The sequence below is a fragment of the Amphibalanus amphitrite genome, unplaced genomic scaffold (assembly GCF_019059575.1).
Source record: "Amphibalanus amphitrite isolate SeventyFive unplaced genomic scaffold, NRLGWU_Aamphi_draft 000033F_arrow, whole genome shotgun sequence".
Classification (NCBI taxonomy): Eukaryota; Metazoa; Arthropoda; class Thecostraca; order Balanomorpha; family Balanidae; genus Amphibalanus; species Amphibalanus amphitrite.
Genome location: NW_024881529.1, coordinates 260,933 through 549,290, shown reverse-complemented (window position 1 = coordinate 549,290; position 288,358 = coordinate 260,933). Strand labels below are relative to the sequence as shown.

Here is a 288,358-nt window from a genome sequence, read left to right as displayed (position 1 = left end):
TCCGGGCTCGGGAAAATCGTCCCGTACCTCCGGAGACGCCAGCCCATGAGGGCCGGGCACCGGAAGAAGAGGTGCCGGGGCGTGGCGGCCTCCTCCCGGCACACGGTGCACCGGGGTATGGTCATGCTGCATACCAAACGACGCGCCTTGACCAGGCGAGCAGTTTGGTACCACTTGCAAGTCTTTAGCACCATCATGTCGTGATTTATTGACAGAAAAACGATTTATGACGTCACATGACCTCAGATGACCTTTGCCGGTGCCCCTGTCAATTAGCGGCACCAGGATCATCACCGATGAGATAATCTTCCATAATACTGAAAGAATTGGGTGGTTTTGACTCGTTTACACGAAGCAGGAGGCGTTTCAATATTTTCCCATAGGCTTGCAATGTAAAGGTCACGAGTCTGGCCTGACCTCAGGTCACAGATATGAAAATTCTGAGATATACAAATTGCACATACTGGTACTCAAACTAAAACCTGAAGAGAAGAAATTGATCGGTCAAAAACTCTAGCTCTGGCGTGATTGCAAACTTTTCTGAGGTGGGGTCACCAAACCGCTTCTGGTGACCTGACCTGACCTGACCCGGCAACTTTTTTTGTCAAAATGTGCGCAATGAATGTTTTAAAAAGTCACCGAGTATGAGCTTTCAGTCTTGCGGCGTTTGGCAATGGCACAAGAAAAACCTGAATGGGGGGCCTTAAAGCCCCCCCCCCCCCCGCCAGGAATAGGGTTAAAGAAAATAATGTATTTTACTTGACGAGAACGGTGTAAAAAATCCTCCAATAATAGTAACCAGTAATTACTTCTATGATATACGTATGAAGGTACCTATTTTGCAACTGTGTCAAAGCACAAAAGAACAGCATTCTGACAGCTCACTGTGTTATGTTGAAATGGCAAGTTTGGTCAAACTTGGTCAGTGCTGAACTTTGATTGTTGTGACTTGTTTTGATTTAGTTGCGGCGATCGGACGAGTATCTCACAAAAATAGGCGTTTGCGGCGAACCCCGATGCGGTGATTGTATCGGGTGACATTCATAAGTACCAGAGTACAATTGTACCCAGGTTACACCGGGACCAAGGTTACACAGGGGCCCAGGTTACGTTCGGCCCCAGGATTTGAAGGGACCTTGAAGACGCAAGTACCATACTGTGATTGGTCGTTGGCAGACGGGAATGACGTAATGCATCCCTGTGGCGGCCGTGACGTTGACCAATAGGAGGGGCGGATACAAATTTGGACCACCTTGGTACACTACTTGGCAGTGTGCTTGTGATTGATTTTCTCGAGATTGAATTGAGGTAGCGCCGTCCATCGCCCGCCGCGGCGGCGCCCAGGCCCGATGGTCATCCGGGACCGGTGTGGCGGGAGGTAGCGTCCCTCGGCCCCCCGCGCGGCGGTATAGCGTACTGCCGCGTCCGAAGGAGAAGTGAAAATGACCCCTTGCACGAATTAGTGTTCGCAGCGGCTACTTAAATTGCAGGAGGGGGAGGAGGCAGGGGCGTCGCCACGGATTTTTGAGTGGGGTGGGGTCGGGTTTCCGGTCTTCGTCTTGATGGGTAGAGGTGTTATTAGCCACACTCCCGGTTTTTTCATGTGTTGAGAAAAATCTCGGCGCGCAGCGCCACGAAAGCAGCGGTGTATCTTATTGTACATAGTTACTACATACATCACTTTTGCATCGTGCATAAAAATCCAGCACAGGCCACCTGAGGTCAGGTCACAATGTCATGTTCAGTTCAGTTTTAATGCCTCTAAAAGCTGCAATCTTGTCATTCCTATAGATTTGCCTGTCCCGTAGCTCAGTTGGTAGAGCATTGGACTCCCGGTAGTGAGAGCCCGGGTTCGAGACGCCCCGGCGCTCGATTTGAGACTCCTGACGGCGACGGTCTGCGGTTGGTGGGAGCAGCCGCAGCAAGTTGAAGTCAGTTGAGTGGGGCAGGCCGTGTCCGGCTTTGAAGGGCACGTTAAACTTTGGCATCTAAATTCTCCCGATACCCGGAATTGCGCGATCGGACGGTAGGGGTCGGGGTCTACGCAACAAGCTCTGCTTAGCGTGGGCTCCGGCTCTGTCAATCCGTCCATTCAAACATTCGAGCTAAATTTATAAAAAAAAAGATTATCTCCTATAAGTCTGAAATTTGTTGTAATGAATGGGATTATAAGTGCCAACAGTTCATGAATCTGGGATTTTACATCTGAAAAGTGAAGTATGTGACCTCACCAATCAATCATGATAAGATATGGGAAAATGCACGAGATGCCCTCTGCTTTGAACGAATATGCTAAAAACGCTATAAGATACTTTTGTAACCATGGCACCTCTGCTCATTTTAGAGACAAGGCGCAGCTAATGACCAGTGGTGACTCGAATGGTCAGTCATTACTATTAGTTAGGTCATCAAAGGTCTCTAACACATTTTCGACAACAACTTTTGATGGAGACGCTGTAGAGCAATAACAGCACCTGGAGTGTGTTCAGTGTGTGTTCAATGTTCAGTGCTGGAGTGTCAAGTGTGTTCAGCTCAGCAACACAGATCGATCGCACATTTTTGCAGCGGGTTCTTTTCCGGTCAGGACATGACCATTGATTAACCTTTACTTGATGTCAAGTTTTCTAGTTAAGTTCTTAAGTTCAAATTGTAAGCCATGCGACGTGTTTCGACGAAACAAACACGATGGTGATACCTAACATGAATATCATACACATTCACTGAATCATATAGGTTGTTACAGAACAAATGTTTCGGCAAAATCCGTCCGTTTAACTGTTTGGCCTCTGTGGTACACAAGCCATCCCGAAGTCATACCTATCTGAGGCGAAGCTGGCGAAAGAGCTTTAAAAAAGCTATCGAGTACGCTTTCTGTGTCACTATAGCTCTTATTCGTGTTTTACGGGTCGCTAAGGTAAAATGTTTACCAACGCAACGCTGAAGGTATGCTTTCGGCCCCTGATCGAGGTAGAGCTTCGCGGAAAAGCGAGGATGCTGCCCGTGATGAGAGAAAGCCGATGATGCCCAATTTCAAGGTCTTGGCCGGGTCATCTTAGGTTAACTCCCAAAAGTAGAAAAAGCTGGCCTGCTAGAACTTAGTGAGCCGTAGCTGTTATCGGGGTTCCGGGTACGAGTTCGATGTTAAAGTTTTGGACAAAGATGATGACTCCATGCATTTGGGGTATAGATCGGGTCGGGTCAGGTCAGGTCGACCAGCAGGCTTCCTGCCGGCCATCTACAAAGAGTGGGTGACAACCACCAACGATAGCTTCGTAACATGTTACTACATAACCACCATTTATCAAAACTACTTCTTTAAGTTCAAACGGGCGCTAAACTCGAAATCAGTTCCAAAACTTCACTTGTAAGTGGAAGCAAATAAAACTCAAAAAAGTGAACCAAGGTCATCTATATTCGAATCATGGCCAATAAATTTTTAGAGTAGGTGTAAAATTGATTAACTCGAGGTCACAGGAAGTTTCGTTGCAATAGGCTCCTTTTTGCGCGTCTTATTGGGAAAGCCCGAGAGGGGTCCACCATCTGACCCCATTTCCCGGCTACCTCAGGCAGGTCCGAGGGTAGTCAGGGCTGAGGCTAGTTAGGTACCTACCTCGTAGTTACTGATATGTCATCCGACGAATCGACTGCAACCATTATTTTGACAATCAGACGAACGCTTGGGTCAGTTTTGGCGCGCTCATTCGTTTGAGGGATAAAAAGGGACTAGAATACTGGCTATAGTGGCATCAACCCCCCTCGCCCGGCGAGGGGGGTTGATGCAACCCCCCTAAGGTTTTTCGCAAAAAACGGCGGCGGGTAGCGCCGCCAAAGGTGGCATACCTTCTGGGGCAACCTTTTCGCACCTATCCTGAAAATTTGAAGTCCCAGTCTTTTCAGGTCAGGTCACCAGGTCACAAAAGCCGGTACAAGGTCAGGGGAAAATTGGACTAGCTTAGCGGCAACTGAATTCCAGAGTTCACTTAAATGGGTAACAAAGTATATCATTCGATGCGCACGGACGTCCTGAGTTCACTGGTGCTTTTATTTTTGCACTATCTTTACTAGGTAAAAAGTTATAACCGAAAAACGTTTGATATGCTTCAGCAAAATTTTTGCACTCATACCCCCCAACACCCCCCTAAATATTGACTTAGAGTCACCAAACTTTTACAGGGGCGAGATCTCCTATGGACCCACCTACCCTGTAAATTTAGTGTTTCTAAGTGCCATAGAAGCCAATCGCGAGGGGGGTCGTACCAACCCCCCCTCGCCGTCCGTGTTATGGAAAAGGCCCTCGCCTGGCGAGGGTTAAAATATTGTTATGCTGATGTTCCACGCCCACCGCTTATTGACCTATAAGCAATAGGGCTACGGAGCTCTTGAAGCGATTCTGAATCTGACGTTGTATTTGTTGAGGTTGCTTACGCCAACTTCACTGACATAATAGCTTAAAAAAGAAAACTCAGCATCGCCAAAAGTGGGGGGTCGACACCCCGGTTCTCGCGAGTGGGGGGTGGGTCACGACCCCCGCGACCCCCCCCGTCGGCGACGCCCCTGGAAGGAGGGGTCAAAAGAACCAACCAGCGATTCGTCCCCTGATTGAGCTACAGGGAAAGTGGGCGTGGCGTGTGGAAGCCGATGGTATCCATTTTCATTGTCCTTGGAAGGACTTAAACAGCCTTGACTTTTCACGTGGCACGCATCACAACGGTCATTTTAGATGCATCAAGAGAAGTGCAAGGTGTGGTAGGTACTTGTAACATATTTTTACGCCCTACTCAATACTCTGTCACACAAAATTCCAGTTCAACCCTGGAGAAAGAAAAACTGTTTCAGTAGCGCAAATATTACTTCCTTTCACCATGCAAGCCTTATTTTTGAACAAGCTTTGTTTTATATTATGACTTCATCCATCATTGGGTGTGTGCCTATGGATGATTGATTGAATGAACTAATTTAAACTGAGCTGAGCATACCTGGAAAAGTAGGTCATAACCTCACTCTTCCACCAAGTCACGGTGTTACCCCCGACCGTGCGGTAATTAGAACAGTCTACATATCGTTGCACGCAATAAAACGATAACCTCGCTATCACTGATGTTGTTTGGTGCCTAAACAAATAGCCACCACAGCTCTAAACATACCTATATTAAAAAATCAAAACAACAAAAATAACCATTGCCGAGTATCAATACCTATCTGCTCGTTGCACACCGGTCAGTTGATAGCCAAATTCTAGCATAAATTACACGGGATATAGTTTCGTTCTTGTCGATGAGACCAAGCCCAGTTACGGTATGTGCGATTTTGTCAAAAACGGTCGGAGGTTGTAACTATGTATTATGACGTCGCAGCTCGGTGGCCTGATAGGTATGACCCGATTTTTTTTTACCAAAAGTTGCGCGAAGGATGCCCCAGAGGCCATTTAAAATTTAAGCACAATCCGACTAATAGTTCGGTTTGCATCGCAAAAAAAGCTCGGGCGCCCTACCAGGGCGAGGGTTAATTATAATCTTCGCCATCAAATTATAATCTAATAATTATAATCTTCGCTCATCAAAAATTATGACAAAATGCAAAAACGATATCAATGTAAATGCACAAGTCAGTTTGGAGGCCGCATGCAAAATTTTAATAAAATCCGTTCATACATTTTTCAGTCATGGACTGAAAACAAACAGGTAAATCTTTCTGCCTCACCCTGTACATAGGTCATTAGTCTGACCTGGAAGCCGAAGGTCAGGTCAACGACCAAATATCGGGAAAATCGAGATCTTGTAGAGCTTCTAAAAGTGATGCTTTATGTTTCTGGAGTCCTGATTTCGAACTTAAGAATTATTACGATCAAAGATGATGTGTTCATCCATTTGAGTAGATCAAACGAGGTCAGGTCAGGTCAACCGGCGTCCCGACGGCTATCCATTAGGTATAAACTATAAACCATCGCTGTCAGTTTTGTAACATATTGCCAGAACTAGTTCCGGAATGTTTATATCTGTGCTTAATTTGTAATCAGCTCATAAAAACTACGCTGAGACGTTTTGAAACGCCAAACGAGGTCATCTAAGGAAAATAACTTTGACCTGAGTCCCAGGGCTGCGGAGTCGGAGTCGGAGTCGGAAGTTTTGCCCTGAGTCGGAGTTGGAGTCGCTAAAATCTTACCGACTCCGACTCCGAATTGTTAACACTGCATTGCTCAAAGTCATGCCCGACACCTGGTTGCTTCATGATATTTTGCTTGTTGACCTTTCAAAATCTGATTTTGTTGAAGCTAAGAACATACCCCCGTTTTGGACCAGCGTTTTCATTGAAAAAAAAAACTGAAGAAGGCTGCTGCGTCAACACCTGTTTTTATTTATGCATGCTATTTAAAAAGTAGGCACTTATTTGCAACATTTGCCTTGGAACGCGCAAAAGTTCGCTTCAGGCAAGATAAAAAGATATCCGACAATAAATTTTATTTCATTATAAAGACTTGCTGGGCAATGTCCGGAGTCGGAGTTGGAGTCGATTTTGAAGCCGGATAATTTTTGCCGTAGTCGGAGTCTGAGCCTGAGTCGGAGTCACCTTAAAATCCATCGTCTCCGCAGCTTCATGTGACCTTGACACCCACCCTATCAACAAGTAAACACAGGTAGTTAGTTTATCCTAAAGAAGTGTGTAGATGACAAGATAATACCCGTTTTTAGAACGGTTATCTGGAACACATTTTGTGACATTCGGTGCAATCTGGTTAAAATAGGTTTATAGCTGATTTTTAGTAGCTTTCATCTTGGACTGCACCAGTTGCTCAATTCATGGATGACTGAGTGTCGCCACAGGAGGTCCCCCGGTGGGCCGGGGCAGCGCAAGGGACGGGCCCCGCCACTGAGCCGACCATCGGATGCGCCCATTGTAAGAGCGTACCGGGCAGCGGAGCAAATCTCGGACCCACCTCAAGGGTATCCTCATCAATCAGCTTCCCACCCATGCTTTCTCATGACAGGGGGAGTATGTGAACGGTAAGTGGCAGCGGTGACCGTTAGGCGAGCCGGGCCTGCGCTGGCTCGGCTCGCATAGGCGCATAGGGGTGCGCGCCACCTCCCAGACGGTCTGGCGCTCCTGCACCCCGCCCTCCCGGCTGCGGCCGGGCTCCCGGTGCTGGACCGCAAAGCGCTGGCCGTACATGTGTCCACTGACCACTGTTGACATAATCAAGTCGCTTTACATGACTTTGTTTATAGCGTGTACCTATAGTTTGTGCCCACAAATCCTGAAACCTGATGAACTTTTTTAACACTAAATAAGTAAAAAGTAGACCATCCAACCCATGCCTTTGCATTAGTTTATAACCCCCTCACATTGCCCCACCAGACAGTAATAAGCATGCAAAGAATGAAACCGTAGTTTTGGACCCGCTACACCTTTTTTAAGTCGGTCATTCGTAAACGATTTCAGCCTCTCATGGATGCTTTATTGTTCGTCGGAGTTCAAATTTAACGACTTATTTCCGTTTATCTAAGAATCGTACTCCCGTTATGGCTATAAGGGAGCCATCACTTATTTGTATGCGCTTCTGCTCCTCTGTTCGTGCAAGGTAAAGTTAAAACGTTGAAATCAAATGTTTTTTAAAATAACTAGGTGTCCAGCATTACGCGCAGCGTAATAAATCAAGTTTCATTAAAATCGGCCCAGTAGCGGCCGAGTTATGGCCAGAATAAATTTGGCGTCTCCCGGCGGTGCTCTGTTCCGGTATTCATTGCCAAAGGTCAGTGACCTGCCGGCTCTGATTTCGCTCAGTTTGGCAAGCGAAGAAACTGAGCCTACGGCGCGTGCTCTCTGATCGGCGCCGGCCGCGGCTAAAATTCCGCAAAGATGCGCCCGCCACGTGCAAACCGGCGAGCGCACCCCCACCAAAATTTAATACGACAAACAGATGCACGCGTCCGACTTGAGCCCAAAATTCCACCCCCGTAGCCCGCACCGTTCCGGAGCAATAGCCCGCCAAGCGTGACTGACGCGTTACATACATACATACGTACAGACATTTTGATTTTTATATATGTAACTAGAGGGACAGCATTACGCGCAGCGTAAAGAGGGACAGCATTATGCGCAACGTAATAAATCAAGTTTCATTAAAATCGGCCTGGTAGCGGCCGACTTATGGCCAGAATAAATTTGGCGTCTCCTCTTGGCCGGCGGTGCCCTGTTCCGGTATTCATTGCCAAAGGTCAACGACCTCCGACTCTGTTTTCCCTCATTTTCGCAGCGAACAATCTGAGCCTAGGGCGCGTGCCGTCTGCTCGGCGCCGGCCGCGGCCCAAAATCCCGCAAAGATGCGCCCGCCACGTGCAAACCGCCGAGCGCACCTCTTCCAAAATTTAATACAACAAACAGATGCACGCGTCCGACTTGCGCCCAAAATTTCACCCCCGTAGCCCGCACCGTTCCGGAGCAATAGCCCGCCAAGCGTGACGGACGCGTTACATACGTACATACGTACAGACATTTTGATTTTTATATATGTAACTAGAGGGACAGCATTACGCGCAGCGTAAAGAGGGACAGCATTACGTGCAGCGTAATAGATCAATTTTCATTAAAATCGGCCCAGTAGCGGCCGAGTTATTGCCAGAATAAATTTGGCGTCTCCTCCTGGCCGGCGGTGCTCTGTTCCGGTATTCATTGCCAAAGGTCAGTGACCTTCCGGCTCTGATTTCGCTCAGCTTTGCAAGCGAAGAAACTGAGCCTAAGGCGCGTGCTCTCTGATCGGCGCCGGTCGCGGCCCAAAATGCTGCAAAAATGCGCCCGCCACGTGCACACCGCCGAACCCACTCCCTCGAAAATTTAACACGACAAACAGATGCACGCGTCCGACTTACGTCGAAAATTTCACCCCCGTAGCCCGCACCGTTCCGGAGCAATAGCCCGCCAAGCGTGACTGACGCGTTACGTACAGACATTTTGATTTTTATATATGTAATCGAGCCAAATGGACAATGGATGCCCTCGAATGACCTGAACATTGACCTCATCTTAGCAATTTATTACGAACGCATATATTTTATTGCGAACCACATCGGTTCCTACAGGGTGTCCCAGAATTACCCGAACATTTATTTTCTGGCTAAAAGTACGACTGCGCTCGCTTCTAATGATATACAAGCATCATACTTTTATAAGATATCCCTTAGCTATCTAGCTTGGGGACTGTGTGCTTTTGGTGGCCGGTAACGACTCGAATCAATTATTATCCAGAGTCAAAAGAGTAGTCCTTTTCCGTTTTCAGCTTAAGCCACTAACAGGCAACCATGGTGAATCAACTCCCGTTCTCAACTTTGTAAACGGACTTTCGGCATGGTTTTTGCTGGAGAGCTTCAGCAGCTCATCTGCAAGCAGTTAGGATTGAGCAAAGCGCAATTATATCAGCTAACGAAGCGAGAGAGAGCAAGAGATAAACCTTATTGACAAGCTTGGGCTCGGCCAAAAAGGGCCATGCACCAGTTGTCAAACAGGTGGTTGCTTGTCATAGACAACAAACGTCACCGATCTAGCTAAAAACTAGTTAAGCAATAGATCAGGATTATCTACAAAACATGAGTCTACCTTGCACCACTATCTTCGACAAAATTTTGGAAGTTGGGGTCCTTCGCCAGAAAAATATGCGAAAACTACGGGAAAAGCAGCGCAAATCACTACAATTCATCCCAAAAACATATCATATACAACACAACAGTATATTGAACCACACTTTGTGGTCTAACGAAGGTATTATGTCATTCGAACCGCCCGAAAAAGGCGTGTGTGAACGTCAGATGACTACAACGCCCCAACAGCAGAGACGGCCAGGCACCCGTCGAAAATCATATTGTGAGACATTTTGAGCCACCGTGCACTCATTGGGCTTGATATGATGGCCCAAAGACAACCGTTAGCACAGAGTACGAAGCGTATCTATTGCACCGTATCTATTGCGGTAATACTCTACCAGTACAAAAACTGGATGCCGTGAACCAAGTGGCCATGAACGGGTTTGTTTTGGAAACCAAATCTGTTGGAAGCCAAAGGTCGCGCCATGTTCAGACATGGAGCTTCTCCACTCCAGATGTAAAAAACGCAGCAAAAGTGGTGTAGGCAGAAATTTTTGTTTTGGGGGATAATACCTTATGGCCTGGGAACACTTTGATGTCAAGTTTATCTTTATATGATCGTAATATCCTCCGGCAAGAGGTCAAAGAAAACAGGCCTACACCCAGTTTCGGGAGACCCGTAAAACAACTGAGACCAGCAATGGCTGGCATTTTCCATCATTGTCGGCTGATCTTGTAACAAGCGTATCTATTGCATGTGCTATTTGACAGCCACCCTAGTTGACTATATAGGACGGTAAAAAGAAAAAAGCGCAATCATGTTTGCCTTATTCTATACACTAATTAACAATGTTCGGGTAATTCTGGGACACCCTGTATATATGGCCTTGATCGGTTCTAATGGGCCCCGCTGGCTTATGAGCGTCAGGTGCCGAGCTCTGATGGCCAATGCCAGCTTCTGGACCCACGTTGACCTCTGGTAGCCCGCACTAGTCTTTCCTGTCCCCAGAGACAGACCACCAAGCTGAACTTACGATCACCCAGAATGGGAGCCTGCTTCATTACGATTAGGAGCTACTCTTGCCGCACACCGGTGACCGTTCAGCTAGAAGTTCGACGTCGCGTAGTGAGGCCGACGATGGGTAGAAGCAACAGATTGACGCCCCGAGGACAGAAACAACAGTAGAATACGTGAAAGATAATATGCGGGACACGGAGTTAGGTCGCCTGAAAACCCGAAATGTAACGTATTGGTGAGCAGTGAGCCAAGAAAAAAAAAACAATGCTATTAGGCAGGGATGCGGAGCCGTGGAAATTTCAGACGGCTCCGGCTCCGGCTCCGGCTCCGGAGAAAAAAATCGGCTCCGGCTCCGGCTCCGGCTCCGGGTGAAATGTTATGGCGGCTCCGGCTCCGGCTCCGGCTCCGAGTAAAATGGTCCGGCTCCGGCGGCTCCGGCTCCGGCGGCTCCGGCTCCGACTCAGTACATCCCCTACGCAATCAATTAAATACGGGTGGAAGAAAAATTGGATTGGTTATACGCGTTACTCTTTGCCATGACCGGCTCACCGCGTCCCCGCGCAAACGCACCTCGGAGAGAACTGGCAGAACAAAGGGCTAGGAAGCGATGGCATTGGAAACGCAGTCGCCGCGAATCGGAGTTCAGTGAACCATCGTAAGCTGACACCCGTCTCGGCTGCATTGGGGGGTGAGGGGTGGGGGGTGTGTGGGATGAGACGGTGCTGGGAGTCGCAGTCCACTGCACTGGTTTGAAAACAATGGCCGTCACCTGATGACTGGTCCTCATGTTCTGGGGATGCAGTAGACGTGGGGGGGGGGGGAAGAGCAAACAGGAAGTTGTTTGCGTACTGTGGAATACTGGGGATATTCGGATTTTTTCATTCACTTGATGGCCCATGACGTAAGTACCATATGTTTTACTGCCTTGTACTGTCAAACCGAACTAGGTTAATTATTTTTTTTCCTCTTCAAAAAATAAAAAGGAGCCGGAGTCGCCCCCTTTTTTGGCGGCTCCGGCTCCGGCTCCGGCTCCGGGCTATATTGTTTCACGGCTCCGGCTCCGGCTCCGGCTCCCGGCAAAATATGCCGGCTCCGGCGGCTCCGGCTCCGACTCCGGCTCCGGCTCCGCATCCCTGCTATTAGGTAAACAAGATACCTAAACACGTGAAAACAGTGAGAGGTACTAATCGGGTATATCAATATGCTCACATTGCATCCATGTTTCGTTTATGCATTTGTTTTTATGCGCATCGACGCCTTGGAGTAAAAATTCGTTTGCCTTTTCGCTTTTGCCGCCCCCCCCCCCCAGTACCTAGTGACATTTTTACCCTGACTGGGGGGGGGGGGGGCAGGCCAGTGACTGCAGGGGTTTGCCCCCCCCCCACACCCCCAGTTAACATGTTAGACGAGGCCCTGCTACGATGTAGGGGTTGACGGTAGGTAGCCGTACCAAGGTCAAACCAATTAAGGTATTGACATGAATAGCATCAGTCTCTATTAATTTATGTTTAAATCAAAGCGTCAACGTGTAGTCATCATCATTGCCTCAATGCTTTAATGTATCACCGACCGACCGATCTCCCTGATGCCATTTTCCCCTCCAAAACTGAGTCCATAGTGGCGGTTCGAGTTAAGCTGGAAAGTAGAGACTTCTCTTAGATCATGATAATAATATAAAAATAACCAGTAACCTCATAATATAAACCAGTATAACGCCTTTTGTGGACTAACGGAGCGAGCGAGAGGGTGGGCCTTGCACGTGCGAAATTGCGAGGGGTACCTCCAACTGACTTGTGCACGGCACCTTACTAACCGGTCTCTAGCGATGTGCCAAATTTGAGCACAATCGGCCCAGCCGTTCTCGAGATTTGGAAGCGGCACCCTGCACGTGCGCACGTGCAAAATGGGTCCCAACTGACTTGTGCATGGCACCCTACTAACTGCTCCGTAACCGTGTACCAAATTTGAGCGCAATCGGTCCAGCCGTTCTCGAGATCTGGAAACGACCCCTGCACGTGCGCACGTGCAGCAGCACCCCAACTCTGGCACCTGGATACGCATTGCCTAGTGGATGCCTACCTAAATGCCAACTCTCAGCGCAATCGGCCCAGTAGTTACCGAGATATTGCAACAATTACAAAAGTGACACCTCTTCGTTTTGCACGTGGCACGTGCATAAGGGGTCACCCACATGCATCGGGAATAGTGCAATACTTGGTAGAAGGAATGAAGCTACCCTACAAAAATTACCGCATGTAAATCGGTCAAGTGGTTGCTGAGATATAAGCCTCGCAAAAGCGTGACCACGGCCGGCCGGCCGGCCGGCCGTGGTCACGCCGTGGCCGCTCACGTGGGCACGCCGTGGCCGCCGTGGCCGCTCATACTCAGAAATTTCCGTTAATCTAAGGAAAGACGCATAGTCATACCTATCTCTCGCTTCGCTCGCTCCGTAATCAGAAATAGGATCCAAAAAGTTATATCTAAAGTTATCGAATATTTCGCTCCTGAAGCTTCGTCAGCGATAATTATAGAAAAACATATGAGCTTTTTAAGAAGCTTCTCTTAGATCCCTAGATCTTCTGGTGAACCAGTCTCCGTAAAAAACTGGTTTTAGGGTACCTCGTGCAACTTTAGTTAGCACCTGGGCGCCTATAACCCCACAATACCGTGGCCCTGGCCTTTTGAACAGGAACCAAGAGGGGCGAAAAGGAGGCACTGTCTTTCGCGCTTATGAGACCGTTTTGGGATTTAGGCGAGTGTTTCATCTCGATCATGAATTAGTCCACATGACCTTACTGGTGTCCTCAGCGCTCCGTTTTTTGAGCCTCAAGCATAGAGTAGGAAAGTCATAAGCATGTATTCCGTTTTTTATATCATATGTATTCCGTTTTTTTTTTTCGAAAAGTCAAAAAGTTTTTGAAAAAGATAAAAATACAAATTTTGAATTTAAATATAAACATTTTTTTCAAAATTTCCAAAATTTTGAAAATTCGAGATGGCAGTTTGATAGCGCAGTCCATTCGGAGTCCTCTCATGCAAAGAAATTGGATTTAGCTCAAAAACTGAGCTCTTGGGACGGAGCGATTCCCGTGGTTCAGTGTTTTGCGTCGAAATCGGCCGAACATGACGTCACTCTGACGTCATCTCCGGCCGACCTATGATGGATACGAAGTTCAAATTTTGACACAAGATGTCAAATTGATGCAGCCGAAGGTACTGAAAGTGTGGCGGCGATACATCAAGCGGTTTAGAAGTTATTGCTGCATTGCAGTAGAAAAACGGCAGGGGGCTATGAATATTGAATAGCCCCTCCCCCCCCCCCCCCAGTGGGGCGCGGGTTAAGTTGCGAGTTACGCTGAACGTGTTGTAAAACAAGAGTACGCCTAAAAGTAAAATTTAGGTGAGAACGATCTTATGGGACACCCTGTACATGCCAACTTTCAGCGCAATCGGCCCGATATTGCAATTGTTACAAAACTGACACCTCTTCGTTTTGCAAGTAGCACGTGCATAAGGGGTCACCCACATTCATCAGGAATAATCCAATACTTGATAGAAGGAATGAAGCTTCTTTACTAATTACCGCATGTAAATCGGTCAAGTGGTTGCTGAGATATAAGCCTCGCAAAAGCGTGACCATCGATCTTTCAAAGTTTAAAAATCAAGCGTTGGCATCGTGAGAAGCGTTAGGGTGGCCGCTTTGCCCCACTCTCCCCTACAACAAATCTTTTAAACGTCGAGCCGATAGGCGAGACGTTTAAAAGATTTTTCTACCTACGAGCGGTTTAATAATTTTATCCCGTGCCGCCGACATATTTCATGTAATGTCTACTAGACGTTTAACAGTTTGTTAATCGTCACAGTAGACGTTTAACAACTGTTACACGTCTAGAACCTGTTAAACAAATCATTTACTCAACATCTGATAATTTTCTCTCTTAGCACGTGAAGCAATTGTAAATACTGACTACGACGCGGGATAAATGACAGATATAAGACATACCGCTACAAACAAGCATTGTAAAATTCACAAAACGCACCGGCATAGTTTCTAATAACTGCTGAAACAGACTCTTTCCGCAGTCAGGAAATCGCATGCGAGAGCCTATTCAAATTGATTAAATAACGCTCGCATCAATCGTACGCACCTCCCGCATGCGTTTGATGCGGGAAGGATTGTAATGTATTTGAATAGGCTCTCGCATGCGATTTCCTGACTGCGGAAAGCCTGTTTCAGCCTTGACTATTTTATTTGCTTATAAGCAAATAAAATAGTCAAGGCTGAAACAGACTTTGTAAAAAATGTGAAACAGAATGCCACAATCCAGAAATGGCTATATTAAGATGCATTGTTGCTGATTGGGGTAAATAGATGACGAAGACATTGAAAACAGTATTTTTTGCAATGGGTGAATTTATTGAGCTGGGTAGCTTTGCTTGCAAATGCTGAAGGATTGTTTTTTTTTTTAACGGTTCTCCATCCAATCATATACTCCCAAAGCACGTTACTGACGTTAATACGTTTCTGCTTACCTAAATAATAGAGTAGTACCGCCGAAACTGGAATATTAAATGCATTATCTATACAAACGGAACTCATACTCATAACCAGGTGACAACCAAAGTTGGGACGTTTTACCATACCTGTAATTTCACGATCACGAATATCGTGTTAGTTTTGATCAGAGATGATGTCTTTAAGCATTTAGACCAGGTCGGGTCAGGTCAGGTCAGGTCAACCGGTAGGGGTTGTGACGGGTATTCGTAATACGTGTCAACCGCCTCTGACAGCTTCGTAACATGTTACGAAGGCACCAAAACTACTTCGTAAATGTTAAAATGATTGCTAAATTCGAATTCAGCTCCAAAAACTAGGCTAGAAACATGTAAAACTCGAAAAGGTGAACCGAGGTCACCCGAGGTCACCAAAGGTCAATAACCTGACCTGACCTTCAGGTGACCTTGACACCCACCCTAATGTATGGGAGCAACATCAAATCACATGTTTGAACGTTTGAAACCACGAAAAGCTTGCAAACGCGCGGCTAATGCGAGCCGACATACGCCGAATCGCGATTCCGGCCAAACATGGTCTCGGAAAAGAGGTCTCAGGTCAAAGGTCATTGGGGTCAGGGTCATGAAATTTTCAGGGTAGGTGTAAAATTGATCATTGCGAGGGTACTGAAAGTTTCGTCGCGATCAGCCGCTTTTTACGCGAGTTATTCGCGAAAAACCTCATCAACCCCCCACCCCTGTGCCGGCGAAAGATCCGCAATCATAAAATATGGCTCACAGCAGGGCTGAAGCATGGAATACGCAAGCATGACCGGTTATTCACTATTCAGGCTTGCTCAGCGCCACGACTCAGAAAGACATGCAGTTCAGTTCGCCGCCGATGATGACAGCATGGTCGGGTGGTTCGTTCCGCGACAGGGTCCGGCTGCTTTGTGCGGCTCGGCGGGGCGGGAGGGGGGAGGCAGGCGACGCGTCTGACAGGCGACACTTGAGCGTCCCGGGAATCAGCTGTCACCGTGCGGCGCGGCGGGCCGTCCCTCCGACCCTTCCCATTGTTACTTGACTGGGCGCCGGCCGCCGGTCCTCCGGAAGGGTCACTTTGGTATGCGAACTCTTCACCGCACTTGCCCACTGTCAGAGAGTGTACTGAGGTACAGTAGTTTCTAACAGCTCGTTCGATTGGTCTGCCTGCTCAGCCAATCATATTCTGGCAACCTTGGACCTTGGGACCCAACGTCGCTATGGTACTTCCGTATAGCCTGAGGCACCTGGGTACTTATGAATCTTGGGTCCCGTTGGATTCTGGGTCCGACTGTACTTGGGTACATTTGATACACACCCATTGTATCAGCGACATTTTGCCACGAGGGAGTTGCCGAGAATGAGCAGGCACTGATCTATTTGTGTGAAATGAAAGGTGAAAGGTCAGTATTTTTGATTATTGTGCCACTGACAATGATGAGCAGTTGGCCGTGCATATTAAACTGATAAACTGTGGCTAGAAAACTGATATATCGTAGACATTATGTTCGTTGCGGCAATAGTGGCGCGAGTTCCACGTGCCATTGGGGCTGATATTGCTAATTTAGATTATTTACTTTGTATTTCAGCCTTAGATCTAGCACATTGTAAAAACTGGTACATTTCCTCGTGCATTTGGGCAGTGGCAGGAGTAATAGGTTGTACTGTTGTGTGTCACCAGCTGAGCGTGATCCAGCTGAGGCACCAGACGGGAGCCAGTCGAGTGTGAGCCGACTGGCCACTTGTCTCACCGCTGCGCCAGAACACATCTGGTCAGTAATTACTATCTTTATTTGTAACAGAACAAATGCCAGTTGTAACTTGTCATTTCTGCTGATTGAATTTACGTGCATCTGGCAAATGTGCATTTGTATCCGCATTTCATACAATGTGTGAACTGTCCGCATCAATGTCCGCATTTGACCCTTGGTTATGTTGTATGTGTGATTATTGGTTGTTCTTTTGCAGAAAACCACTCTTTGGACTCTTTCTGCACACATATGCTCTGGCTTGCTATCATGTTCCACAATACCATGTCTTTCCTATGTACCTTTTTGTTTCTTTTATTTAGTTGTGCAGGCAAGAGTGCGTTGACAGAGTTTTGGCACGGCAGAGGTGGGCACAGTTTTCAGATGTGTTTTGGCGCAGCGTCAGAAGTTCTCTGAAGTTGTTTGGTCTGATGACGTCAAGTTGAGTTGTACACTACTCAAGTAAGAAACATGTCTGCTCTCAAGAACGAACGTGCCATGAAGAAGGGTGCACTGACACGAACAAGAAGAAGAGCGTTTGTACTGATCGACACTCGTGGTAGCAAAAGAGAGCTGCATGCAGTGTTGAAGGAGCTGGACAATGCTCTACAAGATGTTCTGGAGAAGAACATGGAATACAAGATGAGCTCTGAAGATGATGATCACCAGAAGAAGTGTGATGAATATGAGCAAGAGGCCACTGAGGAGCACAGGATTGCCCAGGAACGAGTGGCAAGTCACCTGCAAGAGCGAGCGGGAGAAACTCCATCAGCAACAACTGACAGGTCATCTGCTGCTTCAAGGGCTCGGGTGCAGCATACCACCAGAATGGCAGAAGTTGAGGATAAGGTACGTGAGCTGGAGTTACAGCAGCTGCAACGTCGCCTCGAGAGAGAGGAGGAAGAACAGAAGATGCAGCGAGCAAGACAACTGCAAGAGAAACAAGATGCCCTGCAGGCTGCTCGTCTTAAGACAGAGTTAACCAAGGCAGCTGAAAGTGAGCTGACATGGGACAGGAAAGAAGACTTCAATGAAGAGAATGAGAGACGTCCAGAAGGAAATCAGAAGAGAGATGAAGAACACAGAACAGACCTTCCTGTACCTAATCCCAACCCTGATCCTGCCAGCCAACTGTTCCGACAGAGCCTGCCTCGTCTCAGGCTTCCCACTTTCAGCGGAGCAGTGGAGGAGTTTCCAAGATGGTACTCGATCTTCTCAACACTGGTGGAGCAGCAGAATCTGAGTGCCAATGAGAAGATGGCACATCTGCAGAATGCAGTCACTGGAGCAGCAAGAGCCATCATAGTTCCCTGAGCGCGGCGCCGGCGGCCGCACGTGCTCGGGTGCTCTCCTGTCTTCCGCGCCCACCCGCGTGCCTTATCCAGTGTGAAAGGCTAAGTGCGATTGCGAGTGATTGTGTGATTGAGTGATTAGTGACTGCAGTGCGAGTGAAACCCGTTTGCATTACACTGCAAACATCATGCACCGAGATCTGCTACGGTCGTTGGTGGTGTTAGCTGTCGCCCACACGCTAGTTAGCGTAACCGCTCCTGCGCCGGCTCCGTGGCGGCCGGCCCGGCGTCTGCCCTTGGGCGACACATTCCATCGGCGAGCTGACCCCGTCCCCTATGACGTCAGTGACCAGCTGATAACACGTCACCAGCGTGCTGCGCGCGCAGGCGGGGTCACCCCGCTAAGCGGAGCGGCCGCCCCTCCCCACCGGCCGGCTGGCCCGGCGCCGCGGCGCACGCGCCGTGGGAAGAGGTCAAGGGCGCGCGGCTGCAGGGGCGGCGTGAGGTGGCGACAACCGGGGATCCAGCCATCGGGCCAACTCCTGATAGGACATCTGAACATACAATCGATTAAGCCCAAACTACCCGAACTTAGACAAGAACTACACGGAGTGTACGGCTTTGACATTTTTGTCGTGTGTGAAACTTGGCTACGGCCGAGCATTCCAGACCGGCTAATGACAGTAACCGGATACAGACTTTATCGTCAAGACAGACCTTCTTCTTCGCGGCAGCCCAGCGGATTCGGCGGCGTTGCTGTGCTTGTGCGTGAGAGCATCAGCTGTGAGGTGGTACCGACGCCGGACACCGGTATACCCACTTCAAATCTGGAAATATTGTGGGTTCTAATACGAACCAGCAAGCATTACCAATTGTTGATTGCATCCGTCTACCGTGTCCCCTCGAGCGCTGCCGCGCAGGTGATTGCCGATCTTGATGATTTTGAGCAACAACTGCAGCACATGATGGTTAACTACCCGAACGCGACAGTCCTTATTGCTGGCGACTTTAATATGTGCCTTCTCAAAACCGGAGGGCGCGGCGGCGAACATCAGCTTCTGTCGCTGCTGAATACGTACGGTATTCATGTCACCAACCGGACTATTCCTACCTACCGACCCGCCTCAAGCCTGCTTGATGTTGTCGGCATCAGTAAACCGGCACAGCTGCAGCGAGTGGGCGTAACGCGCTGTCATTATGGCGGTCCCCATGATATTACCCGTGTCATGGTTGATTGTCGAATGGGGAATGTGCATACTGGCAGTAAATACGTGCTGCGACGTTCACTGGGGAGGGTCGACTCTGCCTCATTCAGTGAAACCTTACGACACACCGACTGGTCTCCTGTGTGGTTCAGTTACGGCCCTGAGCGCAAGTGGTACGAGTTTAAGCGCATCTTCCTAGCTGCACTAGATAGAATAGCACCGCTCCGGCGCTCTCGGTTGCGAACGAACCGGGGGCCGCCCACGTCGGCTGGCACTGCGCGCCTGCTGAAACAGCGCCGCGCCGCACTAGATGGAGGAGACCGCGGCTTGTACCGAGAGATCAACAGACAGTGCCGTGCCGCTGTCCGCAAAGATTCTCGCGAGTATTACCAGCGCGAGATCGACAAAGGTAGTCGCGCTAGCCTGTGGCGCATCTTAACGCCTGTCATTGGAAGGAAGAAAACTCCGACCGAACCACCCAACATGACGCCTGATGCCCTAAACAGATATTATGTCACAGTAGGACCAACCACCGCTGCCAGCGTTCCTGCTGCACCTGAACCAGTACATACGCGGCTGCCACGTGTGACGACCGCCTCGTTTAGGGTTCGACCAGTCGATCTCGACACCTTGATTGCAACTCTGCTCTCCATGAAACCGTCTGCCACAACCACAGATGATGGAATTAGCATTGTCATGCTGCAGAAATATTTCACGGGTTTCAGCGAAGTCCTACTAGATGTTGTCAATTCATGCCTGCACACCGCCCAGTTTCCTACGTCATGGAAACACGCTCATGTTATCCCGATTCCTAAAGTGAAAGCCCCCAAGACTCCTTCTGACACCCGCCCGATCTCTATCCTGCCCGCTATATCGAAATTGGTCGAAAAACTCGTACAAAGGCAACTGGTTGAGTACCTAGAGATCCATCACTTATTGTCAGAGCAACAACACGGTTACCGTAGACACCATTCGACAGAGACAGCTCTCAGTGTCATTACAGACAGGGTATTAAGGGCCATGGATCACGGAGAAGTATCGGTTCTCACCCTCCTAGATCAGTCGAAATGCTTCGACATTGTACCTCACCAGATTCTTTTGGACAAAATGAACACATACGGGATTGATACAGAATGGTTTCAGAACTACCTAGAGGGGCACACGCAGCAGGTAGTGATACGTCGCACTGACGGCGCAGTTCTCACATCGGCGTCCAAACCAAACAGACTTGGAGTCTATCAGGGCGGTTCACTAAGCTGTTTGCTCTACACGCTTTTCTCAAACGACCTGGGCCTGCATGTGCCGGATGATGTTACCATTGTACAATACGCCGATGACGTGCAGATTTTGACGAGTGGCAAGAAGAAGGACATGGACGTGTTAAAGGCTCGCATGGAACAATCTCTTGGAACACTATACCACTGGTTTTGTCAACATAGGATGAAACTTAACGAGGCGAAAACACAAATGATAGTGATGGGAACTCCTGCAATGCTAAGAGGAATGGAGTCTTTCGTGTTGGAATTCAACGGAGCTCAGATCCAGGCGACAAGTGTTGTAAAAAATCTAGGTGTCACATTTGATTCGCATTTAAAATTCACTGAACACATTGGCTCGGTGGCAAAAAGATGCACGGGCATGTTGATGGCACTGAATCACGCGAAACACGCAATACCTAAGAGCGTACTGCCTTGTCTAGTGCAGGCTCTCGTCATTTCTGTCGTGCGCTACTGTATGTCTGTGTATGGTACGTGTAACGGCACGCAGCTCCACCGGATTCAGAAGCTTCTAAACTTCTGTGCTCGTGTGGTCAGCGGAAGGACAAGGCGAGAACATGTCTCGGATGTATTTCAACGCTTAGGGTGGATGGATGCCAAGCAGCTTGTCATGTACCACACTGCCTGTACTGTTCAGTCGACGATTACCACTGGACAACCAGAGGCTCTGCTCAGCACCATCGGGCGTCCATCAAACATGCACCATGACCATGCCACCAGAAATGCTGGTCGAATAACGTTACCACGTATCCGTACAGAAACCGGTAAACGTCGCCTGTGTTACCGCGGTGTGACTATCATCAATGAACTGGGGCTCGATCCCGGTATCACAAATTTTAAAAGACACCTAAAAAGTGTGATCATGTCTCAACCGCCTTGAAACGCTCGTTTTACGCGTCATTGTCTGGATGTCTATATGATAGTCTGTATATGAATGCATGTGATGTGCTTGTCCCTGCTATATCCCTTGTCAATTGACGTGCAATGGTGAAAAGCCACCGTGCTGTGGACTTATTGCTAATAAACGAATCTGAATCTGAATCTGAATCTGAATCGGAGGGATGGTGTGTGATGGAAGCTCCTTTGAAGATGCTCTCCAAGCACTCAAAGAAAGGTATGGCAGAGACATTGATGTAGTTCAGATGACCCTCAAGACTGTGTTTTCGTGTCCAGCTCCCAAGCCGTTCGATGCCAGATCTCTGGAGAGATATTATGGAGCAGTTCATGGTGCTACAACTACATTGAAGAGACTGGGATATGAGGGTGACCTGCAGTCTTGTGAGAACCTGCGTCGTCTCCTGAGCAAACTGCCAGCTGACATGCGGAAAGCGTGGGCTGAACACTCCCTGAGACTGGTGCGACCTACCCTGCTGGAGTTCGACCAGTGGCTCCGTCTGCAGCTGCGCATCCAGCTGAGCTGTGAGGCAGCTGCGCCTGCACCCAGTCAGCAGAAGAGGACAGCTGGGATGTTCCTCACCACGAAGACGGCAAGCACCTCAGGTGAGAAGAGATGTGTCCTCTGTGGTGAAAGTCATGGGCTGTGGGCTTGCGAGCAGTTCAAGGCACTGACTGCTGATGAGCGTGCACGAGTTGTGGCTGAGGCTATGTTTCTCCGGGCTATGTTTTGCAAGTCTGGCAGCGAATTGGGGCAACTTGGTAGGGGCCTAGACGAAATGTACAATCTTCGTAAAAAGTTCAGTGTATGGGCTCCCGGAGGCGATCTACCTTATGGCACCGGTCGCTACTCGCTAAGAAGTCTTTTGCGCGTGGCACGTGCGATTCCATTTTCCCCATGTTAAGTCAACGGGGTTTTGGACACTTTTTGCGCGATCGCGAATGGCGGGAAAACGAGCCAAGAAAGGGGTGGTTTTCATCCCAGCATTTTATGGCAAACACGTTTGGGTACACGCTAGTGTGCGCTGTATACCCCTCAGAATCTCGGAACGTGTCTTTGCACGAGGTCAAAGTTGGAATTTTGCTGTGTCCCATGTTAAGTCAATGGACGGCGATGTCGAGACTTTGCAGAGACATTTTCATTCGATCTTTGTACAAAATTTTAGAGATAGATTTCGCCCAAACTCTTATATCTTGTAGAGGAAAGAGCATAGTACTTGCCGTTATGCTTCGTTAAGGTGGCAAAACTCATTTTTTCTTTTAAAGTTAATTTGAAATTTAAAATAAAGCTCTAGCTCCATCAGGGGCCAAACGCGAGGCGGGGGGTCGTACCCCCTTGTGCCGTCGAAAAACTCAAAATGGCCTGTGCCGGCGAGGGTTAAGGGTCAGGTCGCCAGGTCACTTGAAGTGACCTCACCTCATAAAAAGTTTCAATGTCTGCCATAGCTACTTAGAGTGACCGATCGCTTTGAAACTTTCAGCGATTGCTAAGAGCAATAGCATGTACAAAATGTTTATCTCAGAATTTTGATATCGATGACCTAAGGTCAGGTCCATTTTGCGACCTCCCCATATTATAAGTCAATGGGAGAAAATTGAAATGCGCCTCTTTTGGACGAAAGACATTATAAACACTCCCAAGCACTGAATACCAAGTGGTTAAGACACAATGAACATGAAAATGGTGTCCGTGACCCCTGTTTATGCCCCTGAGGTCATCTCAGGTCACGAATGGTATCTAACAGTCTTTCGCAAATAACTTTTGATAGAGGCATGCTAGAGCGATGAAAACGCCTTAGATGTGTTCAGCTCGACGATACGAATCGACTGATATGCAACATGACCTTTTCCGGTCAGGTCATGACCTTGACCTGAGGTCATATTTTCAAGTTGACCTTTCAAGCTCAAGTTATAGTTCATTCGATGCGTCTTGGCGAGAGGAACACGATGCCGGTAAAAGTAAGCTCGTACAAGGCTTGGGTCAAAAGTTATTGCAGAAAAACTGTTCAAGAAAAAATAGGCTATTTTTGCAGTTTTCGCCCCCTGCAGGCAAAACCGTTGACGTTAGGTCAAATCTGAGGGAATTACTCAGAAAGGGCGTTAATAGGGCTATCGAATGCGCTTTTCCGCGGCGCTGTAGCTCTATTGATTCCCGAGTTATGCGCTGGCTTCTTGGAAATTTTCGACTTTCGACCCGGAAATCGGCGAAATTTTGCCTTCAATGACCTCTGGTGACCTGACCTTTGACCTGACCAAAAAAGTGACCGAAGTGATTTCGTCATTATTTTTGGCGCTCTTTCGAACGCCGCCTTCCGCGTATCGCTAAGTGGCCCAAGAGCCGAGTTAGAAGGGGGTGTTCAAACACCCCCTCCCCAGCAGGGCGTGGAAATCCAGGACCCCCAGGCGAGCGCGGGTTAAATCTTACCTTTCCCCATTCGTTACTCATCGTTTTACACATCATTCGACGCGCAATGGTGCAAGGAATCCGATGGTGACAATGTTTTCCTTCTAGCTATGACATGTACCTAATTTTTTACGTAAAAATTTGAATTTTGAAATTTCTGGGCAAAAGCGACCGGCAGAATTACAGTGGCTGCGGTCGCCGACGCAAGGGCCCCTGTGCAGACGCTCGTCGCTCATGATCATCACCCAGAAAAAAAATGGTGAAAAAGGCTCCATTTAATCGGAGCACCCTGCTTAAAGGGACTATCCCACCTTCTAAAATGTTGTTAAAACCGTTATATTGTGCCCGACTTTATAGATTGGATGACCAGGAACACGGTTCTGGCATTTATTTTTCATTAAACATCTTAGGCTTCCCATATTCCAAACACAAACTTTCAAATATGTGACGTCACAAGCCCAAAATTACCTCCTTCCCCAGGCCACATTACTGTCCTAAAGCTGATTCTTTTTACTCTGTAGGCACCACAACAAAGTTCAGACCAAGTTTTAAGCGATTTTTCAACGAACAAACCCATTTAAATCAGAATGACTAAACGAGGTGACGTCACACTAACGGTCGCTCCATGTTGAAGATAGGGCCTTGTACAAGGCCCATTTTCAAATGAAGGGAACGAATTTCTTCAACACCAAGAGGCCGCGGGGGTTGCAACTTGCAACCTAGATAGATAGTGGTTTCTGAACCTCGCCGCAAACTTGGCTATCTCAACTCAAACCCCATGTTAAAGGTGGGATAGTCCCTTTAAACCTCCATTCACGCATGGATACAGAGGTTTTACGTGAAATGCATACTCATAGGGCTTATCTCAGCCGCCGATTGTAGCCAAGCTGGGCATTCGGCAATCGGCGGAGAGTGAATGTCGGAAGTGTGAATCGGAAGTAATTCATCTTTGCTCAGTAAGAGGAAGTATTTTGTTCACTCGAGTGCAGGGGCGGCGGATTCGGGGGGCAGGGGGGCAGCTGCCCCCCCCTGGCAAACTCGTGGGGGGGGGCAAAAGTATCTTTTTGCCCCCCCATAATTTGAGACAAAACTTAGACAAGAAACATATACCTGATTATTCTGTTCGATCATCTGAAGATGTAACCAGATGCCCATATACTTTATCATACGTTGCCTTTCTTAAATGACAAGTGTTCGCGTTCAATTCAAGTTTTCCTCTCTCCAACCTAGTTTTGGAGACATTATAAGCGTCAACGTGACGCAGCGGCAACCCAGGCCCTCAGTGACCGCTTACAGGGGCGATGGATACGGGGTGGCAGAGGAGGCATCGTTCCCTAAGAAACTTCTGGAGGAGGGACAAACGACAAACGCCCCTCCATAATTTGTGCCCTAAACATGAGGAAAATTTCCATAGCCTGATATTGCAGCTATGCGCTCCTACAGTTTGTCCAACGGTGCCTTTTGAATATGTGTAAATGCTAACAATTTCCGCTTTATAGCATTTTTTGTCTTTTCAGATTCGATTTAGAGATATTTTAAGTGTGCAAGAGACGCAACTCACACCCTCAGTGGTCGCTTGCCGCTATTTTGTACCTATGAATGCCAAATCGCAAGCGAGCGGAGACGGAAGGGCTAGCCATTCGCTTGCGGGTAGTTAGGACTGATGAGCGCTCGTAATAAGCCACTCCCCTGATTTTTTTCGAGCGCAACAGTTTCCAGTGCAAGTGAAATGGTAAACGCTGAGGTCGTACACATTGACCACATTGACAAATGCATGGTATGACACCCTAAGGCCAGTCATCAGAGATCTGCTTTGGGCATTCGGAGGCTTGTGTGGGGCCAGTGTAAAAACTGGATGTTCACAGTTCAGTATCCGCTTTATTTCAGTATTCACTACCCTCGCCCGCACATGCCATTTTCCCATCCTAGAACGCACATGGGGGGGGGGGGTGGTTGCCACCCCCCCCCCCGCGCCATTTCGTTCCTGTTGGAGATAGAGCTTAGCGGTAAAGACCAAAAAGATTCTTTGGGAAGAGACGAATTTTTTTTTTTTTTTTTTTTTTTTTATTCGTCACCCTTCCAACGGGCCGGTTTTGCCCATTTACAGGAAGGTACCCCTCCCCCCTAGGCTACGGCTAATGTGGGAGCCCACCCCACTCCTGATGACACAGCTGGGGACGACGCCCGCGGAACGGGCGGCACCGGGGATCGAACCCGGAACCTCCCGCACCGCGGGCTGACGCCTTACCAACTGCGCCACCAGGGCCGAATCCAATGATACCCAGTTTTACCTTCTCAGGTCAGTCATTGACCTTCCAGGTCAGGTCAAACTAAAAAATGTTGCTGTTTTGGGTCACCGTTTGATATCAAGTGCGCTGATTATCATATACCGGTGACGATGCCATTTTCTGGTGCCAAGCCAGCTAGAGCCTCTTTCTCACACTACCCGACCAGATTTTTGCTGCTGAGGTCATTTCAGGTCAAGTTAGGTCAAGGTCAATTATATGTGTTTGTATGTCTGTGTGTGTCTGTGTGTATACTGATGTGTGCACCGATTGTTTATGTGTCCATATTACATGAAATCATGATCTGAGAAGCTTTTACCAAAAATGCAGTCAAAAAACTTCACAAAAAGTAAAGTCCGCTTGCCTAAAACGCAATTATCTTAGATGACCTAGGTTGACCTTGACCTTGACCTTGACATCTGTACATCGTCGAACAACATGTTCCATGATAGGTGGGAGGTAAGACTGGTAAAAAGGGCCGAAATCAAGGTGTCAAAAGCTCACAACCCAGTAAACATGCCGACGTCGGCCCGACGTCGGCCGACGTCGGGGTGACGTCGGCAACTCGGCATCGGCATGCCGACGTCGGCCCGACGTCGGTCCAACCTCGGCACGACGTCGGCTGGATGTCGGATATGCCCGCATGTTCCGACGTCCAGCCGAGGTCCAGCCGACGTCGGGCCGACGTCGGACCGAGATCAATTGCTGAGGTCCAGCCGACGTCGGGCCGACGTCGGGGCGACGTCGGACCGACATCGGCCGCTGTTTTGACCGTTAAAATAATATAAAAAATACATGTTTCATGTTTCATAAAAGCTTACGTAATCTGTATTTAAAATATCCTCAGGAAAAAAATCTTCCTCCACGCCGCAACCCCCTGATCCGGACTGGACGTTATCCCATTTGGGATTGCCCGTAAGCCGAGCTCGCCCGTAGCCGGGTTCGGTGAGTGCTTGGGGGCTGCTCGGCCTATCCTTTGGTCAGGCTCAGCCCCGGCAACTCACCAGGACCGGGCCCAGTTCATATAGAAAGGCCAGTCGGCAGGTGTCACTTTGCCAAAGTGCCACTTATCAAAGGGACACTTTGGGAAACGTTGGTGCAGGTGTGTAAGAGTGGCTATATGAATCCATTGTGGGGTCGCCCTTTCCAATAAGTGTCACGTAACAGCAATGGGACCAGGGACTCTATATGAACTGGACCCAGGGTGCTCGCCAAGAAGACCAATGTCTCCATCCTATGATCCTTCCGGCTCTGAAATGGTCTTGTCAGACCGAAAGGGCATAAAGCAACAAAACAAACCGAATTCGTTAGCTGGTTGCGTGGTGTAGTGGTTAGCGCACTAACCTCGCGTTCGAATGACACGGGGTTCGAATCCCATCACCGGCTGATGCTTTTGGCGTGTTGTCCCAGTAAACATGCCGACGTCGGCGACTGGGGGGCTCGAATCCCGCCGCCGGTTGATATTTTTGGCGCGTTGTCCCAATCAACATGCCGACGTCGGCTCCGTCGGTCCAACGACAAACTATCTCGTCAACCTCGGCAAACGATCTCGGCCCGACGTCGGCTCGACGTCGGCTGGACTTCGGCTGTACGTCGGAACATGCGGGCATATCCGACGTCCAGCCGATGTCGGGCCGAGGTTGAACCGACGTTGGGCCGACGTCGGGCCGAGCCTCGGCCCGACGTCGGGCCGACGTCGTCATGTTTACTGGGAAGGCCCATAGCCAACGCAAGATGTCGAGAATTGGCCATTTGGGTCATGACATGACCTGAAAAACAAGGTCATATCTCCGAAACCAAAAGTCACAGAAACTTGAAATTTTCAGTGGACATCAAGAAAGGATAGAGGAGCAGCTATACGAAAAATCAGCCGTCTAGCTCTAAAAATGTTGAGTGCAGAGCAGAAAGACTACCTGGGGGGGTGGCAACCACCCCCCCCCCATGTGCGGGCGAGGGTTAAATAAGTAAAAATTAACGTTGGAAACTTTTGAGGGTTAGGGCACTGATCATTAGTGGGGCCCCCTCTGGCTTAGAGATGTCAATCGGATACCAACTTTTTGGTATACCGATACCAAACCGATACCAACTTGGTGTTTGGTATTTCAAGGCGAACGCATTTGGTATTTTGTTGGTTTTATGAATCCTCTCTAATGTTAGAGAGGCTGAGAATTTGGTAAAAGTTGGTATTTCCATCATATTCCCAAGTCGGTTCGGTTTCGGTATTTTTCCATGAGGTTTGTTGGTATTTGGTTTGGTATCGGTATCACGATTTTCCGCAATTGACATCACTACTCTGGCTAAAGGCTGGCTATAAAATACAGAGCATCGAACACGAAAGCAAAATCTAAGGCATTTTGGAAAAATGAGTATGCCCCGCAGCGTCCGATAACTACCACCTTCCAGTGGGTCAAGCCAACGGGGTCCAAGTCTATAATGGCACTTAGCGATAGCACTAACCTTGTCTCACTTTTCGTTGAAGTCTGTTCCGAATGGTTTCGGCGACAGACTGGCTGCACTGAGGTCGTTTGGTATGTGCAACTGTAATTAAAGCCACCTAAGGCGCCCACACTAGGCTGAAGCTGGGTTGGAAATGCTTCGTCTTTGCAGATGTTACTGGCCGCTGATTCTCGAGTGCCTGAACCGGTAGATGTCGTGGTAAAATTTGGTGTGATAATTTGGACCTTACCGCAGTCAGCGCACCCTAAAGTCCTAATAAAGAAACGCCCCCCCCCCCCCCCGAGCTTCTGCATCCAGGCCACCGAATTCCTTCACCCTAGTCCGCCGCTCGACTCCCTCACCTCAGCCCTCCGTTCCCAGCTTGACGAGCGTTTGGGCAGGATAAACCTGTCGTATCGTTATCCGTAACTGGCAGCGTTTTAGTGTGACCAGCATTACGGGTAGTCAGCTGTTTGTGGTGTTGTTTACATCAGTCAGTGCCCGGCCCCGGCCAAGGTCGGATGTACTCGGATGTACTGTTCAGTGTTTACGTTTGATCGCTGAGAAGAATACAGCGTCAGCCAGAACTGCCAGTCTGTCACGAGACCACGATGTAACAACGTGGCGACGAAGATGAGATTTATTTGCTTTAAGTCGTGGTAAATGTGAGGCGGCCGGAAGAGGCCAAAAAGATGGCGCCGACAGAACAGACGCCAGTGAAGTTCGCGGTGAGTCGGTGGCGCTCGGGGCCGGAACCGATGGCGGACAGGGAGGCCGGCCAGGGACAGTGACAGAGCCGATGACCGGGGCGTGTCAGTCGCGGCGGAAGACCGGTTGCCTGTTGGGGTGGTCGCCGGGCGGTGGCCCAGAGTTTTGGCGGCGCTGGGCGGTGACAGCCATTACGGCGGTGTAAAAACCGGGCGGTGGTCGGCGCAGGATTAGAAAAGTTTCTTTGTTTTGTTGGTGTGTGATTTTTTTATTGATGCTGCTTGTCGGGTATACTGTTTGGTGATGTTTCTTGAAATATTGGCCGTTTTGTTATTGTTGGTGCAGCGAATGCCGCACAGGGACGTGAACGCGGAAGCGGCGGCCGGCGGCGGCGGCCTGTGATTGGTCGGCTCAGGTCGGCTGGCTGTGTCGAGCCCCGTGATTGGCTGGCCGGCGGGGGCCGGCGCGGGAAGCCAACTCGGTTTGGGGGGCCTGGTCCGGGTGCCGCGGCGGTGATCAGCTGGTCGGGTGCGGCGTGGGGGCGGCGCGGGTGCAGCGAGGGGGCGGCGGCCCGGCTCTACAGCGGCGATCAGCTGTTCGGGTCCGATGACGTCATGGAGCTGGGAGCGGGACTGCAGGCGATGGCGGTGGCACCATACCGACAGGGCAGTGATTTTGAGAGATGGCTCAGGTCACTGGAGCGGTATATGGTGGCGATGGGGGTCGAGAGCACGGCCCGAAAGTGCGCCCTACTGTTACACCTGGTTGGTCCCGATATCGCGGACCTCTCCGACTCGCTGCCGGAGGAGCCGGACGGCCAGGCGGCGGACGACGACTTCGTTCGACTGAAAACGAAACTGACGAAATACCTCGTACCCGCAAGAAACGTCGTCGCGGAGCGCGGCAAATTCCAAGCGATGGCAATGGAAGAAAATGAAGACCTGGAGGTGTTCCTTGGTCGTCTCCGCGCGCAGGTGCAGCGCTGCGGGTACACGGCAGCGGAGGTGGAGCGGGAATTGCGCGACCGCTGCGTGCTGGCCAGCCGCGGAGAGCTACAGCAGAAGCTGGTGCGTGAGGCGGCGGTGAAGGGAGCTGGCCTCACCCTGGAGGACGTCCGGAGGACGGCGCGTGCGTTCCGAGACGTCAAGGATCTTGCAGCTCAGTTGGCGGGGGCGCCGGAGCCGGCGGCGGCGGGTGAGGACACAGTCCAGGCGCTGCGACGCCCGCAGCGGCCCGAGGCCGGCCGGTCAGCCGTGCCCCCGGGCACGTGTTTCCGCTGCGGCGGCCGGGGGCACTGGCGGCGGGACTGCCCGACGGGCCGGACGGGCTCGGAGCCGGACGGAGCCCGGCCAACCAGGTCAGCCGACGGCGGCGGCGGGAGAGACGGTGGCCGAGGCAGCTACCGTTACGGCGACGGCGCCGCGGCAAGAGCGGGACCGGAGCCGGGCGGCTCCCGAGCGTCCGGACGGCCGGACGGCGGTCGGCGGGTCGACATCGGACGCGGCAGCCCGCCCGGTGGCAGGAGCGGCGGCAGGCGCTGCTTCAAGTGCGGCGACACGGGACACCTGAAGCGGGACTGTCCTCAGCGCGGACAGGTGGCATCCGTGGAAGAAATCGTGATGGCGGTGGACCAGACAGCCACACGGCGCCGGGACCGTCTGCCGCTGGTCACGGTGTCCGTCAACGGCAGGCAGATGGAGATGCTGGTGGACACGGGGTCCCCGGTGTCGATCGTGGCGGTCGGCAGCATCCCGGGACTGGAGGTGAGACCGTCCGTGATGCAGCTCCGGTCATTCACAGGGCAGCCGGTGCCCGTGCGCGGCGAGGCCACGGTGGATGTGCTGTACGGCGGCCAGCGGAGGCGACTGGACGTGGTGTTGAGCAGCCAGCTGGGACACCGTCCGCTGCTGGGGCGGGACTGGCTGCAGGTGATCCGGCTGGACTGGCGGTCACTGTTCCAGGTCAGCGAGGTCGGCGGGGCAAGTGGCCGGCGGACGCTGGAGTCGGTGAAGGCGGCGCACGCGCAGGTGTTCGCGGACGGGCTCGGTGTCATGAGTCACCAGACGCTCCTGACGCTAAAGCCGGACGCGGTGCCGCGGCGGCTACCACCGCGACCCGTACCGTGTGCGCTGCTGCCGCTAGTGGAGAACGATGGAGCCGGTGGGCGCCTGGACGCCAGCGGAGTGAGCAGCGGGCGCCAGGACGCCGGTGATGAGGGCGGGCGCCGGAGCCCGGAGGCAGACGGGCGCCGGGACGCCGACAAGCGCCGGAACGATGAAGTCTGTGGGCGCCGGGATGTGGCTGGGCGCGGGCGCCGGGACACCAACGGAGGAGGCGGACGCCGGGTCGCTGGCGAGAACCGGGACGCTGGCGGGAGCAGCGGACGCCGGGACACGGCAGTCTGCGGGTACCGAGTCGCTGGCGAGCGCTGGGACGCTGGTGGGCGCCGGCGCGCTTGTAGGCGGCGGGACGCCAGCGGTGCCGGGAGATCAGGCCGGCGGGACACCAGCGGCGCCGGGAGGTCAGGCCGGCGGGACGCCAGCGGCGCCGGGAGGTCAGGCCGGCGGGACGCCAGCGGCGCCAGGTCAGGCCGGCGAGACGCCAGCGGCGCCGGAAGGTCAGGCCGGCGGGACGCCATCGGCGCCGGGAGACCAGTCCGGCGGGACACCAGCGGTGCCGGGAGACCAGTCCGGTGGGACTGCGGCGGCGCCGGGAGCCGGGTCCGTCGGGACCGCGGCGGCGCTGGGAGCCGGGTCCGTCGGGACTGCGGCGGCGCCGGGAGCCGGGTCCGGCGGGACACCAGCGGCGCCGGGAGACCAGTCCGGTGGGACTGCGGCGGCGCCGGGAGCCGGGTCCGTCGGGACTGCGGCGGCGGCGGGAGCAGAGACCAGCAGCAGCGCCAGTGGTCGGCAGCCGGTGGACAGCCGAGAAAATTCAACGTCGGAGACGCGGTGTGGGCGCGGAACTACGGCGGACCACACAAGTGGAGGCGAGGCGCGGTAGCGGCGCAGACAGGCCCCGTCTCCTACGAGATTGACGTCGGGAGCGCGCTGTGGTCGCGGCACGCAGACCAGCTGCTGGCGGCTGGACTGACCGGACCGGCGGGAACGACCGGAACGGAGGCATCGGACGGGAGCCGAGCGGCAAACGGGAGCGCGGCGGACGCCCACTGGGACCGGAGCGCAGCGGACGCCCGTTGGCACCGGAGCGCAGCAGTCGCCGAAGGAGGAGCAGGAGAGGAAGCGAGAGACGCGGCGAGAGGCGGCGGCGGTAGCCCGGACGAGCGCGGAGAAGCGGGAGCCGTCCCCGGAACTGCCCAGGATGGCAGTGCCGACGAGCCGAAGCAGGCGAGCGGCGCGATGGGGGGCGGGGTCGGCCAGCAGCTCTGAAGGTGCTCCCCTCTCGTAGAAAATCGATGACATCTCCCCTGTGACGTACGCCGCGCTCTCACATCGCAGCTGGCGCCAAATCGCGAACCTTGATGGTCCGCAGTCTACCATCGTCAGATAGAGGCGCCCCTGGAAGTGCGTGACATCAACTGCGACGCGCTCCCAGACAATGTCTACCGACAGCTGTCCGCCAGTCCACTTCTCCGGTGCCGGGTCGATCGACCGGCACGTCTGACAAGCTGATACAACGGATCGTGCCATACGCTTGGTGACCCGCAAGTTTGCCCTCTTGGAAAAGTACAAAGTTCTTCTGACACCTGGGTGTCCAGCGGCATGATGCACCCGCTCCACCTCCTTCACTAGCCCGGCTTCATCTTCGTCTCCTTCTGCACCCGCCATGATGCAAGCCGGACCGCTGCCTGCACGCGTGTCTCGCCACCGCTCCGGCACTCTGGTGAGCTTATCAGCTCTGTTGTCAGCAGAGGCCACGCTGTGAACGCTGATCTCCAGGCTGTACTCGTCGGCCAGCATCTTCAGTGTACTCAGCCTTCGCCTGATAAGCATTTCCGAGACGGCCTTCGTCTTTAACCGTGCTTTGCCGCTCAGGAGGTCAGTGATCCAATGGTACACAGTACGCGAATCCGTCATCAGTCGAACTCTCTTAGCACCCCAGAGGATGGCCATGTTGACGCCCTTCAGCGCGGCATCAAGTTCTGCCATGTTGATATGTGTTCCGTCGGTTGGTCGCAGCCAGCATCCGTCCTCCACCACCTCGCCCTCGATCTCGAGGACCACTCCCAAGGCCAACATGCTGGCGTCCGCCCAGACCGTCACCTCGTTCCCTTTGACGTCCCACTGACCTCTCGCTGGGTCATCTGTGTTAATTTGCGTCATTATCTCTTCGATCAGCCCATTCACTAAACTGTCCTCGATGACGTCGTCCCAAGCGTCCGCCGCTTCATTAGCCTTTCGCTTCAAGAACGACACCGCTGGCCGCAGCCAGCCACACACCGGAAGGTGTCCAGTCAAACGGCCGCAAAGCGAGAACACCTTGCGTTTCGTCACCGGCCCGTCGATCTCTCGGACGTCGTTGTCCCTCTTCCATTTGAGGTTGCCATGCTCTTCCTGAACTCGGAGACCGAGAATCCGAGCGCCTTCTTTTGGTCGTACTGGTTCCTTGCACTGGAGCCCAAAGGCTCGAAGATGTTTGCTCACATTTTCCGCGGACATCACATCCTCATTGACCAAGACATCGTCGACATATGATGACACTGCCTTTGCCACGTCCTCGTCTTGATTCACCACTGCCTCGAGGACTGTCTTCATCACCCTTGGTGCGATGTTCAGGCCAAATCCAAGTCGACTCAGACAGTATCTTGTTCCTTTGTACTCGACAGTCTGGTAAGGCCACAGAGATTCGTCTACATGTATCTGAAGGTATGCTTTCTGGAGGTCCAGAAGCGCTACGTTCGCTCCCATCTGACGCCATTCGCGGAGCTTCTCGTCACACACATCAACATCTGCCGTGTACGTGTCGACAAATGTGTTGATCTCGCGGAAGTCAAGCACGGGTCGCACCTTCCCTTTATTCTCTTGGACCACTGCCATGAGTGGAATCAGGCCTTTCGGGGGACCGTGTTCTTCTTCATCGTATTCTAGTAGCCATCCGTTCTTGATCCAGGTCTCAATCTCCTCTTCATAGTCCTTTCTGACCTCATCCGGCACAGTATACTCGCTCACTCCATTCTTGAGGCGAACTGGTGGCTCCTCACCGGACCACTTCCATTCCACTGTCCAGCGCTGCAGCTCCGCAGCGAAAACGACACGGAAGTCTTCTTTATCAACAGTCAGATCTTGCAGGTCCCCCACACAGCCACATGCTTCGTTCTCGCCGGCGAACTTTACCTCAGAGGGCGATCGTACCGCTACTCCCCCGAGAGCCCTCACTCCATCCATGCCGAGAATCGCACTGAATCCCAGCGGCTTCTTAGCAACCACAAGTGCATCAACAACTACTGGTGCCATCCCCGGAACCTGCACACGAACACCAGCCGTACCCGCACATTCCAGCCTCTCCCCGTTGGCCGTCAGCACGTACATGTCCCGCTTCTCCCAAACAGCGCAGAGTGACGAATGAATCACAGTGCGAGTACATCCCGTGTCAATTAAGACATCACAGTCAACTCCGTTCATCGATAGCTCCCTCACCGGCAGCGCGCCGTTCCATCTCAGTCCCGAGAGGAGGCCGGCGCATGGACCGCCTCTCGCTCCTCGTTTTCCGGGCACTGAGCCGCGATATGCCCACGCTTGTTGCACCGGAAACATCTCACCATGCTTGGACCGTTTCCTTCACGCGCCTGACATTCACGCGCGATATGTCCCAGACGACCGCACGCGTAACACGGCCCTCGTTCCTTCCTCCCTCCATTGAAGCGCTGGTCTTGGCCGTCTCTTTCCCGTCGCACCACCATAGCCGTTATATCGGGTACCTTGCAGTCTTCCCGTAGGATGGCTCTGGCCCTATCCACGACTTCAGATAGAGTCAATGACTCCATGCGAGCGCCGGCCCGTAGCATTTGCTTCACAGATTCGGGTAGGCCGGCAACGAAAGCGCATCCCATCCCCTCTTCGGAGAGCCCTCCAAAGAGGGTTGACAGCCGTTGCAAGTCTGCCAAATACACATCTACCGATTCTCCCGTGCCCAGCCGACGTGCGCTGAACATTTCATACGCAGTGTATTTATCAGCGGCAAAGGCGCGTCGCAGAGCCGCCTTTACTTTAACCGCCTCTCTCCTGTCCACTTCAGGCAGCTGCCGATAAACAGCAGAAGCGCCACCCTTCAATCGCAGTGGTATGACTACCACTTGATCTGCAGCCGGTTGCTGAAGATTGCATACCATTTCCACCTTTTCGATCCAGTCGACAACATCCCCAGTACCGTCGAATTCTGGGATCAATCTCACATCGAAACTTGCCATGGTTGAATTGAAATAATGTCTAAAACGAAAAGGAATGCTGAAATAGCTTGTAGGAATTTGATTAGATTTATCGTCCTTTGATCTCTTCGACACCAAAACTGTCCGCAGTCCGATAAGTTATCTTTCGTATTAATGAACAAACATAATCAGTAATCGCAATTGACACTAAGAATCACCGGATCACCAATGCCGGCCTACGCCTTTTCCACACGAGTCTTCCACACAATCACTTTACTCATAAGTCATACTCCTCCCAGATGCTCCTAAGCCCCAAGCAATCTTCACTTCTTGCCAGGGCCTCACCCCACCTGACCCAAAAAGCAGAACATTCAATTCACTTAACAAATAAATGACCAGTTCACGTGCACTTTTGAAACAACGCCCTTTCAAGCGGTAACATTAAATCACATCAAACATTTAAAAATCGTTAGATATTTGCGCTGACGTCACACATTCAGAGGGGTATTCCTAAGCATTAGCCCCTCTGAATCAAAATGCTGCAATTTTGAAATTCAATATTTCCGATTTAAGGCATTTCTCGATGTTGTGAGTGCCGAAACCGGTAATTGTGAGCCAGGGACCCCATTTTGGCTATCTCAACTCAAATCTAATGTTAAGGTGGGAGGGTCCCTTTAACCAGATAGGCTATCAACGAGTCCGAGAACTGACACAGCCCGGTGGGACCGCTACCCACCGCGTGGTTCAAAAGGCGCAGCTCCCACTGGAATCAGAACCGATCGATTGTTGCGCACTGCACTGGGTGGCAGACGGTGCGGCACACACTGTTATTAGAGTTGCAGGCGTGTCTTAGACATTAGCCTCGTTTAGCAGCAATGTAGTATGGTAGGAACCAACATTTCGTGTTTTTACAATGTGTCAGTGTTGCTGGATAAATGAAGAACTAATATTAACGAGGATGTCTACTTGATATGAACGGGTGTCGGATAATGACCCATCATATTCCTGATTAAATATTCTAAATGTGCACATTTAGGGTCACACTCACCCGAACACACCGGCCAGCATATGTGCACAATCTGGCTACACCACATCTTTGGTTTGCCCTCTACGAATTAGGACATGCTAGATCGGGAAAATCCCCACTGTGCATTGGCCGACAGAAGAAAGCCAAGGCTTCACTCCGCCAACCCAGCGGACCAAGTCGGCACGGATCACCTTGGGATCACCTACTCAATGCTGTTGGTTTTCGCCTACGTACGGTTCAGCACACCCCTACATCGGTTTAACCCTCGCCGGACCTATTGGTTTTCTACATACGCGACGGCCGAGGGGGGGGGGGGTACGACCCCCTCGCCGTTTCGCCCCTGGTGGAGCTAGCACGTCGCGGAAAAAACGAGCGTGTGGGCCGTTACGAGACGCAGAGATTGGTACCCGATTTTAAGGTCCTAGGTCAACCGGTGACCTCTGAGGTCAGGTCAAGTGCCCCAAGGTACGGTTCAGTTTTTGGTGAATAACTTCCCAAAAAAACGGCCGCAGAGCCGCGATTTTGGCAGCATCGTGTTCGTCTCGCTCAGGCGCGTCGAATGATATATTTTTTGTTCGGGTCAGGTCAACTTAGGGTGTTGACCTAAGGTCAAGGTCAGGTCAGCACCCCCAGGTAACGAAGTTGGTCGAAATAGGTCATGTCGCATATCATTCGATTCGGCAGGTCTTCCTGAGTCCATTGGTGGCTTTCTCGACTCGCCAGCTCAATTTGATCAAGAGTTATTGACGAAAAACTAATATGACCTTGATGACGTCATAAATGACGTCACGCAAGGTCAACATTGCAAAAATGGCGCATCTAACCTTGCAAGGAGTGCATCAAATCACGATTCTGTGTGCTTGAGATAGTTGGAGATCGTTCCCGGCGCCAGAATAGCAGTTTTCATTTTTCTTCATTTACTTATAATGGTGAGGTCACGAAAATGACCTGACCTCATATGACCTTTAGGAAAAATCCGAGATATACAAGTTGTGAGACTCATAATGGATACTAGATCCTGCAAGTTTCATTTCCCTGTGACATCTCATCTGGCAGTGAGGGCGTTGCGAAGTTGCGACATCTGAAGACCGTGCAGAGGTTCACTTATGACGTCATAGGTCAGTGACCTGACCTGACCCAAAAATGCGGTTGGTGTCAAAAGATCCGGCTTGGATCAAAGGTCAGGTACGCCAAGTTTCAGCTCTCTATCGCCAGCGTGTTCGGAGCTATCGCGAAAAAAAAAACCTATGGGGGGGGCGGCACCCGCCCCCCCCCCCTCGGCCGGCGAGGGTTAATTTAGCCCACGACAGAAAGCCAAGGCTTCACTCCGCCAACTCAACGGACCGAGTCGGCAGGGGTCACCAGCTGCTAAATGCTGTTGGTTTTCGCCTACGTACGGTTCAGCACACCCCTACATCAGTTTAATTTAGCCCACTACAGAAAGCCAAGGCTTCACTCCGCCAACTAAGCGGACCGAGTCGGCAGGGGTCACCAGCTGCTGAATGCTGTTGGTTTTTCGCCTACCTCCGATTCAGCACCCGAAGAAATTTTCGAAGGGGGAAACCTCCCCTTTCCCCCTTAAAAGTTACATTGGTTGCAATATATTGCAGTGTATTGATTTGTACTACTCGTTGCAAGCCGATCCATCCGAAAATGGCTATTATTGGCTGCCGAGTCAGGTGAAACGAGTAAGGCGGGCAAAACATAACACACAAGCACAACATACAAACATAACATACGTCACATTTGCACACATACCTACATTCGCGCCACCGCACCGCTAAACTTTACACTGGCCAGGTCACCGTGCTGCTCACACAATAGGAGCTTACTTAGATAGGAGCCCCGCCGGCTCAGCGGACCGAGTCGGTAGGTATCACCTGCTCAGTGGCTTTTTTTGCCTTCCTACACCTACTCGAGCTCTCGCACTCATTGACTCTCCTCATTCTCGCCCTGTGTCACGCAGTGCACACTTCGCGGGGCGAACCTAAGGGACGCGATAGAAACGAAGTATTGCGCCATGCGGGCCAGGATGGTCCGTGTTCCCGGCGACGTCAAATGGACCCCATCTGAAGAGAAAAGGTCGGGATTTGACCGCAGAGTTCGCCCAACTTCCTCGAATGTCACCCTTCGCCCGGACGCTTTTGCAACCGCCGCCACCCTTCTTCGCATGCAGTAATTAACCCTTCTCAGGAAGCTGAAATGCTCGCGGAGAGCCGGACGAGGAAAAACACCAAACACAAGCGCACACAGATTGGAATTTTGGGCAAGGAGCTCCCGCAAAAGATTTTCGTGGGCATCCAGCTCCGTCTGTGTCTCTTCGTCGGACTTACGCCCTGTTCGACTGAACACCCCGTTTCCGCCCATCGAAAAGAAAAGCAAAAAGAGTTGAGTCCTATCCTTGCCACACAGCAACCCCACCCTCCCCAGGATATCTGCAGTTACAAGTGCGTTCGTGCAGGATTCTCCATAATAGGACAGAACGGGAGGTGTGTGCTCGAAGTTGATGAACTCGGTCTTAAGGGATGTGCGACGAATTTTTCTGTTGATGACATCGAGGTGAGGCCCAACCCTAAAATCACTAAACTTTTCATCCCCAACCATCAAAACTTTAACCGTCACCACCCTCCCCGCTGCCCACCGCCTAGCCTGGATCTTCCTCCTCCTTCTCTTGCTGACAGCAGGTGCCATGTTGAACTGGAAAGCAAAGAAAATCTATAAGACGGTTGAATGACAAGACATACGAATGTCATCCCTTCTAACTCTGTCTCTGTCTCTGTCTCTCTTTCCTACAGATACCAAATTTAAAAGCAGTAACCCGAAAAACACAATCTCTCTTCTTTCTTTGAGAAGTTCTAGCAGGTCGCGATTTTCCTTTTTATACTATAACTGACCTGACTCGGAAAGCAAACACTGAACTTTAACCCTCGCCCTGGCAGGGCATTTTTTATAACACGGCCTGGCAGGGAGGGGGTCGATGCGACCCCCCTCTCGCGATTGGCTCCTATGGCACCTAGAAACACCAAATTTGGTAGGTAGGTGGGCCCCCTGGAGTTCTCGCCCCTTTGCAAATTTGGTTGCTGGTCAATATTTAGGGGGGTTTCGGGAGTATAAATGTAAAAATTTCGCTAAAAACAGGTCAAAAGTTTTTCGCTTATAGCTTTTGATCTAATTAAGATAGAGCAAAAAGAAAAGCACCAGTGAACTCAGCACGTCAAGGCGCGTCGAATGATAAACGTTTTAGCTTGCTTAAGTGTACTTAAAGTTTTTCTTTATTTTTGAGTAAACTTTAATTAATTAATTAAGTTGAAGTTAACCAAATTGCATCATATCGCATATCATTCAATTCGGCTGATCACCAGGAACACAATGACACCATTTTTAAGCTCTAGCGTTATTATGTGCCAAGTTATTGGCAAAAACGTCATTTGACCTCAGTTGACCTCATTTGACCTGACCCATGGATAAGTACACCAAACAAAGGAGCACCAAGTGACCTGCTGTTAAGTACTGTGGTTTCAAAGCACAAAAGTGATAGCACGAAGCGGATATCTCCAGTATTTTCCGAATTTAGTATTTGCCCATACCCCATACTCTATAGGCTTAACCCGCGCCCCGTAGGGCTACCGGCGGACCCTACCACCCGCAGGGGGGGGGGCGTTTCGGCCCCCCCCCCTAAGATCTCGGAAAGTTACCGGCCGATTTTCAAAATTCAAACGGCGTTCGATAGCCCCACCCGTGAACTACCTTGTGACCAAGTTTCATTGACCTAGGTCAAACCGATGACGTCACAGGTCAGGTCAAAGGTCAGATTTTCACCGTTCACAGGCATTTCAAGAAATGTGTTGTGAAATCGAGTAAATTGGTAATTCATCGAAAACCATCGATGGTACATTGTTCGTTAAACACATACTTTGCTATCTGAGGTCACTGATACCAGGTCATGTCACAGCGAGGTCAGGTCACCGGGGGGTCACAATATGAAAGTGTCGTGTGATACATGTTTTATGGTCCATTTTACATGACAAATGCGATTATGTGGGTTAGGCAGCCTTTGGGGCCAGCCTAGGTCACGTTTTGGTGAAGGTCAGGCCAAATTAGGTCAAATTTCAAAGTTGATATTTTTGCATAAAATGGGTATTGATTCGATGCAGCTCGTCACGGGGAGTCTAATGGTGGTCTTTGTTTTGCCCTAAAAGGTCTAGAATTGCCAAAAATTGAGTTTGAAAATTTGAAGTCATCATTTTTGAACAGTTTTTTTTTTTTCGCTATAACTTGGCCAAAAAACGAGATATCGATCTGAAATTTGGTATGTAGATAGCAGACGGGAGGTACTATCACATATATTCCGTTTTTTTCGAAACTCAAAAAACTTTTTTGATTTTTTTGGCTAATATATCCAAAAAAATGCTTTTTCATTTTGGGGTGTCAAAACTCAAAAATTTCAAAAATCCGAGATAGCAGTTTTGTAGCCCTGTCAATTCTACACCTTTTATGTCTTGATCATTTTTCTGTATCTTCAAAGCTGTAGGCCTGACAGGTCTTCTCGCGAAGGTCTTTTTTCGGTCGAAAATGACAGAACATGACGTCATTCTGACGTCATTTGTGGCCAACCTATGCCTCTGGAAAATTTTTTGGTCACAATGTGTAAAATTGATGCCCGGAGGTGTCCTGAAAGTTTGGTGGCGATATCTCTAGTCGTTTAGGAGATATCGACCGAAAAGGACACGGGGGGGGGGGGGGCCGTTTCGGCCCCCTACGGGGCGCGGATTAACCCGCGCCCTGATGGAAGGGCCATTTTGGCCCCCCCCCTGTGGTTTTTCTTGAATAGCGAGAAAACGGCGGCGCACAGCGCCGCCAAATTTTGGGTACCTTACCGGGCATCAATTTGACACCTTTACACAAAATTTCAAGTCACAGGTCACCTCAGGTCAGGAGTTATTGAGGTCAAACTGAGGTCATGTTCGAGTAAAAATGAGCAAAAAACATGACATCTTAAATGCTCATCAATTCTACAGTTAACAAGCAATTTTAAATTTCTTTATGTGGTTGTGTAGAGAAAAGTCGGCGCTACAAAATTGCTATCTCAGATTTTCAAAATTTTGGGATTTTGACCACCAAAATGATTTTTTTTTTAGAAAAACTCAAAAAATTTCCTTTTTTGAATTTTGAAAAAAAAAACGGAATATATGTGATAGTCCCTGCGCTCTTCGATATACATACCAAATTTTAGATCGATACCTCTTTTTTGGCCAAGTTATAGCGAAAAAAAACTGTTAAAAATTGATGACGTCAAATTTTTGAACTCAATTTTTAGCAGTTCTAGACCTCGTAGCGCAAAACGGAGACCACCATTGAACTCCCCGTGACAAGCTGCATCGAATCGGTAACCATTTTATGCAAAAATATCAACTTTGAAATTTGATTTAATTTGACCTGACCTTGACCAAAACGTGACCTAAGCTGACCCAAATGTCTGCCTGACCCACATAATCGCATTTGTCATGTAAAATGGACCATAAAACATGTATCATTCGACACTTTCATATTGTGACCTCCCCCCCCCCCCCCCCAGTGACCTGACCTCTGTGACCTGACCTGGTATCAGTGACCTCAAATAGCAAAATATGTGTTTGAAGAATATTTCCCCATCGATGATTTTCAATGAATAGCATTTTACTCGATTTTACAACGCTTTTCTTGACATGCCTGTAAACGGTGAAAATTTGACTTTTGACCTGACCTGTGACGTCATCGGTTTGACCGAGGTCAATGAAATTGGGTCACAAGGTTGTTCCCCATTGGGGCTATCCAGCGCCGATTACCGCTTGTCGCTATGTTGCGTGGTTCTCGAGATCTTAGGGGGGCCAAAATGGCCCCCTCCCCCCTCAGACCGCGTTGCTCGGCAGACCCCATCAGGGCGCGGGTTAACATTACGACGTAATGACCTCTAACTGACCTCAGGTCAGTGACCTAAAAAAACGAGCTACATGTTATACAACCAGGGGCGTAGGCAGGGGGGGGGCCACTGGGCCATGGCCCCCCCCCCCCCCCTTGGGCGCCGAAGGCGCCCTCCAATCGCAAATGCAATTGTGATATAATCGAATCGAAAAACAATCGCGACTGGAGGGCGCCCTCCAATCGCGAATGTGTTTACAGGGAAAATACGGATGGAGGGCGCCCTCGGAGGACGCCCATTCCAAATACGCCCTCCAAATACGGTTGGAGGGCTCCCTCGGGCGCCCTCCAACCACATTTGTAGGCTGTAGCTCTCTAAGCGTAACGGTGGTCGCCTATGTAAGCCGCTGTCCTGTAAATAAGCGCCCTCTCACCCGAAGGCGCCCTCCTGTAGGTCGCCACCCTGCTACACATTGCCGCCCTTCTGCTGATCGGCGTCCTCATAATTATTGGCGCTCTCCTACCTATTGAGCCTTCATGTGAAATTTTGAAGGCCGCCTTTCTCCCTTTTGGCACCCTCTTGTTCAGTGCCGCCCTCCTACCTATTGGTTCCCTAGTCCTTCCTGTTGAATGTTAATCGGGGCCCTTCTCCTATTGGCGCCCTCGTGTAGATCGTCGCCCTCCTAACCACTGGCACCCTCCTGTTGATCACCGCCCTCCTATCCACTGGCACCTTCCTGTTGACCAGCGCCCTCCGCACAGACGCCCTCCTGTTCGTGTCATCCTCTTGAGCAAAGGCGCCCTCCTCACCATTGCCACCCCCATTTTAATCGTCACCCTTCCGCTCATTGGCGACTTCCAGTTGATGACCGCCTTCCCACCTATTGGCGACCTCTTGTTGATCGCCACCCTCCTATTGGTGCTCTCTTGTTCCTCGCCACCCTCTTACCTGGTGGCGCCCTCCTGTTGATTGTTGATCGGCGCCCTCCTACCTATTGGTGCCCTCCTGTTGATCGCTGCCCTTCTATCCATTGGCGCCCTCCTGCTGCTCGCCAACTTCCTACCTATCGGTGCCCTACTGTCGAAACTCGGGATGTTGATCGGGGCTCTTCTACCTATTAGTGCCCTCCTGTGGATCGCAGCTCTTCTACCTATTGGCAACATCCGTTGATCGCTGCCCTCCTATCATTTATTTACTCCTTTGGCATGTTTTTCAACTTAGTCGTTCTATTGCACATAGTTGATGTCTTGCCTGTGAAAACTGCCACAAATGAACGTGCATTCAGCACAATGAATGAAGTATCTATACCTACCAAAACTATCTACGCTCTACGATGCATAAAACACGTCTTTGGTCTTAACGGATTGATCCTACTTTACGTGCATCATGGCATCTATATGGATTACGATTAAGTATTGTCAACAGGTTCGGGCGCAACAGCAGGCATCTGAAGTTTCGGTGATTGAAACTGGTTATGTGGGTACACTGTATGCATCTGTGAGAAGGCTATGAAGGCTGGTCTGAGGTAATTTGGATGATGTTTACGCATCTCGCGCTCCGGTATCAATCCGAATCGGTGATCTGGTGCGTAGATATGCCACCGCCAATAAACTTTTATACATCGACACCCATGAGCCAAGCTTTCTGTACAGTTTGTGTGGCAGCGGCCCGACCAAACCTTAGGTAGTTTTTACACCTTCAAATTTGGTAAAAGAGCGAGAGGAGCTTTGAACAGTGATCGTATAAAAGGCGTGCCTAAAAAGCGGAGGAAAAGGTTGTTTTCAAAAATTTCGCGCGCCTTCGGCGCAGCATTTCAAGAACACTTGACCTTTTGTGACCTGGAGTATAAAGAATACACACGATGCAAAATCAATGCAGCACGACCTATACGAGGTTACGCAAAAAAAAAAACTGGTGGCATGGTAAAAAACGCCTCCCAACCCCCCAACCCCCACTGAGCGATTTTTTATCTCGCGACCGTATGGCGCCCTCCTTGGGTGAGGTGGCGCCCTCCAAACCCTTGGCCCCCCCCTTCGCGATTTTCTAAATACGCCGCTGTATACAACTCGGTGAACGTAGCACACCCTGAAAGTTTGAAGGAAATCAGTCCAAAACTGTGAGTTGGACAGGTGCAAAAAGAAAATTGAAATTTGACCATGAACTTGTACCGGTTTTGCTGACCTGGTGACCTGACCCAAGGTCACCCGGACCTGAAATTTTCAGGTCATACGTAAAAAGGTTGCCCCATAGGCTGTGCCAAATTTGGCGCCGCTGCGCGCCGCCGTTTTTACGCTATCTTCGAAAAACCTTAGGGGGGGGTCGCATCGACCCCCCCCCCCCCCGCCAGGGCGAGAGTGCGTATCATCGGCTTCCTCTCGTGACGGGCTTTCTTCCCCCATTTCAATCAATTGTCAACTAGAAAAAAGTTTTGACCACTTGAGTTTAGCCAACTTTTGCCACCATGGTTTCTGCCAGCCGGTAGTGTGCCAGCTTTCTTGGACCATATGGAGTTAATGACCCGGATAAGGAGAACCGGATTTTTAGAACTTACCCATACCTTCAAAACTCATGGAAACGTCTTAAATTCTTCAAATTTTGAGTACCCCAGTGCGAAATTCGCCCCGACGGGTTGTCGGTCGTACCCCAACCACATTTCACACCACTATGAACAATAAATGCACACACTAAAATCGCTATTACCGATAGGCTCATCCAATAAAGTTTCGATAAACCCGTTCATCATCATCTCCTGCGGTTTCGAACACGCCTGTTAGGTGGCTTCTGATGCTCGTCGAGGTCGGAATTTCCAAATACGCGTGGTGCGTCGGGCCGCGCGCTCTGACTTCAGCCAAGAAAAATGCGTCAGCTGATCATTGTCATTTCTGCCACTTGCGTGTGGTGAAATGGGGTCATAACTTAAGAGACGGCTGTTTCATATCAATTATTTTACATAAAATAATATTTCAAAACATAAATTAATGTTCGACAGCCAAATTAAAGAAACAATACCAATACAGGCTTACAGTTGAAGTTCGACATTGTGTTGTCTACCTACGATTAGACAGCTGATACAGTGTGGCTAAATTCATTTTACGTTAGGGGGAAGATGTAGAAAAAAGGCCGGAAAGGATGTCGTTATCTTCGTAAAACTTGACTTCGACCCGTTTTAAGCACTTTTTGATGTGTCTCGAGAAAATGATGTAGAAATGTTAGATACTGATTTTGATATTTGGGATGATACATAAGGTTTTTAAGTCGTGTCATATATTTGAACATTTTGGTTATTCGAATGGTTGTCTTGGCACGTTGTGAAAGTTTGCGAGGTTTGTGTTTCTCTTGCTCCTAGGCGTTTGGGTTCGAGATTGTTATTATAAGTCATCCCACTGCCGTATGGATGCTTTTATTTATATTTTTAGGATGTGATTATACTTTTCATTATGGGTGGATTTCCCCGCATCATTACAATTTTGGACACACTGAGCTGATATCTCATTCCCGTACGTCGTAGCTCTATAATGACCTTTGCTTATTGTCACATGTACGCCGCATTCGCGATTGTTGCCGACGCCTGATTGCAGGTCAGCCCACTACAGTTGTTATACATATCGAAAAAGCGTTAAGCTTTTAGGCGAAAAAAGCATTATTTCAGGCCAATTTTTGATTTTTTTTTGCGATATTTGTTAAAACAGAAGCTTCTTATCCTAGGAAAAATAAAATGGGAAATCATTGGAAGGTGGCACACTACCTTTAACCCTCGCTGGCCGAGGGGGGGGGGGTGCCGCCCCGGCCATAGGTTTTTTACACTATAGCTCCGAACACGCTGGCGATAGAGAGCTGAAACTTGGCATACCTGACCTTTGATTCAAGCCAGATCTTTTGACACCAACCGCATTTTTGGGTCAGGTCAGGTCACTGACCTATGACGTCATAAGTGAACCTCTGCCCGGTCTTTAGATGTCGCAACTTCGCAACGCCTTACTGCCAGAGGAGATGTCACAGGGAAATGAAACTTGCAGGATCTAGTATCCATTATGAGTCTCACAACTTGTATATCTCGAATTTTTCCTAAAGGTCATATGAGGTCAGGTCACTTTCGTGACCTCACCATTATGTCAATGGGGAAAAATGAAAACTGCTATTCTGGCGCCGGGAACGATCTCCAACTATCTCAAGCACACATAATCGTGATTTGATGCACTCCTTGCAAGGTTAGATGCGTCACTTTTGCAATGTTGACCTTGCGTGACGTCATTTATGACATCATCAAGGTCATATTAGTTTTTCGTCAATAACTCCCGATCAAATTGAGCTAGCGAGTCGGGATAGCCACCAATGGACTCAGGAAGACCTGCCGAATCGAATGATATGCGACATGACCTCTTTCGACCAACTTCGTGACCTCGGGTGCTGACCTGACCTTGACCTGAGGTCAACACCCTAAGTTGACCTGACCCGAACAAAAATTATATCATTCGACGCGCCTGAGCGAGGCGAACACGATGCTGCCAAAATCGCGGCTCTGCGGTAGTTTTTTGCTAAGTTATTCACCAAAAACTGAACAGTACCTTGGGGCACTTGACCTGACCTCAGAGGTCACCGGTTGACCTAGGACCATAAATCGGGTACCAATCTCTGCGTCTCGTAACGGCGCACACGCTCGTTTTTTCCGCGACGTGCTAGCTCCACCAGGGACGAAACGGCGAGGGGGGTCGTACCCGCCTCCCCCCCCCCCCCTCGGCCGGCGCGTATGTAGAAAACCAATAGGTCCGCGAGGGTTAAACCAGCTAAAACCACTGACAAAAAGCAGTCTATGCCACCCCCTGCCAACCCTGCTGACAAGTCGCTTCCCCATAAAATGAGCAGAGTAATTGTCATTGACGCCGACACCTACCTCCTTTTCGTTGAGCTTGTCCCTGGACTGCTTCATGGGGATCTCGGATCTCGCCTCAATGGCCGCTTCCTTCCCGAGATCGATCTCCTCGGGCGCCTCCTCCTTCACTTCTGCGGGCCACACAGGATCACGATGAAGGTCATGGGGGAACGGACCGGGTCGAGCGACATTCGACACGGCAAAGATGAAGAAATACTCTTTTTTTGTACATTAAGAGATAACACTTCAAATAACTCATAAAATACTGCTATAAAAATAGCAGTAGGGGAGACCCGGGAGGTATGGGCCCCCGGGAGGTATGGGCCATCGCAGTTTTGAAGAAGTGTTGCGTATTTTTACACATTTGACCGCGTTAACTGATAGCAGCCATTCCGTTATACAACCCATGTGATTTCCAAAATCTTCCCCAGTCTTCTTTGGCAATGAGCGGCGATAAAGCGTTTTTGCCTCCTCGAGTAAAAAAAAAAAAAAAAAATACCTCCCGGTGTATTTTGATGGATTGAAAAAGCGCATGGTTTATTAAAAGTTATCTGGAGACAAAATAGTTGATCCCAGATGCCTGATGTCAGGCACACATTGAAGGCGAAAGGCAATCTCACGTACACAGAGTGAAAACCGGGTCTAGCCGATGCCCACTGGAAGAAAATTGCCTTTTCACAAAACCGGCCCATACCTCCCGGGTCTCCCAGGTAATAACCCTCGCCCGCACATGGGGGGGGGGTTGCCACCCTCCTCCACCAGGTAGTCTTTCTGCTCTGCACTCAAACTTTTAGAGCTAGAAGCCTGATGTTTCGTATAGCTGCTCCTCTATCCTTTCTTGATGTCCTCTGAAAATTTCAAGTTTCTGTGGTTTTTGGTTTCGGAGATATGACCTTGTTTTTCAGGTCATGTCATGACCCAAATGACCAATTCTCAACATCTTGCGTTGGGTATGTGCCTTGTGAGCTTTTGACACCTTGATTTCGGCCTTTTTTGCCAGTCTTACCTCCCACCTATCATGGAACATGTTGTTCGACGATGTACAGATGTCAAGGTATGGGTGAAGGTCAACCTAGGTCATCTAAAATAAGTGCGTTCTAGGCAAGCTGAATTTACTTTTCGTGAAGTTTTTTTGACTGCATTTTTGGTAAAAGCTTCTCAGATCATGATTTCATGTAATATGGACATTGGACACATAAACAATCGGTGCACACATCAGTATACACACAGAAACACACAGACATACAAACACATATCATTGACCTTGACCTAACTTGACCTGAAATGACCTCAGCAGCAAAAGCCTGGTCGGGTAGAGTGACAAAGAGGTTCTAGCTGGCTTGGCACCAGAAAACGGCATCGTCATTGGTATATGACAAGCAGCGCACTTGATATCCAACGGTGACCCAAAACAGCAACATTTTTTACTTTGACCTGACCTGGAAGGTCAATGACTGACCTGAGAAGGTAAAACTGGGTAGCATTGGATTCGTCTCTTCCCAAAGAATCTTTTTGGTCTTTACCGCGAAGCTCTATCTCCAAAGGAACGAAATGGCGCGGGGGGGGGGTGGCAACCACCCCATGTGCGTTCTAGGATGGGAAAATGGCATGTGCGGGCGAGGGTTAATAACCCCTTTACTCCAACCTATCACAAACAGTACCTTTTTTGGTCTCTTCGACCTTGACCTTTTTGGCGGGCGGCTCGTCGTCCTTGCTCTCCGCGGGCTCCTGTTTGGGCGGCTGCAGCATCTTGTCGACGTCAGTGCGGCCGTTCAGTTCCTCGGGACGCTCCCAGACGGATGTGCGCGTCGACGGGTTGTAGAAGAACACCCGGCCGTCCCCGGTCCACACCACGCACCTAACGGATGGAAAGAGAGAGCGGGAGGGGCGGGGGCGGGGGATCATAGATGACCACGCGGGAGTCCCCGGTCGCAGTCCACACCACGCACCAACTGGAGACAAAAGACGTGTGGTGGGTTATATAAAACACTCAGTTCTGTAGCCTATGTTGTCTCGAAACCATTGACACACAGACTCTCGTTCGTCCCGTTTGCCTACCATGCTGCACATACCGCCGCCATCCAATGCTGGCGGTGCACTCACCAGGGCGAGCCGGGCACGGGCGTGGAGCTGACCGGACGGCTCTCGTCCTCCTGTTTGGCCGGCGCCGGTTCCTCCACCTCCTCCACCTCGAGCGGCTCAGACTTCACCTCGACCGGCTCAGGCGTCACCTCGAGCGGCTCAGAATTCACCTCGAGCGGCTCAGACTTCACCTCGAGCGGCTCAGACTTCACCTCGAGCGGCTCAGACTCCACCTCGAGCGGCTCAGACTCCACCTCGAGCAGCTCGGTGGGGTTGATCTCGCCGGCAGCTACGGCGGCGGCGGCCAGCCGGGCGGCTGGCGGCACTGGGCGGTGGCCGGTCAGACACGACCCAAGGCAACGACTGGCTTGTCAGACGCGGCACCACTTAGGTACCAGCTGCGTCAGTACAGACACAAGGGAAGAACCCGATCTACAGCCGTCACCGGACCTCTGAGCAATTCACCCCACCTCAAGTATAAGGATAAACACTGAGGCCCAGTCGTCCCCGGACACATTAACATTTTCGCGAGTACAATAGTCTCACTGACATTGTCCGTAATGCAACAAACTAGGTCGTCTAATCAGCTGCCGCCGGAATATTTACACGACCCTCCCTTCTGACTCCGCCCCCTATTAAAACGCACATCCACTCAGTCATGCACGCGGCGCGCGGCCGCTGCTGCGGCAGACTCACCCTCCAGGTCTGCGATCTGGGGCGGCGGCGCCGAGTGGTGGCTCGGCCGCGGGCCCGAGAACGGCGGCGGCCCGGACGGAGGGCTCATCGGGTCGCTCCAATGCCCCGGCGGCGGGCCCATGCCCGGGCCGCCCATACCCGGTGGGCCTGGCGGGTGCGGCTCCTGCGGCGGCGGCACACGGGGCAGGGTCAGTTGGGGCAGAGCAGTGCTGCGAGGAACATGTGCGCAGCACAGCAGCAAGCACACGAAATTCGGCGATCGAGCAGCCTAAGAAAGCTGCGAGCTGGCATTTAGTGCTGCTGTAATCAGCCCACATAGTATGTGCAAGATGTAGAAAACCAGCGTGTAAGCGCGACATGAACGACTACTTTACAAACGCCATCACTGCGCTGGCCGCTGTGTCGAACAATATGTACCGGCAGCCTAGAATACATGCACCAACTAAAACAGACTCATATAGTCCCTGACCACCAGAACGGTACCATGCGGCATGCGTCACTCACCATCGGCCCACCGGGACCCATCATGCCCGGGTGCGGGTCCCAGTTAGGGTCGAACGGCGGCGGACCCCGGAACGGCGGCCGCGGACCGCGGAAGAACGGTGGCGGAGGCGGGCCCCGCCACGGACCGCGCGGGCCCGGCGGACCGTTCCATGGCGGGCCGGGCGGACCGCCGCGGCCACGGAATCGGGGCGGCGGCGGCCCGCGCCATGGGGGTCCGGGCGGGTCACCAGGGGGGTCAGGCCACCTGTAGGGAGAGGGGCTGTCAGAGTTTGTTATGTTTTGTCCTGCTAGACTATTCTATTAGACCTTTGTTGTATATTTTTTTGGCAAAATTTATACAAAAATCTCAAGAACTGGAAAGTCTAGCGACTTTACACAAACAGGTCACAGCATGTGAGAGGCGAGACACCTGCTAAAAGAATACCAAAAGTTGCACTAATCTAGCAACCAGGTCCAGCTCTAACATGAGTTGTAAAAAAATGATAAAAAGATGCAATGTGTAATAAGGCCATGTACCCTACTCCTGCTGAGCTGTTCGCCTATGCACCAATTCTCGATTGCCTTGTACCTGGACAGTTTGCTTACCAAATATCTATGCCCGGAGCCGGGATGGTTCTAAGGCTCGATGGGGCACGGGCACTGGGCAGTAAGCCATATATGTTGGGTTAGCCTAAGGGCTGTTCACGGGCCCTGCGTGCGGGAGGACCGTACAGAGGCTTCAAGCTCTGCCCACTGCGTCCCTACGCCAGCCTTGCGTCACCGCACACAGCGACCGCCGAGGCCGGTCGGGATCGCACAGCGTTGGCTGTGTGCGGTTCACTGCACGCAGCCGTGTGGCGTCATACAGACTACCCCTTCCCTACCCCCACGCCTGCTGCACACACCGCACACACCGCACTCAGCAGTGTGCGGTGCCCGTGAACAGCCCTCTGCACCGCGCAGAAACGCTTGTGTCGAGGAGTATGTTGAGGTAAACGGCTTCATACAAGAGAACGTGCAATATTAAAACGAATGCTGTTGTTGATCGTAGTTTTTGTTTTTACTCTGGTTGTCGAGTTCGACCTTGTTGAAACTTAACACCGAGTAATATCGATGTTATCTGTCACAATCTGTTTATTTTTAACCTTCGCCCCAGTGGGGGGGGGGGGCATATGTTACCACCCTGTCGCGTTTTTTGCGTGTGAATAAAAAACCGCGGCGCATAGCGCCGCGCCGCTTGGGGTAGCTTTTGGTATATCAATTTTGGGCAATGTGTGAAATTTTTGACCCCAGGTCATGTCAGGTCAGGTCACCAGGTCAAGTTAACTGACCAAGCCTCAAAAAAAGTTTGCAATCATGTCCAGCCTGCAGTGTTTGTCAGAAAGGTTTTGAACTTGGTGGATTGCATGCTGTTATGAGCGCCTACAATTTGTATATCTCGGATTTTTTATATCCGTGACCTAAGGTCAGGTCAGTGGCGTGACCTTTCCATTACAAGTCAATGGAGAAAAATGAAATGCCTCTAGATCCGTGTGTACGCATAGGAACAGTCCAAATATTTCAGAATCACAATGATTTAGTCCACTCGTGATTACCTAGGTGTCATTTTTGCTGATAGCCTCTAGAAAGGTCATCCGAGGTCAGTTGAGGCTACAAAAAGTGTTTTGCCAATAACTCGCGATTGGAAAGAGTAGAACGCTGGGGATGGTCTCATTGTGTTTGTCTTGTTGAGACGCATCGACTGATATGCAACATGACCTTTTCCGGTCAGGTCATGACCTTGACCTGAGGTCAAATTTTCAAGTTGACCTTTCAAGGTCAAATTATAGTTCATTCGACGCGTCTCGGCAAGGGGAACACGATTCTGGCAATAAAAATGTCGTGGCTTTTTGTAGTCGAAAGTAATTGTCGAAAAACACTTTTCGTAAAAGCAGCTATTTTTGGAGTTTTTGCCCTCTGGAGGCTAAACCGTTGACCTGAGGTCAATATTGATAATGACCTTTTCAAAAGAAGAGCTCAAAAGCTATCGATTGCTCTCTCCTGCGTTTTTCTTGCTAACGTAGTTCCTGAGATAGCGGCATGTTTTCTGAAAAATATAATGACAAAAGGCAAATTTTGACCTTTGATGACCTCTGGTGACCCCAATTCTGCTCTAAGGTGAAAATGACCGAAATACTTTCAAACGTACGCATTAAGAGCTATCGACTGCTTTTTACCGCGTCTTTCTAGCCCTCTTAGTTTTTGAGTTAGAGGTGGGTGGTAACATATGCCCCCCCCCCCCCCCCCACTAGGGCGAAGTTGGCTGAGACCGCCACTGGGGCGCGGGTTAATAGCTCTATTTTCTTACCGTACTTTTATTATATCGCGTTTTAATCATGATATCGGGCATGTCTCAGTCTGTGTCGTCCCAGGACGTAGTTGATCACTTTGATCCACATAATATTGAGGTCACTTTTGCCGAGACAGACGATGAGCCGGCGACCTCACCAGTCCCCAGCGGGTCAGGTGACGGCCCGCCTCAGCCGACCGCGGGGCCGCGCCCCAGCGTGTCAGGTCACATTGCTCCAACAGACGGTAAATAACTTTTGAAAATACCCATCTCCAATTTTAATGTTTTCTGAACCAAAATTTTGCGAGGAATCCGATGGTGTGGTCCCCGAAATCTGAAAAATTTCCATTTTGGAGATAGCACCTATTTTTTGAAAAGCAAATATTCGTCATGCACAAAAGTCAAATAAATTGAAAATATAATGAGTGAATATTTATATTAACACTAGAATGTATCGAACATGAATTAGTGATATATTTTAGCTGAGATAATACTATATCTGTGCATACATGTACATAAACTAGTACATTAACCCTCGCCGGCCGAGAAGGGGTGAGGCGGATGCCGCCTCATAGGTTTTTTTTTCGCGATAGCTCAAAACATGCTGAGGGAAAACAGCTGAAACTTGGCATACCTAATATTTTATTCAAGCTGGATCTTTTGACACCAACTGTGTTTTCAGGTCAGGTCAGGTCACTGACCTATGACGTCATAAATGAACCTCTGCACGGTCCTCAGAAGTTGCAACTTTGCAACGCCCTCAGTGCCAGAGGAACTTTCACAGGAAGATGAAACTTACAGGACGTAGTATCCTTTAGAGGTCTCACAAATTGTATATCTCAGATTTTTCCCTAATGTCACATGAGGTCAGTTCGGTCACGTGACCTCACATAATAAGTCAATGGAAGGAAATATGAAAACTGTTATTTTGGCGCCGGAAATTGTTAAAAACTGTCCCAAGCACATGAAATCGTGGTTTCATGCACTCTTTGTAAGGTCCGATCATGAAACCACGATTTCATGTGCTTGGGATAGTTTTAGATCATTTCCGGCGCCAAAATAACAGTTTCAATATTTCCCCCATTGACTTATAATGGTGAGGTCACGTGACCGACCTGACCTCATGTGACATTCAGGTTAAATCCGAGATAAACAAGTTGTGAGACCTCAGAAGGATACTACGTCCTGTGACTTTCATCTTTCTGTGAAAGTTCCTCTGGCACTGAGGGCGTTGCAAAGTTGCAACATCTGAGGACCTCGCAGAGGTTTATTTATGACGTCATAGGTCAGTGACCTGACCTGACATGAAAACGCAGTTGTGGTCAAAAGATCCAGTTTGAATAAAAGATTAGGTAGGTATACCAAGTTTCAGCCGTCTACTCTAAGCGAGTTTTAAAGGTAGTGTGCCAGCTTTCTTGGACCGTATGGAGTTAATGGCCCACATAAGGAGAACCGGATTTTTAGAACTTATCCATACCTTCAAAACTCATGGAAACGTCTTAAATTCTTCAAATTTTGAGTACCCCAGTGCGAAATTCGCCCCGACGGGTTGTCGGTCGTACCCCAACCACATTTCACACCACTATGAACAATAAATGCACACACTGAAATCGCTATTACCGATATGCTCATCCAATCAAGTTTCGATAAACCCGTTCATCATCATCTCCTGCGGTTTCGAACACGCCTGTTAGGTGGCTTCTGATGCTCGTCGAGGTCGGAATTTCCAAATACGCGTGGTGCGTCGGGCCGCGCGCTCTGACTTCGGCCAAGAAAAATGCGTCAGCTGATCATTGTCATTTCTGCCACTTGCGTGTGGTGAAATGGGGTCATAACTTATAAGACGGCTTTTTCATATCAATTATTTTACATAAAATCATATTTCAAACCATAAATAATGTTCGACAGCCAAATAAAAGAAACAATACCAATACGGGCTTACAGTTTAAGGCTCGACATTGTGTTGTCTACGATTAGACAGCTGATAACTCATTCCCGTACAGTATATCTAAAAAGTATGTCCCCTGGTTTGGCTCTCCCACAGGAGGCGAATCGGTAACTTGGCTGAATCCCAGTTGCGGCACAAGGCCGCCAGGGTCGCTGTCGCGCGAGCGGCCTTGACCGCTCGCATGTCATTGGCAGTTCGGTCCCTCCCCATCTATATCGAGGTGGGGAGGGGAAAAGAGGGGAAGAGAGGGGAGGGAGCGGCATCCGCTCGGCACTGGGCGATACCTGGCTGACCCCGCCCTCCCTCGCTGACCTTTGTCCTGCCCTCAGGCGAAGCCCGACTTCCTGGCCTGTAGTGGCCGAGCGGAAAACCGAGCTCGCGGGGCGCGACTCCATTGGCCCAATCTTATAAATGGAATGCTGCCGTATTCACGGCATTAGATAATATTAATAGTGATACCAGCAGTGGATGTGGTAAAATACAGTCCAAAATAAACGAAAGCACACGATTCGTGCATAATGCGCCCTCCCATTCAAATAAGCCCGCCCACTTCGATAGATGGTGTAGTTTCTTAGGGCGTAAAAGATGCAAAACACTACCGATTTTTTTTTTAGCTCGGCCACTGGGACCGACAATATACAATTGACTGAAATGCATGAAAACCATTTTGCATTTAGGTAATAGCCGTTTTTTGCACCCAAACTTTAGCCAATGACGCCCTGTCCATTCTAAAGCGTTTATAAGATTGGTCCCAGCACCCGATTTTATATGAGGAAGTCGTTTAAAAAGCATCTTATTTCGAACGAATTTATTATTATGGCCACTTTTACAGGACGTCTATAGAGCTTTGTCTTTTACATTTCTTCCTCGTTCAGGAGAAACGTTTAAACCCCCACCGGACCTTCAGGTTTTCTGAATACCGAGGGGACGTTGGGGGTTGGAAGTGAGGAAACAACCCCCTTCGCCGATTCGCCCCTAATTGAGCTAGAGCCTCGCGAAAGAAACGATCGTGTGCGTCGTTACGAAATGCAGCGATTGGTCTCCGATTTAAGGACCAGGGTCAGCCGATGACTTCGGAGGTCAGGTCAAGTGGCCCAAGGCACAGGTTCGGTTTTTGGTAAATAACTTCGCTAAAAATGATCGCAGATCCGCGATTTTAGCAGCATCGTGTTTGTCTAGCTCAGGCGTGTCGAATGGTATACTTTTTCTTCGGGTGAGATCAACTTAACCCGTGACCGCCGGAGGGGGGGGGGTCGGATCCGACCGATTTTAGGACTAAAGTACGTATCGCTAAAGTACGTAGGACAAAAGTACGTATTAGAGATGCACCAAGTTTGCAATTTCATTACCCGCCCCGCCCCGCAGCTACCCCTTGCCCAACCACAACTACCCGCAAGCTGATTTTGGCTGAGCCGAACCCGCAAAAAACCCGCAATTTTAAAAACCTGCCTTTGCAAGGAAAAAATACAGCTGGGTCAATGCTAGAGCTATATAAACCTTACTTGCTTCATTGTTGTGCAGAAAAAGACAGCCAAACAAATAGTAAGGACTTGAAATTGCTATGCTAAGTCCTCAGGAAGTGCACACTGGATAATGGAAAACGAATAATGCATCAATACATTTGAAATTCCTTTCTGAAAAGAATTCAGTAAAATCTTTCTCTCACCTTACCCTTCAGCATTGGCTGAGGATCAAATTTCACTCTGGTTCCTCTCAATGTTAGGCTTCTGGAATGATACTGTTATCAAAATGAATGTTGATATAAAAAGATATGCGATTTCCAGTTAAAAATAAATAGTGACACGGTGAATAATGCGTATCCAGTCGATTTACACATAAAACAAATCATGCAAAAGCCCAGCAAAAACCAACTAACCAATGAACCACGCATTTTTGGAAACATGCGTCAGAAGCGTCAGCAACAGCTGATTGCAAGGAATGTTACAGCGACTAAATTATTGCAGCCGTAGTTAGTGCGAACTTGTTGCGAAAACACCGTTGTATAATGCATATTAATGTGCCATTCTGATATTATTTTACACAACAGCTAAAGTTTTACAATTCAGAGGTTAATCACCGGTTAGGAAATAAAGGGACAGTAAATACTAAATAAAATGTAATAATTTTATAGTTGGTCTTGGTAATGCTCTCCGGCCGGTCCTCTCTCGGCAATCGGCATACAAATGATAAGGACGTAAAAAGACAAAAGAAATAAATGCGACCAGCTACGTGGTTTTGTAACATGTATAACTGCTATTTTGAGGTATTCAAAAACCAAGACAGAAAAATTGATTGTAAAATTATTATTGCGTCATCAATGACAGTTTTCCTTCGCCTCAGAGACCAAAATTGACGCAGTCAAATGCCAATCCTTGTCAGAATGTCGAAAGTGCGCCAGTATTGTATTGCGTTATGTTTGGGCCGCATGCCAGTCAATATTTTGATTTTTTGTAAGGGTAATTGCAGGTAATTGGTGTGTTATTTTCGTAATATAGGATGGGACAGAACCAGACAGAACATAGAGTAGGATAGGTAATCAATGAATTTGCATCAAATTTTGTTTAGCTCTTTTTTATGCCGACCAGACGCAAATAAAGTAACATGTGGCATTTGCTCTGATTTTCAACATCAACATCTCATTTTAGTCTGGGTTCTTCCATACTGTATATCTAGTGCACACTGCACATAGACTTCAGTTCAGCTTCCTATAAGTTTGCTTTCAGGTTCTTTTATGTTTTATGGAATGCTTTCATCAGCATTTATGTATGCTTTGTAGTTTGTTGTTTGTACCCTGGTTTGGTCATTGCTAGACTGTGGATGCTATTGCTGGTTGTTTTCAGTTTTGCATTTGAAATGTGCTTCCTTGATATATTTTTTATATTTGGTTCTGTTTTAAAAGTTGTTTTGATGAATATTGTATTGTTAACCTGAGCAAATGCACTTGGCATTGTGTTTTGCATCTAAAAAAAAAAAAAAATATAGGTTCTAAAGTCTGACCGCCAAATACCCGCTACACGACAAGTTTTGCTTCTCGAACCCGCCAAAAACCCTGCGGGTTTTGAAAACCCGCAGAAAGCGGGTTTGCGGGTTCAAAAAGGGCATCTCTAGTACGTATGCAAATGTTCGTACGCAAATATACGTAGGCGCTAAAGTTCGTATGCCAAAAGTACGTACGCAAATGTTCGTACGTAAAAGTACGTATGCAAAAGTACGTAGTGCATAAAGTACGTATGTCAAAAGTACGTACGCAAATGTTCGTACGCAAAAGTACGTATGAAAAAGTACGTAGTGCATAAAGTACGTATGCCAAAAGTACGTACGCAAATGTTCGTACGCAAAAGTACGTATGCAAAAGTACGTAGTGTAAAAAGTACGTATGCCAAAAGTACGTACGCAAATGTTCGTACGCGAAAGTTCGTATGCAAAAGTACGTAGTGTATAAAGTACGCATGCCAAAAGTACGTATGCAAATGTTCGTACGCAAAAGTTCGTTTGCAAAAGTACGTAGTGTATAAAGTACGTATGCCAAAAGTACATACGCAAAAGTTCGTATGAAAAAGTACGTAGTGTAAAAAGTACGTATGCCAAAAGTACGTACGGTTCGTATGCCAAAGTACGTAGTGTATAAGTACGTATGCTAGAAGTAGGGTATAGTAGTGTAAGTTGAGCCACTTTTTCTTTATTGCTGCCCTGTTGCCATACTATAGGGAACTCATGATAAATTCATATAGGTACCAAATAATATAGCTTTGTTCCTTTCGCCCATTTACTCATAGAGAAATTTTGCTATGCCTTGTAACAAATGCTCATTAAATAAAGAATAAGATAGGTATTACACATTGATCAACTTACCCCATGGGTGGGGTACGTACTTTATACCCTACGTACATTTGTTATACGTACTTTTGTCCGTGACGTACTTGGTCCACACGTAGGGTAGACCGGGGCAAGTCGCCCCGCCGAGGTAAAACGCCTGGCGGCCTCACCGATATCTCTCGGAACTGACAGGGTTCTGGGGAAAGGTCCTCTCTTCTGTTAAACGTGCACTATGTGATCATTATATGAGCTGGAAAGAAATTGTGATAACTCTCTAGGGAGATATAGCCAAAAATGTGTTGTTTTTTTAGTGATTTTTATGTTTGGTCATCTGATTATGCATCCTCGCGTCCTTTTGTAGATCACATCAGGTTAAGGACTTTTATGTATTTTGAACATCTATTGTCTAACGCTTATAATGCCGGGTTGGTTCGTGTTAAATTATGTCTTGCTGGAGCGCAAGGCGTTGTTCGCTGACCGAACTACATGATGGGGTAAAACGCCCCAGTAGGCCGCGGGGCAAAAAGCACCATGGGGCGTTTTACCTCATGTGTTGTTCGGACTACCCACTTCCTAATGTTCGGTAGCTGGCGAACAGCAAGTTTCTATACATTTATATGTATTTTTCTCAGCAACTGTATGGCAAAGGAAGTGTATTGTTAACTGATTTGCATTGCAATAATTCATTATTTGGCCTTATGAGGCACGTGAAAAACCTGCTCATACAATAGTGTCATAGCTGAACACCTGATAGGATGGAAGGTGCTAACTTTAGTGCCGTGCCTCCAGCGGTCTAACGGATCTCTCACATAAGATTTAGCCAACTACCATGTTTAATCTTTAAGCTAGACTCTAGAGCATGGGGCTTCTTGCCTCAGGCCGTGGGGCGTTTTGCCCTGGGGTTGGGGCAAAATGTCCCATTTGCAGTTGCTTCACAAATCACTTCCTAGCAAGGGTGGAGCTTCCTATTCACTTGGTGGGGCGCCTGCCCCACCAACTTGCCATTTTGCCCCACCAATAAGCGTTTTGCCCCACCAACTTAAGCCGATTTGCAGGACTTTCCTGCGTGGCAAACCTATGTTTTTCGCATTGAGAAGCTTTGAAATGTCTGTGTAATGCAAAATATTATCTCTGTAATGAAAAGAATTGATTCATTGTTGAATTTTATCTAACTTAACAATCGGACATTGTAGGTTTGACAACTTTTTGCCCCACCAACTTTCCTGGAAAAGCTCCACCCATGCTTCCTAGCTGGGAGTCCGATCATAAGTGAATGAATTTGAGGGGTGGAATTTAAAGTAAAATGTCCAAAGAACACATTGAGCACAAATTTGGCCTTCCAGGTGATGTAGCACAAAATTTAGGTCGGCCTGGTAGGCCTATGTAGCAAAATAGATTATCTGGGGCGTCTTGCCCAAGGTCTTTACCTTGCGTCTTTATCCTTCATTATACCCTACGTACATTTGCTATATGTACTTTTGTACGTGACGTACTTTTGTCCATACGTTTACGTACTTTATACCCTTACGTACTTCTGCCATACGTACTTTTGTCCGTGACGTACTTTTGTCCATACGTACTTTTTACCCTACGTACATTAGCTATACGTACTTTTGTCCGTGACGTACTTTTGTCCATACGTACTTTATACCCTACGTACATTAGCTATACGTACTTTTGTCCCTGACGTACTTTTGTCCATACGTACTTTATACTGTACGTACTTCTGCGATACGTACTTTTGTCCCTGACGTACTTTTGTCCATACGTACTTTATACTGTACGTACTTCTGCGATACGTACTTTTGTCCCTGACGTACTTTTGTCCATACGTACTTTATACTGTACGTACTTCTGCGATACGTACTTTAATCCTACGTACTTTTGCTTACGTACTTTTGTCCTACGTACTTTAGCGATACGTACTTTTGTCCGTAACCCGATCCGACCCCCCTCCGTTTTTCTTGAATAACTCATGAATCACTTTCGCTATCTACTTGAGACTTTGCATACCTTCTCCCCCATCAATTTGACGTCTCCTGTGCAATTTTAAAGGAAAAATTTCCAATTTTTTTAGATATATCGATTTTAGTGATGTAACTACATGGCGTTTTTAGTCAAAAAGTGGTAAATGTTTAAAAAAATCGCCAAAAATCAGGGTTAAAAGCAAATTGCAAATTAAGGACATGAAAAGATGCAGCTCAAAGAGTTCTTTAAAATGGCTATCTCGAATTTTCCATAAAATGCGTTTTTCACCCCTAAAAATTCAAAAAACTATATTTTTTTGGAAAACAGCTATAAAATCCAAAATTTTGAGAATTTCCAAAAACCGGAAAATATGTTGTAGAGCTCCATTAGAACATTAGATGCCCCAAATTTCAACTTTCTATCTTGATTTTTGACCCCCAAATTGTAAAAAAATAGCTCCAGCATGCATAGGCCATGGTGACGTCATAAGCATTTTCGTGAATTAGAGGAACTTCTGAACATCGCATGCGAAAACAAATGGCACCACTAGATTCCTGGGACAAAGCTCGTCTAAAAAAGTGCATTTTTATGTCAAAAATAAAAAGTTGAAAAATTGACTTTTTTTCTTAGCCCTCGTTTAGTTATGTATGGTATAAACGATTTTTTATGCTTTCAATGCACACTTATCATCAGCACAGTGACTTGGGCTCACATATAACCATAACCATCGGATTCGGCGTGAAAAATAAGCCATAAAACATGTGTCGCACGCACATGTAGCAGAAAGTGAAAACCGTGACCTTTCGTGACCTGATCTGACCTTGACCCGTACTTAGTATGACCCCTATACGCACATGGTACCTTCACTAGGCCTTTGAGGTCATTTCTGGTGAGTTTCGAGCAGCAGCTATCGATTCCGCTGTCTGTAAGCCTAATCATGCAAAACCCCTGAATTTGACCTTTGACCTGACCTTGACCCGAAAGTTGGCCTCAATCTTAAAATCTTAAGAGTGATTTGGGAAGGTCTCGTAGAGACCTTTCGAACGCCGGCTCGCGGGGCTCGATACGACCATTGGTTTTCGAGATGACAGGGGGGGGGGGTCGGATCCGACCCCCCCCCCCAGGCTGTCGTGGGTACGGAAATAGCCCAGGCGGTGCCGGGTTAAAGGAAGACTGCCACCTTCAAAAAGTTTTCTCAGATCGGCCTATGATTTATTCCCTGGATAAAACAAAATTTTAGAATTCCCCTGACAAAGTATCATCACGTGAATCGCGAAAAAATTATCGATTATCATACAATTATCAATCGGTTAATGTCTAGCGACAATGTTTACACATCACTAGACTTCAAGGTCATAAGATTATTACATTTTATTTGAAAAAGTAAGGTATTTTATGATTAACTAATATATGATTTCATAAGAAATTGGCCATGTTTAATTTATTTTGCATTTAACTTCGTAAAACATTTAAAAATCATGGCTCATTTGGAATGGGTCTGGCCCATGTTAAACCCCATTTCCCACACTTTTTTGGAAAAAATGAACTACTGAATATATAAGTTTAACTTTTATTTTGACACTCCAAAATTCTTCTCTGATCTCGAAACAATCAAAGTTTTGACATATATTTGCTAAAAGATAAGAAAATTCATGTTTCAAAGTTATCGATAAACAGTAGAGATGTCGGTTTTCTTGGACTAAAAAAATGGCATCAAACTGAACTTTGGTCTCCGATTTCTCGCAAACGGGTTCGAATTTCGGAAAACCGAATTCAGTCTGGGACATAGGTGGCTCAGCTCTAGTGAAAACCGTTTTGTGAAAAAAAGGTGGCAGTCTACCTGAACCCCTGACCCCTGAAAACCCCTGAATTTGACCTTTGACCTGACCTTGACCCGAAAGTTGGCCTCAATCTTAAAATCTTAAGAGTGCTTTGACCCTGACCTTAATGACCTTTGATTGACCTGCGACCTACTTTTCGAGACCATGTTTGGCCGGAATCGCGATTCGGCGTATGTCGGCTCGCATTAGCGGCGCGTTTGCAGTCTTTTCGTGGTTTTAAGCGTTCAAACATGGGATATGATGTTGCTTCCATGCATTAGGGTGGGTGTCAAGGTCACCGGAAAGTCAGGTCAGGTCATTGACCTTTGATGACCTCGGTTCACTTTTCCGAGTTTTACATGTTTCTAGGCCAGTTTTAGGGGCTGTATTCGAATTTAGCAGCCATATGAACATTTACGTAGTAGTTTTGGTGCCCTCGTAACATGTTGCGAAGCTGTCAGAGGCGGTTGCCACCTACTACGAATACCCTTACTGGTTGACCTGACCTGACCTGACCCGACCTGGCCTAAATGCATGAAGACATCATCTGTGATCAAAACTAACATGATATTCGTGATCAGCACCCCGAAAACCCCATAGCAACCACGCTTTACGACTTTCTAACAGGTCCCGATTTTCCCGACTTTTGGGTCATTGACCTGACCTGGAAAGTCAAAGTCAAGCATCAGACCTTGCAAGGAGCGCATGAAATCACGATTCCGTGTGCTTGAGAATTTGAAATAGTTGTATATCATTTCCGGACCAAACTAGCAATTTCCATATTCCCCTGACTTTTAATGGTGAGAGACTGACCTGATCTCAGGCGACCCTTCAGAAAATCCGAGATATACATTTATACAAGTTGTGAGACCTCTCGATCATACTATAAGATCCTGTAAGTTTCATCTCCCTATGAAAGCTCTGCACTGAGGGTGTTGCGAAGTTGGAACATTTTAGGACTGTGCACACAGTCCTAAAATGTTGAGGACAGTTTAGGACAGTTTCACACAGTTCATTTTAGGACTGCTCATTTATGACGTCATAGATCAGTGACCTGACTTGACTTAAAAATGCGGTTGGCGTAAAAAAATCCGACTTATCAAATCCCGACTAAAAAAAATCGACTTTTAATTCGGTTAATCAAATCCCGACCATGTTTTTACCTGGCCATTAATGTTCTAGCCTTACAGGTGATTGTTTGAACGTGGAAGATGCTGAATCTTGGTTAACCCCATACTTATCGTATGATAAAGAACGTCAGTGTTAGAAAGTTAATTAACAATTTTATTTAGGATAGTTTAATTCAAGTGGGTGTAATCCGACTCGACAATTTACTAGGAGGGTTTTGCAGTGCTATTAGTTCGGCATTTAATTATAAATCATTGCTAATTTCGATCCGGATATCGTTATTCAATGCTGGCCTTTGCGTCCTCAGAAAGTTGTTTATAGTCATGAAGGCTTGCATTGACCCATACTTTCCATTTTTCAGCACTATTATTCGCCGTAGTTGACCAGGTGTTTTTCTTCAGCTCTCCCCTGAATCCTTTGGCTTAGACCTGGCGTATCACCCGTGCATCGCAAGACGCACCTACCACACACAAGTTCATGATCCCCACGAACCCACATCAGCGTCCGTTCGCTTGGTGTGTGACCCCTTGACCTTTGGCCGCGACAACTGCCAGCTTGCTGGAGCACCCCTCCCTACACGCGCTGCCCCGCCCGCTCCCCTCCCTCCCCCCCCCCCCCCCCGGGGTCGTGTCACGAAGGTTCGGGCTTACGCTACTACCGGCCGCTGCGCAGCTGTCACCTAGCGCTTGGGAATGTGTGGTCTGGTGCGGATTCAGCCAACTACCGGCTCGCGACACCAGCGCCACGTAGTGGCGACGGTACATTCTTTTTAGACACACTGTACGTCGTATGGTCGTAACACTATAATGACCTTTGCTTATTGTCACAAGTGCGCCGCATTCGCGATTGTTGCCCGACGCCTGTTTGCAGGTGAGCCCACTACAGTTGTTATACATATCTAAAAACCGAAAAACTTTTAGGCGAAAAAGGCACTATTCCAGGCCCATTTTTGATTTTTTTTGCGATATTAGGTAAAAACAGAAGCTTCTTATCCTAGGAAAAATAAAATGGGAAATCTTTCAAAGGTGGCACACTACCTTTAAGCTATCGCGAAAAGCCCTATGAGGCGGCACCCGCCCCACCCCTTCTCGGCCGGCGAGGGTTAATGTACTAGTTCTGGGGTATTTTCAAAAGTTATTTACCGTCTTTTGGGGCAATGTGAGGTGACGGTCCGCCTCAGCCGGCGGCAGGGCCGCACCTCAGACGGGCCTGGTGCCGGGTACCAAACCCGGCCCCTACAAATGGAGCAGATCACTCCAGTGATGTGCCTTGGCTTCTATAATCATGTGCAGCGCGACTATGCAGGGCGTATGACCCTGATCTTGCCATGGGTGGTAAACGGTGAACGGCACACCACGGCGGACAATGAGCGCTGCCGGTGATAGGTAGGGGAGACCCGGGAGGTATGGGCAAGATTACTTTACTACTCGGTATGGGCCAGTCGGGAGGTATGGGCCATCGCAGTTTTGAAGAAGTGTTCCGTATTTTTACACATTTGACCGCGTAAACTGGTAGCAGTCATTCCGTTAAACAAACCAAGTGATTTTCAAAATCTTCCTCAGTCTTCTTTGGCAATGAGCGATGATAAAGCGTTTTTGCCCTCTTCGAGTAAAATATGGTACATACAGAAAATTCGTGATAAATTTGAAACAGGCTCCTTCTATGATGTCAGACCATCGCTAACATAAAGTGTAAAGCATGCAAATTAAGACTGGATAGACAATTTGAAGCAATCTTGCAAGATTATTAGCTGAGATGCTACGCACATTCTGGCGTCCTAACCGGGAGGTTCGGGCCACCCACCCCCGGTGATCCTAAATCAATAAACTGATGCTTTCATTGAATGTCCTCTTCAATAAGTTTTAGTTTTGTCGCGCAAGGTCGAAAATTTAACTACAAATTCATTCCATTCGAACAGAAATATTATTTATCTTATTTCATGGAACATGATTGAGTTTACCAAAATAGATGTGTGCCCAAGTGACCTCCATGAAGTAAGCTGTTGGCCGCTTATGCGGTTTCTGGGCTCTAAGAGAGATCAAGGTAGATACCAGCTGCGAGTATTGTTTTCCTTGTCGAGAAAAGAATATGAAACATGGCACCGGCCCATACCTCCCGGGCCATGGCTCATACCTCCCGGTGTATTTTGATGGATCGAAAAAGCGCATGATTTATTGAAAGTTATCTTGAGACAAAATAGTTGAGCCCAGATGCCTAATATCAGGCACACTTTGCAGGCGAAAGGCAATTTCACGTACACAGAGTGAAAACCGGGGTCTAGCCACTGCACACTGGAAGAAAGTTGCCTTTTCACAAAACCGGCCCATACCTCCCGGGCCTCCCCTATTAGGTTCCTACAACGATCGTGTGAATATCTGTGGCTTTTGAGCACCCATAGATTGTAGTAAGCGTACCTACAAGTGTGCAATCATGCTCGCACTGACTACCATACTGCGCAGTGCACATTTCTCCTGCACCTGGCACATGCGTGGGTTCTCTTGTGTTTGTTTTATCTCGTAACAAATGTGTTACATGCTCCTTTTATTTAAAAACCAATGTCGTAGCGATATACCTATATAGGCCAGAATAGTCAGAATCATAGTACCTGTAATTCTGAGAAGTCAACATGCACACAAATGAAGCAAAGTTTCATCTCTCTTCTTTGTGTACAATTTAATGCGCCAACATATCAAATAATATATGCACGTAACAAAATATTAATGACAAAATAAGCAGGCCGTGAAAGGCGTCGGTGAAATTGTTCTCAATTTTGGGTACGCCGTTCCCATAATGAGGACCGCTGGCAGCGCCAGTGTACGAAAGCGTTCCCGAATTTGGGCACGCGGCACGGGCGGTGGACTGCTTTAGGAAAAGGGGAACAATTTGAAACCACGCTGGGCTTTACAGTTTACAATATCAAACTCCTTCCCAACAATATTGAGACAAATATCAGGCGGTTCACGATCGTTTTATATTTCCCAGGGATGCGGAGCCGGAGCCGGAGTCGGAGCCGGAGCCGCCGGAGCCGGCATATTTTGCCCGGAGCCGGAGCCGGAGCCGGAGCCGTGAAACAATATAGCCCGGAGCCGGAGCCGGAGCCGGAGCCGCCAAAAAAGGGGGCGACTCCGGCTCCTTTTTATTTTTTGAAGAGGAAAAAAAAATAATTGACCTAGTTCGGTTTGACAGTACAAGGTAGTAAAACATATGGTACTTTACTTACGTCATGGGCCATCAAGTGAATGAAAAAAGCCGAATATCCCCAGTATCCCACAGTACGCATTACGCAATCAACTTCTTGTCTGCTCCTCCCCCCCCCCCCCCCACGTCTACTGCATGCCCAGAACATGAGGACCGGTCATCAGGTGACGGCCATTGTTTTCAAGCCAGTGCAGTGGACTGCGACTCCCAGCACCGTCTCTTCCCCTCCCCCCCCCCCCCCCCACCACCCCCCACCCCCACTCCCACCCCCCAATGCAGCCGAGACTGGTGTCAGCTTACGATGGTTCAGTGAACTCCAATTCGCGGCGACTGCGTTTCCAATGCCATCGCTTCCTAGTCCTTTGTTCTGCCAGTTCTCTCCGAGGTGCGTTTGCGCGGGGTTGCGGTGAGCCGGTCATGGCAAAGAGTAACGCGTATAACCAATCCCATTTTTCTTCCACCCGTATCTAACTGATTGCATAGAGGATGTACTGAGTCGGAGCCGGAGCCGCCGGAGCCGGAGCCGCCGGAGCCGTACCATTTTACTCGGAGCCGGAGCCGGAGCCGGAGCCGCCACAACATTTCACCCGGAGCCGGAGCCGGAGCCGGAGCCGATTTTTTTCTCCGGAGCCGGAGCCGGAGCCGGAGCCGTCTGAAATTTCCACGGCTCCGCATCCCTGGACTTGGACGTCATTTAATGGTTCTTATTTTAACCCGCGCCTCAGTGGTTATTTTAACCCGCGCCTCAGTGACGGTCTCGGCCAACTTCGCAATAGTACGGGGGGGGGGGGGCATATGTTATCACTCACCTCTAACTCAAAAACTAAGAGGGCTAAAAAGACGTACCTAGTAAAAAGCAGTCGATAGCTCTCAATGCGTATGTTTGAAAGTATTTCAGCTTTTTCATCTTAGTTAGAGCAATATGGGGTCACCAGAGGTCATTAAAGTTCAAAATTTGCCAAATGTCATTATATTTTTCAGAAAGCATGCCGTTATCTCAGGAACTATGATAGCTAGAAAAACGTATGGAAAAGCCATAGGCGCGGGAGCCGGGGGGGGGGGGGCAGTGGGGGCAGCTTGCCCCCCCCCCCCCCCAACTTTGGGGCTGTGGGGGCGGTGCCCCCACAGCTTTGAGACGGAATACCACACTTTTTTGCAAATGTTTTCTTTTTTTGTTGAAAAAGCCGAGGGGTGAAAAATAAGTGGCCTAAAACCGGTGAGAAAACTAGATTTTGGGGGTACCCTGGGTTAATCTCTATTATGGTGTGCCCCCCCCCCCCCCAGTCGGAAAGTAGTTCCCGCCCCCTGGGAAAAGCAATCGATAGGTAGCTTTTGAACTCTTCTTTTGATAAGGTCCTTATCAAAATAACCTCAGGTCAAGGGTTAAGCCTCTATAGGTCAAACATTCTGAAGATAGCCGTTTTTGGATAAAGCTTTTTTTCATGAATAATTTTTCAACCAGCAAAGATGAAGAATTGGCAATGGCACTATCGTGTTTCTCTCCTTCAGCCACTTCGGAAAATATATTTTTTACCTGGAAAGGTCAAGGTCAAACTCTGACCACAGGTCAAGGTCACGTGGTGACACACATAGGTCATGTTCAATGTTGCATATCATTTGATGCATCTCGACAAGACAAACACAATGAAGCCATCCCCAGCATTAGGTATATCTCTTCCCAATCTAGAGTGTTTGGCAAAAATCTGTTTGTAGCCTCAAATGACCTTGGATGACCTTTCTAGAGGCTATCAGCAAAAAAAGACACCTTTGTTGTCACGGGTGGTCCAAATCATTGTGATTCTGAAATATTTGGACTGTTCCTATGCCTACACACAGATCTAGAGGCATTTTCATTTTTCTCCATTGACTTATAATGGAAAGGTCACACCACTGGCACTGGCCTGACCTTAGGTCACGGATATAAAAAATCTGAGATATACAAATTATAGGTGCCCATAACATCATGCAATAGCAGTCCACCAAGTTTAAAACCTCTGACAAACACTGCAGGCTGGACATCATTGCAAACTTTTGTAGGCTTATCAGTTAACTTGATCTGGTGACCTGACCTGACATGACCTGGGGTCAAAAATTTCACATTGTCCAAAATTGAAGTACAGAAAGCTACTTGAAGCGGCACAGCGACAGCGCTACACGCATTTTTTATTCACACATGAAAAAACGTGACAGGGTGATAACATATACCAGCCCCCCACTGGGCGAAGGTTAAATGCTGCCTACATAGCATTCCCACATTTAGGTTTTTCATTCCCAAATATGGGAACGAAAATGTGTTCCCAAAAAGGGGCACACTTGAACATACATACCTAGTTCAGTTGGGGAAACTAGGAAGCGAAGATCGAAAAATTGATCGGTCAATAAATAGACTTTAGTATTAGTATATATTAGGACCGAGTGAAGTTAATATATACTTTTACCTAGACTTTAGCTGACCATATATAGGCATAAATACAGCCCTCGCTACTACAGGTGAAAGCGGTAAAATGTAAATGTACTGTACTGTAAAATGTAAAATGTACTTGCAGTACCGCGTCCACTTTGAGTCTCTGACTCATTGGAGAGAAAAGGCTTCCATTTTCCACTAGCCAGTCTGCAAAGAATGGCAATTTCACCATTTCGTCGGTGCGGGCTTGTTCGGGTAGTGCGGATTAGGTGTGGTGTGGTGCGGTATTGGCATGGCATGGTGCGGTGCAGATTTAGTAAAGTGTGGTGCGGAATTGGCCTAGCGACGGACATGACAGACCAGACGAGATAGATGAGGAAATTCGAAAAAAAACATTGTAGGAGCTTCGACATCACGTAATTCAGTGTGCTCTAGGGTCTGAATATTTCTACTCACGGTCCTCTCCAAAATCCCGCTCTAGTTGGGTTGCCAAAGTCAGATCCTCCGAAGCCAGGGCGAGCACCATGCATATCTTCCATTTTATCCAAGGCCTTATAACATCCCACAATTTATTTTATCATACGATTCTCCAATACAGCTCCAACATTCTCCACTTCCACACGGATATCAAGCGGCGGCAACGGCAAAAATGGCGCCAAATGGCGCCATTGGCGCGGATGGCATCAAACTTGGTGCGAACGCGCATGCGCAGCAGTATTGGAGGCCAGTAAATTAAAATACATGCATTCTGACCTCAGACCGAATCAATTTTTTATGTTATGGTTGGTGAAAGCAATCAAGTAAATCCAGTGCAGTGCAAATAAATAAGATCAGCATAAGTTCTGAATATTTCGAATATTTGGACGGGCACGGCCAGGTCAATGCAGTGGCTCTGTCACCGGCGCGGTGGTCGCGGGGCACGAATCGTCGCCGTCGGAGAGTCAAAGTCGGTGGCGGACGTCTATGTCAGTGGCGCGGGCACGTACGTGTGGAGAACTAGGGGTTTTGGGGGTGCTCGAGCACCCCCTGAAATTCAAAGGTCACCATATGATAGTGCTCCAGTGGTTGTTTAAATTACGCCTGAGACCAGGGTTACTTTTACAGGAAAAGTTGAGAGGGGGAATAAAGTTCGGGGCAAAGGCGGATCCAGGGGCATCTGAAAGGGGGGTGGGCGGCAATACCATTAGGTTTTTCGTTAGGATGGAGCCCGCAGAACCTTACCTACCCCCAAATCCTATTCTTTCCTCGGTTTTCAGCCACTTTATTTTGGAAGGTTGCCAAAAAATAATTTTGCTAAAAAATATACGCACCTACCTTGGCTGTAAGGGGCGGGGGAGGTCCCAACTTGACTGCGCCCTTGCAAATGCCAATCAGTAGTATCAACCTATCAGTGGTATCAATAACTAGTAGGTATACCCCGGCCAAACATTAGGTAACGCCTTTCTAAAGAGAGAGGTTAATCCGCGCCCTGATTGGAGGTCATTTAGGCCCCCATGTAGGTTTTCTTGAAAAGCGAAAAACGGCGGCGCGCAGCGCCGCCAAATTTTTAGTACCTTACCGGGCATCAATTTGAAACCTTCGCACAAAAGTTCAAGTCTTAGGTCACCTTAGGTCAGGAGTAATTGATGTCAAACTGTTCGAGCAAAAATGAGCAAAAAACATGAAATTCTTAAACGCTCACAAAAGCTACAGTTAACGAGCAATTCCAAAGTTCTTTGTGTGGTCGTGTATGTAGAGAAACGACGGCGCTACAAAACTGCAACCTCTACAACTACAAGGTGGGCAGTGATATCCGAACAAAAACTAATGAAGCACAAAACTTGAATTATTACTATTAGTATTAGTGAGCAGTGAAAGTTCCATTGGGAAAGCCGGCTGTGATGAGGTACATTTTTTTTGCGCCCTGCTCGGGCTGCTCTGCATGCAAAGCAGATGAACGTGAATGCTGCATAAAGAGAAAAGTCATTTATTACTCAAAGCTTTGATGCCTATGGGACAAAAATAACGTTGTTTTTCCTTCAATGATTCCGGTTTGGAGGATGGTTAAACACGGCCATTGTCATATTGGGACAAAAATTTTAGATGTCTGGCCTTGGCGTCGATGAAAAAGTGAAAATAATCGTGAATAAATGGGTCGTTTCTGAGAAAGAACACAGAATATAAAAGGGGGTCCAAAAGGGGGTCACCTTCTTTTTGCGTCAAAGGAGGGGCCATGGCCCATTGCCCCCCTCCCCCTGTATCCACCCTTGGTTTGGAGAGGTAATCCCGTCCCCCGCCGGTTTCTACGCCGACGCCTGTACCGATATGTCAGTGATTGCGAAAAGACGGAAGAGACAAGACAAGAGACGGTCCCACCGACTATCCGATCGGTATCGGGTCAAATCTGGAGTTCCTGCTGCACTGAACGTAAAATGGTTGGATGGAACCGAAAATTGAAAATTAATAATTATCTTAACGCCAGCAACGTTGATTGATGACGAGAATCTGATTAACGATGACTATACAGGGTGATTTTTTTTACTTGTTAAAAAGTAATGAGGTTTAGTGGCGTCAAAATGCAAATATACCTATACTGTAAAATTATATACCAGCATGACGAGCATTCTGGGACATTTTGATTTCATGCAGACACGATGTGAAGGAACGTCCATCGTGTATTTTACTTGTGCTTGAAGTTACCCCCTCTCTCACCGACACGAATCAGCCCGCCTGAGCACGTGTTGAACAGCACCATGGACTCCCATGCTCATTAGGCGGACTGAAAAGGTTCCTATCACCCATTTTCAGCTCTGCCAGATATTTCCAATGTTTTCTTGTTATATCTGCCATACCTGGGTCCAAAAACTAGAAGTCTAGAAAGGGCAGGTCGAGGATTTTGCTACTGGCGGCCCTGGTGGTGTCTGATTCGCTGTTTTTGTTTCTCCCTGAAGACTGATTCTTCAGAGGATGCACATACGCCAGATGGACCGTTTGAAGGTTATTTATGACTACAAGCTTGTTCGTGCATTATTTAACGTCTTTCTGAGGTATCCCCTTGATGATCGTATGCTTCGAACTGCCTCAATGCTTCAAAATCATCGTTTTGTGTCGTTCCTTACTGAACGGCGGTGGACCATGCGTGCCCGATTGGTAGGACATTTTCAGGCTCCACTGGGGCCGAGGCCTTCGGTTAAAAGGGACAAATCATGACACCATACAAAATGTCCTAGATTTATCTATCACGTGCATTGCTTTTTTGCACAAGATTTTTCGATTTAGGGACCACCATTGACGTTTACTTTTTAACAGTTAAAAAAAATCACCCTGTAGAATCTGAATAGCGAATTGATTGAAAATGGGCTCCAAAATAAATTTGAAAGGGGGAAATTCCCCCTTCCCTCCCTAGCCGTTCAGACACGATTTGAAAGGGGGAGCGGAATTTTCGAAGGGGGGAAATTCCCCTCTTCCCCCTTTAAAAGTAACCCTGCCTGAGACACAAACTGCTTTGGGTGAGTCGCGAGAAGAGTGATGCTGTTGGGAAAGCGTGCTTATTTTGCGTTTCTACGCAAAAGTTTGACGCTTAGGGTCGCGACGCTTTCATTCGCTGCAGGTGCTGAAAAGCACCCCCTGGGATTATGACAATTCTCCGCCCCTGGGCCGGGCGCGGGAACTTTTTCCAGACGGGGGGGGGGGGGGGGGGCTGCACCATAATAGAGATCAACCTAGGATACCCCTAAAATCTAGTTTTCTCACCGGTTTTAGGCCACTTATGTTTCCACACCTTGGCCTTTTCAACGGAAAAACGAAAACATTTGCAAAAAGGGGAGGTACCTATTCCGTCCCAGCTAACTGCTAAGTGAAGAAAGTCAGAACTTACCACGGTCAGTAACCAAATGCCCGTGGCTGTTATTGGCCGTACTCACCCATTTTTCGGTTGCGCTCCTCATCCGCCACCGCCGTGGGTGAGATGACGTCGGTAGTGGGACGAGAGAAGGAGAGAAGTAAAAAAAAAACGAGAAAGAGACGGAGGAGACAATAGTTGAGGACAGTGGCGCCGTTGGGGATGGGGGTGGGAGACGCGCCACTCGCGGCCCGCCTCTGTTGTCACCGTCGTCCCCTCTCGCTGACTGACGTCTGTCCTCTCATCTCCTCCCTCGCCCTCCCCGCCCTCGCCCCCTCCCCACGGACTGGCGCTCCCCCAACCCACCTCCGACCCAGCTGGTCTTCACACTCCAGAGGGGCCACTAAAGTTTATTAAGGGACCCTAATACCGATTAGTGTTTCCTCTCTGTCGCTACTGTGTCCCGTGCTGCGACCCATTCCAGTTTGGCTGTTATTGGCCGTACTCACCCATTTTTCGGTTGCGCTCCTCATCCGCCACCAAAAGCCCCAACTGGAACCGATAGGTAATGGTAGGAGATTGGCACACTCAGGATCTCCTCGTTAAGCTACCAGAAGGTAGTTCTCGAGAGCAAAGAATATGCTATTTGAATGCCCGGTAGCCCATCACACAAGGCGCAGTGCTCACCCAGCGAGCGTCACCGGTCGCAAACACTAGGGCAGTGAGAATCGACGCCCTTCCAACACCAGGGCAGTGTGAATCGACACCCTTCAAACACCAGTGCAGTGTGAATCGACACCCTTCGCAAACACCAAGGAATGGTGTGAATCGACACCCTTCAAAAACCAAGGCAGTGTGAATCGACACCCTTCGCAAACACCAGGGCGGTGTGAATCGACGCCCTTCAACACCAGGGCAGTGTGAATCGACACCCTTCAGACACCAGGGCAGTGTGAATCGACGCCTTTCAACACCAGGGCAGTGTGAATCGACACCCTTCAGATACCAGGACAGTGTGAAACGACACCCTTCATACACTAGGGCAGCGTAAATCGACACCCTTCAAACACCAGGGCAGTGTGAATCGACACCCTTCAAACACCAGGGAAGTGTGAACGACACCCTTCTGACAGGCCAGGGTAGTGTGAATCGATACCCTTCGCAAACACCAGGGAATTGTGTGAATCGACACCCTTCAAACACCAGGGTAGTGTGAATCGACACCCTTTAACCCGCGCACCGACGGGGGGGGCGGATATCCGCCCCCCCCCCTGAGGTTTTTCGCGAATAGCGGGAAAACCGCGGCGCGTAGCGCCGCGAAATTTGGTATGACTAAAACCTCATCAATTTTACACATGGTGTGCAAGTTTAAACCTCCTACCTTTTAAGGTCAGGTCACCAGGTCACTTTGAATGACCCAACCTCAAGGCACTTTTTTGCAACTTTGTCACCGTGCCAGAGCTACAGTAGATGTCGGAGGCCTTTGAAAGTCGCAGGATATTATTAGGTCATTAGTAGCTACAATTTGTTTATCTCGGAATTTTGATATCAGTGACCTAAAGTCAGGTCAATTTCGCGACCTCCCCATTATAAGTCAATGGGGGAAAAATCAACTCCCTGTTTTTACCACTAAAACGGGTCGGAATGGCCCCATATACCATACATGACTTCATATACGATCAACCTTCACTACCTTGAGGTCTGTTTTGCTGTTGGGCAGCTGTGAGGTCATGTGACGTCATCAAAGGTCACCAAAGGGTTTTGGCCAATAACTCCGTACAGGAACAAGCTACAGACGCGTGGATGGTCTCATTGTGTTCAGCTCGTCAAGACGCATCGAATGATATACATGATGACCTCGAGGTCACGTGACCTGAGGTCAACCTTTGACCTTGACCTTTCGAGGTCAACATATATATCATTCGATGCGGATTGATGAGAGGATCACGATGATGCCCTTAGTTTGTTCCTATCTTGACTAATTCGAAAATTATTCGAGAAAAACTTTAAACTCTCTCCATATCTAGCGCCGCCATTTTGACTTTTTCGACCCCTGTGACGTCATCTTTCACCTGACCTGAAAATGACCTTAGTAAAAATTGTAGATTTTGGCCGTGCGTATCCGATGCCGTTTACCGCTTGTCACTATCTTGCTTCGTTCTCGAGATCTCAGGGGGGCGGTCATCCGCCCCCCCCCCCCGTCGGTGCGAAGTTGGCGCAGACCCCCGTCGGTGCGCGGGTTAAACACCCGGGCAGTATGAAACGACACCCTTCATACACCAGAGCAGTGGGAATCGACACCCTTCAGACACCAGGGCAGTGTGAATCGACACCCTTCGCAAACGCCAGTGCAGTGTGAATCGACACCCTTCAAACACCAGGGCAGTGTGAACCGACACCCTTCAAAAACCAGGGCAGTGTCAATCGACACCTCGCAAACACCAGGGCGGCGTGAATCGATGGATCTTATTCTTGTGCTCAACGTGAAATCGCAAGAATCTTTCGATATGACTAAAAGCAAATGGCACATATTTCAAATGACACATCAAATGACACATCTATGTATACCTATATATTATAATTAATGGTGATAATAACTAGCATGGGAGATGCTAAAGCATATACTCTAAGCGCAGAATGCCCAATAAGCATGAACATTACGGTCACTTGGGCGAAACATCAATAAACCAAATCGTTCAAACACCATCAGCACGTGCCAACGTTTAACCATCTCGGTATATCCAGTGACACGCCATACCTAATTCACGGGATAATGAACATTCCGCTACTTGGTACGTTATACGACGAAGCGGCTCGTCGAGGGACACGATTACACAGGGAAGGCCTCGCCATCGACCTGACCTAACGTCCCAGGGCATTGTCGAGCGGACCCCTGCTAGGTCACGTCACTGCACTGACCTAACATTCCAGGCCCTTGCCGCCCGGACCTCTGTCAGGTCACGCCACTCACCGAACCCGACCTAACTTCCCAGGTCGGTCACCGTCCGGGCCTCTGCCAGGGCACGGCACCGAACTAACCTTACTTCCCAGTTAATGGCGAACGGGCAAGGTCATATCACCGAACGGACCCAAATTCCCACGTCATTGCCGTCCGGGCCCCTGCCAGGCCACGCCACTCACCGAACGAACTGACCTAACTTTCCAGGTCATGTCGAGCGGACAAGGTCATGTCACCGAACCGACCCAGATTCCAAGTTATTTCCGTCCGGACCCCTGCCAGGCCACGTCACTCACCGAACTCTACCAGGTTACGTCACCGAACTGACCTAACTTTCCAGTCGGATGCTGTTCGGACCTCTACCAGGCACGTCTCCGAACTGACCTAACTTCCCAGGTCATGTCGGACGGACCTCGCAAGGTCACATCACCGACTTAACACCCTCAGCGTGGCGGCTGGTGAGCGCGTCTGCCAGGCCATTGCACCGGCGCGGACTCTAACCAACAGACACGGGATGCTCACCACAGATATTGAGACTCTTACGTTGCGCCGGAGCCCACTTGTGTCGGCAGCCGAAGCCGAACCACATAGCACGGCTGTTCGGGTACCGTCTCAACAACCGTAACAGGCGCCGTATTCGTCCCGCTGTCCCATCCCCTCTCCAGGTAGGGACACCCTCCCCCCCCCCCCCCGGCCGGCCGAGCCCAGTGAAGGCGCGCCGCGTTTATGGCCGCGGTATCAAAAAAGTGAGCACGAAGTTTTCAAAGCGCAGAAGTTTCCAAGACAACTGAAATGCTGGCAACAACATTATAGTTATACACGAACTGGCAACCTCTCCCTATATTACATGCACGACGGTGACGACTCCATCAATAGTTCCTCACCTAAGCATTGAATGCTACATCGCAGACTATCAATCATTAGACCAACCACTTTGTATCAACATAAACGTGGGGATATTTTGGCCTGGAATGTTGAGTTAGTATCAGTAAATAATCAAATAAATATGTAGATATTTATACAAAAGACCATCGTCGTGCGTAAAACGGTGCTTTCATCATTGAGACAGATGGAGCTATTTGGAATGTTTGAATATTCACCCTGACTAGCTTTTACCTACACCGCATCTGCTGAGCTATGAGTATGCCGCACCTTCGGCATACCACAGCTGTTGCTGGGAAGGACGTTCTTGGGCGCAGGTGATCACCGATCATGGAAAGGTAACACACAATACAAAAACATTCGACTCAAACAAAATGCTGCCAACGATACACATTACATACACACAATAAGGTACACCAAAACTAAGGTTGACGTACCTCACCACAAATAAATAAGTTAGCAATAAATATATAAATAGATTGAAAGATAAATAAAAATACCACAACAAATGCACAGCACACGTTACCCCAGCGTTTCATGACTAGAAAACGGAATGTTCAGGAACACCAATGACTAGAACCGTCTGCTGTTACGCTCGTACGCATCTTAGGCTGTACAGAGCCTTCTCTGTCTCATAATCATTTAGCCCAGAGTTCTTCTCTTTGGGATTCGATTTCTGTCCTTCCCCTAGCTGACATTTTCATTGGCGTCTGTCCGCACAAATTTTACAGTCTGACCTTTACTCATCTAGAAGACATCTGATTATCTTTCCAAAGCAAAATCAATACGTATGCCCTCAAGCTTTACTCAGCATAATTTCCGTCTTCTTTGATGTTCTTTTTCACCCTTTTAACGTTCAAACTTGACTGATCACCTTCCCTTTCTTTCTCATGAGTCCTTCAATTCCGTCAGATTTTCACAGTTCTCCAAATCCCGTGGAGATCCTGACGCCACTGAGCTGCGCCGTCTCATCCAATCCGTCTTCCTCTGTCGAGAAGTTGAGCTCGTGCTGAATCCAGCGGCGTCGCGGCACGCGCGGCGTTGCGCTTGGGTCGCTCTTTCGTCCCCGAAGAAACTCCTTCGGGGGCCGTCCGCGGCGCCGGAATCCCAGGCCCACCGACGGTGGCAGTCGCCGGGACCGTCCCAGGGCCAGTTTCGAATCCGGGCTGTTCAAATCAGTTGCCGTCGATGTGCCAGCAATGTTGTCACTGTTCAATGTAACAGAGTCGTCAGCATCTTCCGGCTCAGTTTTGATCTTTTTGCGTGGTGACACTGATTCGATCTTCACCTGCCGTTTTTCAGTTTCTTGTGAGGAGAGCAATGCCTGGATGCGTTTGCCTTCTTCGAGTTTTGCGCGCAAAATTGAGCGCATATTAGCGATGCTCGGCTCGCGGTCGCGCACATAGGAACGCGCCTTTTGTGTCACAGCGTCCTCAAACTTATGGGCATTCTCGGCGATCTTGCGACGGATAGTGGAACGCATCCGCTCAATGTCGATAAAAAGTTCGGTGAGATTGACCTCGGGCTCTAGCAGGCTCACGTTTGCTTCATCAAGCTCAGAGCTGGAGTCGGCGTCCCAGGGTGCGGCAGCGGCTGGACTGGCCGCTCGCGCTGTCGGCTCCTCGTCCGAGTCCCTGGGCTCCTCCTTGATGACCATCACGGGCTGGATGACAGGCTCAGGGAGGTGCTCGGGCCCTAGTCCGCCGATAGCGATGGGGTCCTTCTGCGGCTGCTCGTCGCCGGGAACCGCCAGGGGATCCGTCTCCTCCATGCTACCTTCCTCCTCCTCTCTAGCGTCAGCCGGCGAGGGTACGGATTGGGTGCTTCTCCCGGGAGCTCGGTTACGACGCCCACCATATCCTGAGACGCCACTTCCAGAGTCAGAGTCGGGCTGGTAGGATGGGTCGTCAGGGTCATCATCTACATCGTCGTCGTCTTCACCACCATCAGCACCCGCATCATAATCAGCTGCTCCTTCGCTGGCGTCAATACCTTCAGCATTGGCTTCGACGCTGGCATCAGCACCGTGTTCTTCAAGCGAGAAATTATCCATCTCGACCTTGACTGTAACATTATCGTCTAGGTCCGCAAAGCTGTCCGCTGCCTTGTCCGCGTCGGCTCCAGACGGCTCTGGCTCTTCACGCCTCTCCTCCGTCGCCTCCGCTGAATCCTGAGTCTCACCCTCGATCGACGGCCTCCTCTTCCCGTGATGCAGCTCCTGGTGACGCATCAGCGCAATCTGAGTGCCGCAGCCGACTCCACAGTCGACGCAGTGGAACGCCTTCTGGCCGACGTGCGTGCGCATGTGCCGCTTGCACTCGTCATTGCGAGGAAAGCCCCATCCACAGACATCACAGCGGTACGGCCGCTCGCCCGTGTGGATCCGCACGTGCACGCGGTGCTTGTGCCAGTGACGGAACGTCTTATGACAGTACTGGCACGTGTACGGCCGTACTCCGCTGTGGTTGCGCTTGTGCACGTACAGGCTCTTGGCATGCACAAACGACTTGTCGCACTGGTCGCACTTGAAGCTAGAGTTTTTCTCCATGTGCGTCTCGAGGTGCTCGACCAGCGCCTGGCCGTCGGGCAGCCGCCGATGGCACACTCCGCAGAGGCGGGACATGATGTGCTGCCGGCAGTGCGCCACCAGCGAGTACTTATGCTTGAAGCGGCGCCGGCACACGCAGCACTCGATCCAGTCCGGGTCGATGGGTGGCTGCTGACCCGCCGGCTCGGACTGCGCTGGCGGCTCCGAGGGCTCCAGGACCTCCACGTCCAGAGCACCGTCGGAAGCGGCGGGTTTCGGCGGTCGCGGCCGGATCGGCCTCCGCGCCACGGTCGCCGCTCCCCTGCCGCGCTGCGTCACGATGGTCACCACGCCGCGGCCGGCACCCTGCTGCAGCAGCGGCTTCAGGCGCAGGAAGGCCGTGCGGCTGAGCACGATCTGGCGTGTGCTGGCCGGCTGACCGGAGGCAGTGGCGGCGGCCGGCGGAGGCGCGCTGGACGCTGCGTGTCCGGTGGCCATGTGCTGCAGCAGAGAGTCCAGGTCCTCGAACTTCACCGAGCACACGGCGCACGCCAGCGGCGCCGACGACGTCATGGTGGTGTCTGCAACGAACCGCAGAGGGAAGGGTCACCGGACTGTCGGATTCGGCCTGGGAGCAACACTTCAGTACCTATTATAAATGACATCGGGATATTTTAGAAAAAAATCTATTGGTTATATAGTGGAAAGGAGAAAATAAATATTCTATACCCACGCCTGGCCGGAACTGCGGGACAGGGGCACTGAACACCCACTTGCAGTTTCCCGGAAACATCTTAGAATCGACGGCGCTCTGCGCCGCTTTTTTGGCACACATTTTCATGATTTTTTTCTGCACGTGTTATTGAAATTTCAGACCCACATTTTGTAAGGTCAGATCACCAGGTCACATCAAATAACCTTACCTCCCTTAGCCCAGCCGGGCCCGGGGTAATCCCAACCAACGCAGCCCGGGAGACGTTTTTTCGCCACCCCCGTCTAACTCCGTAAGTAAGGGAGCTACGGAAACAAAAGCGGTACCAAACGAAAGGACTTTACGAGACGATTCTAAAGCACCTACAACTTCTGCCCTCAGAAGTTGTAGGTGCTCTTCATTCTCAAGCTCAGAGGTCAAGGTCAGAGGCAAGAACTGGCACATGTGTAGTGATCTCAAAGTAAGTGTTCTAGAGGACGACAGGATTCATAAAAAGGGCTGAAATGGGCGTTAAACGAAAGAAAAGAATCTGAAGATACCGATTTTGTGTTCAACATTCAAGGTCAAGGTCAAGGGCATGCATAAATTGACCTCAAACTTTGCACTTTTTCGTATATTTTACACACTAAATTCCATGATGTTTTGAAATGTTTTGAGGATTATCAGGCTATTAGTGCGGTCCATCTTACGATACCTGGCTGCTCCAATTGGCCAAGGTCAGGGAAGAGTATCCTTGTTAGAGGCTATTTCACTGATTGAAGTCAGTCATAATAATTAGGACAATTTTGACATATTGTGGCTCTAAATGAGCGCTTAGAGCTAAATGGATGCCAGATTCGTGATCAGCGGCTATGATTTCATTATATACGCACGGCCTTTCAAATGTCAAGGTCAACCAAAGGTCATTCGAGGTCATATGAGGTCAACACCTTTTCCAAACAAAATATATGTCATTCGACGCGGCTTGGCAAGACGAATGCGTTGGTGCCACTGCCGTAGCTCCAGGACCATTTTTATTAAAGTTATTTGCGAAAAACCAAAACCCAGCTCGGGGTCGTTGGTCTGACCTCTACCTCAGGTCACCAAAACTCTTTTTCTATTTTCTATTTTTCCTTGGCTCAAACGCTCACACCCGTGCTCGTAATTTGTCTTTATCTCTAAAACTACCTATTTTTGGCAGCTATTTGCAGTTCACGTTTGTGACGCCGAAGTTTTCAGTGCAGAGATCTAGAAAAGTCGAAAAGGGCTAGGTCCATTTATTACTTCAGAAGATGTCAAATTGATGGGGGAAAAGGTACTGAACGTTTTGCTTTCCTACCCCTAATCGTTGGGAAGCTATCGCCAATATCTATTCGCCAGGGGGGGGGGGGCGAATAGATATTGGGCGAAAAGCGCCTCCCGGGCCCACGAGGGTTAAAGTTTTGCTGCATTTTATAAATACACAAGAGTAACTGATCGCTTTAACCTTTCTGTTCTTGAATCAAAATTTGACCTCACTTGACCTGACTTTGACCTGACCTCGACCTGAACTTAATTCAGTAAGATTTACATCACTAATTGAGTGTGCCTATTGGACTTAATGCGTAAAATGACCCATAAAACATGTGTCCCACACATCCTATTAAATAGTCATTTTTGTTGATCTGACTTGACACTGACCTTTACCTTACATGCCATTTTATATAATGGATTGTGTCTTGGTAGCCTTAAACGCGTTCTGGGTTATCAGTCTGAATCCCTTCTTTGCCAACTGTGCTCCAAAGCCAATAATGCGGAAACTTGTAGTTTTTATCCTTGACCTGACTTCGACCTGACCTGTCCTGTTTGCTACTTATGAGGCAAACAAAAATTGGGCATCGCCGCGGGCATCGCTCGTGACGTTTCTAATTCATGCATCACTCAGACCCCGTATACCAAGTAAGACTTTCGGACCCTGCCTACATAGTACTCATTTAGGCAGGGTTACTTTTACAGGAAAAGTCGAGAGGGGGAATAAAGTTCTGGGCAAGGGCGGATCCAGGGGCATCTGAAAGGGGGACCCAATGCCATTAGGTTTTTGTTAGGATGGCGCCTGCAGAGCCTTACCTATCCCCAAATCCTACTCTATCTCCGGATTCTGGCCACTTTATATTGTTAGGTTGCTAAAAAAATAAATTAGCTAAAAAATATCCGTAGGTACCTACCTTGGCGGTAAGGGGCGGGGGAGGTCCTAACTTGACTGCGCCCTTGCAAATGTCAATCAGTAGTATCAACCTATTACCCTGGCCAAACATCAAGTACCTAGCGCCTTTCTAAATAGAGAGAGGTTAACACGTGACTATTTTTGCTAGGCCAAGACCGATTGAAGGACCCTGGTTCGAAGGAAGACCCTTGGTTCGGAGAGGTCATGACCCCCGTCCCCGCCGGTTTCTACGCCGACGCCTGTAGCGATATGTCAGTGATTGCGAAGAGACGGAAGAGACAAGACAAGAGACGGTCCCACCGACCATCCGATCGGTATCGGGTCAAATCTGGAGTTCCCGCTGCACTGAACGTAAAATGGTTGGATGGAATCTCAAATTGAAAATTATCTAAGCGCCAGCAACGTTGATTGATGACTAGAGTCTGATCAACGATGATTATAGAATCAGAGTAGCGAATTGATTGAAAATGGGCTCAAAAATAAATCTGAATGGGGGAAATTCACCCTTCCCTCCCTAGCCGTTCACGCACAATTTGAAAGGGGGAGCGGAATTTTCGAAGGGGGGAGATTCCCCCTTTCCCCCTTTAAAAGTTACCCTGCATTTAGGTATATCGTAAACGGAGACGCTTTACTCCTTGCTATCTTGTACTGAGCATGTTTTCAGTATTCAAACGACTGTCAATAGCCCTTTGGAAGATCTATCAGGTAATCCAGTTTTAAATGACCCAAATGTTCCCGATACGTCACATGTCAAGACAACGTGATTTTTAGGTTCACAGAGCGACACAGTGCGGCATGGCGCAGTCGGCGCGGTCGATAGACCGGCTGCTGGTTCGCCATCGGTCGGTTGGTCGGCGCGGGTCCACCCCTGAGCCGGCCGGCGATCGATACAGGAGCAGCGGCGGCACTGTATTCCGCACAACCGGGATTCCACTGTACAACGGACAACCGGGGGTCGCACCGGACAACCAGGGATCGCACTGTATACCGGGCAACCGAGATAGCACCGGGCAACCAGGGATCGCACACGACAACCGGGGGTCGCACCGGGCAACCGGAATCACACAGGAAAGCAGCGCTGTCACCCATCAGACAACGAGATCTAACCGTGTCATAGAACAACTGCGATCTGAGGTGGTATTATTGGACAACTGGAGCCTCAGTTGGACAGAGCAGCATAACAGGGTAGAGCAATGTCATCGGTTAAATAACATCACAGCGCAGAGAAGAATACCATCGTACAGTGGACTAAAACATGACTGAGCACTATCAAAGGACAGAGCAACAACAAAGGACACAACACTTATGTAGAAAATAACAGGGTAGAGCACTGCCACCGCTACCGACTGACCTACCGGGACATCACCAGACATAGCACTGTCACCCACACCACCGGATTACGCTGGGATGGGACGGGGAGGCAGCGTCTGCCAGGTCACCGCCGAATCCCCGTAAGGTAGTGACCGATGGTTACTCACCGTTTGACGTGGCGTCGGTGCGTCGTCTGCGACGGTACCGCCGGCACCCGCACGGTCGGCCGCCGCCGATCAATGACTGCCCGGCGGCCGCCCGAGGGTTGTGCGCGTCACCGATAGGTGGCAGGGCAGTCGCCAGTCGCCCGGGCTGCGAGTCAATGCAGCATTGAAGTCACGGGTCGGACTGGATCTGTCATTATTAGTTCCGACGGGTCGTATAGTATGAAAATGTGATTTTCATCTTGTACTTTTCCCAGGCGAAGGAGTATGCGTTTTGCAGTCGTTCCGAGTGGGCACGCGGTCGCTAGATTAGGCGGCTCCGGGCCCCAGCTCGCTGTGATATCGATCCAACATGGGGACGGGAGGGACCGACTGAATGGACGGGCTAACACCTGCCGCCGCCCGGCCGGGGACAGACAGAGGCCACAACCCAGTTCTGTCGGAGAGCAGGGATGGTATATAGCAGGGTGGTAACTGCTAGCATACGAACTGCATCGGCTACTTGAAGGCAGATTTTGGGGTTTCTACTGATGACCTCAGAGACATAAGAAGGGGTCACGATTACGAGTGCAATTTTCTGATTCAGTGTGTCATGTTTAACCCGTGCATGACTGGGGGGCTCTACAGAGCCTCCTTCTTGTTTTTCTGCAATATCTTCTAAACCGCTTGACGTATCAATACAAAACTTGCAGTACCTTCCGCGGCATCAATTTGACACCTTGTGCGCAATTTATAACTTTCTAGATACCATAGGTTGGCCGGAAATGACGTCAGAGTGACGTCATGCTGGCCGATTTTGATGCAAAATATTGAGTTACGGTAATCGCTCTCAAAAGCTCAGTTTTTAGGCTAGATCCAATTTTATTGCATGAGTTGACTGAGAATACACGTGGCTATCAAAATGCTATCTCGAATTTCCAAAAATTTGAAAATTAATAAAAATATTTTGAAACAATTACAAAATATACCTACTTTAAAGTTTTCAAAACTTTTTGACTTTTCGAAAACAAAAATAATATATATGATAGTATGCACCTACCGATGAACTACTCTAGAAAATTTCAGTCCAATATCTTAAATGGCTGAGTTATAGGCATTATAGTCAAATTTCACAACTTTTGACTTTTGAAACCCATTTTACAGTAGGCATGTTTATGACATCGTACAGTAGGGGATAGTGGGGTAAGATGCCCAGGGTGGGAAAGACGCCCCACCCCCTCTAGCGGCGAAACAAAGAATCGAACCTGGAAATTAATGTTCTTAGCGTAAAGCGGAAGCCTGCCTTGTTAACTGCACAAAAATTTGCGAAGCTCAGTTGGGCAACGGCTGGCTGGTGATTGCATGTTTTTTATTTGCTGCTTTCAAAAAATATTTTGGTGTCAAAACATTGTAAATATCAAAGGAGGTAGATCATTTTTGCGTCCCTTGCTATAGTCGTGATACATTAATATGCGTGTACTGTGTCCCAAACAGTTTATTTCAGGGTGTAGTTTTATGGCTAACAAATTGTACTGATTTAATGTTACTTCGGTACCTTGGGGTAAGATTCCCCCTGTCCTGATGGGGAAAGACGCCCCCCTAAATTCGTAGGCTGTCCTTCAAGCATCCCGTCAAATCATTTATTACATACTTGTGGTTAGAGACAAAAGCCGATCTGGGACTATTGAGAGTCCAGTACGGTCGGGTGCTCCCCATGCCGGTCTCTAGGCCCATACAACGACTTTTTGGGCGTCATCTGACTCTGAGAGCCCTCACGACGGCCTCTGTGGGCCCCTCACGACATCCTTTGAGGGCTCCCACGTTGGCTCCACGGGCCGCGCTGGCATCTGGGGTCCACACGATGGGCTCAAGGGCCCTCAAGCATCATGAAGACCTACAAGGGCCCCACAGTGGTCTCCGAATGCCACCATTGGCCGCGCTGGACTATGATGGCCCTAAAGATGACCTCTGAAGCCCCTTACGACTACTTTTGAGGGCCCTTACGATGACGTTTGGTGTCTAGGGGAGAGTGGGGCAAAGCGGCCACCCTAACGCTTCTCACGATGCCAACGCTTGATTTTTAAACTTGGAAAGATTCTTTCTATACCAATGCGATCCCTATTAAGTTGCCTTTTATTTCAACTGCGTTTTATTTCCAAAGGCGTTCACATATGAAAGATATTGACAAAACTTTAAACCTATGCATATTGGCCACTTTGCCCCATACCCTGGGGCAAAGCGGCCACCGGCGTCTTCTCAAGTCCCGATATGAGAAACAAAATAGTTGCCTCGTGTACGACTAGGGTATTTGATAGTGACAAGATTAAGCGAGGATGGATGGTTACTTTATCATCTTCCACCTGTAGGTAAACAAAGAAAGAATTTTCATGAAAATAAACATTTAATTGCATTATTTGGTAACTCATGCAACTGAAAAGTGTCCAAGATGAATGCATGACGAAACATTTGAATATGAATAATGTTTTTTATCCAGATGGAAGCAACTTATGGCCAATTGGGGGGTGGCCACTTTGCCCCGGCCACTTTGCCCCGCGCATACCGTCCGAGACAAAAATATTCCAGCTTAGCTATTAGTGGGGTAAAAGACATTAAAATTGGTAGAATACATGTACGATAACCATGCAATGCATGGACAAGACCGCTTATAAAAATTCCAAACGGTTATGGAATAACATAACATTTAAAAATTGTAAACATAGTTGGTAACCTGGCAAGAAATGCTTTTCCGTGTTTCACAGAACAATGGTGATGGGCCTGAAACCCCGGTCTGGCTCATTCGAACGACCGTGAAGAGAAGTATAATTGGAAACCATAAATTGGAACTGACGCCAGCTATGAAGGGCTAAAACGATGGGTGGCCGCTTTGCCCCGGGTGGCCGCTTTGCCCCACTCTCCCCTACTGCAGGCTCGAAGGGACTGCTGAGTGCTGATTCGTTCAGGCGATTCACGTGCCCATTTATGTCACTTAAAGTCCAGGGGGCATCTTACCCAACGCCAGGGGGCGTCTTTCCCACCCTGTGGGGTAAGATGCCCCCTTTCACTTCTTCAGGGAAATGCTTAATAGCAAAAAAAGTTATCATATTTCAGGCACGAAAGTGTGATATTTTTGAAGCAAAATGATGTCGGCTTCCGTTGAAACTCCAAGTTTTTGCTTTCCGATCGTCATTTTCGGATAAAGATTCAGATTCAGATTCAGATGTATTCGAATGAGGTCCACACAAAGCGGTGGCTTTTCGCTCAGTCACGTCATACGGTAAAACAAAATGGAAAGTATGACACACGCACACAATCACATATTCATCACCACAATTATACAAACACATCGAAACTGACCATCAGCGACTCGGACACATCTGTGCTACATTCAGCAGCCTATAGCGACATAGTAGCCCGCCTCAACGTAGCCTTAACCCATTTACGCCCTTCGTTGCGTTTTCGCAACGCAAGCAAGCGTCGACGTGATCGAAGCTTGAGAAGTGTGTAAAAGAGACTAACCGATGAGACAAGTTTCAGCGTGTGTAGCATGGTTGCGCGCATGATGCTACGCAGTTACAAGTCTGTGCGGCCGGTAAGTTACTGCCTAGAGCTCCCAGAGGGAAGTCGAAGGTTTTGTGAGTGATGACGTCACGAAAACCAAGATAAGTAGGCTAAGTGCTTAACAATATCGTAATGAAAATTGTGTAAACATATTCTGCAGAGTCCTTACAATAGCGTAGATATGCATTTTGTTAAGAAATAATGCTACAAAAAGGGTTTGTGACTATTTTCAAATATGACTACGGTCGCGTTGCGGGAACGCAACGAAGGGCACATCGGAAAGACAGCGGTGTTGCGAAAACGCAACGATGGGCACATTTGCAGGGTAGCGGAAGTATGAATATCAACAATAGACTTCACTCGTGATACGCTGTGGGTTCTCTCTTTCTCTCCCCCATCTTCCTCCCTCTCCTCCTCGTTCCCCAACTCTCTCCCTCCCTCCCTCTCTCTCTCTCTCTCTCTCTCTCTCTCTCTCTCTCTCTCTCTCTCTCTCTCTCTCTCTCTCTCTTTCTTTCTCTCTCTCTCATTTTGTAACCATGAGGCTGTAGCGGCGGAACATCTTCAATTAAGGGCGGGGGGGGGGGCACTGCCGACTTTTGGTCCCATTCTTTCCATTTCCATTTCCATGCAACGCCTATAGGGATAATGTTAAAATGGCAAAATCAAGGGGGGCACGGTGCCCCGGTGCCCCCTCCCCCCGCACTTCGCCGCCTATGCCATGAGGGTCGAGGGACGTGTATAGGTATGTTTATTGCAAGGTGCGTTCGCACGTAAAATGTTGCGACACATTTCATATTTGCTGGCTCAAACAGCCACAAACACTCCTTTCTTATTCTCTCGCAGATTTCGGCCTCGGGCTGTTACTAAGCAATGTGTCCCCATGCATCTGAAAATCGCATGGTAGGAAAGGGACCCATGCATCAAACGGTCGGCGATGCTAACTTTGGAAATAGTAGATATGCACATTTTGCATATATAATGAATAAGGGGGATGTATTCTGGTATCAGGCGACCGATAGGCATCGCCATTCTCTGGATAGAATCTGCTGACTACCAACATTTACGTTAGAAAAGATAACTGAGGGTCGGCAAATAGTGGGATAGGCCCCCTCTGGGGGTAGCTGAGCCCTTCGGCAGAGGTAATGAGGGCGGACCTGGGAAAATAATGATTTTTAGGATTCATAACTCGCATAGATTCATAAGCTGCTTAATGTAGAGTATACGCTTGTTTTCTTGCTTTGATAGGCTTTTTATCTAATCAGACCATTTTTAGAGCTAGCAGGATTATTGGAATTAGGGGAGACATTTGTCTGACCGCCGACCGGACACGGTTAATCGTAGACTGGAGACTGAGCCCAGCCAGTGGGCAGGCCACCCAAGAACCACCCCCTTCCCCCCTCCCAAGCACTCACTGCACCCGGCTACAGGCGCGCTCCTATGTGAGCTGCCCGATTACGATATACGTTGCCGGTCCAGCCCGGGTTGAGGCGTGGAGGAGGATTCAACTATCCTGAAGATGGAAAGGGCGGATTGACGTCGAATCACCATTCTGTCCTGGCATTGTCTCGAGAAAGAGGTTACACGTGAAGGTCGCTGAGAGTGGGGCCATGAAAATTTTGGATTAGGTGTAAACATGATAAACTGGGAGTCGATTTGTTGTGATGCGCTACGCCTTACGCGGGTTATTTGTTAGAGCCGGATCGGTCCTTTTTTTTTCTTTTTGCTGAGAGTGGGTACGACTAACCTGCAATGGAATTTAACTTTACTCCTAGGAGGGTGGTTAACAATGATTGCGGATATACGCGCATACGTGAGGCACTGGTTTACTCCCAATCCTCCGTTTAATTGTATTAGTGTGGGGTCTGATAGGTGGGGGTAATGGCTCTGTCTAGCTTCCAAAAAGAAAACATCACCCTGGATACGTGTCGACCACAACTTTAATTTAAATGAACAGCAATGGACAACGTAAATGGTTGATAATGACCGTGTTGCCATCTCCCCGTTCGCGAATCATGAAGTTATGCTTCCTCACTGAGGCTCTTAGGCGGGTTATAGAGCATGACGGATGGGGGTTCCGCATTTTCAAGCAATAGTTGTCAACAGTTGATTGATGTTTTGTCAAAACAAATTAGCATATACGGCAGTTCAGTGTATACTTTATGTCCGTCTGGTGTGCCCGTCGTTGCGTTTTCGCAACGCTGATGGCGCCCGGTGTGCACTTCGTTGCGATTTCGCAACGCATGTTTTTTACGTTTTTCTCGAAAAACTTTTGCTGCAGGCAAAAATTATTTTCGATTCCATGCAAGGCCCTGGTAGGAGCATAACATATTTTGATTTCGTCGATTTTCATGATGGTCAATATTCCTGGGCATAAATGGGTTAAGTGCCGGCATGCCGGGCTCTATATGCGCATGTCATTCATCAGCGACACACCTCGGTAACAAAGACGGCGTCTCCCAGACTCTGTGCGAATAGCGGGGAGGGTGAACGAATCGGCTGATCTTGTTTGGTGCTGGTGCCGCTGGCAGGCTCTGGGTCCGATGGTCTGTCTTAAATACTCGGGCTGACCGGACACAATCACACGCTCGACGGCATATACTGCGTGGTACGATGCCAGCTGTTTAGCTGTGAACCACCCCAGCTGCCGTATAGCTCCGGACACATGGTCGTACTTCCTTTTACCGGTCACGACCCGTGTGCAAAAGTTCACAATCTTCTGCACACGGTGGAGCCGCGTATCAGTACAGGAGCCGTACACTGACATACAGTAGCGCACAATCGATAGAACAAGTGCTTGAACGATACATTTTAGTGCAGTCCTAGGTATCACATGGCGTGCGTGGTTCAGGGCGATTAGAATTCCGGTGCATTTGCGTGACATGTCATCAATATGCGACTCGAAAGTAAGATGGCGATCGATTGACACTCCGAGGTTCTTGACTACCTTGGCATCAGGCACTACCGTCCCACAGAAACTGAGCGTGACCGGCGGCAGCCCACGAAGCATCGCCTGTGTCCCCATCACGAGCATCTGTGTCTTTTTAGCATTCAGCCTCATCCCATTTTGACAAAACCAACTATACACATCAGCCAGTGCACCCTCCAATTGCGAGACAAGCTGCTGCATCTGACCCTTCTTCCCCGTTACCATCAGTTGCGTATCGTCCGCATATTGGACGACAGTCACATTGTCTGACACGCACAAGCTCAGATCGTTTGCAAAAAGCATGTAGAGGATACAGCTCAAGGCACCGCCCTGATACACACCAATGACGTAAAATCTGACATAGTCAAACCCTGGGCATCTTTCCCCACTCTCCCCTAATAAAAGTGGCACCATCGTGTGCCTGAACTCAAATTGCATCTGATAGGCATATTTTTTTTTTCTTTAACCCGCGCCGGGCCGGTGCTCTGAGATTCCGCGCCGGGCCGCGGGGGTGTTTGAACACCCCCCTTCTAACTCGGCTCCTGGGCCACGTAGCGACACGCGGTAAGCGGCAATCGAAAGAACGTCAAAAATAAGGACGAAAACACTTCGGTCATTTTTTGGGTCAGGTCAAAGGTCAGGTCACCAGAGGTCACCAAATGTAAAATGTTGCCTATTTCAACATTTTGGAAACTGCCAACGGCTATCTCGGGAACCGATAGAGCTACAGCGCCGCAAAAGAGCGCATTCGATAGCCCTTTTACAGACCTTTCTGAGTAATGCTCTCAGATTTGACCTCAGGTCAACGGTTTAGCCTCCAGAGGGCAAAAACTCCAAAAATAGCCGTTTTTACGAAAAATGTTTTTTCGGCAATAACTTTTGACTCAAAAGAGCTATGACATTATTTTGCCAGCATCGTGTTCCTCTCGTCGAGACGCGTCGAATGAACTATAATTTGACCTTGAAAGGTCAACTTGAAAATTTGACCTCAGGTCAAGGTCATGACTTGACCGGAAAAGGTCATGTTGCATATCAGTCGATCCGCAACGTCGAGCCGAACACATCTAAGGCGTTTTCAGCGCTCTAGCACGCCTCTATCAGAAGTTATCATCGAAAAACTGTTAGATTCTGTTCGTGACCTGAGATGACCTCGGGGACATAACGAGGGGTCACAGTTGCCATTTTCTGGTTCATTGTGTCTATTTTACCTACATCTCGATGTTTGAGAGTGTCTAGAATAGCGTTCGTGCAAAACAGACGCTTTTCAATTTTCTCCCATTGCTTTATAATGGAGAGGCCGCAAAATTGACCTGACCTTAGGTCACCGATATCAAAATTCCGAGATATACATTTTATAGATAGTGTTGCTCTAATTAATCGCTGAAAGTTTCAAGGCAATCGTTCTGTCGGTGTAGCTATGACGAGCATTCTTATTTTTTCTGAGGTGAGGTCACTTGGCGTGACTTGGTGACCTGACCTAAGGTGACCTGGGTCTGAAAATTTCACAACATGTGCGGAAAAGATGCACGAACAGGTGTGCCAAAAACGACGGCGCTCCGCGCCGCCGTTTTTGAGATATCTGCGAAAAACCGCAAGGGGGGGGGGTGTTCAAACACCCCCCCGGCCCGGCGCGGGTTAAAAAAATCATTTTCAAACTTGACCTTTTTTGACCCAGAAGTGACCTGACGTCAGCTAAATGCAGCTGAAAATGACCTCAAATAATTCAGGCGATACTGTTTTCAAAATCTTTGAGTGAAATGAGCCATAAAACATGCGCCACGTGACCGATGAATGAAATAAAACTTTCGTGACCTAGGATGACCTGCGCCTTGACCTTAAGAATTTAAAGTACAAGTTCGGTACCCTCAGCGTATCTAAAGCATATATCAAGGAGTGCGTAAACCAAGAATGAGCCTGATCGGACTTGTGCGTGCAGGGCGGCCGGAGCCTGAATTGTGAACAAGTCAAAATGCTGATAACTTTTACTTTGACCCGGTCTGTGACGTCATCGGTGACCTAGGGTCAATGAAATTAGGTTTTGCTCGTCAGTTTTCCAGGGTTATCAGATGCCGTTTGAATTTTAATGATCAGCCCAGTAGTTTCGGAGATAGGAGGGAGGGAAGCTCTGTACATAGAGCCCCCCACCCCCTCCCCCAGTCACCTGCGTTATGGAAAATACCCCAGTGCAGTCATGCAGGGTTAACCCATGCTTGAGCATGCTTATAATGACATTCGTCCAAAAGAGGCGCCTTTCAATTTTCCCCCATTGGCTTATAATGAAAATGAAGTGGTCGCAAAAATGGCCTGACCTTAGTTAGGGCAGTGGGCACAGATCAAAATCCCAAGATATAGAGCTCACACACTGTTACTCCTCACCTGCCCGTGCTTCTATCCTCAGGATACTGAAATCCTTCTCCTCCACGCCACAACCTCCCTCCGGGCTGGGCAGGCAACTTTATCTCATGCGGGCTGCTCCCTTGGAGCGGCACCGCTGCTCCCGAGGGAGCGCACCCCGTAGCCGGGTGCAGTGAGTGCCTTGGGGCTGGGTGGCCTGTCCTCTGGACGGGCTCAGCCCCGGCGACTCGCTAGGGTGCCTGCCCAGACCAATGTCTCCCCCTAATTCCTATCATCCTTCCGGCTCTGCAATGATCTTGTCAGACCGAAAGGGCCTAACCCAACAAAACAAACAAACAAACAAACTGTTACTCTTATCAATCGCCGAAAGTTTCAAAATGATCGTTCATAATCATTTGGTGTAGCCATAGTGAGCTATGCTAACTTTCTTTGTAAGGTAAGGTCAATTTTAAGCTTATGAACGGCGGAATCAATAAGTAGTAGCTTCTCTTCGAAACTAAGCTCACCAAAAAACCATCGACTCCGCAGTAGGGGTACCCATTTTTCCCGATTTTGGAAATTTGTGGGTGGGGGTGGTTTTTCCCATTATTTCGCGGCTTGTGATTCCAATGATGCCAAAAATATTAAAATCAAAGGTGATTTAGGGGTCGCGAATTGAGATTGAAATTTGCGTATTTACCTAGAAATATGCCTATTTGACGCTGATAATAAATCGCACTAAAGGCAAAGTTTTTGTTTTGAAAGTCGGGTAGAGGGGTCATTGAGCGCTCATTTCCTCATCCAGATCGATGTGCTCCATCACGTGGTTCCGGTTAAATGCTTTACTAGCGATCATTACGATGTCGATATTGTAACATTTGGTGAAAAGCGCCGGGAATCCCGGCGACCAACAACAGGAACAAAACATCCCGGCCCGGGATGTTTTGCCCCTGTTCTTGGTATCATTCTGGTCAGCGTGTAATCATTTTTGAAATCTTCTGCCTCTTGAAGGTCATGAGTTGTAATGGTGACCTTTGATGACCTGTGAGGTCAAATTAAAATGTGACCTTTCAGTTGCCACGTCTCTGTTCATGACAGGCTCTTTGTGTCCATACAATTAAAGTTTGTGCAAATGAGCTCAGGATACATCTCACAGATCATTGCTTCGAATGGATTTCAAATCATGTAATTAAAAAACGATCGAAGCATTTTGACCGTATGCTTCCACAAGAAACTCCGTCCTGATCGCTCACGGCTACGATGTAATACACCTATGAGACAGGGTAGGATAAATCTGGGTGTTCTACCCAAAAATATCAACTTCTAATCCGAAAACAAACTCGAAAGCGTCGATTCTTTCCATGCCCACCAATCATGTACTATTCCATTTCTTCAGTGGGGGCAGATACACACCGTTCTTGTGTAAGAGTTTCCGATACAACTGCAGATCATTTACGAGTTCATATTCGACCACAGGCGACTAGCCATGCGCTGATACGTGCATGGTTGATATGTGACGAAGACCTTTCACAGCTTCTTGCACAGATCACTTGTGATCTCAGGTACCTAGTTGGCGTCTGAGTTTGAAGAAACTAATGTAGCAGGAGATTTTCATCCTGCATGGGCCGTATGGTGGTACCAGGACGCATCATATGAGGGAGTGTGCGTGCAGAGACTAAAGACGAGGAGAACCAGGTCCGCCACCTAAGGTCAATGGCCCACCCACTGTGTCGGCCCCCAGGCAATGCCAGGAGTCAGTAAACGGTTCTACCTCGGAGTTGGCTGAGCCGTCTAGACTTTGGCACCTTCCTAATTTCCAGCTTTAGGCAATGACATCTTCATCTTCATCTTCATCTTCGTTTTGCTTCTGTATATCTATACCGAGATAAAAACAGCACTAAGCTATGCCGGTATGCATGAATGATGACCTTTGCCAATTTGCTAGCCGACCTCCCCGAGTCCCGGAGTTGCAGAGACGGTTGACGGATGAGGGAGACGGATGGCATTCGTCGACTTCAGTTCAGCATCAGCTGAGGGTTTGGACTGAGCCTGTGTAGTGCAGTGTGCAGTGTAAGGTCCGTTATATTGCAAGGATATACTGCTGGCAGCGGCCGTCACCAGGCACTGGTTCCATAACATGATAGGTATATCTGCACCCGTCTCAAGTCATCAGCTGGTATAGGAGTGGCACATGCCCAGAACTGGAGTCACGAGCAGTCGTGCACGCGTTCGGCCAGGCCAGTGCTGTCCGTCAAAAGCAAAATTGCAAACATATTTCTTTCATAATGGGGTGAGGATGGAGTTTCGGTGTTACTGTCCTGTGATGTTCTTGGCCAGCTTCCTTTCCATATGCTCACACGCACATGCTGTGTGCGGGTTTGGGTGTTTGTGGGGGAGGGGCAAAGCTAAACTCATACAGCAGCCACCCGACGGTGGTGTAAAGCTTGCGCCCCTGCCTCATCCGTCTCTGCAACTCCGGGACTCGGGGAGGTCGGCTAGCAAATTGGCAAAGGTCATCATTCATGCATACCGGCATAGCTTAGTGCTGTTTTTATCTCGGTATAGATATACAGAAGCAATTGATAACTTCTTTATCTACTTCATGCCATATTTCCGTTAAAATACGGCATGCGAGTTATATGGTTATACCGTAACGGTTTTTAATGCCCCTTCCACCCAAATTGTATCGATAGGTCAATGTTCATGTCCTGGGGATTGGTCATTTCCTTTGCTGAATGAGACGACTCATTGAAAATTAGGTGATTCCGATGAGAAAGCCTCGATCGCTGATTTTAGCCCCCTGACTACATAGCCATTCGTTCTAAGAGTTGCGGTCTTGTGTAGGTGCTAATGACGGTCTAAGCCAGAGTGAGTGTAAATGAGCATATGCTGTTCATTGACCAAAATGATATTTTTGGTGCTCTCTTTTACCGCTGCACGTCGAATATACCTACAGGCTACAACTAAAGCAATGTTGCACGGTGTCTAACAGCCATTAATACCACTGGAACACGTTGGCTTTGCATATTTATAGTCGTTCAAATGAAGTCATTTTTCCACTAAAATTAAAACTCCAATGCAAGCTTGCGACCCATAAAAGTGATCTAATATCGTTACTTCTGTCACTGCTATAGATCCAGAACAGAGCAAATAATGATAGAATCGACCCCGACCTGTTGGCATGGTAACCTTGTCTCAACATAAAATAATGGTAATTTGGTCGATTTTCTGCTAAAATTGACATGTTCATTTTGAATTCGTGACCCCCCAAAATCGTTTGCCTTCGTTATTTTTGGCACAGATGGAATCAGAATAGACAAAATAATGGGAAAATTGACCCCAACTTGTTGGCATGATAACCTTGTTCCAAAATTAAATAGTACTAATTTGGCCGATTTTTCGCTAAAATTAGCATTTTCAATTTGAATTCGCGACCCCTAGAAATGGTTTGATTTCGGTATTTTTGGCACAGATGGAATCAGAATAGACCAAATAATGGGAAAATCCACCCCCACCTAAAATTTGAAAAATTGACCCAAAAATGGGTACCCCTACTCCGCAGCCCTTCTAGGTCTGTTGGGTCGGAGTCGGAGTCGGAGTCGGCCAGAGTCGACAGCCATGACCGGAGTCTGAGTCCGAGTCTGAGTTTGTTTTTGAAAGCCGGAGTCGGAGTCGGAGTCGCCGAAAATCTATCGACTCCGCAGCCCTGCCCAGAGCGAAAGGCGACACCACGGGGTGCTGCTGTCGCACGCGAGCGACGGCGCTGCTATAGGTGTCGCCTCACTCTCCCGTCACCCACTCGTTGATCGTCAAAAGCTTCTCGTGGCACACGAACTCATGATCGTCGAATACAGCAAAATTACGAACTCCAACGGCTCAGGTTTCGATGTCCGGGAATTAACTTTTTTTCACAGAATGAGGATAGCTACCCAGTATGTATTTCATCGGCAAGGATGTCGGCGAAAACTGAAATGGAAAGAGTCGATTTCACCACCAAAGTGGACACTGTTAGGTGTAGGTAATGCAATGCAGTGGAATCAGTGCAGGCTGCAGTGTGTGGTTGAAGGGGGAGGTTATTTCAAACTCGTGACCACCTATTGAGCACTGTCGAGCGGGATAGAATTTGGGATTTGGAAGAACAACACAATGTACCTACATAGTACATATGTCGATTCATTTTTTTGCGTTGGGCAACCGTAGGTACAGTCACCAGCACTTGCTACTAATCACCTCGTTTTTGTTCAGTAGTTTGATGACCGATCAATTCTCAGTCGCGCAAGATACGTCAAACGATCCGTTTGGTCCTCCGATTTTCGAATATCTAACTTGTTTTTGTATATTCGAAGCATTTTGGGATGAGGAGCCAAAAAACCTCTTTTCTGCCCTAAAGTGTGCCCCAAGAAGTCGTAGAACCTAGCCCCGCCTCTGATCCACAGACCACTAGTGCCATCTCTTGTCAGCCGAACAAGCCGCAGAAGTAAATAATGTCACGTGACCTTTGCACACGCTACAATTACTACGCAGCTGTAGTGGGGGAAGCGGGGCGGAGGCGTGGAGAGGGACGCGATCGGTCGGCTGGGGTCAGGTCGCCGAGATCAGAGGTCATCCGCCGGAGGGTGTTAGAGCGGTTGGGCCGTGTGGGCTGGGGCCTCCGGAGTGGGGAGCATCTGGACCTGTCTGGAAACAAGCCCTACAACGCTGTGACAGTCGAGAATATTGTGAGGAAAGAGAGAGAGAGAGGGAGAGAGAGAAGAGAGAGAGAGAGAGAAAGAGAAAGAGAGGAGAGAGAGAAAGAGAGAGAAAGAGGGAGAGAGGGAGAGAGAGAAAGAGAGAAAGAGAGAGGGAGAGAGAGAGAAAGAGAGAGAAAGAGAGAGAAAGAGCGAGAGAGAGCGAGAGAGAGAACGAGAGAGCGAGAGAGAGCGAGAGAGCGAGAGAGAGAGCGCGAGAGAGCGAGAGAGAGAGAGAGAGAGAGAGAGGAGAGAGAAGAGAGAGAGAGAGAGAGAGGGAGAGAGAGAGAGCTAAGAAAGACTGGAGGGAAGGGATAAGGGCGGGAGGAGAGAAAAGAGAGAAAAGGAAAACCAGAGAGGGTAAAATGAGAAAGTGATGGGGAAATGGGGAAATCAGTGAGAGGGAGCGAGAGAGGAAATATTTAGTTGTGTCAACTTGTTTCGCATATAAAATGTAAATTTGCTTTCCATCATTACAGCATCGGATTGGAAATTAAATCTTAGCATCCTTATGATAAACCCACGTTGACGGGATGAAGTAGCGGCGGAACACCTTCAAGCACTGCCGACTTTTGGTCCTATTATTTCCATGCAACGCTCATAGGGCTAATGTTAAAATGCCAAAATCAAAGGGGGCACGGTGCCCCGGTGCCCTCCCCGTTCCACCGCCTATGACAGGATGGGGACGCTTTTATGGTCGTCGTTGGGAGCTCGGCACTAATGGGGTCTGGGGATGATGTTGAAGGTTTTGCAAATGTTTCATAAAAGAGATGCTATTTTTTGCACAACCTACTAAACATTTTTTACGTTTGCTATGAAAATGTTAGCCCCAATTCCTTCAAGATCAGGTCCACGACTCCACAGCTTACAACAGGAGCTAGCTAACAGTAACATACCTAACAATTAACCCGCGCCGTGTTGGTGGCATGAATTTTCCGTCGAGTGCTGGGGGGGGGGGGGGGGGGGGCGTTTCACGCCCCTCCGTCTGACTCAGCTCCTGGGCCACGTAGCGACACGCGGTAAGCGGCAATCGAAAGAGCGTCAAAAATAAGGAGAAAAACAATCGGTCATTTTAAGGTCAGGGCAAAGGTAAGGTCATCAGGGTTCATCAAAGGTCAAATTTTGTTGATTTCAACGATTTTGAACACCCGACGGCTAACTCGGGAACCAATAGAGCTACAGCGCCGCGGAAAAGCGCATTCGATAGCTCTTTTAAACGCTCTTTCGCCGCCATGTTCTCAAATTTGACCTCAGATCAACGGATTAGCACCCAGAGGGCACCGCTCTGATTGACCTCAAATTTGACCTCACATCAACGGTGTTTTCACCGCTCTAGCACGTCTCTGTCAAAAGTAAAAAAAAAACTGTTGAAGGCCTTTTATGTCCTAAAATGACATCAGGGGCACACACAGGGGTCACAGGTGCAATTTTCCGATTCAGTGTGTCATGTTTAACTATGGACTGATGTTTGAGAGGGTGTAGAACGAAATTCGTTCAAAAGAGGCGCATTTCAATTTTCTCCCATTGACTTAATGCCTAATGGAGCAGTCGCAAAATTGACCTGACCTTAGGCCACAGACATAAAAAATCCGAGGCATCCATTTTATACATACTGTTACCCTAAGCAATTACTGAGAGTTTTAAAGTGATCGCTCAGTCGGTGTAGCTACAGCGAGCTTTCGATTTTTTTTTCTGAGGTAAGATCACTTGACGTTACCTGGTGACCTGACCTTGAATGACGCTACGCGTCGCGTCGCCGTTTTTGAGATATTCGCGAAAAACCTGAGGGGGAAGGGCGTAAAAACGCCCCTCCCCCCAGCACGGCGCGGGTGGTCGACATAGCGACTCGGACTGAATTAATGCCTTTAACGTTTCAACGGTTGAATAAGGTGAGAGGATTGAGGTAGGCTTGTATCGGATTTTCTTCTGCTTGTCGTAGTTTAGGTTGAAGTTAATTTCGCGAGCTGTTCATAATCATTCAAGAGGGAAAATTCAGCTGCACATCGTTCGGGTCAAAGTAATACCAAACATTCTCAAATGTTGTAGTAAAGAGCCGGTAGTCTACGAATATATTCAAAAAACAATTAGAAAAAGAATAAGCGGACCGGTTTCGTCTATCAAAGACTTCAGCGCTTTTTCAAAAACGTATAAGAAGAAAACTAGCGCAGTGACAATCGTTTGAAATAAAATTGGATTCAGTAAGGACTAAGAAAGAACTTCATTGTCCGAAAACCGCTGACAGTTGATAGCTCAATGACACTTAGAGCCGTGCATAAGGAGGCGTGAAAACACTCTCCTCATCTCGTTCTATTACGAGAGGAGCCTGTCATGGCGTGAGAAAGGTGTTCTCAAAATAAATGACACTGTATGAGTGAATAAATAATCCGCGCCCCCTTGGGCTATTAATAGGCGGACCCTACCACCTGATCGGGTGGTGCAGCCGTTTCACCTTCCACTTGAGATCTCGGAAAGTTACCGACCGATTTTGAACATTCAAAGAGCGTTCGATAGCCCCACCACTGAACTACCTTGTTACCAGGTTTCGTTGACCTAGGTGCAACCCATGACGCCACAAGTCAGGTCAAAGGTCGCATTTTTTCACCGATTTAGTCTAAGGAATGCGTTACAGTCAGTTAACCCTCGCCCGTATAGGGGGGGGGGGGGTTGAACGGACCCCCCCATGGTTTTTCGCGAATAACTCGCGTAAATAGCGGCCGATCGCGACGAAACTTTCAATACCCTCGCGTTCATCAATTTCACACCTACCCTGAAAATTTCATGACCCTGACCCAAATGACCTTTGACCTGTGACCTACTTTTCGAGACCATGTTTGGCTGGAATCGCGATTCGGCGTATGTCGGCTCGCATTAGCCGCGCGTTTGCAGTCTTTTCGTGGTTTCAAGCGTTCAAACATGTGATATGATGTTGCTCCCATGCATTAGGGTGGGTGTCAAGGTCACCTGAAGGTCAGGTCAGGTCATTGACCTTTGATGACCTCGGTTCACTTTTTCGAGTTTTACATGTTTCTAGGCCAGTTTTTGGAGCTGAATTCGAATTTAGCAACCATATGAACATTTACGAAGTAGTTTTGGTGCCTTCGTAACATGTTACGAAGCTGTCAGAGGCGGTTGCCACCTACTACGAATACCCTTATTGGTTGACCTGACCTGACCTGACCCGACCTGGCCTAAATACATGAAGACATCATCTGTGATCAAAACTAACATGATATTCGTGATCAGCACCCCGGAAACCCCCATTGCAGCCACACTTTACGACGTTCTAACAGGGTCCGATTTTCCCGCCTTTGGGGTCATTGACCTGACCTGCAAGGTCAACCAATGACCTAGGACCTTAAAATTGGGTATCATCGGCTTCTTCTCGTCACGGGCAACACGCTCGTTTTTTTCCGCGAAGCTCTAGCTCGATCAGGGGCGAAACGGCAAGGGGAGGGGTCCAACGGACCCCCCCCCCCCTTATACGTTCGCGGCTGGAAAAACACCAATACGGGCGAGGGTTAACACATCAAACAAAAAGCATGTTATCGAAAAACATCGATGTAGCGTTGGTTGTCTAAAACATATGTTGCCTTAAGAGGTCATTGATGCCAGGTCAGTTCACAGAGGTCAAGTCACTAAGGGTCACAATATGAACCCAACTATGCTATAGGGTCGTGTGATACATGTTTTATGGCTAATTTTACATTTAAAATTCAATGGTGTGGGCTAGACGGCCATTGGGGCCAGTTTAGATTACATTCTGGTGGAGGTCAGGTCAAGGTCAGGTCAAAGAAGGTCAGATTTCAAAGTTGATATTTTGCATAAAAGGGGTATCTTTTCGATGATGCAGCTCATCACAGGAAATCCATTGGTGGTCTTTGACTTGCTCTGTGTGTTCTGTGACGGCTGAAATTTGAATTTGAAAATTTTACGGAATAAATTTTGAGTAGTTTTTTTGCCATAACTTTGCTAAAAATGGAGCTATCGAGTTTAAGTTTGGAATATCTAGAGCAGATAGTTCTATAACATATATTTCAGTTTTAATTTTGAAAGTTGTTGGTATTTTGGGGGCGTTATACTTCTATAGTTTTGATGGTCAAAATCAGTTTTTGTTTGGAAATAAGAGTTTGGTAGCACTGTTTATTTTACGCCTTTTTGATCTTGAATATTTTTCGTTATCTTCAAAACTGTAAGCGTGACAGCTCTTCCCGCTAAACCTTTTATTGGGTCGAAAATGACAGAACATGACATCCCTCTGACGTCATTTGTGACTAACCTTTCATAAGAGCTCTGGAAAAATTTGGTCACAAGGTGTAAAAATGATGCCCGCAGGGGTCTTGAAAGTTTAGTGGCGACATTTGCTATACTTTAGGAGATATCGACTGAAAAGGAGAGAGGGGACCGTTTCGCGCCGCCCTCCCCCCTCAACGGGGCTTTCAGTTGCTGCTCTCACAGCACTCTTGGTTATATTACAACGTAGTGGAATTGCAAGTGGCAGTATAAGCTTCCTGCCAGCGCCGGCCCAGAGTTTTAACATGCAGGCTGAATTTTAACATTTAACTTTTGAATTTTTAAACCGTTGAGCTTTTTAGAAGTTGTATGAACTGTTCAGCTCCTTTTTTGGTCCATCACAGCGGGCTTGTATGTCATTTGTCAACCAAAATCGAATTAAAAACTTTTTATTTGGTCTGGCTACCTCGCCAACTTCTTAACTGGATCGTTTAGTAGCTTTTGACTGGACACTGCCCACGTTGTCTGTCTAGCTTTTCGTTTCATAGACACGAGAAGAGGCTGCTGACATCGTTTGTCGCGGTTGGATAATACCAATCCACGTCCCAGTGGCTGCTCGATCGCACTTTCCCTGGCCCACCTCTCCCACCAGGCTAGACTTTGCCCGGCACAGCCGTCGCCTCAGTGCCTCGGGCGGTGACCCGTTCAAAGGGGCTCACAATTCGTATGGTGCCGTGGCTCTCAAACCAATACAGAACAGTGAAACGCAAAGGCTCACTTTCCATATAAGGCGAACGGCTGATTCTGGCGCCGGGGCTTCATTCATGCTAAGGCGCCCAATCACAGCGCCGCATTTCAGTTAGTGTCGGGCGCAAAAGCTACTATGCTCCGCCCCTCCATCACGTGACCCTGCCCTCACGTGGCCTCAGTCACGTGGTGTTTCCACTTCTTGGCGCATGGCGGCGCTAGTCTCGCAGGGGCGGTGGTAGCTTGCTCCCCCGCCGTCCGAGGGTGATGGGTAGCAACTGCTGGTGACTGTACCTACCTATTCCTTTTGATGTTATTGGACAACAGAAAATTCTGGATCAGCCAATAAAATTGCTAAGTAAATGTTAAGCAGTGGCTGATTTTGGACCTATTTTCTTGGGTTGCCAGGCAAAAAGTAACGAGCAATCACAATGCTTCTAACTATCGCCGGCCGGGGAGAGGGGAGAGAGAGAGAGAGAGAGAGAGAGAGAGAGAGAGAGAGAGAGAGAGAGAGAGAGAGAGAGAGAGAGAGAGAGAGAGAGAGAGAGAGAGAGAGAGAGAGAGAGAGAGAGAGAGAGAGAGAGAGAGAGAGAGAGAGAGAGAGAGAGAGAGAGAGAGAGAGAGAGAGAGAGAGAGAGAGAGAGAGAGAGAGAGAGAGAGAGAGAGAGAGAGAGAGAGAGAGAGAGAGAGAGAGAGAGAGAGAGAGAGAGAGAGAGAGAGAGAGAGAGAGAGAGAGAGAGAGAGAGAGAGAGAGAGAGAGAGAGAGAGAGAGAGAGAGAGAGAGAGAGAGAGAGAGAGAGAGAGAGAGAGAGAGAGAGAGAGAGAGAGAGAGAGAGAGAGAGAGAGAGAGAGAGAGAGAGAGAGAGAGAGAGAGAGAGAGAGAGAAGAGACCATCAGTGCTGACCAGCTCGGTGGTCAATGAACCTACCTGGTAGGATATGGCTTCAGCCAGGAATACTCGTAGACATTTCCGCCGGTTTTGGCTTCATTCCCTAGGTAATTAGCAAGAACAAAGTTAGCTGACGACAGAGTGATGCTCCATTTCTCACAGGCAGTCAGTCGCTTTGAATGGTAGGCTCAAGGCTGTGACGTATCACATGGGAATTGGGAAGTGACAGCCTGACCCCCTACGCTCACAAAAAAAAACATAGGTTGATTTTACGTTCTGGTAAATACCTATCTAAAGATTCTTCCAATCGAGCATACGTCCGATAAGAAAAGTACCGCTACCAGCTAACGAGTAAGCGTGCACTTGATATGTGCTCATGGCATCGAATCTCATTCTCATCAATAGAATCACTTGTCTGTCTGTGTGATGTGTGTCTCTGTCTGTATCTCTGTCTCTGTACTGTCGCTGTCTCTGTCTCTGTCTGGCTGTCTGGCTGTCTGGTTGTCTGCCTCTCTCTCTCTCTCTCGCTCTCTCTCTCTCTCTCTCTCTCTCTCTCTCTCTCCCTCTCTCTCTCTATCTCTCTCCGTCCCTCTATCTCCATGTCATCATTCAGTTCCACCTTTACCTTTTTCTCTTTATCATATTATTGTCTAGTTTTATGATTCTTCAGCCACGTAGGATTCAAATCACTGTTCATATGTCTCGAACTCGACCGGCCACGTGTCATCCAGTGATGATATGCCCGCGGGGCTCAATCTCTGGCCGCCGGGTCACAGGGAGCCCCCGCTCTCGACAGCAGCAGTGGCCACAATATCGGCCCAACTTGGACAGCACCCGGGCAGCCCCGGAGACGCCTTCTGCAGCGTCCGGACGAGATATTTGGTGACACGGACCCGGGCGACCAGCAATAGGCATCCAGGCAGCGCCTCATATGACGTCATATGATTCCTATGCGATTAGCAGACATTCGATGCTCGGCTAAAATAGCATTGATCGAGATTTGGTAGCACTTCTGCGCAGACTGCTGAGTGCTGGTAGCTCCATCAGCAAGATTCTTCGTGATTTCTAGCTACAAGGAAAGAAAATTTGAGTTTCTCCTAGGACCAGGGTATCTGGTACTCGTGCAAAGGTTTATAGAGATGTGAAAAGAGGTAACGACCAGGACCGCGCCCCCGTTGGTTTATCCGGGCTGCTACCCGCAGGAGGGCGAGTTTCGGCCCACCATGGCATTAACCCGCGCACCGACGGGGGTCTGCGCCAACTTAGTTCCGACGGGGGGGGGGGGCGGATAACCGCCCCCCCTGAGATCTCGAGAACGAAGCAAGATAGCGACAAGCGGTAAACGGCATCGGATACGCACGGTCAAGATCTACAATTTTTACTAAGGTCATTTTCAGGTCAGGTCAAAGATGACGTCACAGGGGTCGAAAAATGCAAAATGGCGGCGCTAGATATGGAGAGAGTTTTTCTCGAATAACTTTCGAATTAGTCAAGATAGGAGCAAACTAAGGGCATCATCGTGATCCTCTCGTCAATCCGCATCGAATGATATATATGTTGACCTCGAAAGGTCAAGGTCAAAGGTTGACCTCAGGTCACGTGACCTCGAGGTCATCATGTATATCATTCGATGCGTCTTGACGAGCTGAACACAATGAGACCATCCACGCGGCTGTATCTTGTTCCTGTACGGAGTTATTGGCCAAAAACCTTTCGTGACCTTTGATGACGTCACATGACCTCACAGCTGCTCAACAGCAAAACAGACCTCAAGGTAGTGAAGGTTGATCGTATATGAAGTCATGTATGGTATATGGGGCCATTCCGACCCGTTTTAGTGGTAAAAATAGGGAGTTGATTTTTCCCCCATTGACTTATAATGGGGAGGTCGCGAAATTGACCTGACCTTAGGTCACCGATATCAAAATTCCGAGATATACAAATTGTAGTTACTAATGACCTTATAACATCCTGCGACTTTCAAAGGCCTCCGACATCTACTGTAGCTCTGGCACGGTGACAAAGTTGCAAAAAAGTGACTTGAGGTTGGGTCATTCAAAGTGACCTGGTGACAGGGGCGGCGCCACGGGTTTTCGATAGGGGGGGACGGGGACCGAAAATCGAAAATCCCAAAAGTAGATACTGATCGTGTATGCAAAAAAAAAAAACGAGGCACGTAACGCCGCGAAACTTGGCAAGGCCCAAAACACATCGAATGGTGCATCCCGTTTCCAAACTTATCCTAGGACACCTAAGATCGATCACCTTTTCAAGCATCCTTGCCTCTAAATCAAAATTTGCAGTATTGCCAACTTAAAGCTGGTTTCTTACAAGCTGCGAATTGCTTAGGTATGAGTAGCAGTGCCAGCTATTCTTACGTTTCGTACTTTCAAATTTTCGATCTTACGTCTGGTCAGCTTCAGGGCTTCACCATCATATAGTCATGGAGGAAAAGTGGGAATGTCTTTTGCTCTGATAAGTGCGCCAAAACTGCAATATAATTTCAGAATCATGACATCACCACCTGATCCATATGCAACATTGCAACGGGCAGGGTGCAGCTAATGGCTAGCCGTCAGTGGTCATGTCATCGGTGGTCACTCAAAAGGCCATGCTAGGTCATGGAAGGTCGCCAGCCGTTATTTGATCACACTTTCTGATGGATTTTACTTGCCAAGAGCTTCGCGGGAAAAACGAGCGCATGCACCGTTGAAAAAATTGAGTGAAAGGGTCTCAGGTCCGGCGACCTCTGCAGGTGAAATGCCCCAGGGTAGGATTCCGGTCCTTGTTGATTAACTTCGTCAAAAATGGCAGTAGAGCTGTGATGTCGGCACCATTGTGTTCGTCATGATCGAGCTGGCACGACCTGCATCGTTCTCATATTCACCCTCCAATCGTAACAACTACAGCAGGGATTGGCAAATTGCGGGGCACCCCCTTTGGGAGGTAATGAAGGTCTCTGGAAACCTCATCCCACATCTCTTTAGCATTAGTGGCTCTCCTTATGGAACAGGTTTCTTGACTGGTCTGTTTCACCCCAGAATTCAAAGACTAGTCAAGGTAAAACCGAGCGCACCACAGTGAGCACAATTTGATAAGCTGGTGTATCTCAATTTTCATGTAGAACCTTTCACGTATCACAGACCTAAAACCCTTTCGTGCACTCATGCAAAAGCAACTGCCATGTTTCAACAGCTGGTAATGGCATTTTCACAGCCGCTGACGTAAGAAGGGGAGGGATGGGGGGCTCGATTAGACCCCCAGCCGTTCGGCCGCCGACCAAACTTAGTTTTGCAGAAAAAAAAACGAGTGCTATCGAACCCCTTGACGAGAGGGAGCCGATGCTATATCCAATTATAAGGTCTTGGGCTACTGCGTGCTTTTTTGGTCCTGCCTGTGATCTATCCGAACACTTCTCCCCACAAGTGCTGGGGCTAAATGGCATAGATTTCAAATGTTTCCTGTGGTAGAATAAGAACTGCCATGCTTAAATTTGACTAATTAGGAATGGAAAATTTTCATATAGTAACGGAAATCTATGGAATTTCAGTGAACTTGGTTTTATATGGGGTCTGGCAGTGGGGTGGGGAGGTGATAAGTAATAACCCTGCCTGGCGCCCCAAAAAGGGGGCACGATCCCCGAGGCCCTGCCGATCACCTTATAACTACAGGCATCACAGCTCCACACCTTTTGCAGATGGCCAGGACCCCCTGCGATGCATCCCAACAGCAATCTTTATTCAGAACCTGCCTTGATTAACCAACGATGCATTAAATGCGACGGATAGCTCTATAATGCATTATTATCAACTATTGAACGGGCCTCGCCGATAGGGGGGTACTGTACCCCCCTAACTTTCGATAGCGGGGGACCTGTCCCCCCCGTCCCCCCCGGTGGCGCCGCCCATGCCTGGTGACCTGACCTTAAAAGGTAGGAGGTTCAAACTTGCACACCATGTGTAAAATTGATGAGGGAATAGTCATACCAAATTTCGCGGCGCTACGCGCCGCGGTTTTCCCGCTATCCGCGAAAAACCTCAGGGGGGGGGCGGATATCCGCCCCCCCCCGTCGGTGCGCGGGTTAATCTCCGAAAGTTACCGACTGATTTTCAAAATTTAAAGGGTGTTCGATAGACCCATTGGGAGCTACCATGTGACCGAATTTCATTTACCTAGTTGCGACCGCTGACGTCACAGGTCTGGCTAAAGCCCAAAGGTTGTATTGTTGACCATGCTCACTGCTCAGGCCTTCTAATATAACATCGTTATAACTTATAACATCGAGTCAAAGGCATATTACCAAAAATCTTCGATAGAGCATTGTTTTTCTAATGCAGTGCATGTTTCTAAATAAGCTCTTTTATACCGGTTAGGTCAGAGAAGTCAAATCACTAAGGGTCACAATAGATTAAGGTTGTGTGATACATATTTTATTTTCATTTTCCATTTCAAGTTCAATGATGTGGGTTGGGGGCGACCGCGTTGGGACCAGTTTAGGACACCAGGTTACGTTCTGGTGATGTACAGGTCAAGATCAGGCAGGTAAAAGGTCACTAAGTTCAAAACCTTTGACCTTAAACCGCGCCCCACTGCACTGGGGTCTGTGTATAACGCGCCCTACTGGGGGGGGGGGGGGGCTCTTCATATCCCCCTCCTAACTCCGAAACTACTGGGCCGATCGTCGAAATTCAAACAGCGTCTGATAGCCCCGGAAAAACTGTCGAGCAAAACCTAATTTCATTGACGTCGAGGTCACCGATGACGTCACAGGTTAGGTCAAAGTAAAAATTATTAGCATTCTGGCTTGTTCACATTTTGGGCTCTGGCCGCCGTCTTGCAAGTCAGATCAGGCTCATTTTTGGTTTACACACTCGTGAACAGATGCTTTAGATACCCTGAGGGTACCAAATTTGTACTTTGATTTTCAGGTCAGGGCCAGGTCATCACAGGTCACGGAAATATTATATCATGCGTCGGTCACGTGACACATGTTTTATGGTCCATTTAGGCCATATATTTCAGAATTTGATGTCGTTTGTGTCATTCGAGGTCATTTTGAGTTAAATTTAGCATAGGTCAGGTCACTTTCAAGTAAAAAAGGTCAAATTTTAAAGGTAAAATCATTCAAAACAAAAGGTGTCTATTTGATGCAGTTTGAGCTCAGGAACACAATGGTGCTATTTATATTGGTGTCTACGATGTCAAAAACGTACTGAAAATTGATTTGAAAAAATTATAATTGTGAATTTTTTTGCAATAATGCGTATAGCTTGGCCATTTTTAAAGATATTTAGCTTAGCTTGCTAGAGTAAGTCATAAGCATGTTTTCTATCACATTATCACATGTATTCCGGTTTTGTCGAAAAGTCAAAAAGTTTTTGAAAAAAATATAAAATATTACTTTTGAATTTTATTATACATAATTTTCAAAATTTTCATAATTTTCAAAATCTGAGATAGCAGTTTGATAGCGCAGTTTATTCTGAGTCTCTCATGCAAAGAAATTGGATCTAGCTTGAAAACTTTTTTTTTTGTATATGTTTATTACATATCATATAGCTTACATATAGCTTAAAAACTGAGCTCTTGGGAGTGATTGCCGTGCTTCAATGTTTTGCGTCGAAATCGGCCGAACATGACGTCACTCTGACGTCATTTTCGGCCGACCTATGGTAGCTATGAAGTTTATATTTTGACACAAGGTGTCAAATTGATGCCGCCGAAGGTACTACAAGTTTGGCGTCGATACGTCTAGCGGTTTGGAAGTTAATGCAGAAAACGGGAGGGGTCTATGAATGGCCCCCCACTGGGGCGCGGGTTTACCTTATTTTTTTTTAAATAAAACTGTGATAACGTTTTTGTAGCCCTGATAGTTGTACACCGTTTTTGAGTGAGGGATTTTTCTTTATCTTCAAAACTGTAGGCTTGTCAGCTCTTAGCGCCTAACCCCTTTGGGTCAAAATAGCAGAACATGACGCCTCCTTCTCAAGCCATTTGTGGCCAGCCTTTCAGAGCCTCTGGAAATTTGGTCACGAAGTGTAAATTGATGCCCGGAGGTGCACTGACAGTTTGGTGACGATATCTGCAATACTTTAGGAGATATCGACAAAAAAAGGAGAGGGGAGAGAGAGAGAGAGAGAGAGAGAGAGAGAGAGAGAGAGAGAGAGAGAGAGAGAGAGAGAGAGAGAGAGAGAGAGAGAGAGAGGGAGGGAGGAAGGGGCCGTTTCGCACCCCCCCCCCCCATGTCAACGGAGCGCGAGCTATCTATCAACCTTTTCCAACATTTTTGAGTTATTTAACGACATCAAAATTTGTATAAAAGAGTTGCTACGGTCCTAATCCAAAGTCATTCATCCCAAAGCTGTACCTATAATTTTCTCATGAAAACCGTCAAAGGCTGGCCCATTTGCCACCAAAAGTTAGGACAGGTCTTCAAACGATCATTTCCTAAATTTTGCTTATGAAAATTCGTCCACGCGTTCAAAAAAAAGTCACGAAAAAGCAAGGGGCTCAAGCGGTTTTGCGTCAATTTTTGCGATTTGCGTCTTGCGTCGGTATAACTTAGTGTAAACAAAACGATATGGCGATACCTATATTGTTGATAAAAAGCTATTCGTAGCTGCAGTATAATACCTGCATATTTGCTCTGTGGAAATCTCATAATGCTGTGATTGCAGTGGTGTCGGTTGGGCAGGGAATCTCCGGTCCCGATCACACTGTGATGAAACCCTCTCTGGTCAGGAGCTGCGGGAACTATTCCGATGGCTCAGTGGTAGGTAGATCGATCGGTCTGTCCGGGACATGAGCGACAACATCTCCTTACCAACGAGAGGACCAGCGGTAAGTACCTGGGACCAGGAACAGCGGCACCTGAGCCATAGTGGCACGCGGTGGTAACTACTAACTACATACACTGTTTGGTACTCCCCGAACCACTCGTCTCGGCGCGGCGGTGCGGTGGTTACTCTCACTTCTCAGTATTAATCGGTAATAGCTTGACGCTCACCAGCCGTGGTAGTATGATTTGGCACTCCACGGATGGTGGGGAATACGCACTGCTAACAGACAGTCCGGCGTTTCCAGACTGCTGGTGACTCTCCCCGGACCCGCGTCGTCTTCCCCGGACCGTCCGGTGACTCCCCGGACCGTCCGGTGACCCTCCCCGGACCGTCCGGCGTCTCTTCCCAGACCGTCCAGCGTCTCTCCCGGACCGTGCTCAGGGTGGCTCCACCCACACCTCTAACCGGGCCCGTATGCCGTGCAGCCCCGATGGTAAATCGCCTGCCGCCCGAGCCGGCCCGGTGCTCGGTGGCTCGGACTCGGCACCCTCGTCGCCGGGCTGATAGTCGGCATTTCATTTCCGAGGCGGCGACTGGCCGATGCTCGGGTGACGATTCTGTTTGCACCGTCCCAAGATGGGCGAGCTCGCTGACGGCGCTTAGCGACCGCGGCAGGTCAACCTCACCACGGCCGGGTTAAAGGTAGTGTGCCAGCTTTCTTGGACCGTATGGAGTTAATGGCCCAGATAAGGAGAACCGGATTTTTAGAACTTATCCATACCTTCAAAACTCATGGAAACGTCTTAAATTCTTCAAATTTTGAGTACCCCAGTGCGAAATTCGCCCCGACGGGTTGTCGGTCGTACCCCAACCACATTTCACACCACTATGAACAATAAATGCACACACTGCAATCGCTATTACCGATATGCTCATCCAATCAAGTTTCGATAAACCCGTTCATCATCATCTCCTGCGGTTTCGAACACGCCTGTTAGGTGGCTTATGATGCTCGTCAAGGTCGGAATTTCCAAATACGCGTGGTGCGTCGGGCCGCGCGCTCTGACTTCGGCCAAGAAAAATGCGTCAGCTGATCATTGTCATTTCTGCCACTTGCGTGTGGTGAAATGGGGTCATAACTTATAAGACGGCTTTTTCATATCAATTATTTTACATAAAATCATATTTCAAACCATAAATAATGTTCGACAGCCAAATAAAAGAAACAATACCAATACGGGCTTACAGTTTAAGGCTCGACATTGTGTTGTCTACGATTAGACAGCTGATAACTCATTCCCGTACGTCGTATGGTCGTAACACTATAATGACCTTTGCTTATTGTCACAAGTGCGCCGCATTCGCGATTGTTGCCCGACGCCTGTTTGCAGGTGAGCCCACTACAGTTGTTATACATATCTAAAAACCGAAAAACTTTTAGGCGAAAAAGGCACTATTCCAGGCCCATTTTTGATTTTTTTTTGCGATATTAGGTAAAAACAGAAGCTTCTTATCCTAGGAAAAATAAAATGGGAAATCTTTCAAAGGTGGCACACTACCTTTAAAGGTCAGGTAAAGCTCTGAATCCAAGCGTTAGCCCCTGTTACATGCTAGGCTGTGATCTAGGATGAAGACTTTGGCAAGAAGGCCCGCATAACTACCAATTTAGTGCAGCTATTTTAGTGTCCAGATTATTTAAGTAAATATTTCGTAACTTAAGTTCACGAGTAATACCTACGCCAAAAAAAAACTTCTAAATAACTATGATCAGCCTTCAGCACACCCTTAGCCATCACTTGCACTGATATTCTATTCCAATCGAAAGCAGAACGGTATATCGCCGCTTAACCCTTGGCCCCCCTGTGGTTTTTCCTAAATAGCAAGAAAACGGCGGCGCTGCGCGCCGCCAAATTTTCAGTATCTTATCGGGCATCAATTTGACACCTTCACCAAAATTAAGTCTTAGGTCACCTTAGGTCAGGAGTTATTGAGGTCAAACTGAGGTCATGTTCGGGCAAAAATGAGCAGAAAACATGAAATTTTGAAACGCTCACCAAAGCTACAGTTAGGTACTTAGCAATTTCAAAGTTCTTTATATGGCTATGTAGAGATAAAACGGTTCTACAAAACTGCTATCTCGGATTTTCAAAAATGTTGGATTTTGACCCTCAAAAATTCAAAAAACTGATTTTTTTTAAAAGAAAAACGTGGAAAAAACAATTTTTTTTTTTAATTTCAAAAAACGGAATATATGTGATATTTCCTCCGCTCTTCTATCTACATACCAATTTTTAGACGACACCTCTATTTTTGGCCAAGTTATAGCGAAAAAACCGTTTAAAATTGTTGACGTCAAATTTTTGAACTCAATTTTTGGCAATTCTAGAGCACGTAGCGCAAAACCAAGACCACCATTGAACTCCCCGTGACGAGCTGCATCGAATCGATACCCATTTTATGCAAAAATATCAACTTTGAAATTTGACCTAATTTGACCTGACCTTGACCTGACCTTGACCTGACCTTCACCAAAACATAATCTAAACTGACCCCAAGGGACGCCTATCCCACATAATCGCATTTATCATTTAAAATGGACCATAAAACATGTATCACATGATATTTTCATATTGTGACCCCCAGTGACCTGACATCTGTGACCTGACCTGGTATCAGTGACCTCAAATAGCAAAATATGTGTTTGACGATCAATACCCCATCGATGATTTTTAATGAAATGCATTTTACTCGATTTTACAACGCATTTCTTGAAATGCCTGTAAACGGTGAAAATTCGACCTTTGACCTGACCTGTGACGTCATCGGTTTGACCTAGGTCAATAAAATTTGGTCACAAGGTAGTTCCCAGTTGGGGCTATCCAACGCCGTTTGCCGCTTGTCGCTATGTTGCGTGGTTCTCGAGATCTTAAGGGGGGTCAAATTGCCCCCCCCCCAACCGGGCGCGTTACTCGGCAGACCCCAACGGGGCGCGGGTTAAAACTTCGCTATTACACGGCAGAATGTAGATATTTGGTTTCTTGTGCGAGTACTTACATACCTCTGTGTCTTCTGTGGTTGTTGCTGTATACGTTTGATTTGGTTTTGGTCGAAATTAACTTGCAACTCTCTTGTTTGCAATAAAAAATGACTGCCTAGTTAGACGAGGTAGCAATTGTCTCGTGTCAATTGTTGAAAGTTCCTTGTCAATTTAGCGCGATGGCTATGTGCCTATTTATTGTGTAGCTCATGATCATTATCACGTATCTCTAGCCAGCTTGCAGCAATATATGACAAACATGAAGTGCTGGCTTTCTTATCAGTATTTCCATATAACGATATGGTACCTAAATGTTTTGAAAAACATGCTGAAAATTAAGGGTATAATTATGTAGATCTGCCTGTACGCATACCTAGCCACTTGCTAAAAATACGAGACATTTCCATAAGCGAAAAATGCTCTTCTAGGCTCCCATTACGATGCAATCTAATGTATAAAAGATAGCCTGCCGATCTGTGACCTCGGAGGATAATCGAGCCGCCGGTCACTGAGGTAGCCGACCGGTCATCGAGCCGTCTTGAGCTCACATTGTGGGGCGCAGGATGGCAGTGCACATTACAGAAAATGAGGCAGACCGGGGCCGACATTGATCTTGTGTTGTTCCGGCGGCGATCGGTGGGCATGGAGACGACTCGGCGTGGTACGCCGCCACGGCGACTCGCCGCGGTCTGCGTGGGACGCCCGACCGGCGCGACGGCGGCGTCTGCGTGCGACAGCGGCACGCGTGGGCGGCGTGGGGGGGGGGGGGCACTTAGCAGCCGGCTCCGTCCGCCAATCTCGTGGTTGTTGTGTGCGGATCGGATGAAAGATTTCGACTCTGGCCTTCTTTCTGTCCTCGGCTTTCTTTCCGTGCAACCGTTCAACAGGTGTACTTTCAAGGTTGCTGGTTTTTTTTCTTTTAGATCACCAAACCGTGATCTTCCTGATGGCTCTGAAATGCTACTCGTGACCGTTTTAATCCATTCGTGTTGTACCTCCCTAAACAGCTTTATGAATCAAACATAAGTTTACCTGTAACATAAGCTAAAAGGGCATCCGAGCTTTTCAGAACCTTCGAAACGTTTATGGCTGTTCGTCTGTGCATCAGACTGGAACGTTGAGGCTGGTCTGGTGACTTGCTTTTCGCTTTCCCGGTCACCGAATCTATTCGGCTGGCCCCGCGTCCTCATTGCAAATAGTGCTTTTTTACTTTTTCCTCGGTTTGACAATATGCTAAAACCGACACCGTTCGTAACCTTCACAAGTTCCTGGATAATTTACGTAGATTCCAAGAGAGCTGATTGCTGAAGACGTTGCAACTTCCTACCTTATCTTAATTAAAGTATGGCCCTCGGAGTAAAAGCAGCTAAAATAAACTTCCCGTCTGACCTTGACCTGTCCTCCGTCCTTAGCCTTAACCCGTGCTGTGAGCAGTGGAAGAGAATTCTGGTTACGGAGCGAGCGAAGCGAGCGTAGTCTCCTTAGATTAAAGGTAGTGTGCCAGCTTTCTTGGACCGTATGGAGTTAATGGCCCAGATAAGGAGAACCGGATTTTTAGAACTTATCCATACCTTCAAAACTCATGGAAACGTCTTAAATTCTTCAAATTTTGAGTACCCCAGTGCGAAATTCGCCCCGACGGGTTGTCGGTCGTACCCCAACCACATTTCACACCACTATGAACAATAAATGCACACACTGAAATCGCTATTACCGATATGCTCATCCAATCAAGTTTCGATAAACCCGTTCATCATCATCTCCTGCGGTTTCGAACACGCCTGTTAGGTGGCTTCTGATGCTCGTCGAGGTCGGAATTTCCAAATACGCGTGGTGCGTCGGGCCGCGCGCTCTGACTTCGGCCAAGAAAAATGCGTCAGCTGATCATTGTCATTTCTGCCACTTGCGTGTGGTGAAATGGGGTCATAACTTATAAGACAGCTTTTCAATACCAATTATTTTACATAAAATCATATTTCAAACCATAAATAATGTTCGACAGCCAAATAAAAGAAACAATACCAATACGGGCTTACAGTTTAAGGCTCGACATTGTGTTGTCTACGATTAGACAGCTGATAACTCATTCCCGTACGTCGTATGGTCAAAACACTATAATGACCTTTGCTTATTGTCACAAGTGCGCCGCATTCGCGATTGTTGCCCGACGCCTGTTTGCAGGTGAGCCCACTACAGTTGTTATACATATCTAAAAACCGAAAAACTTTAAGGCGAAAAAGGCACTATTCCAGGCCCATTTTTGATTTTTTTTTGCGATATTAGGTAAAAACAGAAGCTTCTTATCCTAGGAAAAATAAAATGGGAAATCTTTCAAAGGTGGCACACTACCTTTAACGGAAATTTCTGAGTATGAGCGGCCGGCCGGCCGGCCGGCCGTGGTCACGCTTTTGCGAGGCTTATATCTCAGCAACCACTTGACCGATTTACACGCGGTAATTTTTGTAGGGTAGTTTCATTCCTTCTACCAAGTATTGGACTATTCCCGATGCATGTGGGTGACCCCTTATGCACGTGCCACGTGCAAAACGAAGAGGTGTCACTTTTGTAATTGTTGCAATATCTCGGTAACTACTTGGCCGATTGCGCTGAAAGTTGGCATGCAGGTAGGCACCCACTAGGCAAGGCATATCCATGTGCCAGAGTTGGGGTGCTGCTGCACGTGCGCACGTGCAGGGGTCGATTCCAGATCTCGAGAACGGCTGGACCGATGGCGCTCAAATTTGGTACATGGCTAGGGACCGGTTAGTAGGGTGCCGTGCAAAAGTCAGTTGGGACCCATTTTGCACGTGCGCACGTGCAGGGTGCCGCTTCCAGATCTCGAGAACGGCTGGGCCGATTGTGCTCAAATTTGGCACATCGCTAGAGACCGGTTAGTAGGGTGCCGTGCACAAGTCAATTGGAGGTACCCCCTCGCAATTTCGCACGTGCAAGGCTCACCCTCTCGCTCGCTCCGTTAGTCGCCCCAAAAGGCGTTATACTGGTGTTATTATCGCCACCGTTTTGAGTGTTCACATTCAATACGATTGTTACGGAGCGAGCGAAGCGAGCGTAGTCTTTACTTAGATTAACGGAAATTTCTGAGTATGAGCGGCCGGCCGGCCGGCCGGCCGTGGTCACGCTTTTGCGAGGCTTATATCTCAGCAACCACTTGACCGATTTACACGCGGTAATTTTTGTAGGGTAGCTTCATTCCTTCTACCAAGTATTGGACTATTCCTGATGCATGTGGGTGACCCCTTACGCACGTGCCACGTGCAAAACGAAGAGGTGTCCGTTTTGTAATTGTTGCAATATCTCGGTAACTACTTGGCCGATTGCGCTGAAAGTTGGCATGTAGGTAGGCACCCACTAGGCACTGCATATCCATATGCCAGAGTTGGGGCGCTGCTGCACGTGCGCACGTGCAGGCGTCGTTTCCAGATCTCGAGAACGGCTCGACCGATTGCGCTCAAATTTGGTACACAGTTAGGGACCGGTTAGTAGGGTGCGGTGCACAAGTCAGTTGGGACCCATTTTGCACGTGCGCACGTGCAGGGTGCCGCTTCCAAATCTCGAGAACGGCTGGGCCAATTGTGCCCAAATTTGGCACATCGCATAGAGACCGGTTAGTAGGGTGCCGTGCACAAGTCAGTTGGAGGTACCCCCTCGCAATTTCGCACGTGCAAGGCCCACCCTCTCGCTCGCTCCGTTAGTCGCCCCAAAAGGCGTTATACTGGTATATAAAATTGTATTGCATTGTATATTTTATTGTATTGTAGGGGAGAGCGGGGCCAGTTGAAACGCGGGGTCAGATGAAACATGGCTTTATTTTCAACAGTATGCAACATATGGCGTTGCCGACACCACTGCGCATCCGCGCTCGACCACTTCCTTTGTCAACGGCGTTTGGGCGGCAAACGGACGGTAATTTTGACTTGACACTTGTTTTTGTGTTTTTGAGGGGCGTTTGGGAGAAATCGTTTTATGAATATTTTGTGATATCTCATATACCTTTGTTTGCTGAAAGAAGAACTCCTGGCTCCGGAAAAACACCTTATTTGGCCCTTCATTCAGCATGATGCCGTCCCTCCAGCTCGTTTGACATGTGCTTTACGGCGCGTGCAAGATGGCGGGAACGGATGGGGTCAATTGAAACGCTTCTCTGAGGGTCAGTTGAAACAGGGCCACAGGCCGTTTCAATGGACCCCGGTGACCTTTGCAATGGATATTGTTCAGGGGCTGTAAACATTAAAGGAAATAGTCCACCTTTGAAATGAGCTTTTAAACTGAAATAGTAGTTTAATAGAGCTCAATTTTTGACCCCTTTTTCTCCAGCCTTTTGCTTGAAAGCACACTATAGCCTGAGATATTTCTCATTTTCCTCATCCGCCCATTTTACCATAGTCTATGTACTTTATGTCACCTATTATGAGGAACTTTGCACTTTTAGCTTTCCAACGACCTATTGAATGTAGCATTTGGAAAAGTAAACCGGACAACATATCTCCTTAAGAAAGTGGCCTTAAAGAGGAAAACATCCCATTGTTAAGGATAGGTGCAATTGACCCCATGGGCTGGTTCAATTGACCCTCGCATCGGGGTCATTTGAAACGGGCGTAGAGCTGTTTTATAAGCATGCGTTTGGCAGCAAAATATGTTTGAAACATAATTTTACATATCTTAAAATAAAGCCAAAAGAGCATATTTTTTCATGGCATTGTGCATTTTTCGATATGACAACTAGATCTCGCTGTGCATGTCAATATATAAAAAGTGGTTCAACTGGCCCCGCTCTCCCCTATTGTATTGTATAAATTGTATTGTATTGCGTGTATAACAGTTGAATCAACTCCTAGACTGAAACAATTCCTATCATTGCAGAGATAATCTTTCGCATTTAACAGAGATTCTAAAACTCTTCAACTGATTTGTAACATCGCATAGTCCTGCAAATGAGCTCAGGTTGGTGGGGCACAGCGCTTATTGGTGGGGCGAAATATCAAGTTGGTGGGGCGGCCACCCCAATCAACTGTAAAGGAATTGCTCCGCCCCTGAACAAGAAGTCGATTGAAAACTTTTAAGTAAGTAAATCAAGCATGAAAGTCGCATTGCGAACTGATAATACGTCACCTCAGCTCTCCTAGACTCTTTAGGATCATTGTTGGTCAAAACGCCCGTTTGAAACCATATAAGCCGTACTCTACCACTTCTGCTGAAATCGACCTATCCAACCCATCGCTCTCACAAAACCAGAACCAAGTACACAACAGAAATACGTGTATTCGCCTTCCGAGCACTGCTGTGAGCGTGGCAAACTCTGCCACCGCCATGTTAGCCTGCCACATCGAGCGACACATGGCCCGAGGGTATCCATGGAACATGGAGCGGGTTCCGGAGAGGGAACAGCGAGACGGGGATGCCGCACCGGCAGCGGCGCCGACTGACGGCTTGCCTCGGACGCGCCGGCGAGGTGACGGCGACAGGTTCAGCGCCGGCTCGTCACACGCCCGGGCACGTTGCCGACAGCTCGCGGACACAGAACGCAGAGCCAAGCACACATGGGTCACAGAAAAGCGTCGAATGGTCAACGGAGGTGCCGTCGACACAGATGCCGAGACAAGCGTCGAACACTCATCGAACACTCATCGGACATTCATCGAACACGCACCGAGCACGTGGAGCACAGGGAACACAGAGCAGCGCGCATGGAGCGACCGATCGGGACCGGCTGGGGAGGAGAAAGGGTGGGCGGAGGGTGGGGTACACTGCCACATTGTGGCAACACATAGCGCTACATGGAGACACCAACCGCGGCGCGAACAACGCGCAACGAACCGTCTCACGGCGATGGACATTTTGTGACATGGATATACGGGTTCATGACACGGAACCCGGTGTTACATGGGCGCACAGCGGTGGCGGTTACCTGTGTGATAACATGACGATTGAAGGGGGGGGGGGAACAGGATCGGGTATTCGAAATTGCGATGTGACGGAGTGTGAATGCTGGTGAGTGTGTAGATTTTTAATCATTGACTGGTGAAATATCTGTCGCGTAGTACGAACTTCTATTCAGCACATCACGCATCGTAGTCGTTACCGTTCTGGCAAGAACTTTGTAGTTCGAGATGAGTTTTGTAATTTGATTTGATAATGAAATAACTGGTTCGGGCGGAGGGTGAACATCACGGACGGCAATAAGGTAGCCACTAGCCATGGAGTTCGTAGTCGATGAAACATCGACCTCATTGTTCACATATGCAGAACATACCAACATTCCATACGACGGACGTTTAACAATTAACATAACACGTAAAGCAAGACTATTCACAGAAGTCAGTATATCGCAGCGACATTATGATTTCAGCTCGCTCGAGTCCCGTTCTTCCAGCAGTCTCCCCAAGTTGGAGGCCATGCTGCCTCAGCTCAGTTTTAACTACATCTTTCCATCGACATTGAAGACGTGGAGCACGGATCTTTCCACATGTGATATGTGTTTGACACCTACATCGACACCAATAACAAAACAAATTATCTTCTGTAGCCGCCAATGTACGTACGCTGTACAGACGGAATCGCAATAATCTTCCTTGACAGACAGCTTCAAAAGGACTGCGTTGGTTGGTATTTCGTAGGAGGCGAAATAAACTCGCCTCTTTGTCTCGCAACAAGGTTCTCCCCTGACCTAGCGAGCAAATCTGATTTATGACATTCACCAATCTTGTTGAGGCAAATGCGTTGAAGCTGTCTACGGGGAAGAATATTGCAATCGTGGCAACTGTACATCACACCTAATTATTACACCGATTAACATATTTCAGACACATAAAAGCTGAATCAGTTGTGTGCCATATTCACGGGATTCGAACTGAGCCTGAGACCAGCCATGGGATTCGATGCGCAAGGGCCATAGTTGGTCTCAGTAGTTCTCACGGGGCTCGGAATGTCGACACTGGGATGGATGCTACGACACACACACATACGCGCGCACGGGAGAGAGTGAGAAAGAGAGGGGGTGAGAGCGGGAGAGAGGGAGAGAGAGGGAGAGAGAGGGGGAGAGAGTGTGAGGGAGGGAGAGGGAGAGAGAGAGAGAGAGAGAGAGAGAGAGAGAGAGAGAGAGAGAGAGAGAGAGAGAGAGAGAGAGAGAGAGAGAGAGAGAGAGAGAGAGAGAGAGAGAGAGAGAGAGAGAGAGAGAGAGAGAGAGAGAGAGATGAAAGGGAAGAATAAGAGGGAGAGAGAGACAGTGTGTTTGATCGATATTCGATCACCGACCCACCCGATGTCACCCGTGAACAGTGCATTGTACCAGCGACAAGTAAACACAGATGTATGTGCACCACGAAAATATCTACCTCATGACATTTTTGAAATGTTTCATAGTAGAGCGACATAGCCGCTAAGTATTAGATACAATACATGCATACACGTTTGCTGCTTGGCAACATGAGCACGCACACATCCTTCGGTGCGTGTAAAATAATTCGGTATGACTCTTATTACATTTCAGGCACTCACATAACGACTACACGCTCTGTGACACTGTATACAAGACGGACTTTCACACCATAAAGAGACAGAAGATCATGAGCTTCCCTTTCGGACAGATCCCACATCAGCGCGGCATATACAACGAACAAAAGTACTACGCTCTCATCTATACATAGGCCAGGTGATTAATCGGCTATGCCCTGTTGTCTGGGAAGGCTCCCATCGATCGAGACGGCGGTCGGCGGTGGCCACATTTCCCCACATCTGTACAGCCGTGCCTGCTGCAGGGCACTGAGGTGGCCGCCCCGGGGAGCGCCGGTGGATTCCCGTCAGAGCCCACCGTGCGGCGTCATCGACACGGAGAAAACGTGCCTCGGCTACACGGAGAAAACTTACCAGCCATGCGGACATGGATGACACGTGCACCTGGCCTGCTCTGTTTGAGCCATGAGTGACCATAATTACTTACGACTACACAGAAAGGAACATGTTTGCAAGCTTCAAGCGCACATTGGCTGCCCATTTACTTTTATCCGACTCTCACTCAAGCGATTTTACTTCATTGAAGTGATTTCACTCCATTAAACATCTGTAATCTCGCTGAGCAGACTCGCTCACAGCCCCAAAACACCTGTTTGTCTCGCGCCGTCCACATACACAGCAGTAAAAGCAGCAGCAGCAGCAGCCATAGCAGAACATAAACCTCGACAACAGCAGCCACCGACAGCAGCAGCAGCAACAGCAGCTGTAGCATCCACTTCCACAGCAGCCAAGTAGCAGGAGCAGCAGCGTGAGGTAGCCATGTCCATTGTCCATCATCTGCCGTCACATCATCACACTAAACAATAATACTCTGCTTGTCTGTTTATACCTAACCTAACACATAACTATACAGCCAGTCGAGGGATTCAGTCACCCGATGCAGCCTCAGGCGACCTCCGTCGTCCTGAATCCGGCACGAGCGATGGGGTTGGAGGGGGGGGGGGGGGCTCGATACACCACAGCCAGTTCATAACCATGCAACATATCACAAGGTCATCAAACCTCAAAGTGGTCACGCCCTGTGACCCCGTGACCGCCGGGTCACGCTAAAAAGGTGCCAGTCACTGAGCATAGCTCTCGGGTCTGCACGTGGTGCACAGGTCCCGTTTAGCGCGTGAGCTGCGACTGATAGTTGATGGAGAACGAGACTGCTCCTGGCGAACTGCTCCTGCTCCTGTGCCGGCCGTCTCTTCCGAGTCTCTCTGATGATGTTCGCAGAGAATTTCAGCCCAGCAGCTGCAGTTTCATCGGTGACTTCTCGGCCAGAGAGTCTCATTTCGTTTCGCCTCAGGCCATTGCTCCAGCACTGCAGGAAGAATAAACAGCGTCAGTCTGATAGCAGTTAATCGTGGCCCGGCGACGACGACAGAACGGGCCTGTCTTCAGCAGTTGTCGGCCAGAGCCTCACTATCGTCCTATCCGAACAGCGCTGGGACAGATGTGACAGCGACAAACTGGTGATACGGCTCTCATCTCAGTCCTTAATTAAAATTATCAGCACGCTCCTTTTGTAATGAACTGAAATGAATGATTGTGCTTATAACGCATGATAATGTTTTTTTTCGTTTCTTAGTTAATTGAAGGAGTACCTAAAAGAGCTGTCAAAAATAACTAAAAGCCTTGCTTTTATCGGACGTTTCGTTACGCATTTGATTAAATCACCTATCATGTATGCGTATGCCGTCTTTACGATACTGTTAGCGACCCTCGCCGACTGAGGGAAGATTGGCGAATGCCATCCCTCTGGCGGTTTTGTCGCGATTGCTCGGAATGCGTTAGCGATTGAGCTGAAAGCTCAAAGCTGGTATACCTGACCTTTGACAGTACACAGAACGGATCTTGTGACGCCAACCGCATTTTCTGTTCAGATCTGATCATTGACCCATGCCGTCATACCTCTGCGCGGTCCTAAACTGTCGGAAACTCGCAACGCCCTCAGTAACTACCAGGTAATCTTTTGCAGATAAATGAAACGTACGCAGGATATGGTAAGCTCTCGAGTATTCACAACGTAAAAATCTCAGTGCTTTCAGTTCAGGTCGGTTACGTGACCTCATGTTACAAGTCCATGATGGAAATATGGAAGCTGCTAGTTTCGCGCCAAAAAATTATGCAAGGCTATTCTAAGCAAAAGAAATCGTGATTTCATAACCACCATGAAAGGTCCGATGCCTAAATTGTGGCGAAACAAAAAGTATAAGATTCAACGTGCCCGCGCATGCCGAACACGATGATAGTTACCAAAATCTTGGCGCTGGGATCCGAAGCTGTTTACCGAAAAGCGGACCCTTACCTTGAGACCTTTAACCTGACCACAATAGTCACTGGTCGATATAATGCCTTCAAATTGCGTACGTAACGGGCGCTGTCTCGTAATGGCGCACACGCTCATTTTTTTCCGCAAAGGATGGCTCAATCAGGGGCAAAACGGCGAGGAGGTCCACCAGCTTCCGTGGGGCCTATGTAGAGAGCCGATAGGTAATGAGATTTAAAGCGAACATTTAGGTACATAAGGTACCGTAAACCGGGGTGAGTTGATATGGGGTGGTGAGTTGATATAAATTGCTCGAAAAATGTTAAAATGTGTGCTGCTCATTCATTTGTAAACCAATTTTCAGTTTTATTTTTCTGTGAAGTGAAGCAACCAATGAGTGATGCATATAGCTGAGAAAGGCATGCATGTGGTGCAGTGCCTTCTTAACACATTACTTTTTTTAAAGTCCTTTTTTTCTTCTGATTTTGAAACTAAGGAAAAGTCCCCACCCTACAGCAAAGACGGTGGATATTCATGGAACAACATGCACTGGGAAAGAAACTTCCATCAATTTACTGTTGATCCCAGGTAGTTTTGGGTTTCACCTATAACAACGCTTTTTTATAATTTTAAGAAAAGTGGCAGGTGGTGAGTTGATATGCCATCAAGTGGTGAGTTGATATGCATGATAAAAGCTGATACCAGGCTGGTATGCATGCAAATTAGCATGAAATATGGGTCTGCAGGTAAGACAAAGTCAATTAGACCAACTCTTCTCCTTTTCTTTCCCCACATTATTACATCAACCCCCAAAAGCTTTAGTTTTTTTTTTCTGAATGCTTGAGACGAGGCCTGTTAGTAGGTATCACTGATGTTAGTTGTCGGACTTTCGTCCCCGTCTTGAGTTGAGATGTTAGTTTCACAACGTTTCAGCCAGTAACTTCTCCGGCCATAGTCCAATCTGCCCCGATAGTGGGGTGGTTAGAACCGTGGACCATCACGGGGGGAAACCGGAGCTCGATTCCCGCTGACTACAGGAGCTTTCGAACTGTTTGACGCGTACGGCGCAACGCCACCAACATCCAGGTCCTTCTGAGGGTCAAAGAACACCTGACGAGTGACGACGGCCGGAGAGTAACTGGCCGAAACGTTGTGAAACTAACATCTCAACTCAAGACGGGGACGAAGGTCCGACAACTAACATCAGTGACCCCAATTTTTTTTCTGTGGACATACCTAACATGCAAAAGGCACAGTACAACTCCCTGTGAAGTCTCAAGGTGGCTCCCTATGTACAAGCTACAAAGGAATACTATAGAACACCTATATTCATACAGATCTAAAAAATTGTTATATTTATTCGTAGTTTCCAAAATGACAGAACTGTCGTTTCTGTATGGCTAACAGCGCGGGAATTCTGATCTCGTGAAACTGATTAGTTTTCCTACTTGGCAGTTGCCAACCGAGAATGAGTGACAAAATGAAATGGAACAAACAATATAAAGAAATTGACTGGTGTTTTAGCCCTCGCCGCCCTCGCCTGTATTCGTGTTTTGCCAGCGTTTAACGTATAAAGGGGGGGGGGGGGTCCGTTGCAATCCCATCGTCGTTTGGCCCCTGGTGGAGCTAGAGCTTCGCGGAAAAAAATGAGCGTGTTGCCCAAGACGCGAGGAAGCCGATGATAGCCAACTTTAAGGTCCTAGGTCATTGGTTAACCTTCCAGGCCAGGTCAATTACCCAGAAGTCGGGAAAATAGGAGGTTATTTGAAGTTCGTAAAGCGAGTTTATTATTTTTTAGCTGTTGCTGATCACGAATGTCATGTTAGTTTTGATCACAGATGTCTTCGTACATTTAGGCCAGGTCAGGTCAGGTCAACCAGTAGGTGTCCTGCCGGCTATCCATAGGGAGTGTCAAGTGTCAACTACCACTGACGGTGTCGTAACATGTTACGAAGGCACTAAAACTACTTCGTAAATGATCAAATGCATGTTAAATTCGAAATCGGCCCGAAAAAAACTACCCTAGAAACATGTAAACCTCCAAAAAGTGAACCGAGTTCACCAAAGGTCAATGACCTGACCTGACCTTCAGGTGACCTTGACAGTTGACACCCACAATACTGCGTGGGACCAACATCATTTACATGTTTGGACGTTACAATCACAAAAAGACTGGAAATGCGCGGATAATGTGAGCCGACTACGCCAAATCGCGATTCCGGCCAAGCATGGTCTCGAGAATCAGGTCACAAGTCAACAACCATTTGAGTCAGGGTCATGAAATCTTTAGAACATGTGTAAAATTGATAAACTCGAGAGGTACTGAAAGTTTCGTCGCGATCGGCCGCTTTTTGCGCGAGTTATGTGCGAAAAGCCGAGGTGGTCCGTTCGACCGCCTATAATTGCGAGGGTTAATTTTGGCTTTTGATGCCGAATTCTGTCTTATGTCGCTTATTTCACCTTATAGAATACAGTCCGAATTAGATTCGCTTCACTTCACTTCATTAATGTTTTGTTGACTACCAGTCAACAAAAGCTCAGAAGTATATGTCTTCTTTCATTTCAATCCATTATCTCTGTCAGAGGCATATCAACCTTGACCCGCAACTGACAATGTGTTTTTACTACAAGAAAATACACTTGTAATTCCAAAATAAATTGTCAGTTTTGATACCGTTGGTTTGAGGACACGTGACTAGCCAAGTTCAGAATGTTCTAAATAAAACTAAGTATCATAAAGCGAAAAAATGATGCTGCTAAAATCAAGCCATTTTGATAGCGCTGTGTTGGACATGATTGCGTTTTCATGAATGTGAGGTCTGCTGCCAAACTACTACCATTTTTCTGATGGTTTCTTTCAGGATATGTTCTCTCATCCTTTTTAAAACACTGGCATTTTATCAATTCACCTCTGAGCTTCTTTAGCCGAGAAATTTTGAAAAATCCAAAACCATATCAACTCACCACCCCCCAGGGGGTGAGTTGATATGAACTTTGGCGTTTTAAAAAAGGGGCTTAATATATACATTTTCTATTCATTTTTGCTGATTGCCTCCCCAAGGCATGTGCCATGAAACTGGCGCAGAAAGAATTCCGTAAATGAATGTGGCTTTTAATGAAATCTAGAAAAACCTCAAAATCCATATCAACTCACCCCGGTTTACGGTATTATATATCATACAAATCATATTGCAAGCAAAATACGCATATAACTATACCACAGTTTTTTTTTCTAAGAGGCAGAAAACATTGTTATCAATTGTCTTCAGTTTTCTGACACCATAATGATCTATTAAGGTACTGAGCTGATCGGTATAAATAGCCGTTGAGCTGGTCGTTAGCGTGTATAACAGGGGCCGAGGGGCAGGGGAGGAGTCTTCATACGCGGGATTTCGCGGCGAGGGGGCGTTAGACCGAGACCTTTGGCAGGCACAGGGCGAGCCTAATTCGGGCTGTGGCCATCGGAAGGTTCTTGGAAGGCAGATTCTCTGCAAGCCCAGGAAGCTCGGAAGCCTTACGCAGGCTAGTGCATTGAGGCGAGGGATGCTATATTGAGGTTCTTCGCAGGCACGGGCGGGGGGGGGGGGGGGAGGGGGATTCAGCGGGCTGTCGCAATGAGGAGAGTTCTCTGCATGCGCAGGGAGTGCGCGGGTGGGCAGGCCTCACGCGGGCTGACTCAGGCAAGCGAAGGGATGCTTTATGGACGGTCCTAGCAAGCACAATGGGGTGGGGATGAGCGAGCCTTACACCGGCTGTTTCTATGAAGGAATAGGGAAGAAGGAAGATATTAGGTTCTCTGCAGACACGAGGGCGGAGTGTATGTGTGTGTGTGTGTGGGGGGGGGGGGGGAGCCTTACGCCGGCTGTCGCAGTGATGTGAGGTGCGTCAAGTTGGAGCTCTTGGACGCATCCCGTCTCATGCCGTGCGGCTGTCTCTGGCCGCACAGTGATCTCTGGAAACTCTCCCGGAAACTGCGAGACATGAAGCCGTAGACCACCGGGTTCACCGAGCTGAAAACAAACAAAGAAAGTGTTAGGAATCTTCATGCAATGCCTTGGGAGTGGAGAGATGTGTGATGGTCTTTTGAAGGACAGAGAGAAATCATTTGACGTGCAAATAGTAGCACTTTGATATGAAAGCGAGTCGAGCAAAGAATACAGTGCAGAGCTCTTTTTTAAATTAATTATCAAATATAGCTTGAACGTTCAAAGCGTTTTTTTTTTTAAGTACATCCGCTGGCAACCTTTGTCAACCCTGGCCGCCCTGACCAGGTTCACTGACCTGTTAGCGTAGGCCATCAGTTCAAAGGCGGTCTTCAGGTGTTTGACGGGGCCCGGCACGTGCACGGGAAACACGTCCAGCGACTGGAGGGCGTTGAAAATGAGCAGCGGCGCCCAGCAGAGCAGGAAGAACACCACCACGGCCACCATCATCCGCGTGAGCTGCCGAGGAACGGCGTCAGAGGGTAAGAGGGGTCAGCTGCGAGGTCAGGGCCAACTCTCAGACCATAGCGCCGTTCGCTTTTGCGTCATGCTACGCTGCACACATCCAGGCAATCTCGAGATGGATTAACAGCTTATTTTGTCATGTCATGGAGTCTCGCAAGTCTAAAACAATTTTTAGCCCTGAAACGGTATCGAATTTATCAATGCTAAGGTCCCTCCGACCGAATGTGTAAGACGGAGGACTGTCCTCTGCCTCGTTTGTTTTCCACTGTGGGCTCTCCGGTACTGTTTCTTGGTCACGGCTGACAGTCCTTAGAACAGGCTGTATTGCCCACCAGTGTTCTGCTCGATGCATCAATATTGTTGGTTTCCATGGCAACCGGGCTTGTGTGCGCAGATGGAACAAAGCTCTGTAATCAGTATACCGTCAACCGCAATGTAATATATCTGCGGTTCAGTAGGCGGACAAAAAGCATCGATGGGATTTTTTCGAACAATGAGGGACAACTTCGGAGTACCTACCTAAACAAAATGCATATCACCGTGTCAAACCAATTACAAGACCTAAAAATGGACAAACGTGGGAGGTCGCAGTGGGGCAGTGAGCACGTTAATATCTCCCATTTGAGGATAGGTAGAATCTCGTGCAGTTGACACCGCCAGTCCAATGTTCGCTGATCGCTCTGACGTCTTCAGCTGCAGTGAGCGGCGAGGGGGCCGATTCAGCACCGAATAGGCACCCCGCGGCCAGAGGTCAGCACAGAGCCACGGCTCGCCTACGCGGTACGTCCTCAATGGTCAATCAGTCCGGCCGAGCCACCCGCCAGAGCGGCCGGGGTAAGCAAAAAACGGCCGCAAAGGTCCTCTGTTGGGGTGCGGACGAAACCGACGTGGTTTTGTATGTAAGGGCGGCATCGGTCCAACGCTTGTCGGGTGGTTGTCACTCCAAGATGAATGAAGAATGTCAAATAATTAGAAAGACATAAATCTTTTAGCCAGAGGCGGCGAAAGTTAATTTGGGATGGGGGAGGGGGGGGGGGGGCACGGTGCCTCGGTCAGCGGTCCACTCCAACCCACTAGGCATATACCTACAGCGAGGGCGCTGTATTCCCTGTATTCCCGCGGTTTTCTGACTGCCACAACTGCCACATCCACATTCGAAGGCAGAACAACTTGTTTCCTTTGAAGTTTGAACCAATGGCGTCATTAAAATTAGCCAATTATTGCAAACTTTTTTGGTTGGTAACATTGCACTGCAAAATGCTAGCCAATAAGTGTTCAAAATACAGGGTGATTTATAGGTGATAGGCTAAAGCCTATGCACCTTGACCTTGATATTGGCACTATATCGCTATATTGATAAAGGAGCATCACTGTTTGACCTTGCCATCGGTCACTGAATGCTGTTGTACCTACAGAAGTTTTACGCAAAGTCGCACGCCACTGCGCTAATTTCATTTTGTGGGCGGGACGAACCTTGGAGTTAAGCTTTAACCCGCGCACCGACGGGGGGGCGGATATCCGCCCCCCCCTGAGGTTTTTCGCGAATAGCGGGAAAACCGCGGCGCGTAGCGCCGCGAAATTTGGTATGACTATAACCTAATCAATTTTACACATGGTGTGCAAGTTTGAACCTCCTACCTTTTAAGGTCAAGTCACCAGGTCACTTTGAATGACCCAACCTCAAGTCACTTTTTTGCAACTTTGTCACCGTGCCAGAGCTACAGTAGATGTCGGAGGCCCTTGAAAGTCGCAGGATGTTATGAGGTCATTAGTAGCTACAATTTGTATATCTCGGAATTTTGATATCGGTGACCTAAGGTCAGGTCAATTTCGCGACCTCCCCATTATAAGTCAATGGGGGAAAAATCAACTCCCTGTTTTTACCACTAAAACGGGTCGGAATGGCCCCATATACCATACATGACTTCATATACGATCAACCTTCACTACCTTGAGGTCTGTTTTGCTGTTGGGCAGCTGTGAGGTCATGTGACGTCATCAAAGGTCACCAAAGGTTTTTGGCCAATAACTCCGTACAGGAACAAGATACAGACGCGTGGATGGTCTCATTGTGTTCAGCTCGTCAAGACGCATCGAATGATATACATGATGACCTCGAGGTCACGTGACCTGAGGTCAACCTTTGACCTTGACCTTTCGAGGTCAACATATATATCATTCGATGCGGATTGACGAGAGGATCACGATGATGCCCTTAGTTTGTTCCTATCTTGACTAATTCGAAAGTTATTCGAGAACAACTCTCTCCATATCTAGCGCCGCCATTTTGACTTTTTCGACCCCTGTGACGTCATCTTTGACCTGACCTGAAAATGACCTTAGTAAAAATTGTAGACCTTGGCCGTGCGTATCCGATGCCGTTTACCGCTTGTCGCTATCTCGCTTCGTTTTCGAGATCTCAGGGGGGGGCGGTCATCCGCCCCCCCCGTCGGTGCGAAGTTGGCGCAGACCCCCGTCGGTGCGCGGGTTAACTTTTATGCAATAGGGTTGGGACCTATCTGCATGCTCTGTATGTTTTGGTAAAATAAAAAAGTTCAGAATTTTTAATGATTTAATTTAAAATCACTTTGTTAAAAAAATGCCTAGTTAGTTCAGAAACTAATTATTTGTGGCTGAAAACAACTTGCTTCTGATTGGTCGGGCTAATCATGACGTCACATGTAGGTATATAACTGTCTGTATATTTGGCGCAGTTGAGACATACATTTTCTATGTATTTTCCTATGGTAAATCGGAGTGATTGGTCGTGTTTTCAGTGTCTCTTTATTTTGCGCTGGTATTGCGTGGCTAAGAAGTTTTATCAAGAATGGCATATACTAAAATGTTCCTTTAATAATGGAGCTTTAATATCTGTGAGTTTTATTGGCAAGCGAAAACTGATTTCGCTGTTATTTTATCTGGAAATTACTCATTTTTTTAGGTCAATATTCAAAATATTTTACGGGAACAAGTTGGCACTTTTCTTGATTTTTGCACTCAAATCGCGCGCGATTCAACTGTATTGGAACTTGCAAAGAAGCTTGGTGATTAATTAACTGTGTTGTTATGGCACTGTTTGCAAAGCATGGATAATGAAAACTCTGCCAAAGACTTAGCTACATAGCAATGCCTCAAGTAATACGCGGGAGGAACAGAATTCAGAGTCCGATCGAGAAGAATCGGTGCAAATGCTACGAAGACCAGGCAGCTCTGATACAATAGCTAGTCGTCTCACTACTCTCACTCCATTAGACCAGCTGATTCCTGACAGCACCGACTCGGATGCAAAGATGGAGCTCATCTTCCAAGCCAGAAACCAGTTCTTTGATGGAAGATGTGATGCTGCCTCTGTCTCTGCTTTGTTGGCCATTTTGGACGGGGCGGAGCTCCGCTCCTTGCGTGAGCGGTTATTCGCCTGTCATCCTATGTATACTATGTATCCTATGTACATGTTTGTATGTCCTATGTATGTTTGTTTTAAAAACGTTGCAGCGGCGCTGGGAACTGCAGTCTTAGATCTGGGTATGTTTGGCATCTGCAACTCTTCATATACACATTAACCCTATTTCGGACGGGGAGACCTTTCAGGATTTTCTTGTACAATTGCCAAACGCCGCGAGACATTCAGCTCATATTTGGTGACTTTTCCTAAATGCTCATTGCGCACATCTCAGCAAAAAAAAAAAAAAAATGCCGGGTCAGGTCAGGTCAGGTAACCAGAGCGGGTTTGTTGACCCCACCTCAGAAAAGTTTGCAAACACGTCAGAGCTTGAGTTTTTCACGAAGTTATTTCCTCTCATCAAGTCTTCAAAACAGTACCTGCAATATGTGTCGTTTGTATATCTCAGAATTTTTGATCTGTGACCTGAGGTTAGGTCAGAGTCGTGACCTTTACATTGCAAGCCTATGGAAAAGTATTGAAATGCGACCTGCACCTCGAGTAAACGAGTCAAAACCACCCAATTCTTTAAGAATTATGACAAATTATCTTATCTGTAATGATCCAGGTGCCATTTACTGACAGGGACACCGGAGAGGGTTATCTGAGCCGAGATCATGTGAGGTGATATCTACCATACATCAATGCTCACAATACTTACAATATTGACAATGCTTTTGCTTACAACACTTACAATACTTACGATGAGACCCGCAAGCACTCTGCCGTTACAGTTCTAACTTCTGCTTCGAAAACCGACGTTACACACATTCGCTGCCAGCATAACATGTATTGTTTGACAGTAACAAAATACAATTGACATCTGAACCCCAAACGGACCGCCATCCACTCAAATTTTATAACCCTGACCGGTCAGGGGGCGAATGGAGGTCATTTCCTGGGCATTACACTCAGCCCTTGCACAAAACATCTCACCTCACAGTGATCATTACAACAATAGCACCGACTTGATAGTGGATTTCAAAGTAGGTAGGTACTTGCATCAGCTCTTCCTGCTATTGCAGACGATCAACTCCTCAGGGTAATGTTGTTCGGGACATGAATGAAGATCGTTTTCGGAGTTTCATAAGTGCTACTGCAACAGCCTGGCACAAAACAGGACTTGTACGCTCTTCTCTGCACTTTGCCCTTCAGTATATCACAAAAGAATTGTTTAGAATCCATCTTACGCTTCTTTCACAGTCTCCCTTGCCACCGTAGGGCGTAGATAGATTGCTGTTGCTGGTAAGTTAAGGCACGGTAGATAGAAATTACCTCGGTTCTCAACGCCTTAAGTTATTTTCATAAAAAGAACAAATAAATGATCAATAAGATGATTATGAGCATATTTTTAATTGACCGAATCCTCAATGTAATCTGAATAAAATGACAAATAGCAAAAATTCGGGTATATTCGATCACAGATCTTTGTCAACCGATACCAGCAGGCGCCACAATTGTAGATGTCAAAATACTTTTTGTTCAGTACACATGCACAACAGTAGATATGTCCTCAGGGAAAAGATTTATGGTTGGTACTTCTAAAAGTCGCAGCAGTCAAACATAATATGTACAGGGAAAGCAGTCAAACATAATATGTACAGGGAAAAACCTATACACAAGATTAAAGTGCGTTTGTGCCTAAGCATATACGAATTTAAGATGAAACAATACTTGCGGATCAATTAAATGGGCAGCAAGTTACACTCTTACCCTGGACAAAGTTAGGGCACATATAACATTTACACTGTGCGAAACAATTAAATGAGCATATTATACATAAATGAACATTATATACGTAAATGAGCATACATGAGCGTATTATCATACTATGACTACTCATACCCTGGACAAAGTTAGGGCGCATACAGCATCTATGAAAACGATCTACACAATCACTTTTTAACGTGGTGAGCTCTTGAAAATGCTACCCTACTTTGGAAGTAGCTGCCAGGAGGTGCTGTTATCGTTAAGAGCTGGCATCCTATCGCGGATGGTGATGGATTCAGCAATCCTCCTGTCAGCTTCATCCTTACATTTGCGTACGATGCGTGCTATCAGAGTCGTGTCCGTTGGGGTCAGGTCTGGGTGCTCGTGCGCGAAATGTTCACCCATTGGTGTGCCTAGTTTCTTGTTGGTGCCATCTCGTAAGTGTTCGTTATATCGCAGTCGTATTGGCCTACCGCTTTCTCCTACGTAAGTTTTGTTGCACAGACTACATTTCAATTCGTACACTACGTTTTTCGTGTGACACTTTCCCCGCAGCCCAGCTTGACATGCGTGGCAGTGCTGTCTGCCTGAAGGACACGGTGGGTCTTTGAGAGCTGACCGCACTAGCTGTCGTGTGCGGTCAGCTAGTGCGGTCAGAAAGACCCACCGTGTCCTTCAGGCAGACAGCACTGCCACGCATGTCAAGCTGGGCTGCGGGGAAAGTGTCACACGAAAAACGTAGTGTACGAATTGAAATGTAGTCTGTGCAACAAAACTTACGTAGGAGAAAGCGGTAGGCCAATACGACTGCGATATAACGAACACTTACGAGATGGCACCAACAAGAAACTAGGCACACCAATGGGTGAACATTTCGCGCACGAGCACCCAGACCTGACCCCAACGGACACGACTCTGATAGCACGCATCGTACGCAAATGTAAGGATGAAGCTGACAGGAGGATTGCTGAATCCATCACCATCCGCGATAGGATGCCAGCTCTTAACGATAACAGCACCTCCTGGCAGCTACTTCCAAAGTAGGGTAGCATTTTCAAGAGCTCACCACGTTAAAAAGTGATTGTGTAGATCGTTTTCATAGATGCTGTATGCGCCCTAACTTTGTCCAGGGTATGAGTAGTCATAGTATGATAATACGCTCATGTATGCTCATTTACGTATATAATGTTCATTTATGTATAATATGCTCATTTAATTGTTTCGCACAGTGTAAATGTTATATGTGCCCTAACTTTGTCCAGGGTAAGAGTGTAACTTGCTGCCCATTTAATTGATCCGCAAGTATTGTTTCATCTTAAATTCGTATATGCTTAGGCACAAACGCACTTTAATCTTGTGTATAGGTTTTTCCCTGTACATATTATGTTTGACTGCTTTCCCTGTACATATTATGTTTGACTGCTGCGACTTTTAGAAGTACCAACCATAAATCTTTTCCCTGAGGACCAGGGGCGGCGCCACGGGTTTTCGATAGGGGGGGACGGGGACGGGGGCTTGCCTGACCGAAAATCCCATAAGTAGATACTGATCGTGTATGCAAAAAAAAAAAACGAGGCACGTAACGCCGCGAAACTTGGCAAAACCCAAAACACATCGAATGGTGCATCCCGTTTCCAAACTTATCCTTAGGACACCTAAGATCGATCACTTTTTCAAGCATCCTTGCCTATAAATCAAAATTTGCAGTCTTGCCAACTCAAAGCTGGTTTCCTACAAGCTGCGAACTGCTTAGGTATGAGTAGCAGTGCCAACTATTCTTACGTTTCGTACTTTCTAATTTTCGATCTTACGTCTGGTCAGCTTCATGGCTTCACCATCATATAGTCATGGAGGAAAAGTGGGAATGTCTTCTGCTCTGACAAGTGCGCCAAAACTGCAATATAATTTCAGAATCATGACATCACCACCTGATCGCAACGGGCAGAGTGCAGCTAATGGCTAGCCGTCAGTGGTCATGTCATCGGTGGTCAGTGGTCACTCAAAAGGTCATGCTAGGTCATGGAAGGTCACCAGCCGTTATTTGATCACACTTTCTGATGGATTTTACTTACCAAGAGCTTCGCGGGAAAAACGAGCGCATGCACCGTTGAAAATATGAGTGAAAGGGTCTCAGGTCCGGCGACCTCTGCAGGTGAAATGCCCCAGGGTAGGATTCCGGTCCTTGTTGATTAACTTCGTCAAAAATGGCAGTAGAGCTGTGATGTCGGCACCATTGTGTTCATCAATCATCATGATCGAGCTGGCACGACCTGCAGTCGTTCTCATATTCACCCTCCAATCGTAACAACTTACAGCAGGGATTGGCAAATGGCGGGGCACCCCTTTGGGAGGTAATGAAGGTATCTGGAAACCTCATCCCTCATCTCTTTAGCATTAGTGGCTCTCCTTATGGAACAGGCTTCCTGACTGGTCTGTTTCACCCCAGAATTCAAAGACTAGTCAAGGTAAAACGGAGCGCACCACAGTGAGCACAATTTGATAAGCTGGTGTATCTCAATTTTCATGTAGAACCTTTCACGTATCACGTACCTAAAACCCTTTCGTGCACTCATGCAAAAGCAACTGGCATGTTTCAACAGCTGGTAATGGCATTTTCACAGCCGCTGACGTAAGAAGGGGAGGGGGGGCGGTACACATGGAGGTCCCCGCTTCAAAAATTAGTTAATCCCTATAATATAGACATCATTCTATAGAGAAACTCATGTTTAGTAAGAATAATGTGGTTTCCAGTTATCTGATCGATAATTTTAAGACCAAAAGCTAACTAATCGTATTCTTACCACGATCTCGGTGGAGCCGCACGACGGTCTGTTGTCAACATGTCAATTGTCGTTAACCCGCGCCCCGTAGGGGGGGGGGGGCCGAAACGGCCCCTCCCTGTCCTTTTCGGTCAATATCTCCTAAACGGCTGGAGATATCGCCACCAAACTTTCAGGACCCCTCCGGGCATCAATTTTACACATTGTGACCAAAAATTGTTCCAGAGGCTATGATAGGTTGGCCACAAATGACGTCAGAATGACGTCATGTTCTGTCATTTTCGACCGAAAAAAGACCTTCGCGAGAAGACCTGTCAGGACTACAGCTTTGAAGATACAGAAAAATGATCAAGACATAAAAGGTGTAGAATTGACAGGGCTACAAAACTGCTATCTCGAATTTTTGAAATTTTTGAGTTTTGACCCCCAAAAATCAAAAAAGCATTTTTTTGGATATATTCGCCAAAAAATCCAAAAAGTTTTTTGAGTTTCGAAAAAACCGGAATATATGTGATAGTGCCTACCGTCTTCTATCTACATACCAAATTTCAGATCGATACCTCGTTTTTTGGCCAAGTTATAGCGAAAAAACTGTTCAAAAATGATGACGTCAAATTTTCAAACTCAATTTTTGGCAATTCTAGAACTCGTAGAGCAAAACGAAGACCACCATTAGACTCCCCGTGACGAGCTGCATCGAATCAATAGGGTGAATAGGTCAAAAACGCCCCCCTTAAGCGCGAAACCTTCTGACACTCAATCCAACACAGATTACTTAAACCTTTGGGCACCATCATGTAGCTCATTCTTTTTACTACGTTTTGAGACCAAGAAAAGACACCTGCGTGTGGTATTTAACCCCCCAAAAAGGTTTTCGCATACCCTTGCAAAAGGGCGTTTTGCCCCATACCCTGGGTAATACGCCCACACCCATGTGCAAAGCGCCCCCCACCCCATCTATCAACAGAAAATGATGAACATGGCAGAACTTGACGTCATTCTGACGTCATTTGTGGTCAACCTATCACAGCCTTTGGAATAAAATTTTGTTGCAATGTGTAAAAGGGATCATGGGTGTAGGAGCGCCAAAAATATTGGTGAAGGATGTCACCTGAACCCTCGGAGAAGTCACCTGAACCTTCGGAGAAGGTGCAGGACCTTACCGCAGTGGAGGGGGGGGGGGGAATTTCGTCAACTCCTCCTGTTTTTTTTTTCTCGCTTTGGATACCTACCAAAGGTATCCACTATCCAAGCATACCTTTGGAACCTAAAGGTATGCTCCACTGCTCTTTTTTCGTGATCAAAGTCTTACAACTTTCCCACGAGTAAAAACAAGCTAATATATTTTGATATTCACGGCATTTACTGAGATTAACGGAAATTTCTGAGTATGAGCGGCCGGCCGACCGGCCGCGGTCACGGTTCTGCGACGCTTATATCTCAGCAACCACTTGACCGATTTACACGCGGTAATTTTTGTACAGTAGCTTCATTCCTTCTACCAAGTATTGGACTATTCCCGATGCATGTGGGTGACCCCTTATGCACGTGCCACGTGCAAAACGAAGAGGTGTAACGAACGAAGACGCGCCCGTAAACCCCAATGAACGAACGAACGAACGAACGAACGAAGAGGTGTCACTTTTGTAATTGTTGCAATATCTCGGTAACTAGGTACTTGGCCGATTGCGCTGAAAGTTGGCATGTAGGTAGGCACCCACTAGGCAATGCATATCCATGTGCCAGAGTTGGGGTGCTGCTGCACGTGCGCACGTGCAGCAGTTAGGGACCGGTTAGTAGGGTGCCGTGCACAAGTCAGCTGGTGGTACCCCGTCGAAATTTCGCACGTGCAAAGCTCACCCTCTCGCTCGCTCCGTTAGTCGCCCCAAAAGGCGTTATACTGGTTTATTAACCCGGCGGTTGCTGGGGTATTTCGCCACCCACCGTTTGCTGGGGGGGGGGGGGGTGTTAAACGCCCCCAGCCGATAACTCGAGAACCAATAGGCGCAGCGAAACGCACGAGGCGGCAAACGAAAGAACGCGACGAGACGCTTCAGATGAGTACTTTTAAGTTGAATTTTGAGGTCACAGGTCGGGTCAAGGTCAGGTCAAACACCTGAAATCGGACTTTCAGTAGCATGGACTTCAGGACTTCGCAATCAGGGGCGTCGACACCGGTCCGACTTTTCCGACTAGTCGGACCACTTTTTCGACTAGGCGGTGCCCTGCTGTGGCTCGCGGGGGCCCCTGCTGCAGACCGCGGGGGCCCTACTGCGGCTCGGGGGGCCCTGCTAGAGACCGCGGGGGCCCTGCTGCGCCTCTGGGGCCCTGCTAGACACCGCGGGACCCTGCTGCGGCCCGCGGGGGGCCCCTGTTGGGGCTCTCGGGGGGCCCTGCTGCGGCCACGGGGGCCCCTGCTGCGGCAACGGGGGCCCCCCGCTGCGGCTCGCGGGGGCCCTGCTGCGCCTTCGCGGGGCCCTTCGCGGGCCCCCCCCCCCCCCACCGGTGGGGCCCCGAGAAAAAGTCGGACCAGTTTTCCTTACGCGTCGACGCCCCTGTTCGCAATGGGCGCCTCTCGTCATAAACTCTGTCAAAACGGTGCACAATCCATCATATAAGGCCTACAAGAGTGTCAGCTCCATGTAGGGGTCAGCCAAGCATAGGTCAGGGTCAAGGTCAGGTCAACCGGCCAGGCACATATCCCCGAAAATCAAAACTGATATTCGCAGCCTGTGACACATGTTTTATGGGTACTTACTTTGGGGCGTAGAACACGATGGTGACATGCATTTTATCATATGTGTACGTGTTTGGCTAAAAAAGTTCAATTTAAGAAATGCATGTATCATGGTCGTGAAGTAGTCGCGAGAAATTGCAAAGATTTAGTTCAAGATTTTGGAAAATGCGGAACGATAATCAATAATCGAAGATAGCCATTTGATTGGTCATGGTATTGGCAGTTCAATGGCGTTTACGGCATGTCTGTATGTCTATTCTGTGATTTTATATGATTTTTTGAACATATGCCGTTTTTGGTCGAAAACTCAGAAATCATGACGTCACTAAAACCTCGATATCTCAAAAATTTTCTGAACGATTTTTTTTTAAACTTTGTCACAATAAACTTCAATTAAATCCCTACAGGTACCCAAAATTTGGCGCGCCTGCGGCGCGCCGTTTTTATGCTATGGCCCGGCGAAAAAAGTGGGGGCGTTTAACGCCCCCCCCAGCAACTCGCGGGTTAAATGGCGTGAATTGTGAAGAAGGTGGGCATAACACTTCATAACTGAAAGGATGGGGTAATTGGGTACCTGTTGCCGTTTTAGCAATAGCCTTTTTGTTCATCCCATTCGGCATTGCTTTTCTTTTTTTAACATTAGATCGACCGTCGAACCCAGTCGTTCTAGCATTGGTGAAGACCCTCACCTGCATTGCTCAAGATTGGTGAAGGATCCTTCACCAATCTAAAACTTTGGTGAAAGGTATCCTTCACCAAAGAGATACGTTGCTACACCTATGAAAGGGATGCCCGGAGGAGTCCTGAAAGTTTGGTGACGATATCTGCAGTCGTTTAGGATATATCAGCAAAAAAGGACAGGGAGAGGCCTTTTCGGCCCCGACCTACAGGGCGCTACCCTGCACTCTCACCACCGTGCAAAACGCCCCCCCCCCCTTTCAGAAAACTGGGGGCGTCTTGCCCCATGCATCGAGTAGGCGTCTTGCCCCATCCACTCCATTTCCAGTCAACAAAATATTGACAAAAAACGCGCCACTAACGCCGCAGCATAATATATTCAACAGAATGACAATAAAACGCAGTTTTGAGTGATGTGCACAATAGTAAGGTTTGTGATATAAAGAGGGCATCAAAATATTAGGAATCTTCTGCAAAAACAACAAAAACAACATCCAAAACCAACATCAGCACCTACCCACGCTGCTCCTCAAGACTCAGAACCGGAAATAGAGACCTACGTAAACAAGCAGCTGACTGTTCTGAAAGACAGGATAAAACACCTATCCGTCAATAAGAAATACGATTTTTCTAGGGGAGGCGTTTAACCCAGGGGTGCGTTTTCCCCACAGTTACCCTACCCATTTTATGCAAAAATATCAACTTTGAAATTTGACCTACTTTGACCTGACCTTGACCTGACCTTCACAAAAACGTGACCTAGGCTGGCCCCAAAGGCTGCCTAACCCACATAATCGCATTTGTCATGTAAAATGGACCATAAAACATGTATCACACGACACATTCATATTGTGACCCCCGGTGACCTGACCTCGCTGTGACCTGACCTGGTATCAGTGACCTCAGATAGCAAAGTATGTGTTTGACGAACAATGTACCATCGATGGTTTTCAATAAATTACCAATTTACTCGCTTTCACAGCACATTTCTTGAATTGCCTGTGAACGGTGAAAATCTGACCTTTGACCTGACCTGTGACGTCATCGGTTTGACCTAGGTCAATGAAATTTGGTCACAAGGTAGTTCCCGGGTGGGGCTATCGAACGCCGTTTGAATTTTGAAAATCGGCCGGTAACTTTCCGAGATCTTAGGGGGGGGCCGAAACGGCCCCCCCCCCTACGGGTGGTAGGGTCCGCCGGTAGCCCTACGGGGCGCGGGTTAAATACCATTACGCAGAAATGTAGTATCTTCATAAAACCCAACACACTAGGGGAACTGTGGGAAACCGGGGTTTTGGGTGGGGGGGGGGGGTACTATTTTTATGAAAAATTGATAGATATACACAAATAATTTTGGAATTTCGGTTCTGTATTTTTAATTTTCAATAGAAGAGAATTCGGTAATTTTCTTTCTCGGTAAAGCGCCTCACGAGATGCGCCAGATCTGTCGACGAATGATAGCGACTTTTCTGAAAAAGTCTTCAGAAATGTTTCGTTCGTAAATATTTTCGTTCGTGCATTTTCTTTATTTTCGTTTTTTGGTCCGTGCATTTTTTTGTCTGCATATTTTCATTTTTCGTCCAACGTTTCTTCGCCTGTACTGTACATGTTTTCGTCTGTGGCCAACTTGTGGCGAAGCAGTGCAGTGCCGAAGGCAATGCCTTAGGAGAGATTACAGGCAATAGTAAATCAAATATTTTTAGGTTAAATGGTTATGTATCTGGCTTCAGGCCGAAGGCCTGAAGCCTGATGCATGACCACTTAACCTGAAAATATTTGATTTACTATTGCCTGCAATCTATTCCTGCGAGTAACTATTTCCTTATCCGGTAGGCAAAAATCAGTAGGTTAGGTTAGGTTAGGTTAGGTTAGGTTAGGTTAGGTTAGGTTAGGTTTGGATTCCCGGTAGGCAAGAATCAGTAGGTTAGGTTAGGTTAGGTTAGGTTAGGTTTCTTTAAGCTCGGTAGGCAAAAATCAGTAGGTTAGGTTAGGTTAGGTTAGGTTAGGTTAGGATTCCCGGTAGGCAAGAATCAGGTTAGGTTAGGTTAGGTTAGGTTAGGTTTCTTTATGTCTGGTAGGCAAAAATCAGTAGGTTAGGTTAGGTTTCTTTAAGCTCGGTAGGCAAAAATCAGTAGGTTAGGTTAGGTTAGGTTAGGCTCGATAAGGTTAGGTTAGGTGACATCTCTTTGAATTTCATCGAGTTATAATCGCTTTTCTCAAATTTAAAGTTATCCGCGCTTTAGACATAACAATATGAGAACCTTGGTATTGTTTGTCATTTCTGGCTGTGATAAAAAATTCTGCACGCGAAACGCATCTGATATTTTTGCAGCCTTGGTTGTTTATAAAAGCAGATTGTGCTCATCCGCCGTAACCAGCATGGCGTCAGCTTGGCGTCAGCGTCGGTTGCGAGGGGTGAGGTATGTGGTGTTTTGGGGTCAATTTTGCCAGCTTTGAATGGTAAGTTGTTGCATTTTACTGGCAGGGAATGTTAGATAGTTGGATTATAGCATGTTGTGATACTAATTGGATTCATTTAATTAAAACGAAAACGCTTGGGGACCTCCGTGTTTCCGACCGGAGGGGGGGGGGGGGGCTCGATTAGACCCCCAGCCGTTCGGCCGCCGATCGAACTTAGTTTTGCAGAAAAAAAAAGAGTGCTATCGAACCCCTTGACGAGAGAGAGCCGATGCTACCCAATTATAAGGTCTTGGGCTACTGCGTGCTTTTTTGGCCCTCTATCCGAACACTTCTCCCCACAAGTGCTGGGGTAAAATGGCATAGATTTCAAATGGTTCCTGTGGTAGAAGTGCCATGCTTGAATTTGACTAATTAGGAATGGAAAATATCCATATAGTATAAACGGAAATCTATGGAATTTCAGTAAACTTGGTTTCGTCGGCAATGGGGTCTGGCAGTGGGGTGGGGAGGTAATAGCCCTGCCTGGCGCCCCAAAAAAGGGGGGGGACACGATCCCCGAGGCCCTGCCGATCACCTTATAGGCATCACAGCTCCACACCTTTTGCAGATGGCCATGACCCCCTGCGATACATCCCAACAGCAATCTTTATTCAGAACCTGCCTTGATTAAAGGTAGTGTGCCACCTTTGGAAGATTTCCCATTTTATTTTTCCTAGGATAAGAAGCTTCTATTTTTACCTAATATCGCAAAAAAAAAATCAAAAATGGGCCTGGAATAGTGCCTTTTTCGCCTAAAAGTTTATCGGTTTTTAGATATGTATAACAACTGTAGTGGGCTCACCTGCAAACAGGCGTCGGGCAACAATCGCGAATGCGGCGCACTTGTGACAATAAGCAAAGGTCATTATAGTGTTACGACCATACGACGTACGGGAATGAGTTATCAGCTGTCTAATCGTAGACAACACAATGTCGAGCCTTAAACTGTAAGCCCGTATTGGTATTGTTTCTTTTATTTGGCTGTCGAACATTATTTATGGTTTGAAATATGATTTTATGTAAAATAATTGATATGAAAAAGCCGTCTTATAAGTTATGACCCCATTTCACCACACGCAAGTGGCAGAAATGACAATGATCAGCTGACGCATTTTTCTTGGCCGAAGTCAGAGCGCGCGGCCCGACGCACCACGCGTATTTGGAAATTCCGACCTCGACGAGCATCAGAAGCCACCTAACAGGCGTGTTCGAAACCGCAGGAGATGATGATGAACGGGTTTATCGAAACTTGATTGGATGAGCATATCGGTAATAGCGATTTCAGTGTGTGCATTTATTGTTCATAGTGGTGTGAAATGTGGTTGGGGTACGACCGACAACCCGTCGGGGCGAATTTCGCACTGGGGTACTCAAAATTTGAAGAATTTAAGACGTTTCCATGAGTTTTGAAGGTATGGATAAGTTCTAAAAATCCAGTTCTCCTTATCTGGGCCATTAACTCCATACGGTCCAAGAAAGCTGGCACACTACCTTTAACCAACGATGCATTAAATGCGACGGATAACTCTACAATGCATTATTATCAACTATTGCACGGGCCTCGCCGATAGGGGGGTACTGTACCCCCCTAACTTTCGATAGCGGGGGACCTGTCCCCCCCGTCCCCCCCGGTGGCGCCGCCCATGCTGAGGACATATCTACTGTTGTGCATGTGTACTGAACAAAAAGTATTTTGACATCTACAATTGTGGCGCCTGCTGGTATCGGTTGACAAAGATCTGTGATCGAATATACCCGAATTTTTGCTATTTGTCATTTTATTCAGATTACATTGAGGATTCGGTCAATTAAAAATATGCTCATAATCATCAATATGATTTTCCTCACTACGCTAAACTCTCTTAGATCAATAAGATGACAGGAATGTAAACATTTTAATCGTAAAGTAGTCCAAATATTGGAATGAGCTTTTGCTTTTCAGCATCCTCCGATTCATCATCTTTATCATTTGAAAATTCGAGGTACATAAAATGTTTATCACGCGCTCATGTTAAGTGGGAATATAGTACACGGCAGACACATCAATTTTTGACACTGAACATTTCATCCGTAAATGTTTTAGCATAATTTAAAGTTAAAAACAGCGCGAATGGCAGAGTGAAGCAAACAACATCTTTCACCCATTGATATAACATCACTGAACTCTATAAATAACATGTAATCTGTGGTGCGCCAGATGCGCCATTATTTGTCAACCGCAGAAGGTGACATGTGACGTAACAGCATCAAGAGCATCTTTTTTCAAGAACTTTTCAAAACAAGTTTCCTATCTTTCTTCCCCCATTTCTCTCAGCTTATTGATTTTATGAGGCAATGGTATGCACCATAAATTCTGTGAAAATAGTTTGATCATTTTCATGCATTCTTAAAAAATCGAGTTCCCAACCCCATTGATTGTGTCTGATTGTGCTCTGTAACCCAGCAATGGGGGAGAATTGTGGCGAGTGCCACTGCCCTAAGAGTTAAGACGCAATTTACCGAATCAGGCGGAATAGATGAAAAGAAAAGACCACCTGTTCACTCTGCTGTCCAGTGTCCAGCGACGGAAATCGCCAGCGGGAGTGTCACACCCGATACGACGGGCTGACGTGGCCTGTGAACGGTTTTCAGAAAATCGCACTGCCACATTTACAGCGACATATTTACAGCGACAGATCCCGACTCGTGAGCCTACAAAGCTCCGGAGCAGACCACAATGTGCTGAGGATGATAGGGAACAGAATCGGGACGGTAAACCGTCCAAGAACTAGCTATTAACCTTTGACTTTTGAGCCAGTAGCTCAAAAGACGTGACGTTATTGACATTTGGCCGATTCCGGGCAGCAAACGCGAGCCCACAATGCGGTAAAATGTGAGCGAAAAAACGACTGACAGCGTCTACTTTTGGCGACTAAATACTGGCAAATTGATCGGCACGCCAGGAGAGATTTGTTGACCACTGACAACGTTAGAGTCTCTCACAAGGCAGATAGAGGATAGCCCAAAGGTCAAAATGCACAGCTGTCAGGGCCTCGCGACATCGCAACGTTGAGATACATCCTTTAGGCGATGACCAGAGGAACAGGGTCTTCAGCAGGTGGTAGGCCAGTGCTTCACGCTTCAACCTACTCTGTGATAGTGAATTTGGATATGTGTAAACTTTAAACTTTATGCATTTCCATGAGTGAGATTCGTTTGGAAAAGCTGTCATAAAAAGCATTTTGTGTATTTGGCATATAGGTAAGGTACAGGTAAATGGACACACTAGCGTAAAAAATGAATATTTCGTTTTTCTTAGACACATAAAGGAAAGGTCTTACGAAGCAAATTGAATAGGTACCTTTGAAGGATAACTTTCAACGGAAAATTGTTTGACTTTGAAACAGGGCGTATGCAATTTCATCTTAGTCGTTCCGCACTGAACGAAACGAGAAAAGATGTCTAACTTAGATGAATGAGCGCTTGAGGCAGCGACGGGCTTCACCAATGATAGCATTAAAGTGTCTCGATCAGTAGAAAAAGGGAAAAATGACCCTACTTGAATACTGGTTTCTTAGGCATAAATATCAAAACGTACCACACATTATAATCGATTTCTCTCTGTTTGTAACCATTTTGACGTAGCTAAAGGCCAAAAAAGTGAATCCAAAGAAGCGCTAGCATTCATTGAACTCCCGTTACCATTTCAACGGTTTTGCCATTGCGGTGGCTTACACCATGATTGATGGACCGGTGCATGTTCAACTTCGCGCAGATTATTAGTAAGACAGGCGATATATCCTACAACACGTGTTCCAGCAAAGGAAACCTGTGCACGCTCCCGATAACTGTTCAACAACAAAGGAACACGGCATGTTCGGGTGCACATGTTTCCTTGTGTTCTTCTCCTATTTGGCGCCGACTTAAACAGAAAACAAGCCGAAAACACAGCTCAACTGACTAAAACCCCGTTCTCTGGCGCCATTTAGGTGTCAAAAAGCCGCTCCATCGGCTGCGCTACATGTCTGCTTACATTCGGGACAGGACAGAGGTCCGGCGGCGACAGGCCAGAGTCCCGCAGAGTACCCACACCGCCCTATTCACCAGTCTCTGGCAGAATGACGACAGGTGTCCCAGACAGAGGCGATCGTGTAGACGCTTATTTGTAGGTGGTCCAGGAACGCAAGGTTTTGTAACATCCTTGGAAATTGATGGTTTTTTATTCTGATCAGTTGCAGTGTGCGTGCAAGGTAGGCATAGGCTCCGTGGTGTTGGTCTGCTACCCGGCATGGACCCATGTGTCCCGGCATGGACCGATAGTAACGGTATGGGTCTGTGTCCCAGTATGGACCCATGTGTCCCGGTATGAGTCTGTGTCCCAGTATGGACCCATGTGTCCCGGTATGGACCCATGTGTCCCGGTGTGGGTTTCTGTCCAGGTATCCGTGTATGGGTCCGTGGCTGTCCCCCTCCCCAGCCCACACCTATTCATCTGCTGCAGTGTGGCCCGATCGTCGATACTGAATGGGTCTGCTTCCCAAGGTGGGTTTGTGAATTGGTTTGTGTAGATCTTTGGCTGTCCCCAATCTACACCGTATGCACCCACCTGCTGCAGAGTGGCCTGGTCGTCGACGCTGCGGCTGCGCTGCACCGGCTCCTTCACCGTGTCGTCCAGAACAAGAGCGTGGTCCTCGCCGAAACTCTTACTGAAAGAGCACACCGGCCAGAGCGGGTTAGGGACCCTGTCACACCAGTGCCCCTGGTAATGTCGCGACTCGCGGGCGTCAGATAACATCACAATTAGCCCAGTGAGCAGATGATGTGCTTGGCTTGTTATGAGCGAGCGCGAAGCGAGAAGCTGGTCCTTCATAGATACGTCTTGGAATATAAACCACCTTACCCTGACACAGAAACCTCAGTAATAAAGCCCTGCCGCTGTTCCAGAACCTCAGCGCGGCCCAGCGCGTCTCTTTGGCGTCTCTTTGGCGTCTTTTTGGCATCTCTTTGACATCCTTCGCTCACCTGGTGGGCACCTGGTTGGTCATGTGCTGGCGTTTCTGCATGACCCGCCACACCTCGAGCACGATGCAGGTGTAGGCGGTGGCCATGACAGCCGTGGGGGCCAGCAGCAGCACCACCAGCAGGTAGAGCTCGTTGAACCGCCACAGAGCCGGGATGTCCACGTTACGCACGCACCAGAAGCCGACGGGCGGCATACCGACGGAGATGTGCACCTTTTGGAATGAGAGAGAGAGAGAGAGAGAGAGAGAGAGAGAGAGAGAGAGAGAGAGAGAGAGAGAGAGAGAGGGAGAGAGAGAGAGAGGGAGAGAGAGAGAGAGAGAGAGAGAGAGAGAGAGAGAGAGAGAGAGAGAGAGAGAGAGAGAGAGAGGAGAGAGAGAGAGAGTCAGTCAACGATGAGCAGAATGAGACCGTTTCAGTCCTTTTTTTGCATTCGGCATTCGCTTAGGTTGTTTAAACGCCGCCGGCTCTCAAAATAGGTCTTTCATGTGCTAAACTGCCAATGCCGTTTGTGGAATTATTATCATTATGTTTTTTTCCTCGTCGGTGCGCATTTTTTAAATAATGCCTATGTGGGTGTTTCTATGCAGCGTCTCAAGGAACTGGTAATAGCTTGTCCTTCTCCGAGTTGCTGCGACATTCCCTCCATGGAACTTGAAAGAAGTTGGAACAGTAACTGTCTGGAGGAGCGGTTAATTCTTTTCATATTACCTACATCCCACATGCTGCAATGTTGGAACTATTGAAATAAGTTTCGCGAAAGCATCTTATAGGAAGCTCAGATCAATTCAACACAATATGTAGAAACTTCCGACCACTAGGCACCTGTCCGGCAATGCATCTGGATGAAAAACTTCGACTTGAACATATTCATCATTTTGTCCTTATGACTTAGCATTTCAATCGAGAGCCATACCCTAATGCGGCAAGATGACATCGGCACTGAAATAAGGCGAAAACGTTTCGTGAAGTAGCCACAGTGCCAATATTGGTTAGGTATATGACTGCAACAGCCAATCGCTTACACATAGGAAGATATAGGTAATTTATAAAGTGGCAGTAACACACCAGACTCATTTCCGTTCTCAGGATCAGTGTTATTTCATGAGGAAGGATTTTGCTAAGATTTATGAGACATCAGATCGCATAAATGTTATCCGAATCCGATCCAGCTGCCAGCAAAATGATAAACTGTCCAGAGTAGGTAGTAACTACTGACTAGTGAACATTTCAGCATCTATATAATTGAGCTAATGGTACATTATGTATCAATAAAACTGTCAAACGGAGTCCTTAGATCTAAATTCAAACTATTTTCTGAGCAGCCGGGGAACACCCGTCTGGGTCTGAGGTGACAGCCATACTGCTTCCCGGCGCCCGGCTGTATATCTTTAGCCCAGAATGCCCGTGCGAAACGGGACCGGTGTGTGCTAAATTATGCAGCACGCTTGTCGACTTGCTGGATACGGACAGAACTGTTATAAGCAGGCAGCCGATATCTCCCCATCAGGACCAGTTTAGCTGCCTGGGTCATGTCGTTGACCGGGAGGGGACTGAGGCTATAAAGGAGGGAAGAGGTCCTGTGCCGTTATAGGGGCCCGTGCAGTGGACCTGGCAGCGTCGCGGACCTGCGCCAGACTTGAGTCAAAGCGGGGCGCGATCCCGGACACAATGTTACCAACGCTGGGTGAAATAGTGCGAGGCCTCATCTATACGGTACGTATCTATAGGCAGTGTCCTGCCTTCCATACGGAAAAGGTTGACGGTCTTATAATTGTTAACGTTTTAATTTGAAAAGAAAGATAAGGGATACCTTAATTTTTCAATACTGATAACAATAACATTGTAATGATAATGTTTCGTATAGAGGTGGCAAAAGATGAAAATTTTGGGAACCAGACTTGAGCCAGACCCGGCTGAACATTTCTGGAACCAGTCGGACCCGGTCTTAGTTGGAACCGGAACCAGTTGGACCCGTTCCCCAAAAGTCAATTAATACAAACTACTTGTAGGAATCATTAGTTGCATCATGTAAAACAGTCTATTTCCCACTGGGAATACTCATGAGGTATTGTGTGCAAAGAAACATTCACTTAATTCCCTTCATATTTTGTAATAATGTGTAGTGTGCAAGATGTATAGTTTATGGTAGGACCCGGTTGGACCCGTCAGAAAAATTTCCAGGAACCGGTCTGGACCCATATGGGTCCAGACTGGTTCTTTGGACCGGGTCCTCGGGTCCACAATTTGCCACCTCTAGTTTCGTACGTACAAAGGCACACATACAAAAACCTTTTGTACAAAACCGTTTACTTAAACATTTATGTTATTTAGAAGTTGTAGGTGGTAGGCACTGTGGAACCGATCTACGGCACTCTTGGAGATGTTCTGAAATTGAACTATAAAATACCTTCTTTCGAGAAAAAAAAAAACGAAAAAACAGACGTTGCTTTCGTACAAGACATTGCAATTGTTTAGGAACTGGATCGATTTCCACAATCAGTATGTAGTAGGTATTAAAAGGCAAAGGTTTAGTTTAGATAGCCTTTGAAGACTTTCACAATGATTATGACTCTTCCGAACGTCGTCTTCCATCTATTCATACATAGCTTAGAGTCTGGGTCAGCGTCTCGGCGGAAGGGACGGGGGGGGGGGGCGGCTAAGCACATTCTCTTATATCCTTTGATTTTCAGTACTAACTACCGCCACGGCTCGATTTGTGTTTGAAGATCAAGCTAAAAATTGCAGCGCGTGGGGTACGGGTGCCCAACAGCGGTATCCGCAATAGTGCAGCAGTGTAGCAGTGGTCGGGCTCACCCTCTGCCCACAGTAGCGTGCCCAGCCACTGATCCACTGACCTGCGGAGAGTGTTTGACCTCCCTCCCCTCCCGACAGGGGCCGCTGCTGTCCCAGCTGGTGTGCGACAAATTCCAGCACATTCCGATCCAGTTGGGCGACGAGGCGGTCATCACGAGTCGCGGCTACCCGGTGACGCCCTACGAACCGCTCACCAAGTGCGTCACCTCCTTCTACCCGCTGGACGCGGACACTCGGGTCCAGCTCGACTGCGCCGACGTGCAGACGGACGGCAGCCGCATGGACTGGGTGTCCCGGCTGCTGGTCGGCGGCTCCGACTACCTGCTGCTGGTCACCGGCCTCACCTGGAGCCAGGTGCGCTCCACGGACGGCGGCCCCGTGCGCCGCGTCGGAGAGCCCGGCCAGGTGGTGCGCGTTGGCTTATTCACCGACCCGGTGGGCACAGCGCGGGGCTTCAGCTGTACGGTACGCGGCGTGCGCGCGGAGACGCCGCTGGCGTGCGGCGTTCGCCAGCTGCCGCTGATCGACCGACGGCGCGAGGCGCGCATCCTGGGCGGCACGACGCAGGCGGAGAACCAGTGGCCCTGGTCGGTGCAGCTGTTCCTCGACAACGCGGGCGTGCCGTCGCTCTGCACAGGCACGCTGATCACGCCGAGGGACGTGCTGACGTCGGCGCACTGTCTGCCGACCGACGGCACGCCGGTGCGGGTGGTGCCCGGCGCGCTGCGACTGGGCTCCGGGGTGCCCATCACCACCACCGACTACCAACCGCACCCGGACTTCCAGCCTGGAGACACAGCACCTCCCAGTCTGAACGACATCGGCGTGCTGCGCCTGCCGTACCGTCTGACGTACTCGGCGGCGGTGCGTCCGGTGTGTCTGCCGCGCGCCTCCGACATCGAGGACCCGGACCGGGGAACGGTCTTCGGCTGGGGCCAGCGCGAGTTCGGCGGAGACGCCGCCCAGGACCTGCAGGCGGTGACCATGCCACTAACTGACGAGACCACATGCAACGAACTCGCCGCCAAAGCTAACATTGCAGGGGCCCAGGTATTGTGTGCCAGGCCAAACTATTTCGCCGCCACCCCGTGCGCGTCCGACTCTGGGGGAGCACTGGTGACCGAGGACAGAGACACGGCGGTCATCACGCAATTCGGCATCACTTTCGCCGGCGAGAACTGCACGACCAACAGCAGGGCCATGTTCTTTACCCGCGTCAGAAGTTTCGTGAATTTCATCCAGGCCAACACTGACTGGGTTCAAGAGCCTTGATGAGGTGTATGAGTATGAACGTATGAGTATGAGTATGAGTATGAGTATGAGTATGATTATGAGGTGCCAACGAGGGCTGACGTCACTGTCTGGGGCTTAGAGCTGCATTGAGGATGCTTATATACCTGTCTTCGGGTCGCCGCCTAGATGCTGAAGGCTCGACACTAGACAAGATCACCTTCCTTGGTCGAGGAGTCTTCTGAATGGTGCTCTGATGAGTGCGGCTGACTCGTGAGATGGCGCAAGTTTAGTTTAGTTATGACTGATTTGCCTGCTTTTGTTGGTTATTATCTGTCAGACGGAGTCACTGACCCGGTAAAATAGGTGAGTGGTCTGGTAGATTGGTTGACTGGCCTGTAAGATGGAGTCAATAGCTTGGTAGCTGTCGTGACTGGCTGTAAGATAGAATCGATAGCCTGGTAGATGGAGCTACTGCTCGGCCCTTGGATGTAGCCAGGAAATCTATTTTGAGAAGATGCAGCGCCGGTAGTCACTAATGTGCTCCGTTCGCCGAACCATCTTCGATCCGGCTCAGTCGTCTCGTCTTTATCACGCCCAAATGAAGTGCCTGACGCTCGTAAGGTGCTTAGTTTTCTGCGGTTGATTAAACTGAAAGCCCTCCTCTCGACCGGTACGTCGAGGTGCTATGGGAGTAATGCCAGTAGCTCGTCCCAATCCACTCATGGAGCCTAGCTGGCATCATTTTGAGGCAGTTGAGTTTGTTTATTTATTACGGAGCGAGCGAAGCGAGCGGAGTCTTTCCTTAGATTAACGGAAATTTCTGAGTATGAGCGGCCGGCCGGCCGGCCGGCCGGCCGTGCGGACGCTTTTGCGAGGCTTATATCTCAGCAACCACTTGACCGATTTACATGCGGTAATTTTTGTAGGGTAGCTTCATTCCTTCTACCAAGTATTGGACTATTCCCGATGCATGTGGGTGACCCCTTATGCACGTGCCACGTGCAAAACGAAGAGGTGTCAGTTTTGCAATTGTTGCAATATCTCGGTAACTACTTGGCCGATTGCGCTCAAAGTTGGCATGTAGGTAGGCACCCACTAGGCACTGCATATCCATGTGCCAGAGTTGGGGTGCTGCTGCACGTGCGCACGTGCAGGGGTCGTTTCCAGATCTCGAGAACGGCTCGACCGATTGCGCTCAAATTTGGTACACAGTTTGGGACCGGTTAGTAGGGTGCCGTGCACAAGTCAGTTGGGACCCATTTTGCACGTGCGCACGTGCAGGGTGCCGCTTCCAGATCTCGAGAACGGCTGGGCCGATTGTGCCCAAATTTGGCACATCGCTAGAGACCGGTTAGTAGGGTGCCGTGCACAAGTCAGTTGGAGGTACCCCCTCGCAATTTCGCACGTGCAAGGCCCACCCTCTCGCTCGCTCCGTTAGTCGCCCCATAAGGCGTTATACTGGTCAAATAGCTGTGTTTGTATTTATAACCAATGGGCTGGGCAACGAAATATGCATGAGACGTGTGCTATATAAGAGTGTAAGAACATATGTCTGCTACGAAGCGTCAGTGGACTGCCGTGCGCCAGAGCCGAGCTTTGCATTGGAAAGTGCGCAGCTAGCCATAATTGGTGTACAACTAGGGTGACCCGCGTGCTCCGCAACGCGAAAAGGGATATTTTCGATCGGCGGGTGTTCGGTTGTTCTTGTGTCGGTTGGGTTATCTATCCATTTCGGTCGATTGCTTTTTGACGGCTAAACGTTTTGGTTTGTGGAAAAAATATCCACCGCATCGAGGTGCCCGTGTCTGATAAGCATGCTTTCCACTTCAGAATCTGTCAAATGTGCTTTATAATTGAGGTGCGTAGTTTTAAGACAAATGAAAGGCGTAGATAATTTTCGCTAAAAATCGTTTTGCAGAGGTTTAAAACATTTATATTTTTAAGAATACTGTTGCTTGTCATGCAAACGTGATGATTGGATCTTGGAGAGAATTGAATGCTCTTTCTAATGATAGCTTTTTCAATTGTCAAGCGTATCAGGTTAAGCAGCAAATCCCGTGTATCTTTTTAGTGGCACATTATGGACAAATTCCATTTTAATTCAGCGATTTTTTCCACATTGTTTTTGATCAATTAGCTGTCCACAATTTTCCATGAGAGGCGGTACATTTCTCTTGGCAATTGACGTTGTTTCAACTCTCTCAGTCTGATGGTCACGGGAAAATAAAATAAAATCCAAAATGCGTTTAAAATGGCACTTTTTGAAATGAAATTGCCCTCACACTTGCACGTGGCGCGTGCCACCCCTGCACCGCACACTATTCGATTGCCCGTTCGATTCTCTACACGATGCTGTTTTCCCCGTGCCGATCGGGCGCACGGTTACCGAGATATTGCACGGGGAACGGACCCGTGTCGGGCAAATTTAGCCATTTTCGCCCGTTTTTGCCAGCCGATTTATACATGTAAAGTCTATGACGCGAATTTGCACTTTTTGGGCACGCGCCACGCGCTCGCTATCGATCCGATCGAGCCGAGACCGCTCAAAGGCACGTTGTCCATCCTTGTTCTATAATTTGCGCAAATTTCAGCGCGGTAGGTGCAACGGTGTGATCTGTAACCCGCGCTACGTAGCACCATGTCGCGACCTTCGTAATAGACAGAAACTACGCCCTCCTCAAATAGTAATATAGAAGTCACCCGACAGCTCTGTCAAATAAGCGAAATTTAATTTAATAAATTCAAGGACTTCGCAAAATCAGCGGTACTTGCATTTATAATCGTTATTCTTTTTTTTAGCGCTTTGGTTAGTAGTGCATTGTAAAATGTTTGCATTTATGTATTTGTTTCTGTTATTCATTTTTAGTAAATAAATGTTTATTTGTTTCCGTACCTCTTCGTACAAAAGAGCGAGTTTCTTGAATGCATAGAGATACGCGTGGGTATGACTTTTACACTTGGTAGGAAGATGCACATAATTCTCAGTTGCCACGCAATGGCTGAAATCGAAAGCGCATTTTTGTCTATTTTTTTCACTACAAACTACAGCCGTCCGTTCCATTGTATATCAAAATGACAGAACCGGAGTTAGGTCAATGTGTCAATGATCAGTGATCACCACGGTTCACGCGTGTTCCGCGCCGCGATCTCATCTGCCAAAGCTGCTCTAACATTGAGCTGGCACTAACACGACACTGAGCCGCATAGATGTGGTGTGATTTAGGTCTGTTGTAGGACTTGAGCTCTACCCATAATTTTAGCATTTGAACGTGAACCCTATTTGCAAGATAAGAATAGCTTTGCCATCCTAGCATTGACCATTATCCGAATGAATAAGAATTGTTTCTTACCTGCTTACAGTCATAAGCATAATAAAAACCTTACATGATAACTTGTCAACAAAATGACAAACGTCTTGAGGTCCGGCGAATCACCTATGGGCACTGGCCTAAGAGGACTGACATAAGGTCTCCTAATCACTAGCCACAGCCGGCTGGTCCATGCCGACCTGACATTGACTTACCGCTGGCTGGTCGGTCGCCGACCTGCTACCGACTTTGACCTACCGGCTATTCCCTCCCCGGTATGCCTTAGTGCAACCGGGATGCAAAAAAAAACATTGACCTGCCATTGACCTTGACCTGGAACTGACCTGGGCGACCAGCATGGGGCAGGCCAGCACGAAGGAGAGCACCCAGATGGCTACCACGGTGCGGTTGGCCTGGCTTCTGGTGCAGATGTACTGCGCCTTCATCGGGTGCAGTATGACGTAATATCTGACGGGACAGGTCGGTGTGACGTCATATCTGACAATGCAGTTCGGTGTAAGGCGCATGTAAGTGTAGCATGAGGTATGACTACACAGGTCACTGTAACAGTGTAACACTGACGCGGCGGCACAAAATGGCTGAATTATATCAAATGTAATATGGTCGGAAACGGGGGAGGATGTCATGCGTCGTGACAATAGCTGGTAAAAAGCAAAACTAAATCTATTGAGAACGGATAATACAACGCAATATCTTCCCAGCGCACTTATAATAAAATAGCACAGTCTACCGTTACACAAATGACAGAAAATACTAGTAAATGATATGGCATAGATTTTGCCATTCTCAAACGATCCATAAACGATTCAAAATCCATAAACCCAATCCATAAACCATATACGCCAACGACCTCAGCCTGCACGCGCCGGACGCTCATGTGACCCAGTACGCTGACGACACCCAAATCCTTCTATCCGATACCAAACGCAACCTTCCTTACCTCATCCAACGCATGGAAACCACCCTCTGCACCCTTTCGTCATGGTTCCATGCCCATGGCCTAAAGCTCAACGCATCCAAAACTGAAATCCTCCTCCTTGGTACCAAACAGAACACACGTGGCCTATCCCCTGTCAGCGTACGGGTCGGTGGGGAGACCGTTCAGGAGAGCCTGACCGTGAAAAACTTGGGCTTGATCTTTGATCGCCACCTTACCTGGGACGCGCACGTCAGTGACGTGGTCCGTCGATGCATTGGCCTCCTGATCGGTCTCCGTCACCTGAGGCATTACCTCCCGCGGGGTGTTCTGCGAGCTGTTGTTGACGGTCTTGTCCTCTCGCGCGTGAGATACTGTATTTCTGTTTATGGCGGCGGAACCTCAAAGAATGATGCGAGGCTTCTGAACATTATCAACTTTGCGACGAGAGTGATCACTGGCTTAAGAAAATACGACCACATTTCTCACGCGCGAGAGGACCTCAGACTTCTCTCCCCCTTACAAATGTATGAGGTGTCGACTTTGACGGTAGCCCATAAGGCGATCACCAATGGCGAGCCTGTGGACATCTCTACTCTGTTCACTACGTTTCGTGACTCGCGCCAGCAGTCCGAGCGCAGTACGCGTCAGGATCGCCTTTTGAGGCCTCCTGCTATGCGAACGGCCGCCGGGCAGCGATCGTTTTTATATCGCGCAACATCACTTTTAAATGAACTGCCTGTGAGTATCGTTGAGCTGGACCCCATTTCTTTCAAACGTGCCGTGAAGATGGTTAAGTGTAATAGGGATATGTAGTGGGAGGGGGAGGGGGCATAGGAGTGCAAGCTTTATGATGTGCACGTGTGCCTGATGTTTGCCTGTTTTACCCATTCCGCCTTTTACCTGTTTTTATATTGTGACTATCGGCACAGAATAGCCACGCCGGTGTATGTGGAGTGCTGGCAAAAGTCAATACAATTCAGCGGGGCGAATCGTAACGATTTACGCACCGTAAAATAAAACGTTGCGCTCTGACCCAGCCCCCACCGGACACGATTTGGTAGCCGAGGTCTGTGACGTCAGCCGGGCGTGAAGTTTTCCCTTCACCATAGGCTTTACACAAAAACTTGCCGAAGTTCATGCCAGGGGATAGCCCGGCCTGAAAGTGCAAAAATGAATAAATTTTGCCCTCATTAGATTCAGTGCTTCATTTTATAACTAAAAACGTCCGTTATTAGGCCTCAATGAAGGTACAAAGTACTCAAAATCGAAATTCAAGAAGATGCTGTCCGAGCACAATCTGGTAACATCACGTGACTTCTTTTCAGCAGATTATTGATAATTTCAGGACATATTCACACGATTGCTGCCTAAAACATCATAAATAATACATTTGCAGCATTTATTACTTCCGTTTAAGTCATAACCTTGTAAAATGCAAAGTGTATCATGGTAGTCACGTGACCAAAGGTATAACAGGGGGTTGGGACAAACACTCAAAGGATTTCGAGTTTATTAATTAAATTATATAATTTTCATGGTGGAATTGAAAGATTGTATTTTTTCCTAATAGCATACAAATTTTTGTATGTAAAATATTTTCCTTACGGGTGAAATTCTCCATATAAGAAATATCAGTGACGTCACCAGGGCTTTACTCAAAACATCGGATCTACCTGTTTATTATAGGTATCTTGCTCTGACCGGCTCGCACCAAACGAATGTCCAATGATATCGTTCAGCCATCGGCCTAATGCATGATAGGATTCTGACATCCCGAATGTAGTTATGAGGAAAACTGGGCTGTGGATTACACTTCGTTTAAATAAATTACGTCGATAACATAGGTATGTTCGTTCTCTGTGCGTGTGGCCGCTTCAAAGGTGAATCCAATGACGCACAGTAGTGAAAAAAAAAAATGAGCAGTGTATCACCGGAACATTGAGAGCAGAGCAGACTCGACGCTCATCGGCTAACACCCTCCGACTGAAATGACTCACTGACTGAATTGAATGGACACCTATACCGGAATCATTGTGAAGACCCCCTCGCCTTTTAGACCGAATGAACTGGCATTCAGACAGAGGACTCGTATTTTTTTTTCGTCAGAGCGCACTCGCCATTTCAGACTGATTGGATTCGCCTACGGGACTAGAAGGACACACAACTGATCGACCATCTGAGTGGGCTGACTAACCGATCTCACTTCTCCAGGCTGATGGCGGTCAGACTAATGACATTCTCACCTGTCCAGCCTGATATAGCGGTCATGCTGGTGAGTGGTGATGCTCTCACCTCTCAAGACTGCGGTTAGACTAAAAACATTCCCACACCTCTCCAGGCTGATGACACTCTCACCTCTCCATGAGTCCAGACTGATGTCGGTCAGACTGACAGCATTCTCACCTCTCCAGACTGATTGCAGTCAGTGTGAGCACGGAGCAGATGGCGGTCACCGTCTGGATGTAGTGGACGCCCAGACACAGCACCGGGCCCAGCGTCCAGGTGAATGAGAACAGCTTGGCGATCTGGGGGACAGGCGGGGTGAGGTGTCAGACCACACAGAACAGACGGTGTAGTACCGGCAGAGAAACACGTCAGGAGGTAAACGAAAAGGTAGTTTTAGGAATGGGGTCCAATTGGTTTAAGTGCTGCGTGATGAAGGGGTCCAATTGGTCCAAAGCAGAGACTGTTCATACATCCTACTATCTGGCGTTGAATATGCGTGAACTTATCAATCATTCCCTTCTCTCTGCGCCTCCTCTACATATCTAAAATTTAACTAGACTGCTGAGGACTTTGGTAAGTTTCAGAGATAATCCCACATTTTAAATGGCCACGGAGCTAGAGCCAGCAGGTAAGTTCGCTTCACCGCCATTATCCGTTCCTGGCATGCACTTTGTGTCAGTCGTACATCACTTTCTGCACGCGACTAAGCAGAGTATCGAGGTAAATGACATCATGGCCATGAAACCATTGTGTTTAAAGGGCACACTTTATGCTCCAGCAACGGTACAGGTCCAGTTTACAACCATAGGGATTATTTTCGGTAAATTATGTCTGTTGGTTGACTGTTGAGTTCCGAGAGCGTAGTTTCACCTTAGCGATCGCGTGTGCCATCACTGCCATGTTCAATTGATGATAACTCCCGGATTGCATTCGTTGATTCTACTTCTCGTGCATCTCGCAGTCAATCCTCGCTCGCTCTGCAGCGGCGTTGAACTGTTTCCCTCGCTCATCTTTAACACGCGCACTGCAGCGGGTCTGAGCCGAACACGAACTGCAGGGGGGGGGGGGTTGACAATGTAAACAGTCCATCCCCAATTGCGTCATATTTACGAGCATGTTCGACGTCGCGGCGCGGTCGGCGGCGCTGGTTCGGCCGCAGTGCGCCGTTTCCGTCGACCGTGGCTGACAGGGCGCTGTGTTTACCCAGCGTTTCCGGCTCTGGTGACGGCCGTCAGTCAGTGACGCCGAGGTCGTCACACCAACTGCTTCCAGGAAGGGGTGCCTGATCCTCGATCCAGGTGGACCGGACAGCGGCGGCTGTCGGCGCGGCGAGCTGGAGTCAGCCACCGCGGGCTGTGACCGGTCACCAGCCCAGTCGAGGCTCCAGCGTTTAATATAGCTGTTACCAGAACAGGTATGCAACTGCTGCTTTAATTACAGCACCGCTGATGCAATAATTTTGCCTTAATTTCAAGCGCACTTTTACGACTGTTTCCCTCGCTCATCTTTAACACGCGCACTGCAGCGGGTCTGAGCCGAACACGAACTGCAGGGGGGGGGGGGGGTTGAAAACAACCCCCCCCCCCCTGAGATCTCGAAAACGGCGCAACGTAGCGACAAGCGGTAAACGGCGTTGGATAGGTTAAGATGAGATCGACAAGAAATACTAAGATCATTTTTGGGTCAGGTCAAAAACGAGGTCACCAGAGGTCACCGAAGACAAAATGTTACGATTTTCACAACAGGAATTTCGCGGTAGTTTTTCTTGAATAACTTGTCTTGCACACAGGTCAGAGGATCGATTCGAACGCCATCGTTCTTAGCTCGTCAAGGCGCATCGAATGATATATAATATGACCTCGAAAGGTCAAGTTGAAAATTTGACCTCAGGTCAAGGTCATGACCTGGCCGAAATAGGTCATGTTGCATATCATTCGATCCGCATTGACGAGAAAAACACGATAAACGTCGAACGGAGTCTCTATCTCTACTCAATCTCAAGTTATTGAAGAAAAACCGCTGGTGACCTCAGGTGACCTAAGATGACCTGGAGATCACCTTCCAAAGGTCATAAGTGATATGTTTCGGTGAAATCACCAACAGGGACCTGTAATACTATGATCCTGAGCGTATTGAAGTCATAGGATGGCATTCAGAGTAAGTTGAAATTTCTCCCATTGACTTATAATGGGCCGGTCGCAAAAATGACCTGACCTTAGGTCATCGATATAAAAATTCCGAGATATACAAGTTGTAGCTCGTGATGACTTTACTATTTCCTGTGGGTTTCAAGATCATATCTCAACAACTGTGGGCTTGGTGGGATTGCAAACTTCGAAATTTACGTTTCGAGGTAGGGTCACTTGACCTGACCTGGTGACCTGACCATAGGTCACCTGGGGTCAAAATTTTTACTCAAGGTGTGCAAAAGTTGTGAGAACAGGTATGCAAAATTTGGCGGCGCTACGCGCCGCCGTTTTCTCGCAATTTGCGAAAAACCACAGGGGGGGGGGGAGGGGTTGAAAACAACCCCCCCCCTGCAGTGCGCGTGTTAATTAAACCTGCTGTAAAGATGGAGACAATCTTAAATAGCTCGTCGCTACGTCCGCGCCAGCCTTTAAGCCATCTGTCAGCTCCCTGAGTGGGGATAAAATCACGAAGTTCCGGTAGATAAAGTCCATCTCCAGTTTCCAGGCCCCGGACATTGGCCCCGGACAGGCGGATACCTCCAGTCACCCTGGACAGTGGATAACGTCACCACACACAGTAGCTCTGTGAAGTGCGCAGATCAGGCTGACCTGATTGAACAGCGCGCGGGGCAGTCTAGGGCGACACAGCACCCTCTCCATCATTGTCACGCCAGACGCGCCCAGGAGCGCCCCCTGTTGGAAGCGACGGAGCAGAAGATTGTCTGCGGTGCATCCCACTTACGGAGCTCCTAATTTAGCGCCTGTCCCCTCCGGGGGAGCGGGGGAGTCCGTGCCTGTCTGACGACCGCACCGAGGTCAGGGCACTCTTGTTACACAGTGTCGGGTGTGTTACACGCCTGAACTTCCCGCATCCCCCCTCCCACTCCAACCTAGCGCTGCACCAGCGCTGACATAGGATACCTCGGATGGCTGATAGGGAATGGGAGCGCTCAGCGCACTCGTCGGTATGGATCAGATTTAAAAGGATCGCCAGAGGCGCGTGTTCACCATGCGTTCGTCCTAAGTGGTTCGTTTAAATGCTGCACACGTCCGGCTGCCTGCTACATGGAGAAGTTCAAACAATGAGCTGAAACAATTGCCTCATTTACTTCCTCCTACCTTATTCATGCATTATCCTTATCACTTAACCCTTATTTGGCATTGCTGTGATTTACTTCGATGCATTTACCCTTACAATCAGACCCATGATAGTTATATAAGTGTTAATTAGTTATGTGACATATACCTAACGGCATGAGTGTCTGCCGCAATCAAGGATGCAGCATTGCCTATGATGAATTAGCTGTATGAGTGTGGTAAACGATGACTCGTAATTCGTATATTTATTCATTCATTGATCTTGTCCTTGCATATTGCGTGATAACATGTCGGTAAAGCACACACTTGAAATTGATGGGTTAATACGTAAGCATCGAGGATTAAAAGCATGCAGATTATCCCTGTACTACGTCTAGCCCAGACCGGCTATGCGTTATTCTTTCGGACCAGCTCAGAGCGTCAGGTGAAGGAAATTGTACGGTTGGTTTGTTTGGAAAAATGTACGGGTAGCAAAATGTGTACGTCTTAACTTTTCCCGTTACAGCAGAGGTGGAGTTGCTATTCCCGCAACGAGCTGCATGCGTGGTTCGCTCGACAGGAACGCTTTGGATAATACCTACAATATTTGGCGAAATAATCTGTTCTGGTATGTTTAAACAAACTAAAATGAATCGAGATTTTGTGGACTTTTTCAACAATATATTTTCTTGATGGGTAACGACATGAATTTATGCTGTTACCCATCAAGGTAGGTGAAGGTAAATGGATCGCCTATCCCAGATTTAATGATAAACATCAATCAATTAATCAATCAATCAAAAATATATTGAAAACCAATGCAATTCAAAATGAACAATATTTATGAGCGATTGGTGCAAATGCTAACGCATAAATAAACATGCAGATGGACGTGTAACGTGCGCGACGATCGAATTCCGTATGGAGCGCGATCCGCACTGGTCCACTGGCGCGAGTCTGTTGGCCGTTTTCGACTTATTGTCACCGGTTCACTGGTCGTTACTGGCCAGCTGACCTAATGCTTCAGTGTTCTATTGATTCGCTGCTAGACTAGCCACTGATAGATGATAACAATTGCCATTACATATCTGTTGTAAAAGTAAGAACATGCTGGACGCTGGTCCTCTACAAAACACTATGTAGTGCATATTTACTGGCACTGGTACTGGACCGGTTCACTGGCCTGCTCACACTGATCGTCACTTGAAATGGATTGCCTTTTCAGTACATATAAACCGTTCGCTAGGCGCCGTCCACCTCCTTTGTTATTTGTAATCGGATTCCACTGCACTAATAGAATCCCAGCCTGGCCTGTGGCAGAGTATTCCCAGGTCAGATTCTGAAATTACAGATTGCCTCTCCGTTCACGTACACTGCCGGAAATTGTCTGATGTTCTTAGAAGAGTTTATTCATGTAATCAAACGGAGCTATTTTATGGAAGCAGAGAGAGCGGTATATATTATGGAGAGAGAGAGAGAGATATATATATATATATATATATATATATATATATATATATATATATATATATATATATATATATATATATATATATATATATATATATATAGATAGAGATAGAGATAGAGATAGAGATAGAGGTAGAGGTAGAGGTAGAGATAGAGATAGAGATAGAGATAGAGATAGAGATAGAGATAGAGATAGAGATAGAGATAGAGATAGAGATAGAGAGAGAGAGAGAGAGAGAGAGAGAGAGAGAGAGAGAGAGAGAGAGAGAGAGAGAGAGAGAGAGAGCCAAATGCTGTAGAAACGCACTGCAATATTGCGTATTACACTGGGGAGAACGAAAAGCTCTGCAGGCGAGGTTTATCCGGAATAATCCCAAGCAGAACACACAATCTATATTACTTGTTTCTGTAAGAGTGATTTGGCATTAGGTATGGATTGGTCTCAAAGCGGCGCCGGGATAACACGAATGTGACAACCAAGAGCGCAAAGACAGGAAATTAGACACGCATGCCTACATGGCGAGTGGTGCCATACATCAAGGCAATCCGGACCAGACATTTCAGAGAACTGCCATCGAGGGAAGTAAATGGAGAAATATTGCTGTAAGATTGCTGGCGAGCACATGATACAGCATGTTCGTCATAGAGTCCGCGATGATTCAATTTGCGGTTGTTGGCTTCAGGCCCAATAGTCTCAGCAGAGGCTGGTCCACGAACTTGGCCGTCCAATCTTACCAATGCCGTAAATACGCCCGGTTATATATGACAAGATATAACCGGTTTTTCCGCGACACTACGAGCGTCTTCTCTGGGGCGGCCCCGGAGCCGGGCCGGCCTCTGCGAGCAGCGTTCGGCGGCAGGCGGGCGGCCGCCTGCGCCCCCGGGCGGCAAGGCCGCTAAGGCGGCGGCCTCCTCTGATTGGTGGAGCGACTCGTGTCACGTGACGGTGACGGCGCGGGGTTTGAGTGCATTTGCGTGGTCACTCTGTTCTAAGCCGCCCGGTCTGACGCAAGTCAGCAGTGTTCTCGCTCTGAAATGTTTTTGCGTTTACTGTGGTCGTGTTCAGTGGAAACTGGAAGACATCAAGGGAAGCATAAGTTCGGTTTTATATCAATGTTATATTGATTGACGAGGATGTTTTTTCCTTTCGGGGTTTTTATGTTTATTTTTTACTGGTTTGTTGTTTCTGTCTGATTTTTTTCCCATTTTCGGCATGAGGTTTGGTTATTTTTGTGCTTATGTTATGCTATCACGGTAAGAAGAGGGTCGATGAGCAATGGGTCGGCAAATGCCCGGTATTATAGGTTCTTTGAAGGTTAGATGAAACAACGAAACTTGGATTGCTGGTAGAAATAGGTTTGGTGTGTTTTTCAGATTTTGGGAGATTGAGTGTAGGTATTTGCTAGGTGTAACATAGCTGTAACTGCTTTTTGTTTCTTCCCTGGAACGGAGCGCCGGACTTTGCCATTCTACACTCCGTGTGAGTGAAATCAGCTCATGCTTTCTCGGTGTAGCAGCTCAGAGTGCACGGCCTGGCCGGCGTAGGGTTTGGTGGCCACGTGGTGTTTGCCGGTGGTTGTGCAGAGAGTTGGTAGAATTGCCGTTTGTGGTACCTGGTGTTGGTTGAACTGTGGTTCCCATACAGGTGAACGGTTACTGGCGTAAGGTGTGCCAGGTGGGCGTACCCCGTGGAGAATGAGCTGCTGGTGATGTTGGCTCTGTCCGAGCGTGTCCGAGCGGGGTCTTCATTAATGGGTTAGAGATTGTTGATAACAAGGGTACCAACTACCGGGTGAGACTTGAGAGGGTAAATGGAGTTCATTGTAAGGATAACCAATGCAATGGTATTTGTCTAAGATGGTATTGTTATCTGGTGTTGATAGGTTGGAATGAAAGGTTTAGAGGGTGATACAGAGGTACAGAGGTGGTACAGTGGAACCCAGTTTGGGTATGATTCTCGGCGGACTAGGATATTATGGATTAGATGGGGAATTATGTAAGGTGGTTTTGGGATGCATTAGCGATAGCCTAGGAAGTTACAGGCTATTACCCAGAGGAAGTTTTCACACCCATGTTTAAAGGCTGCAGTAGGTATGCCATTCTCTAGGATGCAGTTTGAGGGTAGCCCGGGATTGTGTGGCTCTCACTCAGCACTCTGCATTGAGGTACGAGTTAACTGAGTTTCGTTTTTTATGGTGTGGCGTTTGTAAATCGTTTTGTTTTTTTTTGCCAGAGTGAGGTGCCTTTCTTGTCGTTGGTCAATAGAGCATTGCCAAGGCATGCATAAGCGACATCTGCAATATGCATATCCTGCTATGTCATCACACGCATTGTCAGATAAATGGCTCCAGTATACTCGTATATAGCCCCTTTTGATACGAGATTTCGGCTAAAAATGGTTATGTGACACATTCTGTTTTTTTTCTTCCATGGCTTGGTGGTTGGCATCCGACTCTGAACGGCGACGGATCGGCACACTCGGCGGGGCCGGCCCGCTTTGCCAGAGTCTTTGGCCGCTGGAGGATTCCTTCACAGCTCCCACGTCAGCTGGGGGAGTTCCGACCCCTCCCAGCTCATCTTGCTCCAGTGGTGCTGCCTAGCAGGTCTTACGGGACATCGTCAGGTATAGGCCAAGCTGGCCGGGGTTTTGAAAGGTACGTTATTCCATGTACGGGGCCCGATACATATCTGTTAATGGAGGTTCTAGGCGACCCGATAGGGTGGATAGTGAACGCTTGGGCATGGGCGATATCGGCATTTTTGAGGGGATATTTGGTTCCACCAATAGGGACGTGAGGGCAATGCTGGTGGAAAGTAAGATACTAAGATAGTAATAAAATTGTGATAAAATCGTTAGGCGAAGCCCGAAGATAAAAATGAAATCTAGTCAACTCTAACGTTAGACGTGTTTTCAACCTTGGTTTGCTGCTGCTGCTGAGGGTTTTTAAATCGTCTGTAACTATCTTCAAAGCAGTCTATTTCTTAGCGTATTATTTCTACTTGTCGCTATAGAATATGATATGACCTTTCTCCTGCAAAACAGCGAATGAACATTGAACAATACAGGTCAGGTACTATCATCCTTAGCTAAAATGAAGTAAGTCAGTATGCGTTGTTAGGACTGGGAGTTCCCCTCAGTGTCCCAAAATTGTATTTTGGCTTGGGTTCAAAGGAAAATTCCTAGGGGCCCGGGAACGATTTTCAAGGTGGGGGGGGGGGGGGGCGAGCATATAAGATACCTCACATGATGCATATGAAACGGTGGCGTAGCTATGGGTCTAAGGGGACGCGTACCCCACCTCCCCATCGGGTTCAAAGGGAGCCTCGGGTCCGAGGGGCCCTGTGGCGCCATTTGACCACTGGGGGTTAACAATGGCCATATAGAAGGGCCCCATGGGGCTCATTAGAGCACCTCATGGACCCTAAATTGTCACACTGATATCTCTTTAAGGGCCCCACGCCGGATTCTGAGGGCCTCTTGTGCCTTTTAAGGGCCCTTCAGTGGTCTCCAAAGGCCCCTTACTGGCCTCTGAAAGTTCTTACCGGCCTATGAGGGCCCAGTTCTAGGGGCATTTCCCGCCTGTGATGGTCCCGCAATTATTTTTCTGAGAGCCCTATAACGGCAACTGTGGGGGCCCTCGTCGGCGCTTATGAGGGCCCACACCGGTGTCTCTGAGGGTTTCACACCCCCAACTCTGAGTGCCTACACTAGTGCCTATTAATGCCCTATATCGGCGACTCTGAGAGTGAGGACCCGAATCCCTACCCAACACCGGCGCATCTAAAGGCCACCCACTGGTGACTTCTGAGGCCCCCCACACCGGTCCGGTGACTCTCAGGGCCCCACCGGCGTCTGATAGTACCATGCCGGTCTCTAAGGACCCCACAGAACTTCTTCTGCTGGCCTAAGGGCCTCTTGCCGGTCACTGAGAACCCCCTGCCGGCTTGTAGAGGGTTCGCGTCCGCAGCTCAGGCCCCACACCTGTCTGTAACGGCTCCACACCAGCGTCTATGAGGGCCCACAGCAACGCCTGTAAGGACCCTCACCGGCGCCTCTGAGAAAATCACACTAGCACCTCTTAGCGCCCACACCGGCACCTGCATGACATTCCCACACCAGTGCCTCTTAAGGCCCCTTACCGGCGGCTCTGAGGGCCCTACGCCGGTGATTCTGAGGATGCTAACGATAACCGAAGGCACCATACAGGCGCTTAGTGTCGCTGAGCTTTTAATCCCATACCGGCCTTCCAAGGGCGCCACGTCAGTGCACTCATTGCCCCACACCCCTCCCTTACACCCGGAGCGGGTAAACTGTGTAGCTATAGCAACGATTTTACCACAGTTGTACGTTATGTATTTCTCAAAGTTGACTCAAGCTGGTGCAGTATAAAATCTGGCCTGCCAAACTTATGGCCAAGGTCAGGCCCAAACAAAAGCGGGATGACAACAGCAGATGTCAAATCGATACTGTAACAGCGGAAACCATTCAGATGGCAAGGAAAATGCCGTTTGTTTATGTTTAGATGTATAAAGGAAACAAGAAGTCCGGAAAAGGGAGGGAAGATCGTTTCTCGCTGCCTCAATGTTGAGGGGGCGCCGCCCCCTCGGCTCTCAGGTTGGGGGGGGGGGCTGCCCCCTGTTTCCTGGGTCTATGAAAATTACTCACCAAATAAGGGATAAGGGTGGAAAATTGATGGTCAGATAAGGCCCAAAAGGAGTGGGAAAAGAATGTACAGCAAAATTTAATACAAGGCTGGTATGTGGAAAGTAAAATGGCTATCGATCCATGCAAATGTTTTTTCTTGGTAAAATTGGGAGTGGAAAATGGGCTTAGAAAATGGAGGCCAGTGAAAAGTGATTTTCATTTGGATGTCGTTTCCTACATAAATCAACAAATTTTGGGACACTGGAACGGGGTACCCCTCGCCAGCATCAGGGTTGACGTCACTCAGGACCTGCCTATGGTTGGTTGGTGGGTGAGTTACTGTACCTTCTATGGGTGACATTGAGCCAGCAGCTCGGCGTTTGGAGGCAGTAAACACCTCCAAAACGTGTCGAACTAGGAAGCAACGGCAACCTTTATACCCATATTGGCCTGTTTACGGCGTCTGTATGCCGGTCATTTGGTCCCTGATCAATCCGGAGCTTCGCGGAAAGGCAAGCTTGTTGCCCGTGGCGGGTGATGCGGATGCTATCAGATTTCCAAAACGGGTATTTTTGGTATTCAGGTCGGGTAATTGCCCTGAACATTCGGAGAATCTTGGGATGCCCAATTCTGCAAGTCCCGGGTGAAGCTCGCTAGTCTGCCCGGGGGTGTCCCCTTCTATACAACGACCCCGTGGCAGCTCGCTAGTCTGCCCGGGGGGTGTCCCCTTCCACAACGACCCCGGGGCAGCTCACTAGTCTGCTCGGGGGTGTCCCCTTCTACAACGACCCCGGGGCAGCTCGCTAGTCTGCCCGGGGGATGTCCCCTTCTACAACGACCCCGTGGCAGCTCGCTAGTCTGCCCGGGGGGTGTCCCCTTCCACAAAGACGCCGGGGCAGCTCGCTAGTCTGCCCGGGGTGCCCCCTTCTACAACGACCCCGGGGCAGCTCGCTAGTCTGCCCGGGGGGTGTCCCCTTCTACAACGACCCCGGGGCAGCTCGCTAGTCTGCCCGGGGGGGAGGGGTGGCCTGTTTCTACAACGACCCCGGGGCAGCTCGCTAGTCTGCCTGGGGGTGTCCCCTTCTACAACGACCCCGGGGCAGCTCGCTAGTCTGCCTGGGGGTATCCCCTTCTACAACGACCCCGTGGCAGCTCGCTAGTCTGCCCGGGGGTGTCCTCTCCTACAACGGCCTCGGGGCAGCTCGCTAGTCTGCCCGGGGGCGTCACTTTCTACAACGGCCTCGGGGCAGCTGTCTGGTCTGCCGAGGACGTACTGGAGCTGGCTACCGCCAGGACGCCGGTATAGCGCAGGCGTCATTCCGGAGGCTTAGAATGCTGATGCCGGCGCGCGCTGAGAGCTCTCCCCTTTTTGCTGGTCGGCTATCTATGACCTGATTACCTATAGTCTCGTGGTCACTGTTTTAACCCCTTGCCAAGTTTTTAGGTAACATAAAACATTCATGGTCATCATTGCCACGTGTAGCACAGGGGCTAAGGTACACGTAACAGTAGCTGCGGCTTCTGTTTTCAGTTGCTTAACAACCAATGGGTTTCCATGTTTTTTAAGGGGCGGCGCTAAAATCATAACAATAATAACAATAATACAATAATAACAATAATTATTAACAATAACAATAACAATAATAAAAGAAAAAGCAGCTCGCTAGTCTGCCCGGGGAAGCCGTTTCTCATGGCCTCGGGTGCTGCCCGGGATGCTCCATTCTTCCACCTTCTACAACGGACATGGGGCGGCTCGCTTGTCTACCCGCAGGTGGCTGCCACTAGGACGCTCGGTAGCGCGGGTGTCCTTACGGCGGCTTAGAGCGCTGATTCCTGGAGCGAGCTGAGAGCCCTCCCCTTTTTTTGCTGGGCGGCTGTCAACGACCTCCGTTGATACTGTTCTAATCCCTTCAAAAGTTCTGGGAAAATTAATGGTCGCGCTGACAGGCATGTGCATAGGGTTCAAGGTAAAGGAAAATACAGCTTCTGTTGTCAGATGCCTCAGAACTCATGGATGGTTTTTTTTTCGGCGGGTATATTGAGGGCCTTTAGTTGGTGGAGGCTATCATCGCAGTAGTGGCTAATGCTACTGGTTGTTCGTCCTGCTGTAAGGGCTTCGGTATAAATGGCGTAATATGGTTGTTCAATGGTGACCGCTGTATCGCTCACATCCATGTTGGCAGGCTTTAGGGATCGTGGCGTTTCTGGTAAGCTTCGGGCCAGGTTGAGAAAATAATTACCTACCTTCAACCAAGCACGTATTTGGGTGGGTTCCGCCACTGGTCTCGACACTGGCGGCGACTATAGGTCTTTTGTGTTAATTTGTATCCCCCATTCGGTCTGCTGGTCTCGGGAAGGGGGTGTTTTATTTTGGCGCATTGGTGTCTGGGTGGATGTATTGAATGGGTGGGGACACCATTGCGCCGCGCGGGGGGAGGGGTGGCGGCCCGTTGGCAGGGCAGTCTCGGTTGAGACATGTATACTTGCTATAGTATGTTTGTGTCGTGTTCATTTGGGCTGAATATACCAATAGCCCCTTTTTGTACAGCTACAGTGTTTTCCTGGAGGGAGTTGGTTGTGAGGTTTGCGCTGAGATTGGTTACGCATAGCATAGCTAATTGTCTCTATGTTTGCTGGCAGCTCGAAGGGGAAGCGGAAAATACGCCCGGTTATATATATATAGAGTTATATATATATTGGGAGATTGAGTGTAGGTATTTGCTAGGTGTAACATAGCTGTAACTGCTTTTTGTTTCTTCCCTGGAACGGAGCGCCGGACTTTGCCATTCTACACTCCGTGTGAGTGAAATCAGCTCATGCTTTCTCGGTGTAGCAGCTCAGAGTGCACGGCCTGGCCGGCGTAGGGTTTGGTGGCCACGTGGTGTTTGCCGGTGGTTGTGCAGAGAGTTGGTAGAATTGCCGTTTGTGGTACCTGGTGTTGGTTGAACTGTGGTTCCCATACAGGTGAACGGTTACTGGCGTAAGGTGTGCCAGGTGGGCGTACCCCGTGGAGAATGAGCTGCTGGTGATGTTGGCTCTGTCCGAGCGTGTCCGAGCGGGGTCTTCATTAATGGGTTAGAGATTGTTGATAACAAGGGTACCAACTACCGGGTGAGACTTGAGAGGGTAAATGGAGTTCATTGTAAGGATAACCAATGCAATGGTATTTGTCTAAGATGGTATTGTTATCTGGTGTTGATAGGTTGGAATGAAAGGTTTAGAGGGTGATACAGAGGTACAGAGGTGGTACAGTGGAACCCAGTTTGGGTATGATTCTCGGCGGACTAGGATATTATGGATTAGATGGGGAATTATGTAAGGTGGTTTTGGGATGCATTAGCGATAGCCTAGGAAGTTACAGGCTATTACCCAGAGGAAGTTTTCACACCCATGTTTAAAGGCTGCAGTAGGTATGCCATTCTCTAGGATGCAGTTTGAGGGTAGCCCGGGATTGTGTGGCTCTCACTCAGCACTCTGCATTGAGGTACGAGTTAACTGAGTTTCGTTTTTTATGGTGTGGCGTTTGTAAATCGTTTTGTTTTTTTTTGCCAGAGTGAGGTGCCTTTCTTGTCGTTGGTCAATAGAGCATTGCCAAGGCATGCATAAGCGACATCTGCAATATGCATATCCTGCTATGTCATCACACGCATTGTCAGATAAATGGCTCCAGTATACTCGTATATAGCCCCTTTTGATACGAGATTTCGGCTAAAAATGGTTATGTGACACATTCTGTTTTTTTTCTTCCATGGCTTGGTGGTTGGCATCCGACTCTGAACGGCGACGGATCGGCACACTCGGCGGGGCCGGCCCGCTTTGCCAGAGTCTTTGGCCGCTGGAGCATTCCTTCACAGCTCCCACGTCAGCTGGGGGAGTTCCGACCCCTCCCAGCTCATCTTGCTCCAGTGGTGCTGCCTAGCAGGTCTTACGGGACATCGTCAGGTATAGGCCAAGCTGGCCGGGGTTTTGAAAGGTACGTTATTCCATGTACGGGGCCCGATACATATCTGTTAATGGAGGTTCTAGGCGACCCGACCCGATAGGGTGGATAGTGAACGCTTGGGCATGGGCGATATCGGCATTTTTGAGGGGATATTTGGTTCCACCAATAGGGACGTGAGGGCAATGCTGGTGGAAAGTAAGATACTAAGATAGTAATAAAATTGTGATAAAATCGTTAGGCGAAGCCCGAAGATAAAAATGAAATCTAGTCAACTCTAACGTTAGACGTGTTTTCAACCTTGGTTTGCTGCTGCTGCTGAGGGTTTTTAAATCGTCTGTAACTATCTTCATTCAGGTCGGGTAATTGCCCTGAACATTCGGAGAATCTTGGGATGCCCAATTCTGCAAGTCCCGGGTGAAGCTCGCTAGTCTGCCCGGGGGTGTCCCCTTCTATACAACGACCCCGTGGCAGCTCGCTAGTCTGCCCGGGGGGTGTCCCCTTCCACAACGACCCCGGGGCAGCTCACTAGTCTGCTCGGGGGTGTCCCCTTCTACAACGACCCCGGGGCAGCTCGCTAGTCTGCCCGGGGGATGTCCCCTTCTACAACGACCCCGTGGCAGCTCGCTAGTCTGCCCGGGGGGTGTCCCCTTCCACAAAGACGCCGGGGCAGCTCGCTAGTCTGCCCGGGGTGCCCCCTTCTACAACGACCCCGGGGCAGCTCGCTAGTCTGCCCGGGGGGTGTCCCCTTCTACAACGACCCCGGGGCAGCTCGCTAGTCTGCCCGGGGGGAGGGGTGGCCTGTTTCTACAACGACCCCGGGGCAGCTCGCTAGTCTGCCTGGGGGTGTCCCCTTCTACAACGACCCCGGGGCAGCTCGCTAGTCTGCCTGGGGGTATCCCCTTCTACAACGACCCCGTGGCAGCTCGCTAGTCTGCCCGGGGGTGTCCTCTCCTACAACGGCCTCGGGGCAGCTCGCTAGTCTGCCCGGGGGCGTCACTTTCTACAACGGCCTCGGGGCAGCTGTCTGGTCTGCCGAGGACGTACTGGAGCTGGCTACCGCCAGGACGCCGGTATAGCGCAGGCGTCATTCCGGAGGCTTAGAATGCTGATGCCGGCGCGCGCTGAGAGCTCTCCCCTTTTTGCTGGTCGGCTATCTATGACCTGATTACCTATAGTCTCGTGGTCACTGTTTTAACCCCTTGCCAAGTTTTTAGGTAACATAAAACATTCATGGTCATCATTGCCACGTGTAGCACAGGGGCTAAGGTACACGTAACAGTAGCTGCGGCTTCTGTTTTCAGTTGCTTAACAACCAATGGGTTTCCATGTTTTTTAAGGGGCGGCGCTAAAATCATAACAATAATAACAATAATACAATAATAACAATAATTATTAACAATAACAATAACAATAATAAAAGAAAAAGCAGCTCGCTAGTCTGCCCGGGGAAGCCGTTTCTCATGGCCTCGGGTGCTGCCCGGGATGCTCCATTCTTCCACCTTCTACAACGGACATGGGGCGGCTCGCTTGTCTACCCGCAGGTGGCTGCCACTAGGACGCTCGGTAGCGCGGGTGTCCTTACGGCGGCTTAGAGCGCTGATTCCTGGAGCGAGCTGAGAGCCCTCCCCTTTTTTTGCTGGGCGGCTGTCAACGACCTCCGTTGATACTGTTCTAATCCCTTCAAAAGTTCTGGGAAAATTAATGGTCGCGCTGACAGGCATGTGCATAGGGTTCAAGGTAAAGGAAAATACAGCTTCTGTTGTCAGATGCCTCAGAACTCATGGATGGTTTTTTTTTTCGGCGGGTATATTGAGGGCCTTTAGTTGGTGGAGGCTATCATCGCAGTAGTGGCTAATGCTACTGGTTGTTCGTCCTGCTGTAAGGGCTTCGGTATAAATGGCGTAATATGGTTGTTCAATGGTGACCGCTGTATCGCTCACATCCATGTTGGCAGGCTTTAGGGATCGTGGCGTTTCTGGTAAGCTTCGGGCCAGGTTGAGAAAATAATTACCTACCTTCAACCAAGCACGTATTTGGGTGGGTTCCGCCACTGGTCTCGACACTGGCGGCGACTATAGGTCTTTTGTGTTAATTTGTATCCCCCATTCGGTCTGCTGGTCTCGGGAAGGGGGTGTTTTATTTTGGCGCATTGGTGTCTGGGTGGATGTATTGAATGGGTGGGGACACCATTGCGCCGCGCGGGGGGAGGGGTGGCGGCCCGTTGGCAGGGCAGTCTCGGTTGAGACATGTATACTTGCTATAGTATGTTTGTGTCGTGTTCATTTGGGCTGAATATACCAATAGCCCCTTTTTGTACAGCTACAGTGTTTTCCTGGAGGGAGTTGGTTGTGAGGTTTGCGCTGAGATTGGTTACGCATAGCATAGCTAATTGTCTCTATGTTTGCTGGCAGCTCGAAGGGGAAGCGGAAAATACGCCCGGTTATATATGACAAGATATAACCGGTTTTTCCGCGACACTACGAGCGTCTTCTCTGGGGCGGCCCCGGAGCCGGGCCGGCCTCTGCGAGCAGCGTTCGGCGGCAGGCGGGCGGCCGCCTGCGCCCCCGGGCGGCAAGGCCGCTAAGGCGGCGGCCTCCTCTGATTGGTGGAGCGACTCGTGTCACGTGACGGTGACGGCGCGGGGTTTGAGTGCATTTGCGTGGTCACTCTGTTCTAAGCCGCCCGGTCTGACGCAAGTCAGCAGTGTTCTCGCTCTGAAATGTTTTTGCGTTTCCCACCCACCCACCACCATTTTGGGGCTTTTTTTTACACGCACCACACTCTTAAATAAAGATGGGTTTTTCCACAAAATGTGGTTTTTTCCCCAACTAGGTCCCCCGGTTTTTTTCTAGTTAGGACTTTTTCCGGGGGAGGACACACACGACAGGGTTTCTAGTTTGGGTGGGGACACCATTGCGCCGCGCGGGGGGAGGGGTGGCGGCCCGTTGGCAGGGCAGTCTCGGTTGAGACATGTATACTTGCTATAGTATGTTTGTGTCGTGTTCATTTGGGCTGAATATACCAATAGCCCCTTTTTGTACAGCTACAGTGTTTTCCTGGAGGGAGTTGGTTGTGAGGTTTGCGCTGAGATTGGTTACGCATAGCATAGCTAATTGTCTCTATGTTTGCTGGCAGCTCGAAGGGGAAGCGGAAAATAGGATTTGGCAGCACTGGCCGGAGTTTACGGCATTGATATCAAAGATATCCTATGTATTTACATCCAGCTAATCTTGTCCTATGATTTTGATAGCGTGAATGATTATGAATGTTGCCCGAACGAATGAACAAATGAATGTTGAATAGTTCTGAATGTTACCAAATGCCGTAAATGCGCAATGACGGCATTTGGTAAGATTGGGCCCTGATCCTGTAAGAATCCGAGCTCAATTGAGTTGGTATTGATGTATTCTAACTTCTAGGCCTCCATGCAGACTGCTAACTTTGCTTTTGGTATATAAGAGCCTACAGATAATAGGAAGGCTTTGAAAAATAAAAGGGCGTTTGTTTTGTGTAGAATAATACCCAATTTGCTTTTGTGTTTTTTGCCATTGTCGATGTTACTTTTCCAGTGACGCGGTCGTAGGCATAGAGATCACCAGTGCAGATTATATCGTACAAAATCAACAGGTATTCTTCATCGTATTGTTGTTCTGCTTATTAAATCTTTTACAGTCGTTGATACTGACTGGCTAAAATCATAGTAAAGAAAACTTGATGTATGTATAGGGATTATCTACTATCTACTGGGATTGGATGAATATTCCAACATCATTCTATGAAGGATCGCAAGAGTTTAAAACAGCCTGTAAGTAAATATCTACATATAAACCTCCTCGCAGTTCGGCTCAGCATCTCAAAGTTCGCGTCCCACGACCGAGTTTTGTGAAGATAGGCTTCATTCATCAAAGTGAGGGTGCGTGACTTACGAAAACATCTCTAAGCGTCACCTAGAAAACGCACTCTGGCATCATCATTCGAGAAAAGTTTTCTTCATTTATGGTCCTGTTTACATGCAAACAAAAACTTCCACCAAGTTTATCACTTCTTTCGCTCGGCGTTCAATCAAAAACATCGATAATTATGTATTACATCATTTCAAAATTTTGGTAGAGTTTGCGGCGTAAAACATTTCCTCGCCACTCACTGCAGCTTGTGAGTGGCAAGCAGGTCTTTTCAGAAAAACTGTCTGCTTTAACCTTTAAAGTGACCCTCCCACCTTAACATTAGATTTGAGTTGAGATAGCCAAAATGGGGTCCCTGGCTCACAATTACCGGTTTCGGCACTCACAACATCGAGAAATGCCTTAAATCGGAAATATTGAATTTCAAAATTGCAGCATTTTGATTCAGAGGGGCTAATGCATAGGAATACCCCTCTGAATGTGTGACGTCAGCGCAGATATCTAACGATTTTTAAATCTATTACTAAAACGTTTGGTAGCACGCGGTGGTATATGCTGCTTTGCGCGCAACAAATGCCGCACTTTCAAATAAAGTCGCTAGGAACAGCGGAGATCCCAAAAAGTAAACAAAAGTAAAAGTCTAATATCTTGAAAACCGGTGAATATTTTTCGATGAAAGTTGGTAGATATTCGTTTTCGCTCTTTCTGAACCGAGCGACATCACTTTCATGCCAATTCATTGACTTTTTTGAAGGTGGGAGGGTCCCTTTAACGGTCAGCAAAATAAATCAAATGTAGGACCTGAGAGACGAGTTAGAATTGACGAGCATCTGGGGAGATCATACTTACTCGTCATGCTCCGGAGCTGGCTGCTCACTGCTTAGTACCCATTATAAATGAGTCTTGAACGCCTAGGGGACCCTGTCAGCGGCTACCGACGGACCCATCCGGTGACCGCTGAGGACCTCATCAACCCAGCTGAGGTCAGGTGCCGGCACGGTCGGCGACCGCATGTGACGGCGCCGTAAGACGCATTTAAACCACGGCCGGATATTACGGGCCGGGTCGCACGAGGCCGGGGGAGGGGCGCAGCGTGGTCTCTCGGTAGGTTACATGCCGACGGCGGGCGAATAATGACGCCCCTCTCCTCCCCCTGTGGTAGGTTTTGACAGCTACTGTAAGTTTTTGAGGTGCCCGGTTATCCAGAGTCGTGTGACAGATGTCTGTCAACCATTACATGCCGGATATTTCGGCATCTGACGCCGAAAATTCGGCAGCACTCGGCACGTGTGGTACGGTCAGCGCTGTGCTGGTCTAAATCGGGGTCGTCGTATGTCAAAGGTGTTCAAAGTCACGGCCGAACACGTATTTAAAGCGCCGGCTGTTGCATCATGGCCGGTGACGCTGCACACTGCTCCTCAGCGAGTTTTTGGTGCAAATATTTGCAACGGGTGACGTTAGCGGTGTCGAACTGAGCGGTCGACGTGTTCGTGATATATCAAGGTCAATTTACTAAAAATCCATTCATCACTGTTCTGTTTAAAATGTTAAAAATAACTTTTAAGAGTAACATTTTGCAAAAAAGACGCAGCGATGGGGACTGGATGGGCAGAGTGCATTAGACTTGAATTGTATTTCAATGTTTCAGATATTATTAGAATACGTCTAGGTATAGTGAAGCAAAATGATGCATTTTATGACAATAAAAGACAAAGACTTAAAACATAGACAAAGTATGCCAACAAAATCCAGCATATATTAGGCAAGATTCACGTATTAGAAATGTCCGTGTCCTACAACCTGAGCTGCTACAACATTTCCATTATCCATATTCCATAAGTCTCATGGGTCTCATCCTGCTTCTGAGCTCCCTCATTTTTCTTGAAATTAACCGAACCCATTGCGCCCGGCGGTGCAGTGTTTCACGCCGAAGAAGCACGGCAAAAAAAGTACTAACGAGAGCCTGCTACCCGCGAAATACGGACTTCTTGTCACCGCAAAATGACGCCATAATGACATCATGAATTACTTCAATGGGTCACACGCCACTTTGGGTTCTCACAGTTAAATACCAGTAAAGCGCCTTTTGGGGCGACTAACGGAGCGAGCGAGGGGGTGAGTCTTGCACGTGCGAAATTTCGAGGGGGTACCTCCAACTGACTTGAGCACGGCACCCTACTGACTGGTCTCTAGCGATGTGCCAAATTTGGGCACAATCGGCCCAGCCGTTCTCGAGATCTGGAAGCGGCACCCTGCACGTGCGCACGTGCAAAATGGGTCCCAACTGACTTGTGCACGGCACCCTAGTAACCGGTCCCTAACTGTGTACCAAATTTGAGCGCAATCGGTCGAGCCGTTCTCGAGATCTGGAAACGACCCCTGCACGTGCGCACGTGCAGCGGCACCCCAACTCTGGCACATGGATATGCAGTGCCTAGTGGGTGCCTACCTACATGCCAACTTTCAGCGCAATCGGCCAAGTAGTTACCGAGATATTGCAACAATTACAAAAGTGACACCTCTTCGTTTTGCACGTGGCACGTGCGTAAGGGGTCACCCACATGCATCGGGAATAGTCCAATACTTGGTAGAAGGAATGAAGCTACCCTACAAAAATTACCGCATGTAAATCGGTCAAGTGGTTGCTGAGATATAAGCCTCGCAAAAGCGTCCGCACGGCCGGCCGGCCGGCCGGCCGCTCATACTCAGAAATTTCCGTTATTCTACGTAAGACTCCGCTCGCTTCGCTCGCTCCGTAATAAAAGTAATCGTTGACGTAATCGTGACACTATTGTCCGCAGCCACACAGGCTGCAATTGCAGACGTCTGAGCAATATTAAACGTGACAACCTGTAACTGCGCGTACATTTACATTATAAGCCTACGAGTACTGTTATGCTTAATTGGATGGGGTGTTCACACTTGGCGGCAAGATGTTTCATCGCAACGAAATAAAAAGAGTACAAAAACAAAACATATTTTTCGGGCAGGGATTGGCTTTAGGCTAGCTGTGAGGGGGCAAAAGGAAACACCACGTGGCACGTGCTGTGTTGCTTACGGTACAATGCTCCAATTAGTGACCACGTAATCTAAAAACCAGAGCCCACGAAATCCGAGGAAACTGCGCTTATCACTATGTATCATGCAATATTTACCCGGCTATTTTCGCCTGAGCGCATGCTGTGGGTCTAACACAGTTCGACTTGAGCTGTGATGTTAAACACAGCACTCAAGCTGCCAGCTGAGCTAGGTACTTCAGTACAATATAAATGGCCATTTCCACAACGATTATCTGGATAACTACTATTAGTGATAGTTAATTGATTCTTAGTAGTTTTCAGCTTGGGTTGCTGATGTCCCTACTCCCTGTTTCATCAAGCAATCAGGCATTATTTTTTATTAAAACATTTGAATGAATTAATATTTGTTGTGCAAGAGAGTAGGTTAGATTTGGTCGAGTTTGGCGCCTTTACCAGATATCCCGTGGTGAAAACGGCTATTGTGGCGCCATCGTAGAAATACCACACAGTGTCAGCCACCCAGGCTGATGCCCCGGGCGGTGTCTGCACATCGGCGCCGAGGTCAAAGGTGACGACACTGTGACCGAGACGCGACTACAGCGTCACCGACGCTCAGTGGTGCGTGCAACACCGCCCAGCCTGGGCGAGCTAACTTTGTCCGGCGTCCTCATACCTCCGTGCCTGTCCGGCACAATGGTCTCAGTTGAGTAACAGTGTGGTGCCACAGAGGCGGCTCCCCCCCTCCCATGTCACTGCACGGTCCCCGCTGGAGGGGGGGGGGGGATTCTGGTGCTAACCTATCGCGCCTACATGCTGTACGCTGGCAGTAGGTCCAACAGAAAACCCTGACTCTGTGATGGAGCTGGGCCAGAATCAGACACACCAGGTTTTCGACGACACGATATGACGGGATAATGAAGAATGTGTAATTGTATACACACCTGTACTTCTATCTATGAATTATTATTTGGATAGTCAACACTCAACAGTGGTTTGCAGCAAACTACGGCACTTGAAGCAAACATTTTCCCAAGCACATAGGAGGAACATTGCGTTTTTATTTGCTCCTAGCAAATGTATCCATGAAGTTAAATATAGAGCATTGCTTTCAAATTACCGTGACATTTTCATGAATGATATTTATTTGGTAACAGCCTTGTTGCTTTAGTTTATTCACTAATCGTCCATCAACGGACATGATATTCGTAAAATAGTCTCGGTGCCTGCATATGACGATTGATGTTATTTCAGGCTGCCGTGACAACCGGCACTGAGGCAAACGGCCTGAATCTTACAATCCCACTTCAGTGGCTTCAACAAAAACCACCAACGGGGCGCACTTGAACATAATTACCTACCTATAAGTATAAGCTATCAAGATTCACAACACAACCGACGGTGTATTTTGGGAGCAATTGCGCAATATGTCCAGCGTCTGGAAAACAGTTCTAAAAACCTATTTTCTCTGGCTGATTCTGCGGCCCCAGCACCGGCTATATAGGAAGCCTAGTGGAAGACCTTCGCAGCGGCGCAGCCACTTACTGCAGCAGCTGATTAATGGCACCACCCAATCCCGCTGGCACCAATGCACCTACACTGGTCCGGCCTGGTACCCTCGTGCACGGTGGGGCCCGCGCCCCGTGCCGCCTGTCACATCACTAATAATGTATGGTGCGCGCCGCCGTCTGGGGTACTGACCGGGTCACGGCAGGGCCGCCTGGTGACGTCACATAGGCCCAGTGACGTCATTAGGGGTATCGGGTCTGGCCCGCCCCGCTGCGCACGGCTGCCCCGGGCGACATTGTTTTTACCCGGTCTTGTTGGGAAGTCCGGCCGGTGCTGGCCCGAACTCGCCGCCTTTCCGGGAGGGACTCACGCCCGGCCGAGTTGCATGTTTGCAGCCGTCGCACCGGCCGGGGTAGCGTCAGAGGCCGGCGCTTTTCCGACAAACTAGCGATGTTCGCGCCGCTATGAGCTCATGCGACGGGCCATCTGAACGAGCGATCTCGACATATTGATGGTGTAAGAAACATTTTTGAGCCGAAGGAAACAGTAGCATGTACTGTGCGCAATTCGCACATAACGTCGTCCACTGATGCAACACCAAAGGTCTGAAAACAAACCATGGCAGCTACGGGCTAACTGGCAATTTTATGAAACCATGCTATTGTTGTGCCACTGCCATCCCATCGATGCGTCCCTTCGAACTTCCCGACTACGTCACGTCCAGATTCGGCGTGCATCTCCCACTCACCCACAGACGGGGACAGGAGAGGGACTGTAAACAGCACAACTCTGATCTCACCGTGCAGTCACACCCCTGCTAAGTCCCCGTCCTCTCGCCTGTCAGTGTCATCCAGCTGGAGCATCCCCAGTGCTACAACCCAGAGTTCATTGTGAGGCTCGACCGTGGCTTCCTACCGCATGTCAATGTGAATCGAACGAAACCTGCTTCATGTTGAGACACGGCTAGACCTGACTGGCTACGCGGCATTCGAGGGTAGGTATATAAATCAAATATAGAACATCCTGCATTCATTCATGGCCAGGTTCAGTAGCTAACGCTCTAGTTTCAGCACTCGGCTCTGTGGGGGGGGGGGGGGGGGAGGGCTCCCGATTCTCGATTTATTCGCCACAGAAGCGACTTAATGGGCAACGCGCACGGTCCACATAGCTAGCGTGCATTGCAAAGGTTGTTGAAACTAGGGTAAGAATGGCCATCCCCAATTCTGATGAGCATAGAATCAGATGCTTTCGACTGGCTTCCAAAGGACAACTGCACCTGTTCGTGTTCGCTGGAACAGATCGCTATGTTGTGCTTGCATTTTGTGTCTGCATTTTATTTAGTACCGCATGCAACAATCTGACACAGCTCAATCGTATACCAGTTTGCTTATGCTTGCATTGCATGTATCTAATGCATAACAGTTGCATTTGCCCCACATCAACATTTCTTCCATACTGACTCAGATTTACATGTAATTTCCAGCAATTTGGTTATCAGATATATTCCGTCCCGACGAGAATCTGGTCATGGTGTACGTTCATGCCGACGAATCAACTACTTCGCGAACGTAACTGCAGTAAAGCGTGGAATTTAATTCCGTCTTTGACCAACAGTTCTGGCCGCACGTCTTCCCAGATGTTCTCCAAGTTTTTCCTATGTTACCCCGCGCCATGCTGGGGGGGGGGGGGGTGTACGTGTTAACGCGCCACTCAGGTTTTTTCGCGGAAATCTAACCCTCGCCCTGGCAGGGGGTTGATGCGACCCCCCTTAAGGATTTTCGAAGATAGCGTAAAACGGCGCCGCGCAGCGCCGCCAAATTTGGCACAGCCTATGTGGTAACCTTTTTACATATGACCTGAAAATTTCAGGTCCGGGTGACCTTGGGTCAGGTCACCAGGTCAGAAAAACCGGTACAAGGTCATGGTCAAATTTCATTTTTCTTTTTTTGCACCTGTCCAACTCACAGTTTTGGACTGATTTTCTTCAAACTTTCAGGATGTGCTGAGTTCACCGAGTTGTATAACATATACTTCGGGTTTTTTGAGGTCGCTGACCTGAGGTCAGTTAGAGGTCATTACGTCGTAATGTTAAGCCTATGGGAAAATACTAAATTCGGAAAATACTGGAGATATCCGCTTCGTTCTATCACTTTTGTGCTTTGAAACCACAGTACTTAACAGCAGGTCACTTGGTGCTTCTTTGTTTGGTGTACTTATCCATGGGTCAGGTCAAATAAGGTCAACTGAGGTCAAATGACGTTTTTGCCAATAACTTGGCACATAATGACGCTAGAGCTTAACAAATGGTATCATTGTGTTCCTGGTGATCAGCCAAATCGAATGATATGCGATATGATGCAATTTGGTTAACAGAACTTAATTAATTATTTAAAGTTTACTTAAAATTTAAGAAAAAAATTTAAGTACACTTAAGCAAGCTTAAAAGTACATCATTCGACGCTGTTTTTAGCGAAATTTTTACACTTATATCCCCAAAACCCCCCTAAATATTGACCTAGAGCAACCAAATTTGCACAGGGGCGAGAACTCCAGGGGGCCCACCTACCCACCAAATTTGGTGTTTCTAGGTGCCATAGGAGCCAATCGCGAGACCTCCCCTGTCAGGCCGTGTTATGAAAAATGCCCTGCCAGGGCGAGGGCTAAAAAAACGACGGCGCGCAACGCCGCTGTTTTGGTACACCTGTTCATAATCTTTTCCTAACATGTACAATTTTAGACCCGGGTCGTACAAATCAGGTCACCAGATCACGTCAAGTGACCTTACCTAAAAAAAATTCAAAGGTTACACCGACTGATCGCATTGATAGCTACATCGACTGAATGATCACTTTAGAACTCTTAGCGATTAAAAAGAATAAGATTAGCAGTATGTATAAAATGTACATCTCGGATTTTTTATATCTGTGACCTAAGCTCAGGTCAATTTTGCGACCTTTCAATTATCAGTCAATAGGAGAAAATTGAAATGCGCGTCTTTTGGACGAGTGTCGTTCAAAACCCTCTCCACCATCGGATCATAGGTTAACCCGGCACCACCTGGGCTATTTCCGTACCCACGACAGCCTGGGGGGGGGGGGGGTCGGATCCGCCCCCCTGTTATCTCGAGAACCAATGGTCGTATCGAGCCCCGCAAGTCGGCGTTCGAAAGGTCTCTAGGAGACCTTCCCAAAGCACTCTTAAGATTTTAAGATTTAGGTCAACTTTCGGGTCAAGGTCAGGTCAAAGGTCAAATTCAGGGGTTTTGCATGAATCGGCTTACGGACACTGCGGAATCGATAGCTGCTGCTCGAAACTCACCAAAAATGATCTCAAAGGCCTAGTGAAGGTACAGCCCACCGCTAAAGTAATGTAGGGTTTTACCAATCTCAACAGCTAGCTTTGACTGGCGATTGTTTAACCCGCGCCCCAGTGGCGGTCTCCGCCAACTTCGCCCTAGTGAGGGGGGGCATATGTTACCACCCACCTCTAACTCAAAAACTAAGAGGGCTAGAAAGACGCGGTGAAAAGCAGTCGATAGCTCTTGATGCGTACGTTTGAAAGTATTTCGGGTCATTTTTCATCTTAGAGCAATATTGGGGTCACCAGAGGTCATCAAAGGTCAAAATTTGCGAATTGTCATTATATTTTTCAGAAAACATGCCATTATCTCAGGAACTATGATAGCTAGAAAAACGCTGGGAAAAGTAATCGATAGCTTTTGAACTCTTCTTTTAATAAGGTCATCATCAAAAATGACCTCAGGTCAACGGTTTAGCCTCCAGAGGGCAAAAACTCCAAAAAATAGCTGTTTTTAAGAAAAGTGTTTTTCGACAATAACTTTTGACTAAAAAAAACTAGGTCATTTCTAATGCCAGAATCGTGTTTCTCTCGCCGAGACGCGTCGAATGAACTATAATTTGACCTTGAAAGGTCAACTTCAAAATTTGACCTCAGGTCAAGGTCATGACCTGATCGGAAAAGGTCATGTTGCATATCAGTCGATTCGTCTCGGCAAGACAAACACAATGCGGCCAATCCCAGCGTTCTATCTCTTTCCAATCGAGAGTTATTGGCAAAAAACTGTTTGTAGTTTCAAATGACCTCGGATGACCTTTCAAGAGGCTATCAGCAAAAAAGACACCTTGGTCGTCACGGGTGGTCCAAATCATTGTTATCCTGAAATATTTGGACTGTTCCTATGCGTACACACGGATCTAGAGGCATTTTCGTTTTTCTCCATTGACTTATAATGAAAAGGTCACGCCACTGACCCGACCTTAGGTCACGCATATAAAAAATCCGAGATATACAAATTGTAGGCACCCATAACATCATGTAATCCACCAAGTTTGAAACCTCTCTGACAAACACTGCAGGCTGGACATGATTGCAAACTTTTTTAGGCTTGGTCAGTTAACTTGACCTAGTGACCTGACCTGACATGACCTGGGGTCAAAAATTTCACACATTGTCCAAAATTGGTGTACCAAAAGCTACCCCAAGCGGCGCGGCGCTACGCGCCGCGGTTTTTTATTTTTACGAAAAAAACGCGACAGGGTGGTAACTTATGCCCCCCCCCCCCACTGGGGCGAAGGTTAAAGCGGAGTGATCGAAAAGAAGATGTCAATAGCTTAACCCGCGACCGCCTGGGGGGGGGGGTCGGATCCGACCCCCCCCTCCGTTTATCTTGAATAACTCATGAACCCCTCTCGCTATCTACTTGAAACTTGGCATACCTTCTCCCCCATCAATTTGACGTCTCCTGTGCAATTTTTAAGAAAAAAATTCCAATTTTTTTTTAGATAGGTATATCGATTTTAGTGATGTAACTACATGGCGTTTTTGGTCAAAAAGTGGTAAAAGTTTAAAAAATCGCCAAAAATCACGGTTTGAAGCAAATTGCAAAAGACGCAGCTCAACGAGTTCTTTAAAATGGCTAGCTCGGATTTTCCATAAAATGCGTTTTTCACCCCTAAAAATTCAAAAAACTATATTTTTTGGAAAACAGCTAATAAAATCCAAAATTTTGGGAATTTCCAAAAAACCGGAATATATGTTGTAGAGCTCTATTAGAACATTAGATGCCCCAAAATTCAACTTTCTATCTTGATTTTTGACCCCCAAATTGTAAAAAATAGCTCCAACAAGCATAGGGCATGGTGACGTCATAAGCATTTTCGTGAATTAGAGGCACTTCTGAACATCGCATGTGAAAACAAATGGCACCACTAGATTCCTGGGACAAAGCTCGTCTAGAAAAGTGCATTTTTATGTCAAAAATAAAAAGTTGAAAAATTGACTTTTTTTCTTAGCCCTCGTTTAGTTATGTATAGTATTTACGATTTTTTATGCTTTCAATGCACACTTATCACCAGCACAGTGACTTGGGGTCACATATAACCATTACCATCGGATTCGGCGTGAAAAATAAGCCATAGAACATGTGTCGCACGCCCACGTAGCAGAAAGTGAAAACCGTGACCTTTCGTGACCTGACCTGACCTTGACCTGTACTTAGTATGACCCCTATACGCACATGGTACCTTCACTAGGCCTTTGAGGTCATTTTTGGTGAGTTTCGAGCAGCAGCTATCGATTCCGCTGTCCGTAAGCCGATTCATGCAAAACCCCTGAATTTGACCTTTGACCTGACCTTGACCCGAAAGTTGACCTCAATCTTAAAATCTTAAGAGTGATTTGGGAAGGTCTCGTAGAGACCTTTCGAACGCCGCCTCGCGGGGCTCGATACGACCATTGGTTCTCGAGATAACAGGGGGGGGGGGGTCGGATCCGACCCTCCCCCCCCAGGCTGTCGTGGGTACGGAAATAGCCCAGGCGGTGCCGGGTTAAGTTGCAGCTGCAAGGGTGACGATGCATATAAGCTACATTCAAAGTTTCATTGTAGTCTGGCTAATCGTTCCTAAGCTTCAGGAGCAGAACATACCCATGACTGAAACCCCACATTACTTCTGCTGTGGACTGTACCATGTGCGTATAGGGGTCATACTAAGTACGGGTCAAGGTCAGGTCAGGTCACGAAAGGTCACGGTTTTCACTTTCTGCTACATGGACGTGCGACACATGTTTTATGGCTTATTTTTCACGCCGAATCCGATGGTAATGGTTATATGTGACCCCCAAGTCACTGTGCTGGTGATAAGTGTGCATTGAAAGCATAAAAAATCGTTTATACATACATAACTAAACGAGGGCTAAGAAAAAAGTCAATTTTTCAACTTTTTATTTTTGACATAAAAATGCACTTTTCTAGACGAGCTTTGTCCCAGGAATCTAGTGGTGCCATTTGGTTTTACCTGCGATGTTCAGAAGTGCCTCTAATTCACGAAAATGCTTATGACGTCACCATGCCCTATGCATGTTGGAGCTATTTTTTACAATTTGGGGGTCAAAAATCAAGAAAGAAAGTTGAAATTTGGGGCATCGAATGTTCTAATAGAGCTCTACAACATATATTCCGTTTTTTTGGAAATTCCCAAAATTTTGGGTTTATTAGCTGTTTAAAAAAAAACAGTTTTTTGAATTTTTAGGGGTGAAAAACGCATTTTATGGAAAATCCGAGATAGCCATTTTAAAGAACTCGTTAAGCTGCGTCTTTTCATGTCCTTAATTTGCAATTTGCTTCAAACCCTGATTTTTGGCGAATTTTTAAACATTAACCACTTCTTGACTAAAAACGCCATGTAGTTACATCACTAAAATCGATATATCTCAAAAATTTTTGGATTTTTTTTCTTAAAAATTGAACAGGAGACGTGAAATTGATGGGGAAGAAGGTATGCCAAGTTTCAAGTAGATAGCGAAAGTGGTTCATGAGTTATTCAAGAAAAACGGAGGGGGGGGTCGGATCCGACCCCCCAGGCGGTCGCGGGTTAACATAACACACAGAATCGGAAACATGCACCCGCGACCACTCTCTGTGCCCCTGAGGTCATCTCAGGTCATGAACGGTCACAGCAGTTTCTTGGCTATAACTTTCGATTGAGACGTGTTAGAGTGGTGAAAACACGTCAGATGTGTTCAGCTCGACGATACGGATCGATTGATATGCAAGATGACTCTTTTCGGTCAGATCATGACCTTGACGTGAGGTCAAATTTTCCAAATGACCTTTCAAGGTCAACGTATAGTTCATTCGACGCGTTTCGACGAGAGGAACACGATGCTGACAAAAGTAATGTCGTGGTTTTCTTGAGTCAAAAGTTAGTAACGAAAAACATTTTTCGTGAAAACGATTATTTTTTTAGAGTTTTTGCCCTCTGTAGGCTAAACCGTTGACCTGAGGTCAAATCTGAGAACAACACTCACAAAGGTCTGTAAAAAGGCTATCAAATGCGCTTTCCGCTGGAGCTGTAGCTCTATTGGTTCCCGAGTTAGCCACTGGCAGTTTCTAAAATTGTTCAAATGAACTAAATCTGACTTTTGATGACCTCTGGCGACATGACCTTTGACCTGACCTAAACAATGGCTGAATTGTTTCAGTCATTATTTTCGTCGCTGTTTCGATGTCGCTTACCGCGTACCGCTACCCAGGAGCCGAGTTAGACAGGTGGAGGGGCGTTGCCCCCCGTACGACACGGAAAACTCTGGTCACCAGCATGGCGCGGTTAAGTTTGGGCTCGGACATCTGTGTGATTCTTGGACTTTGTTCCCTGAATACCGCCATGCCTCTCATCGATTTTCATACAGCACTTATCTCAATATTTCTGTAAAAAGTAAACATATTATGCTACGAGGCTAGCAACACTGGGACGCTTTAATACCAGTTTAATCAAGCATTGCTTTAACCCTCGCCGGCCGAGGGGGGGTGCCGCCCTCCCCCCTATAGGATTTTTTTCGCGATAGCTCCGAACACGCTGGCGATAGAGAGCTGAATTTGGTATACCTGATCTTTGATTCAAGCCGAATCTTTTGACACCAACCGCATTTTCAGGTCAGGTCAGGTCACTGACCTATGACGTCATAAGTGAACCTCCGGTCTTGAGATGTCGCAACTTCGCAACGCCCTCACTGCCAGATGAGCTTTCACAGGGAAATGAAACTTGCAGGATTTAGTATCCGTTATGAGTCTCACAACTTGTAAATCTCGGATTTCTCCTTAAGGTCATATGAGGTCAGGTCATTTTCGTGACCTCATATGACCATTATAAGTCATGGGGAAAAATGAAAACTGCTATTCTGGCGCCGGGAACGATCTCTCACTATCCCAAGCACGCAGAATCGTGATTTGATGCACTCCTTGCAAGGTTAGATGCGTCACTTTTGCAATGTTGACCTTGCGGGACGTCATTTATGACGTCATCAAGGTCATATTAGTTTTTCGTCAATAACTCCCGATCAAACTGAGCTAGCGAGTCGGGAAAGCCACCAATGGACTCAGGAAAACCTGCCGAATCGAATGATATGCGACATGACCTCTTTCGACCAACTTCGTGACCTCGGGACGCTGACCTGACCGTGACCTGAGGTCAACACCCTAAGTTGAACTGACCCAAACAAAAGTATATCATTCGACGCGTCTGAGCGAGGCGAACACGATGCTGCCAAAACAAAAAACTGAACCGTACCTTTGGACACTTGACCTGACCCCAGAGGTCACCGGTTGACCTAGTACCTTAAAATCGTGTCCCAATCTCTGCGTCTCGTAACTGCGTACACGCTCGTTCTTTCCGCGACGCGCTAGCTCCACCAGGGGCGAAACGGCGAGGGGGGGGGAGGTTGTACCCGCCCCCCTCGGCCGGCGCGTATGTAGAAAACCAATAGGTCCGGCGAGGGTTAAATGTGCACAGTTATGTAGTGAGGACCTTAGGGCGATTTACTAGCTACCGATCAACTAGGTACTATAATTCGTTAACTTGGTTGAGTTCAAATGGTGACTTTTCAAATGATGAATTCGGTGTAGGTAAGTACATATACTATATGCCAAGCAAAATTCCTTTTGTGAAACGGTTAGGAAAGTATTAATAGGATTTAGGAATGGTTTATCTACAACAGAGCAAAACGAGCCGATAAGAACCAAAACAGGACAAAGGTGTCGATGTTCAATGTTGCCAACAAAAATGAGTCAACAGACATAAAAAGCAGCAGGTGACATGGCTGGCTGCTGTATTATTGATTATAGAAGGCTTGCAGCAGATAACCGAAGGTTTGTCGTCAATAGTTAAAACACTATTCATTAGAATTGTGTTTTGCTATTGAAAAACAAATCTGAGTTCCCTGACAGTTTGACAAAAGCAGCCTGAGATCAGTAGTCAGAACAGATAAATATAAACTTCCGGTGATAAGAGTTGGCATTGACTCTAGTCTTCTTCTTTCCAAGTTTCATTCTAAGCAAAGTAATTCGTTTTTACAAAAACCCCGCAACCGACACTGTACGGTTATGCAACAACTAATTTGCTGCACTGTGCTGGATAGTAGAGGTATCAAGTTCATCAGCAGAAACAACGCTAACTTATTTGAGCCTGCGGCTCGAAACTCACTAGAATGAACGCTAACTGAATTACGAAGAAGAACAACAATAGAAGGGAATGCGAAAAGAAATGAATAGCGTCTTACTAGACAGTCGAAAAATACTGTTCAATTTTCCGAGCAGCCTGTGTAATTTCTCTCTTCAGGCCTGCTTATTATAGCCAGTCATAGCCAGATACCTATGCTATAAACCGTTGGTGAAAAATGAGAGATGGGCCAGGCATCTCTCCCCAAAGACCACCTAATGGGGGAGCTTCCATGAAAAAAAAACAAATGTACAAGGAAACGAAATCTGGAGTTAATAAAAAATATATTTTGCGGTATGTTTCAACAGCGTCCGATTATATTGGACCTCACAGTCACAGCACAGTGCCAGCGACAACAAAGAGTGCAGAAAATGACAGGCTGCCCCAGTCGTTAGAACCGTTTGATTGATAATAAGAAGAAAAAAATGCAGAAAAAATGCCGCAGCAGCCCGGTTTTGTGTGGGAATCTTATAACCGTAATTCTAATCTCTTGTGAATCGGGTGTGTCGGTCGGTGATGATTTGCACTGATATGACTCCTCACAGCTCCTATGTTTATGGCGATGTTGAATTAAAGTCGCTTCCCTTATCACTGGACTATACGGTGGTGGCACGGCACGCCAGTCAAACCGACAATAAGGAAATTCAACGGTTTAAATACTCCTAATGATAATGATCTTCACTTAAATGTTGTTTCAGGAACAGCATAATTGCCAGCGTAACATCATAATTGTCAGCGTGACATCATTGTTGTCAATTGCAGCCTCGCCTCGCATTGATCGTAGTGTACCATTATTTTATGCACGAGCGTTTTGATGTTATTTTGAGGGCAGATAATTGTGGTTGGTCGGGGTGACTTAGCACCTACCCAAAGCACTTCAAAGATCTATGTTTTGTATCATATAATTCCTTAAGTTAAGTACCCACTACCCCAGGCCCCAGGCTTGTTAATTGCCCACAACTTTATTCGCTCAAATGCCCTCAGGGAGTCCCGTTGAGAATGCCTTGGATGTGGCGTTCCCAGGCTTAACAGCAACAGTCCATCAGGCGGAACAAAATAACGAAAAACAGAGGCTCTTACTGCAGCACTCCGTATAGAACTATGTAGTCCTGATATAGGTATTGACGTGCTTGCCGCATCACCGGTCACTCACAGTTCCAGACGGTCTTCCCAATGGCTGATGGAACTTGGTCTTCCCCTACTTTTTCGTTTTGCAGCGAAAATTCGGGATCTTGCAGCCACAAGTGTGCAGAGACTGGCTGACGACAGATGCTCGCGGAACATGTGTCCGCAACTGCAGGATCATCGGCCGGCCAGCCTGCACGATTGTGCACTGATAGGATCGCACGTTGGCTTCCTGCGCCATCGAGAGCTAGTTACCTCGGAGTTTCCGGCCCAGGCCGAGTCGGCATTGTTCCCCGGCGGCCGGCCTCACAGGAAAGACGGAAACCCCGAATCCTACGACAGAACCGGTAGTGTCATCAGCGGGACACACGACAGCAAGTTGCATCGCAGGACTGCACAATGGTTATAGATCGGTACCATGTTCAGTCAGCATTAGGTTTTAATTAAAGAGACCCTCCCACCTTCAAAAAAGTGTATGAATTGGCATGAAAGTGATGTCGCTCGGTTCAGAAAGAGCGAAAACGAATATCTACCAAATTTCACCGAAAAATATTCACCGGTTTTCAAGATAATAGACTTTTACTTTTGTTTACTTTTGGGATCTCCGCTGTTCCTGGCGACTTTATTTGGAAGCAATAGTTTGGCAGCTGAAAGTGCGGCACTTGTTGCGCGCAAAGCAGCATATACCACCGCGTGCTACAAAACGTTTTAGTCAAAACATTTAAAAGTCGTTAGATATCTGCGCTGACGTCACACATTCAGAGGGGTATTCCTATGCATTAGCCCCTCTGAAGCAAAATGCTGCAATTTTGAAATTCAATATTTCCGATTTAAGGCATTTCTCGATTTTGTGAGTGCCGAAACCGGTAATTGTGAGCCAGGGACCCCATTTTGCCTATCTCAACTCAAATCTAATGTTAAGGTGGGAGGGTCCCTTTAATTCAATGACAAGATGAATTTTGGGCGATGAGCATCGCATGAAAAAGTGAACCCTGTGTTCGTGCATGCCTACGGTGAGACTCCTACTGTCTTATTTAAATCATTAATCAATTAAGCTGGTTTTTGACTCTAAGCCCCAATCCATCCAAGTATCCAGCCATTCTGGAGCAGCTGTTGCACGCGCATAAGTTCAAAGTGAGATTGCAACTGAGTACTGACATGTGTGGGTCACGTTTCTAAACGCTTCTAACGATATATCAACTTTGAGCACAATCCAATATGTGCAATGACCACAATGAGCAAAATGGCGAAAAATCGTCCAGCCGCGATTGACGTTTACCACGCACCATTGGTTGGCCTGTCATGTTCAGATGTTTCGATTAATCAGACAATGACTGTCTTCGCACCCGCTCGTAATAAGAGTAAATTAGTATAGTAACCATCTGTAACGTAAGAAACATTAATCACTTTACCATTATCCCTCGCGGGCCCGGGGGCGTTTTTCGCCCCCTCCCCCTGGCGAATATTTGCGATAGCTCCCGAACGCCCAGGGATAGGAAAGCAAAACTTTCAGTACCTTTTCTCCCATCAATTTGACATCTTCCGAAGTAAAAATTTGGACCTAGCCCCCTTGATGACGTCACAAGGTCCATTTTTCTAGACCCCTGCACGGCAAACTTCGACGTCACAGACGCGAACTTCAAATAGCTGCTAAAAATAGAGTTTTAGAGATAAAGACAAATTACGAGCACGGCTGTGTAGCGTTTGACCTAGAGAAAAATCGAAAAATAGTTTGGGTGACCTGAGGTCAGAGGTCAGGTCCACGACCCCGAAATGTGGTTTTAGTTTTTCGCAAATAACTTCGACAAAAATGGCCATAGAGCTACGGCAGTGGTACCATCACATTTGCCTCGTCAAGCCGCGTCGAATGATATATATATATATATTTTGTTTGGAAAAGGTCAAGTTTTATGTTGACCTCATGTGACCTCGAATGACCTTTGGTTGACCTTGACACATGAAAGTTCGTTGAAGATGAATTTGCACCCACTGATCACGAATCTGATATCTATTTTCCTCTAAGCCTTCATTTAGAGCTTCCGGATGGCAAAATTGTCTTATTTATTATTACTAACTTGAATCAGTGAAATAGCCTCTAGCAAGGATACTCTTCTGTGACCTTGACCTTTGAGCAGCCTTGTATCATAAGATGAACCTCAAATAGGGAACTGATAAGCCTCAAAACATTTCAAAACATTTTGGAAGTTAGCACGCAAGATGTACGAAAAAGTGCAAAGTTTGAGGTCAATTTTGGGCGTGACCTTGACCTTGACCTTTAATTTTGAGCACATTTTCGGAATACTCAGATTCTCTTCTTTTGTTTGACACCCAATTTTGCCGGTTTGATGCATCCTGCCGTCCTCTAGAAGGCTTCCTTTGAGATCGCTACACATGTGCCGGTTTTTGCCTTTAATCTTGACCTCTGACCTTAAAAATTGACCTGAGGTCAAAAATTTTAGGTGCCTTAGCATTGTCTCGTAAGGACCTTTCGTTTGGTATCGCTTGTGTTTCTGTAGCTCCCTCATTTACGGAGTTAGACAGGGGGGGGGGGGCGAAAAACGCTCCCCCCGGGCTGCGGTGGTTGGGATTACCCCCGGGCCCGGCCGGGTTATTTTTTAGTTGATTAACGCAAGAAAAATAACGGAAACGCGGTAGTGTTTGATATTATTCTGCTGAATTGATCATTGCCATACTCTTGCTAACATGTTGCTAACTTGCTAACATGCCATGCTCTTGCAACAACTCAGGTTTGTTTTTGTTTTTCAATAAAGCATCATAACTCTAACGAAGGATTTCTTTACCTATCGAACACAAACCTTCGGTTACCTTGTCATTAAAAGCCTAAAAAAAGAACTGTTATTAGAGTCTCTCCGACCTTATACGGTCACCTTTAAAATTCAACCTCATGTTCATTGGTCAAGGTCATGTCCTGACTAAAAACAGGTCAGGTGATCATCAACATATTTATTTTGTTGACCTGAACACATTCCTAGAGCTTTCATCGCTCTACCGACTCCATCAAAAATGTTGTTTGAAAATTGCTGATGATCTTATAACTTATAAGACCTACCATGATCTATACCTAACATAGACAACTTGTAGGAATGACATAATCACATAACTTTTTTAGACATGCTGCTACTAAACTTGACCTGATGACCTGGACTAGGATGAGCTGTGATTAACACTTTTAAGCACGATTTCCTACAATCATGCATGATATGCTAATTTTTTACACAAGTAAAAACGGAAGAGAGAAATCGTGTTGCATATCATTTGATATGGCAGCTCATCCTGCAGCCTTTTTTGTCCGACTCGCTACCTAATTTGATACTGCCGATTTCCGCACTAACTTTGGAAAGCTGGATAAAAACAGTATCCAGTCATTTTGGTCATGGTATGTGTGATGTTGGCTAATTTCTTTGCAAACGGTGTCAGATTGTCCAAATGCACTTCATATACGAGGAAGTTCACATCCATGCACTACTGCCATGACTCGGCGTGACGCAAAGGCAGCCACAAACAGTTAAAACCAAGGCCGTTAAAACATCCTCAACCGCACATTGACTTTTAATTATTCACATGCTTCCGTCCGTTCAATTGTGCGTGGCTTTCCTTCCTTACGGAAAACTTACATGTGTGTAGAATTCACTTTCGGCGACGGGTGCGCCGCTGCGTTGCATGGCGGCTGGGCGGATGGCAGCGAGCCGCGACACCGCGCGGCTTTGGAGGCCTGCTCCCGAGGGACGGTACTGTGATTGGGGCCGCTCCGCTGCCGGCTGAGGCGCCGCGGCTCAGGCTTCATCACTAGACCCGGCGAGCTCCAACCAGCTGCAGCCCCCCCCCCCCCCCAGCTCGGCCGGACAGCAGCACCCTCATCTCGGCCGGTGAACAGCGCCCACACCCGCCCGCATCACCCCCATCTTTGGCATTTCGCAATGTCGCCCTGCGCACCCAACGCCTGACCTTGCCGACGATTACTTTACTGGTGTGTAGACCGAAGAGTTTTATTTTTAGTGTCGGTTGAAGTCAAACACATCTTGGTGGTTTCGGGCCCGCGTGGGGTTTGCGATGACGATTTAGCGGCCTACCCGCATACTTCAGCTGGCTGATTTCATGGAACAACACCCAATCCTTGATGTATGTTGCAATTTGGATATGGTTCCACATGTTTTTAACGTAATAGTGAAATTTTCACCGCGCCCCTGCAACCTGAGCAAACAAACACCATTATAACGAATGCATGACAAATGTTTTCTCTCCTAGAGAATCGCAATCATTTTTTATCTTTTTTTATTATTCAGCCTCATAGCATCTACAAAGTACCTAAGTTAATTGATTAAAAAATAGAAACTAGTAACTACTATTCATGTGGTTTGGTTAAAAGTACGAGTATTAGCACTCCTCAAGAATGGCGTGTGTCCCTCATTATTAGCAACCAGCATATCGCACACATTGCCCCTATAACGGCTTTCCATTCTTCAAACGCAAGCTACAACATATCAAGATTGCTCATCGATGAGCGCAATTGGAGGCGAGATTCATAAACGGCTTCTTAGCATTGTCAGCGTGCCATGACACGGCAGCCAACAGAGTTTTTCATGCTCCTCTCAGAGTGCCAGTCCTTTTGATGCTGCAGTTTTGATGTTACATATTGCATCTGGTTCCTTTATTACAGCACAGTAGCTGCAGCATTGTTAACTTCAGACAGCAGCTGATGTTTTTCAACAAAGTTTGCTTTGTAACGCAAAGTAAGGCCAGCCTAGCAACAAATAACGATGCAAAAACAGTTGATGAATCGTATTTTTCTTCCCATTCGTTTGTTAACCAATATGCTTAATCAACAAACTAAAAAAATACCGTTTACATACACATATCCTATCCTGACCAATGGGCATATCCAATTATATGTGTATTGTGTAGTACACTGTAGTACACTGTACACTGTGTGCATACCTACACTGTGCTCGGTATGCATGTCCTGTTTCACATGAAAACAAAGTTCCAAGCATCTTCCTTCAATATCCCATTTTTGGGAATATTTGACGGATAGTGTTAAGAGCTGTGAGGCATGAGCCTGGCTGCAAAACCACGAAACGTCGCAACTATATGTCTAATAGTTCATAATTAACAAACATAATTGTGTGTATTTATGCGTTGCATAGAACATCTGAAGTAACCATAAATTCGTAATTCATGTATCTTTCAGCAAGATATCGACTTTAAATGTTGTGAATTTAAATGAGCATGTGGAATGTATGTACTTGAAGAAAATGATGAGCCACTTCTATCGATAACTTAAACAGTACCTACCTTTTACAAAAAAAGCAAGGCGCGTGCGTCACAAAAAAGCAATGAACAACAATACCTTTCGAAAACTTCAGAAGCAGATAAAGTAGATCGACAGAGCACACTGAAGATGAAAACTCTCCATCTTAGCCACCCTCCCACTCCCCCACCTTTCTTCCCTCCGAGGTGATCGGCACTGCTCTTTGTCTTTGACTGCGCACCGGTTTCCGATGTGTCGGCAGCTGGTGGGATACGCGGACCCGCTGCTCTGAGAACTGCGCCCAGGTCGCGGTGATGGGATAGTGGTGGGGCGTGTCCCCGTCTGGTAACATAATTAACGGGCCCTGCACCGCCCGAGGACAGTGCGTGCGCCGCAAACAGTCCTGAACAGCCCCGAGGCTCCTGACCTGAACGTAATTGGATATAGACAAACTATCGATTCGATATTCTAGAAATTAAATAAAAGTAAACATTCGATAATGAGCTCATTAGTCTTTAGGTATGTCGGATGGTTATTTATTCAGATAAAACAGCTCGTTATGCGTTATTCAGGCATTGCTTCGCCTTTTTATGCTGTTATAATTTGTCTATCTCTAAATCAACATCTTCACTCTTATCAACCATTACTATTGTTGTAACTGGGTCGCTGCTGGAGTAAGATGAAGTTTCGTGTTTGAAAAAAACTTACATTAATCGAAAATATAAAACAATGCAATAGTCACCAAAAAAGCTATCGCTGCCAGGCCGAAGCAGTACCTACACCCATAACAGAAAATTTCTGCATGCATACTAACTGAATGTAACCACTCTCGATAACAACAGAGGAAGCAATAAGTCTGTATTTATGATAATTTTCGTGCATAAAATGCAGAACATATTCCTTGGTTTGAGCCCCTTTTGTAATTAACGCTGATTCATCAAGTTGTTACGAGTTTTAATTTGAAAACCATTGCATTGAACTTATTGCGCCCCAAACACTGGCAGAAAAAAACCTCGTCCGAAACACTTTCCTCGCCTCATATAATTCCGTATATAGAAACAACAAACAACTCATAAGCCGTCATGTTTTATCAAATGCTGGAATTTCTCAATCAATATGTTTGATGGCAGGCAATAAGACGGGCCAATAAGACACTGCGCCACAGTGCCGAAGGCAGCGCCGCGACTGCGCAATCAACGGGCGAGGGTATTGGTATTGCTGGTGAGGCAGGTGGTCAGGACATGGAGTGCAGAGTATCTGTTGGCCGTAGAACATTCCAACCTGTTATTTCTAGCGTCATCTACAGGCGGATCTTGCGCTTATTGGAAAAAGTCCACCGTCACGGGAGAAGGATTACGTCACAGGGCGTTAAGTGGTCCATAAATAAATTGGACACCTCACACTGTACTTACAAAACTGATTAGTGCAATGGACGGAAAATCCTTCAATCATCATTTACGGCATTTTCAATGATCTTCAACTGTGTCTTAACCCGCGCACCGACGGGGGTCTGCGCCAACTTAGTACCGACGGGGGGGGGGCGGATGACCGCCCCCCCCCCTGAGATCTCGAGAACGAAGCAAGATAGCGACAAGCGGTAAACGGCATCGGATACGCACGGTCAAGATCTACAATTTTTACTAAGGTCATTTTCAGGTCAGGTCAAAGATGACGTCACAGGGGTCGAAAAAGTCAAAATGGCGGCGCTAAATATGGAGAGAGTTTTTCTCGAATAACTTTCGAATTAGTCAAGATAGGAACAAACTAAGGGCATCATCGTGACCCTCTCGTCAATCCGCATCGAATGATATATATGTTGACCTCGAAAGGTCAAGGTCAAAGGTTGACCTCAGGTCACGTGACCTCGAGGTCATCATGTATATCATTCGATGCGTCTTGACGAGCTGAACACAATGAGACCATCCACGCGTCTGTATCTTGTTCCTGTACGGAGTTATTGGCCAAAAACCTTTGGTGACCTTTGATGACGTCACATGACCTCACAGCTGCCCAACAGCAAAACAGACCTCAAGGTAGTGAAGGTTGATCGTATATGAAGTCATGTATGGTATATGGGGCCATTCCGACCCGTTTTAGTGGTAAAAACAGGGAGTTGATTTTTCCCCCATTGACTTATAATGGGGAGGTCGCGAAATTGACCTGACCTTAGGTCACCGATATCAAAATTCCGAGATATACAACTTGTAGCTACTAATGACCTAATAACATCCTGCGACTTTCAAAGGCCTCCGACATCTACTGTAGCTCTGGCACGGTGACAAAGCTGCAAAAAAGTGACTTGAGGTTGGGTCATTCAAAGTGACCTGGTGACCTGACCTTGAAAGGTAGGAGGTTCAAACTTGCACACCATGTGTAAAATTGATAAGGGAATAGTCATACAAAATTTCGCGGCGCTACGCGCCGCGGTTTTCCCGCTATTTGCGAAAAACCTCAGGGGGGGGGGGCGGATATCCGCCCCCCCCCGTCGGTGCGCGGGTTAAAACAGAGGTTGCTATTATACTTGTGCCATTACAAAACTGCAGTTTTCTTAGAAATCCTTGCAGGCAATGCACTTACCTTTGCTCATGTTTGTGATATGCGACATGCGTTATGTGTGCTGTTTGTCGTGTTTGCTTGTGCCTTCCTCGTTCAATCAGCTGCGGCACCAGCTGCCAATAGACGTATCCTATGGGGGAGCGTTTACACCGTACAGCGAGTCGGCGCTTCAGTTTACAGCCCGGTCTAACGATCGTGTGAAAATCGGATAACACGTTCCCTGTCGTCGCAGCGAACCATCTCATGTCGCGTTAACCTGACAGCTAATTGACTTTGCGAGTTAATCGGGTGTTTCTATTTGTAATTACACTGCTGTGTGACATGCCTGTAGCCTCTGCTATGCTCGCTCACCACAAGCATGGGAAATGTGAAAACCGCTGCAAGATTCCTTCGCGAATAGCTGGATGTGAGCAGGTAGTTTTTTTGTTCAGCGGAGCGTGATGGGGCGATTCGGATGCTGTATTTTCCAGGCGGGGAGCAGAGGAAGTGATCAAAGCGGTCGTTTTTCTGCTAGTCTGTTTGTTCGACTGATGTCCTCTGTTTGTTCGACTGATGTCCAACATTCCGTGCTAGTTTAATCTGGTCCGGTCTGGTCCTAGACAGCGTCCAATGCCATTGGTCATCAACTCATCAGGTCCCATTGCAATCGTGTCACTGCCATCTCGGCTACTGTAAAGCCTTTGGAAACTGCGTGTACGTACACTGTACATGAACGATTCCGATGCATTGTGGCTTGATACAGCACTAGAACTCGGCATTGCTATTTGTTTCTCGACTTTGTCAGCTTTCGGTTGACATTATTCACACTTTCTTAAATAAACTTGTAATGTGCTCTTTCATTACAAGAATATCCTCCATCAAAGAGTCCCCAGGCACTTTGAAGCCATATGAAAGATCAACTCTTGCAAAGATGGTTTTGCTAAGCTGCTATGACAAATAGGTAAATTATGTTATATGAAATGCTATGATATGCAACGACGCATAAATATATATGTAACTGATAAGCTACGTAGTTATTCCGAGCTGGATTTAGTCCAATAATCTTGACTACACATGTGCGCGAGTCATAGTTTATTTCAAAGAGAAGGAAACACATTTAGAAAGAAACAGACTGATGAGAAATCATCATCGAGCAAGTGTCAGAAAAGGTCTGTGCGTGCTGTGCATCAGAACACATGACTGTTCGAGTAGCATACTACAAACATAATCCCTCATTCTTTCACTCAACGTCCAGCTGTGCCTCTTCGTTGAAGACAGACCCCATCAGGGCTGTCTTCATCGGCCAATATTGTTCGATCGGACGGGCACCCGTCGACGTGACCTGGCACATCGCCTCTGACGCGACGCTCGGTGTCGTTCGGCTACCGGACGTCGAACGATGGCCGGCTCGTGTCCGTCGACGGCGGCACGTGCGACCCCCACGGACGGCACGTGGCGCCGGTGGCGCGCGGCCGTCGGCCCGAGCTGCTCTGGAATCGGTCCGGAAATCGTGGAATTATCGGCGCCAGCCAGCTGGTCGGGATCACTGACAGTGATTGGAGCGTGCTCAGTGTGCTTACCGACAGCTCAGCAGAGTGTCAGCTGTGAGAAGTGAGCAGGATCTGGTGGGACTGGCACTGCTCACCACCATCTCACTGCGTGAGCAGCGCGTGAGCAGTAAGCAGCTCAGTGCTCACCCCCGGCATGGTGGTTGAAATGGTGGAGTTGTGGTTTGAATCTTCCAGGCTAGGATAGGTGAATTTGCGAACAGTTAATGTCCGCAAGTCTAGAGACTGAAGCCAAACATGCTGTAGGTTTTGAACCTTTGCCTGGCTGCCAGAGCAGCGCAGTTTTGAACATCGCGGGGGATGGAGTTCGAACTCACCCAGTGAAGATACTTAGTATTTGTTTAATGTCGCCTAGCCGGTGCCGCTTTCAACCCAACCATTCGTATGTGGCTCCAGCCTCATGTTTCCTAGCTGGTCGAGCGTAAAAACAAAATGGAGGAACAGTGAAGGTAATCAGTTTACACGAGCATGAGAGATAATGAAAGGACAAATTGCCGATCATTCTTGTTGGCACATTTACATAGTCAGTTCGAACAGCATATCGGACGCGGTTTTCAACCAATGTAGTTGATAAAATACATGGCATTGTCGTGTAAAGTAGTTATAAATCTATCATTTGGCGTAACAATGCCGAACAAAACTTACGAAACTAAGCGTCCATGCTGTAAAGTTCTTTCAGTTCTAAGCGATTCAACTAAGCGCTGTCTAACACATTAAGAAATAGCCGGGCACTGAGCGAAAGACGTGCACGGCTGTAGCAGTCTTTTGTAATGTTACATTGTTAGTATAATGTACATATTTGCTACATATACGAGGTGTGGCTAAAAAGAAACCGGACTGCTCGTGCTGGCCATAAACTAGGGGACTCGAAGACTAGCGAGACACTTAGCATTAATCTTTAGCATATTTTCGTGATGTGTGCCAAACGGCATCTCGATATCGCAATTATTCTCCTTTCCACAGCTCTTTGTTTTATCGATGTTCGGCGGCCTTGTCATCGCCAGGCTTCTACAATGAACTTCGAAAAAAGAGGAAACATCACGTTCCTTTCCAGACTGGAGAAAAGTCCAACAGAGACGCTGAATCTGTTCAAGGCTGTTAATGGGGAGCAAGTCATGTGTAACATGCAAGTGTTTGAATGGCATACGAGGTTCAGCACTGGTCGTGAGGATGTCGGTGATGACCCCAAGGTCTGGAGGTCCAGCAACGTCCGCGCGCATGTCGAAGTCGAGAGTGGAGATGACATTGATCGTCTTTTTCGATCATAGGGGATTCGTTCACCGCCAGTTCGTGCTGGAGGTGTACCACAGTCGACCAGCCACTTCTACAAGGAAGACCTGGGACGCCTCATTTCACGAGTCAGGCGCACCAAGTGCAGTTTCTGGGAAGCCAAGAACTGGGTGCTCCATCACGACAACGCTCCCGCGCATTCTGCCATTAGCGTTCAGCAGTTCGTTGCCGAAAAGCAGGTCGCGGTGCTCAAGCACCCTCCTATTTGCCAAACCTCCCTCCCTGTGACTTTTGGCTGTTCCCTGAAATGAAAAACATCGTCAAGGAAACCCATTTTGAACCAGTCGAGGACATCCAGACCGGAGTGACAAGCGTCACCGTCATCAATAAAACAAAGAGCTGTGGAAAGGAGAATAATAGCGATATCGAGGTGCCGTATGGCACACATCACGACAATATGATAAAGATTAATGTCCAGTGTCTCGCTAGTTTTCGAGCCCCCTACTTTATGGTCAGCACGAGCAGTCCGGTTTCTTTTTAGCCACACCTCGTATACTCTTCTGTAAGCTGATGAAATCTATTGATCCAGTCCGGATAAGGTGTAAATAGATGTGTAAAAATGGAATCGCATTTAAGAGACCAATGCATAATTTGTGCTCTACTCAGCATTCGGTGACATGAAAACTGCTACTGAAATGTATGACCCAAAGGTCAGACTATCCATAGCATAAAGCTCACACATCTTTTGCAGCATGAAAAGAACCATTTACAGTGCTTGGCAAACGCACTGCTGCAGTAACGCAAAAATGTCAAGTCTATGCCTGAAAACGTTCGCATTGCAATGAAATGAACGTGAAATATATCAATGGCGGAGAGGTCAACATTAAATGACAGCCAAACTTTATGAAAAGCAGGCATCGTCTCAGCAATATCAAATTAATAATCGTTTTGCTCATTTCAAGAGAAGTGTTAACTTGAACTACATTTCATCACAGAAACATATAAACCGGCTGTCATTTCAAGCAGCATTTATGCTACTTTTATCCCAGGACCCAGGATGTCCCATTCCACCTATATTCTCAGCATTCGCATAATATAATAATGTATGTGTGGCACAGCCAATGGGATGACGAATCATTTTGGAAAATGGGATGATTTCACTCGATATTACATGCTATTGACTTTGCTGAGAATGGGGCCTGTTCCGTCTCCTCAAACAAACTGGACACCCCCGTGGCCATAACCATGACACCATCGGAAGATAATATGTAAGCACCTCTTTATCCGTTAATGAAACACTGATTAGTATCACTCAGGCCACTGTCTTTTTCTTTTTCCTTTCTTATACGCTGTGCTGCTCTATCGCTAGCTATAAATTTGTTCAGCCTTTAACCCGCGAGTTGCTGGGGGGGGGGGGGGGGCGTTAAACGCCCCCACTTTTTTTTCGCCGAGCCATAGCATAAAAACGGCGCGCCGCAGGCGCGCCAAATTTTTGAGTACCTGTAGAAAATTGATTCAGGTTTATTGTGTCAAAATTTCAAAAAAATCGGTCGGAAATTTTTTGAAATATCGAGGTTTTAGTGACGTCATGATTTCTGAGTTTTCGACCAAAAACGTTATATGTTCAAAAAATCATATAAAATCACGGAATAGACATACAGACATGCCGTAAACGCTCTTAGGCTGCCAATACCATGAACAATCAAATGGCCATCTTCGATTATTGATTATCGTTCCTCCTTTTCCAAAATCTTGAACTGAATCTTGGCAATTTCTCGTGACTACTTCACGACCATGATACATGCATTTCTTAAATTGAACTTTTTGAGTCAAACACGTACACATATGATAAAATGAATGTCACCATCGTGTTCTACGCCCCAAATTACCCATAATACATGTGTCACAAGCTGCGAATATCAGTTTTGATTTTCGGGGATATGTGCCTACCCGGTTGACCTGACCTTGACCCAGACCTATGCTTGACTGACCCCTACATGGAGCTGACACTCTTGTAGGCCTTATATGATGGATTTTGCACCGTTTTGACAGAGTTTATGACGAGAGGCGCCAATTGCGAAGTCCTGCAGTCCATGCTACTGAAAGTCCGATTTCAGGTGTTTGACCTGACCTTGACCCGACCTGTGACCTCAAAATGCAACTTTAAAGTACTCATCTGAAGCGTTTCGTCGCGTTCTTTCGTTTGCCGCCTCGTCCGTTTCGTTGCGCCTATTGGTTCTCGAGTTATCGGCTGGGGGCGTTTAACGCCCCCCCCCCCTCAGCAAACGGTGGGTGTCGAAATACCCCAGCAGCTGCCGGGTTAAAACTAAACACGATATTTCAGGCGTTCTTTAGACACAGATAACCAAATACTCAATCTGATTTGTTCCCCAATGTCAGCGAACTTCATTAAATATAATACAGTGCAATGCAACTGCCAACTGTCAACTGCATTTAGCCTTTTCTCGACAGATCAGTCTCGCTAGTTTTAGCTGCGGCTGCATTAATCGAGTAACTCCAATATGATCGTCCATCTCATGGCAAATGAGCTGTGATTAGTTTTATAGTCTGAATGACCACATTGTCTATGCGTTCTTTTGACAATATGAACTGACAAGTGGTTGGAGGCTGAATTATGACCAAATTGAAACGCGTTAGCGATTCGCGGGGAATCGGGAGTCAATAAAGCTGTCACACGACTGAGCTGTCGAGCTCATGTCGGACGGTGCTATCTCTGGGCCGCCGGTCCGGTCTGTATTTGGTAACACGGCCGCGCTGCGCGCATTACAATGGACCGGAGACATCAGGCTGCCAGAAACACCGGCAGCCTTTGATTGTTTTACAATTTTGGCCCGCACGGCTGCACAGTTGAATGGCCGATGAAACTCCATTAGGAACTTTAACCTGGTCACATCAAATTATTGATTAGATGTCAGTTAGTCATCTATAAATCCAATGTTGTCTCCGCATCAGGCTTAGCCATTCGAGCCGCCAGACCTAAAAGGCGTAATTACTCTAAAGGCAGTTGCAGATGCCAATGTTTCTGATTTCACAGATGCTAAACGATCGTCTGCTCTATAAACTTAGTCATTAATCAAAACAACGGCAACAGATGAAGTATTTTTCTGCTAAGCTGTAGGATAACAGAGGACCGAACATTTTAGCATCCTTCTTGATTAATTGACGATAATTGACGATGACCTTAGTGAAAGGCAATCAGCAATAATTTCCCATGGTTTCGATTGCGAAAGGAGTTTTCTACCCTTTACAACCTTTCCTCCTCAGCCTCAGCGAGCATGTATCACTTCAAAAGATGGGGTCAATTCATCATCTTAAATCATGTCAATTCATATCTGCACGTGCACGCGACAGAACACATTGCCGCCTTTAGAGCAGAGCTTCTCTGTGCGGAGCATTGCCGGTTGGCAGAGCCTGTTGGTTCAATCACTTCTGACCTTTCGGCTGGTAGCTTGGGCGGAAACGTATCACCCGATCCATCTTACACTTGTGGGTTCCCGAAAGGTCTCTTACTGCGAACATCTCCTTTCACTTCCAATAAATTCTGCCGAAATTGCTCTAAATGTACTTTAGTTGGAACGGTTTTAGCCTGAAAGCTTGAAGATATCATGTGTCGAATTATCCAACTTCTTCATCGTTTGAACGATAAGTAATGGGTTCTGAACTCACTACGTAATGTTATCTGTGTTAAATTGCAAATATGCTTAACCCATTCCTTAGCTCCCCCCCTCCCGGAAGGGGAAGGGGCACGACGGCCCCTCCTGTCTCATTCTCTTGATATCTCAGAACGTTATAGCGACATGACCTCTTTCTACATCAACTCTACATATAATTACCTGAAAATGAGTCAAACGTTGTAATAATTCGGCAAAAAATATCGTAGGTTAGAATAATGGCTTGCTCTGATATTTCAGCTCACAAAACATGACATACGCGAAGAGCTCTCACTTCCACGCAGTTTCGAAGCCAAGGGAAAATGTTTTCGACAAGAAATATGTGAAGCTGATGCCACAAAGCTATTATCATTTCTCTCTAATTTTCAGTGAAACAAGCTACGGCGAAACTTTAGCCGATTGTTAATAAATAGTGCTTGGCAAACTGGCCATGACGTGTCATGTGATTCATTCAAGCCGTGCCTGTAAACCGTCGTCACCCCGCCGCGCCACGCCGTGGCGTGTGTAGTGTGGTATGTAGTGTATGTGTGTAGTATGTAGTGGTGGTGTAGTGTAGTGTGGCGTGGCGCGCCCTCCACGCTGTAAGCTGTGACCTTGTGACATGTCCACTCCGCCGCGCCGTGGAGCGTGTCGTGAGTTGTGACCCCTCCACCCTTGGTGTGTCCTGGGCCTGCACTTGTGACCGGTCCCACACAGGTAGACAGGTCTGTCTAACGATCTCTGGCCGGCGCTTTCACACCTGCATATTTTAGCAGTCCGCCATACATACCGATGCACAGTCGGAAGGTTTTCGGCTGAGGGACGTCCCCGATTGTCGTTTTTTCAGCAGACTTTCTCGCTAGCGGGTGTATTTCGAAACTATGAACGAACGGTCTAATTTAGTCCCTTTCACCCGTAAAAATCCAAAGAGCGTCATAAGTGTTAACAATGGCGATATTACTATTCGAGTCATAGCATCACTAACATATTTCATGAATTATGTGCTCCTAGGGTATTCAAAAATAAATATTTTCACTGCCCTTCCCTTTATCCAGGCACCTTTACAGCTCAAATTTTTCAAACATAAATTCATGTCTGAGGCGTTTGATTCTTTCTACGCGAAGATGATGACGTGCAGGTGTGACCTCACCCGTCTGAGGTAGGCACACCGAGGACCCGGATTCAGCACGATCGTATCGCTCGATCACGCTAACCGCAGCTTACCGGCGATCGAGAACATCTGACGTGCCTCTATTGTTTGCTTCACACGTCTGTGATCAAGGCTAGCCTACCGAGCCTCAAATTCCGAACGGACACCTGCTAGCGAAATGCTAACCTGCTGGACCTCCTCGGATTCCATTCCCACGCCTGAGAAGCCGCGCGGTGATTGTTTAGGCGGCACTTCACCTGATAACTAAACTTCTCCTTGGCTGCGCTGATCAATTAAAAGGTCAAGCGCATGTCGCATGACCTGGCTCATTGGTATCGACACATCCCTAGACAAATATAATTCAGACAAACAGACAAGCAAGCAATCAATTTTATGGTCAAATGTACTCATTGGTCATATTGGCCGTTTTCACGACTGCTGTCTGGTACACATTTGGCTGCATTTAGTGCGGAGTTGGTGCAGATTTGGTCAAATTAGTTTCATTGTGTTGCTAGCAGTTATGAGCTTGGTTTGAGGTGGTTGCTTATACATCTGATTTTTCGAATAATCTGATATTATTTTCGATTAAAACACTAAAATAAATTCATGATATGGCGAATTTGAAGATATTTGTTGTGACAGATGTTTGGTGCAGACTTAGTAAAGTTTGGTTCATTCGCCAGATAACCTGTCGTGGAAACGGCTATTTTTAGTTGTGGAAAAACAATATCGTCATGTAAGAAGCACCAATATCTTAAATACTGTTTATTAGCATGTAATATGCAGGCTCAAGACACTTAGAGGTGTCGCTGTGGCCTGTCCAATCGTAATTCACGCAATTAGATCGCCCCAGGCACAGACTTCTCTCTCTATATGTAGAGAAGTCTGTGCTCAGGTCGTGACAGATTATTGAACGGTATTGACACCCTGGTCAACGGTGCTCTTCAGCTGCTCAGAGTCCATTGACACTGTCCTGCTCATGCCATTCATACTTAATTATCTAGTTCTCTGCCAGATATCAACAATTCAACAGACCGATAAAAAACTTTTTTTTTTTTGTCGTACGGGAATGCTGCACAAAACAAAGTATTCCCATGGCGTATTCTTGGGACCTTTTCATGAATACGCGTTTTTCGGGCTTAGCCTAACCAAATAAAACACCGTTTAATTTACCCTAACGAAACTTACGCTAACATTTTTGATCGTTTAATTGCAAGTTAGCCTAAATCTGGCTTATGCTGATATGAAGGGAATATGAAGGAGCCGTTGAAACAGAGCCAGAAAACTTCGCCACGGCATGGATGAGATAATAATGGATTGGTGTCTTCGCAGTTTTTGGCGACATTGAGCTCAGGCCTGCCATCTAGCGGGAGAATTGTCGTAAGTTAGGAGCAAGCCGAGTGAACGCCGCTGATTAGCATTGTGACACACGGGAGTGTGGTGTAGTAACAGGCTTGTTGTGCAATTTTTCAAAAGGTTATGTCTTTATATGTCAGTAAAAGCGAAGAAATTAATAGATTTATGTGCAGGGTCAGTAATAAGATAAGCAGTTCCATGTTATTTCCTCATTAAATCGTGAAACAGGGAGTTATTGGAGACTTCGCCAGCACGTGTCGTTTTCGCTATTTTTCACATGAGTCTTTACTTGGCCTAAATCAAACAAATTGTCCGATCAAAGAACAAAACGAACGTAAATACTATCTATAAGTCTAATGAAAAACTTAAACGGAATTGCTAACGTCATTGCCGCTCAATATGTCATTCAAGACGCTCTATGAAAAGGACCCAACCGGTGGTGCGTAGTCGATGAAATTTCAGCAACTTTGGCTCCAACTCCGATTCCGGTATCCAAATATCGACTCCGACTCCTCCGGGCAGAACTGTCAATTCACACAGACTCCGACTCTGACTCCGACTCTGCAGCCCTGGTAAGTCTGTGGAGTGATGACTTTTCAGTGACGTTCGACTCATACTCGGGCTACAGCTTTTAAAGATCAACCGACTCCGAGTCGGAACAGAACCGCTGGCTCTGACTACAACTTCGCAGCCCTGGCCCAAGATAGCCGCTTAAAACAACTTTTTGTGTGATCTTCGTACATTGTAAATGTTATTTTAAACAAGGGGTGGAAAAGGGAGACGAAGCCTTCGCAAACAAGGATCTCCTGTTGCGAATCAATCAGCTGCTGGAAAAGAAAGGCATAAACACCACGCATCTCATTTCATCGTTTTCCTAACAGCTCTGCACCAATGTAAGCACTGATCAATGCAGTGCGAGCATCGATGTGACATTTGTGTACCAAGTTTGAGTGTTATCCGCCCAGCCGTTCTTGAGATATGGAAGCGGCACCCCGCACGTGCGCACGTGCAGTAGCACCCCATAGTGACACATGGAAATGCATTGGCCACTGGGTGCCTAACTATTGACGAAGTTTTACTGTAATTGGCCCAGCCATTGCGGAGTTACTTTATGTGGAACAGTTTCGACACCCCTAAGTTGGCACGTGACACGTGCCGTAACATTAACTAAGATGAAGAAAATCGGGCGAAATTCGGAGAAGAAGGAATAAGCCTACCAAATATGTAAGTGACATATTGTTAAACTGCTGTACCATTGTGAGTAAATGACCATATAAAAGGTCGTACAAGCCGATGGGACTGGGCGTTTCAATACACACCGTCTTACGCATTTTATTTTCGTTATTACCTAAAGGCTGCTTGACGTTTTTGGCTTTCAAGCATTTAAGACGTTTTTTTTGTCGTCTCAGGTCCAGTGAGATTACCTCCAACTCGTGGGAATATGCACTTCAAGCCAACTAACACACCACACCCACGTGTGTCATAATGCTGAGAGATGGCGTTCACTCGGCTTGCTCCTAACTTACGATAATTCTCTCGCTAGATGGCAGGGCTGATCCCAATGTCGCGGATCCCAATGTTAATTTACACGAGACACCAATCCAGTGTTATATCATCCATGGCCACGGTTATCATGCGACCAGCTGAACTTTCCGCAGATTGGGAGACACTGCTACGGAGTTGAAGAGGCTAGTCCACGGGCGTAAGTAATTCTTTTTTCCAATCAAAGGAAGGCGCTATACGGAGTATATCCCAGTGCGTCATTGTCAAGTGACTTACAATACCTTTATCCGGCCAGCTGTCTGCGAGGTGAAGTGGTTGGTTAGCGCACTCGCCCCGTGTTCAGAGGACCGAAGGTTCGAATCCCGCCGGCGGCTGAAATTTTTGGCGCGTTGTAGGTTTGTAGGCTGTAGGTTAGGTCAAGTTAGGTTAGGTTAGGTTGTTAGTTTTTGTTTGGTTTGGTTACAAAGAAGCATCTTCAGGTATAGTGCTTACCTTTGGTTGGAAAAAAGAAACACGCAGTCCATGGATGGCTCACGCCGCGCTACATTTATGAACAGGCATTAGTGACGCAGTTCCGAGTCCACGGGTCCGGCACTAACATCAAATTCGGTTGATACGTTCAGAGCATATTCCCAGGAATATTCACCGCGGACGGCAAATTTCCCGAAAATGGCCGATCGGAGTCGTTCCCGGATGTAATAGGTGTTCTCTATGTGATGCCACAATGCGTGCGTGGTCCTCGGCATCAGTATTTCGGCTCGTGGGTCGTTCACATAAATCTGAGCGAATGAGGGTGGCTGGTCTCCGTTGGCTTCGAGTGGTTCAAGTCGGTCCCGCAGTCCGCACCACATGTACACGGCACGTACCCGCCGGTGCCAGCAGGCTGTGGCACCCGTCACGGCTCACGCGCAGACATCGACGACAGGGCCAGCGCCGAGTTCAGACTTCAGATGCCTGGAAAACTGACGGAAGGTACGCGCTTCCACACCGTCGCCAGCCCAAAGATGGCGCAGCACAGGTGGCGGGGCCGGCACGGGGTCAAGGAGGACCTCCCCCATCCCACCCACCCCACAGCAGAAGGTGGCACGTTCACCCAACCACCGTAAGGCCGCACGCGCTACGCCAGCCTGCAGCCGCTCCCCTAGCATCATAGCATTAGTTTGCACTAGAACATACAGGGTGTAACGAAATTATCCGGACATCTATTTTTTCGCCATATCTGCTCGCACAGTTTCTTGTTTAATGTGGAAGCTGGAAAATTGGATGAATGCATATTATCACAGACGGTGTCTCGGTCCAAACTGTATTCGAGCCGGCCTGGTAGCCCCCGGGTCACAGAGGCAACGCCACCACGGTTCACATACGAGTGTCATGAGCGCATGTCACGAGCGCAAGTACGCGTGCACCGGCGCGGCGGCCGCCAGCTCAGCTCCATGACACTCCTCCACCCCGAATACTTGCACAGCATGGACAAGCAAATAAATACGCACATCACAGAACAAATAACAACTGAAACAAAACGCCTACTCATAGCTCGCCACGTATCGGTCTGGGGGCCGCAGGGTGGACCGGTCTCTCAGCCGGTACCGCGGCGCGCTGGGAGAGGGTGCGGACGGCGGGACGGTGGTCACACCCGGCGCGGGCACCGCTCCGGTCAGCCCTGGCGGCGCCGGAACAGGCGGCCGGCCAGGAGCAGGCGCTCGATCAGGAGCCGGCAGCCGGTCGGGAGTGGAGGCCAGTTGTCCGGGAACGGGAGCATGCCGTGCAGATGCAGCGGCGCTCTCCGTGACCGGATCAGGAGCAGGTATCGGTGTCACTCTGGAACGGAGAGGATCGTTAGCGACATGCGGAACAGCTGAATATCGCTCACGAACCTGGTCGGCGTGCCGCACAATCACCCTTACGTCATTTAGCTCCACAGTGACCTTAACTCCCTCTACGAACACTACACGACCGGGCGCCCACCGACAACGCTCCAATCCCTGCAATCTATCGACAGCAGGCACATACACAGGGTCACCCGGGTTCAGACATCGTTCACGGGCATTTCGATCACGGTACGTCTTTTGAGCCTCCTGCTGTCTCCGTATACGCTCCTGCCTATCTGGTAGCAAACCATCTAAATGAGTGCGTGGCACACGACCCAGAAATAATTCGGCGGGCGTACATGAGGTCGTAGTATGCGGTGTTGTGCGGTACCTAAACAGAAATCGAGAGACCTTGGTCTCAATGGACCCCGAGATCTGTTTGTACAGCCCGTTTTTGAAGCTTTGCACGCTTCTTTCGGCTAAGCCGTTTGATTTGGGTGATAGGCTGGGTGTCGTTAAGTGCCTGATCCCATTTACACTGCAAAACGTTTTGAATTGCTGTGATACAAAACACTGGGCGTAGTCTGTCACTAGCACTGTTGGCACTCCCCAGCACGCAAACGACGCTCGTAATTTTTCAATCGTGATCAGTGAGTCGGAGGAACGAGTTGGGTAGACGTCCATCCATTTGGAGTGGGCGTCGACTATCACCAGAAACATCTATCCGTTAGCCGAGCAATAGTCTACATGGACTCGCTGCCAGGTCGAGTCGGCCACTGCCAAGGATGCAGTGGAGCGTCAGGGGCCCTGCCCTTCAGTTCCTGACACTTCACACAACACTTCACGATATCACGAATGTCGTCATCGATTTTTGGCCACCAAACATACATTTTAGCCAACATTTTGGTTCTACACTCGCCAGCATGACCTTCATGTAATAACTTTAACATGGCACCCCGTCCCTGCGGCGGAACCACCACTCGTGACCCCCACAAAACACAGCCATCCTGCACACTCAGTTCACCTATACGGGACCTGTACGGCTGAAAATCAGGGCTGAGGGAAACACTATTGACATCCGGCCAGCCATCTCTGACATATCGATGTACCGCTGACAACACGGGATCCAGAGCGGTCTACCGCTGTATCTGGGACACATTCACTGGGGAATGGGGATGAGTCGATGAACTCAAGTAAATGGACAGTCTCAGCCGGAATTGGAACGCTCGAACAAGCCTCCTCGCACGAAGGCAGCCTGCTAAGCGCGTCACAGTGGCCTTGCTTAGATCCTTGCCGGTACTCAGTAGGCCCCAAGCATCAGAGCCCAGCGGACCATCCTAGGTGACGCCATCACGGGCAAAGGTTTCTGCTCTCCTATGAGGCCTATGAGAGGCTTATGATCTGACTGTATAGTGAAAGTTCGCCCCGCTAGGTAATAGTGAAATTTCTTAAAGCCGGTCACTACAGCTAATGCCTCTTTATCAGTCTGTGAGTATCTAGTTTCGGTGTCATTCAACGTGCGCGAATAGTAGGCCACAGGTCGCTCGCCCTGTGACGTCCGCTGACTCAACACACAGCCAATGCCGACCGGTCCCGCGTCACAGGCGAGAACCACCGGAAGGGCGGGATCAAAATGGGCTAGTACAGGAGGGCTAACTACCATCTCTTTGGCTTTCCGAAAAGCAGACTTCTCTGCCTCAGCCCACTGCCAGGGCTGATCTGCCTTTAGAAGACGATAGAGCGGAGCCAAGACACTCGCCAGGTTCTCAAGGAATTTCCCATAGTAGTTGATTACAAGCCACTTACGCAGTTCCTTAGCATCCCGCGGTTCCGGGGCACGGACAATCGTGGCCGTTTTTTCGTCGGTGGTCTCCACACCACGGCTGCTTATCTTAAGCCCCAGATAGGTCACGCTGCTGACGCCGAAGCTACACTTGGCATTGTTGACCCTAAAACCCGCTTCCTCCAGCCGTCTAAGAACCTGCCGGAGGGCCTCGTCATGCGCAGCGGCATCGACACCCGCGACTACAATGTCGTCCAAGAAGACCCGAACGCCGGAGATACCAGCCAGGACAGTTTCCAGCGTCCGCTGGAAGTTGGAACAGCGACACTGCACTCGAATAGGCGAAGGTCAACCGAAGGGGTCGAAGAAGACCCCTCGGGGTGTCTACCGTGAGATACTCGCGGGCCTTTTCATCTAGCGGAAGCTGATTATACGCGTTTTTCAAGTCGATCTGTGAAAATATGGTACATCCCGACAGTTTTGAGTACAGTTCCTCCACACGCGGCAAGGGATACTGCTCTGCCTTAGCAGCCCTGTTGACGGTCAAGCGGTAGTCCCCACACACCCGTATTGACTGACCCCCAGCCTTGGGGACAACCACCAAGGGAGCCACCCATTTGCTGTGCCGTACCTGTTCCCAGAGTCCGCCACGGATCTGGTCCTCCAGCTCGGCGTCCGCAGCTTCCCTGAAGGCCAGCGGTACGGTGCGAGGCTTGAAGAAACTAGGCTGGACGTCCGGGTCTACGTCGATGCGACTTCCCCGCCTCGATAGCAGCCCAGCTCCTCCTTGAAGACGTCAGCGAACTCGTCCAGGATGGGCTGCACACGGGTCTCCGCAGTCACTCAACAGATGGAGGGCCAGTCGAGCCTGATGTGTCCCAGCCAGTTCCTGCCGAACAGCCAGGGCCCACCACCTTCGACTACGATGAGAGGTAGTCGCTGAGCCTGTCCGCCGTACTGAACGTTCACTGCAGGCAGCTGCAGTGAACGTTCGAACGAAGCAGCTGCCCCATGACTGGCAGCTGCTCACCGCTGTAGGTCTTCAGCTTCACCGAACACGGTTCCAGCTTCGGCCCTCCACAGGGCCAGAGCTGCCGAAACCCGGCGTCAGAGCAGACCGACAGAGTCGCCCCGGTGTCCAGCTCCATCTCGACCTTCTGACCGTCGAGCGCTACCGGCACCATCAGCGGCGGTCGCCTGACACCGAGGCCGGTCCGGACGGTGAAAATGCTGTACACCTCCTCACCGGTCCCGGGACTAGAACTCCTCGGTTGCGTAGTGCCGTCCTCTCTGCTACCCTCCTGCGCGTCCGACCCTTGTAACGCGTCGCCATCAGCCGAGACATGGCGGAGGTGCTGCTGGTTCTTCCTGCAGGCAGCTCGGACGTGACCCCTGAGGCCACAGCTGTAGCACACCTTATCGATGAACGGGCACGTGTCCGGCTGATGATACCTCAGGCACCTGAAACAGCTCGCCGCCGTGCTGGCCCGGGCGTCGTCCTGTCATGCTGAGAGCGCAGCCGACCACCAGCTCTGGAGTCCGCTGCGCCGCCACCGCCGTCCCTGTAGCCGGCAGGAGCGCGGGCAGCACCGGCACCCCTAGAACTGCTACGCAGCCGCAGCGGACCCCGGGCACCAGTCAGCCGATGAACGAAGGCTCCATCTGCTCGCTGCTCAGCACCGCCGTTGAGCTCAGCCGCACTCGCTGCCGCCGACTCGTGTGCCTGGGCCAGCTGCTCCGCCGACTGGAGCGTCAGCCCCGGCTCACTGAGAACCAAGGTTGCAGCAACTCGTTCCGTATGCCACAGACCAAACGGTCACGCAGCATTTCATTAAGGACATTAGGTGCGAACGAACAGTCTTTAGCCAGCTTACGAAGCCGCGCTAGAAAATTAGCAACTGTCTCACCGTCATTCCTGAAGCACGAATGAAACCGGAATCTGGCCACTATTTCAGATTTATCCGGCTCGAAGTGACTTTGCAAAACGCTGACCAGCTGATCGTATGTTTTCTCACTTACAGTGGCTGGAGCAATAAGATCTTCCAGCAGACCGAACGTTTTTGCGCCGATCGCACAAAGCAGCACGGCCCGCTTCTTTGCTTCTTGATCACTCCCGATATCATGCGCCACAAAGAACTGATTTAACCGCCGCGTATAAGCACCGAAGCACTCAACGACCGCATCGAACTCGGGCGCCCTGCCCGCCATCGCCGCGTATTCGAGCCGGCCAGGTAGCCCCTGGGTCACAGAGGCAACGCCACCACGGTTCACATACGAGTGCCCCCAGCACGGATGTCACGAGCGCAAGTACGCGTGCACCGGCGCGGCGGCCGCCAGCTCAGCTCCATGAGACATATCTCTGGTATCTGCTCTCAACTCAGCAGTGACCTGACCTTGCGAAATGACTCTTGCTCTGAGTAAGAGTCGAGTCGCCAACGGTTTCATTTGATAGTTCTCGTTCAAGGAAGTGGAGAGAAGGGAGTACAGTCTCTCGTTTCGTAGTAAGGCTAAGTGTTGGTGGCATGGTGGCATGAGCCAGGAGCTGGTCTGTCAGCAGCTGGACATCAGCAGCAGCCAGTAGCACATCTGCCTGAGGCGTAACAGACTGGGACTTGGTGGCAGACTCAGTCCGGCCTCGATCGCAAAAGGCGCCCTTTGCCAAGTATTGAGAAGAGTTGTCAAGATAGCGACAGGGAAACGCAAACAGACTCGAATTCTTACCAAGGCAGATAATAAGAGGTCCCACATCATGATTCACCATTACCCGCCCTTTAGCTTGGTTTTGCTGCCCTTCAAACTGAAAAAGACAATGAAATTGACGGGAAAACAACCAGTCCACCACCTTTGGACTTAGGCCAGGGCGTGTCCACTGGTCGAAGGAAGAGATGAATGAGATGGCCTGGTCGGATGTGAAGCCGTTCGAGCTGCGATATCCGTTGAGCCGTCAAATTGACCATGTGTGGGCTGCCAGCAGCTCAAACGGCGTCGCCCGGCGTCAAACATCCGGCCAAAATCTAGACCTGAAGCATGTTCAGCTGCTGTGTAATATTCAAGCTGTTCATGACGCCACAGAAAACCACTATCAGTGATAAGTATTACCGGCGCAACATCCTGGCTAGCGATTGGTTAGAGCCACTCAACCAGGCTGCACAGGTGGGCTCAGTTTCTGCACGTGTACTGATGCCTGATTCAAGCCGCGCAGTTTTCATGCGGGGCGGCGCACCACCATGAAGTCCCTAGCAGAATGATAAGTGATGCCGAGAGGACCTATTTTTCTTTTCAGCTTCTCTGGGGGGCCAGCGGCATCACTGCGGGGGCCACGCCCCCCCCCCCCTAACATCTCAGAGGAAGCCCTGGGGGCCAACCATGTGTTTTGCCCCTCCCCCCACACCCACTTTTTACTCGAGGCCCTCTCGTCTAGGACGTGGTTACCTTACAGAATAAACAAACTCGGTAAAAATAAGTTCCACGAATCCCCACGCACAGAGTCCAAGGGACCCTTGTTGATCCAAGGAGGCCCTCTATCCATACTCGTCAGCGGAGGCCCCTGGAACTGATGCCCTGAGAGGCGCTAGTGGATCTGAGGAGGCCCCAATATCCACACTAGTCTGGGGAGGCCCCTGACACTGGCGGTCTGAGAGGCTCATCTGGCGTCTATCCACACTAGTCAGAGGAGGTCCCTGAGACTGGTGGTCTGGGAGGCCCCTCCATCCACACTAGTCAGAATTGGCCCCTGACATTGGTGGTCTGGGATCCCCCTACCCTCACTAGTCAGAACTGATGGTCAGAGATACCCTTTTATTTATACTAGCCACAGCTGCACAGGAGCCCCCTGAGATAAATGGTCTGAGAGACTCTTCTATTTATACTAGCCTAAGGCGCCCCTGGGATTGATGGTCTAACAGGCCCTTATATTTATACTGGCCGGAAGAAGGCCAATGAGACTGATGGTCTGAGAGACCCTTCTATTCACACTGGCCAGAGGAGGCAATTGAGACTGGTGGTTTGAGAGGACCTACTATTCATAAAAGGCAGAGGAGGCCCATGAACTTAAGGGTCTGAGAGCCCCTCCTATTCATACTAACCAAGAGACGACCCTGAAATTAATAATCTGCGAGGCCCTTCTATTCATACCAGCCAGAGAAAGCCCCTGGGATTGATGATCTAAGAGGCCCTTCTATCTATAGTTGCCAAAGGAGGCCCCTGAGACTGACGGTGGCCAGAAATGGCCTTTGAGACTGATGGTCTGAGAGGCCCTTCTATTCAAACTAGGCATGGGAGGCCCCTGAGAATAATAGTCCGAAGTCTCAGATGCTATACCTCCTCTGACTAGTGTGGACTGTGGATAGACGGGCCTCTCAGACCCTCAGAGGCCGGTATCCCTCAGAGGCCGGTATGGGATATTAGAGCTCAGTGAGAGCTTGTGTGGTGCCTTCAGTGGCCTTGTGGAGCCGTTAGTGTTCTCTGGCGCCGGTGTGTCCTCACTCCTCGTCACCGGTGTGGGGCATTTAGAGCTCAGAGATACTGGTGTGGGGTCCTCAGAGGTGTCGGTGTGGGTCCTTCAGATGCACCTATAGAGCCTTGAGAGTTGAGATGCACACGTGTGTGGGCCCCAGAGGCGCCGGTGTGGGCCCTCAGAGCCACCGATATAGGGCCTTGAAGGAAATTGTTCATTTTCCTGAAATTTGTATTTTACTACAGATTAATGATTTTCATGATCATAATTATCAGAAAATAAAATAAAACCTTTTTGTATGAAGGATTATTTTCCATATTTTAATCTAGGAAGAACTATATTCTATATAAAATTATGTTCATCGCGGAACCTTACAACGCGTTGACCAATCATATTGTGTAGTTCAAACCTACCCATGCTGATTGGCTGACGATGAGGTGACTGCATTCCTCTGCAAAGCGCGCATTCCTCTGAAAGGAATTGGAATTTTTTGGAATGAGAAATGGAATATCTTCGTCTAGGGTGATTGTTGAGCCGTAAAAGCCACAAAGAGCCAATCATCTTTGTGCTAGTCTCAGCTCAAGCTACAAAGTACGAAACTGCTATTCCAGTAAAAAAAAAAAACATGTGAAAAGTGAACTATTTCCTTTAAGAGACACTGGTAGGTATGACCTTCAAAGGCGCCGGTGTGTGGCGCTCATAAACACTGGTGTGGAGCCATTACAGGCGGGTGGAGCCGTTAGAGGCCGGAAGGGGCCCTTAGGTGCCTACAAGGAGCCTTCAGAAGCTGGTGTGGCACCCTTATGGAGATAAGCGTGTCTACTTAGCCAGTGTACTAAAATCATATTTTTGCTTGGGTGTCAGAGGGGAAAATTGCTGACCAAAAAAAGGATGAGAGTGAAAATTGTCGGTCAGGTAAGGCCCAAAGAGTGGGAAAATGATCAAAAACATTAATCTATCTACAATTGTGACAGATGTAAAACAACCATTCCCGCAATTGCTCCTTCTCGGTGGGATTGGGAGTGGAAAATTGGGCTTGAAAACTGGAGGTGAGAGTGGAAAATGATTTGCATTTCGATGTCGTTTCCCACCCACATCTACAAATTTTGGGACACTGTTAGCAGCCCTCGAGGTGCTCTCACGAGCTCTGTGGGGCCCTGCCGAGCCGAAATATGGCCAGATTTTTTTTTTAACGGCCAGTGCCGCCGCAGGGCTCTTAGGACTTTTATTCTCAGGGACCTCCTCTGCATAGTTTGAATAGAAAGTCCTCTCAGACCATCAGTCTCGAAGGCCTCTTCTGGCCACCATCAGTCTCAGGGGCCTCCTTTGGCAAGTACAGATAGCAGGGCCTCTCAGATCATTAACCCTCGTCCGCACATGGGGGGGGGGGGGTGGTTGCCACTCCAGGTAGTTTTTTCTGCTCTGCACTCAACATTTTTAGAGCTAGATGCCTGATTTTTCGTATAGCTGCTCCTCTATCCTTTCTCGATGTCCACTGAAAATGTCAAGTCTCTGTGGTTTTGGGTTTCCGAGATATGACCTTGTTCATCAGGTCATGTCATGACCCAAATGACAAATACCCAATATCTTGCGTTGGCCATGGGTCTTGTGAGCTTTTGACACATTGATTTCGGCCTTTTTTCCCAGTCTTACCTCCCCCTATCAGTGAACATGTTGTTCGACGATATACAGATGTCAAGGTTAGGGTCAAGGTCAACCTAGGTCATCTGGAAACATTGCGTTTTAGGCAAGCGGAATTTACTTTTTGTGAAGTTTCTTTGACTGTATTTTTAGTAAAAGTTTCTCATTTCATGATCTCATGTAATATGGACACATAAACAATCGGTGCACACATCAGTATACACACAGACACACACAGATATACAAACACATATCATTGACCTTGACCTAACTTGACCTGAGATGACCTCACCAGCAAAAACCTGGTCGGATAGAGTGACATAGAGGTTCTAGCTGGCTTGGCACCAAAATACGGCATCGTCATCGGTATATGATGAGCAGCGCACTCGATATCCAACGGTGACCCAAAACAGTAACATTTTTTAGTTTGACCTAACCTGGAAGGTCAATGCCTGACCTGAAAAGGTAAAACTGGGCATCATTGGATTCGTCTTTTCCCAAAGAATCTTTTTAGTCTTTACCGCAAAGCTCTATCTCCAACAGGAACGAAATGGCGCGGGGGGTGGCACCCCCCCCCCCCCCATGTGCGTTCTAGGATGGGAAAATGGCATGTGCGGGCGAGGGTTAATCCCAGGGGCTTTCTCTGGCTAGTATGAATAGATCAGCCTCTCAGATAATTAATTTCAGGGTCTTCTCTTGGCTAGTATGCATAGGAAGGGCTCTGATACCCTGAATTTCAGGGGCCTCCTCTACCTATTACGAATAGTAGAACCTCTCCAACCACCAGTCTCAGGTGCCTCCTCTGGCTAGTATAAATAGAAGGGCCTGTTAGACTATCAATCCCAGGGGCCTCCTCTGGTGAGTATAAACAGGAGAGCCTCTGAGACCAAAAATCTTAGGGGGCTCCTGTGGTCAGTATAAATAAAAGGGCCCCTCAGACCATCAGTCTCGGGGGCCTCCCTAGAACAATGTGGAGAGGGGCCTCCCCAGATTCACTAGGACCTCTCTGACCATCAGTCTCAGAGGCCTCTTCTGACTATTGAGGATAGAGGGACCTTCTCTGACTAGTGAGGGTAAAGGGCCTCCCAGACCGCCAGTGTCAGGGGCCTATTCTAACTAATGTAAATTGAGAGGCCTCCCAGACCACCAGTCTCAGGGACATCCTCTGACTAGTTAGTGTGGATAGACGGGCCTCTCAGACCACCAGTGTCAGGGGCCTTCCCAGACCAGTTTGGATATTGGGGCCTCCGGCCTCCTCAGATACACTAGCACCTCTCAGGCCATCAGTCTCAGGGGCCTCCGCTGACGAGTATGGATAGAGGGCCTCCTTGGATCAACAAGGGTCCCTTGGAGTCCGTGCGTGGAGATACGTGGAACTTATTTTTACTGAGTTTGTTTATTCTGGAAGATTACAACGTCCTCTCAACTCGAGACGAGAGGGTCCCGAGTAAAAAGTGTATGAGGGGGGGGGGGCGGCAAAACATATGGTTGGCCCCCAGGGCCCCCTCTAGCATGTTAACTTGGGGGCCGTGGCCCCTGCAAGTGATGCCGCTGGCCCCCAGTGGAGCTAAAATCGCGTCACTGGGGCGGGGGGGGGGGGCAGGCAGTTAACACTTTTAGTGGCAGGGGAGTTGTTGTTTTCATCCATCCCTCAGGTTTTTCGAGAATATCTTCGAAACGGCTAAAGATAGGATGCTGAAATTTTGGGACTTTTTTAGAACTAAACTAGGCACATCATTTGAAATTTTCAAGTTGATACCCTGATCAGGGGCGGTTCCAGGGCATCGGAAGGTCCATTGGGAGGTCCTATTCACGAAGTGAGTCATTTGGGTGAAGATCACTATGCTGGTGCACTATAACTGTAGGTATTCATTCTGTGGGTGGATCAACATTATTTTCGGGTATTAGAGGTTCACAAGTGATCACAAGAGATGGATCATAGGCGGTTCCAGGAAAGCAGAAAGGGAAGTCGATTTCACCTCCCAACTTCGGTGCTCTGACGCCGCCTATGAATTGCCAATCTACTATTAGTCATTCTATCACATATTTTGTAACATCAAAAGACCATTGCAAATCCGTTTTGGTAATGGTATTAGGCCCGGTGGCCGCGCCGGGCCTGCGGGCTCGACCTTGACATCTCTAAACAGGACCTCGGGGAAGGGCAGGACACAGAGTCTGAGCCTTAACCCTCGCACGACCAGGCCATTTCTCATAACACGAACGACCAGGGGGGGGGTTGTTACGACCCCCCCCCCTGGCGTTTCGAAACGGAAGGTCGTAGAGCTTAGCGGAAAAAACCAACGGATTGCTCTCAACGAGATCTCGCGATTGGTGGTATATTTTTTGGTCCTAGGTCAACATTTGACCTACTTTTGACCGGTCAAAGGTCAAATTTTCGGAAAAATAGACTTTTTTCAACTTTCGGCGGCGATTGCGGCAAAACGGTGGGAGATATCGACTTGAAACCTTCACTATCGTGTTCCTTGATCAATTCTCTATCGTTTGTTATGTATTTCGTTTCCCTAGCTCTAAAAATGGCGCGTTGGGAGCGCCGGAAGTCGGCAAGGTCACAGTCGGCGGCAGAAATTCGAAAAATCAAAATTTAAATTTTTGAAATCTGATTGTATTTTTGGATTTGGGAGGTCCATTTGCTCCCTATAGAAGCTAATATTGCTGCATATTCCCATTGAGGTGACAAGAATTAGCAAAATAGTGGTTCGGGCGTTTTTCAAAAATAGTACCGGACGCTGTTCCTCTTGTGACGTCATAACTCCGTGACCTGACCTGACCCGGTCAATTTTCTTGCACCACACGATAGCCAATGCTTGCCCCAACATGCATGGGAAGTTTCATCATGATCCATCAAACAATGTGGGTATCACCGGCAGAAAACCGAGGGATTCGGCGCACACGTTTGGTAACTGTCGGCCGGAGGCTGTACCTCTTATGACGTCATAACTCCGTGACCTGACATGACCCGATCAATTTTTTTCGGCAAAAGATGCGCAAAGGTTGCCCCAGAGGGTATTGATAATTTCAGCCCGCTACGACAAGCCGTTTAGCGTGCACTTCGAAAAAACCTCAGGGGGGGGGGTTGATACAACCCCCCCCCCCCTAGGCGTTCTAGGGTTAAGGACAGGGCAGGCACTGGCCATGAGGCTAAGATAAGACACATTAGGCACGTGAGGACTGGGTAGGTTGCAGGGTCCGAGGGCAAGGCAAGGCGCGGGTCTGAGGCTGTCATTACACAGGGCTGGTAAGTAGTGCAAGATTCAGGGCCTTAGAACACCTGATGAACACCACACCTGATGGCAGGGCAACACACACACACACAGGATCTTAGAGCAGGGCAAGAAACAGTACCTAAGGGCAGAGCAAGATATAAGGACACAGGTAGGGCACAAGGCCTGAATGTATGACAAGACAGGGTATAGGGCCTGAGTTCAAGACAAGGCTCAGGGCATGAGGGCAGAACAAAGCACAGGTTGTGAGGACAGGTAAGGGCATGAGGACGGGAAACGGCACGGGACCTGAGGACGGGGGACACCACAAGGCCTGATAGCAGGGCAGGGCACAGCGCCTGAGAGCAGTGGGACACGAGACCTTAGGGAAATGCAGTGTGCAAGGCTTGAGGGCAGAGTAGGACACAGGGCTGATGGCATGGGACAGCACAAGGCCTGATGACAGGGCAGAGCACAGCAGCTTAGTGCGAGGGCGGGGTCTGAGGGCAAGACAATGCACAAGGCTTAATGGCAGAATACGACAGGGTCTGAGGGCAGGGCATGCACATGGGGCCTGAGGCAGGGCAAGGCATCAGGCTTGAGGAAGGACGCTGGGCCGGGGCATGAGGGCATGGGAAGGCACAAGACCTGATGGCAGGACAGGGCACAGCACCTGAGGGCAAGGCAGGGCACGGGGTCTGATGGCAGGACAAGTGTACGAGGCTTGAGGGCAGAGAAGGGCACAGGGCCTCAAACTAGGGTAGGACAGGGCACGGGCGTAAAGATGGGAAGACAGCGCATACAACTTCAAGGCAGAGTACATAAGGTATCGGATTTGAGGGCAGGACAGGGCGGGGCACAGGGCCTGAAGGAAGGGCAGGGCAAGGTACAAGACGTAAGGACAGGACACTGGGCAGGGCACATACCCTAGGGGTATAGTAGGGGAGGATATAACAAGGTGTACGACTTCAGGATAGAGCAAGGCACAAGGAATGGAGAGGGTATGTTTGTGCTTAGGTACATAGTAAATCAGGGCACAAAGCAATCGAAAAGCAACATCTGTTACACAGTAAAAGACCGAGGCATGTTACTTATTTTTGCTAGCACTTTTCCGCTGACACCCTGTCATTTCAGTGTGGGACGCAGTGGTTCAAATTTCGCGAGGGCTACGTCCCAAAGGCAGGGGGCTGCGTCCCCAAATGTGACGCAGTCAGTTTGTTAAAATATACCCTGAGTGTTTGAGAGATATTGAACGTCGCGCTTATTGGGAGGTCGGATAGACCCACCCATGACCCTCAGTTTAAAAAAAAAACTCGTAAAAGGTGGCCGATCGCGGCGAAACTTTTCGCATTCACGAGCTAATCAAAATTACACACATCATGACAATTATATGACCCCGAACCCCATGACCCTTGACCTATGGCGTGTTTCTAGAGACCATGGCATGGCAGAATCGCGATTCTGCGTGTTAGCGCACATTATCGACGCGTTTTCAGACTATTTGTCTTAAAAAAACGCGCAAACTTGTGGAATGATTGTAATACCATGCCTTATGGTAGGTGTCAGGGTAGCATTAGGGTCAGGTGGTCAAGGTTACTGAGCTTAGATGACCTTGCTTCACCTTTTCAAGTTTCAACATGTATTAGTGTCCTTTTTGCAGATGTCGAATTTAGGATCCATTTTCAAGAGAGGTTTTGGTGCCAAAAAATATGTTACGAAGCTTCCCATGTTACGAAGCTCCCTTTCAGTGGTGATTGACACCTACTTTGGCTACCTGGCATGACACCTAGGCTAGCTACTGGACACTGGTTGACCTGAGCTTACCTGACCAGACCTACCCCCAGGCCCCAAATGCTGACAGGGGATTTAGGTTCAGCGCAAAATTTTGAGCAAGATAGCATTAAAATTGGGAGGTTCGTATTTCCTTTGTATTTCATTTTTGTAACCACCTGGTCGGGCAATGTGAAAGGGTGACAAATAAATATCAAAGCATGGATAAGATAGGCTACTATTTTTATTTTTCTTAGTTAAGAAAAGATAATCGTGTCAGGGCTATGACTAAAAATAAGTGGCCTAAATCCGATGAGAAAACAGGACTTGAGGGAACCCTAGGTTTGGCTCCTTGAGCCTCTGCCCCCCCCCCCCCCCCTCCAGCAAAAATCCCTTACAGGAGGCCCTGAAGCCCCCGGCCCCCACCTCAAAAAGTAGGTGGGCACTTGCCCACCTGACCCTCCTGTTCCTACGCCTATGCAATTTTGTTAATAGCCAAACTATCAAAAATAAAACACAAACTAATGTTGTGGAATCAATAGTTTGATTCTGACACCAGATTGCCTCCATAAAAAATCAATTTCCTGATTGTCTTTTAGCATGTTTTGCATAAAAAACAGTCATTATTTTGGCTGTATTTTTTGTGTGTGGTTAGCTTCATCATTTTTCTTTGCCACCTGCTAGCAGCACTGCCAATCAGTGTTTTACAAGAAGCATGCCAATTGGGGAAACTATGAGGCAGAAATAAAAACATTGATCGATCAATAAATGGATCTTGTACCTATAACCATATATGGGCATAAATGCAGTCCCCGCTATGACGGGGTGCATTCAGTGTAACGGGACAATACTTGCAGTATTGAGTACACCCACTGAAGAGAAAAAGCTTCCATTACCAAAGGAATGATAGTTAACGAGTAATACTTGACGAAAGTACGCACATTCACCCGAAAATGACGATGTTTTTTGCAGGTTCTGGGCGTCCACTTTGGCAGACAATCAGCTGGCCATTCCATAAATGGATCGGCACTATGTAAAAAGTTTAGAAATTTATTTTTAAAACAATAAATACAAATAGTAACTATTGAATAATAATTAATTTTGCTATAATTAACAATATTGTAAACAAATTAATACAAATAATAACTATTTACCATCTCTTAATTACTCACTTTTTCTGGCACGTTTCTGTCAATCAGCAATTGCCGTCAAACGTCGGTTGGCCTTGAGTCACAACTTACTTCATTAGGACCGCCAGCTAATTGTGCGCTGAGTGAGTACAGGCCTTGTGTGAATTACAACTTGCTAATGTCTTATTTTTTCATTTGAAAGCTAGGATGCACAAAATCACATCCATTTTTTCGTTACATGGTCATGGCCCTGCCCACTCCAACCTCTCATTGGTCGATCAATATTTGGATTTGAGCCTCGTCCTTTACCCAACTGATGCACAACCTAACAGAACAGCTTCCAACAAAGTATGGTTAGTTTTACAATTGTAAGAATGCCCTGCTCCTTCATTTCAAAATGAAAAGTGATGCAACCATTAACAACACATGAGCCTAGTATCCGCCATCTTCACACAACTATATAGCCACCAAGATAAAGCAAAAAGGGATACCGGTATGGACTCTAGTCATGTCATGGCAGGCACAAGCTAGCTACAGGCAGTTTTTGCAAGAAGGTAGGTGGAAAAACAAAACAAAACAAGGAGACAAGTGACAACAATATGGGTGGGTGGAGTTCTTCTGGCTGTTTACTTAACCTTATCTATCATATATTAGGGAGAACAATATTTAGCTTACCTGTTGTAGACACACAACGACCACCATCCTTGAAACTGCACGTGCAACAACAATAACGCTCAAAGATATTCCGGCGTGCAAACAGCTGCGCCGAAATTGTAGCTCAGTCGTGCTTCCAAATCGACGTGGCACATCGCTGCCAGATCTTTTACTGGACGAGGAAGGCCTTGCAAACTCTGGTGGATAAAATATGAACTAACAGAATCGTTTAATTGGCCGGGTTAGGGTAAATCTGGTTTAGGCTAACGTGCTCCAAAGTTAGTATAAACTCGGATCTGGGCTGTTCCTATCAAAATACACTAGTTTTAATTTATGCTATCCAAAAAGTTAGGGTAAAATAAAATAAATTGAAAATCGGGTTTAGGCTAACGAAAAGTTAGCCTAAACCCGTTTCACAAAAGCAGAATATTACGCAATTTTCCAAGCATACAGGGAACAGCACAAGTCCATAATAATACAGATGAACATATTCTGCAGATGCGATAAGTTTGCCAAGAGTTTTGGGACAGACGTGATTATCTATCACTCTAAAACAAAATAAAAACATTCGCGCCCCTTGGGGCATTAGATGCCGAGGCACTTGTTGCGAATCAACATTCTTCAGTATTTGATTAATCATAGCTAATGCTAGTTATTTATGGGTTAATCTGTTCGCCGCATCGACTTCTTCATGCCTGTGCGCCTAGCTCACTACATTAGGCCATTTATACCTCAATGCCGTATTATCTATTTAATATCTATTTGGTGCAAAAAACATGGTTTGCCCACCTCTTTCAGATTGCCTATGCATATGGTTTCACACATGGTTTGCCCATGCTCAGATGCTAATATGGTACATATATTTTAACACAATATCGGACAGTGTGGTAGTAGCTTGCTATTGGACCCATCCACGCGATATCATTATCAATGGCATCTCAGTGAATGCGAACAAACCATTCTTTGATCGCTTCGGGAGCACCTATTCCCGGACTTTTATCCGCCACATAGATCCCTTCATTTTAGCCATTTCATCGTTGACCAGCTATAGATGATTTCCTGCTTTATTCCAACAATGCATTGTCCCATTTTTGTTTTCTTCAAGCTCTGCTCTGTCTTGGTATAGATGTTCGTCACTCAATACGGCTCTGGATCGTCGCGATATGGGAATACCGCAGTGGTCGATAAAACTTCCAACGTGCCAACGCCCGTTGGAGCAAGATATTAGCAATGCTTCGAAGAGCTGGAGACAGTCCGCCCGTCTACATGGATGCTTCCTTACGCCTAAAATACAGCATTGACTTATGACTTTCTAATCGCCCGGTGCTGTTATCGGCTGCTCGGTAAGTACCGCGTGTATGTTCCCTCATTTACTCCTGGTCACCCTTCGGTCACCCCTCGCTGGGTCGGGCCAGTCGGCTATTTTTATCCTCTTTCCGGCTAGGCCACCCGCTGAGCTCTCGCCGTGCCGCGCCGTCTGCGAGGGACCTGACCCTTCTGCCGGGACAGGTTTCTCCAGGTGTCTCCAAGGAGCCATCATAGCGCTAAGGGTGTGCTCCGCATACACATACATTGATTTTCGCCCTTACTAGCAGGGCCGCTGGCACGCGTTGGCAGCGCCCTGCGGGCATTTTTTCGCTTAGGGTCATTTTGTGGTAAGGAGGATCAGAAAATCACCCTTCCAACTTTCTCCAAGCCTGGGCGTTTTATCGAGCGCGCCTGAAAACGCACAGTGGACCGAAATCATACTTCGATTGCGTTACTTCGCGTTAGGTAATACGATAAAAAGTCCGCTCTTTTCTCAATCAATAAGGACAAGTGCGTTAAAGCACAGATATAAACTTTTGAATTAGAAGCTTTAAAATGCTAAATTTCGACATCTCTAAGCTGATGATAATCGTTAGTTGTTTCAGACTTTGGCGCGCAAACGTAGGCATTCAGATCCACCGTGCGACCGGTCACCGTATGCAGTAGTGTGATGGTGTGAGTTGGGGAGTCAAGGCCGTGTGGGGAGAAGGTGTGGAGATACCGGTGTGCCGACGCGGTGGATGGCAGTGAATTTTCAGGATAGGTAGCAAAAGGCTCATTCCCAGACGTTGTGCCAAATTTTGCGGCGCTACGCGACACCAATTTTTACGCTATTCGCGAAAAAAAAACTTAGGGAGGCTGCATTCCCCCCTCCCGCCAGGCGAGGGCTAAGTTGGAGACAGTGGTGGGACTAAGATGTTCGTTGGAGCAACTCCAAGCATTTTATCGACCTCTGGAATACCGTATGAGCCCGAGTTACTTGAGGCAGGGTTTGGGCTTATACTAATAGTCTGCTGAGAAGCTCGTGCAATTTAGAGGAAACCAACTTTGACAACTCTTGACTAACGGGCCAATATATCTATGTCAGTAAAGGATGGTAAAGGATAAGACAAGATGATGGATAAGGCAGTTTGTGGTGTTGGCTTATATATTGCACTAACTAATTTTCAGCGTTATGAATGGAGCCAATAAATTTTCTTGCATAATCAAATGGACCGTATAGTATAACTACGTGACCCGAGGAACTCAGACAATGGTGACTAAACCGCTCGTAAACGAGGCAGCTTTCCGAGTTTTCGCCCGAAATCTATTCAGATTTTCTATACATTTCTATTCATTGACTATTCTGCCAATACATTTTCATTCATATGATATGAAACCTGACATCGTATTCGAAACAAACGCAGACGCATATGGCTATCTTGAAATTACCTTCTAAAAGACAAATTAAGTCGAAGCAATGAGTTATCACTTAGTGCATAATGCTTCATCCTTCAGAAATAAAAACGTCAAACCTGCCAAACTTGTGAATATTTTTGCTGCGGATAAGAGGCTGACACAGTCGTTCAGAGTTGTTCCACCGTCCACTGACATCGGGCTTGAATCTTCTAAAAACAATGAAAGTTCGATGTCATTCCGGCGCCGATCAGTCAGTTTCCATGTTCATGTGACCGAGCTGCTAACAACCAGACTGATCAAGAAACTGTTCATGATGTTCTGGTCAGCGCTATCAAAAAACTGCTAACCGACCAGCTGCGCACCCGGCCACGGAGTATACGGTAGCGTAAATATTTGCCGCCGCCTATCCCAGTTACCACGTGTGTGTGCCCGTCCTCTGGGGAGCAGCGGCTACATGGAGAGGCCGTTATCGCGCGCCTGGTCGGCTGCCGGGCCTCTCGGGGACTAGCGGACTAAACCTCTGCCCCTGCAGCAGGCTGCACGGCCCCGGTTAGCGTGGCATGAACTGCGAGCTGGACCCGGACCGGACACAGGCTGGACCCGGACCGGACACAGACTGGACACAGACTAGGCACAGCGCCGGACGACTTCGCAGGCCGACAGGGTGATTTTTGATCGCATGATCCGCCCCGGCCCGTAAGCTGCTGTTTTTGATCGGATCGAACCAGCGACTGGTATGTGTTGCGGGTGCGGAGCGCGTCCAGACGGTGTATTGCGTCCAGACGGTGTATTGCGTCCAGACGGTGTATTTATAGGTGCACAGTGTGACGGTTAGAGGTACATACAGAGTGCGTTAACGAGAGACAAGGGGCTATTAGCCACGCAATTGAGTATGTGGATCGTTCATAATTGTACAATACAATACAATACAAAGCAATTGCATTTGATCGGTTCATCCAAGTTGAGCATATGTTGATCTTAAGTGTTCAGTGAATAGCGTGGGTTTATACGGAGCAGTATGGGCTATTATTATTATTATTATTATTATTTCAGTATACCCGACAACCACAAAGTAGTGGGCATTACGTTGGGTAGTGGTACAATCTTCATGCATACACATTACACAATACACATACAACGCACATATACACAATGTTCATAGGTACATCAAATGTTTACACACTCAGTCCACCATGATTCGCTCTGTCATGGATGTAATTAACGAATTCGGTTTTAGAACAGTTCCGTACATGATAAGGAAGGCTGTTCCACAACTTTGAGCCATGGTAAGACAACGATGTCTTTTTATATTCGGTTTTCGGAATGTCAAGGTCAAGATTATTCCATTGCCTCGTCGATCGTTCCGATTGCCGTACCTTGAAAAAGAAACTATTGCAGGTGGGGTACATTCTGGGAAAAGCAAGCATTGACGAATGAGTTTTAGTGCCGCAATATGATATTCAGAGCTAACATCACCATGCCATGCTAAGCTGTGGGCCTCTCTCCCAGTGATGCGACGTGCGAAGTTAATTATTTTGCTGACTCTTTTCCTCTGCGTTAAATTACAACTTCCCCAAACCAAAATACAAAAACGTAAGTGGGGAAGGACTAGGGTGTTAATGAGCAAGACGATGATCTTAATGGGCAAGATATGACGAAGATAGCTAAGCCTAATCAGCATGCCAATTGATTTGCCTACCACAGTGGTAATATGCTGCTCCCAAGTAAGAGAGCCGTCCAGTATCACTCCAAGGCTTGGTATGGAGGACTTAATTTGAATGCAAGTATCGAAAATATCGATTCCTGCGAGTTTGACACGTCTCAGAGATGCTTTCGATCCAAAAATAATAGCTTGGGTCTTACTAACGTTGAGTGCAAGGCCGTGATGCACTGATGCAGGAACCATGCGGCCAACCTTCGAGTGACTGTTTGAAGGCGGGCTATCATGCTGTCTACTGCCTTAGGTGAGCCAGAGACCATGATTTGCGTGTCGTCTGCATATTGCGTTATGGTACACAAACCACTGGCAGCAATTGGTAAATCATTTACGAAAATATTGAAAAGGGTTGGCCCCAGGACGCTTCCCTGGGGCACCCCCGACAGCACATCGCGTTTCTCAAAACAGCCTCGAACATATTGAGTCCTGCCGTGAAGGTAATTTTCAAACCATGGATGCTCTATGCCATATTGACACAACTTCTCAAATAGCAGCGTATGGTCAACAGAATCAAACGCTTTGCTTAGGTCGAGGGAAACCAGAAGACATACCTCTCCTTTGTCGATTGACGACCGTATAGATTCCGTAAGAGTGATTAAGGCGTGATCAACCGAATGGTGACGTCGGAAGCCAAATTGGCTCTCTGATAACACTGAACATTCATCTAGGTATGATCTGAGCTGTAGCGAGACGAGTCTTTCAAGAAGTTTAGACACAACGCTTAGCAGTGAGATGGGTCTATAGTTTGACGCCAACGCCGAGTCACCCTTGCCTTTGTATATGGGCACGATTTCTGCAGTTTTCCAGCAAGAAGGAATGACACCAGTGGCAATTGAGGAATTAAATATATGGAGAAGTGGAGTGGCGAGACTCCTAATAAATGATTTGAAGAGACGTGTGGGCAAGCCATCGGGACCTGACGCTGTATTATCTTTCAACGATTTGACAACGTGACGGAGATCTGAGTACGTGACCGGCTGGAGCATAAACTTAGTAGACAACACTCTTGTGGGAACAGCAATAGATTCACTTACACAGGCTGCGTTGTCAGCACTGTTTTGAATATTAACCCCCACTGAGCTGAAGAATTCATTAAATGAGCGAGCTGTGGTCTCATCAAGACAATGGCTGCTTCTTGACTTACCCAGTACGGAATTAAGGAGACTCCATGTGTCTCTACTAGATCTATTCTTAGTAATGCTGGACTCAATTTTTGTACGCCTTTCGAAGGAAATTGCATGTCGAACTTGTCGGCGGAATCTTTTATACAAAAGCTGATCCGACGGAGCCTTCGTAAGGCGAGAAATGCGCAGCTGCTTAGCTGCAAGACAAATAAGCTTTTTAGTATCATTAGAAATTCCAAAGCCCGATTTGTGTTTGATCACTGTGGTAACAACCGGAGCATGCCGATCAATAATGGGCATAGTAAGATCCAGCCAGATCTGCCACGCTTTCTCCGGGTTACTACTATTGAGCACAGGTGACCAAGTAACGTTCCGCAAATCATGTGCTAGTGCCGCATGATCAACGCCACTCCACTTCCGAATAGTTATCGGCCTAGGCTTCACTCGAGACCTAGCTACCAGAATTTTAACAGAAACAAAGTTGTGATCCGAAACAATGCAGTCTTCAGAGCTGCACTCTGCGACTATGGAAGAGTCACTAACAAGAACTATGTCAATGAGTGAGGACGATGTGCTCGTAATTCGAGTAGCATCAGTAACACATTGGTGCATGCCTACATTGCTAATTACAGACAACAATGACCGGACATGAGGGAGCTCCGGCCGAAAAAGATCACAGTTAAGGTCCCCGCATAATATTACCTGCCTGCCATCTGCCAGAAATGACTTGATTGATTGCTCCAGTACTTCAAGATCAGATTTAAGTCCCTCGTATGAAGGGGGCCTATAAACACATCCCACCACCACTGAACGATTGTGACCGCACTGCACAGAAATCCAGATTAGCTCAAGTTTACTTGTTTGAGGCATGGATGGGCCAGTGAGCTTTGAATATGTGATATTGCTTCGGCAGTAAATAGCTACACCGCCACCTTTCTTTTTTCGCCGGTCTAGTCTGTTGGCTAATACAAACCCATCAATCGGAACGTCCGGTTCTCCCCTTCTGAGCCACGTCTCGGTAAAACACATAACATCAACCTTTCGTCGCTTAACATAGTGCGAGATGAGGTCAGAAGAGGGAGCTAAGGAGCGCACATTTAAGTTGCCTACAGTCACACCATATTTCGGTAAACGTTTATAATCAGTTGACACACCTTGGATAGATCCTGACGGATGTTGTGGGTAAGAAGTGACAGAGAGATGACTGCCTGTGTTGGCTAGCCTAAAAAACCTTCTACCTCACTTGCCATCATCTGCCAGGCATTTCTACATCCATCCCTGTTTAGATTAAGGCGAGACCTGTCTAAGCCTTGAAAACTGCTCTCATCGAGTCTGGGCCGTAAGTCCATAAAACGGATATTTTCACCCTCACAGAAACGCATGAGCTCATCATTTAAGTTGCCACGTTTCATAGTCTGAAAGTGTCGGTGGCTAGATTGGTCTTGCGGTATCGAGCAGATGATGATGTCTATCACCTTACTGATCTGTCTAGCAGCCTTAACTAGTTCAGCGATGCAGTCCAGTGTGTAGTCAACGCTGAAGATGGAAAGGTCGTTACCACCAACATGTAGGACTAGGTCAGTTTGCAGAGCTCGTACGACGTCGCTACTGACAGGATTTTAGCTGACTTTATCAGGTGAGTCAGTGAGAACTTGTGTTGTACCTTAGAGATGTGTCGTGCAGAGCTTTTTGCGCATCAACTTGCATACTGTTTTGCAATGCCCAGGGTTTTCAGGTAAATCATGTAATCGCAGCCTATTCATGTTCTTCCAGACATTGGCATTGTCAAACTTCTTGAACTTCAGCCGAGTTCAATCTGGCAAACACGAATAAAATTAGATTGTCATTTACCGAGACAGAGTTGCAAGACGTCTGAATGTTTGAGGTATTGACCCAATTATACCTGCTGTTCTTTGACCATCGGATAGGGCCGGGTTGGTAAGAGTCAACACGGTGAGACTTGGGTGAGCAGTCGGTAAGATCCATCAGTGAGATCCGGGCCGCGGGTAAGAACAGTCAGCGATAGTCGTGTGGGGTTCGGTGAGACCTTTGGGCCTGTTGCTGCCCCTCCACCAATCGCACGCCCAGCCAGTTAGCACCACCTCCGGTCGGCCGTTACTGAAACGAGCCTGGCCCAATCGCCTCGGCGGGGGTCCGACGGACCCGCATTGTATCCCTACACCGACGGCAGCTGCGGCAGTTTCCGAGGCACCGCGCTGGGGTCCACCGACAGGGCACTGCCGCGGCGGCCGACAGTCCAGACCGCCGCATCTCCGCTGTGGGCCCGGGAGCGGTCCGAAGTATTGTTTCGGTCGGTTTGAAGTCTGAGTTTACCGAGAACGATGCCTGGTGGTAGATTGACTCGGAGCCCGGGGAAATTGGTGCTAAAGCTTCATGCTAGCGCTGGGTTGCAATTCACGGCCACCAAATAAAGCACTTTCAGTGCTGACTAGAAGTTGTAAACTCGAACAAAGCCAGCTGAAGAGTAAGTAGTAATTGAAATTAATGGAATCTATTATACGACCGAAGAGGTCTTTTCATCCACCTCTTGGAACTTCTGTTTTACAGTTAACAATTTCTCTCCACGACTCGCCGAGCCTGCGGAGTGCGCTGGAGGGCTGGACGCCCCCCCCCCCCCCCCCACTCGACCAGCGCACCCAGTCGTCGCGAGCGGCAGAGCCTCGGCAACGAACGGCAAACCAAGCGGCAAACTACCGAACCGACTCGTACGGCTACTGTTGTCACTCCGCCCGGACGGAAGGAGCGGTAAGACACCGATTTTGGCGAATCGGTCGCTGCGGCTCATTTGAGCCGACAGCGCGGTATTGTTCGCCGGCCATTAGCGGGTGGCTTTATCCATACTTCTGTGGATGATCGTAATCATCTATCACGAGCGCCTCCGAAAAAAAAACGTGTTTCCTGCGCAAACACGACCATGTTCCGTCAATATAATACAGAACAATATGGTGTGATACACATCGGAGCCGCCGACAACTGTTGGTTTCCCTGTGACAATATTTGATGAGCCGGCCTTGGATTCGGGATTGACTCTGAACGCTGGAAATTCCCCGGGGACGGAATTAGCTGTTAAAAACAAAGCCATTGCAAAGTGCATAGTAAAAAGGGTCCGGAGGAAAATAGCATGATGCGTTGTTTCACACGTATGCCGAAAGGAAAATGAACATTGAAATGTTACTCAATAGTTTATAACAGTTGAGGATAATATTCGTCGAAAAAAATAGCATAACTCACTCTCAGTAAGGTAAACAGTCCTTTATATGTTATCCAGTTTTACAAAGTAGACCCAATATGTACCTATTGAGATAAATGTTTTGAGACCAGAGTAGTTTTTTAGTCAAGCTATGCTGCTGAATCGAAACACAATGAAAATAGGACGATTTTGTGGTGAGTCGGTCGGAGTACTAACCGTCGGAGAGAGATGCCACGGTGTCATCGAGATAAGCATTTCGTTGCGATCAAATTCATGAGAAACACTCCTCAACCAACATACTCAGAGCCATTCACAGCAATAAGCGTTCTATTGTTATGGAACATAAACAGGTGCCTACTCACAATTAACCCTCGCCCCGTTGGGGGGGGGGGGGGGCATTTTGCCCCCCCCCCCTGTGGTTTTTCCTGAATAGCAAGAAAACGCACCAAATTTTCAGTACCTTCCCGGGCATCAATTTGACACCTTCACACCAATTTCAAGTCTTAGGTCACCTTAGGTCAGGAGTTATTGAGGTCAAACTGAGGTCATGTTCGAGCAAAAATGAGCAAAAAAACATGCAATCTTGAAACGCTCACCAAATCTACAGTTATCAAGCAATTTCAAAGTTCTTTATATGGTCTAGTAGACAAAAAGCGGCGCTACAAAACTGCTATCTCGGATTTTCAAATTTTTGGTTTTTGACAAAAAAAAAATAAAAAAATAGATTTTTTTGAAAAACTAATAAAAAATCCAAAATTTTTCCGAATTTCGAAAAAGCCGGAATACATGTGATAGTCCAAGCGCTCTTCTATATACATACCAAATTTCAGATCGATATCTCGTTTTTTGGCCAAGTTATAGCGGAAAAACTGTTCAAAAATGATGACGTCAAATTTTTGAACTCAATTTTTAGCGATTCTAGACAACGTACGGCAAAACAAAGACCACCACTGAACTCACCGTGACGAGCTGCATCGATTCGATACCCATTTTATGCAAAAATATCAACTTTGAAATTTGACCTAATTTGACCTGACCTTGACCTGACCTTGACCAAAACGTGACCTAAGCTGGCCCCAAAGGCTGCCTAACCCACATAATCGCATTTGTCATGTAAAATGGACCATAAAACATGTATCACACGACACTTTCATATTGTGACCCCCCGTGACCTGACCTCTGTGACCTGACCTGGTATCAGTGACCTCAAATAGCAAAATATGTGTTTGAAGAACATTTCCCCATCGATGATTTTCAATGAAATGCATTTTACTCGATTTTACAACGCATTTCTTGAAATGCCTGTAAACGGTGAAAATTGGACCTTTGACCTGACCTGTGACGTCATCGGTTTGACCTAGGTCAATAAAATTGGGTCACGAGGTAGTTCCCCGTTGGGGCTATCCAACGCCGTTTACCGCTTGTCGCTATGTTGCGTGGTTCTCGAGATCTTAGGGGGGGGGGGCAAAATGCCCCCCCCCCCAACCGGGCGCGTTGCTCGGCAGAGCCCAACGGGGCGCGGGTTAACGTCAAAGAGACACTTGCACGACTGGTTGACTATGAAGATGACAGGCCACAGTCAGTTGCGATCCATATCCAAAGTGTGCTTATGAATCATATTGTCAGTTTTCTGACAAGCTGTCCTTAAATGTCAGCTTTGTGTTTCATGGCAGCATTCCTTTCATTTTTCTCCCGAGCGGAGTTTAAACAACAGCATTATGCTGAGCGCTATGACTCAGAATAGACCTACACGTACAACCTATGTGTGCCTCGGTATTAGCTATATAGGCATCTTTTTGTTGAAAAAGGACCCTGGTTGTTCACGGTTCTGTAGCCGAGAAGCAACTATTTACTAGTGATTGGCGATTGCGCGTGCCATAACTATATAGCATTGGGTCACATAAAGCCGGAACAAGGACCAGCGGAGCAAATGACTTCACAGAGTGAATATTGAAGCGGGTTTTCTTGTGACAACGTCATCATTGGACAGTGTAACCGTAAAGATAAATGGCTCGGTTTCTCTCCGTCTAGCTAAGGTAAGAGTGGTCGTGTAGCTAATCGAATATGTTTCGAGCCCGAAGTCATGCCGTAAGTAACACTTCTCACTGCTCGCCATGGCTCCATGCCGTACATACCCACAGGCCCACTGATAATACAGTTGGAAAGATAATGAATCTTTTGACGAAATATTTTGCCAATCTTTTACGACTTTTAGAATTTGGGTGTGTTTTTACTGCATCTTCAGACTTTTCTTGATTAGGACAGTAATGAACAAGTCGGACTCTTTGTAAAAGACGAAGAGATCCATCTGCCAATGTACCGGTGTCAGTTCGCTATGATTTTTTCCGTAAATTAATTTGCTAACTTGTTGATATGACACAACATTTTTCGTAAGTTTTCATTGTAATCATTTATCCTCACATAATGTTCGCTTAGGTATTCCATCTTAAAAGCAAAATGTAGTTGTTGAACTATGGATATAGTCAATAAACTCAACATTGCTTTCAGCCCGTTTACAATAGTTTTCAAAGAAGTTTAGGTCTTACTTTTTTAACAAAGTTATTGCTCCTCAACCAAGTAAACACAAGTTTCCTAAATTCACTGAAGCAGGGCAGCGGCAGGAATAAGCAAAACAACTTATAACGCTACAGCAGCTCTCCCAAAGACTCTGAAGTAGTCGGACTATAGCTGACACTGTTAGATCGCTGTACAAATTGGAGGACGCTGAAAGGTCGCAAGTGGCTGAGTTCAGGCAACAACATGGAATAAACCCGTTAAAGGAAGACTGCCACCTTCAAAAAGTTTTCTCAGATCGGCCTATGATTTATTGCCTGGACAAAACAAAATTTTAGAATTCACCTGACAAAGTATCATCACGTGAATCGCGAAAAAAATTGTCGATTATCATACAATTATCAATCGGGTAATGTCTAGCGACAATGTTTACACATCACTAGACTTCAAGGTCATAAGATTATTACATTTTATTTGAAAAAGTAAGGTATTTTATGATTTACTAATATATGATTTCATAAGAAATTGGCCATGTTTAATTTATTTTGCATTTAAGTTCGTAAAACATTTAAAAATCATGGCTCATTTGGAATGGGTCTGGCCCATGTTAAACCCCATTTCCCACACTTTTTTGGAAAAAAATGAACTACTGAATATATAAGTTTAACTTTTATTTTGACACTCCAAAATTCTTCTCTGATCTCGAAACAATCAAAGTTTTGACATATATTTACCAAAAGATAAGAACATTCATGTTTCAAAGTTATCGATAAACAGTAGAGATGTCGGTTTTCTTAGACTAAAAAAAATGGCATCAAACTGAACTTTGGTCTCCGATTTCTCGCAAACGGGTTCGAATTTCGGAAAACCGACTTCAGTCTGGGACATAGGTGGCTCAGCTCTAGTGAAAACCGTTTTGTGGAAAAAAGGTGGCAGTCTACCTTTAAAAGAGTACCAAAATCGATTAGGTTGCTTGAAAACTGACCAAACTGCAATATCTTCTTCGCGCTTTCAAGAAGAGATATGAATTCTGGCAGGCACTGATAAAAAATGGTTTAGCTATTATCTGACAAAATTTGTAACGACACCAGTGAACACGAACATTCAGCGACAGATCAATCCAACAAGCCCGAAGGGCCTTTGAGGGGCCCAAGAGGTTCCCAAGATGAGAGTGTGGGGTTCTCAATTGACCCGATTGACCCGCGAGATGTCTTAAACGGCGGTCTCATCACCGGCGCAGGCTCGCGCACTGCGCATCTCACCTTGACAGGGATACAGAGGCAGATGAGAGTCAGGTCGGCTGTGGCCAGGCTGGCCAGAAACGTGTTGGTCACCGACTTCATCCTGCGGTTGCCCGTGATGGCCACCAGGATGAGCACGTTGCCGATGAAGCCGATGACGAACGTCAGCCCGTAGACCACTAGCGCCGTGGCCAGCTCGCCCCAGAAGTAGATCTGGACCGACTGTTCGGCGTCGTAGTCGATGTAGGCGCTCGAGTTGCCGCCATCCTCAGCACTGGTGGCGTTTAGTGGGTCCTCCACCGCCGTCACAGTCTCCATCGCGACCGCGCGGGGAGAGTCACGACACGGAGAGCGTCACGGCACGGGGCGCGTCACGAAGTGACGGTGAGCGTGTCCGTCAGTCTGCTCAGTCCGGTCCGGCACTCGACAGTTCGTGCAGATTGCGTGGGAATGGTCGTCAACAAGGATAACGATGACTAGGTGATAGTCTGATGAGTTTTGATTTAGTGGCAGATAGGAGGGCGGTACAAATCGGTCGCACGTTCAACGAACCACGACACCACTATAACTGGTTTTTGGACCAGGTGTACAAAGTGGATTGGGTTCCGGGTCTGTTCAGATACCTGGTGATAGGTAACACCTTCCTCAGCTGTTTGCGCGAGGAGGAGGGGCCGGGAGTGTCCACACCCACCGACAGTCCTCGCTGGTGAATATTCCGAGGGCAGGCGGTCAGCACAGAGGGCAGCGAGCACGTCCGCACGGCGGCGGGCGGGGGGCAGACTGCCGCACAGCGGCCGGGGCACGTCCCACGGCGGTCGGCAGCCAGCAGTGTTCGCCACGGGCCGCAAAATCTTAGTCCAGCCCAGCCCAGGCCCATGGGTTCACAGCCCGGCCCAGCCCGAGCCCATTCATGGTAAAAGTGTCAAAGCCCAGCCCGGCCCAGCCCGTCAAAAATGAACGGGTTAAAAATTATTGACACCACACAGGTACCCAAAGGTAGCAAAGAACAATATTTTGCGAGCCGCATGCACAATGCACATTGCATGCGTGCTTTATTGACTCGTGTTTGAGTCTTGCACAGTAATAAGCTATGTAGTTATAGTTTTTGTCTCAGTTGCGAACCCCTGACGGCCTGACTCCACTTTACAGTTCTTGGCCCAGCCCATCCACAGCCCATTGATTCTTCATATATGAGGGCCCAGCCCAGCCCGTAGCCCAGCCCAGCCCATGGCCCATTGGGCTGGCCCGGCCCATGGCGAACACTGGCAGCCAGTCGACCTTGCCACTCGGTCTGCACGCGCGGGACGGCGCTGCCGACCTGCCGGCGCCGACCCGGGATCGACTCCAGCCGACGGCCGGACTTTACCGGCAGCGGCGCGGAGCGGGGTGGAACAGGAACTGACCTGACTGACCTCTGACACGCGGCGTAACTCTGTCCGTCTCAGCACGGAGCAGACAGGGCCCGCAGTCGGCAGAGTCGCCCGCTGTCCCGTCCGTCCACCCCGGCGGTCGACGTCCCGACTGAACGCAGCCGGCCGAGCGGTGCAAGGGGATCGTCGGACGCGGCGGCGACTGCGTCGGCGGCGACAGAGACTGCGTCGGCGACAGACGAGGTGCGAGAAAGAGGCGCCGTCCCGGTCTGCCGGGGCCCGCTGAACCGGGGCATGTCAGACCAGCGCGACTTTGATTAGTTGGTGTCCCAGAGGACATCCAATTGATTGCTGCATTGCACATGAAAGCGCTACCTGAATACTGACGCGACCACTGAACGATGAGTCAAGTATCTTCAGATGACGTTAATGTGCCCATTGATGAAAGTTTTGCTTAATTAAAACTTCGCCAACAGACTGTATGCGATATGGTTAGGTTAAATCAGAATGAGTCGGCAGTTACCGACTACCGAGCCACCTCGCACCCCTTGCCCCGAGAGCATTTGTCATGCAGACATATTAGCTCTCGAGTTAGAAAGGGTGATCCTTACGGTCGCTGCATATTGACCGAACTCGCTTAATCGCAGAAGACCAGCTTTCTTATCTGAGAAACCGAGTCAACCAGAAAAAAAGACCGTCTGTGATCAGTTCATGTCATATCTCTAGATGCCAATTGTCAACCCTCGCACTTACAGTTTTTTTTCGTGAATAACTCGCGTAAAAAAACGACGGATCGCAACGAAACTATCAGTACCCTCGATTTGATCTTTTTTCACCTGCCCTGAACATTACATGATGCAGAAATTGACATGACCTTGTGATTTCTGGGTCACGTGAAGGTCAAGCCAAGGGCAATGATTTTTGGTGATCCCGGCTGCCTTTTACTTTAACGACTATTAGCGCATTTTTGGAGCTCATAACTAATTTTGCACACGTCGAACATTTGATAATTATTCTTGGTGTTCATGATGAGAGGCCCACCTACGTTGGATAGCCGGCTGGACGTCTGATGGTTGACTCTCCTTACCTGACCCGACCTACCCCAAAACAAGAATCAAATGTCTTTGAACAGCGCAAACGGAAACTCGAAATCAGGACCCTGAAAAGAAACACACAAATCTCACCTAAAAAAAAACTTCTAAGAAGTTTAAATTTTACAAACATTTGGGTCAGTGACCTAACGTGGTAGGTCACGTAATGACCTAGACACAACTGGTTCCTCTTTTCACAAACAATGTCCACGTCCCCCCCCCTCCTCCAAGAAAGATCGAGCTCGGTCAGGCACCAAGCAGCTGGGATTTCGATCGACCCCTCCCCCTTTCTACGACAGCCGCTACGAAAATGTCAATACGGGTGGTGGCTGAGATATTGTCATGCATTCATGTGCTTACGCACGTAGGAAAGCTGAGAAGTAGGTAATCTTATCACAAAATACCGGCAGTAAACGCATATAATGTTTTATTATTTGTTTTCAAGTACGGCTCATTTGTAGGTAGATGCGGTGTCTATCCCAAAAAAATAATATCATTGCAATGCCAGATTGTCATTATATTGTTATTGCTACGCAATGATTAACAACAAACATCAAAGAAAATGTCTCCGATTATGCACCGTTTGCGTAATAATTTAGGTACACGGGGCGATTCTATTTCCAGCACAAGTCATAGCGTGGGTGCAGCTATGCCCGGGGGGGGGGGGGGGATTTGTTCATTCTGCAGGTCGTCACAGGACGGCAGTGTGACGCCAGTGCCCCCGCCCGCAGCCCGGAGAGGGAGGTGATTTATGTCTGCACCACTATTGCCGCTATCAGCCCGAATCGCCGGCGCGCGTGTGCGCTATTTTTGCCGCGCCTGCCTGGTGGATCACTAAATAACTCTGCAGGCGCACGTCTTGTAAGAAGTTTTAAATAACGTGTGGAATCTGTACGTGGTTAGCTCACATATCACAAATGTAACTGATCTAGAGCTTCATTATGGTCTGTTTTCTAGGACGTCTCTTCCTTTCAACTCAATATCGCATAAAAATGCATAAGTTTGTGAGGACAATGGGTAAAAAAGCCATTCTGATCTTCCTCTTAAAATATTTTGTGCTAAAAAATGGGCGATAATAATAACAGCTTACCAATCAATGTGTCAGCGGTAGATACCTACCTACCCATAAAGTCATTGTTAGTCCACTATAGCTCTTGTAGCTACTCAGCATAACTATTAATATGAACTGAGCATTTTATCGACTGCAAGGTAAATGATATACAGCTAATGGTGGATTGAAATATGTTTAAATGGGTTGTACCATTTCATGATGACCCGTTTTTCATCGTAATTGTTCAATTGTTCACGACAATTGACATGTAATTGTATACTTTTTCTCTGTTTCTCAATGTGGACTCGCTATAAAGTGTCAACTGTGTATGTTCAGCCTTGGCGCTAACTGTGAGAGTTGTTTGTCCTGCATCAGAATGCCGGCAATGACTGTGGGGCTTCATTACGGAGCGGATCACCGTGTTCACAGGGACGGACCGCAGGAAAGTAGCTCTGCTGGTGAACGACGGCCGGTCAGTCCATGATCAGCAAGGTCACCACCATCCCTCTCCACCGTCTGTCCTTTGAAATACCACAGAGAATTGGCAGGCATCAAAAGGTGGGAAGCGGAAGAGACAAACAACATAGAATGTAAATACTTTCGAGTAAGTGGCATCTACCGTGCAGAGCTGATTCCAAGGAAGGGAATAAGGTAAATACTGTACAAATATAAAAATATCCAGATGCACTCGCCAATTCGAAGACGATCGATGTGTGTTGTGTACCCCTCACGGACGCCATGTTCCATGAGCTGAGGACATCCTACGTCATCCTCCAGCCGACCTGAAAGTCGCTGCCAGCGACAGTTCGTGCTACATGAGCATTTCATCTAAAGTGACTTATTATCTGAACTCTTGTGTATTGCGCTTTATGTAAGTGTAGCAGCATATGCATACTAAGTCAATATGGGCCGGAACGAATGCCACGGCTGCGCTCCGAGCTCTGCTCATCGTGTCGGCTGCATCACAATGGCCGTAGCAGGTCCCAACCTGGCGACGTGTATGTTCTTACATGCATATGCAATATGCATATTGCATGTGCTGAGAGGCAACGGCGGGTGGAAATGAGTAGACAGCACTGTCGTGTATTCTAATTGCTTGTCCAATCAACGCTTTACAGTTCTCTTTATCCGGGATAAGTTTAAATGATTTGCTGAGCTATTGCTGAACTTTGTGAAACTTTCCTGGCTCATTTCACCATTAACGTAGTTCGAATGAGAGCGCCGTATCGCTCAGCCGTCAGAAGAGGAGAGGAACGCTGGCAACAAGTCTCGATAATAGTGCGTGCTGAACAGCTGACAAGCGAATTTCCCCAATACTTCAGTGATGATTAATCAAGAAAGCAGTGGATTGCAGGTGATAGAGTCAATGATTGTGCTTACGCCCTTATAAGATGGCTTGAAGTTAGCTGAAGTCAAAAAAGAAAAATGATTAAACGTAGACAAATCAACTCTGGGGCGCTAAGAGTCTCTGGGGAAGCTATGACTTTCAGCTTGAAGCTAAAAGGTTACCCTGCTCACAATTTAGCTTGCTATTCAGACACATTATTCAATCATAGACCTATAACTTATAAGCCTTGCTAAGATTCACTGTAAATAATGCTAAGATTCACTGCAAATAAATAATTGAACGCAAATTACAGACGAACGCCCGCAACGAACAGTACAGACGAACGTCTGTTCGCAAAATGTACAGACGAACATCCGGCCGATGGTATAGTAAGTACAAAAAATGTGTGATGCTCGTTGCTCGTTGTTCAGAGCCTTTTGGCGTACATACCTACCACAAAAAGTGGAGCCACAATTTTGACCACCTATATTTGCAGCAGCTGTAATAGATTGCATCCGACCTTCGCTAATGAAAGAAATAGAAAATAGAAACACACGTTTAGCTGCGCCGCGGGACAGACAAAACTGAAATATAAACATTTCATTAATTGCACGCATCTCGTTACCAGGCAGGAGTCTGGTGCTGTTGATACATACCACTCTGAACAAGAAGCCACTAGAGGCTCTCCTCTCCTCCACGAGAGCTTCTCGGCTGTCTGCCCAACCTGAGCTGCGATTAGGACGATGATCGTGACCGCTGTGGATATGACCCGTCGGGAGACGGCCAGCTGGGTTGCCAGGGGACCAGCCACTGTTCACTATTCTGACAACGCGCCTCCCATCTGTTATCCGGCCCAGTACCCCGTCTCGCTGCCTTCCGGTACAAGAGAGAACGGAGGGTGCCGAGACCTCACCTCGCAGGGCGTGACAGAGCAGAGTCGGCTGGGTGTGTCCGAATTGGTGTCAAATTTCGCCAGTTGCCTGATCCCAAATGCATGTCCGTCATTCGATAGCCTGAAACAGAGACAGTAACAGCTGTCATCAAGAATTGCAACTGAACCACTTGCTTTCAAACTTTGTCATTTACAAACTTGAAACTTCCCTTTCTTATCAATGAAAGCGATGACTACAGCGCTGGACTCACGGAAAAGGAAAAGGTATGCTCTCTCGCAAATATGCAGTCAGCGAAAGAACATCGCCCCACCCATGATTTGGCACGCGGCAAAAAGTCGGGCGCTTGAGAGCTTTTCAGGCATGGCAGGCAGGCTTTCTCAATATTACGATTTTTTCGCTAGAACTTCGCTAGGAGACTCAGTTTGCGAATCATGCTCGCTCCTCGGCAGTTTTTTTTTATGAAGGTAGCTCGGTACTGGGTGGGGCGGCTAGTTTTTCATCCTTGTCCAAGCACTATCTACATAAGCGCATAATGCCGAACAATCCTCCAATTAGCGAGTGAGATATAGATAGTACGCAAGCGAAAATATCCACAATATTCCACTTCTTTATATAAAATGCAGGTACGAACAGCATCGTTTACCTTCGCCGGCCGAGGGGTTATAGGTTCCAGCCCCATGCTTTTTTTAGGTAGCTCAAAACACGGCGGATGTAGATAGCTGAATTCTGGCATCCCATCCGGTCTTTACTTCAAGCTGAATCTTTTGACACCAGCCGCATATTCAGGTAAGGTCGGGTCACTGATCTATGACGTCATAAGTAAGCCTCTGCACGATCCTGAAATGTCTGCAGCTTCGCAACGCCATGATGATGTCAAATCACGGCTCTGCGACCATTTTTGGCGAAGTTATTTACCAAGAACCGAATCCGTGCCCTGGGCCACTTGACCTGACCTCAGAGGTCACCGGTTGACCTGAAGCCTTAAAATCAGGTACCAATCGCTGCGTCTCGTAACAGCGCACTCGCTCGTTTTTTTTCAGCGAGTCTCTAGCTCAATTAGGGGCGAAACGGCGAGGGGGTCATACCCCCTCCCCCCTCGGCCAGGGCGTATGTAGAAAACCAATAGGTCCAGCGAGCGAGGGTTAAACGTTAAACACTTTGGTTTTAGATAAATGTGTTAACATGAATATCACATTTTTCAGCGTGACCTACCTGCCGGCCCCACCTCGATCTTGGCATCTCGTCGCATCCATCTGTTTTCCCATTACTCGACGCAGCCTCCTCTCAGCCGGCCACAGTAACAATTTCCTGGTATAGGCTTATCTGCCTTCCCCAGTGTACCATCGGGATGGACGGCAGTAGTGGGTATGTGCTGCCGCAATGCTCAGTCGCCTACGATGACACGGCCTGCTCTGCTATTGTCATGTCATTATTGCAGGCTTTGTGTGGATGGCATTTTCTTCAGAAGTCTGGTTAAACTCAAATTTAATTTCATTTGGTATTGGCGTGTGTATGACGCTTCACTGTTAAATATAAAACGTCTATCATGCGCAGTTTGAGCTCAGAAACACGATGGCCGATGGTGCTATAATTAATTTTCAATTTTTATTATAGTAGATATATTGCATTTAAATTTAGGTATTTGTGGAAAAGTGTCTTGCCCCCTTGCGGCTTGTGGGATAAGCAAAAGGTGATGACAAAATGAGATATATGTACACATTGCCAGTTTCCACCATGTATATCTGGAAAATATTTGGTCACATTTTTTGCAGTTTTGTCCAATAAGGTTCATTGTATTTTTACGCGTAAGCAGGTTTTCATCTTTGGAGTAAGGATGGGGACACAGCTGACCATTGCGGGACAATAGAGATTGGGTTGCATGACATAGCAGGCTTAAACCCTATGCCTGGAAGCTCAAGGTGTTTTTTTTTTCACCATTTGAGATAAGCATAATGTTGTGGATGACGTCAATGTTTTGCCCCAGAATGAGCTGTGGACGTCCTAAATCGGCCAGAGCATAGAAGATAAAAGGTTCTGCTTGTTGTATTACCAATCAGCTTACTATTTCATGTAATTCTATTATTTTGTTCTGTGATGGATTTCTACGGTATGACGCACCACTCAGGAAAATCCGCAATACCTGCTTGACTGCATGTTTGCACGAAAATAAGCAATACAGTTAGTATTCCCTGACCTGCACTTACCAGACCATGAGCATGACCATTGTCCACCTTATTTGCTTACAAAAATTTTATTCACATTTCCTATCAATTGCATTTAACCGCGCCCGGATAGGGGTCACAGCCAACTTCGCCAGGATGGATCATGGAAGGGGAGGATATTTGGTCACACCAAATTATCCCGCGCCCCGCTGGGATATTTGGCCATAAACTGGGGAGGAACAGATTCTGCCCCCTGTCTAACCTCCGAACCGGTGGTCGTAAAAAGGAGAAAGCTGCAATCGAAAGCTCTGAACAAGACGGACCCTTGGAGCCAAAAACTGTTTGCCTTAGTAGGTCAGAGGTCAGGTCAAGGTCAGATTTAGGGAACAAAATACAGGTTTTTAACTTTTTACATTACATATCGGCTTCATGGAGCGCAGCTGGCGAAGAATGGACAGAAATTGATTATCCAAAATGTGTTCTTAGGCTTCCAAGACAAGATTTGTTGCATACAATGTCATGAGGAGGTCAAGTTCAAGGTCAGGTCAGGTCACTAAAAGTGAAATATAGAATAGGGCATGTTCCAGACATGTTTTCTGGGTCATTTTATTTACAAAAATCAATGGACAGTGGGCACACTAAATTGAAGACCTGGACAACATTTGAACGAATTTCAGGCCGAGGTCAGGTCAAAGTCTGATCAAGTTAGGTCAAATTTTGAGGTTGATTCGTAAAACCCAAAAAGGTGTCTAGCTGCTGCAGCTTTTCACGACAAATCGAATGGTGCTATTTTTGTTCCCGTATGAGGTCTTGGAATAAATAATTTGTTGGAAAATTTTGTGTGGTGTGACGTCATAACTATTTTTGAATAACTCCTACAGTCCTACGTTTTTGAACCGATTTTTTTTTAAGTGGAATGCAGGTACACAGATACGACTTCTCTATCATATATTCCGTTTTTTTTCGACAAACGCAAAAATTTTGGGTTTTATTATGTTTCCATAAAGTCAGTTATTTGAAAAAGTAGGTATTGGTCAAAATCCAACATTTAAAGAACTGGGATAACCACTTAAAAAGTAGAACCACGTACGTACATGCTTTTTGTTGCGTCTTAATCCCCTTAAAATTGATTATGTTAGCGGCGTTTGAAGTTTTGCACTTCTTAAGGCGAAAATGACGTGACATGACGTCGCTAAAACGTCATTTTCGCAAAAAAAATCTGACAGATTTTGCTCAAACTTTCAGGAAACGTGACAAATTTATGTATGATGGTACTGAAAGTAAGCGTTACTGGCTATAACGCGCTTAGAAGTAATCGTCGAAAAACGGGAGGGACAGATTCTGCCTCCCCCCCTCTTCAGCGGGGCACGGGTTATCTAGAAAAAATAAGAGAGCTAAAAAGACACAGAAAAATAAATAGCTTGCTATTACATTTTTCAGAACGTAGGGGTCATTTTTGGGTCAGATTTGACTGTTGAGGTTATCGCTGAGCTCCATGACTCCGACACTTCGACACTTCGAGAGAAGTCACGTCTGTGACTTCGACACTTGCCGTACAAGGGCGTGGCAAAATCCACCTTGTACCGTCGTCGAAGGGGCTATAGGATATTTTTCTTCTTCAGAAGATACCAAATTGATTGAGAAAAATGCAAATTTCGCGCTCCTATAAGCGTTCGGGAGCTACCGTAAATACTCGTCATGGAGTGCTGTGGCGAAGAACGCCACCAGGGCCCGCGATAGATAAGGTTGCTGTTCTGGTGACTGGTGAATGCTATTTTTTTTTTTTTACAAATATGACATAACATCAGGTCCCCTTACGAGTATAAGCTTGAGGAGCTTTACACATCATTGCTCAATTTCTCCTAGTAGACTAGTAGTAGTACTAGCACTAGTACTAGTAGACGTGCTTCACTCGATAACGGTCCTACCATGTTTTTTTTTTAATAAACATCTGCTATGAACTAAGTTCAAAGCGCCAATTTTCAGCTAGCCAACAACCCGTACAACTATGTGCATCGGCTATTTTGTTTCTGCTTCCTGGAAATAATTTTTTTCCGACAATACCCAGTTTACCCAAGGTTACGACAATCGTTGATGCCGCTCAGTATAGTTCACAATGTCCAGGAAGGATGAGTTGCCGAAGTGCGGCAGTCGCCAGTCTGAGTGTTAATTGTTGGATTTTCCCACAATCCCCATCGGTATTGTTAACGGCAATGTGTCAATAGAGGTGGCGACCGTTCTCAAACCGTAAAAAGTAGTGTCAAACAAGCCGATACATCAGACACTTAAGGCTTACACGATGACAGGATGTGCTTCACATTGACTGTGCTATACCCTGACCTTGTATTTTGTCTGATGGAAGATCAACTCCAAGGAAATTCTACTCAGTGATAAAAATGCTGTTGTTAGCAGGGCTGCGGAGTCGGAGTCGGAGTCGGAATCAGAGTCGGTCGGAGTCGGCAATTTTCCCGGAGTCGGAGTCGGAGTTGGAGGTGCTAAAATCTTACCGACTCCGACTCCGGGGTCCAACCCAACCCTCGTTTAGCCAGCAGTGAAAGGAGTGGTGCAACTCCCGCTTGGGCTTTGTCAAACGAATTATGAGTAGGTTATAGCATTTGCCCAGCAAGGCAATTAAAAGGATCCATGTCAGAATACCTACCCGATGCGACAATGGTCGCAAGGGCAGCTCGAAAATGTGTTTGCACGTTCCCTTCTGTGAATTGTATGGTACGCGTCAGTAGCACCTGCGCGGCGGTGGTCTGCAACTAGCGGACTGACCAGCGGGTGTTACCACGATTCACGGTGTTAAGTCATGCTTAGACCGCAAACATGTCTACTCAAGCCGTGTCATCGTAATAGGATGTGACTTAACAGAGTATTTGTGAGTTGAGGCGTGACCGGTACCTTGGCTACTCGTAAAAATATTAGGCAGGAATTCAGTGTGCTGAGAAAACCACTGCTGTGCCCTCAGCTCAGCTAAGTCTGTAAAAATCACGCGATTTTTTTTCATCTGTAAGCAGTGTTTAGTGTGGAGCTGAAGCCAATAACCCAGACTGGATATGCTTTGCATATGTGCATGCCATCATTAAACCTGAGCCTCGTAAAGCGAAGAAAACCTCTTGCTTACTTCCCTAGACGCCTTCCAAAGCAATGCTGGTATCACTAATCACAGCCTCATCCATTTCCATGTCTATCCATTTACATGTCTCCCGTCACATCGGTCATGCGCTAACCCCGTAACCCGCAGACTGCCTCACTCGGAAGGACGTTTTTTTTTGCTGACCCCTGCGAAGTGCCTGCGCAAATACACTCGCGTTATGCACATTGTGAGATTCATTATGCGATATACATATTATGCATCATGAGTTCAAGCGTAACGTAACTGCTGTACAGCAAGGATTTTTATTGTGTATTTGCTAATACTCGGACGCCACACGAGCCGACGTAAAGTTTGGTCCTTCTTTTTACTTGGGTCAAAATTAAACAGCTGACAGTAGAGCAAAGTAAAACGAATGATTTGGTAAATGCCAGCCCAAGTAATATCCCTTTCCCTGGTGATAACTTTAGGCATGCCGGGAAGACTAAATCTAAAAAAGTACCTACTTATGTCAAAGAGATGCATTGGTCTGATATATAAATATACAAATATGGACTTGAAAAGAGGTATCAGTTCAAATCCATTTGGATCGTGCAATTTTCAGGAAACGTTAAAATAAATTGATAGATTCAACCTTATTTGAGTCAGTCACACATAAAGTAGCATCACCGAGGTATATACGTGCTACCGCTAGACCTAGCTAGTAGCTGAGCGAAGCCTACCGCTGTACTTGCATAGACTGTAGGGTGTAGACTGTAGACTGTAGAGCCACGATTCTGAGTCGTCGTGTGTGGCGCTACTGTCTGTCTAATGCGCTTATGTGCCGTCGTAGGTGGCGCTGCTGCCTTAACCCTCGCCGGCCGAGGGGGGGGGGGGGGGTGCCGCCCCCCATAGGTTTTTTTCGCGATAGCTCCAAACACGCTGGCGATAGAGAGCTGAAACTTGGCATACCTGACCTCTGATTCAAGCCGGATCTTTTGACACCAACTGCATTTTTGGGTCAGGTCAGGTCACTGACCTATGACGTCATAAGTGAACCTCTGCACGGTCTTCAGATGTCGCAACTTCGCAACGCCCTCACTGCCAGAGGAGATGTCACAGGGAAATGAAACTTGCAGGATGTAGTATCCACTATGAGTGTCACAACTTGTATGTCTCGGATTTTCCCTAAAGGTCATATGAGGTCAGGTCATTTTCGTGACCTCACCATTATAAGTCAATGGGGAAAAATGAAAACTGCTATTCTGGCGTCGGGAACGATCCCAACCTATCTCAAGCACACAGAATCGTGATTTGATGCACTCCTTGCAAGGTTAGATGCGTCACTTTTGCAATGTTGACCTTGCGTGACGTCATTTATGACGTCATCTTGGTCATATTAGTTTTTCGTCAATAACTCTTGATCAAATTGAGCTAGCGAGTCGGGAAAGCCACCAATGGACTCAGGAAGGCCTGCCGAATCGAATGATATGCGACATGACCTCTTTCGACAAACTTCGTGACCTGGGGGTGCTGACTTGACCTTGACCTGAGGTTAACACCCCAAGTTGACCTGACCCGGACAAAAAGTATAGGGGAGGACGGTACAAGAGTACGCACCTAATGCATTTTGTCGTCTCATGCCGTTCGGTTTTGGTTTACGGCTACGATCAGTATATTCCCATAAAGTCTGATCATTTGTCCACAAACTGTCATGACCACTGCGGCCTACGTCCAATTTAATTAAAGCATGACCGTAAGCAATTTTCTAACACCCTGCATTTGCGTACTCTTGCCCAATAGGCAGTACAAGAGTACGCACTTCGTGCGAGTGGAGTACGCACTACGTGTATGCATTCCTACTCGCTGGAATCAATGCATTCATGCAAGTAATTAAACTATTGTTATCTTTATTGCCGCAGCCACTAAAACGGTCACTCTTAACCCGCGAGTTGCTGGGGGGGGGGGGCGTTAAACGCCCCCACTTTTTTCGCCGGGCCATAGCATAAAAACGGCGCGCGCCAAATTTTGGGTACCTGTAGGGAATTGATTGAAGTTTATTGTGACAAAGTTTCAAAAAAATCGGTCGGAAAACTTTTGAGATATCGAGGTTTTAGTGACGTCATGATTTCTGAGTTTTCGACCAAAAACGGCATATGTTCAAAAAATCATATAAAATCACAGAATAGACATACAGACATGCCGTAAACGCCATTAGACTGCCAATACCTTGAACAATCAAATGGCTATCTTCGATTATTGATTATCGCTCCGAATTTTCCAAATTCTTGAACTGAATCTTGGCAATTTCTCGTGACTACTTCACGACCATGACACATGCATTTCTTAAATTGAACTTTTTTAGCCAAACACGTACACATATGATAAAATGAATGTCACCATCGTGTTCTACGCTCCAAATTACCCATAAAACATGTGTCACAGGCTGCGAATATCCGTTTTGATTTTCGGGGATATATGCCTGCCCGGTTGACCTGACCTTGACCCTGACCTATGCTTGACTGACCCCTACATGGAGCTGACACTCTTGTAGGCCTTATATGATGGATTGTGCACCGTTTTGACAGAGTTTATGACGAGAGGCGCCCATTGCGAAGTCCTGAAGTCCATGCTACTGAAAGCCCGATTTCAGGTGTTTGACCTGACCTTGACCCGACCTGTGACCTCGAAATTCAACTTTAAAGTACTCATCTGAAGCGTCTCGTCGCGTTCTTTCGTTTGCCGCCTCGTGCGTTTCGCTGCGCCTATTGGTTCTCGAGTTATCGGCTGGGGGCGTTTAACGCCCCCCCCCCCCCCCCAGCAAACGGTGGGTGGCGAAATACCCCAGCAGCTGCCGGGTTAACAGAGTCGAGGCGCCCCGCTGTGGTCGTGCAAATGCCCCCTGGTCTACCAGAAACAGTGATGCTCTTCGTGGTTTCCCCAACTGCTCGGCGTCCCCCCCGAGTGCCGCATATTTACGTCTGGACAACGAGTTGCGGGGAAAAGTGCTGATTTTGTTGCAGTTTTAGGAGCCGGTGATTAGGCTGGATTTTTGGGTTACTTTTTCGTTCCGATTCATGTATTTCATAGTGTTTGGCTTTTGAATATTTTAGTTCTTTCAGATAAATATTACTTGCCTTACAACTTTTGTAAAAACGTTTCATTTTTTATAAGCCGACGTTCAGAGTCCTAAAAATACATCAGCACTACAATCATTGTAAACAAACAAATGGAGCACCACTTGGCTCTGTTCCAAGGCCAATTTTAGTTTATCTGGTGGTTTTCTTACTCTTGTACGTTGTTTTGTTGGATGTTTTGAATCCCTGAAGATTGACTTATATCATATTTAAGAAGCATGTTGACTGAAAACAATCTGAAGTATCCAGGAGGCTGACAGAGGTCCTGACTCCTGAGCCAAACCTCCTGAGCAATATCAATATTGATATCAAGTTGAACAAGTTATGAAATTTTGGTTGATGAACGAAAGTTGATCGGGCTCATATATCAGCAAGAAAAGGTTAAATTAAAAGAGCTTATTGGCCAAAAACAAGCTATAATATTGCAGACCTTGGACTTTGGAGCAATACTGAAGAGCATGCTGAGCAGGATCATGCCAGAAAATGTTGACTGATGAGCGCATATTGATGTATTGGTATGAATATTGAATGATAACTTACAACAGCAAGATAAATTAGTGCTAACTATCAAGTTAAAAATCTAGAATGAATGGACTTGGGCAGTTTTACTATGCTTAGATGCTATGCAGATTGTATAATGTGCATCAGGTACTCAGTGTCTGGCAAATGAAACATGCGATCATTCCATTGCTACTGGAGGAGAAAGCTTGGATCACTAAATCCACTTTGTTGATTTTGATGTTAATCATCACCGTATTTCTTGAAAAAGGATGGTAGTAAAATTGTCAATGTGACAATCCATGCAACGATGTGATCATATAATGTGTTCATACTTCATAGTCATTCGTGATAGTGATTATTGGTCCAATATACAATGGCAAAGCTCTCAGTCTCAGCGTTTCTTCCTGTGGATGGCAAGTAGTGACTCAGAGCTTAGAAGTATTAGTTTTCATCACAGGGCTGGGATAAAAAGTACTGAGGGTAATCTTCCACCAAGGAACTCTACTTTGACATGGTATGAGATGTAGGCACAAGTAGGTAGGTGCTTAGTTCCTATAGTCAGTAGTTGTGTATGTTTAGTCAGGTTAGCTTAGATTAGATTATTAGTTTTTTTTTAATTTGCCAAGTGTCCATAAAAATGTGACCTGAGCAATGAGCATACCTGACTAACCTGACAGCTGACCTAACCTCAATCCTCACGTACATATTTGCAGCCTACCCAAGACCTGCATAGCAGTGGCACCCAGTTATAGATAGGTACTCAGTACTCACCCTAAATCAATCTTACCTGCTAACCTTCAACTTGCCAAAAGTTAGCTCACATTGCCAAGCTGCATCCAGGAAAACAGTCAACTGAGGAACTGGCTCATTGGGTGGCTGGTGTGAGTCTGTGCATTTAAAGTGTTTCTTCTCTGAAGCTGCTCTGCACTGCTGTATGTCATGTTAGATGCTCAGAAAATGTGGAAATGATTACTAAGCTACTTAAGTGCTTTGTTAATGCTCGAGACATGAACAAGTACAGATCCTGCAGGGTACAGCTATGAGTTAGGTGCTAGGTGAGTATGTTATGTGAATGTGCTGTTCCCTGTTTGACCATAGTAAGTATACAAACAAGCACAGGGTCACAGTTATATTCAATCTCCACATAAACATACAACAAAAATGGCCATATAGCCTAACTCCAAAGTCCGAACACACCACAGATAACTTAAAGGGACCCTCCCACCTTAACATTAGTTTTGAGTTGAGATAGCCAAGTTTGCGGCCAGGCTCAGAAACCACCATTTATCCTGGTCGCAACCCCCGCAGCTTTATGGTGTTCAAGAAATTTCTTCCCTTTACTTGCAGGGTGGGACCAGCGTGGTCCCTATCTCTTAACCATTACGGGAATCTGATGACGTCATCAGGCTTTCGAACGTCCGTTAAATGTTTGACTAAAACGTTTTGTAGCACGCGGTGGTATATGCTGCTTTGCGCGCAACAAATGCCGCACTTTCAAATAAAGTCGCTAGGAACAACGGAGATCCCAAAAAGTAAACAAAAGTAAGAGTCAAATATCTTGAAAACCGGTGAATATTTTTCGATGAAATTTGGTAGATATTCGTTTTTGCTCTTTCTGAACCGAGCGACATCACTTTCATGCCAATTCATTAACTTTTTTGAAGGTGGGAGGGTCCCTTTAAGCCTTTGCACGGGCACAAAAATGTTTTGATTAACAGGACAGGTATACAATAGGTATATCCTCTGCCCTTGGGGATCTTGCTTCTAAGTTGAGGTACGATGACTGAACTTCAGGATTGATCAACCTTTTCTTAGCCACTGCTTATATACAAGAAAGACCAAATGCTTGTTTGTTTTGATTTACAGGACATGTGTATACAATATATCCTCTGTCCTTGGGGATCTTGCTGCTAAGTTGAGGTACGATGACTGAACTTCAGGATTGATCAACCTTTTCTTAGCCACTGCTTATATATGAGAAAGAGTCAAAGACCAAATGCTTGTTTGTAAACTGCGTTGAAAATTTAATGATCCACCTTCAATACTGACATGAAGGCACAAATGACATAGTGAACAATATTGAATTATACACTGACGCTTTTCGCTTCATATTTTGTAACAAACGCGCTAAAACTGCAATACGACAACACTATATGCTTCTTGACAAAATAAGAAAGTAGTAAAAATTTAGCCCTGATGGCATTCATTCTTGGTGAAAACGTAATTACAAAATGTTTTGTAGTAAATATTAAATTTCGGCCGAAAACAGTGCACGGTTCAAAAAAGAATCATTCCAATGACGGTCCATTCTTGCGGTCCTGAAATCGCCACTATTTCCGGCCTCTCCAACGCAAGTCGTTGTCCAGACGTAAATATGCCCGAGTGCCATCCACCTTGTCGGCCAATCCGTGAATCTGCTGAGGGGTTGCGCGCCTGATACACTAAGCGCGCCTAATACACTAATAATGCAACACAACCACGCACTCGGAAAACTGCGTACTCTTGTCCGCCACGGCAATGCGTACTTATGGCCAACACATACGGTAGACACAAAGCGGGCTGAGAGCTGGCGCCACAGTCGTCGCGTAAACAATTGGGACTTGGCACACGCACCAGATTCCCCGTGGTATCTTGATAGGAAAAAATGAAAATTCTATTGCCACTCCCTGAGGAATGTCACACATTTTCCTTCACCCCAAAAAGTCTAAAAGCGATGTGAAAAACACGTCTAAGCCTCTAAAAAAGACAAGTGAACCCGTAGCGCGCCCACTTTCCACCATCAAAGCCGCGTGAGAGGCAGCTTCCTTAGGACTCGAGATGACGCTGATGAGGCGTTGCTAAGCAACCGAAACAGCTGCTGCGTACTCTTGTCGCCTGCGTCCTCTTACCCGCCCTTACCCTATCATTCGACGCGCCTGAGCGAGGCGAACACGATGCTGCCAAAATCGCGGCTCTGCGGCCGTTTTTTGTGAAGTTATTCACCAAAAACTGAACCGTACCCTGGGGCACTTGACCTGACCTTAGAGGTCACCGGTTGACCTAGGACCTTAAAATTGGGTACCAATCTCTGCGTCTCGTAACGGCGCACACGCTCGTTTTTTTCCGCGACGCGCTAGCTCCACCAGGGGCGAAACGGCGAGGGGGGTCGTACCCACCCCACCCCACCCACCCACCCACCCCCTCGGCCGGCGCGTATGTAGAAAACCAATAGGTCCGGCGAGGGTTAACCCTCGCCGGCCGAGGGGGGGGGGGCGGGTGCCGCCCCCCCCCCCCCATAGGGTTTTTTCGCGATAGCTCCGAACACGCTGGCGATAGATAGCTGAAACTTGGCATACCTGACTTTTGATTCAAGCCAGATCTTTTGACACTAACCGCATTTTTGGGTCAGGTCCGGTCACTGACCTATGACGTCATAAGTGAACCTCTGCACGGTCTTCAGATGTCGCAACTTCGCAACGCCCTCACTGCCAGAGGAGATGTCACAGGGAAATGAAACGTGCAGGAACTAGTATCCATTATGAGTCTCACAACTTGTATATCTCGGATTTTTCCTAAAGGTCATATGAGGTCAGGTCATTTTTGTGACCTCACCATTATAAGTCAATGGGGAAAAATTCAACAAATACGCATCCGAAGCATTTCGTCGTTTATGCACTTTTGGTTGCCGCCTCGCGCGTTGCGCTACGCCTATTGGTTCTCGAGTGATCGGCTGGAGATATTGAACCCCCCCCCCCTCCACCACCACTACCACCACCACCAGCTGGCGGGTGGCGAAATACCCCAGCAACTGCCGGATTGAGAAGTAATGGGAGCCAATCGCCAAATGGCAGCTCCATCCCCCCTCACCCACCACATTGCTGCAGCCGTTCTCATCATGCATAAGACCCTGGCCCGACGAAGGTCAATTAGGTACTATCATGAAATGGATCCTGCAGGTGTAAATTTTTGTTTCCTTTTTTTCATGGCTGATTAACAACCATGAGTTATTGACTACATCACATGACATCAGGCGTAGAGGGAACTTGCATCTTAAATCCATGCAACTTTAATACTCGGCGCAATGCGCGTTTAAGTATTGAACAGCATGAGCGGGCAAAACCACCATAATAACCTTGCTTTCTGTCCCAAACGGCCACCAGGCAGCATACCTGTGCAATGAAAGGCTATTCGTGCCACGCCAGTCGCGCTAACGCCAGCTGACACATGCACAGTCCGACTGGGGTGGGACTCAGTTGTACCGCCTGATCCCTCGGCAGCGGATAGGTGAGGCTCCCGTTGTGTCAAACATTCCCGTAAGAGGTCAGATTAATGTTCACATTAATCTGACCTCTTACGGGCATTAGGGCATACAAGGCATTAGGACATCATCGTCATTGTTTTACAAAAGCTTTGTTTGCTTGCGTCATTAGGTGATATTGAACGCCTTCTCTCACGTTAACCGCGCCACGTGGAGGTCTCATTCAACTTCACCAAGGCGAGGAGGCGTATTTGGCTATACCCTGTTATTTTAGAAACTAAGAAAGCTAAAAGACGCAGGAAAGCAATACATAGCTCGCTTTAAGATCTTTGAAGATTATTACGGTTATTTTTCGATCAGGTTATCACTGAGGTGGAGGTCACCAAAAGTAAAATTATTACGAATTTCCTTTTTTCGATTTTGACAATTTTTTCTTCATAAATCGGTGCATACCTAACTCAGATAGAGATAGATTTAGAGCGCCGCGGAAAAATGCATCCGATAGAGAGCTCTTAAAAACTTTTTCGGTGAAACGTCCTCAGATATGACTTCCATCATCATCATATCAATTAAGCATCCAGAGGTTAAAAACTTACAATTTGACGCCTTTGTAGAGCACGTTTTTCTGCGATGAATTTGGACATGGCATGGCTTGTATTACGTTGAACATGACATGGCTTGTATTACGTTGAATTAACCGGCATTGCGTTTGTCGAGACGCGTCGAAAATACTGCAGGTTGACTTGAAAAGTTCAAATTGAAACAAATGCTAAAACTCAGGTCAGGGTCACGGAAAAGGTCACGGTCCATATCAGTTAACGCTATTAGTGGCAGGCTCCTGGCTACCCCTATTAGTGGCAGGGGGGCTGTTTACGACCCCCCTGATATCTCGAGATCTAACGGGCCGATTTTCAAAATTCAAACGGCACTCGATTTCGCTCAACGTGATCTACATTTCTAAAAAATAAAAATTAAAAAATGTCAATGGGGGTAGAGGGGGGTAAAAACGGGCAAATTGCAGATACATTTTAGACTGTTTATCACGGCCAGGTTTCTGAACCAATCTTAACGCAACTTTTGCCGATCGATAGAGAATGAACCAGGAATTCACATGGATCCTAAAAATATGCATTTTCAAAAATCATAGGCGGATACAGATCATTGAGATTGGGGGTACACAATAAGTATAGTAAATAAGGTTTTTGTTGGTACTGTTTCTAAAAAGGGTGGCAATGGTCTTGTTATGTTACAATTTTCTTATGAGAGAACGACTACAATTGTATTGGTCATGTATAGGCGGTGTCAGGGCACCTATGTTGGGAGGTAAAACACACACCCCCTTTTTGGACGCATGGATCCGCCTATTATAGCAAAAACGTGTCAAAAGAGGATGCACAATAACTTTGTATATGTTATCACATGATACCTTTCATTCACGGTTCGTAAAACTGTGCATACAGTTATAATACATCAGCATCGTGATCTTCGCCCAAATGACTCGCTTCACGAATAGGACCCCCCAATTCCCAGTGCTCTGGAGCCGCCCCTGGTAAAGTTATGAACTTGAAATTTTCAAGGAATGTGCCCAATTTAGTTTTAGGAAAAGTCAGAAAATTTCAGCATCGTAGCTTCAGCGGTTTCGGAGATATTCCCGAAAAACCTGAGGGGTGGATGAAAACATCCCCCCCTGCCACTAATAGGGTTAATTCCTATTGCTGAGATGAACGCATTGAAGGTGTTTTTTTTATTGCTCTAGCGTGTCTCTATCTAAAATTATTGAAAAAATGCTTGAAACCTGTCATGACCTGAGATGACCTCAGGGGCATACAAATGGCTGGTGGGTGTAATTTTCGATTCAATGTGCTATGTTGTGTGCTGTTGTACCTGTATGCTGAAGCTTAAGAGCGTTTAGTATCACTTTCTTCCAAAAGAAGAGCAGAAATCTTCTCCTGTTGGCTTGCCATGGTGAGGTCTCAACATTGACCTGACGTTGGGTCACCGATATCAAAAGTCCGAGATATGAACTTTTTGCTACTGATTCCCTTGTGCTTACTTACAGGCTTACACACTTACAGTGCAGACTTACAGACCAACAGACTTACAGACTTACAATGCAGACTTACAAATGTTTTTGGGCATGGTCACTTAACTTGGACTGACCCTAAGTGGCCAATGGTAAAAAGTCGCACATAAGCTATCCCAAGTTTTGTGGCGCTGCACACCCCGGTTTTCTTTACACATGCAAAAACAATTCAAAAACTTCATCTTATATTTTTAAACTTATATTTTAAAAACAATTCTGTATTTAAAACATGCAGTAAAAACATGTAAAAAACTGACGAGTGTTGCAAAAAGCGCCCTTCTGCCTTCAACAGCGCGAAGGTTAATGTGAAAGGAAATGAGCTGAAGAGCATTTCATTATTTAGTTCAGCGCACCGAATGATGCAAAAAGTTCACGTTCCCCTCTCCCTCCCTTCCCTCCCCTCACTCACTCTCTCCCTCCTTTCCCTCCCCTTTCTCTCTCTCTCTCTCTCTCTCTCTCTCTCTCTCTCTCTCTCTCTCTCTCTCTCTCTCTCTCTCTCTCTCTCTCTCTCTCTCTCTCTCTCTCTCCCAGAGGTCGAAAAACTGTCCATCCCTCCAACCGGTGTTGGAGCAAATAATTGACCGAATAGCTATGCAAACGGAAAATAATCGATCGCCAATGATGAAACACAGAATCTTTTACTTGCATGGCCATTCCTTGCATCCATGTGCAATTTCAAGCTTCAGCTAATGACCCACTGTGAGTACTTTGTAACCGACCCACGGCCTGGCTATGCCACCCTTGACTTGCTCCCAGCCCAGTTGCTTCCATCTTACTGAAGCAAATCAGTGTCAAAAAGGCTACTTTTCCCGTAATCGCGAGCGGAATTTCGCCCTTACAGCAGTTGTAGAAAGTAGCGGCTTTTTAGAGCGTACAGTCCGTGGAATAGATGTCGCTCGGCCCTGTTTCAGCGCATTGAAGCTGTCTGGCGCTAACGGTATTGGTGCTCAGTATCCATGGAAACTGTAGAGGAATTCAAGGCCTTGACCTTATGCAACAATTGATTATGGTTATGCAACAAATCATTTTTCTTGTGGAGCAAATTTTAGATCGGTTGGAGAAAGTCGAACTGTTTTTTCGGCCTCTGCTCTCTCCTCTCTCTCTCTCTCTCCTTCCTGCAGTTATGATGGTCGTCTTGCGCCCCCCCGTCCACTCCTCCGCCGCTGCTGCTGCTGTTGCTGCTGCTGCTGCTGCTGACGCTGTGGACGCCGGCGCACGCCACAACGGCGCTGTTCGGAAAGACCTCCACTGAGTGCGGCGACGTGCTGGCGGAGTTCCACGGACCCAGCCGGCTGCACTGCGCCGCCTCGTGCCTGAAGCGGTCCACCTGCGCCGCCTGGCGGTACGACCTCGCCAGCGCCGGCTGCACGCTGTGGTCGGTCGTCGACATCGGCCAGGTGGGCCAGCTGCAGACGGACGTCTTCGCCATCCCGCTGCCGACCGGCTACGTCCTGGGACCGGACCGGATCGCCTACACCATGGTGCAGACGGGCGTCATCTGGAGCGGCATCCAGGCCGGCTGCAGCGCCAATGACTCGCGCGCCACGCCCGCAGTGCCCACCACTGACGCCAGCGTGGAGCTGCTGAAGACGTTCGGCGCCCAGGACATGTACGTCTTCATGGGCCTGCAGTGCACCGCGGGGACCAGCTACGTCGACTACACGGGGAGTGGCGTCACGCTCAAGGCGTCCTGGTTTGCCTCGGGTGCCATCGACCCGTTCAGCTCAGTGGAGCTCGGCTGCGTCTCGATGCGCTCCACGGGCCTGTATCATCACACTTGCGCACACACTCACAGATTCGTCTGCCAAATTCAGCTGACCTGAGCGCAGCATAGGGAGATACTAACGAGCCATTATGTTCTAGCACGGATGCAGGTCCTTCGCGTAAATGCACTGCATTTGTACAACTTTCGCACAACCCTTCTCATTTGCCTGAGCTCAATTTGAAACGGTTCGAGTAAGAATTTCTTTTGTCATGTTCAACCACTGGAAGAGAGTGTAATAGCACAAAACCACACCGTTTACTGAAAGCATGTGCAGCGTTGACTTTTGGAAGTGTACTCTTCTCGAGAAATATTGATTTAATCTGGGCCACCTGGTACATTAATTATGTCTTGCCCCGTGTACGCGACGTGCCTAATTTGTATATCGTCATGATTGTATTTCGTTGTATTTAAATTTAATGGGTACAGCGTTAATGCCAAAATCTGTATGACATCCTGTATGGCCTCAAAATTGCATAGGGGAGACCCGGGAGGTATGGGCCGGTTTTGGGAAATGGTAATTTTCTTCCAGTGGGCAGTGGGTAGATCTGGTTTTTCACTCTGTGTACATACATGATATCGCCTTTCGCCTACAAAGTATGTCTGATATTAGGCACCTGGGATCAACTATTTTGTCTCAAGATAACTTTAACCCTCGCCCATGTAGGGGGGGTTGGTGCAACCCCCCCCCCCTGAGGCTTCTCGGAAATAGTGCAAAAACGGCGGCGCTGCGCGCCGCCAAATTTTGGGTACCTTATTAGGCAAACCTTGCGCATCTTTTGATAAAAAAAAAACTTGACCGGGTCATGTCAGGTCACGGAGTTATGACGTCACTAAGGGAACAGCCTCCGGCCGGATTTTCACAAACTGAGTGCCAACGCCCGAGGTTTCCTGCCGGTGGTACGGACATCGGTTGATTGATCGTGATGAAACTTCCCATGCATGTTGGGGCAAGTATTGGCTATCATATGGTATAAGAAACTTGACCGGGTCAGGTCAGGTCACGGAGCTATGACGTCACAAGAGGAACAGCGTCCGGTCCGGTGAATCTTGGTCAAAAACCTGCTCAAATGCAGTTTCAGCTCTCAGGAATTAACTTATCTTTAGTCTCGCTCTAAGAACTCGGTGACACGGTCAAGTGGCGGTCAGGTGGCATTCAGGGCTTCTGAATCGGGTGCATAACTTCGTTGCTGGTTCAAAAAGATCAGAAATGCTATGGATTCTTGTTATCGCCTTTCAGCATCATGACGAATTTCATTGAACAAAGCCGAAAAAAATATTGCTCATGCCGAATATAAAAGCACCCGACGAATTATGTGCACTATGTCTTATATGATTGAAGCTAAGGCACCCAGATGAAACATTAAATACCCTGTACCTTTAGCAGTGCAGCTGGCTACTTGACTTTTTTTGCGCTGCTGACTGACTCCGAGTGTCATTGGAGGCTCAGGTAGCGTGAAATGTCAAATAAAAATTGTTATTACTTATTTATGCAATGCCGTGTTACTGAACAGTGCCTAAATTACATGCGGGACCCCGAAATTGAAACGATCTGACGAATAATGTGCGATATGTCTAATATGCCTGAACCTGGGTCACTTTAAACCTGCACTATGACGAAATGGCTGCAATATGGCGAATATCGTGCCGCGATTCAATATATCAATGCACTATGCCGTACTGTCGAAATCGCCTGCACTATTTTTGAAATGTGTGCACTGCCGCCTAAATTGGGCCTTTTCATTCCATTCATTAAAATCTCATTAATTTTTATTAGCAGTAAAATTTCAATAATTTAGTAAAATTTCATTAGCAGCTTGTTTGAACAGCACCACGCTACACTTGATGAACAGCAAGAGCGTTGTCAAAAATATTTTCTAGATGGGGCACCGAATTCGCTTGAAGGTTAACTAAATTGCTTTGCGGTACGCCGAATACCAATGCATATGACGAAGCAATGCACTCTGGCGAAACTGAAATCGCAACTACTGAAAATGAATGCATTCTCTTTTAAATTGCTTGCACTGTTTCGGAGCCGTGTGCACTATTACTGAATTTCATGCACTCGGCCCAAGAAGCGGTGCAGTGTGCCGAACTGTCGAAATGGTTGCACTATTTCTGAACTGTGTGCACTATTTCTATATTTGGCCGTAAAAAGGTGTATACTTGGCAGGGATGCGGAGCCGGAGCCGGAGTCGGAGCCGGAGCCGCCGGAGCCGGCATATTTTGCCCGGAGCCGGAGCCGGAGCCGGAGCTGTGAAACAATGTAGACCGGAGCCGGAGCCGGAGCCGGAGCCGCCAAAAAAGGGGGCGACTCCGGCTCCTTTTTATTTTTTGAAGAGGAAAAAAATAATTGACCTAGTTCGGTTTGACAGTACAAGGCAGTGAAACATATGGTATGTACTTACGTCATGGGCCATCAAGTGAATGAAAAAAGCCAAATATCCCCAGTATCCCACAGTACGCAATCAACTTCCTGTCTGCTCCCCCCCCCCCCCCCACGTCTACTGCATCCCCAGAACATGAGGACCGGTCATCAGGTGACGGCCATTGTTTTCAAGCCATTGCAGTGGACTGCGACTCCCAGCACCGTCTCTGCCGAGACGGGTGTCAGCTTACGATGGTTCAGTGAACTCCGATTCGCGGCGACTGCGTTTCCAATGCCATCGCTTCCTAGTCCTTTGTTCTGCCAGTTCTCTCCGAGGTGCGTTTGCGCGGGGACGCGGTCACGAGCCGGTCATGGCAAAGAGTAACGCGTATAACCAATCCAATTTTTCTTCCACCCGTATTTAATTGATTGCATAGGGGATGTACTGAGTCGGAGCCGGAGCCGCCGGAGCCGGAGCCGCCGGAGCCGGAGCCGCCGGAGCCGGACCATTTTACTCGGAGCCGGAGCCGGAGCCGGAACCGATTTTTTTCTCCGGAGCCGGAGCCGGAGCCGGAGCCGTCTGAAATTTCCACGGCTCCGCATCCCTGATACTTGGTGCTCGGGTGAAGTCAACTTAACCCTATTCCTGGCGGGGGGGGGGGCCTCAGGAGCCCCCCCCCTGAGGTTTTTTGGTTATTTCTCCCAAACGCGTTGAGCTAGGAAGCTCAAATTTTCTGACTTTTCCTAAAAGGCTTCTACGCAACATGTCTGAAAATTTTGAGTTGATCTGACCTCAGGTCAGGTCACCAGAGGCGGTTTGGTGAAAAGTTTGCAATCACGCCAGAGCTAGAGTTTTTGACCGATCAATTTCTTCTCTTCAGGCTTTAGTTAGGGTACCAGTATGTGCAATTTGTATATCTCGGAATTTTGATATCGGTGACCTAAGGTCAGGTCAGTTTCGCGACCTCCCCATTATAAGTCAATGGGGGAAAAATCAACTCCCTGTTTTTACCACTAAAACGGGTCGGAATGGCCCCATATACCATACATGACTTCATATACGATCAACCTTCACTACCTTGAGGTCTGTTTTGCTGTTGGGCAGCTGTGAGGTCATGTGACGTCATCAAAGGTCACCAAAGGTTTTTGGCCAATAACTCCGTACAGGCACAAGATACAGACGCGTGGATGGTCTCATTGTGTTCAGCTCGTCAAGACGCATCGAATGATATACATGATGACCTCGAGGTCACGTGACCTGAGGTCAACCTTTGACCTTGACCTTTCGAGGTCAACATATATATCATTCGATGCGGATTGACGAGAGGATCACGATGATGCCCTTAGTTTGTTCCTATCTTGACTAATTCGAAAGTAATTCGAGAAAAACTCTCTCCATATCTAGCGCCGCCATTTTGACTTTTTCGACCCCTGTGACGTCATCTTTGACCTGACCTGAAAATGACCTTAGTAAATATTGTAGATCTTGACCGTGCGTATCCGATGCCGTTTACCGTTTGTCGCTATCTTGCTTCGTTCTCGAGATCTCAGGGGGGGGGCCGAATCGGCCCCCCCCCGCCAGTTTCTTGTCCCGGCGGAGCCCGCCAGGAATAGGGTTAAGGTGTTAACCTCGGGTCAAGGTCAGGTCGGAGCCCCTCAGGTCACGAAAATGGTTGAAGGAGGTCATATCGCATATCATTCGATTCGGCAGGTCTTCCTGAGTCCAATGGTGGCTTTCGCGACTCTCTAGCTCCATCTGATCAGGAGTTATTGACGAAAAACTTATATGGCCTTAGTGACGTCATAAATGACGTCACGCAAAGTCAACAATGCTAAAGTGAAGCACTGGACCTTGCAAGGAGTGCATGAAACCATTCCCGGTGCCCAAATAGCAGCTCCCAATTTCCCTTGTTGACTTAAAGTGGTGCTAGATCCTGTATTATACTCAATTATGACGTCATAACTTAACAGCTTCACGTCATATACTTAGTGCTTGACATCCAAATGATAGATTGCATATGACAGAGAAGGTATGCAAAGTTTTATGAAGTTTGCTTCACTAGTTGTGGAGTAACAAGCAAAAAACTTTTGCGGAAAGGCCGCTGGCCTCTCGCTGGAGCGTTTCCGACCAGTGTGCGCCCCCCTCGGCCGGCGAGGGTTAATTTGCATGCTTTAAACTTTATATTAGCGATGGTCTGACACAAGTCTGACATAATAAAACGAGCCTCGTTCACATCGATCACGAATTTACTTTATGTACCGTAGAGGGCAAACACGCTCTATCACCGCTCATCGCCAAAGAAGACTGAGGAAGATTTGGGAAATCAAGTGGGTTGCATAACAAAATGGCTGCTACCAGTTTACGTGGTCAAATGTGTAAAAATACGCAACATTTCTTTAAAACTGCAATGGCCCATACCTCATACCTCCCGGGGCCCATACCTCCCGGGTCTCCCCTACTTTCGCATCATGTGACCACATCAAATAAAACGCACTACCGCAGCGGCGTGGCCGAATTCGCATCCGGAGAAAGTTCATGAGTCACGATCATTCCTTGTGGTGCGTTTTCATGTTGCCACGACGCCAAGAGCCACCTGTCGTGCGAGGTGGCTCGGCGCTAATGCACGAGCACTAATGGCCGTCGTTTGGCCACGAGGCCATGCAACTAGGTACTGTAGCGGCTACTAACATACATATATGTAAAGATGCCGCATCTGCAACACTCAAACCGGCTTCTCGCAAGAATATGCTGGGAACGCGTGAAGAATATTGAGAATAACAAATGCAATATGGGCATTGACACTCCCTGTTTAACCCTCGCCGTGGCAGGGGGGGGGGTCGATGCGACCCCCTAAAGTTTTTCAAAGATGGCGTAAAGACAACGGCGCGCAATGCCGCCAAATTTAGCACAGTCTATGGGGCAGTCTTTTTACATATGACCTGAAAATTTCAGGTCCGGGTAACCTTGGGTCAGGTCACCAGGTTAGAAAAACCGGTACAAGGTCATGGTCAAATTTCAATTTTCTTTATGCACCTGTCCAACTCACACTTTTGGACTGATTTCCTTCAAACTTTCAGGATGTGCTAAGTTCACCGAGTTGTATAACATATAGTTCGTTTTTTTATGTCACTGACCTGAGGTCAGTTAGAGGTCTTTACGTCGTAATGTTAAGCCTATGGGAAAATATTCAATTCGGAAAATACTGGAGATATCCGCTTCGTTCTATCACTTTTGTGCTTTGAAACCTCGGTACTTAACCCTATTAGTGGCAGGCTCCTGGTATACCCCTATTAGTGGCAGGGGGGGGGGCTGTTTACGACCCCCCCCCCTTGATATCTCGAGATCTAACGGGCCGATTTTCAAAATTCAAACGGCATTCGATTTCGCTCAACGTGATCTACATTTCTAAAAAATAAAAATTAAAAAATGTCAATAGGGGGGGGGGGGTAGAGGGGGGTAAAAACGGGCAAATTGCAGATACATTTTAGACTGTTTATCACGGCCAGGTTTCTGAACCAATCTTAACGCAACTTTTGCCGATCGATAGAGAATGAACCAGGAATTCACATGGATCCTAAAAATATGCATTTCCAAAAATCATAGGCGGATACAGATCATTGAGATTGGGGGTACACAAAAAAGTATAGTAAATAAGGTTTTTGTTGGTACTTTTTCTAAAAAGGGTGGTAATGGTCTTGTTATGTTACAATTTTCTTATGAGAGAACGACTACAATTGTATTGGTCATGCATAGGCGGTGTCAGGGCACCTATGTTGGGAGGTAAAACATAACCCCCCTTTTTGGACGCCTGGATCCGCCTATTATAGCAAAAACGTGTCAAAAGAGGATGCACAATAACTGTATATGTTATCACATGATACCTTTCATTCACTGTTCGTAAAACTGGTGCAGCATCGTGATCTTCGCCCAAATGACTCGCTTCACGAATTGGACCCCCAATTCCCAGTGCTCTGGAGCCGCCCCTGGTAAAGTTATGAACTTGAAATTTTCAGGGAATGTGCCCAATTTAGTTTTAGGAAAAGTCAGAAAATTTCAGCATCGTAGCTTCAGCGGTTTCGGAGATATTCCCGAAAAACCTGAGGGGTGGATAAAAACAACCCCCCCCCCCTGCCACTAATAGGGTTAACATTATGTCACTTGGTGCTTCTTTGTTTGGTGTACTTATCCATGGGTCAGGTCAAATGAGGTCAACTGAGGTTAAATGACGTTTGTGCCAATAGCTTGTCACACAATAAAGATACAGATTTCAAAATAGTACCATTCTGTTCCTCTTGAAGAGCCGAGTCGAATGATATGCAACATTAAGCATTTCGACCATTCTTAAGACTTAAGTTGTACTTAAGATGTGCTTAACTTTTTAAGTACACTTAACCCTCGCCGGCACAGGCCATTTTGAGTCCTTCGACGGCACAAGGGGGGGTGCGACCCCCCCCCCTCGCGTTTGGCCCCTGATGGAGCTAGAGCTTCGCGGAAAAAAACCAGCGTGTTTCCCGTCACGAGACGAAGCCAATGATACCCAATTTTAAGGTCCAAGGTCATCGGTTGACCTTCCAGGTCAGGTCAATGACCCAAAAATCGGGAATATCGGGACCTGTTAGGAAGTCGTAAAGTGTGGCTGCTAAGGGGTTTTCCGGGGTGCTGCTAACGAATATAGTGTTAGTTTTGATCACAGATGATGTCGTTAACCGTTTAGACCAGGTCGGGTCAGGTCAGGTCAGGTCAACCGGTAGGGGTCGTGACGGGTATTCGTAGTACCTGTCATCCACCTTGACAGCTTCGTAACATGTTACGAAGGCACCAAAACTACTTCGTAAATGTTCAAATGGTTGCTAAATTCGAATTCATCTCCAAAAACTAGCCTAGAAACATGTAAAACTCAAAAAAGTGAAACGAGGTCACCAAAGGTCAATGACCTGACCTGACTTTCAGGTGACCTTGACACTCTCCCTGATGCATGGGAGCAATATCAAATCACATGTTTGAACGTTTGAAACCACGAAAAGCTTGCAAACGCGCGGCTAATGCAAGCCGACATACGCCGAATCGCGATTCCGGCCAAACATGGTCTCGGAAAAGAGGTCATAGGTCAAAGGTCATTTGGGTCAGGGTCATGAAATTTTAAGGGATAGTGTAAAATTGATCAATGCGAGGGTACTGAAAGTTTCGTCGCGATCGGCCGCTTTTTACGTGAGTTATTTGCGAAATAACCCTAGGGGGGTTGCATCACCCCCCCTGTGCCGGCGAGGGTTAAGCAAGCAAAAAAGCATATTATTCGACGCACCTTGACGTGCTGAGTTCACTGCTGCTTTTTTGCTCTATCTTAATTAGATCAAAAGTTATGGGCGAAAAACTTTTGACCTGTTTTTAGCAAAAATTTAACATTCATACCACCAAAATTAAAAAAAAACTAATTATTGACCTAGAGCAACAAAACAAAGCACAGGGGCGAGAACTCCAGGGGGCCCACCTACCTACCAATTAATTTGGTGTTTCTAGGTGTCATAGGAGCCAATCGCGGGGGGTCGCATCGACCCTCCCCTCCCCCTGTGTTATGAAAAATACCCTGCCAGGGTGAGGGTTAAAATGTTGAGCGTGCATGAAACTTTTTGTGTCGGGATGAAACAAGTTTATGGAACATAACAACGTCTCTTTAATTTGCATTGTAACTGAGTTGCGACGTCACTAATTGTTGAAAGCGGTCAATAAAGCAAAAAACGAGGCTTGGAAATAAGGTTAATAATATCAGGTTTCGCTTGAATTTCAGGGGATATCATCGGCATGTTGAAGCTTTAAAATTGGATTTGCAAATCTTGAGACTGTAACGCTGGCGCGCTACATTTTTAACGCAAATTTTCCAACATTCTCTCATGGCGACGACGGCGTGTGCACCGGGGTTTGGGCGCCGGCGCTGGCGTCACCGCACCGCCGCGCCGGCAAACAGCCCCGGGCCACGCCGGACCAAAAGGGTACGGCCGGGGCGAGAGGGGACCCGGCCGTCAAAACAACCCGGGCGCAGAGGCGGAGGAAGGAGGAGAAGGAGGAGACCACGCGAAGACCAGGACGAACACCAGTACCTGAAGACGCCTCTGTCAGCCATGAGCAGCTGCACTGGGGAGCCGAGGGAGAACGAGGCCAGAAGAGGACAGTTGGGAGTCAGAGTCGGAGCGGAGAGTTGACGATCGACGGCAGGAGGCCGGCTGGGCCGGTCGGCCCGTGTGGCCGGACGGCCCTGCAGACAGTCAGGGTTGAGGATTCAGCAGAGACGGGCCAAGGCGTCGGCTGGGCCCGGGCGGCCCTAACCGGCCGCACGGCCCGTCGGCCGGACGGCGCTACAGCACAGTCCTACCCGGGGACGAGTCAGAACAGCGGCTAGAGGAGGACCGAGCGGCGACAGCAGGACCCGATGGCCGGCAACCTTGAGTCACCAACAGCTTCAGCAGCCAACATCAGCCGGCTAGCTGCAACCTCACCATCAGATCAAGGTTTGGACAGGATCTGGTCGGGCGCTGGGCTGCTAACCTTTCTGTCCTTTTGCCCAGTTCCGACCCACTGATGTTTCTCTCTAAAAAAAAGGTTCCTTCTAATAATTGGTCTGGGCACAGTTAGGGGATTTATTTAGGATGTTTAAAATGTTAAACAAAAAGGGGGGTGTATTCAACGGAAGCTGCGCTATCTGCTGTCTGATTCTGTAAATTGTCGACCACAATAATTTTCATAAATGCTTATAATTGGGTAGCCACTAGCCACGTTTGGATATTGTGAATCATGAAGGAAAGGTTGGTAATTTAATCGGCGAAACTGTCTGGCTTTTCGCGCTGAACATATCTTTTAACGACAAGCTGTCCTAGTTATCGCGTAGGAATTACATTTTTTTACGTTGAATCTGTCTGGTTCCTTTAATTGTAAATACATAGCGTAGTAAAATGTAAACACATTTTTGATGAGGATGTGTTGAGGACGGATCAATATGACGGGAAACCCAGGAATGTCACGGGGAAGCCGCGAGTACGACAGCGAAACACGGATCTGGCATTGCATATTTAGGTGGTATATCTTTGCACTGTTTTATTAAATGCTTCTTCATCGAGAAACATTTGTTAGGAATTTAAGGTTTCCACTAGTTTTGGTAAGCATTTACGACGATATTCAGTAGGAAATTTTCAGCATTTGGTCGAGCTATTCCCGATAATGTAACTGAGAGCGAAACCAATTCATCGGCTTTTTGTACGCATGAGATCTTTGTTTATTTCTTATCCTTAGTAATCGACCATAGAATTGGGCACGCAGGCTGATAAACTCATTATTTTGTCCTTGAAGGGTTGCTTAATAATTAAACGCGCCAAAGTGTGATTATTCTCCGCTTCCGAAAGCATAAATGCCTTTTTTCTTTATATTCACGTTAACTGCTGGTGTCATTTTGTATGTAGAAATAAGTAGAATCTAATTAAATTGGAAACGACTCTTTGTCTGTTACAATGAACATCGGTACAGGAGTATAAATGTTACAGGAGTATAAATGTTAAACTATTTACTTCGGCTAGCGTATAATTCATATTCATCGTGTTGCTGTTCCTGCGTACGATTTAAATTATCCTTTCATATCACGAACTATTATGACGCATCACTTAATTAGGTCACTGATAGTGAATGCGATCACCGACAGCACACAAAGGATACCTACTGCTTCTCACTGACAAGTGATGAGCTCCAGCGCCCCAGTGACCGTCTCTCGCTCGGCGGCCGCGCTGCCGGTCCCATGTTTTGACGGCCAGCCTGGGCCAGCCGCCGCGCCGATTCACCCCTCGGAATGCGTAGTGGGGGAAGGACACGCAGGGGGGAGGGGACGCTCCGGCCAGGCGGCGACGCACAGTCGCCGGCCGGCCCGCTCGACGCGGGGGCGCCCGCAAATGGCGGCCGGCGCGGTGTGAAGGGAGTGCGGGCCGCTGGACACTGAGCCGGATTGATCACGTCACCACCCTGACTACGGGTGGATTCATGTAAGATACAGAGTAGCGAAACAGGTTCCGATGTAGCATTTAATGTACGATCGACACGTTGGAAACAATATTAGATTTGTGGTCAATTAGCTCCTCCTAGCATCGCGATGAACCAATTTTTGGCAATGTCATGGATAATTAGTACGAGCATGTTCGATCAAATTTAAAGTGAACTTATAAGCTCGTTTGGAAATGTTAATAATTATCTTATCTCTTAAAATTTTTAGCAGTTAAGCGGTTACGTTTGGTCATGTTGCAAATAAACACGGCGATTTATGTATAAACCGGTCCGCCGCGCCGGTCAATCGGTATGAAGCCCTATTGGTGCATGATCTGTTGGGTGCTGGTCTACTAGCTCTAGTTCTCTCTTTCTCTCTCTCTCTCTCTCTCTCTCTCTCTCTCTCTCTCTCTCTCTCTCTCTCTCTCTCTCTCTCTCTCTCTCTCTCTCTCTCTCTCTCTCTCTCTCTCTTTCTCTCTCTCTCTCTCTCTCTCTCTCTCTCTCTCTCTCTCTCTCTCTCTTTCTCTTTCTCTTTCTCTTTCTCTTTCTCCTTCTCTCTCTCTCTCTCTCTCTCTCTCTCTCTCTCTCTCTCTCTCTCTCTCTCTCTCTCTCTCTCTCTCTCTCTCTCTCTCTCTCTCTCTCTCTCTCTCTTTCGCTTCTCAGCACCGATAACAACGAGCGATCGGTGGAAGATATTTATAGCAACCAAGCGGAGGTGCGCCCATGAACTGGGGTCAGCGGACAGTGTCGCGGGCCGGTGGACAGTCTCGGAGGCCGCCGGCAGCGGCCGGACCTGACTCACTAATGATCCGCTGGTATCCCTCGCGCCGTCAACAAAGGGGAGAGACGGGGTCGGGCTGATTCCGGCTCCGAGTGAGCGGCGGTAGGCCGGAATTGGATTATTATGAATACTGCGCATGCTATACCGAACGCTACAGTGCGGCACCTCATGGTGGAAAGTGGATGACGTCACACGAGAAGGTGTTATCCCACCGACAGAGGATCATCATTAGCACCTGAGTTAAATAGAAAGGCTAGTTTAAAATTAATTTTTTAGCGTTAATATGTTCAACGATACGTGTTCGATGGTGAATATTAAATGGAAATTAAATCTTAATTATTAACCAATTTGCACCTATACATTTTAAATTTTCATTATATTTCGTACTCAAGGTCAAATGCTAGCCTGATTTCAGCTTGTAAGCCGTAAGGATAGTAGCACTCCACATCTTCCCATTGAGACTAGAATACCCGACTTTGACTCAGGTAGCGAGGCCGTAAGTCTATGCATGTCGCTCCCCTGTGAGTGATATACCTGCCAACGCGACTCTCGCACTTACTTTAGGTATTGGGAACAGGGCATGGGTTGCAGTTGCCTACTGATTTTTTATGGGAAGGGAAACATTGCTGACTAAAATATTTGCCTTATTTTGTTGGGTTACCGTATGTATTTGAAGACGGTCGTGCTAATTGTGGGTTTCTGATTGAATGACGGGCTGGTGAGATAATTGCCCTTATTATCAGTTTGTTCCTCGAAGGCGCACATGGTTCTAGCGAATGTCCAAGCAATAGGGTTAAGGAAGGGATGAGAAGCGAATGAAAGAGGAGGGAAAATATGCAATAGAAAAAAATGGATTTCCTGAATGATGATCAATAGGGATCGACCCCACTAAATGTTAGGCCTCGATTGAGTTAGCCCTGGGGGGCGATAAGGTCACGCGAGCCGTCGCTTGGGATGTGTATCGGCGGGTGGGTCGCCGCGAGATGATGGTGTTTCGTCTCGGATTGACAGCCTCGGAGGCTGGGCAGATTTTAGGCCGCCGGCTTGGCCCGGAACCCCTGAGCTATGGCTGGAGCGAGATGCGGTCATTAGTATCACGGACGGACCTTAGTTACCCAGCCCGGTTTCAAAACGTTAGGTAGGTCCGCTATCGGTCCCTCAAGTGAGCGGCGCAGGACGTCATTTGAAGAGCGACGTAGATAGTTTCGGAGGTGGTTAGGACCCCAGGCGTTCTAGCGAGGGATCGTATGCCGCCGGATGAGTAATGCCCCGCGAAGAAACGTGTAATGCCGCAGGACGGGGGTAAACATTAGATACCGAGTATTCGAGTCGGGTGATCGCAGTCAGACGGTGCTGGCCACCCGCAGTCAGTCGAGTAGCTCCGGCCATGCTCTGGTCCTTTCGAATAGGTCTGTGACGACAGTTTAACTACCAGCCACGGATAGATAGGGCTCTGGGCACCTATGTGCTGGTAGTCGATGATGGATGCCGAGTGCAGGATGTCCCCGAGAGGACCTGCGTGCGTGGAAGACGAGTGTCGTCTTGATAGATAGCCGACGTAGGCTAACCCGTTTAGATCGCCGGTTTGGCCCGGAAACCCTGAACTATGGCTGGTGCGAGATGCGGTCATTAGTATCACGGACGGACCTTAGTAACCCAACCCGGTTTCAAAATTTAATGAGTCCCCCGTGGAAAGCCGGACTAAGGAGTCTCCTGCGAGCCCTGGTCTCGGGGCTGCGGGCCGGAGACGTTTTCCCTTTCCTTGTGTAGGCATTGGGCATGGTCAACTCAACTCGAGTGCCGAAGCATGAGGTGGTTCGTAATATTCTATTCGTGTGTTACGAGTATAACGAAGCGTTCGGCTGATTTACGGAGCATAGTAAAGGAACAAACCTTACGAAATTAAAACAATGACCCATTTTGAAATCCATTGTATGCACTGATACGTAAACGGAAGTTCCTGTCTTCAAACTGTTTTTTTTTTTTGGGGGGGGGGATAATTACGCGTATAGTGATTAGTCTGAACCTGGGTACCACTGGGGGATTGTAGGAAAACGGGGGAGGGACAGGTTTGCCACCTGAAATATCTTTACGATGCATGGAAGAATGAATGAGTGGCCGTGTGAATGAAGAATTAATGGTGAGAGCGTGAATGAGTTATATCCAGTGGGAGGAGGCACCCTCAACTCAGGGGATAACTTAAGAACAATAGACGCACAATTGTGAGATTTCGCTGGAACATTGATTGATAGACATTTTTGAGATTTCGTTAGAATATAACAGAAGGGAGCGTAGGCAGAGAGAAACATCAGGCAACCTTTTAATATCCCACCGTGAATGCCCACCAACCCTGTGACCCATGCCGCTGTACTGTGTGTAGCAGTCTATGTGCCCGCCAGTGAATGACCAGCCTCGCACAAACACAGTGATCAGTAGCCCAACACCCCGCTACAAGACAAAAGGACGAGTCCGCACGTCCAGTCCTAAGCGAAACGCACGCTATTGCGAAAAAAAGAATTATGTGCCAAAGGCCCAAAGACCGCTTGTGGGCGCGCCTATTTTCCCAGTTAGCCATTGTTTTGTTGGGCAATTTCTAGTTCCAAGCACTGACCACACCCTGGCTCGCGGGTGTGGGATGGGTGCGTAGCTTTTGGAAAACGACTCTAATGATGTGCTCCGTCAGCTCAATCAACGTGAGGAGCGAGTAGCCGGTGACGAGGCCGACGAAACCGCCCAGGTTAGCCATCAACGTACTCGGAGTGAAAGAGAGCGACTCCTCCACCAGGTCCGTGGTCAGGTCCAGCTTCAGATGCACGTTGGTTCTGCAGATGAGATCCTCAGCGCTGATGCTGCGCGTGTCGTGAAGTGTGTAGACCACTTGGTGACAAGCCGGAGGGCAGCTGCAGCCACGCATGTCCTCCAGAAGTTGGCGCGGCACGAGCTGGTCAGCCTCGGTCATCGGCAGCTCACCCACGTCCGGAGGGCACCAGTCGGTCGACGGTTCGGGCTCGGAACCGCTGTCGAAGGCAGCCGCTGCTTGATCCGCGGCCTCTTCGTCAGCTGGTGACCAGCTGTAGGTGAACTTGCGATAATAGGGACACCGGCGCGGCAAGTACTCTCGCCGGTCCTGGAAGCGGTGGCAGTAGGTGGTGTCGCGTGAGGCGTTCATCTGCACGAGCAGACGGCACGGCGGCAGGTGGTCGAGCGGACCGCTCGTCTCCGGGAGGAACACGCCAGCCGAGACCATGTGCGGCAGCCGGCAGCCGGTGTGTGCCGCCAGTCGCCGCCACAGGCACTCCTTCAGACACTGGGCCTTCGAGTAGCCGGGCTCGGAGCGGCACGGCCGGCGGCGGACGTTGGCCAGTCGCCGCAGCTGCGCCGTGACGCGGTAGGTGATGTCCCCGCCGGGACGCAGACCCTGCCAAAGAGTGCTCGGAGCACCCACTCCCAGCTGGCGGTCGTTCAGGTCACCAACGTTGGGCGTCTCTGGACCGTGGATGTACAGAAGGTAGGAGAAGTTGAGAGGATGAGTGAAAGCGGACGAAACGGAAAGGAAGAAAGTGATATCCAGCTGGTTGGTGGCAAGCTCATGCAGATATGCGCTCGGCTCAAACGTTGTGCAGCGGATTGGCCGGTGACCGAAAGGTATGTCCCGAATCATGTAGAAACGCTGTCTCCACGCGCCGAAGGATCCGTTTCCAAGTTTAGCACCCATGTCAAAAACCAGCACCCTATACCTGCTTATTTTAAGCAGGTTCAATGGGTACTAAATTTTAGCACCCTTTTCGAAAAATAGCTCCCTGTGCCGGCTTATTTTAAGCACCCTAAATGGCTGCAACCACTTAGGGTGCTTAAAATAAGCCGGCACAGGGAGCTATTTTTCGAAAAGGGTGCTAAAATTTAGCACCCAGTTACCCTGCTTAAAATAAGCAGGTACAGGGTGCTGGTTTTTGACATGGGTTTTTACAGTGAGTTGTTTCGTGTTATGCCATCCGCCACCTTCATCTGGCCATTTTCATGCGGTATAACGAGCGTGGTGAGGTTATAGAAGTCGGCCACGGAGATGGAGCCGTTCAGCAGTCGCAGGTGCATGTCACGCAGGAGGCCATAGTCGCGCTGGCTAGCGCCTGGGCACAGGGTGAGCTGCGGGAAGGGCGCGCGCGTCCCCACCAGCACCGTGCTGATGGGCTGCGCGCGGAACTCCAGCACCTGCTGCCACAGGAGGACCAGCAGCAGCAGCACGGCTGCGGCGCGCAGCAGCCAGCGCAGTGCCACCAGCGCGCCCGGGTCGCGGTGAGGGTCCGGCAGCGAGCCGGGCATGGTGAGGACGGTTCACACCACGCAGTCGGCAGTCTCAGGGTGAAGTGGCAAGGACTCTATGTGCTGCTTCATACAGTCCGGTATTGATCCACGCTTGCTTACTATGTCCACATGGCATTTTGCACCTGATTATCCACACTTGGTCTACTGCTGGCCTGATTTATGTCGCTTTGACTACCATTTACTTGGCTCAAAGACTCCGTGAAACATAGTAACAGCAGTGGTGTCAATGGAGGCATATTACTGTTGCGGCCAGCAAAGGCGGTTACAGACATAGATGCTCGACATACCTATTCCGACGAATAGCTTGCTCGCAAAACTATAAACGAGTGTGGCGTCCGATAGGGTGACGCATTGGTAGGCTATATGATAATTAGGGGAGACCGGGGCTAGTTGGTGCCAGGGGTAAGTTGGGACGGAGGGGATATTTCCCATACTTCTCGGCAGTTGGCGTCCAAACTTATTTTGCGCATGCACAGTAACGCCGTCTGTTTGTCAACGTGGTATCAGCGCGTCCTGAGTTAAAGGGACCCTCCCACCTTAACATTAGTTTTGAGTTGAGATAGCCAAATTGGTGGCCATGGCCTGCAAATACCGGTTTGGGCACTCACAACATCGAGAAATGCTTTAATTCGAAGATATGGAATTTCAAACTTGCAGTTTTCGGATTCTAAGGGGCTAATGCATTGGTATGCCCCCTTAGAATTTGTGACGTCAGCGGAGATCTAACGATTTTTAAATCTTAGACTAAAACCATCGTTAACACGTGGTGGTATACGCTGCTTTGCGCGCAACGTCTGCCGCACTTTAAGGCTGCCAAATTATTGCTTCCAAATAAAGTCGCTAGTAACAGGGAGATCCCAAAAAGTAAACAAAAGTAAAAGCCTAATATCTTGAAAACCAGTGAATATTTTTCGGTGAAATTTGGTAGATATTCGTTTTCGCTCTTTCTGAACCAAGGGACATCACTTTCATGCCAATTCATTAACTTTTTTGAAGGTGGGAGGGTCCCTTTAAGTGCTGTTAACCTGCGCCGGGCCGGTGCTCAGAGACTTCCGCGCCGGGCCGGGGGGGGGGGTCTGAACTCCCCCCCGCGCCCATTGCCGCGGTAAGCGGCAATGCAATGGAAAGAACGTCCAGAATAAGGACGAAAACATTTCGGTCATTTTTTGGGTCAGGTCATAGGTCAGGTCACCAGAGGTCACCAAAGGTAAAATGTTGGCTATTCCAACCTTTTGGAAACTGCCAATGGCTAACCGCTGTAGCTCTATCGGCTCGGATGCAATGTTTTTACATGACCTAAGCTGACCTTCACCCTGACCCTGACATCTGCATATCGTCGAATAACATGTTCAATGATAGGTGGAAAGTTAGACTAGCAAAAACATACCGAAATCAAGTTGTCAAAAGCTCACAAGACCCATACCCAACGCAAGATATTGAGCATTGGTCATTTGGGCAATGACATGACCTTAAAAACAAGGTTATATCTCCGAAGCCAAAAACCACAGAAACTAGAAATTTTCAGTGGACGCTAAGAAAGGACAACAAAGCAGTTATACGAAAACTCAGGTTTCTAGCTTTAAAAATGTTTAGTGCAGAGCAGAAAATACCTGGGGAGGTGCCCCCCTCCGACCATGTGCTGGCGAGGGCAAATTGCATCGATTTTAATTTTTAACATTGCTTTACCCATGCTTTTAGAAGCTGGAGCACAGCTATCATGCATGCAGATTGCAGATCACTTTTCACTTTCCCCCACTTGAACTCATGGCATATGTTTCGCTCCTAACTCGAGTTTCAGTGCAATAATTTTAGCAAGTGCAAGTCACAAAAGAAAATGGCGAAAGAATACATCTCCATCGACGCTACAAAGACACTGTTTATCGGGTCAGTGACAGAGTGGCACGCTACCATAGTAAAACGTCGGTGCTAATGGCGAGATTGTGTTTGGAGGCGTCCGGGGGAAACGCCCTACAAAACAGTGGATGATATGTCACAGCAGGATTTTCAGGGCCTAATATTTGATCAGCTCAATAATGATGGGTGACTGCTACTACCCTTGAATGCTCATTCTTGGGTGACTGATTACATCAGGTGACAGGCCTTCAGTGGGCCGTCGGCAGCCGCTTATCACGTGAACAATACAAGTTAATTAGGATCGATACCGATGACTTGCCGGCGCATCACAAAGAGCACCCTCACCACTCCGGGGCTGCTGCCCGTACCGTCCTCACCATGCCCGGCTCGCTGCCGGATCCTCACCGCGACCCGGGCGCGCTGGTGGCACTGCGCTGGCTGCTGCGCGCCGCAGCCGTGCTGCTGCTGCTGGTGCTCCTGTGGCAGCAGGTGCTGGAGTTCCGCGCACAGCCCATCAGCACGGTGCTGGTGCGGACGCGCGCGCCCTTCCCGCAGCTCACCTTGTGCCCGGGCGCCAGCCAGCGCGACTATGGCCTCCTGCGTGACATGCACCTGCGACTGCTGAACGGCTCCATCTCCGTGGCCGACTTCTATAACCTCACCACGCTCGTTATACCGCATAAAGCCGGTCATATGCTAGTGAAGGATGCCATACCAGATAGCAATGATATTCCTGGCAGCGGCTCCTTCGGCACATGGAAGCAGCGTTTCTACTCGATCAGAGACTTGCCGTTCGGTCACCGGCCAATCCGCTGCACAACGTTTGAGCCGAGCGCATATCTGCACGAGCTTGCCACCAACCAGCTGGATGTCACTTTCTTCCTTTCCGTTTCGTCCGCTTTCACTCATCCTCTCAACTTTTCCTACCTTCTGTACATCCACGGCCCAGAGACGCCCAACGTTGGTGACCTGAACGACCGCCAGCTGGGAGTGGGTGCTCCGAGCACTCTTTGGCAGGGTCTGCGTCCCGGCGGGGACATCACCTACCGAGTCACGGCGCAGCTGCGGCGACTGGCCAACGTCCGCCGCCGGCCGTGCCGCTCCGAGCCCGGCTACTCGAAGGCCCAGTGTCTGAAGGAGTGCCTGTGGCGGCGACTGGCGGCACACACCGGCTGCCGGCTGCCGCACATGGTCTCGGCTGGCGTGTTCCTCCCGGAGACGAGCGGTCCGCTCGACCACCTGCCGCCGTGCCGTCTGCTCGTGCAGATGAACGCCTCACGCGACACCACCTACTGCCACCGCTTCCAGGACCGGCGAGAGTATTTGCCGCGACGGTGTCCCTATTATCGCAAGTACACCTACAGCTGGTCACAAGCTGATGAAGAGGCCGCGGATCAAGCAGCGGCTGCCTTCGACAGCGGCTCCGAGCCCGAACCGTCGACCGACTGGTGCCCTCCGGACGTGGGTGAGCTGCCGATGACCGAGGCTGACCAGCTCGTGCCCCGCCAACTTCTGGAGGACATGTCCGGCTGCGACTGCCCTCCGGCTTGTCACCAAGTGGTCTACACACTTCACGACACGCGCAGCATCAGTGGTGATGACTTCATCTGCAGAACCAACGTGCACCTGAAGCTGGACCTGACCGCGGACCTGGTGGAAGAGTCGCTCTCTTTCACTCCGAGTACGTTGGTGGCTAACCTGGGTGGCTTCATCGGCCTCGTCACCGGCTACTCGCTTCTGACTTTGATTGGATTGATGGAGAAACTCATCAGGATCATAGTCGACAGGCTACGCGCCAATCGCATGCCTGCGAGTCACAGCGTGGCTATTGCCGCAATGGCGTAGCCCATGGCCATTCAACTGCTACGGCTTCTTACTAGACCTTGACCTATTTACTCGAGCCTTGGGTCACTTCACATGACTTTAGAGGTCACCGATTGACTCGAAACCTTAATTGGAACACCAATCGCTCCGTCTCGTAACGGCAAACACGCTCATTTTTCTGCAAGGCTCTAGCACAGTAGGGGTGAAACAGCGAGGATGGTCGTACCAAGCCACCTTTCCCCCCCCCCCCCCGGAGCGTATGGTAGAAAATCAATAGATCCGGCAAAGGGTTACTGCATAAATACGACCATAGCTTGCGTTATGCGTATGGTATATTGCAGGCACTGAGATGGACACCTGTGTCGGACATGGAGTCCCAGTTGGAGTCAGAGTTTCCAAGAACAGCTACTCTGCAGACCTGCCAATGTGTGTGTTTTGTAAGGGCCAATGACCGTCAACATTGCATGTGCTTCGGTTGTGTTCCACGCTATTGCACTTTTTCTTCATGAACCACTTTACTTTTAGGTTGCATTTACATAGATGCTCGACCGGAGTCCGCACCCGATCCTGCTGAAAGCGGTCCTCAAAGTTCTATTCACCCCAATTTTCATTATTCAAATAAAAGCTCTGACTGCATCCGCTACGAACTTGTCAGCATGCAGGGTGTCCCGAATTGATGCGCGGTTGGCACGGCCGGCGATGTTGCCCTTCCGTAGTGCTGATTGAATGTAATTTTACCGGGTCCGGTATCAGGGGCACCGCACCTAGACTAAAGCACCCGACATCTAAATGGGCCATCCACCGGTATCTGAAGACTTTATCCTGAAGCTGAAGCCGGTCAACCTCAGGATGCAGCCCTGACTTACCGTCGTCCAAAATTGAGGCAGCTGCAGCTGGATTTTGCAAAGACCCACCAAAGCTAGACCACTCAGGACGAAATGCGTCTTTTTCAGTGTCGAGGCGCCATTGGAGCTCTACTAAGTCCCTAACTGTCCCGACGACCAGTTCTGGACCAACAGCAGCTCAGAGGTGCCGCTTTGTCGAGACGGTGCAGCCACCACTGGGGATTCTCGTTTGGGGGATAATTGGCTGAAGAAAGAGGTTTCTCTGAGCTTCACCAGGTGCCGCTGGGACAGACTGTGAGGCGTGACCGCTGATTAGTTGTCAGCGAGGTGCTGGAGAACACTGACGCAACTACGACGCAGAGGGAAAATGAAAATAGCTCACAAGCCAAAGCCAAACATCTGCCAGACATGTCTCGGGACATTTTCGAGCAGGAAGGCTTTCTTTCTGGCTCATCACGCTAGGAAGACCCAGGACTGGTGCTGAGCGAAGTCTCCAGGCTTCTGAGAGAAGGGGACATGGCCTAGCAACACTCAGGACCTGTTCCCGATCGAAACCCTCTGAATGATGGTCAAACAAGAGCTCAGCAAGCTCTCGCCCACCAGCTAAGAGAATGCGCTGTTCCAGAACGCGTGAGCGGCATGGCGGAGTGTCTAAGGAGAAACTCCCGCGACAACTTGATATGTGACATGTCAGAGCACCTGAGGCATTGTATACGACTGAACTGAAGGGGGACTATGATGGCAAATAAACCATGGCATAACTCCAAATTATTTAGGTTATTGAGGATACAACAACCGCGCATCAATTTCAGGACACCCTGTACGTTCAAAACAACAGACCATAGCCGAATAAACTGTACATTCTGATCGTTGCTGTAAAATGAAAGTCTCTTGGTCTTATTTCATCAGTAAGAATGTTTCAATTTGAAAACTGTTTACCTGAATCCTGACACTTTTAGGCAATATACCGTCTACCGATTTCTTTTGAGCACCGTCGTAAATGACGAGCCTGCTTTGCTTGACACACCTTGTCTCTTTTGACCTTTGACTTTATCATGGTTTCATCGAATGAGCACATTGAGAGACGGTTTCATGGTTTGCAGGCCACTGCTGAAATCGGCCGGGGAATTGAGCTCCGCCGACGCCACAGACTTATGGTTCCCAGGACATTGCAAGGTGGCTCGTTAGTCTATATGGCAGCTCTAAAGGTGAGCTCGGCTCTCAGGGGCAGTCAAAGGAATGGGTGGAATGATAGCAGCGGGTGAAATGAGGGGAAGTGTCCCAGTAGGATTCTCGGCGCCTAGTATTTGATTAGCTCAGTGATGATGAGTGGCTGCTATTATTCTGAGTGTCCGTCCATAGCTACCTTGGTACAACAGGTGACGAACGATAAGTACCAACCAGCCATCTGCAGCGACTCACCAAGGGAGCGATGTCAGTTAGCTGGGGTCGATACCGCTGACTTGCCGGCGCATCACAAAGAGCACCCTCACCACTCCGGGGCTGCTGCCCGTGCCGTCCCCACCATGCCCAGCTCGCTGCCGGACCCTCACCGCGACCCGGGCGCGCTGGTGGCACTGCGCTGGGTGCTGCGCGCCGCAGCCGTGCTGCTGCTGCTGGTGCTCCTGTGGCAGCAGGTGCTGGAGTTCCGCGCGCAGCCCATCAGCACGGTGCTGGTGCGGACGCGCGCGCCCTTCCCGCAGCTCACCCTGTGCCCGGGCGCCAGCCAGCGCGACTATGGCCTCCTGCGTGACATGCACCTGCGACTGCTGAACGGCTCCATCTCCGTGGCCGACTTCTATAATCTCACTACGCTCGTGATACCGCATGAAAATGGCCAGATGAAGGTGGCGGATGGCATAACACGAAGCAACTATATTCCTGGAAACGGATCCTTCGGCGCGTGGAGACAGCGTTTCTACATGATTCGAGACATACCTTTCGGTCACCGGCCAATCCGCTGCACAACGTTTGAGCCGAGCGCATATCTGCATGAGCTTGCTACCAACCAGCTGGATGTCACTTTCTTCCTTTCCGTTTCGTCCGCTTTCACTCATCCTCTCAACTTTTCCTACCTTCTGTACATCCACGGTCCAGAGACGCCCAACGTTGGTGACCTGAACGACCGCCAGCTGGGAGTGGGTGCTCCGAGCACTCTTTGGCAGGGTCTGCGTCCCGGCGGGGACATCACCTACCGCGTCACGGCGCAGCTGCGGCAACTGGCCAACGTCCGCCGCCGGCCGTGCCGCTCCCAGCCCGGCTACTCGAAGGCCCAGTGTCTGAAGGAGTGCCTGTGGCGGCGACTGGCGGCACACACCGGCTGCCGGCTGCCGCACATGGTCTCGGCTGGCGTGTTCCTCCCGGAGACGAGCGGTCCGCTCGACCACCTGCCGCCGTGCCGTCTGCTCGTGCAGATGAACGCCTCACGCGACACCACCTACTGCCACCGCTTCCAGGACCGGCGAGAGTACTTGCCGCGCCGGTGTCCCTATTATCGCAAGTTCACCTACAGCTGGTCACAAGCTGATGAAGAGGCCGCGGATCAAGCAGCGGCTGCCTTCGACAGCGGTTCCGAGCCCGAACCGTCGACCGACTGGTGCCCTCCGGACGTGGGTGAGCTGCCGATGACCGAGGCTGACCAGCTCGTGCCGCGCCAACTTCTGGAGGACATGTGCGGTTGCGACTGCCCTCCGGCTTGTCACCAAGTGGTCTACACACTTCACGACACGCGCAGCATCAGCGGTGATGACTTCATCTGCAGAACCAACGTGCATTTGAAGCTGGACCTGACCACGGACCTGGTGGAGGAGTCGCTCTCTTTCACTCCGAGTACGTTGGTGGCCAACCTGGGTGGCTTCATCGGCCTCGTCACCGGCTACTCGCTCCTCACAGTGATTGAGCTGACGGAGCACATCATTAGAGTCGTTTTCCACAAGCTACGCACCTATCCCACACCCGCGAGCCAGGGTGTAGTTAGTGCTTGGAAGTAGAAACGACCAATGAACTGCTATTGCTTGTTAAAAGGTCTTATGGGCTTTTGAGATTTTTTGTGCGTTTTTCGATGGACCACATGCAAAGGGCATCAACGCTTGCTCGGTGAATATCTGCTCAGTGTATTCATAATATCCGAATAGTGACACGGTCTCCCTGCCAGCGGGCGCTGACACATGACACATACCGTACACAGCGCACGCCTTGGTGAATTTTCTTGCGAGCAGCGCCAAGAACAGACTGTTTTCTCCCACCCACCCCGCTACCATACATCCCCGACGGCCCAACCCTCTTCCAGTTTAGGTCGTTTTTAGTTTCTTTCCAGATACGTCTCCCCAGCCAAGAATCAGTCTAGAAGGTCTTTCAAAAGGAATTACCAGACGGAATATGGACCAGGAGAAGCAAGAAGACGGAAACCTTTCTGCTGACTGACTGGTTGGGGTGTGAGGTCGCGAACCGCCAAAAGTTATCGACGGACGCGAGGTTTACGGTGACGGGTAACACACGAACATGTAGCGTTGATTCCATATTTCGCGACCTATTTCAGGATTTCGCTTCTTTTCCGTTCGTTTACAGGCTACATGTTACGTAGGCATATTGCCCACCAGATTTAAGCACATGTTATGTAAAGAATGACAATGCCCAGAATATCTTGTGCTGGTTACAGGTTTGAGAAGTTAACCCGGCAGGCGGTGGGCCTACCAGCCACCTTCCGCGCGGTGGGGGGGGGGGCATTTTTTGCCCCCCCGTATCTCCGAAACTACTGGACGGATCCGGAAAATTCAAACGGCGTTCGATAGCCCTGTCAAATTTGTCGAGGGAAACCAAATTTCATTGACCTCGGGGTCACCGATGACGTCACAGGTCAGGTCAAAGATAAAATGTTTCACCGTTCACGGGGCTTCTAGGGAAAGCGCTGTAACACCGAGTAAAACGCATTTTGTCGAAAATCAGCGATAAGGCGTCAGTTGTCTAGTACATATGTTGCTATTAGAGGTCACTGGTCATACCAGGTCAGGTCACAGGTCAGGTCACCAAAGGTCACCAAGGGTCACCACATGAGCCCAACTTCACTAAGGTTATGCGATGCATGTTTTATGGCCAGTTTTTCATTTCCAACTCAATGGTGTTGGTTATAAGACCATCAGGTACGGTTTAGGTCACTTTCTGGTGAAGGTCAGGTCAAGGTCAGGTCAAAAAAGGTCAAATTTCAAAGTTGATATTTTTGCATAAAATGGGTATCGACTCGATGCAGCCCGTCACGGGGAGTCTAATGGTGGTCTTTGTTTTGCGTTACGAGGTCTAGAATTGCTAAAAATTGAGTTTGAAAATTTGACGTCATCAATTTTGAACAGTTTTTTCGCTATAACTTGGCCAAAAAAAGAGGTATCGATCTCAAATTTAGTATGTAGATAGAAGGCGGTAGGGACTATCACATTTATTCCGGTTTTTTCGAAATTCAAAAAACTTTTTGGATTTTTTGGCTATTATAATCAAACAATCTATTTTTTATTTTTGGGGGTCAAAATCCAAAAAATTCGAAAAACCGAAATTGCAGTTTTGTAGCCCTTTTGATTTCACACCTTTTATGTCTGAAACATTTTTCTGTATCTCTAAAGCTGTAGGCCTGACAGCTCTTCCCGCGAAACCCTTTTTTGGGTCGAAAATGGCAAAAATGACGTCACTCTGACGTCATTAGCGGCCAACCTATCATAGGCTTTGGAAAAATTTTTGGTCACCATGTGCGCTAGCTGCTCCCGGGAGGGTACTGAAAGTTTGGTGACAATCGGCGCAGCGGTTCTCGAGATATATTGAAAAAACTAAAGGGGGGCAAAAAAATGCCCCCCCCCCCACCGCCTGGAAGGTTAATGCGTAATGAATTGCATATGTACTTCTGCACTGGTGCACATACCTACATCTATAACAGCGTTTCATGGGCTAAACAGGAGACGGCGTTTGTCTCTACTTCTCACTCATAGTTTAGAAGGTTATGTCATAGCTTAGAAGGATGAATAAACAATAACATTACTCTCCAGTCTCCTGATAATGTTGCATTGCCCACCTGATGATGTGTAATTTGTATGCGTATACATACATACGTATTACGTATATGTATATTGTATACATACGAGTATATACTTTGTCTACAACTCATGTTCTTGGTAGATGTTTACGATGATTTAAATTTGTCCTTAACCATTCTGCTTGAAGCATTCCACCGGGCATTCTGTCAGTTAGGTCCAGCTTTGACCAGTGGTCGCTGTATTTTTGTCATTGTACAAATAAATATTTTACAATTAGGTATACGAACAAATACGATTATACGAACGCAGACGAATGGAGCAAATCGTGATCTTGGGGCCACCGTTGACGTCACAGTGCCTCACCGTCTCCACCAAGATATATTATACCTACATTGGAAGAATCGCATTAACCTTTGGCTGTTTGCAAATGACCAAGCTTTAACGCGCTAGCATCAGTGCCTAATTGTGGAGTTATTCTAAGAGAATAGTTCTGACACCGTTGCCTTATGTCTTTCATTAATCGCATTACAGGCCGGTTCACGCAAGGACTAAGCCTGCTCGTGTCAAAAATTTCCACTGTGCATTTAAAAAGACTTACTTTGCCCTACTCACTCGCTAGTGAAAAACTAGAGCAACACATAAGGAGGCCAGGTCAGGTCCTATGACTTTTCTAACATAGATATGCGTTTAAGACAGTGAACCCATCCTAGACCCATCCCCGGCTACGTCAAATATGACTGCTCTGGATTTACCAATGAAAATGCATATGCCCACAATCGGGGTGCGAACGAAATCACGGCTCACCTAAATCACCTCGCGTTACCACAAAGTATTACCATTTCGTAGAGTTCCGTCTGACTGCAGGGTTACGATGTCACGCGATGTAGTGTTAAAAACCAACACAGAGACTGTTGCCAAGCTCCCGTGATGTGTGTGGCTGGTCGCCGCTCACGTGCACACACGTGCCGTGCACGTCCATTCGCCATAGCTCACGTGCACATGTGCTCACTCACGTGCGCCACTCGAGCGCAGTATGTACGTACTCGTAAGTACATGGCCACTAGGAAAGATCTTGAAACGGCCATCATTTTCCGTAATACCTACATGATCAAGGCTGATCATGATTGCGATCATGATTATGCATGACCATCGATGATAATAGGCAAGGCAATTAGAAAATGTTGTAGGTACAGGCGCCCACCGCTAAAGTAATGTGTGGTTTTACCAATCTCAACGGATGGCTTTGACCGACGATTTTTAAATGCGGACTGATTGAAAAGAAGACGTCAATAGATAAAGTTGTAGTTGCAAGGGTGAAGATACATGTAAACTATCATTTAAAGTCTCGTTGCAGTCTGGCTAATCGTTCCTAGGCTTCAGAAGCAGAACATACCCATGACTGAAACCACACATTACTTCTCCTGTGGACTGTACATACTACATGTGTCAAGTATGTGCATGAGGGAAGAACAATTCCATCCCACCGGGACGTCTGCAAAGTCCAACAGTCTTCACCCTATTCTGTCATCACATAGCTCTGCAACGAAATTTTTAGGCCGAAAGGGCTCGCTTTCACCACAACAAACTAACAAATGAGGTCACGCGGTTGACCCGACTTTAGGTGACCCAGCTCGGGGCACAATATACCCACATCCACAGTTTTGCGTTTGGCTAAATGGCGACTGCCGCGCCGTGCGGCCGCTAATTCACAAACCACTGCGGCCGTGCTTGCCGAGCCCTGAGGAAGCTGCTACGCCGCAATCGATACTGGACGCTTCCAGCGCCGGCCGCCAGGTGTCGGAGGCTCATCGATCGGCTCGACGGGGCCCGACCGGCGCCCCGCCTGCTCTCGACGGTGCCGCATCCTCTCCGGTAGGTGAGCCCACTTCTGTGACGCCACCATGTCGGAGCAGTTCGCCACCGCGGCCGCCATGTCCTGCCTGAAGATGCTGCTCATGCTCTTCAATGTCTGCTTCTGGGTAAGTCCGAAACCCTGAGTGATGAGTTCGCTCTACGCGGATAGCTTGCATGCTGGTGATGCTGATCTACGCAGTTGTGAGCAGTGGCGGCGGAAGCGGGGGGGCAGCGGGGGCACGGCGCCCCCCCCATCTTCCAGGGTGGGGGGCAAACATATCTTTTTGCCCCCCCCAAAATTGTTATCGACGAAGTACCACAATACTTCCATACTACCTACGTCAGGAACATATGCCAGTTTGGCTGAGTACCTTTTTATTAAGTTGATATAGCGAGTAACTTGGATTTATAATAGCCGTTTTCACGACGGGCTATCCGGCGAGCTAGTCCGTGACGGACTATTTCCACCAAACGCCCTCCACACATAATGCTCAGAAATCAAGCAGAGCTATCTACGAGCTACCGGTAACCGAAGTCTGGAAGAGTAGGACGGAACGCGAGTAACCCGGCACGGACGTCACGAAAGTGCGTCTGAGCGTGCCACAGGCCTTTCCCCGCGACTCTGCCAGACGCCAGCCGGCATAGGCGCGTGAGCCGGGGGGCAGCATGGGGGCAGCCTGCCCCCACAACTCTGGGGCCGTGGGGGTCTCTGCCCCCGCAAAGTTTCAAAGGGCCAGGAACCGTCGGGGCAGCTTGTCCTCCCCATATTAGCGGCCGAGGGCCTCAAAGAAAAGCTGAATGGAAGACAATACCTATTTAAGTAAAAAAAATCCCCCTCTGTACGGGGACCCGCAGTTGCTATTGTACACGAACCCCAACTCTAGCCGTCTGTCCTGTCCAGTAACAACCGATAACATTGATATCGACTGCCGGTCCCTGCACAAGAGCAGCTGAGGTTTTCTGTGCGTGCCCTCTGACAGCTTATCGTTGTTCCCTGTGAGGGTGCTGGGACAATTTACTCAGGGTCGCTGTACAGTAGCAACTGCGGGTCCCCGTACCTGACTTGACAGCTCATGTGTGGAAGCTTTAAACGTTTATTCCAGGTTACCAAAAAGGTAGTTTCTTGACTCAGATGAGACTAATTATCTCACTTATTTGCAAATGTTTTATTTTTTATTTTTGTTGTAAAGGCCAAGAGGTGAAAAATAAGTGGCCTAAAACCGGTGAGAAAACTAGATTTGGGGGTACCCTAGGTTCCGGGAAGGATCAGGTGTGCCCCCCCATCCCAAAATACCTTCCGCCGCCACTGGTTGTGAGGTCAGCCCATGTCACTCAGGTAGAGCGAATAGAATATTGGCAATGGACCAGCGATAAAGGCAAGCAGGAGGCAGGAGGGCTTGAATTCCGAGAGGTGCCATTGATGTTTGATGTCACCGATGTCTTCAATCGCCGCCGGGTGTTAGGCAGTGCTGATTACGTCATGTTGTGCCGTCGCAGGCAACTGTTACAGCTGCGCTGGTGCGCATGCGGCATGCACGATCCTTCCGTCCGCCGCGCCGACCATGAACAGGAAGTGATCGACACGTCTTTGAAAGGAGATATATCTTCAAAAAAGCTTCCGTACCTATAGAAATAAAAGACGAAGATGATTCGTTGAAGTGAGAAGGGTATTGGCATTGCTAATGAACGTGCTTCTGTTTGCAAATTGCAACGAGGCCTCACTAGAATCACTTTATCCTACCATTAGCGCATTGCCCATCCACTGCTCGCGATAGGTTTTCTGTATAGCCATATGTCTACGTTGTGTTCTCGCACTGCATCCCGCCGTGACAGCCCCTCACCCCCTCCCCAGATTAGCGGCATCGTGATCCTGGGGATCGGCATCTGGATCCAGATCAGCCTGGACAAGTACGTCGAGGTGTCGCCCGAGTTTTCCGACTCTGTGCCGTATGTGTTCATCGCCAGCGGAGGGCTCATCATCCTGCTCGGCACGTTCGCGTGCTGCTGTACCGTGAAAACGCAGCCGGTCCTGCTCTACATTGTGAGTGATGCGGGCAGGGTATGAGCGGTGTCAAGGACATACATATGTAGGGGCGGTGTATGACCTTGGCCGCGGCAGCGGGCACTTCTGGTATATCAGCGAACGGCACCTCTGCGCATTGGTAGCACCTTGGGTAGCACCACCGTCTTGTTAGCGGCAAGAAACACCGGGGATGAAGTCACGCGATTCTGACTGTTGTTTGCAGTGATAAATAGGGAAATGAAACGTGTTGTTATAAGTTTGCAGCTATACCTTTTAACGTGTCTTATATGCTTCAGATGTCTTCAGACTGCTATTTTGGTGGTATAGATTGAATGAGTTAAGGATAATGACTGTTCAGCGATGTCTCTCTCCATTCCAGTATTCGTTCTTCCTACTTCTGGTATTCTTCATCGTCCTGGCGGCCGGAA

General features: G+C 48.1%; 7 protein-coding genes across 7 annotated transcripts in view; 3 read left to right on the top strand and 4 right to left on the bottom strand.

The window, feature by feature from the left end:
- Nucleotides 1-16,181: 16,181 nt before the first annotated feature.
- Nucleotides 16,182-18,188, top strand: LOC122368941 (trichohyalin-like). Its single transcript, XM_043343271.1, has 3 exons — nt 16,182-16,529; nt 16,808-16,898; nt 17,095-18,188. The coding sequence occupies exon 3, from the start codon at nt 17,346-17,348 to the stop codon at nt 18,186-18,188; it is 843 nt and encodes a 280-aa protein (XP_043199206.1). The 5' UTR covers nt 16,182-16,529; nt 16,808-16,898; nt 17,095-17,345.
- A 14,935-nt stretch (nt 18,189-33,123) lies between these two features.
- On the bottom strand, nt 33,124-34,864 carry LOC122368930. The gene is made up of 2 exons (XM_043343258.1): nt 33,400-34,864; nt 33,124-33,233 (listed from the first exon to the last, which is right to left on the bottom strand). Exons 1-2 carry the CDS (start codon nt 34,862-34,864, stop codon nt 33,124-33,126), a joined length of 1,575 nt encoding a protein of 524 aa, XP_043199193.1.
- Nucleotides 34,865-38,321: 3,457 nt separating this feature from the next.
- On the bottom strand, nt 38,322-70,019 carry LOC122369032 (pollen-specific leucine-rich repeat extensin-like protein 2). The gene is made up of 7 exons (XM_043343399.1): nt 69,825-70,019; nt 50,779-51,022; nt 50,275-50,437; nt 49,600-49,903; nt 49,158-49,354; nt 47,518-47,627; nt 38,322-39,424 (listed from the first exon to the last, which is right to left on the bottom strand). Exons 1-7 carry the CDS (start codon nt 69,905-69,907, stop codon nt 38,657-38,659), a joined length of 1,869 nt encoding a protein of 622 aa, XP_043199334.1. The 5' UTR covers nt 69,908-70,019; the 3' UTR covers nt 38,322-38,656.
- Nucleotides 70,020-76,972: 6,953 nt separating this feature from the next.
- On the bottom strand, nt 76,973-84,678 carry LOC122369025 (zinc finger protein 358-like). The gene is made up of 2 exons (XM_043343388.1): nt 83,929-84,678; nt 76,973-80,137 (listed from the first exon to the last, which is right to left on the bottom strand). Exon 2 carries the CDS (start codon nt 80,127-80,129, stop codon nt 77,946-77,948), a length of 2,184 nt encoding a protein of 727 aa, XP_043199323.1. The 5' UTR covers nt 80,130-80,137; nt 83,929-84,678; the 3' UTR covers nt 76,973-77,945.
- A 33,715-nt stretch (nt 84,679-118,393) lies between these two features.
- LOC122369016 (QRFP-like peptide receptor) lies at nt 118,394-236,976 on the bottom strand. Its single transcript, XM_043343376.1, has 8 exons — nt 236,358-236,976; nt 156,867-156,988; nt 153,868-153,991; nt 146,169-146,380; nt 145,753-145,852; nt 127,197-127,357; nt 126,773-126,925; nt 118,394-121,967 (listed from the first exon to the last, which is right to left on the bottom strand). The coding sequence occupies exons 1-8, from the start codon at nt 236,652-236,654 to the stop codon at nt 121,949-121,951; spliced, it is 1,188 nt and encodes a 395-aa protein (XP_043199311.1). The 5' UTR covers nt 236,655-236,976; the 3' UTR covers nt 118,394-121,948.
- Nucleotides 147,776-151,056, top strand: LOC122369006 (tryptase gamma-like). The gene is made up of 2 exons (XM_043343365.1): nt 147,776-147,881; nt 149,061-151,056. Exons 1-2 carry the CDS (start codon nt 147,837-147,839, stop codon nt 150,252-150,254), a joined length of 1,239 nt encoding a protein of 412 aa, XP_043199300.1. The 5' UTR covers nt 147,776-147,836; the 3' UTR covers nt 150,255-151,056.
- A 48,915-nt stretch (nt 236,977-285,891) lies between the features above and the next one.
- LOC122368997 (tetraspanin-7-like) overlaps nt 285,892-288,358 on the top strand; it is a 12,343-nt gene continuing 9,876 nt past the window's right edge. Inside the window, exons 1-3 of the mRNA XM_043343353.1 lie at nt 285,892-286,032; nt 287,760-287,948; nt 288,310-288,358. The exon at nt 288,310-288,358 is cut by the window's right edge and continues 44 nt beyond it. Coding sequence (XP_043199288.1) covers nt 285,955-286,032; nt 287,760-287,948; nt 288,310-288,358 — 316 coding nt within the window. The 5' untranslated portion in view covers nt 285,892-285,954. The remainder of the gene's footprint in view (nt 286,033-287,759; nt 287,949-288,309) is intronic.

Excerpts from the sequence above, each read along its gene's own strand:
- LOC122368941 (XM_043343271.1), top strand. The coding sequence starts at position 17,346 with ATGTCTGCTCTCAAGAACGAACGTGCCATGAAGAAGGGTGCACTGACA.
- LOC122368930 (XM_043343258.1), bottom strand. The coding sequence starts at position 34,864 with ATGTACGTGCTGACGGCCAACGGGGAGAGGCTGGAATGTGCGGGTACG. Across the intron at positions 33,234-33,399 it reads TCGACTGATGACGGATTCGC|AGCTGATAAGCTCACCAGAG; the intron begins GTACTGTGTACC and ends TGCTGACAACAG.
- LOC122369032 (XM_043343399.1), bottom strand. The coding sequence starts at position 69,907 with ATGGAAGATATGCATGGTGCTCGCCCTGGCTTCGGAGGATCTGACTTT. Across the intron at positions 50,438-50,778 it reads TGGGTCCCGGTGGGCCGATG|GAGCCGCACCCGCCAGGCCC; the intron begins GTGAGTGACGCA and ends CCGCCGCCGCAG. Across the intron at positions 39,425-47,517 it reads ACAAGCTCAACGAAAAGGAG|TTCAACATGGCACCTGCTGT; the intron begins GTAGGTGTCGGC and ends TTTGCTTTCCAG.
- LOC122369025 (XM_043343388.1), bottom strand. The coding sequence starts at position 80,129 with ATGACGTCGTCGGCGCCGCTGGCGTGCGCCGTGTGCTCGGTGAAGTTC.
- LOC122369006 (XM_043343365.1), top strand. The coding sequence starts at position 147,837 with ATGTTACCAACGCTGGGTGAAATAGTGCGAGGCCTCATCTATACG. Across the intron at positions 147,882-149,060 it reads TGCGAGGCCTCATCTATACG|GGGCCGCTGCTGTCCCAGCT; the intron begins GTACGTATCTAT and ends CCCTCCCGACAG.
- LOC122369016 (XM_043343376.1), bottom strand. The coding sequence starts at position 236,654 with ATGGAGACTGTGACGGCGGTGGAGGACCCACTAAACGCCACCAGTGCT. Across the intron at positions 127,358-145,752 it reads ACCAGGCCACTCTGCAGCAG|CTCACGCGGATGATGGTGGC; the intron begins GTGGGTGCATAC and ends GTTCCTCGGCAG. Across the intron at positions 126,926-127,196 it reads CTGATGGCCTACGCTAACAG|CTCGGTGAACCCGGTGGTCT; the intron begins GTCAGTGAACCT and ends GTTTGTTTTCAG.